This window comes from Asterias amurensis, chromosome 20 (assembly GCF_032118995.1).
Source record: "Asterias amurensis chromosome 20, ASM3211899v1".
Lineage (NCBI taxonomy): Eukaryota > Metazoa > Echinodermata > Asteroidea > Forcipulatida > Asteriidae > Asterias > Asterias amurensis.
Genome location: NC_092667.1, coordinates 10,519,723 through 10,746,278, shown reverse-complemented (window position 1 = coordinate 10,746,278; position 226,556 = coordinate 10,519,723). Strand labels below are relative to the sequence as shown.

Sequence of the window (226,556 nt, the reverse complement as noted above, 5' to 3'; positions counted from 1 at the left end):
ACGCCATTTTGTGGAGCAAACATTTTGACTCAATAAAATGGCTGACCGTGTTAGTTTGCAAAGTAAGATGAAAACTGTGCAATTGTGTTCATCACAACCGTGAGTTTTTATAAATATATAGAACAGTCGCAATTTAACAAAATGCTTGCCCCCTGTGATTTAACCATTAACAAAGAAACTGTCGAACTTGAAAACAAAATGGTTGAATTAGAGGGAAATTGCAAGGCTTTGGCCCTTTGCGTTGATCTTTGACAAAGATAGTGGACAATGGAAGAAACTACAACCTTTGAATCCCCCCCCCCCCCTAAAATTTGCAAGAGATCCTATGGTCTTGTTAGGTGTTTTTTTAGAAAACGGTTCAAACAATTGACAAGACGAAAAAGGAATAATTTTAAAGACAAAAACAAATAAATATTGGAATAAACACTTAAGTTATACGAGTTTATCTGCAGATGCCGTGTTGTTGTCCAGTTGTAAATTTTAAAAATTGATCTTGCTACGAGATTTTGATGACGAAGTGAAGAAACTAGGCATGACGTCACCAACGTCGGGCATTGGAATCACAACATCCGGGATACATCGTCAGGAGCATTGGTAGGGTAAGATGGGGATCCGTGGATCGCTTGGGCTGTCTGATCATAGAGTCTGATCTTCACCCGAACTTATTATTTGGAAATAAGAAGCATTAATGACCTCAATGTTATCAATAGATATTAAATAAATTAAAAATTCCCCTAGAGGAAATAAACCTCCGATGATAAACAAAAGAAACATATTATGTAAATAATGATAGCGGCGGGATAATTTTGGTTTAATTACATTGTCTTTGATCAGGATTATTCTTCGAAAAATGTTGATGTCGCAGTAGGTGGAAGATACAGGCGTTGGACTGGGAGCCACGCGACCCGGGTTCAATTCCCGGACGTGTCTTTTTCTTTTTTGGTTGGACGCAGTGAATTATATAAGTAGTGTTTTAAATCACCTCCAAACACCAACGGGCACTGTGGCGACACGGTGCACTGGATCGTTCAATTGCGTGCGTTCCAGAGCTGGTACACCCGGTTCGAATCCCGCCCCGTACCAAAGGGACATGACTTTTACTGCTAGCACCAGTAATGGATTGGGGTCTGTCATGTCTCTCCCCAAATTAGGGCAGGGTGATTATTCCGGGTGGGAAAGTAAAGGAGGGGCCGGGACTAGCCATCCCATAAGGGTACTAATGGGTGATCACCACGCTGGTTTCGACTAGACTTTGAGTCCCCTGAATGCCTGGTCTTCACTCTCACTAACTTTCTGCACAAATTTGCTTTAAATTAAACTAATTTTAACAACTGTTCACTATCGTTTTTTGTGTGGATTAAATCTATTTTATAAATTTAAACATATCAATTTTTCTTGAAAATGTTCACAAGTGAACTTATGAAGTTTTTCTTGAAAATGTTGACAAGACTAACTTATGAACTAAATTTTTACAAGAGTTATAGCCTTGTGAACTAATCAAATTTTTCTTGAAAGTTTCACTAGACTATATAGCCTTGTGAATTTATCAAAAAAAAAATGTAAATGTTCACAAGGCTAGAACTTATCAATTTTTCTTGATAATGTTCACAAGGCTAACTTATGAACTAAATTGTGAACTTATCATTTTTTTTTTAAATTTCACAAGACTATATAAAGCCTTGTGAACTTATCACAACATTTGTTGAAGATTTTCACAAAACTATAGCCTTGTGAACTTATCAAATTTTTCTTGAAAATTTTCACAAGACTATAGCCTTGTGAACTTATCAAATTTTTCTTGAATATGTCCACAAGGTTATATAACCTTGTGAACTTATGATTTTTTTCTTGAAAATTTCACAAGGCGATAGTCTTGTGAACTTATCAAATTCTTCTTGAAAATTTCACTAGACTATAGCCTTGTGAACTTATCAAATTTCTTTTGTAAATGTTCACAAGGCTAGAACTTATCAATTTGTCTTGAAAATATTCACAAGACTATAGCCTATTGAACTTATCCAATGTTTCTTTAATATAATCACAAGGCTATAACCTTGTAAACTAATCAAATGTTTCTTGAAAATGTTCACAGGGCTAACTTATGAACTAAATTTTCAGAAGGCCTTGTGAACTTATAAATTTTTTTTTGAACTTATCAAACATTTCTTGAAGATTTTCACAAAACTATAGCCTTGTGAACTTATCAAACCTTTCTTGAAAATTTTCAAAAGACTATAGTCTTGTGAACTTATCAAAGTTTTCTTGAAATTTTCATAAGACTATGAAACCTTGTGAACTTATCAAACATTTCTTGAAGATTTTCACAAAATTATAGCCTTGACAACTTATCAAATCTTTCTTGAAAATTTTCACTGTAAACTTATCAAATTTTTCTTGAAAAGTTCACGAGACTATAGTCTTGTGAACTTATCAAATTTTTCTTGAAATTTTCATAAGACTATAGCCTTGTGAACTTATCAAATTTATCTTGAAAAGTTCACGAGACTATAGTCTTGTGAACTTATCAAATTTTTTTGAAAATTTCACAAGAGTATAGCCTTGTGAAATTATCAAATTTTTGTTGAAAATGTTCAGAAGACTAACTTATGAACTAAACTTTTACAAGACTATAGCCTTGTAAACTTATCAAATTTGTCTTGAGTATGTTCACAAGGCTAACTTATGAACTAGATTTTCAGAAGGCCATGTGAACTTATCAATTTTTTTTGAAAATTTCACAAGACTATAGCCTTGTGAACTTCTCAAATCTTTTTTGTAAATGTTCACAAGGCTATGTGAACTTATCAATTTGTCTTGGAAATGTTCACAAGACTATAGCCTTGTGAACTTATCAAATTTGTCTTGAAAATGTTCACAAGACTACAAGCCTTGTGAACTTATCAAATTTTTCTTGAGTATGTTCACAAGGCTATAACCTTGTAAACTAGTCAAATTTTTCTCGCAAATGTTCAGAAGGCCTTGTGAACTTATCAAATTTTCTAATGAATTTTTTCTTGAAATTTTCACAAGACTACAGCCTTGTGAACTTATCAAATTTTTTTTGAAAATTTAACAAGACCATGTGAACTTCTCAAATCTTTTTTGTAAATGTTCACAAGGCTAGCCTTGTGAAATTTTCAAACTTTTCTTGAAACGTTCACAAGGCTAACATATGAACTAAATTTTTACAAGACTATAGAACTTACAAGACTTGTGATCTTATCAAATTTTTTCTTGAAAATTTCACTAGACTATAGCCTTGTGAATTTATCAAATTTCTTTTGTAAATGTTCACAAGGCTAGAACTTATCAATTTGTCTTGGAAATGTTTACAAGACTATAGCCTGGTGAACTTATCCAATGTTTCTTTAATATAATCAAAAGGCTATAAACCTTGTAAACTAATCAAATGTTTCTTGAAAATGTTCACAGGGCTAACTTATGAACTAAATTTTCAGAAGGCCTTGTGAACTTATCATTTCTTTTTTAAATTTCACAAGACTATATAAAGCCTTGTGAACTTATCAAACATTTCTTGAAGATTTTCACAAAACTATAGCCTTGTGAACTTATCAAACTTTTCTTGAAAATTTTCACAAGACTATAGTCTTGTGAACTTATCAAAGTTTTCTTGAAATTTTCATAAGACTATAGCCTTGTGAACTTATCAAACATTTCTTGAAGATTTTCACAAAACTATAGCCTTGAGAACATATCAAATTTTTCTTGAAATTTTCATAAGACTATAGCCTTGTGAACTTATCAAATTTTTTTGAAAATTTCACAAGAGTATAGCCTTGTGAAATTATCAAATTTTTGTTGAAAATGTTCAGAAGACTAACTTATGAACTAAATTTTTACAAGACTATAGCCTTGTAAACTTATCAAATTTGTCTTGAGTATGTTCACAAGGCTAACTTATGAACTAGATTTTCAGAAGGCCATGTGAACTTATCAATTTTTTTTGAAAATTTCACAAGACTATAGCCTTGTGAACTTCTCAAATCTTTTTTGAAAATGTTCACAAGGCTTGAACTTATCAATTTGTCTTGGAAAATTTCACAAGACTATAGCCTTGTGAACTTATCAAATTTGTCTTGAAAATGTTCACAAGACTACAAGCCTTGTGAACTTATCAAATTTTTCTTGAGTATGTTCACAAGGCTATAACCTTGTAAACTAGTCAAATTTTTCTCGCAAATGTTCAGAAGGCCTTGTGAACTTATCAAATTTTCTAATGATTTTTTTCTTGAAATTTTCACAAGACTATAGCCTTGTGAACTTATCAATTGTTTTTTGAAAATTTCACAAGACCATGTGAACTTCTCAAATCTTTTTTGTAAATGTTCACAAGGCTAGCCTTGTGAAATTTTCAAACTTTTCTTGAAATGTTCACAAGGCTAACATATGAACTAAATTTTCTTGTGAAGTAATCAAAGTTTTTCTTGAAAATGTTCACGAGACTATAGTCTCGTGAACTTATCAAAGTTTTCTTGAAATTTTCATAAGACTATAGCCTTGTAAACTTATCAAATTTATCTTGAAAAGTTCACGAGACTATAGTCTTGTGAACTTATCAAATTTTTTTGAAAATTTCACAAGAGTATAGCCTTGTGAAATTATCAAATTTTTGTTGAAAATGTTCAGAAGACTAACTTATGAACTAAATTTTTACAAGACTATAGCCTTGTAAACTTATCAAATTTGTCTTGAGTATGTTCACAAGGCTAACTTATGAACTAGATTTTCAGAAGGCCATGTGAACTTATCAATTTTTTTTTGAAAATTTCACAAGACTATAGCCTTGTGAACTTCTCAAATCTTTTTTGCAAATGTTCACAAGGCTTGAACTTATCAATTTGTCTTGGAAAATTTCACAAGACCATAGCCTGGTGAACTTATCCAATGTTTCTTTAATATAATCAAAAGGCTATAAACCTTGTAAACTAATCAAATGTTTCTTGAAAATGTTCACAGGGCTAACTTATGAACTAAATTTTCAGAAGGCCTTGTGAACTTATCAAAGTTTTCTTGAAGATTTTCACAAAACTATAGCCTTGAGAACATATCAAATTTTTTTTCTGAAAATTTTCACAAGACTATAGTCTTGTGAACTTATCAAATTTTTCTTGAAATTTTCATAAGACTATAGCCTTGTGAACTTATCAAATTTTTCTTGAAAAGTTAACGAGACTATAGCCTTGTGAACTTATCAAATTTGTCTTGAAAATGTTCACAAGACTATAGCCTTGAGGATGTTCACAAGGCTAGAACTTATCAAATTTGTCTTGGAAATGTTCACAAGGCCTTGTGAACTTACCAATGTTTTCTTGAAAATTTTCATAAGAGAATAGCCTTTTAAACTTATCAAACTTTTCTTGAAAATGTTCACAAGCCTTGTGAACTTATCAAATTTGTCTTGGAAATTTTCACAAGGACTTGTGAACTAAACAAATTTTTGCAGAAAATGTTCACAGGGCTATATCATTTGTGAATTGAGCAGAGCATTTATATAATTCCAAGGTTTATATTCCTTGTAATTTGATCACGAATTGGTATAAATATTACAAATTTTCCCTATTTTATTTGATAAAAAAAACGTTCTCAAAGAACGACTTAACCCATGAAGTTCGAGCAAAAGGACGATCGTAAATGGGTGAAATTGCAAGTCTTACCTTGTGGTTTGGTTTTATTTAAAAAAGGTCGAAAATGGGCAAAAATGCACCCCTTGTGATTATATCAGAAAAATGTAGCATTTACAAAATTGCAAAGTTCACTGAAAAAGACTTAGTGATTTTCGTTTTTAACTGGTCGAACTTTGGACAAGACCTACCCCTTATAGTCTAAAAATTACAAATTTGCAAGATTGACCCCTTTTGATTTAATCACAACAGGTAATAAAAAAAATATTGGAAAACTTGAACTTTTGTTATTAAAACGCATGACGTCTGAATGTGAAAGATCTTACCTCTTGTGAATTTATATTTAATTAAATCACAATTAAATCTTTAATTACATTTATCTTTTTTATAAAACAGCGCTCAAACATTTACATAGTTTTAAGGCTTACCCCTAGTCATTTAATCAAAATACGGTCCAGAACGGATAAAATTGGAAGGCTTACCCCGTCGTGGGTGTATTTAAATGTATTTATAATAAAAAATAAATAGCAACAAAATCAATTCTTACCCCCTTGAGACGTAACAGATTGTTAAAATTATTTTAAATTAAAGCAAATTTGTGCAGAAAGTTAGTGAGAGTGAAGGCCAGGCATTCAGGGGACTCAAAGTCTAGTCGAAACCAGCGTGGTGATCACCCATTAGTACCCTTATGGGATGGCTAGTCCCGGCCCCTCCTTTACTTTCCCACCCGGAATAATCACCCTGCCCTAATTTGGGGAGAGACATGACAGACCCCAATCCATTACTGGTGCTAGCAGTAAAAGTCATGTCCCTTTGGTACGGGGCGGGATTCGAACCGGGTGTACCAGCTCTGGAACGCACGCAATTGAACGATCCAGTGCACCGTGTCGCCACAGTGCCCGTTGGTGTTAGTAGGTGATTTTAAACACTACTTATATAATTCACCGAGTCCAAATAAAAGAGAAAAAAGACAACACACAAGCGGGAATTGAACCCGGGTCGCGTGGCTGCCAGTCCAACGCCTGTATCGTCTAGCTACGGCGACAACTGTATATTGGGACGAATAATATTACTCATACACAATTGAACAAAACCCAAATATTCCCGCCACTACAGACGGAATTATTTAGATATAGTTGTTTCGTTTATTTATCCTCCGAGATTTATGAAATATTTCATTTTATGAAGTATTATTTTATTGATAAAATTGGAGTCATAAAATGCTTCTTATTTCCAAATAATCATTTCGGGTGAAGATCAGACAGCCCAAGCGAACCACACGGACCTGTCATATTAATACCTTGTCGATGTACATGACGATAAGTCCCGGATGCTGTGATTCCAAATGCCGAGTCCGATGATGACGTCATTCTTAGCTTCTTCACTTCGTAAGGCTGCAAACACTTGGCGTATCAAACACAGTTTTTACAAAAAATACTTTGAAGTGAAACTTTCTCAAAATGCTTTACACTATAGCGTATTCTAACCAATCCGTTATACGCCATCCTTTGAAAACATGTCCAACCATGCGCCAACTTGCAACTGTATTATATTTTGTTGATCAAAAAAACAAAATCTACATTTTCAACAACTTCAAATCGTTCAACTTCTTCGTCACGGTTCAACTGCGAATAGTTTGCATGGGTTACCAGTTGCCTGTGAGAAATTTGTTTCGTCATTTTTCATGTCATTATTCGCATGAAGAAGGCTCACTCATGAACCAAACCTTAACAACAAAAGTAACACAAAAAATTCTAATTTGTCGATTTGTTGTTATACAATAACCGTATCAATGTGCTTTACATGAGCGCCAGGGCCCATTTTCATAAAGCCTGTAGGCACAGAAATTTGCTAAGCATGAAATTTTTTCCTTTATAAAATGAGAACTACCAACCAAATTTCCACGTGATTGTCAGGATAGCAAACTAAAACTTGGTTGGTAACTTTAACCTTGAAGAAATGTCATGCTAAGCAAATTTTTGTGCTTACGGGCATCATGAAATTTGGCCCTGGTCATTGTGACAATAACATTCCCCAATCAGGAGCTCCCTTGTTGTGGGGGGGGGGGGGTAAATATACAGCCCGAGCTGCCGTGCGCTCAGAAGGCTTTTTCGAACACATATCAACCTGGAAGATATTTCCCTAAGCAAGATTTATCATTTTGTACCCACTATTACTTTTTAGAGAATCAGAGCTTTTTTTTATACGTGTGGGTACTAGACTTAATATTTCTATCGTGCGTTTACAGAAGAGTAGTCTGGTGCAACTACGGTTGCATTGGTGTGTAAATACAACCTGTACGTACACAATTAAATGAAGGTTGGGACTCAGAACAACTTCTAAACCTCTAGTTTAGTAGGCACGGAACAAATAGTGTAAACTGTGCAAGGAAATTCTGCGATAAAGGATCTTACAATATCTTTGCCGTTTATTTTCGATAACTATGTACAAAAAATTTGCATTCTGCGATGTACGATGTCCTTTAAGTTGTGTATTACATAGAACCTTCCAATCAGTGATGTTTGATTGTAAAAATTCAATGTGCGATTCAGAAGTTAAGATTAATTTAAAAAACAAAAATGAACTTAAAGATGCTATGTCAGATTGTTTGCCCCAAACATTAAAAAATAGATTTTTTGAGTGAATTGTATTTCAAAGAGTATCACCCGCTCTAACGAAAAAAAGTTAAACTTTTACTTTTACATTTAATGGTCAGGAACCATGACAACAATTTAAAACGTTTCTTATAAAACACATAAGAATTGGTCACGTGATATATTGTCGAGATCCCGACAAAAACTAATTTTGAGCATTTTATTTCACTGCTACTAATAAATGGCAGACTTTTTCGAGCAATGGCTCAAATGAAAAGCTTGTAACTTTCTCGACCCCCATCAAAATACCTATTGAATTTTAAATCAAAATTTGTGGGTCAAATCTGCCAAAAATCTGACATAGCATCTTTAAACTTTCTGTTTGAACCAGAAATCAAGGTCAAACGAGGTCACATTATGTGTAACCCGTTGTAAATACATCTCAGATTATGCATGGATTGTACAAATTCAATGCGTGAATCACAAAGAGTTATTGAACTTTCTAATTGTATGCGCATGTGTGATGAATATACAGAAATACTTTTGGATGGCTACATTTTTGTACAGAGATTAAAATCACCGGATCTCTCTGTAAATATATTTATAATGCCCTCTATCTATGTTTACAATACGCAATTTATGCTAGTTAGTTTTGTAAGTAAATTTTAAACAAGTATAAACAATATAATACAGACCCTAATAAACCAAGGGTCACGTCACAAAATTGATGTAGGACATAATTTATAAACAATCAAACAATTTTCACCAGACCTAAAAGCATTATTTTCATAATACAAGTAATGGATAAATTTGTTATTAAACTAGTCAGTTTTAAAGGCACTGGAGAATTTTGGTATATTACTCGAAAAAATTCTAACATAAAAACTTACTTGGTAACAAGCAATGGAGAGCCGTGTGTAGTATTAAACCTTCTGAGAAACGGCTCCCTCTGATGTAACGTAGTTTTTTTAAGAAAGGGGTAGTTTCTCCCTCAATGGGCCTGAAGCCCATCTTAAAGCATCTTAAAGCACGCAAATTTGTGCACCAATAGTGTTTTTCTTACATTCTCTTGCAACTTCGATGACCAATTGAGTTCAGATTTTCACAGATTTGTTATTTGGTTTAATATGCATATTTTTATGTTGGGTTACAACAAATGAGAATATTGGTTTTTGACAATACCAAAAGGTGTTCAGTGCCTTTAATAAATATTTTGTTTTACTGGTAGTTATAGATTGGGTTTTGTCAACTTAAAGGTACACGTTGCCTTAGATCGGTCGAGTTGGTCTTTGTAAAGCGTTTGAAACCGTTTGTTATAAATCGCATATGGTTAGATATATAAACTGCGCCAATAAAGTATCTAAACACTTACAAAAAGTCAGATTTATCGGAACCTGAATTAGTATGCCAAAGAATAATTATTCATTTCTATTCACCGTTAATTTCTGCACATTTTGACACATCTTGTGTTGCGCTATGATGTTGTTTGGTGGATTTATGGACACTTGAGTGGCTTAGGTCGAATTTCAAAAGTTGCAAAAGCCCCTATTCACCCCAATTCGATCCAGAAGGGAACTCACACAAGCCTCACACACAGACAAAATCAAGACAAAAGACACAAACTCGTTTCGTTTACTTGACCATGAAATTTATGGCCGTATCTTTAACTCTAAAACTGCTGATATCCTGTCCTCAATACTTGGTGTGTCCTCCATCACTGTTAACGGCAATGAGTCGTCTTCTCATACTCCAAACGAGACATCTGATCTGTCCCTGGTCAATCCCCTGCCATTTCCTGATCAGGATGCGTCGCAATCCCTCGAGAGTGGTGTCAGGCTTGATGGACTTGTTCACTTTCTTCTGCTGCAGAAGTCACACTCGGGCGGCCACTCCTTGGCAGGTTGTCCACATTTCCCTGAGCTTGGTAGCCATTCCACCATTTTACTGACCGTCGCTGGTGACGTTCCAACTTGATGAGCTGCAGCTCGAATCGACATACCGGCTTCTATCAAACCAATGATCCGTCCTCTTTCCTGTTTGGTCAGTTGAGCCATCTTTCCTGTTATGGCCATCTTTCCTGTTATCTTGAAACACCTTTCCCTGTCTTACCATAATCAGGGATTCTGGCTCTTAACCCATTTTGTTGTATGCCACCCATCTTTGACCCCTTTGCTTGGTTACTGACAATTATTGCTGATGTTCATCGCAACCGATTTATCAAAAACGCGACAAACAAATCATTTATAAAGGGCGGGCAAAAGAAACGCTGATCTTACTCGTCACAATACAACGATTTAGCTTGAATAGGGGCTTTTGCAACTTTTGAAATTCGACCTTAAGCCACTCAAGTGCCCATAAATCCACCAAACAACATCGTAGCGCAACATAAGATGTGTCAAAATGTGCAGAAATTAACGGTGAATAGAAATGAATAACTATTTTTTGGAATACTATTTCAGGTTCCGATTTATCTGACCATTTGTAAGTGTTTAGATACTTTATTGGCGCAGTTTATTTTAAATTAAAAGTAGAATACAATGATCCACACAAGTATCGTTTGAAATTGCACGATTTTCCTGTTACGTCGCGAACTAACACGGTCGGCCATTTCATGGAGTCAAAATTTTGACCTCACAAAATGGCCGACCGTGTTTCTTCGCGACGTGTAAGGAAAACCGTGCAATTTCGAGGCATGTTTGTTTAATCATATTCTACTGATGTTGGCAAATTATCAAGAAAAAATCCTGTGAAGAATTTAGCTGAATACAGTCTCTGCTTGTTGAGAAAACAGAAGGAAAAATAAACTGTCACTAGATTGTATATCACGAACGTCGAATCCTTTAAAATTTAGCCAGGTCACAACAAAGATAGATAGATTGAAATAATGGGTGCGTTCGTTTAGCTTCCCTGGGTCGACCCCGGTCTGTGGCGTGTTTTTTTTTCCAGGACAAACATGTGCAGATAATTACCCACGTTTGTCCTGGAAAAAAAAACGCCACACACCGGGGTCGACCCAGGGAAGCTAAACGAACGTACCCAATTGACGTCATTGGCCGCCATCTTTGATTCATTGTGCACGCCAAAGAGCTACCATTGGTTGAGAGTCGTACATGCGTGTACGTTTCCATTGTTTTACATCAAATATGGCGGTCAATGACGCGCATTGCATTCCATTAATACCAACCTCACCATCCTTGAACGGATACGATTTATGGATTAATTGTTCCTCATTTTTAAATAAATTGTGGTAAAAATTTTCCAAACCGATTTCAAGGGGGAATCATTTCTCGAAAATGTGTGTACAATGATCAACAGCTGCAGTGCTTCTCAACAAGTAAGTTTGTTTTGCCATTAATATTTGAACTGACCAATCTATCACCCTACCTTTAAACATTCAACGATAACTTTGGTCGAACATGAGGTTTTCTCAAGAGACAATCTTTCAGTTTATTCTTTCAAAGTAGAAGACCCCTTTGCCAACGCGCTCGGAATTTCATATCCGGACTCATCTTTTGTAGGTGACCACTTTTTCACCAACTTCGAGACCGTCTGATTTCCTTTCACAGTCCCTGCATCCGACCCCTCCTTCTGCAAAGTGCCACTTGGGGTCTGGTTCCTGGACGTCTTTGCCTTCAACAACGGGAGAGTGGAATTGCGAGTCGGCGCCACTACATCTGCGGGGATCTGCTCGTACGCGTCCAAAAGTCTCTTCTCTTTCATACCCAGCTTGGATTTATCACCGACAGCCTGGGTTATGTCGGCATACGTATGATGAACTCCTTGGCCGACGCAATACTTCGATTTCTCCTCAATTTTCTTTCCCGACTGGCGTTCCTTCTGTTGCTCCTTCGAACATCCCTGTGTACTATCTACCGTGACGTCTGTCCCGTTTTGAAGATCATCCTGTCGCCGTTTTGAGAGTTTCATGGGGTAGAAGTTAAAAAGGATTAGGGCTGCTAGCATTCCCAGCACAAAACAAGCCCCTGCGGTACCTACGGTGATCACGACGTACTTCACCATATGCTCATCCACGCTACTTGCTGGGCTCAGCAGACATGATTTCTGACGTGGTTGTAGTTTTGGAATGGCCAGCTTGCAGGTGATTTTCACCGGACTCAATGAGGATCCGTTAGTCTTGACGTGAAGAATAGATCCGGCAGATCCATCTGTTAGGATGTCGACTTCAGATTCTGCTGCTTTGGTGAAGGAGTTGTTACCTTTGTCGGTGGAATCTTGATACACCGTCACCCCATCTATGAGCCACGTATAGGACACGATGTCATTTAGTTCAGAGGGTTTGATTGAGCATCTAAAGAACACGGACGTCTGCTGGACTACGGTCAGTTTGCCATCAGGGACGAGTACGGTCTCGAAGTCATCAATACTCCGCACCGTCAGATGGGACGATTGATTCGATGAGACGCCCAACCCAACGGCAGCAACACAGACCACCCGTTTGTTGCCGTCTGAAGCCCGGATTCCTCTCACCCGCAAGGTAGAGGTGAAACTTTGGTCTTCCATCGAGATGTTAGTTCCTGTACCTCTGATGAAGATACGGAGATCACCGACGTACCAGAGAAACGTTTTGATAGACGGTATTCCGGAGGCAACACAAGTGAAGATGGCATCAGTTCCCTCGTACACGATCAGTGAGCTTGGTTTTAGAGATACGGCCGGGCGTTGGAAGAACGGTTGTACGGAACAGGTTGCTTTGCTGCCTTCGTTTCCGGGTTCTTGTAGAGCGCATTGGAATGTTTGCCCGTTGTCGTCTTGTTGGATTTGGTAGGGGAAGATATTTGAGCTTTTTCCGACAGAAGCTAACTCCTGCTGGTTCCTCATCCATGTTAGTTTATAGTTTTCTTTGATCCCAGTTTCATTGACTACCATGCAGTGGAGGTATGCTGAGCCACCGACCTGGGGAGTAATGACAGACTGTTGACAGCTGATGATGCCTTGTCCATCGGGAACTATCACATCCAGTCGAGCAACAGAGCTAGTATCCAGCCCCGTCTCTTCATCTCCAATATATCCTGGCTTGGAGATGCACATGTACAGTCCAGAGTCTAGGTGTGTTGCGTTGGAAATACGCAGCGAATACGTCTCTACATTAACCATCCCACTCCTGCCACCATCAGCCTCAACGGACGTACTATACGAACCACGATCTGTAAAATGAGACCTGCCAATGTCATCGCTGATTACCTCGTGCCCAATACCCGGACCATCGCTGATCTTGATGTATCGCCACAGCCCGTCGTCATTGTCCCATCGGAATGCCCAGTACACTGTTTCGCAAAGCTTCCTGTTGCCAACTTTGCACTCCAGCACGGCCGTCTGTCCCTCCATCACGTCTGTATTAACTGGTCTTTGCATAAATTGAATGCAGAGGGCGCCATGAGGCAACCCAAAGACCAACGTCACGAGAAGAGCCCACATGATGGTGATCATTTTGGTTGTAGTGCTTGATCTAGTTCTGTCAATGGTAACTATAATGCGATCAGACAATCTACGATGCACATAGTTGTCTGTCTCTTCGCTAGAAAGCAGAGCGAAATGTGGCGCAGTTCGCTCAAAGACTGTGTTCATAGGAGTAGGCCTTTATACCAATACCCCTCGCACAAAGTGAGTTTCCTCTTCGTATACTATACTCGATCTGATCCGCAGGATGGTAGCACCAACATATTTATTTCAATCAATCTAAAAAAGAATAGTTCCTTTACTGCAATATGGAAGAGTTTAGTTCTATCACTTTCGATCACGAGTGATGTGTCACCTCTAGAAACAAATCCTTCGAGATTTTTTGTAAGGTAAACTTTCTTTCTCTTTTGAAATTGACTGGTATTCCGCGGGCGTTTTCGAGACCACGGATCGGGTTAGGGTTTAATCCACTTGCTTGAAGCCTCACAGGGACAGTATGCATTTTTAAACGAATGACGGGGCCAGAACCCCAAAGCTTGCTTGTAAATTGCTTTGATAGCTTGACATGGTTAAAAGGAAGCTCACACTGGGTAAGACTCTAAAATCCAATTGGGTGCATCCTAACAAACTTGGTGTATGCATAAAATAACAAATCTGTGAAATCTTTTACTTATTGGTCATCTAAGTTGCGAGAGAACAATTTAAGAAAAAACTCCCTTGTTGTACAAAATTGGTGTGCTTTCAGATGCCTAATGAATATTAAAAGACTCCAGGCTTGAAGTATTTTATTATTTTGAGTAAGAAATCTAAAAAAACTACGTAACTTTAGAGGGAGCCGTTCCCCACAATGTTTTTTACTATCAACAGCTCGCCATTACTCGTAACCGAATAAGTTTGTATGCAATCAATTATTATGAGTAATCACAAATAGTGTCCAGTGACTTTGAATTCCCCGGTGTCGCGTTAGTAAACTACAATAATTGCTTTACAGTTCTGGATGTGCAAATTGAACTCATGCCAACAGATGTTTTGTCCGCAAACAAACCACTCTTTAAAACAGCTGTTACTGCACGAAAGACCCCGACCATTACAACTATTATGCCGCCATTTTGAATTAAGTATCGATCCGAACTGAATTGACACGTTTAGTAGTGAAGGTGAAGAAGCATAAGGTTCTACATTTTGTACCAAGGGACGTACACGCGAGTTGCTACAAGCAATTGGGCTGTATCCATTTCCGTATAAAGGATCACAAGCAAGTAAGTTTCGAGATGGTTTTCATGTTGTTCTAATTTTGTTCTCATTTATTTATTTTATCCTAATATGAAAGAAAACTTCAGCATGTTTATAGCCCTTTCAGTTTTGAGTTCCCACGGTTTGGCAGGCAGACTGAAAATCTAACCAGGTGTTTGTTTTGTATACCGTTAGGGTAAAGCTAGTAAAGGAACTGGGCAAATTTGGCAAAATGCCACATGTAACAGACCAGTTTTCTCACTTTTGCATAAAATAACAAACCTGTGAACATTTGGAATCGACTGGTTATCGCAGTTGCAAGAAAATAATGAAACTGAAGTAAAAACACCATTGATAGCACAAATCTGTGTGCTTTTAGATGCTTATTAAAGTCACCTGGAAGTGGTTCTTTTTTAAATAAAGCTTTTGTCACTAAAATATGTGTTTTTATGAGAGGAATGTGAATAAAAAATTAACTAAGGTTTAAAAATCTTAGTTTTGATTGTATTTACAAATTTACGAGTAGGCCCCGACCCGAGAGGGCGCTGTTCGTGACGTATTTCAAGGCGCGATATTTGGAGAGAAAATTTGTAGTCGGGCCCCCGTACATTACGTCTGGGAACATGGCACATCAAAACAAATTTAGACACGATTTTACACACATACGTACATTGAAACTTGAACATGTTGAACGCCTAGTGGTTTTTACAAAAGCTATTGCTGCTATTTTTATTTAACTATGCGCCTTTTAGTGACCAAATGGGTTGTAAGATGTGGGTCTGCCTACGTATTGTTATAGAAATACGGCCACGGAGCAGACTGCACGCATGCACTACGCACGGTGAATCGCATGCGGTACCAACAAAAAATCGTGTCACTTGGCAAAAGCTAAAAACATACCCTGAAAGTTCAAACTTACCCGAATTTTTTCGCGTTTAGCAAATGCTCCTCTGAGTTCGTCACGTCTTTCAGATACCTTCTTCGACTTCCCACTAGCCAGAAAAAATGTTGGGACGGCGTCGTGTTTAAGAATGGCTCTTCTCGTCATGTCAAATGAGTTGTGTATCCAGGATTCGAAGCACGACGGCTCTAAGTGTTCGCTGCAGCGCTGAAAAAGACGTCGGACCGGACCACTTTGCTCTAGTTAATCTGACTTTCGCAGCCCACAAACCGCCTATACTTGGGATCTGCAGGAAACAGATGAAGACTGACCCCATCTTTAGTTGTTTTGCTGCATCCAGCAGCAATACACCTGGTCGGCATTGCCGGAAAAATGCCAGAAAAAAACTTTTTTGCAGCGTAACAAACTCAGTCACGTCTTAGAATTACATGTACTTTTGCACGTGTGTTTATCTACGCATCGAGGGGGGTCTATGTTTGATCGAGGCAAAGTCTTCCTTTTCCTACGTCACAAAAGGGGTAGGCGGAGTCAACCCCCCTAATCACTTAATTAATTTTTTTAACATATAAATCGTGACAAACAATTACTCAAAAAATTGTTTTATTGTTAATAAACATATACTCTTATGTTTTAAAGAAAACAAAATCCTATTTCCAGGTGCCTTTAAAAGACTTCAGCTGAACTAAATTTCACTATTTTCATCTTTCTCAAAAAATACGTTACTTCAGAGGGAGCCGTTTCTCATAATATTTTATAATATTAAACAGCTCTACATCGGTATACCAAGTATTAGTTTCATGCTAACAATTGTGTTGAGTAATTACCAATAGTGTCCAGCCGTTGATTTCACCAAACTCTTCCTAACTTATGATTAATCTTACGACTTAGGACGGGTTCAGTTCCGTATCCAAATTCGTAGGACGCATTGTACTCATCCTAAGTTAGGACGGGTTACTCATCCTAACTCGAGATTGGATTAATCCTAGCGTTTCGTGAAATCGGCTGCAGAGCCTTGAAGCTTTAAACTGTGTATCGCGAGCCAAAACTATTATGAGGTTAGAAAAGGAAGGAACAAAACAATTGTAGAAACTAATTGGAATAAACTATAAATAAATAGTAAACTTGCGGGTACAACAGTGTGTGAAATATATTTTGTGTGAGTGTTGGGTCTGGGTCTGAGAAGAGCCAACACCGCGGTGTAGTCTCGACGTTTAGTGAGAATTCATGAGAATTGTAGGAATATTTTAAATATAATTTTCATGCACTTACAAAATGCACAGGGTGGTGAAAATAGGGGTTGGTTACAACGTGTGCCGTTTAGTGTATTGCGATCGCAATAAGCCATTTTGAGATAATGGTGTACGCAATACTATGGCACTATTAGGTTTGGGTAAATTTGTCTGTATTCATCCAAACCAAACAGTGCATTCTTATTGGGTGCGTTCGTTTAGCTCCCCTGGGTCGACCCCGGTGTGTGGCGGGTTGTTTTTTTCCAGCACAACCGTGGGTAATTATCTGCACACGTTTGTCCTGGAAAAAAAACACGCCACACACCGGGGTCGACCCAGGGAAGCTGAACGAACGCACCCATAGTGTCCGCCTTATCTCAATTTGTATTTATATGTTTCTTTTCATGTCATAACCCACAGGTATTTGGGAAAGTGTTGGTGGTACCTGGTTTAAACACACAACGGGAGGTCACCGGATCACTCAGCAGGAGAAATCTTGTGCTACGGTGGCCTCGAAGTGACCTAAAAACAAAACTGCGTTTACTAACCTACAGGTGGCTTGGGATCATCACCGGTGATCACTCGCGAACAAGTAGCATCTTCAATTAAGTAAACTAAACCCTCAACTTGTTAAGGGTCCCGATGGACTCTGGAGTGGCTGGGAAGTCTGAACATTGATCCGCCTCTTCGGAAAGGCATTTATAAGTCCCGGGTAACGTCATCCAAGCAGGTCGCTGCAGTGAAAGGTTCTCCAAGTTGTTTCAACGTTACATTTCTTGAGGCTGACTTTCAAGGGATCATTTCAGTATACTGCATACTATAACATGAACATTAAACTTTTGAGCACATGGTACTTTCCGCGTATAATGCTTCCCCCCTTCAAATTGTTGAATAAACTGCCCGAACACACCAAGAACGTGTGCATGCCCACTTTCAAGAAACTCCGGAAGAACATATCAATTACATGAGGCCTAATAACTTAACTGTTTAATTGAGCTTCAGCGCATTGGAGCACAAACTGTGTTTTCAAGTTATATATAGAATTATCATGCAATGTAACGACAGTCTCAAAGGGATTGATTGTAAATAGAGTCGTACATCGTATAGAAAAGCTGTGTCACAACATGCGAATCAACCTGTATAATTTCAACAAGTATCTTCAATAATATACACTGAAAACTTCCAACGTTTTTTCCAAGATGGCGGCTCGGGCAATCAGCCGTCGCGCTGAAACCAACAATCAGCCCATCGACCCCACGGCCAGCAGCCGACATGACTCGTTCTCAGGGTCATCCAACATGTTCAGACCCTCGTGTTCTACTTGGAACGACTGCCTCGTAACCACAATGTTTACGTTTCTTTTGACTGGGGTAGCGATGTTCATATTCGGCTTCCTCGTTCCCAGGTTTCCTCCAAGTATTGCAAAGACAGATCTCACGGCCAGAGAGTACGAGGCCATGGCCTTGTGGTATTCAAAACGAGGCCATATTTTAGATATAGTTTTGGTGTTGGGTCTCGCCTGCATGGTAGTGGTAGCTGGTATCATCTCATTACTACATGCTTTGATGTACTGCGATGGTTACCAGTCAATATCATCAGAAAACAGTGCACCCTCCCGGCCACGGGCGGTTTCTTCAAACGAATCATTCGCCATGAGCGGAAGAATAGTACGGTACGGTGGCCTAGATACGACAGAACACTGACAAAAAAAGTTTCAAATGGTTCTTTCTGCAAAATGTGTTGAATTGAGTGGATTTGTTCTATGTCTCTTTAACACTCAACCAGCAGCTCGCCGGGCATAATAAACGAGAAATTGGTAGCCCTAGGAAACGTCATGTACCAAGACTAGATATTGAGATACTCCGTCGTCAAAAGATGTGTTTTTTACAATTTGTGGCAAACGTGATTGCAAACACTGAAATGAAACCAACACTTAGTATTTTTTTTTCAGTGGCGGATGGTGGCCGTCTTAAATAACAGCGGGGATGGGGGTGGGGGTGGGGGTAGTGGTGGGGGGGCTTTTCTTTGACCACGGTACGTTGCTGGAGGAGGATGATTCAAATAAACATTCAAAACTCAAATCATCATACTTTAGCCATCAGAGTCCAGCATTCTCCAGAAGACGATCAGAGCATACTGATCAAAACGTCGAGTTAACCCAACGGTTCTTTTCAGAACCACCCCAACTCATTTAGAGATTGTTATTACATGGTGTTACCGCAAACTCTTCTATATACTTTAGCCATGTTAACTATCCATAATTATATGATGGATTGAGTCTCGTTGGATAATAATTCCCAAGGAAAACTTCATCAATTTTTGGAGAAGTGTACATTACATTTATTGTGCACAGTGTTCCTCTTAAAGGCAGTGGACACTATTGGTAACTACTCGAAATAATTATTAGCATAAAACCTTACTTGGGTACGAGTAATGGGGGCGAGGTTGATAGTAGAAAACATGGTGAGAAATGGCTCCCTCTGAAGTGACGTGGTTTCAAGAATTAAGTAATTTTCCACGAATTTGATTTCGAGACCTCAACGAGATTTTAAGGTCTCGAAATCAAGCATCTGAAAGAACACAACTTCGTGTGACAAGGGTGTTTTTTCTTTTATAGTTATCTCGCAACTTCGACTACCAATTGAGCTCAAATTTTCACAGGTTTGTTATTTTATGCTTATGTTGAGATACGCCTAGTGAGAGGACTGGTCATAGACAATTACCAATAGTGTCCACTTTAACACAAAACGGGTCCGGACGGGGAGTCCAGGCCGAGGTTTAGAAAAGAAGAAAACAAAACTTAGGACAAAAATAACCGACACCAAAACGAATGAAACTGTTATTATAATACCAAAGTTTTAGTTTCAGCTTTGCTACTCATGTCAACCAAAAAACACAAAATGCAATGGTAAAACTTGCATTGGTTTAACTTGTTCTGTGTATTTTCTCATCAGTTCTAAAGCGGGAAGTAATAATCATTATTTGTTTCACTTCAGTATTTTAACGATATCACATCGTGTTCTATTACAAATAACAAAACTGAAAATAATAATACTCCAACAAATAATACCAGCAACAAAATCTCGGTACGTGTACTTTGTTAAGGGTTATAACATAATAATTATATGAAACAAAATATACACTTTCGTTATTTTTACAATGAAGACAATGAAATGCTAATACCCTACAGCTAATAATGTGAAAGGTGATTAACTAAAACGGGACGTTCTTGTTTAGGTTTTATTTTGCAGGCGTGTGAATAACAAACATGACAGTTCACATCAGCAGCCGATTTCACGGAACGCTAGGATTAATCCAATCTCGAGTTAGGACGAGTAAACTTAGGACGAGTTCAATGTGTCTAAACGTCTATGGAGACGGACCTTAACTCGTCCCAAGTCCCGATATTAATCCCAAGTTATGAAGAGTTTGGTTCGTGTTTTGTCAGAGGTTTTGTGTTAATTTATATGGACAGTATCATTTGATGAAATTTCAACATCAAGAAGAGGAACACGTGAAGAATTTTTACGTAGGTCATCAGCCAATTTGACAAGAGTTTCCACTCATTTTGTGTTCGTACACTCTCGTTACGTCTGCCCAAACACCCCGGGAAAAACATTACAAACGCAGTGGGGACGTGAGAACAAAAAGAGGTCCACACAAGGCAGGGTTTTGAAACACTATGTGGACTTACATACGTCGCATGGGATTTTCTACAGTGTCGAAGAACAGCCCTAAAGACACTGGACACTATTGGTGATTGTCAAGGTCCAGTCTTCTTACTTGGTGTATCTCAACATATGCACAAAATAACAAACCTGTACAAATTTAAATTCAATTGGTCGTCGAATTGGCGAGATAATAATGGAAGAAAAAACACCCTTGTCACACGAAGTAGTGTGATTTCAGATCCTTGATTTCGAGACCTCAAAATCTAATTTTGAGGTCTCGAAATCAAATCCTACGTTACTTCAGAGGGAGCCGTTTCTCACGTTTTATACTATCAACAGCTCTCCATTGATCGTTCACAACTCAGTTTTATGCTAACAATTATTTTGAGTAATTACCAATAGTGTCCAGTGCAGGGACTAAGCGCAGAATATGTTCACGCAGTGCCATGAAGTTAGTTTCTGATTTGTTGACACACAACAAATCCTTAGCAAAGTTAGGTTTACCAGCCAACATAACAGCTTAACGAATATGTTTGTGGCAGGTTCCCGATTATTTCCGGCTGAACAATTTTTTTTCTGCTAACCAGCTTGCTTAGATGTTAAAGGGTCTATGTACTTTTTCCAAACAAAAAACACAATGTCCAAAGATTTACATTAAACTTACACAGTTTGAAGATTATGATAGTAGAAAACTTCCCTTGAAATTTTACTAACTGAGGTGCTGTAGTTTTTACGAAATGAGTAAAACAAATAATTTTCGTATCAGTTTTAGCATGTAAAAACGTTTTAACCAGTTATGCTATAATATCATAACTGGTTAATGGGATTTTACATGCTAAAATAATTTTCGTCTCATGAGACGAAAATTATTTTTTGACTTGTTTTACTGATTTCTCAAAAACTACACAACCTCAGCTAGTAATATGTGACTGAAGGGAAGCTTTCCACTATCATTATCTTCAAACCCTGTAAGTTTAGTGTAAATCTGTGGACATTTTGAAAAGTACCCGAATCCTTGAATGGTGGTTTGCTGGCATGGAGTGCAGCAGGAAAAAATTACATGATCTATAAAGACATTTTGAAAGAACAGATTCTCTGTGACAGCAAGACATTGCTGCAGTTTATTTAAGACTAACGTGATAGCAACCAACAAATGGCTTTTAAATAAAGAAGTTCTGTACTATTCTGTCTTACAAATACAGACAGACAGTGGTTTGCTTTCAAAGCACATGATCAGGCTTAACCTTTGACCTTTAATAAGTTTACCATTATGCAGTTCGCAACATAAGGATTCCTCGGTTTAATAGGCCCTTTTCGAAACCACTGCTTCGGCTCTGGATTTAGCTCAGGCTAGCTTGGCCCCGCGGTTGCTTTGACAATATTGCGCGTGCTGTACGTACGCCCTCCGGGCTTCAGAGGACGGAGCCTGAAGCCGAATCCAAGGACGAAGTCGTGGTTTCGAAAAGGGCCATAGAATGTTAATTTTGCATCAGGGATAAACATAATTTGTTTTTTTACACTTACAACCAAATGTGTATATAAAAACACGGTATACTCGGTACTTTCCCGAATTCTGTGAAACAAAATCCTTCATTGTTTTTGAGAAAAAGCTTTATAAACTAGAACTTTTGCATTGATCAAGTCAAAGGCATTTTATAGGGATAACAAAACATAACAAATAAATGGCACTTTCCTGGTCAAGCTCTACACACAATCAATATTATGAAGTGAATAAAACAATTTCATACCTTGCTTTAATAGTAGTATCGTTTAGAGAAAAAAAGCATCAAAGTTTACCCAGTTGATATTGAACTTGCATTAGAAATAGGACCTACAATGATGTAAAAACAGACATCTAGATTGAGTATGAATTGCAGCAAAGTTCTCTTATAATCGGGGCGGTCCCACTCGATACTGCTTTTGCAGATTTGGCTTGCAGTTTCAATAAAACTTTTACTATTTTGTTCCTTCTTGGACAAAGATGTTTCACTTTAGAATACAACAAATAGTTTGTTATGGTATAGTTAAGTCAAACGTGGCGATCATGGAAATATGAGGGATCTATTTACTCTTGGGGGAATGTCCAGCGAAAGGTTTTGTTACGTAACTTAAGCATTACCCGATCTTGATTTAAAGGAAGTATAAATATCAGTAGCAGCACCATACATGTAGAAGAAATTTGCCAACATGTCAAATCATTACGATAAAACTCCATTGCATAAAAATGCTAAAATAACACATCCTTTTCATCTGGCAACTCACACCTGTTATCTCCATGTAATTCCTTTTCCAAACAGTTGACTTAATTGGATCATGCACAAACCAGTAGGGCTGCCCAAGGTAGGGCTGCCCAAGGTAGTTTAATGCATTGATGTAAGTAATTTGTAAACATACCCACTAGTAGTGGCAGCAATGTCAACATTACTAAATGATCTGCCTCAGGTTCATTCAAAGGCAGTACCCGTAGCACAAATACACGAACATGCCAAATGCATATACCTTATCTTGACTCAAAGATATTAAATGAACAAGTAGCAGCAGTAGTGCCAACATTACCTGTGCTGCCGTCGATTTCACAAAACTCTTCCTACCTAACTTAAGACTAATCTTAAAGTCCCAACCCTGCACTGTAGCATGCAGACCTTAAGATTAATCCTAAGTTAGGACGAGTAACTCGTCCTAACTCGAGATAAGACGAGTCCTAACTCTTTGTGAAATCGACCCCTGTACATTGTATTAAACTGATTCAAAGGCAATACGCATACCCCTTGCACAAATATGCAAACATGCCAAATGCCTATACCTTATCTTGACTCAAAGAAATTAATCGTACAACAGTAGTGCCGACATTACCAGTGTTGTACATTATCTTTATTCAAAGAGGGTAAGCGTCTCGGCATCAGGAGTTTTTCCAAGGCCACCAATAGCCCTTTCCTGTCATATTGGAGTGAAATAAACACATTACCACAAAAGAAGTAAAACTCACATAAAACTCAGCGGGGTGAAGTGAACAAGTGAATACAACACCTACAGGGAAACTCTAGATGCAAACCTCTAAATGTACAACCATTTCAAAAGCTCTGCAAGAGTACATGTACATAGTAAACCCCTTTAACTAGACCTTTACCATGGAGCCTCCATTTTGTCTATATCCCCACATCCACCAATGAGAAATAACATGCTAAAAACTCATGGAGACGCAAGGCACCCGTTTAATTTGCTATGAGCCTCTAAATCACCCAGATTGACTTGATAAACCCAAGATGGCTACTCCATGGTTAAACACTGAAATCTATCTTACAAGATTATCACATCAATTATTTGAAAGTTATCATTGATTTGGAGTATATACATAAATATTAGTTAACAGTTCCGGAGTACAAAATATGTCTTCATTAATAAATCAAATAATCCAAGTGTTAAAAAACACTTGGCAGAGTACTGACTATAATACTATGATACAATGTATGTACACATAAACTGTGTATCCTTTCCTTCCAGGACAATTCGCTAAATGCTTTACCCCCGCCCCCAAATGCAACACAAAAACCATTGGGGTCTCACAAGAGAGCACTGATCAAACGAGGGCGGTTTCTGAACTGAGACTTCTCCTCCGCAAAAAGTGAAGAGTGTGGAAAACTTAATGCTTGTTGTATTTGGGGTTTTTTCTTTTCACTCTGGTAAAGTGAAAAATCTTAAGCTTGGGCCCTGATTTTTAACCCCAGGTTGCACGAACTCTCTCACTCTTACTGTACAAAGGCTGTAATCACACAAGACGAGACACAAGAGAGCGCCCTTCAAAGCCTCCGCACAAAAAGTAATTTTCAATTTCACTATCATGACGCTTATTCTTCTGTCTTACCCTTTTACATATGTAGACAATGCCAATCAGGAAACTTGATACAAATTTGATCACAAGTTATGACTTTGGCGACAGGAGAGAGAAAAAACACCAGTTCTGTGATGTTTTCCCTCAGCATGTCTTTGCTACTGATTGCAGATTTATATTTATATTATAAATATATAAATTGGCCAGCAATACACTATTATTAAGGAGCCAATAAATTGTACACTTCAGCAACTACGTTCAACCTGTTCAAATTGCAAAGTTAAAGAAAAGCAGAATGTACAAATATGGAGAAAGAAATAAACGTCAGCTAAATATCCTTGAGTTTCCACGCATGGAATAAAATTTATAAAACAAGTCTAACTGTGTTGTACCTTGAGGTCACAACAGATCAGCGTCTTGTTCGACTTAGGTTTACTTTATCAAATTTGTCAAGATACCATTTCTGTAATGTTTTTGTTAGCAATAATAAATCATGATATTTTCCAATACACACACCTTAAATATGTAAATATTTTGTTTTTACTTATTTGCAAGTTTTACAAGTTAAAAAATGTTATACTGGTAGCAGCACCTGCTGTACAGTAAATGCTCTGTGGATAACATTTTAAACACAATTACTTTCTTTATTATTATTCTATTTTAGAGTATTCAAACATAGAAAAACTCACTGAAAACTTCAAAATATATACTGAGTTAACATTTGTAACAAATTTTTATCAAATTTGAACGTAGAAAAACTTGTGCTGATTTTGTTTTTAATTTGAAGCATTTATGGTGCTGGATGGGAGGGGGGCAGAGTGATGGGATGGAGACTACCTCTTTGAGTTGGAGCCCACTGAGGATTGTCGGACCGGGTTGCTGTTCCGACGCATCGACTGCTGAATAAAGTTTGTTCGACTGTTATGGAATAGAGGAAATACAATAGTGTACATTAGTGTCACGTGGTCGTCATGTGGTCATCATGTGGTTGTCATGTGACAATATTATACTTTTATGAACTTTAAATTCAACGTAGAGAAGAATAATAACATAAATTAAAATCATGCACTTCGCCCGACGCCATCATCACAATTATCTTGGTTGTGCCATTTTGGGCCCAGTGGTGACTTTACAATGTAGTATACTGTGCACTATACCCTGCTTGAGCCCCAATGGTGACTTTAGTCAACTGTGCACTATACCCTGATTGAGCCCCAACGGTGACTTTAGTCAACTGTGCACTATTCCCTGCTTGAGCCTCAATGGTGACTTTAGTCAACTGTGCACTATACCCTGATTGAGCACCAATGGTGACTTTAGTCAACTGTGCACTATATCCTGATTGAGCCCCAATGGTGACTTTAGTCAACTGTGCACTATACCCTGCTTGAGCCCCAATGGTGACTTTAGTCAACTGTGCACTATACCCTGCTTGAGCACCAATGGTGACTTTAGTCCACTGTGCACTATACCCTGTTTGAGCCCCAATGGTGACTTTAGTCAACTGTGCACTATACCCTGATTGAGCACCAATGGTGACTTTAGTCAACTGTGCACTATATCCTGATTGAGCCCCAATGGTGACTTTAGTCAACTGTGCACTATACCCTGATTGAGCCCCAATGGTGACTTTAGTCAACTGTGCACTATACCCTGCTTGAGCACCAATGGTGACTTTGGTCAACTATGCACTATACCCTGTTTGAGCCCCAATGGCGACTTTAATCAACTGTGCACTATACCCTGATTGAGCACCAATTGTGACTTTAGTCAACTGTGCACTATATCCTGATTGAGCCCCAATGGTGACTTTGGTCAACTGTGCACTATACCCTGTTTGAGCCCCAATGGTAACTTTAAACAACTGTGCACTATACCCTGATTGAGCACCAATGGTGACTTTAGTCAACTGTGCACTATATCCTGATTGAGCCCCAATGGTAACTTTAGTCAACTGTGCACTATACCCTGCTTTAGAACCAATGGTGACTTTAGTCAACTGTGCACTATACCCTGCTTTAGAACCAATGGTGACTTTAGTCAACTATGCACTATACCCTGCTTGAGCCCCAATGGTAACTTTAGTCAACTGTGCACTATACCCTGCTTGAGCCCCAATGGTGACTTTAGTCAACTGTGCACTATACCCTGCTTGAGCCCCAATGGTGACTTTGGTCAACTGTGCACTATACCCTGATTGAGCCCCAATGGTAACTTTAGTCAACTGTGCACTATACCCTGCTTGAGCCCCAATGGTGACTTTAGTCAACTGTGCACTATACCCTGCTTGAGCCCCAATGGTGACTTTAGTCAACTGTGCACTATACCCTGATTGAGCCCCAATGGTGACTTTAGTCAACTGTGCACTATACCCTGCTTTAGAACCAATGGTGACTTTAGTCAACTGTGCACTATACCCTGCTTTAGAACCAATGGTGACTTTAGTCAACTATGCACTATACCCTGCTTGAGCCCCAATGGTAACTTTAGTCAACTGTGCACTATACCCTGCTTGAGCCCCAATGGTGACTTTAGTCAACTGTGCACTATACCCTGCTTGAGCCCCAATGGTGACTTTGGTCAACTGTGCACTATACCCTGATTGAGCCCCAATGGCAACTTTAGTCAACTGTGCACTATACCCTGCTTGAGCCCCAATGGTGACTTTAGTCAACTGTGCACTATACCCTGCTTGAGCCCCAATGGTGACTTTAGTCAACTGTGCACTATACCCTGCTTGAGCCCCAATGGTGACTTTAGTCAACTGTGCACTATACCCTGCTTTAGAACCAATGGTGACTTTAGTCAACTGTGCACTATACCCTGCTTGAGCCCCAATGGTGACTTTAGTCAACTGTGCACTATACCCTGTTTGAGCCCCAATGGTGACTTTAATCAACTGTGCACTATACCCTGATTGAGCACCAATGGTGACTTTAGTCAACTGTGCACTATACCATGCTTGAGAACCAATGGTGACTTTAGTCAACTGTGCACTATATCCTGATTGAGCACAATGGTGACTTCAGTCAACTGTGCACTATACCCTGCTTGAGCCCCAATGGTGACTTTAGTCAACTGTGCACTATACCCTGCTTGAGCCCCAATGGTGACTTTAGTCAACTGTGCACTATACCCTGCTTGAGAACCAATGGTGACTTAAGTCCACTGTGCACTATACCCTGCTTGAGCCCCAATGGTGAGGTAGCAAGAACAGGACTTTTCAGCATCATCCAGTACCAAAGCCATTCATTCACTCAAACACATTAGGTCAGTCATGTTTGATCAGTGGTTTCCGTCCATGCCTTTCACCTCTGTTCGAGCCCGGACCAGAGCCTTGCATGACGATTGTGTTCTTTCAGTCCCTACCTGACTGCATGGGTTTTCCACAATTGTTTTCCTCCCACGTCTAAAATTTGAATTTCTTCATTATCTTCTCTACAAAAAGTTGATTCAGATTCAGATTCAGATTCAAATTCATTGTGTCTGCTGCCCCCTAGTGTCCCAAAGTGTCCAACTGAACACTGACCTCATCTTCATGACGTTTGATAGTACACCAACATCAATAAGAGCTGTAATTTGGACAATATTTACATGCAAGTATTTTCAAAACTCGCATTACATGCTTGCCTGAGGCACTGAATTACTCCAATGCAACATGCTATATGCTTTGCAACCAGTTCTAAACTCTCAAAATAATGGTTCTATTAGATTCCTTCTGCTTTGAAGCATAAAATTAGACACATTATTTGTATTTCCAGTAAGGCTGGTTGCATGGCTATGAAAATATTTGAAAATGGCGACAGTTTTGGATGCCATCTTAGATTTCAGAAATAAATCCAGGGGACTTCCGTAGATTAAATTTTGGGTTGATTTGACCCACAATTTTAAGTAGCTATTTTAATAGATTTGAGATTCGAGTCACTGGCTTTTATTTAAAAAAATAATCCAACTATTACAAGGGGCAGCAGTAGAAGCAAGACAAGCTCTCAAAAACAAATTCTCAAGAACAGCAAAGTAGAAACACATGGTGTTTCCGCAAACTGAATACTGCTACCTCACCATGCAATGCCTTAAAACCCAAATAAGTACATGTACATGTAAGTTAATTAAATTAAAACAAATGAAAAATAATTATTGTTTGAATCCTGACATTATCTCACGTCCAGTAGCCAAGTAAAAATTCTCGCATGTCACATGCATTGACCGTGGCTGGCACATCCAACATTTTGTGTATGTTTTTCACTTTGATAACATCTGAGATTTTGATGACACAATTTGTCAAAAAAAAAAATCCTGAAATGGGATAACAGTTTTTGAGTAAACTTTGAGTACCATAAATAAAATCATACCTGGTGTGAATTAAGGATGGAGTTGTGGAGGGGGGGGGAGGGCAGGGTTTGGGGTGGAAAATGGGTGGAGGCAAAGGTTAGGGGTGGAGTGAGGGGTTAGGGTTGAATACAGGTGGAGTGAGGAAGTAGGAGTGGAGTTGGGGGTTAAAGGAGTAATAAAGGTTGGAATGTGGGATTAGGGGTGGAATAAGGGGTTAGGATTGAATGGGCTGAAGTGAGGAGTTACGGGTGGAGTGGGGGTTAAAGGTTGAATACGGTGGAACAAGGGATTAGGGGGGGTACAGGGAGGAAATAGGGTGGAATAGGGGCGGAGTGAGGGGGGTTAGATGGAAGGAGAAGACAGATTGGGAGACAAAAAGGAAGGAGGGGGTTGGAAATCATAAAGCATTCTGCATTACAGTCATCTCCTCCACAAGATCAATACATGCTGTGTTTTACTCACATAAGGCTTGTTGTGGAGTATCTACCTGGCCTACCCAAGGACACAAACAAGAAAGGTCAAAGTTCACTAAAAGGTCAACAACTACAGGGTTAAGCCCAGTGTATACTTCCTGCGAATGCGGTACAAATTTTGTGATCACAAAATCTGACATCACAAATTCACATTAAATAATATGCATCTGTTGACTTGGGCTCAACTCCTGCGAAACATTCGCAGCGAAAACGGCTTTGCATCACATTCGCATGAAGTATGAACCGAGTTTAAGGTGGAAAATTTGAGAGTAGATATTTCAGTGGAGTGAAATGAATGATTGAGAGCGAGAGAGTTTTTCCGAACCTACGCTAGCCTTTTGTCAAGGCCGTCATGGCTTGGACAGCAGCTGGAAGGAGAGACCACACGCGCAAGTCGAGTAGCAACGCCACGAGAACCTTTTACATTTTTTTTAATATAAATTATTCATAGAATTTGAAACGTGCATTATTCATCACTTGTATGCAAAGTGCTGAACGATTAACCAATCAAAACGCAGACTTTCGCTAGTTTTCCAAGCCACGAAGGTCTTGACAAGAGGCTAATCCTACACCCTTACTACCCACATTACCTTGGTGAGCTGGTGGAGCCTGTACGAGGGAGTGTAGCCGTTCGCTGGCTTGCAATCTGCTTAGCAAGACGGCTGATCCATTTCTGCTGTTCATCCTGTGAGGTTGTCATCAGCAGCATATGCTTAGCCATGTCTATATCAATGTTCACTGTCAAAATGAGAAGAAGATCATAAGATTAACTAGTGAACTCGGATGTTGAAGAGGAGTTAATTCATTCAAACCATCAGCAGGCCTGATACTTCATGGAGGCAATGAAGGCGATTGCCTCCATGCCCCCTGGTCAGTGCCTTGGTGCCCTTGAAATGATACAGTAGACATTTACAATTTCCTCATAGAATTTTTTCAATTTCCCTTTCCCAAGAAGAAAATGCCTTGGTGCCCTTGCCATTTCAAAAACGAAGCATACAGGCCTGCATCAGAGTCAACAAAGTTCACTTAACAAGAAGAAAATTATACGTTAAATTTGCACCAGGGATAAAGATTATTATTCATTTTGATTTTACCATTACACCTTTGACTGTGAGCGTCACTGCGTGACGACCTGAGCGCGATATAAGAAGCCATTAATATTATTATGTGTGTGTGTGTGTGTGTGTTAGCACTGAATACTCCGTACTTTCCGGAGTTCTTTGAAAACAAAATCACAGGCAGATTACTCAGAAGAGTTTCAAACCCACGAATTTTGTAATTCTAGAGCAGCTGTCTTACAAACTAGACCACTGAGATTGCCCGGTAGCTAGAGACAGTTCAAATTCAAAAGAATCCAACCCGAATAACAGGTACTGAGTATTCAGAGCTAACACACATCGGTGTGACATTGGCATGTCGTGGCCGAGCGGTTAAGAGCACTGGATTTAAGCTCTGGTGTTTGATCAGCAGAGTGTGGGTTCCAATTCCGGTTGTGACACTTGCTACATAAAATTGGGGAGGTAGTGCTTTCTGCTCCACCGGCCAGGCTTCGGACTGATGATACCCAAGCCTACATCCATATGGACTGTAATGGGGGTAACCCTTTTTCAGCCCTAGGAGTAGGTGGCAACTGCCTCCGGAAAAAAAATAATTGTAGCCCACACTTTGAAGTGGCCTTCAGGCCTTGTGTATCTGGCGACTTGCATAATAAATAAGTAAATAATAAAAAAGGGTAAAACACAACTTTAAAAGAAGGAAACAAATGAAATTATCTGAGAAGTTGCATGCCAGTGTGATGGCAGTCCTACCTTTACACGGTGGGCAAAACTCTTCCATCTTATCATGATGCTCTTTGTGTACTTTATAATGGCACACTGCAACAAAATAATAAAAAAGACAAAGGTGTCAAGCGAGAAGGTAATCTCAACAACCTACCGCATATAACACCACATTCATAAATACCTCAGACAGTTTCGGTATTCCTATTGGTGGAGAGCACGTCACGTGGGTGTGTATAAACCTTTGTTTATGACCAGTAAAAAGTGTTGAAAGATGGGCGTGACACGCGAGTTTGCACCTGTGCTTATAAGACAGTTTCTTCATTCCTATTGGTTGAGAGCAACGGCGAGACAGTTGTACCACATCATGCGATACGCGCGACGCTCACAGCATTCCCTTATAAGGAGTTGTTTACCCGAGGGCCTTGACTGGGCCTTACCATTTCATAGCTGGAGGGGTGTTGTGTTGAAAGAAATCATTGAAAAATTATAATTTTTGCATTTATTTTACTTTTTGACCAAAAAGTGATGATGTTTTTTGACCGAAAAGGTATTTATGAATGTGAATCAAAGTGTGTTGAATCGGTTTTCAACTAGTGGTTTAAACCCACCAAGGCCTGGTTCTTGATAATTTACCTGTCTCAACATGCTCAAGAACCAGGCCTCGTTGGGATTAAACCGCTAGTTGAAAACCTCTTCACCACACATTGATTCCCTTATTAACAATTTGCATCAACAAAAGATGAAAGCAAACTGTAAAGGCAAAGTATACCTTTGGTTGTTGAAACCGTTTGATTGTTTTAATAAACGGCCGTTTAAAACCGACAAGGTTGTGGCCATGTGATAAAGCCTTTATCGACAGCCACGACCCTGAAAGGTTTTAAACAACTGTTTAAGAACGAGTCACTACTCTTTTATTCCTATTCATAAATGCCCTTTTATTAAAAAAAAAAAAAAAAATATTACAATTATAGACAATCTATGACAATCTGTTTCTTTAGGAAATTTTTTAGGTTTGTAGATTTTCAAAAACTTTTGTAAAATCCGGTTTTGTGCACGTTGGGTTGTGTGTACACACATGACAAAATAGATTAAACGCTGGTACTAATAGCTTTATATATTGCGTTCCGCATAAGTAAATTGGCGTAAATGAGCTTGCGCGGCCTACACGAGAAGCCAATCGGTCTTAAACAGCTGCATCATTGCCTTTATCAGCCGTAAAAACCAAGATGATATCTGAACTTACACTGGCATTCCGATGCTGGTTGTGTGTACACATGACAAAATAGATTAAACGCTGGTACTAATAGCTTTATATATTGCGTTCCGCATAAGTAAATTGGCGTAAATGAGCTTGCGCGTCCAACACAAGAAGCCAATCAGTCTTAAACAGCTGCATCTTCGATCTTTTTCAGCCGTAAAAACCTAGATGTTATCTGAACTTACACTGGCATTCCAATGCTGGTTGTGTGTACACATGACAAAATAGATTAAACCCTGGTACTAATAGCTATATATATTGCGTTCCGCATAAGTAAATTGGCGTAAATGCGCTTGCGCGGCCAACACAAGAAGCCAATCAGTCTTAAACAGCTGCATCTTCGCCTTTATCAGCCGTAAAAACCTAGATGATATCTGAACTTACACTGGCATTCCAATGCTGGTGGTGGCTTGATAACGCTGCTTAACGCTTTACCGCAACATTCACACGTGGTGGGAATGTGGAAGTAGGCAACAACAAACTCGTGATTCTTGTGCTTGATAATATTGCTCTTGTCCTGTTGATGAAAACACAAAACATAAAAACAAGGAGTGTTTTAAAGGCAGTGGACACTATTGGTAATAACTCAAAATAATTATTAGCGTAAAACCTTACTTGGTAAAGAGTAATGAAGAGAGGTTGATAGTTTAAAACATTGCGAGAAACGGTTCCCTCTTAAGTGACGTTGTTTTCGAGAAAGAAGTAATTTTCCACGAATTTGATTTCGAGACCTCAGATTTAGAATTTGAGGTCTCGAAATCGAGCATCTGAAAGCACACAACTTCGTTTGACAAGGGTGTTGTTTTCTATCATTAATATCTCGCAACTTCTGCGACCGATTCAGCTCAAATTTTCACAGGTTAGTTATTTTATGCTTATGTTGAGATACACCAACTGTGAAGACTAGTCTTTGACAATTGCCAATAGTGTCCAATGTCTTTTAAGGAATGATAAAACACAAGAGTACATTAGTCACTAGTTGTTCTTTTCCCCCCAATAAACACACCATTAATGTTATTCACCAAAAGACCAGGGTACTAATTTAAAGCCATTGAGACGCTATTGTGTCACCAATTAGGGATTCGAACCGGGTCCGCTGAGGTTGAAAGACACAAACGAGTCAACCCTGAATGTTCTTCTTACCTCATTATTGGTTTCTACAGGTAGGTTTTCAAGTTTGCTCTCTCCTTCCCCAGCATATAATACTTGGAATATGCGTGAAATGTCATCTGGCAACAGCTCTAAATGTCACCAATTAGGGATTCGAACCAAGGTCCATTGAGGTGAAAGACAGAGAAAGACACAAACGAGTCAACCCTGAATGTTCTTCTTACCTCATCACTGATTTCTACAGGTAGGTTTTCAAGTTTGCTCTCTCCTTCCCCAGCATATAATATTTGGAATTTGCATGGAATGTCTTTTGGCAACAGCTCTAATGTCACCAATTAGGGATTCGAATCGAGGTCCATTGAGGTGAAAGACAGAGAAAGACACAAACGAGTCAACCCTGGATGTTCATCTTACCTCATTATTGGTTTCTACAGGTAGGTTTTCCAGTTTGCTCTCTCCTTCCCCAGCATATAATACTTGGAATATGCGTGAAATGTCATCTGGCAACAGCTCTAAATGTCACCAATTAGGGATTCGAACCAAGGTCCATTGAGGTGAAAGACAGAGAAAGACACAAACGAGTCAACCCTGAATGTTCTTCTTACCTCATCACTGATTTCTACAGGTAGGTTTTCAAGTTTGCTCTCTCCTTCCCCAGCATATAATATTTGGAATTTGCATGGAATGTCTTTTGGCAACAGCTCTAATGTCACCAATTAGGGATTCGAATCGAGGTCCATTGAGGTGAAAGACAGAGAAAGACACAAACGAGTCAACCCTGGATGTTCATCTTACCTCATTATTGGTTTCTACAGGTAGGTTTTCCAGTTTGCTCTCTCCTTCCCCAGCATATAATACTTGGAATATGCGTGGAATGTCTTTGGCATCCGCTCTGATTACATCTCCTTGTGTTACAGCTCGCACATGATAAAGTTTACTGCAAAAGAGTTAAAACAAGTCACATACTCATCGCTTCAATAACCTATCTTTCTGAAAGTTTGTATAATCTAAGCGCCTTGAGTACCTTGTTAGGTAGATACGTGCGCTATTTAAAACCTCAATATTATTATATGTTAATAATAACGTTAATAATAATGGCTTCTTACACGTATATAGCACTCATATCTGTCACTGACCATGCTCAGGGATGTCATACATGTAGGTTAGTATTGTTTGAAGCTTTGCATGGTGTGGAGAGATAAGAAGAAACTATAAATAAATAGTAAACTTGCGGGTACAACCATGTGTAAATCTCTTAGGGCGAGTGTTGGCTCTGAAAAGAGCCAGTTGTGTCTCGACGTTTCGAACAGTATACTCTGCTCTTCCCCTGAAAAAAGCCGGTTGGGTCTCGACGTTTAGAACAGTACGTATACTCTGCTCTTCCCCTGATAAAAGCCGGTTGGGTCTCAACGTTTCGAACAGTATACTCTGCTCATCTCCTGAAGGCGAGCAGAGTATTCTGTTCGAAACGTCGAGACCCAACTGGCTCTTTTCAGAGCCAACACTCACCCTAAGAGATTTGCACATGGTTGTGCCCACAAGTTTACTATTTATTTATAGTTTCTTCTTACATGTAGGTTGTTGAGAAGAAAAAAACTGAACCCTGAGTTTATTTTTAAAGACATAAATATATTCTGAAATCAGATCAAAGTGTAGAATTGCTCATCCCTGTATAGTGATTTTCGTTCGCTGCCCATGGAAAAATAACTAAGAAATATATATTTGTGGCTTAGGAAGAACTTACTCGATATCTAGGACGAGATACGGTTTCTTGATGCTCTTCTCTTCTTCCGACTCGTAGAAGAGAACCTTCTTGGAGCTGACCTCCACATATTTCTTCCTCCATCCGTTCCGTTTGATGTTCTTAGTAGGGACTTGAAGCCAGCCTTCAAGGTGTCCAACTAGAAAAAGAAGGAAGTCAAGAAACATCAATAAAGTTTACCCTCGAGAGGCCATTATCACGGCGGCGACCATGTTAATTTTACCTCATTCAACTCAATGTAACCAGACCGAGGCTGGACGGGGAGAAATGGTCTGGTTCCTTTTTGTACAATAAATATCAGCATTTGTTTCTGTTGTTGGCTACAAGGAACATGACCAAGATGGTGGCAGCATGATACAGGTCTAGTAATCTGTACTTCTTCATTCTAAGTTATCCTTACCCTTTTCTCTGGTTTTAGTTTTTGAGATTTTATGTTTAGTACCCCCCCCCCAATAACAACAAAGCATTCACCCTGAAAAAAAAAAAAACATATCAAAAGAAATAAAAAAGTTTTTAATGCGCTGACCGAAAAATAGTTGTAAAACTAAAAAACGAAGATCGCAAGGCCACACAGTTTTCAGAATATGGAGGAGGACTCTTGAGGGTGCTATTTTCACATGTGAATGTTTTCGGGGTTTTTTTTCTGGGGGGGGGGTGTCTTTTGCAAAAAAAAGGAGTAAACAATTAAGGCTTCGGTCTTATTTCGGAAGGTTAGATAGACTGACAAGAGGAGAATTGTTTTAATGAAAGTCCAATTTCATAAAATTTTGATATTTTAGAGTGAGAGATAAAAGATTTAGAGAAAAGATGAGGAGTTTCATTCAAGATTGTACAGTTCGAAAGTTAATTTAGGATTATGAAAGATTTCAGGTTTAAGATAAACGGCAAACGTGTACACATCAATCGAGTAAATAAATAAATAAAAAAATTAAAAAATTAAAAAATAAAAAAACATAAAGGTTGGAAAGAAAAAACAAACTGGCGGAAGAAAATTCAGCAACGTATCAAAGTAAAAAAGGTATAGCATGAAAGAAAAAAAGAAATTGTACTTGTACCTGCCATCTAGCTGACATCAAAGAATTTCACACAAAAAGAGTCAAGTACAAAAACAAATTTGGATGCTCTCTAACGTTGCCGTAGCACAATAAATCAGGTCACAGACATTTGGACTTTTGTAAGGATTTGTTCTTCATTAGTTTGATTGAAAATGAACCTACAAAGAGATGGATGAAACGCGAAGGTAACATTGGAAAACCATAAGAGACAAGGAAACCATGAAAGTCAATCTCCGATTAAGATGTTTTCAAAGGAGCTCATTAGAGAAAGAATGTTTTCCTCAGGAAATTAAACCGACACAGACACGCATGAAAGAAACACTGGACGGTAACACAATGGTAACCACCAATGTCAGGAAATGATTAGTGGACTGATAATATTAATTATCATAATATCGAAGTCTTATACAGTATAGCGCACGTATATGTATCTACCAAACAAGGTACATGTAACTCAAGGCGCAGAGTATATACAAACTTTCAGAAAGATAGGTTCTGGCAGTGATGAATTCTGAGACCCAATTAGTTGGCACCTTATAAGGGTTTACAAGGTTCTACAGCGCAAACACCAGCCACAACCAGGAACACCCGGGCAACCCCCTTCTCTTTTCGATAAGTGCACTGGGATCTTTTACATGCCTTACACAACACATAGGACCAACGGCTTTAAGTCCCAGTGCTGCCAACATTTGCATTTTGCAATCAGGGAGTTTTTGTACAACAATCAGGGAGAACTTTAGAATAACATTCAACGTAATTTTTCAAAATCATTCAAACAGCAATTTTCCACAGGTAAGGGGCACTTCCATGAAGAAAATTTGTATTGGAACTTTGCATTAAAGGCGCCACAGCAAAAGCACTGGGCATCACTGCAATTGCTGTGGGTGCCGTGGGTTACATTGTATTTCGAGACCTGACTGTTTTGCGACTTTCTTTTTTAGGATAATGATCGGAGAGTACAAACGAACGAACGAACGAGAGTAAACAAAAAAGATAATACAGTACCACTAGATGTCACCTCAAGTCATGCATAATGCACAGTAGTACAAACTGAGCCCAATTTCATAGAGCTGCTAAGCACGAAAATTTGCTTAGCATGATTAATTAATTAATAAAAACAGGATTACCAACAAAAATTTTCATTTGTTGCATATTGCTTGTAACTGGTATTCAGCTGTTGTTTTCTTATCCTGAAAATCACATTGAAATTTGGTTGGTAATCTTGTTTTTGTCAAGGCGAAAATTTCATGCTAAGCAAATTTTTGTGCTTTAGCGGCTCTAAGAAATCGGGCCCAGAACACACGCACTCATGCTTGTTAGTAGAGAGCTGCTAGATGACCACCATCACACACAAGACGGGTGTTTTTATTTAAAATCAACTAACTCTACCCCTACCATCCTCACTCTCTGCGTCGCCGGCGCTACTGATGCTCATATTGTCCAAGTTCTGCTGCTGGATCGCCTTCAGACGATGCTGAAGCTGCTCCAACTCTGAGTCTCGGCTGTCAAGCTCCATCTGTAGCTGGCATCTCTTCTGGTATTCTTCGTTATATACCTGGGGAAAATAATAATAAAATGGTAATAATAAGCGGGCCTGATACTTCACAGAGGCAACAAAGGCGATTGCCTCCATGCCCCCTGGTCATTGACTTGGTGCCCTTGAAATGCTCCAGAAGAAATGTGTAATTGTTTTTTGTCTTATTTTCCTTGCTGTGTGTGGTTTCCCCACTTGTGCGCCTTGAGCACCTCATTTTAGCGCCTTATAAACATTCTTTATTATTTATTTATTATTATTTCGTCACAGGGTACCATTTACCAAGGATAAATGCCTTGGTGCCCTTGCCCTTTTAAAAGAGAACCATAAAAAATGCACGATCCCAAGCAGCACTGCTTTTAAAGAGGCTCTACTTATAAAGAGTACATTCTGAAGTCCTGAATCTCATTTCTGCATTGTGTTTCTTTGTTTTGCTGTCCTCTTATAACAATGTTTCTGTTTTGAATAGGTAACTTGGCCAGTCCCAGCGCTCTTGTTGAACAAGAGTCAACTGTACTCGGATTTATCGCATATTATTATCATCAATAGACCCCTTGCGTAACGCGAAACGCTTCACTGACGCGCACGTTTTCACGCACAAAGAACAGCTATCGTCCAATCATTTGCCTCCTTTGACCCCAGTGAGGGCGTTTTTGAGCGTGTGCCGTCCCATGCAAGGGGTGTATAGACCTTTCTTTTGCAACGTCACAGCCCGAGTTTTTGCCAACCCAGATTGGAAAACTATTGAAAGCCATAAGTGCAAATCAAGAATAGATCGCTATTTTTTGTAACAATGTAACAAAATTTATTGATTTTGTTATCAACAAAAGAAGGTCTATAGCTAGGCAGAGAAGGACAGAACCAAAGGGGTGGGAGGAGACAGGCGAGGGTGACCTACCATCTGGAGGTCGGAATAATCTCTCATCTGCTTAGAGGCAAGTTGGCTGTGCTTAGCTCTCTCCTGGTTGAGCTGTTGCTCTAGTTTACGGCACTCTTTCTCCTTCTTCTTCAAGTCCGACGAGCTCGACTTGTTACCCTTCGTGTTCGTCGTTATTTTTCGGTTCATCACTTCAGCGAGCTTGTTGACGGCCTGTTGGAAGAAAAAACAAAATCACAAAGCTCAACTTGAGTCCAAATGATCACGCACAAAATGCATGACAGCACAAAATGCATGTGACAGTAGATGGTGGTTTGGAAGAAGTGAAACAAAAATAAAAAGCTCAACTTGCGTCCAAATGATCACACGCAAAAAGCATGAAAGTAGGAGTGCATAAGGGGCTTTCTGTGTTTGCCTATTAATCTAAAACAGGTAGAAATCTGCGATCTTCACAGAAAACCCTTCGGACTCCCTGAGTTATCAAAACCAAGTCAAATGGTTCACGCTCTTTCCAATATGCAGCAGTTAAGCTATGGGACAGGCTTCCAAAGCTGGTTAAACAGGCTGAGACATCAGAACAATTCTGTTTACTTTATAATTACTGTAAACCCGATCCACATTGTGCCCCGCCCCTCACCCCCCAATTTCAACAAGGTCCTAGAGGTGGACGACAAGTAAAAGTAACACTACGCCATCCTGATTACCCTAATGTTAGGATGTAGCCGTACTCACCGCTTGTGTTTTGAGTTTCTCATTGTCTAGTTGTTTCTTGTGAGTCTCCTTCATCGAGGCAATGTTTGCGTTATCCGTCTGAAGATGCTCCAGCTCTGTATCACAAACAAAATAAAAATAAAAAGTGTCGTGGCCGAGCGGTTCAGATCACCGAATTCAAACTCTGGTGTTTCTGATCAGCAGAGTGTGGGTTCGAATCCCAAGCTGTGACACTTGTGTCCTCAAGCAAGACACTTAACCATTGCTTCAACCTTCGGATGGGACGTAAAGCCGTTGGTTTAATTGGGTCTCAAAATTCATCACTACAATAACCTATCTTTCTGAAAGTTTGTATATACTCAGCGCCTTGAGTACCTTGTTTGGTAGATACGTGCGCTATATAAGACTTCGTTATTATTATTATAAAAATAATATTAATTTGGGTGCTAATCATCCTTACTCGCAGCTAAGAGCTGAATTGCAAAGGTCGCGGCTAAAGCGTGTTAGAGAAGCTGGCATGCAAGGGCGCCTTTGGCTGCCAGCCACATCAACCCATTATGACCACGGAGCACAGCCACAGATCGAAAGTGTTTGATTTTTTCCCGAGAGAGGAAAACTGGATGGTCTGTTAGAGAATTTTTGGTTCTTTCTCCTATGTATTTTCTATTTTATTTTTTGATTTTTTAAGAAGTTGTCTTATACCTGTCATGGCGTTCTGTAGTTGAGTATTGACTTCGTCTTTCTCAGTCATGGACATCTTCAGTCTGTTGTTGATCTGGTTGTTAGATTCATCCAGCTGGAAAGCAAAGATAAATAAAATAATAAACCACAAGGGAAACTGACTGCAAACATTTTAAATGAATATGGGTTGAAAAAAAAAAACAATTGAACAGAGAGGGGATTTTCACCAACGACCTTCGGATTAACGTGCTGGCACTCTACCAACTGAGCTATCTAGCCCTACAGTGGTCGTCTCCCTATTTTGTCAATATCGTTTTTCGAGGCCATACCTGGGGAGAAGCAGCCTGGCCAGGGGATGCCACTTTTTATTTCAGATATCAAATACATGTAATAAACCACAAGGGAAACTGACCGGGTAAATTTTAAATGATTTGAAATTGGCTAGAGCCGGATTTGAGCCAACGACCTCCAAAATAACTTGCCGGCGCTCAACCAACTGTGCTATCTAGCCCTTTGTTGGCGTTCTCCCTACTTTGTCAATATCTTTGGTTCGGGGGTGCCAGTCAGTAGCAATAGATATTGACATACTGGCTAAAAACTTTTTATGAAACAAACCCAGGGTCATTTAGTTGTTAATGTACATGTACATGTACATGTATGTTAAACATGCAAGTTAGAAACATGAGTGTTATGATATGTGAAGACTACGAAAGACGTCTTAAAGGAACACGTTGCCTTGGATCGGACGAGTTGGTCAAAACAAAAGTGTTTGTAACCGTTTTTTATAAAATGCATATGGTTGGAAAGATGTTTTAAAAGTAGAATACAATGATTCACACAAGTTTGCCTCGAAATTGCGTGGTTTTCCTTCTACTGTGCGAACTAACATGGTCGGCCATTTATGGGGGTCAAAATTTTGACCCCCATAAATGGCCGACGTGTTAGTCGACGAGGTAAAAGGAAAACCACGCAATTTCGAGGCATGTTTGTGTGGATCATTGTATTCTACTTTTACAACATCTTTCTACCCATATGCATTTTATAAAAAACGGTTACAAACGCTTTTCAAAGACCAACTCGACCGATCCAAGGCAACGTGTTCCTTTAAGACATGATGTTCTTCATGCGTCATGCAGTACATAAGCCTTAACAAGACTTCAGTATACAAGTATTTTACTTAAAGGCAGTGGACACTATTGGTAAATACTCAAAATAATTATTAGCATAAAACCTTACTTGGTGACAAGTATAGAGAGCTGTTGATAGTATAAAACATTGTGAGAAACGGCTCCCTCTGAAGTGACAAAGTTTTCAAAAAAGAAGTAATTTTCCACAAATTTGATTTTGAGACCTCAGAACTAGATTTTGAGGTCTCGCAATCAAGCATCTGAAAGCACACAACTTCGTGTGACAAGGGTGTTTTTTCTTTCATTATTATCTCGCAACTTCGACCACCAATTTAGCTCAAATTTTCACAGGTTTGTTACTTTTTGCATATGTTGAGATACCGCAAATGAGAAGACTGGTCTTTGACAATAACAATAGTGTCCAGTGTCTTTTAGAAGACTCCAGTATATGTTACCTTAAGGTTTTCATTAGAAAAAAATAAGAGAAAGTAATATTCTCGATGTGATTTAATGATCAGGGCCAAATTTCACAGAACTGCTTAGGCATAAAATAGCGAAGGCTTAACATTTTCTGCTTAGCAAAACTAAGTAGAATACGTAGCAACTCTTTGTCCGGTTACTTTATTTTGTAAGCACAATTTTGTTGTGCTAAAAAACTTGTTCTGCTTAAAAGCAGCGCTAAGAAATTGGGCACTGGTATTACTGGGGACTCTTGACCATCAACCAATTCAGGTATTCAAGGGGAGAGTGACAAGAATATCTCAAATAATATAAGCACATTGAAGGGACTATGTTATGATGAATGCAGGCCTGTGGTTATACATGGAATTATGAACTCTTAACAAGATCCATTACACACAATCTCCATAGGGTGCGTTTCGATTAGCTTCCCTGGGTCGACCCCGCGGTGCTCATTCGGGTGAGCCCCTGAGTGAGCCCCTGACAAGAGTCAATCGAATGATCACTCACCCTCTCATGGTGACGTCATGCACCTAGGGCCAGCCCTTAAGTGACCCGTTCCACAAGCAGGGCACTTGGGGCTGACCCGGGTGAGCCCCTGGAATGACGTCAAAGCTATTCGAACGTACCGGGGGCAGATCGGGGTCGACCCAGAGAAGCTAATCAACTGCACCCGTTGATTTGATTTGGGGGCACTACGGGAAAGCTCCACTAAAGACTTTTGGAGTTCGGCCACCAAAATCTGAAACTTTACATCCTATTCTGTGAGTGTGTGCATTTACACTGTCATTACATGGGTCTCTATGCTTTATGGATAAGCAGTTACTCTGCCTGGGGCACTCAACAGCACTGATGGCTTGTTCTAATCAAATACGAAGATAAGGATCCACTGTTTGGAAGGAAGTATATTGTGATACCAGGTGTGAGTTGGTTAAGACAAAAAGGATGTGTTATTGTGAACTCTTTCTTTAATGGAGCTTTCCCTTAATGGGAGGGCAAGCACATGCAGTCAATAACTGAGAGTTCATTATTCCATGTACAGCCCCAGGGATACTCTGATCATGACGACACAGCTCCTTTAATGATACTTTCAAACTCTTCTCTAAAAACAAAAAACTACCTCTACGAAGTTTGAAGTAAACATGCATTAGAGTCCTAAACGGGACTAGGTCAAGGTAAAGCCATCTTGGTCATGTTCCAGGCATGCAATAATAGTCATAGATGTTGATTCCTTGGATACATATAGGGGCCAGACTACTTTTTGTTTCTAACTGGCCTAACTTTGGTTATATTGATGCAGCCATCTTGGTCATGTTCCACGCATGCAATAATAGTCATAGATGTTGATTCCTTGGATACATATAGGGGCCAGACTATTTTTTGTTTCTAACTGACCTCAATTTAGCTATATTGATTAGGAAGGGGATGGCAAGATGGCTGCAGCATCAAGTGTCCATCAAACCAATTCTAAAGTTAAAATGTATGTCTTAGACTAATATATTTCCATGAGAGACCATGCATTTCTCTATAATTGATGCCATACACCAAAGATGTCTAGGTTTTTTTTTACAATTTTTGTTTTCATTTACTCTTTTCTTGTCTAGTTTTAGAAATATTCATAAGTATGCTTATTTGAGCAATCTCATAAATTTTCCATTACTTTGACCTTTTTAGTTGAGTGGAAGTGGGTCAAATCATGTGGAATTTTGGAACAAGCCATTTACGGTCGCTATGGACATTTGGCATAAGCCAGTTACAGCCACTGGTTTTTTTTGGAACAAGCAGCATGTGCCCACTATTGGCTTTTTAGACTGGTACAAACCATTTGTGGCCGCTATGGGCATTTTAAAACAAGCTGTTTGCGGCAACAATGGGCATTTTGGTACCAGTCGTTTGGAGCCGCTATAGACATTTTGATGCAGCTGTTTGTGCAGCTATAATCTTTGTAAGGTTACGAACCAGATTCATTCCATCACCTTGTATTAAACCACCAACTAAATAAAATCCTGTATGAATTAAAATGTCAGAACCCCAAGGAAAAAGTTTTCATTAGATGTTAATTTGTTAAATAGGTAGAACAGTTGACGCCTTATCAGAACAAGATGTCGTACAATCGTTTCAGAAAGGCGTTCCAGAGTTGCGCCAAACCAAATTATTGAATTAAGGGCATGGAAAGTTCGTCGTCTGAAACAGTTAGGAGCAACTGGAAGCTCTAGCAGTCTAAAAAATCAACTGTTGCGGTCGTTCAGAATAACTCTGGAGCGCCTTGGTTTCAGACGTCGATCTTGTCATGAGCCCAACCTTATGTAAATGTTATGTTAAGTTTGCCTGTCTGAAACCAAAACGTATTTGGGTCGACCCAGAGTGGCTCCTAACGTATTTGGTTCGACACAACTCCGGAACGCCTGAATGAAACGGGTGTTAACCTTGTCCATGTCAACGCTAGTAGATTTGGGTTTGTGTTTAGTGAGACGGGCAAAGTGAAGAAAGCTACTTACTTCTTTTTGTTTCTCCTCCAACTAAAGAAGCGGCAAGATAAGAATGGAAAGAGAAGATGAATGAAGATGAGTGAGACAATAGAACAAACACTTAAGAAAAAATCCCTGTCTTTAAAGGTCAGTTTATACTTCCTGAGAATGCTCATGCGATATGAATTTTGACACAGCTCTGTACGCTGTGAATGTTTCGGGTTGAGCTGTTGATTTGTGACATCACAAATCGTGTCATATTAACATTCATTGGAGGTTTGAACCAGGCTTTGCTCAAAGGTTGGCGTGCTTCTACATGTGAAGTTATTCCACTGTATATGCTAAGCCCACTTCATGCATACTGGCTCCGACAATTGCCAAAAGTCCCCTAGAAAATGTATAGAGTAATCTTTTTTCTATGAAGATTTCATGTATGAACAAAATTGTTTTTTGGGACTTTTATAAATGTCTTGCAAAGACTCCATGTGTTCTCCTAAGTAAATGCCTCTGATTTATGAAGTGAGTGATTTTTGATAAAAATTACACACAGACATACACTGTACAAAAGCTTTGGAAATATGATGCCAAAACCTTGGTGCATACGCATACAGCGGATGTGTGCATTATGTGTGATGTAATGACAAAGGAGTACAGCTATGTCAACGGTTAGATTGCAGTCAGATACTACAGCCATAGCCGTTAGCCAAAGTCACTCAATCATGGTGCAGATGTCAAGAAATCGCTAAGGATTGGCCGTGTGGCATTTGAATTTCAATAAGAAATGTTCAAGCAGATTAACTGAGATTAGCTTTCAGAATCTGCGTCTTAATCCATATCAGTTTCTTAATCCAGATTAGCTTCTTAATCCAGATTAGCTCCTTAATCCAAGTTTGCTCTCTAAAATATTTGAAGGGGGCAACTCTTTCAAAAAATATAAATATAAGTTAATCAAGCTTTGAAAATTGTTTTAATATTATAAAAGTAAGATACAAGAGTAGTTCAGATTTGCAAAACATAGCAATGCAAGGGTTAGAAGAATTCACAAAATTACAAAAGCAAAGATTTTTTAAAAGAGACAGAACAAACAGTGTTATATTTTCTTAAATGTTTCGATTTCACAGCTACAAGGTCAGTTATTTTGAATATATAGATCTGAGGATTGGGTCGGAAAGCATTTAACAATCTACTTCGGGTTAATGGTTTTGAAAACGAAAACAGGAAATTTGACAAAGATCTCGGCAGGGACACAAACAACCAATCCTTCATTGCTCTGTTCCATGATCAGTATTGATGAAACAGTGGTTGTAGGTAGGGGCTCATTAATGAACCAACTGCAAGATAAGATACAAGGCTATTGTTTTTGGTGTGGCTGGTTCAGGGTTACCAGTGGTAAATTTCAGAGGATGGCTTCAATAGGGGCCTGATGAACAACCTGTCAAACTGAATATAAGATTGTACTTTTCAAGTAGCTGGTCCACAGGTGTGATACCTTTTTGCCGAAGATGGTTTCAGTGAAGAAGAAAGCAATAGATGGATCCATTGAGCTCCACCCACGGCGCACATTTGAGCAAGAACACTTGAGCCACTCCAATGCCATTCTGCACAACTCTACCGTGCACGCCAAGAATACGTGCACGCATGTCAGACCTTATTTTGTCATACTTTTGGTTGCGCAATGGGTTGTGATTGGTCAATAAGTAACGGGGGCGGAGCTTAATGAATCGGTCTATTGAACCATCTGACATACAGAATAACAGGATGTACATTCGAATGTGTCTGATGAGGAGCAGCCTTAAACACCATGAGAGTATCTGGGGTGGGGCTAGATATTAAATTAGCTGCGATACAGCGCAGAGAGCATTTGGGCGGGGCCAGTTTACCTGTGAAATGAGATTATTCTTCACGTTGGACACGTGGATGAGAGAACGTGAGGTTGGGCTAGATATTAACTTAGCTGTGACACACGGCCGAGAGTAGTGGGGTGGGGCCAGTTACCTGTCATATCAGATAATTCTTCATGTTGGACAAGCAATTGAGGGTATCTGGGGCGGGGCTTGCAATCAATTGCTCGGTAAGATGGCTGAGAGTAATTGGGCGGGGCCAGTTACCTGTGAAATAAGATTATTCTTCTCGTTGATGTCTTTCTTATATCTCTGGAGGTTTTCTTTGATCTCCAGTTCTCTCATTGTCTTCTCCTTCTCCAGATCAGCGCACTGCTCCTCTGCAATAGATCTACATTGAATACAGAAAGGATAAAATCAAAGATGATGCATTTTGTATACATAAAATGTTCTTAAACAACACTGAAGATGGATACAGAAACATCTTACTTGCATTCCAAAACAACAATCATTTATATTTTACTTTAATTCCATTTATTTCCCCCATTTTATTACTGGCTTTCGTTTGACAGACAACATAGCCTTTCCTTCAGGGTCTTTGTGATGTAGACAGCTGTGTGGCCAGCTGCAAAGCAACTGGAAAATTTCCACATCTGGACAAGACGGTTACTTTTGTCCTCTGTCTATGACTGGAATTAGGTGAAACCTTGCAGCTGTATGCGGCTGCTTTTGGGCATTTTGGTACATGCAGCTTGTGGTCGATATGGTCTCTAAAGGATTTATAAATGACAACATTTCTTTCTCAGGTTGATGGGACTTATTGATAATTACCTTGCAAGTTGCTCAGAATCCGCCTTGGTTAGAGCAATCTCAAGGTGTGTTGATAAAGAATCCCTGTTGGAAAGAAAACAAAATGATATACATGTAACCGCTCAATTATGGGTCAATAGACCGTATTGAATAACCCCTTTGTGACTACGAAAGTGGCCATCTTGTAGGGCAAACTGTATGCGCGTCTAAACGAGTACATCAATGAATCCCGCAGCATGGCACACGTCAACCAACACGCTCACAGACGCCATGTTGGAGGGCAGGTACATGTATCTGAATGTTGACGTCATATTCAATACGGTCTATAGACGATGTGACCTATGTTTACATTTAAACCGCCCTCTGTTGACAAAACACTGTATACGTCATGTTTCGCCGGGCAAAAAGATGCGTAGTCATGGTAAGATTGCATACACTTTCTAGCTGGCTGCCAAAACACAAAGGTTTTGCCCGGCGGTATGCGCGCGAATCATGTTATGGTTTTCGAGTGACTTCAGAGGTCACATCGTCTATAGCTTGCTTTTAGGAGACTCCCACCACTTACTCATTACATTGTATATAAAGTACCATAATGCTTATCCTTTTATAGAGTTGAAACCAGCGGTTCTTTTCAGAACCACCCCAACTCATTTAGAGATAGTCATTACATGGTTATACCGCAAACCTTTCCACATCGTATTTCCACCATGCAAAGTTTAAAATCCTGCTTATCGTTTTGTAAGCAAACTGATTGAGTTTTAAATAAACTGAACTGAAAACTGAACACTACCCACGAAAGCTTACTTGGTAACGAGCAACGAGTAGCTGTTGATAGTATAAAACATTGTGAGAAATGGCTTCCTCTGAAGTAACGTAGTTTTTGAGGAAGAGATACATGTGTACATGTAATTTCTAACTAAAATAATAAAATACTTCAGCTGAAGCCTTCTAAAAATGCATCTGAAAGCACACAAAGAAATGTACCAAGGGTGTGATTTTCTTTCATTATTCTCTAACAAACTCGATGACCAATTGAGCCCAAATTTTCACAGGTTTGTTATTTTGTGCATATGTTGGGATACACCAGGTGAGAAGACTGGTCTTTGACATCTAGCAAATGTGTCCAGTGCCATTAATCACTTTCCTGATTTTTCCAAGGGAAAACAAAACAGAAGTCAGACTAAAGTAGGAAGAGCATCATGACTCTCTTTAGGCTGGCTCTCGCACGGTGTAAATAGTGCGCAACCTTTTTTTTCGCTTTTTCTTAATTCTCTTTGCACCTTGCACTGTCGACCAATGACGTCACCAACGCAGAATCCCAGTTAAAGCTTCCTAGGTGACCAGTATTGATCCCCTTGCTAGCACGTCACACGCGGCCACTGTGCCACGCTCACCATTTTGGTTGGCAATTAGGTTTACGTGTACACGCCGCGACGCTAAAATGCGCACTTCATTGAATAACGCACAGTGACATTGCCCACCAATATGGCGCATCCAAGATAATTCGATGATGATGTCAGGTGAATTGCGTCAATAGGGATTATTTTATTCAAGACTCTACTCAAGACGTACCTTTCAGATTCTAGTGAGATGATACTCTGCTTTCTCATCTCAGATACCCGCTCCACCTCCTCCGTCTTTTCCTTCAAGACAACATTGTTGTTCTTATATAACAGCTGCAAATAAAATAATACCAAAAAAAATCTTGTTATGAACCTATCTGACTTAGGTGGCGTGTCCTGGGGCTGATTTCAAAAAAAGCTTAGATTGGTTTTATCTACAAATCAATTACAGTTGCTAAGTAAAGTGTGATGTCACAATACAAATCACTATGGTACAACTGACAATTTATCTTGTGGTGATTTTATAGCTTTGGGAAATTCGGCCCCTGGTCGAGCAGTCAAGTGCACTGAACTTGAGCTCTGGAGTCTAGAATGGCAGAGTGAGTCATTACGGGTAATCTCCAATAAAGAAACACGCCAGAGTAAAACATCCTTTTTGTTCTAGCAACTCACACCTGTTATCTCCATGTAATTCCTTTTCGAGGCAGTTGACTTTTATTGGATCATGCACAAACCATAGGGCTGCTGACTGCCCCAGTCAGATTAACTGATCATCCATTAAATTTACAGGGACGAACCAGCTTCGTTGGGCTAATTGGGTTTACACAGTCAACTAAAATATGACTCCAAAGGTCTTCCAGGAGAAATGGAGAAGAACCACTTCCTTAAAGAAACCATAAAACTTGGCAACGACTCTTTAAACATCTTACAGTGAACTGCTGCTCTGACTCAAGATTCTCCTGTAACTCCTTTATCTGTAGATTGGTGAGGGCAGCATTCCTGATCGGGAGAAAAACAAACAAATAGCTTTGTCATACCACGGTAATGTTTATGATTATATACTGGCGTAGAACATGAGATGCTACAAAAACACATGAACATATTAGTGATGTACATGTACATGTACCCTGCGTGGTAAATTATCTTGATCATGCCCATCGCTGTTCATTTGCAGCACCTTGTACAACATCACAAAATAGCCTCAGGTTTTAATATCGCTGATACAACATAAATTGACTATGCTCCTTTGTGAAAGAGAATGTGTCCCTTCAAACTAAAATCAATAATCGTCCCTACACTCAGTCTACTTGCTCAACCTCCTTTACCGAGCAACTTAAGTCGGCCATTACTGACCATGTTGCAGCCACCAACCACACCATCAAATGGGACAACACTTCTGTAATTGATACAAAACTTGATAAAACCACTAGATGACCTAGGGAGGGGGAGAATACTCAACAACGATGACGGGGCATACAAGCTCCAGAACATTGATGACCAACTAGTCCAAACCACAGCGCTCTATGTCCACCAAGAAAGGGTATTAAAGGCAGTTGAGCATTGGACATGGTCACCAGTCTGAAGAAGCTACTAGCTTAGAGTGAAGCGAAAATTAAAATAATATGTATGTAACATCTACATTATTCTGAGATTCAAAAGAACCTCTATAATCCGAAAAAATATCAACAATCGAGATGGCGTTATTTACAATGTAAGTCACTAAAGTCGTAGTCCCAGCTGATTTTCTACCTTTCGCCCAGGTAGTACATGTAGTTTAAAAGCAGGACAGTTCTTTTTAGAACTGAGAAGTCTCTCGAAAAAACAAAAAGTCTACTCCGCGGTAGTAGAATATATAGCAAAACCGCTCTCTAAAGAACAAAGTCTACCTGGCAAGTAGATAACACATGGTAATACCACAAACCAAATATAATGTTAATGATCTCCTTACTGTTTGTACTTCTTGTGAGCCTCTTGGTGTTTGCTGATGGTGTTCTTGAGCTCCTCAATCTCAGCTCGGAGTCGCTTCTCCTCCGCCTTGAGACTGTTGATTTGTTGATTGGCACTCTTGAGATCTGAGTTGATGAAAGACTTCCTCTGTACTTCCTGCTCCAGCTGCAAATTCAGCTGCTCCATCTGGGAACAAAACAAAAAAACATTCAGTCACTGACATTTCAGTTATTATAATAATAATTACAACTAAGCTTGGGCGATATTATCGAATATCGCGATATTAATTTGGAAACGATTTCGATATCGGTTTCGATTTGGTTTTAAACGAAATATCGATATATCGCGATATATCGCGATAGATCGCGATATCGATTAAATATCGCAATATCACGATGTATTTGCTAGCTGAGACATCTTGCACCTCATAGGTTTGGAGTAAAACCAGAAGAATAGGTCATTAGAACACCTGTCTTATGCTTTGACTGTCTCTTCTACAACTTTCACTTGGAGTTTGAAGACTGATGATGTCAAATTTAAATAATCGCGATTATATCGAATATCGCGATATATTGTCGGCGATATATCGTGAATAAAATAAATCGATATCGCCCAAGCTTAATTACAACATTTATAGACGCTATATACGTAAGATTCTACAAAGCCCCCTTGTTCCCAGATCCCACCATTGCTCTTACCTTAGTATTTTCTACCTTCTTCTGTTCTTCTGCTCGTTGCAGCTGCTGTAAGGCCTGTTTGAGGTCGATTTCCTTCATGGATTTCTCCTTCATCGCCTGCTGCCAGCTGTCTTGCTGTTTGACACGGCCGTCCTTTTCTGCTGCTAATTGCTTCTTCAAGTCTGGAGAAAAACAGTAATTTATTTGCTTATTAAAGGCAGTGGACACTATTGGTAATCACTCAAAATAATTATTAGCATAAAACCTTTCTTGGTGACCAGTAATGGGGAGAAGTTGATGGTATAAAACATTGTGAGATATGGCTCCCTCTGAAGTGCCATAGTTTTCGAGAGAGAAGTAATTTTCCACGAATTTGATTTCGAGACCTCAAGTTTCAAAAATCTAAATGCACACAACTTCGTGTGACACGGGTACTTTTTCTTCACTGAATAACGCACAGTGACATTGCCCACCAGTATAGCGCATCCAAGATTATTTTGATGATGACGTCGGGTTAATTGGGTCAATACACAACTCATATGGCATCACATTGTTGGCTTGTACATAAAGCGCTCGCCTCTAATAACAGGCCATATGTGAGTTGAGTTGTGCATTGGTTCTCTGCTGTGCCATGAGGGTTTTCCAGACTATCCGGTTTTCCTTCCTCGGGAAAAATCAAACACTCTCGATCTTGGCTGTGCTGCATGATCAAAATGGGTTGATGCGGCTGGCAGCCAAAGGCACCCTTGTACGCCTGTTTCTCGAACGCGTTGTAGCTACGTCCTTCGCAATACACCGATCCATTAAGCCAGGCCCAATTATCATTGACCAATCACAACCGCGAAATCTAATCACCATTTGAACCGTTTGAACCGTGATCTTTGCACTTTAGTGATCGGGTTTCGCGGCTGTGATTGGTCAACTGGTAAGGAGGATGGGGCATAATGGATCGGTCTATTCAGCTCCTAGCTGCGAGTAAGGATGATTAGCCCACCAAATTATTATACGAGATTTGAACCCTCATCCATACTTTACCTTCTATAAGCTGTATATGTGCCTCTTCCTGTGTCCTAGTAATGCGGCCAGCCTCTGCCGATGCTGTAGCAGTCTCCAACCGGTGTTCACTCTCCCTCAGATCACTCTTGGTTGATTCAAGATCAAACTCTAGACTAGCTTTGGTCTGGACAAAACAAAAATGACAAAAATTTTACTTGAGCTACGAACCAGGACACAATCAGCGCTTACTGTAAGCTGAGAATCGGCGCTTACCATAAGCGAAGAAACATTCCCTATCCTCTTACCCACATGCCAATAGACATTGTTGATGGGAGTGCAGACCGTTAAATGAGAATCAACATTGAAAGAGAGCACAGGGGCTGTGGTGTGGGGGCCCAATGACAATGGCCGGGATTGTAGTATTTGGTGCATGGACTTCTTCCGTTTCCATACAGCTGGTATGATGTAGAAACCCCATGATTGTGTACTGTGCCTGTCTTTATCCTTGTGGATGAAGACAGGGGACAAGAATAACTGGAAAGGGTCTTGAAAATGAAAATATTGAAGCCAGTATTCACCTGTTCTAATGTGATGATCTGTTCTTGCTGTCGCTGCTGCTCAGCGATAGCACGGCTCTCATCCTCCTTCAGACGGAATACTTCGGCCGTCAGGTTTGTGTTACGACCTAGGAGTAAAATCGAACCAATTTATAACACACTGTGCTCAAGGGCAGAAGTGTCACCACCAGGTATCGAACCCACACTCTCCTGCTGACAACACCAGAGCTTGGGTCCGGTGAACTAGTAGACCAAGCCACACCACTCTTTTTAAATCTAAATTCTTCAAGAACTGCCTCTGGGATTTAACATTTGAACTCTGGAGCAATTACTGAGACTTACGTTCAACTTCCGCCTTCATGTCTTCCATTCTGCCCCGCCCGCTTCTCTCTTCCTCAAGTAGATTCTGCAAGGAGATAATCTCGCGATCCAGGGACTGTTTTGTCTCCAGGATCTGATTATATTTGTCTTTGGTGTCACGGATGTCCTGCTCCAATAGTGAGTTACTCTGAAAGCGAAAAAATGGTCAACAAAAGATATTTTAATTTCTTGTGACTTTTATGAGCCTATTTTTTTTTTTTTTTTTGCAGTACTTTTGTCCGGAACAAACCGAGAAACTGAAATGCTTCTAAATTACATGAACAAATTTAGTTATTACAAAATAGCAATTCAGAACATGACCTTTATTCTGACAAGATTGTTTGTGTGGATGTACATGCAGGCCAAATATTACGACCAGTTAGAGCCACTATGGGTATTTTTGTATAAGCCATAGTGCGGACCGGCTATGTGCAGTTTTTGTACAACCCACTTCTGGCTTCTATAGGCATTTCGTGGCTGTTATGGGAATTTGTTACTTGAAGCCACCTTCAGATGCTGTGACCGATGGTACAAGCCACTTGTGGCATTTTTATACATGCCACCAGTGGCTGCTATGGTAATTTTGGTACAAGCCACTTGTGGCATTTTTATACAAGCCACTTGTGGCTGCTACAGGCATTTTGGTACAAGCCAATGAGGCATTTTGGAATATGCCACTTGTGGCTGCTACCAAAATTTGGTACAAGCCACTTGTGGCTACTAAATGTACAAGCATTTTGGTACAAGCCACTTGTAGCTGCTACAGCCATTTTGATACAAGCCACTTGTGGCTACTATGGCTATTTTGATACAAGCCACTTGTGGCATTTTGGCACATCCCACTTGTGGCTGCTATGGGTATTTGGGTACAGTCAACTTGTGGCTGCTACATGTTGGGGCATTTAAACACAAAGACACTTGTGGCTGCTACAGGCATTTTGGTGCAAGCCACTTGTGGCTGCTATAGGTATTTTTGTACAGTCAACTTTTGGCCACAACATGTATGGGCATTTTGATACAAGCCACTAGTGGCTGCTATGATCTCTAAACGTTACCCACCTTCTGTTGATCAGCCAGTTGTTTCTTAAACTTAGACAAGGCGTCTGCATCACCGTGCATCTGCTTGTGGAGATTATCAATCTGCCTCTCCTGCATCGTCATCTTGTCCTGATTGGACATCAACTCCCGGATTCTACTCTCGTACTGGGTGATGTTCTTCACTTGAGACTCCAGCTGGCGGTTGCGCTCACTTTCGTACTCCAGTTTTCTCAAGGTCTGCCGAGGGAGAAAAGTGAAGTTGGTTTACTTGTTGCATGTGACACCTGGGCCCAATTTCATAGAGCTGCTTAAGCAAAATATTTTGCTTAAGCAAAAATTTTATTGCTTAGTAAAATCAGATTATCGGTCAAGACTCCACTCAATTGTAATGCTAAGTAAACAACAGCTTAATACTAGTCATAAGCAATGTATATGGCAGGAAATTTTGGCCAGTAACATGTGTAAAATAAGCGATCTGTTTTCGTGCTTAAGCAATTTTTTTGCTTAAGCAGCTCTATGAAATTGGCCCCTGGGCCCAATCTGATAGAGCTGCTCAAGCAGCAAATATTGCTAATCAATTTTCTGCTTAGCAGAGATGAGCAGGATACCAGTCACAAATTGTACATGTGGCATAACACTTGGGCCGGTAAACACATTCTGGTAAGTATAATTTTGTTGTGCTTAGCTACTTTTTGAGCTTAAGCAGCTTTATGAACTTTAACAAAATGAAACACCTGAATCTTTTCCTGTTCTTGTTCCTCGTATCCCTTCAGGAACGACATTTACCTCTTTCTGTTCAGCCGGTTACCATATTGTAGTAAGTATAATGTTGTAGTGCTCAGCTACTTTTTGAGCTTAAGCAGTTTTATGAAATTGAACGCAATGAAAAGCTTGAATCTCCTCACTCTCTTGTTCCCCATATCCCTTCAGGACCTTTACCTCTTTCTGTTCATATTTCTGCTTAGCAGGAAATGAGTAGGATACCAGTCACAAATTATACATGTGGCAAAACACTTGGCCGGTAACCATATTCTTGTAAGGGCAATTTTGTAGTGCTTAGCTACTTTTTGTGCTTAAGCAGTTTTATGAAATTTAACGAAATGAAAACCTTGAATCTCCTCACTCTCTTGTTTCCCGTATCCCTTCAAGATCTTTACCTCTTTCTGTTCATGTTTCTGCTCAGCAATCAGTCTGTCCTGATGCATCTGTTTCTCTTCAAGACGTCTCCTGTCATCCTCCTGAAAAAATATCAAAATGCAAAAAAAGAAATCCGCTTCAGTTTATTATTCTAAGAGTGCTTCCCTTCACTGTGCTCACTATCTCAAATAAGTACACTGCTCTGAATCTAAAAATTGCTAAACCAATTTAAAAAAAAAAATTGGCCCCTTCATTTCATCTTAGTCTATTGACAATATTAGGGCGCAATAAACAGCAATTTTCCTTGCACTGCAATTACATTTTGTTTTTTTCCCCGCATTTTGACTGCCTATTATTATAGTTAAGTGTCTTGCTCAGGGACACAGGTGTCATGGCCGGGATTCGAACCCACACTCTGCTGAACAAAAGCATCAGAGCTTGAGTTCAGTGCTCTTATCCGCTCGGCCATGACACCCCTCGTCTTCCCCTTGGCAGGGTTGGCTCACCTCTCTAAATAGCTGTCTGTTTAGTTTATCAACTTTGGAGCAGCTGTGTCTATACTTGTAGTCAATGGACTCCCTGGCCTGTTTTTCCTGATCGAGAAACTTCTCCATTTCCTGAATCTTGGCCTGAAGGCGACCAACCTCTTTCTGCAAACAAACAATATAAAGAACAATAGAGTGCATTGTCTTACAAACAAAACAATAGAAAGAACAACATAATGCATTGTCTTACAAAAACCAAACAAGAGAAAGAACAATAGAAGGCATTTTCTTACCACAAAAAAAACAATAGAACGAACAATAGGAAGCATTGTCTTACCAAAACAAAAACAATAGACAATAGAAAGAATGTGAGACTTTTGGGGACTCTAGGTAGCAGCAGACTTACCAGGTAAATCTATTGTTCTTGGAAATGTGAGCGTGCTCAGAGCGAAGTAAACAATGAAAATTTACATGATGCAATACATCAAATCAATTAATAGAAATAAACACTTAGCTGAACATGATTTGAGGTGAATCCCTGTTCTTTGAATCAAATGATAAATATTAGAAGTGCTTAACAAAAATTAAATATTATTATTTTGTCTCTGTACTGAGCTACATGTATTTACGGATCTGTCAAACAGGATATCCCGGCTCTGTGGCTCTTTTTGCCAACCTGTGATGTCGCATGTTACCTGGTATAGGTTAGGTTACAAGGAAGCAATAAAAAGTATTGACAAGCAAGAAGGAAACACTAGAAAGTATTGCCTTAGAGCAAAAATAAACAATAATGTTATGTATCGTTTTGTAAGGATCAAAGGCTCAATAATGGTTCTTGCTTTTAAAGGACACAAAAGTGTCACAACCGGCACTCAAACCCACACTCTGCTGATCAGAAACACCAATGCTCTTAACCACAATTATCACAATTATCATATTACTACGCTTGCACTGTTGTACGTGTGTTAAAAAAAAGGGGGGAAAAAACGTTTTGAAACTTACCGATGACGATGGTCCTGGCCCCTGAATAACACAAAAAAATCATTGTTAAAAGTTGTCATTGAGAAAGAAACTGTATGCTAACAAAAAAACTTGTATTATATTTCCAACAGTACTTTACAAATCCATCACAACTTTACCGATCATTTAGGATTTGGAACTGCTTAGCATTTAAGGGCAAAAGCAGCTGCTTAGAAGTATTTATTAAAACAATTATGCTGAGCATGATTTTGAATTTTTTTTATGCACTACATGAAAGGCATGCAACTTTCATTTCTACGATTTTTTTTAAATTTTTTTCAAGATATGATTAAATCACAAAGCACCCCATAATCTCCCGAAGACCCAAACAATCTACTCCGCGGTAGTACAATAAAGCAAGACAGTTCTCTAAGAACAAACTGTACCTGGCAAGTAGATACACACATGGTGTTACCACAAACCAACTATATATTCACCCCATAATCATCAACAAAACAAGAGTTAGTTCTAATCTAATTGATTGCAGATGATTATCAAACCTGGGGTGGATTTCACAACGTTAGTCCTAACTTAGGACTAGTCCTAGGCAATGCTAAGAGATATGACCAGTCTTAAGTTAGGATGAGTTACTGGTCCTAACTTAGGACCTAACTTAGGACCAGTCCTATCTCTTAGCATTGCCTAGGACTAGTCCTAAATTAGGACTACCTTTGTGAAATCCACTGCAGTACTAATCATCCAGACATATGTATCGTGCATACATTGTAAATACTTGTTAGAAAAAAGAAGGTCAAGGCTTTGAACACCCCCAAACATCAATTTCTTATTTCAATTGTCACAATGGAAATAGGCCTGAAATGAAACTGCATAAAATCGCTGACATAACAGCAACGAAATTCTGTATTTTACTGCTTTTTATTGGGACAATAGAAACTTGATGAACTTGCAAAGGGTTGAGATGGGATGATGTGTTTATTGAAACTAAGAGGATGAGACAAATGTTACTCTCCCAACTTCAAGATAAGTGTCACTTCAATATCAATATCAAAATTAAAAATTCTCATGTGTTTGGAGACATTTAGTCAATACATTTCCCACGAAAGAAATAACTACATGACAACACATTTATTACACATCAGTTTTCGGTTGTATGGCTTCTGACTGGCACCCCCGAACAAAGATATTGACAAAATAGGGACACTGCCAACATAGGGCTAGATAGCTCAGTTGGTATAGCGCCGGCATGTTAGTCCGGAGGTCGTTGGTGAGAGTCCCACTCTAGTCAATTCTTTGTTCAACCCCAAAACATTATTTATTAGTTTACTGACAGGCCTGGAATTACATCAGAGGGCAAGGCCATTTTCATTTTGCAAAAGAAACTTCCATTGGGAAATCTTGAAGTCTTTAGGAAAATTCTGAAGGGACAGCAGGGCCAAAACCAGAGGCAACAGATGTCTTTATGACCTCCTTAGCCTTAGCCTTTTTGTCAAGGCCTTTGCGGCTTGGACAGCTTCATAGAGCTGCGGTCCCAAGCGACTGGAACGGGAGACCACATAAGCGAGTGACTCTTATTCTGTTTTGGACCAAAGGAATGAAACACTCTCCCTAGCCACATCAAGGATGCTAACACTATTCACATTTTCAAGAAACTCCTCAGATGTTTTCTTTTCCAACAAGTGTATCAACATTAACTTCATCCAACTGTCTTGAACGCCTTTGAACAACTTTGGTTAATTTTGGCGCTATATAAATTCCCTCTGATTGATTGATTGATTGATTCATAGTGTAATGAGGTGTAACTTGTAAGTTGTGTTGGCCTTGTCTCATTTGTCTTGTGTGCTTCCCTTGTCCTTTGTCCTGTCATGGTTCAGTGGTCTTATGTTTGTTTGTCCATACGTTATGGTACAAAAGCATTCTGCCTCACCTTACACCTAAATGTTATCATTCTGCCGATTATTATTGATTCATTGTGCACCAAATATATTTATTATCTCATGCTACTGTGTTACTTGGGTAATTTCAACTTGATGTGCTTTTTGTAATGAATTACAGCATTGAAATAAATGTTCCTGAATTGAATTGAATTGAATTGAGTGGCGAAGCCACAAGGGCCTTTTCCAATTTGTTTTGCCGTTTTGTTGATCAATTATTCAACGTGCATTAATGTATGCTGACCCGCTGACCCCCGTCACTTCTGATAAGTTTGGACTTTTGGGTAGCAAAAGTCGAGAGTCAAAGAAACACATAAGAAACCGCAAACAAGTTGGAAAAGGCCCTCGTGGCTTCGCCACTAGCATGTGTGGTCTCCCGTTCCAGTCGCTTGGGACCGCGGCTCTACGAAGCTGCGTAGCCACGAAGGTCTTGACAAAAGGCTACCATAGCCTCTGCGTAATTCCAGGCCAGTACTGAAATAAATGTACTTTTTGTTTTTTAAGAAACAACTCACATCATGCTAATGTTAGGTGAAACCAAAGGTCAAAATTCACACCAGAGTGAGGTTGGATCCCGATCAAGCGAAACCATAGATGGATAAAAAGAACAAGAACACGATTAAGTTAGTCAGCATTCTACACTTCAAATCGAGAACGGCTGTTAGTCTACAATCTACATGAGCATGTACAGAATGAAAGATAGCCGCTTTATTTATGTTTGTTTTTTTCTTTGTATGCGCTTTGAGCTCCTTATAAGGTGGATATTGCGCAATATAAATATTCATTATTATTATTGTTATTATTATTTCAGATTTACCGTGTGATGATGAGAGGGGAATCAGACCAGTAGGTCCTAACGAGGTGTTATTTAAAAGCTCTTATTTCTCTATCTTTCTAAAGAGGAAATACATGTCATCACAGTTTTTGATGTTGAAAGGAAGTGCTGGGCTTATGCATGGAGCGCCATCACATATCAAGACGTAGAAATCATTTAGAATAACAAATTTTCTAACAATTGTGCGAAGAATTTAAGTAACTGTGGAATCACCCCTTCATTTAATTGTAGCTTTCCCAACTTCATACCCCTCAAACCACCTACACAGAGGAGTAAAAACATAATGCAATTACAGTCGACTCCAATAATAACAAGGTCGCTGGAACAGGCCAAATCACACTTTATAACAAAAATGTTGTTTTAAGAGGACGGCAAAACGGCAAAGTAGGAATGAGATTTGGGACTTAAAGGCAGTGGACACTATTGGTAATTACTCAAAATAATTATTAGCATAAAACCTTTCTTGATTACGAGTAATGGGGAGAGGTTGGTGGTATAAGACATTGTGAGAAACGGCTCCCTCTGAAGTGCCATAGATTTCGAGAAAGAAGTAATTTTCCTCGAATTTGATTTTGAGACCTCAGATTTAGTACTTGAGGTCTCGTAATCAACCATCTAAACGCACACAGCTTCGTGTGACAAGCGTGTTTTTTTCTTTTATTATTATCTCGCAAGTTCGATGACCGGTTGAGCTCAAATTTTCACAGGTTTGTTATTTTATGCATATGTTGAGATACACCAACTGTGAAGGCTAGTCTTTGAGACAATTACCAATAGTGTCCACTGCCTTTAAGAATTTGCTTAATTGCTTGGTCTTTATAAAGAGGGTTGACTATTCTACTGTTCCTGCAAGTTGGGCATTTAAGAACTGTAAAACATTGCACTTTGAAAGAGACTAACATTAGTAAGAAGTAATCAAGCATGCAGACAGATAGGAGATAAATGTTCAAAACTCTACAAGACTGAAAACAAGCAAATAGAATATAGAAAAAACAGCACATTGCGAAGAGGTTGATTGCTTTTATGCTGCTGTGCTTTGACTTGACTAATTTGAGAAGTTTGTGGACTTACCTTATCACTTCCATTTCGTGTACTAAAAAGTCTGTGAAAGAAAACAAGAAACTGAAATAAAGTCTGAATACTGTTGATGTTTTTAACAGAAAGGTATTCATGAATGGGAATAAAAGAGTGTTGACCAAGTCTTAAACAGCTGTTTAAAACCTTGCAGAGTTGTCGTGCAGTGAAGGACCTTTCTTTCGCATGACCTTGACCCTGTTTGTTTTAAACAGCCATTTAAGACCTCAACACTACTCTTTTAATCAAATACCCAGTGGGGGTGTTTAAACAGCTGATAATGACCAGCTGGAGCTGTTTATAACAGGTTGTTTTCGGATATCATTTGTGCACAACCTTGTTCCCGGGGTAATTGATCTCGCCCATGGATACGAGGATGCACTACTCCAGGCATGAATGCATATCTGAAAACTGTGTCATAAAAATGCACCACACGTACAGAGCTCAAGGACCCTCGGAAAACAGATAAGTTTTTACAGGGTTTCCTACTTTATTACGCCTTTTAACCAAAATGGTATATGAATGGGAATAAAAGAGCAGTGACTCGTTCTTAAACTGCAGTTTAAAACCTTTGTAGGGTTGTGACCTTTATCACACAGCCACGACCCTGCCGGTTTTAAACAACCGTTTAAGACCTCGCCGTCACTCTTTTATTCCCTTATTCAGAACCACAGTGGACAGTAGGGAGATTCTAAATAGGCTTACTTGTTAATCCTGTTGTAGGTGAAGCCAATGAAAGGTAAGTTGTTGCCAGCGAAGGCCTTGGGTGACACAAAGTCTTCATTTTGTCGTTCCTCCGGTTCTATTTCATCAAAGTTACTGGTGTCCACATCACTGGATAATTCAGGCACTACCGGTGGAACAGCTAGACAGAGAAGAAAAAAATGATTGTGAGTGCTTAAAGCCATTGGACACTTTCGGTAAACAGTATTGTCCAAAGGCCCACACTTCGTGTATCACGACTTATATATAAAATAACAAACCTGTGAAAATTTAGGCTCAATCTGTCATCGGAGTCGGGAGAAAATAACGGGAAAACCCACCCTTGTTTCCGCAGGTTTCGCAATGTCATGACATGTGTTTACTATAATCGGTAATTCTCGATGTCGAGATTGTTTCAATGTTTTCTCAAAAAGTAAAGCATTTCATGGAATAATATTTCAAGAGAAGTCTTTTACATACCATTACCTTCTGTAAACCCTGTAAGTTATTTGTAAATCTGTGAACTTTTATTTTGTTTTCTGTTCCAAAAGTGTATAATGGCTTTTACAAATGAAATTTAGAATGGGTTGTGCTGTTGAAAGTGTTTTCATCAGATCTTAAACGAATGAAAACAGCTTTTAATATCCACTTCTGTATTTCATTTGACAAGACTTTGTGACCACACTTTTAAATATTGTAAACTGCCATTGCATTCCATACCCTTCAGGGGCATTTTGTCAACATCCAAAATATTTGATGACATCATTCTAAGAAAAATGGGTCCGTACATTTTTGCTAGGGAATGTTTTGGTTCATTCATGACTTTAAATGATATTCAATAAAAGCAGCCTTGATTTTTTTACATTTTGACCGACGAAATATTCCTACTTGGAATTAGACCCATTACATTGTAGTTACAAAAACACATGTTTCAAACTTTACTCTGAAAAAGTCAGGAGTGCGTTTTGGCAACCCCAACCAGCGCTCAACAGACAGACAGAACAAGCGAAAATGACCAATGTTTCTGGTTGGGGTCGCTAAAAGGCACTCATTGAATAAACCAAAACTTCCCAGAAAACTGAACTGGACATTTCTTTAACAAGAGTTGTCAGTATTGCCATAGCACTGAACTTGTATTGTGACATAAAACAAATTCTCAGCAATAAATAATGACACAAAGTGTTTGTGAAATTTGCCCCTCATTTTGCCTGAACATGACCAGACTCAGCACAGCACAGCTACCATATCCATTGTATGCAAGGGGCCCCGGTATGCTATCAGAGCCTAGAAACTTACTCTGTCTGATGTTGTTGAATGTCCACATATCATTCTTAGCAGTGAAGAACGGATGTTTCTTGATATCAGATATTCCCTTTCTTCCAAGCCGATTCTCTCTGCAATAAGACATTTGTAAGAGAACACAACCTTCAAACTTAACTCAAATGTTATCAACAAGAAATTGCATATAAGAACAATCTTAAAGACATTGGACACTTTTAGTAATTGACAAAGTCTAGTCTTCACAGTTGGTGTATCTAAACATATACACAAAATAACAAACCTGTGAAAATTTGAGCTTACATGTAATAGTGTCCACTGCCTTTAATTCTCTGTTGAATTTGCCCCCTTTTTTTATATCCACGACATAAAAATAGTTAATGGCCTGACGTTTCGACCCTAGCAGAGTCTTTCTCAAAAGCTAAAAGGGTAAGAGAAAGACTCTGCTAGGGTCGAAACATCAAGGCCCAATTTCATAAAGCCTGTAAGCACAAAAAATTTGCTTAGAACAAAATTTCTTCCTTGATAAAAACAAGATTACCAACCAAATTTTACTTTGTTGCATATTGCTTGTTACTGGCACTCAGCTGTTGTTTGCTTATCCTGAAAATCACGTAGAAATTTGGTTGGTAATCCTGTTTTTATTAAGGAAGAAATTTCATGCTAAGCAAATTTTTGTGCTTACAGGCATAATCACAGAATACTTGACCACACTCTCCAACTACTAAGCTTTTTGAAATAAAACTGAAATCTTCTTTGGAAGTTAATATCTCTAACTAACCTGTCTGTGAGGAAGCCTGAGATGAGATCTTTAGAGTTTGGAGAGACGTCGTCGGGAAAGACCAATGAGTTCTTGTGATCCATAATCTTGCCGTATGTTCCAACGAGTGAATCCGCATAGAACGGAGTATCGCCTGTTGGGTTATAACAACATATTAAACATTGTACAAACAAAACAACAATATAAATCAATTCGGAAAGAGATATGTTTTGAGAACCTTCTTATTAACACAATGAACTCGTAGTAAGGCGGGAGATCGTATATTCACTGTTACAGCAGCTAAGGAGTGGAATGAACTTCCCTTCATAAAATTGATTTCTTTATTTTTGGGGGGCAAAAAATGAATTCCTGGTTTAAAACAGAGAAATCACATCCATGCATGACAAAAGTATTAAAATTCTCATCAATGAAAATAGTTTATAAATAACTACTGCACAAAATGTATTGTGAGATAGAAGTACAGAAATAAAACTCCGAACTGAAATACTGACCAACAAGCATCTCAAAGAGAAAGACACCAACCGACCACCAGTCGCATTCCCTTCCATAGTACCCATCACCAGCTTGAGACTTGAGCACCTCGGGGGATATGTAGTCAGGCGTCCCTACCGCTGTATCCGACCTCACCATGCCATCCTAAGAACCAAATATAACAGGTAGTGTTATACCTCGGTAACAAACTGAGAAGTTTGATTGGTCGAGAGCCAATCATGTGACGCACAACAAAAACGCATGTTACATGGCTTGACGGGCCGGGTAACATGAAAAGTGATGTACACCGGTGTACATCACCTTGATCGTTCCCGGCGTTGGTTTCCTGTTCGTCTGCTTATTAAACAATGATTAGTCCGTCGTAATAATGTTTTAAGGTGACAACAGAACTTGGAGAAGAGGAATAACAATTACATATACAAAGGTATAACAAAACAATTGTTGCACGCTTTGAGTGGGGTCCATGGGTTTTGTACACCCTCGTGGGAAAATGGCACCCTCGGCTTCGCCTCGGATGCCATTTTCCCCCTCGGGTGTACAAAACGCCATGGACCCCGTCACAGCGTGCACCAATTGCATAGTGTTAACCCACTGTCTTTGAGTAAATGCCTTTTTACTGTTTAGGAACTCCTGTAAGGGTCTTGTGTTTTCATTTTTTATTTTTTTATTTTTTTATTATGGTATAACCTTGCTTTTACCAGTTGTTAGCTTTTTAACCTTAGTCTAATTATTTTGTTGTGCGCTTGTGTCCATTTTATGGAATGGGCGCAATGTAGATCAAAAATTTATTTATTATCATATGAACGATATGATAATCAATAGTATCGCAACTCAGGACCATCCAAACCAAGTGACTTCCGGCTTCAGCTCGTATGGCCAAAGGTTGTAACAGCAATGTTGGAGAATAAGACTAAGAACATTTTCCAGCAATCTCCACATATATTTCTTCAGCCAAATATTACAGCAGAATCAATCAGTTTTACATTTTTGTAAACCATGGGATTGGATGGGGTCGTGAAATTTAAATTTGAGAACATAAAGTTGCTGATTAAATGGAAAGCCCTTAAAAGGAAAAAAAACACATGTGGCCTGTGATCATGGTGATAGTAATGTTAGTACTGCATAATTAAAGTTTATCACAGTTCTGATTGGTCAACTATCATTTGATATTGCCATCTGATTGGTGGATTCCTCTTACCCTGTCCATCTTCATACAAGTTCCAAAGTCAGCGAGTTTGAGATGCCCGCTAGCGTCAAGCAACATGTTGTCTGGTTTCACATCCCTGTAATATCCAAAGGAGACGAAACAGAGTAAAGACTTTGTGATAGTGAACTTAAAAACGGGGAATAAAAGGGTTGTGACAAGATCTTCAACTCCAATTAAAACAGGTAGGGGGGGGGGGCTTAGTTGTGTGTTAAAGGGGTCATTCCGTGTCAAATCACCAAATGGGCTAAACCCTACATGTACCTTCTTCAAATTTGCTCAAATTTGGTTTATGGGGTAGTCGTGGCTCAACAAGCTCAAATTTCAAATTTCAGCTCCATCCGATAAACGGTTTTCGCGCTACGGCATGCTCTTTCTTGTTGATTTCGGTCAAAATGCGCCTGACCTCTGACATTCAAACGACCATAAATCGGTAACCTTTGGGTCAAATTGGTTGAAATTGGTGTCTTTGGAAAGGAAATTGTGTAAGCTTTCCAAATATGTCATGTTGAGCGCGAAAAAACGTTTATCGGATGGAGCTGAAATTAAAAATTTGAGCTTGTTGAGCCATGATTACCCCATAAACCAAATGTGAGCAAATTTGAAAAGGGTAGGGTTTAAAATTGCCTTCTTTGTTTGTGTTTTGACACGGAATGACCCAAAGACGAGGTCCTTTAACACATGGCCTTGTCCATATGCAAGACTTTAAAAAGCCAGTGAGGACTGAGTCAGTACTCTTTTTATTTTCCATTCATAACAACCCTTTTTTCTAAAAAGTACAAAAACAAAGGAAAAAATTAAATTAATTCCTTTTTCTTTTCTTTTTTCAACTCCCGTTTTCATTCCATTTTGCTAAGGGTCACATTGCATGCGACGCTCAATGAGTTTGTGAGCGCATGCATACTACATGCATGATCTTACAGTAAGAACAAGTTCGGGTGAGCAACAACATGTAACCATACTCCAGTGCATGGTTTATAGTCAATCTCCTTGTGTTCTATGGATTCTGGTTAGTCTAGTCGGCGCCCGAACTTGCTCAATGATGCAGCAATCCCTATTCGCTCGGCCCAAGCGGCCAGTCTATCTATCCAGGACCGCTGGGATGGGCTAATCGCTTGAACAGATTCTTGTTCAGGAAGTACGTCATGCGTACAGTGTATAGAAATATGGTGCAGTGTGAGTGTGATGCATGATGGGACTGCGCATTATTAGACCAATGTGCGTGCATGATACCTTTGCTCATCCCAGCGCCTTTGGTTAAAGCAAGGCGCTGGGGAGGAGCGAACGTTCCCTAATGATGGGTTTTTTTTTTAATATTAAAAAAAGTCTACAGAAGCCACTGGCATACATGTACAGGTATCATCATAAAATATTTATAATGTATGTTTCTTGATGATTGGAATGAATGAATCCAAAAAACAAGTGATGCGTCTTCCCTTACAGCCCGGCCTTGATGTCAGGCAGTTAAGTTCCGCTCATGCATAATGCTTTCAGTACAGCTTGCTGTGTCCAATGGTGCAGAGCATGGTTGTGCTCCGCATGACAAATACGCAATCGGGCAAACTACATATAAGATTTATCCAAACGGTTCATTAATATACAAGGCCAACGCAAACAGGCATCAAACACATCCAAGTAAAATCAGCATGCACAGATTGTTTTCCCATGGTAAATCAAACCATGTCGTCCAAATGTATTTGTAATTCTCTTGTCTCATCATTAGTGCAGCTTTGCACACGTATTACATTGTATGTACACGTACATTGAAGGAACAAACACTTTGTAATGCCTGGGTCAGATTTGATGAAACCATACAGGAAACTATGTGTTGTGCTCTGCAGAATTCTCTCTTGATAAATCCAATGGGGTCGACACTATTCGCAATTGTACCCAGCATTGATTTGTAACACATCACATGTGGACGTGTCGTGGCCGAGCTGTTAAGATCACCGAATTCAAACTCTGGTGTTTCTGATCAACAGAGAGTGGATTCGAATCCCCAGCCGTGACACCTGTGCCCTTAAGCAAGACACTTCATCATTGCTTCGTCCTTCGGATGGGATGGATGTAAGGCAGTTGGTCCCATGTGTTGTGTAACGCATGTAAAAGAACCCAGTGCACTTATCGAAAAGAGAAGGGGTTTGCCCCGGTGTTCCTGGCTGTGCCTGCTGTTTACGCCGTAGCACCTTGTTTGCGCCGTAGCACCTTGTAAACCCTGTAAACCCTTATAAGGTGCTACATAAGTGCACTGGGTTCTTTTACATGCGTAACACAAAACATGGGACCAACGGCTTACATCCCATCCGAAAGACGGAGCAATGGTTAAGTGTCTTGCTCAAGGACAAAATTATCACGGCTGTGGATTCGAACCCACACTGTGCTGATCAGAAACACCAAAGTTTGAATTCGGTGCTCTTAACTGCTCGGCCAGGAGACACTTCCACAAAGAAGGTTGACATACTCTAACTATTGATTCAGAAACCGGGTGGATTATTTCTTTCTCCCTGTCATATGACTGCTTAAAAATTTATTTGAAGCTGTAAAGACATAGTTAGGAAATCTTCATCCTGGGAAAAATCCTTAAAAAACCATACGCCTGTCATGACGCAATTCAGACACACACAAAAAAACATTTGGGACTTTGCATGGTTTGTAATCCGTTACCTGTGAATAAAGCCCATGGAATGAATGGCGTCCAGCGCTAGAACAACCTCCGCTGTGTAGAACATCGCCCACTTCTCCGGTATTTCATAATTACTCATTAGATTAACGAGATCTCCACCTGGCATGAAATCCATCACCATGTACAGAAACTTCTCATCTTGAAATGCGTAGTGAAGCTGAAAATTGGAAATAATTGAAAATGACAAATGAGGAATGACAGTTAATGTGGGGATTTTATTCTTATTTTTTCTTTCAATCTACAAAGATTTGTATTTGCATTGTAGTTAGTTTGGGAGGTTGATGACCTCTGTTTTTGTTTTGAAATAAATAGACGAACAAGTTATAGTGAGTTTCACTCGAATTTAAGTGTAATTACACAATCGTTTACATTTTTACAACACAAGAACAATAACTATCTTTGCTCAAGTTGAACAGAACAAAAATTAAAAGTTCACAGATTTACAAACAACTTACAGGGTTTACAGAAGGTAACGGTGAAAGACTTCCCTTGAAATATTTTTCCATGAAATGCTTTAAAAATACTTTTTGAGAAAACATTAAAACAATAGCGAGAACAACAGATTTATTTTAAACACATTTCACAGCGAAACGTGCGGAAACAAGGGTGGGTTTTCCTGTTATTTTCTCCCGACTGCGATGACCAATTGAGCCTAAATTTTCACAGGTTTGTTATTTTATATAATAAGTTGTGATACACGAAGTGCGGTCCTTTGGACAATACTGTTTACCGATGTTGTGCGATTGCTCGAAAGCTGCTACAAGTACACACACATGTACTTCAAATCAATTAAATTTGTACTGCCATATCTGTGTGACCTTAATACCTTCCAATCACTCAATCCTTAGCCAACAATGTGAACAACTGTCCACCACACCAGTGTGATGGCAACTCCATAAAGTATCTGACAGCGACAGCTGTACACAAACACCACAGCATGCTTAGCACGAAACCTCTCAATACATACTATGATAAAGTGCCAGTAACGCCAAGTCTTTAAACCCCTACAGATTTCTAATTACAGGACGCTCTGAACGGGCTAATCAGCTGTTCTGTATGCTCCAGATAACCTTTCCAAATAGAAAATTAATAAATACTTGGGATGACCGGGAGGCTCGTCAACTCAAGCCGGGGGATTTTTGTATCCTTTCAAACTGATGAGCGTAATTAAATAAGGTGTTGAGTAAGGTCAGTTACAACTTCCTTCTGAGTTTACTAATTGTATTAATAGGATTCGGGTACTTTTTGTAACACAAAACTCAATGTCCACAGATTTACATTAAACTTACACCGTTTGAAGATAGTAGAAAGCGTGCCTTAAAATATTAGTTGCTGAGGTGCTGTAGTTTTTGAGAAAAGAGTAAAACAATGTCATGAAAAGACGTTTTCACAAGCTAAAATAATTTTCGTCTCATGATCACTGAGACAAAAGTTATTTTCATGACATTGTTTTACTCATTTCTCAAAAACTATACAGCACCTCAGCAAGTTATATTTTCAGGGAAGCTTTCTACTATCATTATCTTTAATGTAAATCTGTGGACATTGTGTGTTTTTTTCCTACAAAAAGTACATAGACTATTTAAGTGAAGCTGGACTCTGTGCAATTATGGCAGATCAATTTCAGTACTAGCCCTTCTACAGTACATGTACATGTAATGTACATAATGTAATATAATAATAATAATAATAATAATAATAATAATAATAATAATAATAATAATAATAATAAAACCATTCTTATTTAGCGCATATCACTGTGAGGTCCCTATGCGCTGTAAAAAGAAATCAACAATTATTGAACAAAGTAAACAGATATGTTTTTAACCGGGTTTTGAATTGTTCTGATGTCTCAGCCTGTTTAACAACCTCTGGAAGACTGTCGCATAACTGAACTGCTGCATATTGGAAAGAGCGGGAACCGTACGACTTGGTTTTGATAACTGGGGGGGAGTCAGAAGGGATTTATTTGAAGATCGCAGATTCCTGCAGCCGATTTCACGAAACGCTAGGATTAATCCTATCTCGAGTAAGGACGAGTAACCCGTCCTAACTTAGGATGAGTTCAATGCGTCCTACGAATTTTGATACGGAACTGAACCCGTCCTAAGTCCTAAGATTAATCCTAAGTTAGAAAGAGAGTTTGGTGAAATCGACGGCTGGTTGTTTTGTACTCCTGAACTAAGCTTTGAAGATAAACAGGGGCAATACCATGGATACATTGATAAGTCAGAACCAAAACTTTAAAATCAATTTTAGCCCGAATTGGCAGCCAATGTAGATCCTTAAGAATGGGTGTGATGGATTCCCGAGTGCGAGTTCTAGTTACAAGTCTGGCCGCTGAATGTAGGCCTGGAATGAAAATGTACACGGAGGCCTTGGCCACTGTTACCCTGGGCCCAATTTCATAGAGCTGCTTAAGCAAAAATGTTGCTTAAGCAAAAATTTCATTGCTTAGTAAAATCAGATTACCGGCCAAGACTCCACTCAATTATAATGCTTAGTAAACAATAGCTAAATACTAGTCACAAGCAATGTATATGGCATAAAATTTTGGCCAGTAACATGTGTAAAATAAGCGAGCTATTTTCGTGCTTAAGCAAATTTTTTGCTTAAGCAGCTCTATGAAATTGGCCCCTGGTCTTGGCCTTGGTGCCCCTTTGAAAGTTTCCCATAAACATTTAAGATTCTCCAATGGAAGTGTCATTCTCATTAATAAAAATGGCCATGAGGCTCAAAGATTTACATTCATCGCCTGTACATTTACGTGTAAAATTAGTTCAAGAAAAACTGTTAAGTGAAGTAAAAACTGTAATACATGTAGGCCACTAAAAAATATTCCCCAACTACATGAAGTCAATACATACACAATAAACATGTATGGGCTTATAAATGTGCCTGGAAATTATTTCTTTTCAAAAGGCAGCTGTGTCGGCAGCACAAAAGAATAAAATTCTTTGTGCACCAGGTAGGGTCACATTATGGGACTTCATTCCAACGACGACGTGACAATATTTATATCGGTTGGAATGTGCATATTTAGGGCAAAGATTATGAATGCCTGGATGAGTACATCAAGTGTGTGACAAAAGGGAAGTGCCATAATGGGGAGGACAACCATCTGGTGTCTAATTCAAAAATTCAACATCCTGGGGTTGTTCTGTTGGCTTTTCCTGGCAGTGGCTTCACTGTCGCACATACCACAATCCTTCCTACACTATGCGAATATCTGAAGTGGTTAACACAATTTGAGAAATGCTTTCAGAGATTGAATATGTTTTTGAAACCCTCTCTAAACCTACATCCATTTGAAGGGAATTGTTTTCAAAATGTTTAACTCTATCAACAGCTGGAGGTTCACAGAATTTGTGCCTCACCAGAAATACAATTTCAAGCCTGAAGTTGCACGAAGGCAACATGGCCTCCCTTGCCCCTGGTCTTGGCCTTCGTGCCCCACCACAAATTTCTTATTTGACTTTAAGATTTTCCAATGGAAGTGCCCTTTGAAAAATGAAAATGGCCTTGCCCTCATAAGTAAGAAGGCTACAGGCTTGGACACAATGTGGACAATTGCTTTCCCCCTTTCGTGACTACTTTCACTTCCTTCAAGAACATTTTCAAGGCTCAGGAGATTTTGAGAAAACCCTGGAAAATCCTGGAACATCACATGCCTGAAGTTTAGGCCTACACTCTGTAAAACCATAGTGAAGTGAAATCCTTTCTTAAAAGTAAAACTAATAGCTCTAAGGGTTTGTGTGAATTTTAAGATTAAAGTAACTGCCCCCAGAATCACATTTCACGAGAACATTGAGGTCGTTCACACGCCGTACTAAAGTTGGTCTAAGTCCACTTAGACCGGTTCGGGTTCAACATTTGTGCGTGTGAACGCAAATAAAGTTAGACCGGATCGGGTTTAAACCCCAAAACTTAAACCATCCAGCGAGGCGGTCTAAGTCTAAACCGGTTCGGGTTTATCTTTTAACACTGCGTGTGGACAGAATGACATCCGGTTTTAACTCACAACGGACGACCCATTGTGTGGTTCAATGCACACGCCCGGGACCCGGAGTGCTTGTTTCTGTTGCCTCTGATGCTGAAAACAAAATTATATTTTCCAAGCTTTTTTTTGTTGAGTGTCCTACAATAAATTGAAACTGTTTTTTTTATGCGTATACTACGAGCGCAGCGAAGAAGCATATGTTGTATTGCTTCTCACATGTACAGCGCTGCCATCCCATAGTGATCACTCTCTGATATCCAATAGTTATCCATCACCGATCCCGTGGATGTGCCTTTCTATTGCCGTCACCGTTACTAGCGTGCTGTACTTTCAATCTAGGAGAATGAACTGCAGTGGGCGCGAGGCTGTGTGTAGGGGAAATTCCCTACGCCAGCAATATCACCACGTTGTTGGGAAGTTGGGAAAATACTGCAAAGTACATGTCGTAACTTGCACGTGTGTAGTTGTGTTTATGAACGACTCAATCGGAATAAAAATCGCGGTACCAGCTTTTGAGAGATTGCAACTTCCAATCGATTGAAGTACAAACTAAAAGTATTTAATAAATCGGAAACAGTGGTATAAAACAAAACACAAAAATGAAACGTGTTCTGTTTCATGGAATATGGACAATATTTTGGTGAGTTTTCTCGGCGGTTTGTATCAATATTTTGTTTGTTTAAAATAATTTCGAGTCGTGTTCATGTTTGTTTTGAGTGCCCATATCCTCCCAACGGTAAAACTGTTACCGCGTTCGATTGAGCCATATGTATCAAATAATTATGCCCTGTCTGATCATCCAGGGAATGGGGCACTCGGTATCTCGGCATACTCGGTGCGTGAATCTGATGAATATAACCGGATGTTAGAGCAACGGGGTCGCGTCTACTTTGACCTCTTAAAACCGAAGATAAACCGGATCGGGTTTAACTCTGTGCTGTCTGAACGCAATGGGTTTTTATTTTTACAACCACCCCCCGCTGCTCGTAAAAGTTAGACCGGTTCGGGTCTAAGTTAGTACGCTGTCTGAACATACCCATATTCAGAAAAATCAGCAAATTCAAAAGAGCTTATCTCCTTTATTAGTATTTTGGCAAAGAAGTACCTCTTCTGTCAATAACTGCGTTTAAAGAGTTTGTTTATTCTTATTTCAAAACAGAAAAAGCTATAGCAAAGAGAAATGATCACTCGATGATCTTAACAAAAAATGGGGTAATATGTTTTAATTAGAATTTTCTGCCCGCTTTATATTGTTTATCTGATGTTTAGGTGTCTAGTTGGTACTGTCTAGTCCTTGGTCTTTATGTTGTCCCTTTTTGTTTGTCTTCTGTCCGTGGTTTTCTTGTTTACTGCCCTTTAGGCATTTTTGTTTAACTCTGTTGGTTGCTTTTTCTGTGATTTATTGTATTTGTTTGTTTTTTTGTTGCTTATGGAATAAAAAAATGAAAAATAAAAAAATGAAATAAAAAAAGTTCAAAATGGTTACTCATGAGTAAAAACACATCACCCATGTACAATGTACAAAGTGCAGTGTTACCTTCTTCCAGAAGTGGGTGGGAATACTACTAAAAACACCTTAAAGGAACACGTTGCCTTGGATCGGACGAGTTGGTCAAAACAAAAGCGTTTGTAACCGTTTTTTATAAAATGCATATCAGCCATTCCATGGTATTTGCGCTTCATAGTAAAAAAATTAAAATGGTTATCAGTGAAGTTTTTACATTTATTTTGAAACAAGAACACCTAGTGCTTCTATTTCTAAAAAGACTTTATAAAAATATTCTTTATTGTTTTTGTGACAGCCTTGGGAGTAAAGGGTAAAAAGTGTACACTGAAGTCTGAAAAATCCTTGAAATTCAGGTTTTGAAAAAAAAAACATGAAACAATAGGTGTTCAGATTTAATCATTATGTATAAACAACAAAGAGTCATTAGTAAGGACAGCCAAAATTAAATATACCTTTTTGAACTATTGACTTTTGAAAAATGGGAGTTAATTTTTACCCTCGTTTTACTGTCACGCGAGTCACAAAAAAAATGATTATAGTATTTTTTCTGTTATAGACCCTCAACATTTCTTTTCTTCTCTCTCATAATAGTGGTCTTTTCAAAGGGTCTTTCAAGAATTTATTAGTTTTTTTTTACCTAGGCATTCTACTTTTTAAAAAAAACACCCTCGAGTTTGTCACGCGAGTCACGGCAAATGCACTTAATGCACATGGTTGGCAAAAGCTACCAAATTATTCTGGGGATGATGTCTACATGGAATGTTAAAAAAGCACCCCAGCCCACTGGAACATACTACTATGCCCCTGAATTTATAAATTTATGTTAGAAAAAGGAATTATTACAGTGTACAATTATGACTTGGCACACTGTCAGCAGATCATGTTGAACTACATGTACCATGTGTACACTGCATACTGCACTGTACAATGTATTCACATCTGCATAATTTAAATAATACAAGGAATGATAAACTTAAAACAAGAACGAACAAAAATATTTGATGAAACTGTGTATTTTAAGACAGTATTCTTAAGTTAGATTTGGAGGGGGGCATTAATAAAGAAATTACTTAACAGATGTACATGTACTCAGCCTAACACAGTCTAATGCCATTAGAACTTGACACCAAAATTGGTTGTTTCTTATCAACCTACTCTGCCAAGCGTAGTGAGAAAAAAGTCGTTCCCCCAATCACAAAACAATATAATAATTTCTAGTAAGGGTTCTCTCTATGAGTTTGAGTGGTTCTGAAAAGAACTGGTGGTTTCACAACTCTACGTTTCGACCAGACAGTGTTGTTGAACCACCAATTCTTTTCAGAACCGTCCCAACATTACCATGTTTAAGTCAAAGCCTCTTCAGATTCTTAATTTTCCTTTAAATGTTGCTTCAGGTGTTTCTTCCTTTGATAAAAAGATTCAACTTCAAGTTCTAAGTGTTCTGAATGAAATAAATTATTCTTGTTATGCAGTATCCTGTTTATCTATTGTATATTTTCTCACTTGTCACGCGAGTCACAAACTTCTGTCACGCGAGTCACGTTGCATTTAACAAATTTTCAATTTTTTTAAAAGTTTTTATTTTGTACTTTTTATTGGTAAGTATAGTGCTTCTCTTGTACTTAAAAAAAAAGTGATCCGGGACTAAAAAGTTTCTCTGAGTTCTCACGAATGGGCAACGGCATACAGGGATACAAGACCTTTCATTTTTTGGCAGTCACGCGAGTCACATTTTTGGAACACCTATAAAAACATGATACCTACACAATTTGTGTTCGTTTTTTATTTTTTATTATAGGGCTCTTTACTAAGTTTATATAAATTGAGTTACATGAGAGCCACGTTTTATATTTTGGAGTATAGATCTTTCAAAAGTTGAAAAACCAGTGAGATTGTCACGCGAGTCACAATGGAATGGCTGACATGGTTGGAAAGATGTTTTAAAAGTAGAATACAATGATCCACACAAGTTTGTCTCGAAATTGCGTGGTTTTTCTTCTACTGTGCGAACTAACATGGTCGGCCATTTATGGGAGTCAAAATTTTGACCCCCATAAATGGCCGACGTGTTAGTCGACAAGGTTAAAGGAAAACCACGCAATTTCGAAGCATGTTTGTGTGGATCATTGTATTCTACTTTTACAACATCTTTCTAACCATATGCATTTTATAAAAAACGGTTACAAACGCTTTTCAAAGACCAACTCGACCGATCCAAGGCAACGTGTTCCTTTAAAAGCTTCACCTTGTGTTTTGAGTAAAATTTTAATTCTAAACTTTCATGCCCAATCATGCAACTCAGTTTGCCTTTAGAGAACCCTACCATAAAATCTGTATGCAATTTCCCTTTGGGCAAATACACAGAAATATGGTTTAATAATTTATCTGTGAAGTAGATTGCAACTGACAGCCCAGACAGGCGTGACAAGAGGTGAGAAAAGCTGCACAGCCTGATCCACTAAGCAGCCATCTGTCATCTTTCATTATCATCTGGACTGGCTGACTTATGGATTGTTCCATTCTGTGGCTCTGGCTTCATGCTCTGTCCATATTGAATGTACCTTGTACATCTACATGTACATATGCACAGTACACTCCCCCCCCCCTTCCTCCCCTGCTAAATGTATCCTGCCTGACTAATGGCTTGTTCCATTCTGTGGCTCTGGCTTCATGCTCTGTCCATATTGAATGTACCTTGTACCTACATGTACATGTACAGTACACTCCCCCCCCCCTTCATCCCCTGCCAAATGTATCCCACCAGTCTGACTAATGGCGTGTTCCATTATGTGGCTCTAGTTTCAGGCTCAGTCAGTCTCATTAAAGTAAACTGTACACCAAAACTGAGGTCATCGTGGTCCTGTGGTTGGACTGCAGGACTTGTAATCACAAGGTTGTAGGTTTGTATCCTACATTGTATACATTCTACATTACATGTACCCTCCACCTCCCTGCAATTTTACACCATGACTGGGTAACTTGTGGCTTGTTCCATTACTTGGCTCTGGCTTCAGGCTCAGTCAGTCTCATTAAAGTAAACTGTACACCAAAACTTAGGTCATCGTGGTCCTGTGGTAGGACTGCAGGACTTTAAATCACAAGGTTGTAGGTTTGAATCCTACCCAAGCTCACTGCTCATTTCACGACGACTACAATATGTATTGTTGTTTAGTTCCTGAATCACACTTTCTTGACTGTACAATTCATAATCAGAGACGTTAAAACAAGTGTTGTACAATTATGCGAGAGATTTGTTGTTGCCAGCTTGGCTTTACATCCCCCTCATGGGAAAGTTTGCAGAGTTCCCTTGATGGGAAGATCATCTTATCAAACAAAACAAAACAAAAATTGACAGACCTACATATGAATACAAATCTGAGGGAAGCTGCGTCGTTGGCTCTGTTTAAACGCCTCCTCAAGACATTTTTATTCCCACAACCTAATTTGCTCCTACATCTATTGGCTTGTCGTTGGTCTGTTTTTGTTCTTGTTTCTGTTCTTGTGTTGCCCTCCCTTTGTCAGGCGCTCTGTTCATTGTATAGCGCCTTATAAATGCTCTGTATTATTATTATTATTATTATTATTATTATTATTATTATTATTATTATTATTATTATTATTATTATGAATGATTTGACCATACCTGAACAATCCACTCGCTGTCTGCATACGCCATGATGTCTCTCTCTTCCCAGAAGAATGCAGAATCCGATCGTCTTATCTAGAAACAAGTAATTAAAGGTGTTGAATACGACATGTTGATTTTTTTTTATAACAAAAGGCACGATTCCACATCGTTGGTTTTATTGATAGCTACATAGTACAAACATGTACATGTATGTACCAATCACGCTTCATGCCTTTGCGAATCGATACAAACCACATCCCACATTAATGGTATTGTTAGAAAACTTTGCACAGGATGTGTATTTATTAAGCATTTTGCACACTACATAATAATAACAATAATTGTGGCTTCTTATATAGCTTACATGTCCGTCACTCAGTAACACTCCTGGTGCTGTAACATACAGTATTCCCTGCAAGATGTCGGACTTTGTTTGAATTATGAGACCTAATTCTGATAGCACCATGTAATGCTTTACAAGATGCTGTGGCGCAATTTGCTGCTGATCGGACCAGGAACACAGGGGCAAACCCCTTCTCTTTTCGATAAGTGCACTGGTTTTTTTTTACATGCGTCACATAACACATGGGGCCAACGGCTTAACGTCCCATCCGAAGGACGAAATGTCTCGCTTAAGGACACAAGTGTCACGGCTCAGGGATTCGAACCCACACTCTGCTGATCAGAAACACCAGAGTTTGAATTCGGTGCTCTTAACCGTTCGGCCACGACACTTCCACATGTACACCATACTGCAGGAATACATTATCAACCATAAATGGGTGATACTGAATATTCAGACAGTAAATAGGAGAGTGTCATGGCCGAGTGGTTAACAGCATCAAATTCAAGTTCTGGTGCTAAGTCACCAGAGTGTGGGTTCGAATCCCGGTCATGACACTTGTGTCATTGAGCAAGATACTTTACTATAATTGCTTCTCTTCACCCAGGGGTATAAATGGGTACCTGTGAGGGCAGAGGTTGATATTGTGAATGAAAAAGCCTTTGGAGCGATGTAAACTGTTGCCCAGGTTATACCTGTACTCCCAAGGGAGCTAGAAACATTAAAAAGGGATGTTATTGGCCCTACGAACAGGGCACTAATGTAAAGCGCATTGATACGGCTTTTGTGAATGCGCTGTATATAAGAGTTATTATTTCATTTCAAAAGGCGATTTTTATTCAGATGCACAAGATGTGTTTAGTGGAGCAACTGTGCACAGAACTGTATTAATCGTCTCGTCTTTGTAGTTAGTGGCCTTTATTAAGGTGTGGCCATCTTGATTTTACTCCATTCCAACTCAGTGTAACCAAACTGAGGCTGGACGGAAAAAAAACAGTCTGGTGCCATGCGCAATGATTGTTAGCATTCATTACTGTTATTGGAAACAGGGAACATGACCAAAATGGTGACAACATGATAAAGGTCTATTGTGCATGCTTACAACCCCTGTTGTTGTTCTTTTAGAACCTGACTAATATAGTTCTAATGCAGCAGAGTTATTTTGTGGCTGTCACTTTAACAATCAAGCTACAACCCTGGATATAACATGTACTAACAACAAGTACAGTCACAATGAACTAACCAAGTCATAACCGAAGTCAATATAAATATTTATTCTAGCATTGTTTATTCGCTATTATTATTATTGTTATTAATGGTTTATTTATTCAACAATATTTTTTTTTTTTAAGACACTGGCAGTAAAAAAACTGAATTGCGGTCTTAAATTTGTCAGTTAATACATTAAAAAAAGATAGTTAAATGAAATTTGACTAAAACACAGAAAACATTAAATTGCACAAATGACACAAGACCCCTAATATAAAATAACAGGGCAAAAGACCCAGAATTGCACCAAAAAAAACATAAAAATCACAGAACAGTCCGTAACCAGATCTGGAAAGCGTTACGACAACAGATACAAAATTAAAATCAAGGACAGCAAATATATATCTCATATATCTTTAAATTATATCTTTAAATTAAGATATATAATTCATATTATCTTTAAATGCATGAAACCAGTTTCACTACCATTCACCCCACATGCATTAACAAAGAAACCAGTGTGCCAGCCTACCGTCAGAAACTGTAAGCAGGAAAGGCAACAATTGATATGAAAATACAAACAAAACAGCTTCTCAGGGTTTTTTGTATTGTGATATTTTATTTTAGGGTGAAACCCTTTTTTTCTTTCCCAGCATAAACTCATGACTCGAAACAATAACAAACACATGTAACAAGATCTAATCTAACTGCACAGACACCAACTTGGGCTCGGACAGCTCAGGCTAAAGGCCTAATCACACTGCAGTGATAATAAAGACGTTAACAATCTCGACGCAAAGAGAACGCATTCTATTGGTTGAATGAGCGTGTGCGTATTCTGCGTGGAGCAGTTCAACTAATAGAACACATCCTCTTTGCATCGTGATCGTTATTGTTTTTGTTATCGCTGCAGTGTGACTTGGCATTTAGGCTACATGCGCTGCATTCGCATTGCATTTTGGAGCAGCGCTTAGTGCACGAACATCAGCACCTCGAGCCTGGAGCCAGATCCCAAGCCGAGGTCCGAGAAAGAAATCTGGTGTACACGTAGTGCATTGTACATACAACTGTAATCATGTATTTGTGCATCATACCTGTAGGCAAATACACTTTTCTACTGTTTTGGTTTTAAATGCACAAAAAACAAGAATCAAACTTGACTTTTAGTTTGGCTTACCATTTACATTTTACTGAGAGAAAAAAAGAATCAAACTTGACTTTTAATTTGGCTTATCATTTCCAATTTACTGAGAGAAAAAAAACAAGAATCAAATTCGACTTTTACTTTGGCTTACCATTTCCATTTAACTGAGAGAAAAAAAAACAAGAATCAAATTCGACTTTTACTTTGGCTTACCATTTCCATTTAACTGAGAAGAAAAAAAACAAGAATCAAACTTGACTTTTAATTTGGCTTACCATTTCCATTTTACTGAGAAGCTTCAAGGCAAACACCTTGCGGGAATCTTTCTCTCGGACCTGGAACATAAACAGAGTTCATGATTTAAATCAGTTCAATTACCCCCCTGACATTGGTTGCCTTCGTTGATGAAATGTGCTTGCATGACAGGCTATTTTTTGCTGAGACCTGTGCACAGCACATTTGTGTGTGTTTTTTTGTCATCAAAGATGGAGGTCAATGAGGTCATCTGCAATCCATCTAACCTTTCTTTTGCAATGTCACAGCCCAAGTTTTTTACCAACCGAGGTTGGAAAACTATGGAAAGCGATATTTCCATTTGAAAGCACTCCTAATCGTTCATCTAACTTCTAAACCTTCCAGTGCTTACATGTACTGTAAGCCAACAAAAGACAAATATGGTGCAAATCCAAGGTGAAAGCTAAGCTGGCCAACCAATTTTTCTTGCACGAACCTGTGAAATACGATTACGCTTAAAGACAGTGGACACTATTGGTAATTGTTAAAGACTAGTCTTCACAGTTGGTGTATCTCAACATATGCATAAAATAACAAACCGGTGAAAATTGGAGCTCAATCGGTCGTTAAAGTTGCGAGATAATAATGAAAGTAAAAACACCCTCCGTCACACGAATTTGTGTGCTTTCTGATGCTTGATTTTGAGACCTCAAGTTCTAAACTTGAGGTCTCGAAATCAAATTCGTGGAAAATTACTGATTTCTCGAAAACTACGTCACTTCAGAGGGAGCTGTTTCTCACAATGTTTTATACTATCAACCTCTCCCCATTACTTGTAATCAAGAAAGGTTTTATGATGATAATTATTTTGAGTAATTACCAATAGTGTCCACTGCCTTTAAAGCAAACTGTTCTGCTACACTAAGCATGACAATTTGCTTCCTGTTAAGGAAACTGGTTGAAGGTTTCAAAGTGTGCAACCTGAACAAATATCCTTCTATTTTTTCAGTTTTCCCTTTCCTCCAGAAAAACAGTCTCGGCACTTCAGGATTTCATTTCTATTTGAAGGTCGTCGATACTTCTGCAAAGTATAAACTTTCCGCATCTACTCAGCTTGAAACACACTTGCACTGTAGAGCTGCTGACACGGAATCTTCACTAGCGCTAATTTTCCCAAGGGGTCATTGCACAGTAATTTCCATTAAAAATCACATAATTCAGATCAACAATCACAGACGCTGCTTGCTCCCACTGTCGTCATAATGACTATTAATTTAGAACGCGTGCCTCGGAGCACTGGCGTTCGCTTAATTTCACATTTTGTGCAAATCGAAACAGGAATGCCAGAGAAAGGCTTGGAATGCATATAAACTGACGGCAAACTCTTTCATCACACCATCCTTGCAGTACTTGTGAGAGTGGTCTGTGAACAGCCAACTAGATGCTATTTTTCTCTTTTTCTCTGTTTGACCAATGTCTAAATTCCTTAAGGTTTTTTCATCCGCTTTTAATTTTTTTCCTTTTTTTTAGGGGGGTTGGGGGTCGAATCAGGTTTAAGAACATTAAACTGTCAATTTTCATAGACCTTTCATTGCATTACTCAAAATCAAAAGCTAACGAGAAAAACAAAACACTCCATGATAAGCATCTTGAAAAACATATCACTCGCTCTTGTGTTTACTAAATAAACCTGAGCCTGGATATACCCTACAGACTTGATTGCGGCCTCCTCAACTGTTTACGTCAAAATCCAGACATGGGAATTTAAACTAGGGACCTCATTGATGATTTCAATCTAAGTGCTAATGGATAATCCATGTTACTGTTACTCCCCAATGGTAAATGCTGTGTCTAGCATGCTTCATTTCAGAAGAAAACAAAATTGCAAAACACAAATGAATAACAACTATTTATAATATGGGCATGTACATTAACATGAAGACCCCTGATTTGGGGAGAGGTAATTCACTTCCATTATCTAGTTTTAAAAAAAACATAGTCATGTACCATCCAACCAACTTGTGAAAAAGTCATCACATTGCCAATGTGAGACTGAATTCTAGTGAAGAAAAATTCATTCAAACACAAAAAACTGGGCCACTGCTACTGCATCAATATCCATTGAAGTTTACTGTCGGCTCCTGTTGAACACCGCACCATGCAGCAGAGTATGGGATTTGAATTGACTGCTATTTGTTAAAATGCAACAAAACACAAGTTTACCATTTGTTGCATGATGTTGCCTTTTAGCAAGATGCAAGGGATAATGAAAACTAGGCTAAGCAGCAATTAAAGGCAGTGGACACTATTGGTAATTACTCAAATTAATTCTGAAGTAATGTAGTTTTCAAGTTTTTTGAGAAAGAAGTAATTTTCCACGAATTTGATTTAGAATTTGAGGTCTTGAAATCAAGTATCTGAAAGCACACAACTTCATGCAACCAGTGTGTTTTTTCATACATAGTTATCTCGCAACTTCGGGGACCAATATTGAGCTCAAATTTTCACAGGTTTGTTATTTTATGCATATGTTGAGATACACCAAGTGAGAAGACTGGTCTTTGATAAAACCAATAGTGCCCAGAAAAAAATTGCTACAAAAATCACAGTTTCTTACCACTTGTACTTCTCCGAAAGCTCCCCTGCCGATGACTTTAATGACTTGGAAGTCTTGTGATGACAGTCTGTGAAGCTTTACGTCGTCAACTGGTCCATCATCTTCAAAAATTTTTAATCAATTCAACTAAGATTAGTAACTTGTTTGACTGTTTACATGGTATAGTTGGCCATATATCATAGGACCTAAACCATAGCAAACGTTTAAAAATGACTCCTACAATGATAATTTTAATGGATAGTGATTACCTTCCTTTTCTGATTTGAGTCTCCCAGGAATTTACTTTTTAAAAACGGAAATAAACTCATATGACTGGTCACGACAACAAATATTGATAAGGAACCAGACTAATATTTGTCACTTTAAAATGTCCAAGTCCCCCCCCCCCCCCCACAACACCCCCCAAAACCCAATCACTGAACACAGTGCTGAAAAAACATACACTGCCTTTATCAATGTATACATTTTTAAGGTCTGGTAAAAAAAATACTTATTTTCCAGAAAAAAAAATTCTGAGGCAGGAAACTTCTGCACAGGAATTAAAAAGACATTCAATTTACATGTGTAACTGAATTAAATTGAACTGAATAATGAAATGAACTTTTCCATCAATCACCGGTTGGCTTTGCTTCCAGCCTAGCTGGGTCTAGAGAAAGAGTGTGCTAAACTACTTTGTCTTTTACTTACATGTACATCTCCTCAGAAATGTTTCCACATCTCTTCAGAGAGAGTGTGCTAAACTACTGTACTTTGTCTTTTACTCACATCTCTTCAGAAATGTTTCCACGTTTTTGTTCCTTTTCACAGCTGGGATGTTGACATCACAGACAAGGGCTGAAATCCCATCCTGTATTGAGAAAGTAGGATTAGAAATACACGTTGTTAAACTACGTTACGTCTTGTATTAGAAGTCTACAATGTACATGTACAAACATCTTTCTTTTTTGCTAAATTATTTGGCACCAATGTATGTGAAACACAGGGCTTGCTTTATACATGTACATACACTTTTGAAAATTACTCCAAAATGAATTTTAAACCATAAAAGACTTACTGGGTAAGCACTCTTGGAAACTATTATTATTATTATTTATTTATCTGACACTGTACATTGTATACTAAAAACAAAATACAAACACAGAGAATTGGTACTAAAAAGAACATGTTGTTTTTAAAAGCCGAGAGGCATTATGCCTGTATGCCCGGAGTTACAAAAATTTACTTTACAACTCTGGCCCGAAGGCCTTCAATTCCAATACCTTTGGCTACACAAAGTACAGCCAAAAGTATTCTCAGAATGTATTTACACATTTTAACAAATCTTTACAATTATTTAAAACAATGGATATATGACTAGTAAAAAATTGCACAATGTTACCACAGGAAAAAAGGTAAGTCCCTCAAAACAAAAAGTAAAAGATCGATAGACACCAACAAAAGACATTTCTGGTATTCTTAAAGACACTGGACACTATTGGTAATAATTGTCAAAGATCAGTCTTTTCACTTGGTGTTCTCAACAAGTGCATAAAATAACAAACCGGTGAAAACTTGAGGTCAATCGGTCGTTGAAGTTGCGAGATAATAATGAAAGAAAAAACACCCTTGTCGCACGCAGTTGTGTGTTTTCAGATGTTTGATTTCAAGACCTCAAGTTCTAAATCTGAGGTGTCAAAATCAAATTCGTGGAAAATTATTTCTTTCTCGAAAACTACGTTACTTCAGAGGGAGCCGTTTCTCACGATGTTTTATACCATCAACAGCTCCCCATTGCTCGTTACCGAGTAAGGTTTTATGCTAATAATTATTTTAAAATAATTACCAATAGTGTCCACTGCCTTTAAACCCTGAATGCAAACAATATGAAAATACTCCCCCATCAAAAAATAATTAAAATAGATTTCATGTATGTTAACAAGCAGTGCAAAGAATTGTATTTTTAGTAAAAGGGGCACAATAAGATAGAGCTATCTGCAAGAAACGTTTCTCAGAGTACAGGGGCTGGTAGTTGCTCCAGTATACTGACTGACTCTGATACAATTGAATAATAACATTTCAACTGTTCTTTGCTCATGGTACAGTCAGGGTGCATACCACGGCCATGATGTAATGCTTTCTTATGATGCATGTACACAGTGGTTACTCCTAGATGCATACACAGATCATTTACAGATTGCATAGCCCTGCCACACACTTGTTCAGCTTTCTTTTCCTCGGCTTGTGAACATTGAAGTCCATTAAAGTTTTCTAATGAAATGGAAATTATCAACAGCCAATCTTAGCGTGTTGTACGTACACATTGTTGTATAAATGCATGATGCATTGTTCGTGAAGAAAATAAAGACTACGTATGTACTTTATTTTAAACCAGGCAGGCTTTAAAAAGGTCAGAAATCAAATAAAAGTCTAATGTTTTTTCATCCTGACAAATCACAGTATTAAGTATAGAATACAAGTAGTGGTAGTCCTACATGTACAGTAGGCACAGAATTGTCTGTCCAAGCAATGCTAAATTTCACTTTTCATTTGACAACAGGAAAGTGCACACAGAACAATAATTGAAAAGGAAAATACACAATTTTGACACAAAAAAATACAACAAATGAAATAAAAAAGGCCAGTATATTCTACAAGGGAATAATCATCATAACACCAACGACTACCAGACCCGACAATGAGAAAATAAAGGATGTCGGCAATGCATTGTTTCATTTTGCCCTTGGGGTTTGTCTCTTCCTTTTGTTTATTTTAATCAAACAGCCAACACAATAATATTAGCGTAGCACACTTGCATGGTTGCATGTACATGTATAGATCTATAATAAGTTGAATTTATTGTCAATGTCGTAAACAAACCACAGTCTGGACTATTTATGGCAGCCCCAAAACCACCATCAAATTTCATAACAACTTTTTGTATGTCTATCCATAGACCATGTAACCCTTGTTTACAAAACCAATGACCTTGTACATTCCAAGTTATTTCCTGGCAGGTGAGATTACTATCAACTGGTCATGAGAAATGTGTCATAATTTCCACATTAACAAGTTTGAGTTTCTTCAAGTTTATATTTTATCTAAAGTTGATAACAATCAGTATGATTTGCACCTTTTCACCTCTGCACATGTTGTATGGTGGAAAGAAGAGAGGTTAGCAGTATGTAGGCTACATAACAACATGTGCAAATCTCTTTTGAGTGGTGTTGGTTCTGAAAAGAACCGCGGAATAATGACTCCACCTTTCAATCGGTATGCTCTGATTAGCTTCAGGAGAATGCTGATAAAAATCGGACTACTGCACAGGGCTGTATGCTTCGTTTTTGAAAGGGCAAGGGCACCAAGGCATTTTCTCTTTGGCAAAGGGCACCTTATGAGGAAATTATAAATTTATACTGGAGCATTTCAAGGGCACTGAGGCAATGGCAAGGGGCAACGGAGGCAATCGCCTCCGTTGCCTCCGTGAAGTATCAGGCCTGACTGCAACTTCTAGGCCTATAACATTTTAGATTTGTATGTGTTCTTCAGTTGGGTTGTGTACGCATCATGCCTTGCAAGGCCCAATTTCATAGAGCTCCTTTAGCACACAAAGTAGCTAAGCACAACAAAACTATGCTTATCAAGGTTACCAGCCAAACTACCATTTCACTTGTATAATTTGTGACTGGTATCCTGCGCAATTCTGCTCAGAAGACAATTCTAACATTTTGCTGTTTAAAGCAGCTCTATGAAATTGGGCCCAGGAAGTCCAGGCTCTGTGGCTCTACTCTGTGGCTCTTATGAAAACAAATTATATCACGTAATCACACACAATGTCTATAGACACGGATGCCTTGGTTATTTTTGAATTGTTTACTACAACCTGAGAACTGCAGGGTCTGAATAAAACTTCAAGGAAAGCTTTGTTAGTACCAGTAGAAAACAAAAATATGCATAATTGTTTAAATACCTTAATGTTGTCTAATGAGTATTTTCAATAAAATGTCTATATGTAACTTTTGTGGGACAAAAAACACAATGTCCACAGATTTACACTAAACTTACACAGTTTGAAGATAATGATAGTAGAAAGCTTCCCTGAAAATATTATGTGCCGAGGTGCTGTAGTTTTGGTGAAATAAGTAAAACAATGTCATGAAAATAGACGAAAATTATTTTAATCATTTTACAAACGCATTTTTATGACATTCTTTTACTCATTTCTCAAAAACTACAGCACCTCAGTAAGTAATATTTGAAGGGAAGCTTTCCACTTCTTCAAACCCTGTAAGTTTAATGTGAATCTATGGACATTTTGGAAAAGTACCCGAATCCTTTAAAGCTTCAATTTATAGTGTGGCATAATAGCAGAGCAAAAGTTATGTAAACATTGTATTTATTTTTCCTAGAAATCACTCCAAACTTGGTGGTTTAAAGGTAGTGGACACTATTGGTAATAACTCAAAATAATTAGCATAAAACCTTACTTGGTAACGAGTATTGGGGGAGAGGTTGATAGTATAAAACGTTATGAGAAACGGCTCCCTCTGAAGTGACGTAGTTTTCGAGAAAGAAGTAATTTTTCCACGAATTTGATTTTGAGATCTCAGATTTAGAATTTGAGGTCTCGATATCAAGCATCTGAAAGAACACAACTTCGTGTGACAAGGGTGTTTTCTTCTTGCATTATTATCTCGCAACTTCTACGACCGATTGAGCTCAAATTTTCACAGGTTTGTTATTTTATGCATAGGTTGAGATACACCAACTGTAAAAACTAGTCTTTGACAATTACCAATAGTGTCCAGTGTCTTTAAGAATATCAGAAATGTCTGTAAGTTTGTAAACAAAACTGCCTTGCCCTCAGTACAGAAGGAAGTGTCAGACCTGACCATTTAGTACTAGGGCCTACATGTATGCCTACACAAAAACTGTCTCAAAGTCCACTTTTAGCCACCCCAAGAAAATGTTTTCATATTGTTATTTAGATTTGCAGTGAACTGCAATCGCATGATTGCATGCAAAATAAACCTGGGCTCATGCAGTTGGCATTTCTGTTACTGATGTGGCGGCCAGATTATCAACAATGATTCATTTCAAGGAAGGGGGGAGGAAGAGCAATCCACAAAAAAATATTGCTTTCACTGTCCAACGACTCCCACTAATTGCATTAAAAATAAACATGAAACCCGATTACTGCATATGTCATAAACAGTATGAATCACTCTGTTAATGCTATCATTGAAATGTGGTTGAGTTGATCTATGGGCCTATCATGTATCATGGGCTGTGACTGATAGCCATAGCATTCAGTGTTAGCATGATGATCTGTGGTTTGTTTTTCAGCATGCAGTCAGCAGCCAGACTGCAGACTGTTGCTCAATGCTGACTGTGATACAGCAAACAGTCCAAACCCACAGTACAGAGCTCTCTCTGGTCCAACTTACACAGTGACAGGACAATTGCATTCCTTGCATACTATTACAGAAGGCTAGGTCACACACACACACATAGAGTGACAAACAGATCTGGCTCTGTCATTCCAGTCAGCACTGTGAAGTGTACATGTACACATGCACACACACAGGAGGCCTGGAGAAATAAAATTACTATTGACAACGGTACTATGAACACTCAAAGTTAAAAAAAAAATATTTAAAAAAACATAGATTCGCTCAATGCAAAAAGTATACAAACAGTGTACAAAAACTACATGTGTACACAACCTGATCATACTAAAAGAGGACATGACATGTCATTGACAATCAATTTTTAAATCGACCAGCCTTAAAGCTTGTCGCGCACATGGCATGATAGTGGTGAATCTAATGAATAAATACATAAATATTCTGTCACTTCAGTTTGTTTTAACAGTAATATTTTACAGTCAGTGTGTATGAAACCATGCCCCCCCCCCCCCCCACGATCAGACCAGCGACTTTAGCAGTGTAAAAATAAAGTCAACGTCTATTCGCGCTTTACACTGACTGTGTGAACAGATTGGGTTAGCTCATGGGCTTGCTCTCCATTGAGTTGGAGATAATATCATGTAACACTTGAACGTTGCTCATCTACCAGTAGCAGAAGTCACTGTAATCGGACCAGTCCACTTCACAAGCTTCTTGCTACATGTACACTTACTGTTCATATAAAAGGCAACTAATGCAAATTCTCTTTTTATGCAGTCATATAAACCACGATTCCTGCATATTATGTGTGAGAGATCACACAAGACCAATTAGTAAATTCGTTCGTGCGTTCATGCAAAACATGCAAAATGTCAATGTGTAGTATTATAAGTTTGTAGGCTACGTATTCGAATAAACTACATACAGCTTGTACTTTGTACATTATGTACACGTGACATACATTTTGTACAATATTTGAATGTAGGCCTAATGGATGTAGTTTGAATTGCATTCCTTGTCAAAACACATTGTACACGTACAGTAGACATGTACTGGTACTGTAAAATGTAGGCCTACTCAAAACAAGTCCTTATCATCTATTTTGATATTGTCATTTTTTTACAATACATAGTAGGAGCCACACCCACCTCCATGCGTACATAAAGTACACCGTTGTACACAATGTAATTGTAGGGCCTTTATGAATTGTGTATGTAGGCCTACATTGTAGCTTACATACATGACATAGAGTTAAATACCAAGTCAGACAATTTTCTTTTGTACTCATAGTCTAACAAAGGATGGATGAGTGCATTTTGTAGAACGCACATGATTGATCAACCACCACATCAACCACATTCTGTTGTGCTACTTAAAGTCACCTGGAAGTGGTATTTTTTCAAAATAAAGCTTTTGTCACTAATATATGTGTTTTGATGAGTTGAATGTGAATAAACATGTACGGACCAAGTCGTGAGTTTGTACGTTTCAAAAAAAATAAAATTGTTTTTTCCGGCAATGCCGACCAGGTGTATTGCTGCTGAATGCAGAAAAACACTTTTTGAAATGTACCAACTCACGACTTGGACTAAACTGTACTTTGCACGTGTGTTTACTATACGCATTGCAGGCAAAGTCTGCCTTGAATGACGTCACAAAAGGGGTAGGTGGAGTCAGCCCCCCAAACAACTTTATATATTTTTTAAACATATAAATCGTGACAAACAATTACTAAAAAAAATGTTTTATTGTTCGTAAGCAATATACTCATATGTTTGAAAGAAAAAAAATTCTATTTCCAGGTGACTTTAAGTACTTTACAGAACACATTTGCGTACACATGTTTGGCATTAGAGCCCGATGGATACGTACACACTACATGTATTTGCCTCTAAATAAAATTAGAACGGTGTAAACAACCAAACACATAGTGTCAATATTTACATTGAGCATGAATACAATCGTGTTGCATTCCAAGTAACACTACAGTAAGTACACTGTACATGTACAACTTGTATTGAGCCTGTGTGTGGGTTATTTTCCCAAACCAGAGGCCGCCTGTTTTGGGGTCTTCATTAACTTTGAACATGGACAAGTCGTTAAATGTTTTTTGTGGTGATAGCGTTCCGACTCTCTTCGCGATTCTAGCAGCACTGGGGATGTTTCTCATAACACTGCTGGCCTCGATGAGACAGTTCTTGTGACCAGCAGCAGCCTTGCTTGTGTGCGAGCAGTGGTCTCGCAAGAGCAGTCTTTGATCATGAAGAGGGGAGTGTTATAAGTACCCTACATGTCTCACCCAACAAACATTTTTTTTAAACAACTTGTCCACTACCTACATTTTGTATAACATTAACCAGCTGGCCCACCCCACCAGTTCACTTGCCTCCCCCCCCCCCACCCCTCCTCCATCCTGTCAAATGTTTTACCAGACTACCCAAAATTATCCTTTATTGCTACATGCACCACAACATGAACTATCAAGTACCTAATAATAACAAAAATGTGCAGATGGTGAAGTTGAAACCAGATGTGCGCACAACTGCAGACCTTGGTTTTACACTTGTTGCTGTGACAAGTCAATGAAATAGCCAGCTGGCTGACTAAATAATAGCAAATATTGAACTGCTCGTCCATTTGTTCAACTGCCATTTATAGGCCTACATTGTACACACGTTGTAACCGAAGAGCAAGGAACAGAGTACAACCCCATCAAAATCAAAACAGCTTTTGGTTTTTACACTGTAGGTTTACATTTGTACATATATGTACATACCAGAGACTTGCATTTTTGGATATTAAAGAGGTTAGGATTACGAAGGGAGAAAACAGCAAAAGCAGCCTGTACGCATTGATGGCCAACTACCTTGCACCCTGCTGAACAACTTTCAGCCCTTCCGTTTGATTGGAGGAATTCTGTGCGTAAACACACTGACAGGAAATTTATACTGAAAAACCCCACCTCTCTACAGCTGCCTAACGAGGGATAAAATTATCGCAATCTCTAAGCACTCACTGATCATTACAGGACATGAACTGACAAACAGTAGGTCTTGACGTCATTACATACTTGTCCAGAGCCTGTCATGATATCGCATTCCATTTACAGTCCCCTTAAAATGTCTAGGAGGTCGTTCACACGCCGTACTAAAGTTGGTCTAAGTCCACTTAGACCGGTTCGGGTTCAACTTTTGTGCGTGTGAACGCAAATAAAGTTAGACCGGATCGGGTTTAAACCCCAAAACTTAAACCGTCCAGCGAGGCGGTCTAAGTCTAAACCGGTTCGGGTTTATCTTTTAACACTGCGTGTGGACAGAATGACATCCGGTTTTAACTCACAACGGACTACCCATTGTGTGGTTCAATGCACACGCCCGGGACCCGGAGTATTTGTATACGGTTTCTGTTGCCTCTGATGCTGAAAAGCACCGAGTATTTATATTACTTTCTTGCCGCTTACCGAGTTGGCGAAACCCTCTCGATCGGTGTATGCAGTTTAACACAGGCCCACGCCCATGATTTATTAAATTCTGAAACAAAATTATATTTTCCAAGCTTTTTTTGTTGAGTGTCCTACAATAAATTGAAACTGCTTTTCATGCGTACACTACGAGCGCAGCGAAGAAGCATTTTTGTAATGCTTCTCACATGTACAGCGCTGCCATCCCATAGTGATCACTCTCTGATATCCCATAGTTATCCATCACCGATCCCGTGGATGTGCCTTTCTATTACTTTCAATCTTGGAGAATGAACTGCAGTGGGCGCGAGGCTGTGTGTAGGGGAAATTCCCTACGCCAGCAATATCACCACGTTGTTGGGGAGTTGGGAAAATACTGCAAAGTAAATGTATTTACGTAACTTGCACGTGTGTAGTTGTGTTTATGAACGAATCAGAATAAAAATCGCGGCACCAGCTTTTGAGAGATCGCAACTTCCAATCGATTGAAGTACAAACTAAAAGTATTTATTAAATCGGAAACAGTGGTATAAAACAAAACACAAAAATGAAACGTGTTCTGTTTCATGGAATATGGACAATATTTTGGTGAGTTTTCTCGGCGGTTTGTATCAATATTTTGTTCGTTTAAAAAAATAATTTCGAGTCGTGTTCATGTTTGTTTTAAGTGCCCATATCCTCCTAACGGTAAAACTGTTACCGCGTTCGATTGAACCATTTGTATCCAATAATTATGCCCTGTCTGATCATCCAGGGCATGGGACACTCAGTATCTCGGCATACTCGGTGCGTGAATCTGATGAACAAAACCGGATGTTAGAGCAACGGGTCGCGTCTACTTTGACCTCTTAAAACCGAAGATAAACCGGATCGGGTTTAACTCTGTGCTGTCTGAACGCAATGGGTTTTTATTTTTACGACCACCCCCCGCTGCTCGTAAAAGTTAGACCGGTTCGGGTCTAAGTTAGCACGCTGTCTGAACATACCCTAGGAGTAACTTACATGTATTTATTGATTTAAAAAAGACTGTTTAAAACCATAACACACGATCACTCATGGGAAACATACACCAGTAAGATGTACTGTGTATGTTATTAGGTTTAAAGGCAGTGGACACTATCGTTTACTCAAAATAATTATCAGCATAAAACCTTTCTTGGTGACGAGTAATGGGGAGAGGTTGATGGTATAAAACATTGTGAGAAACGGCTCCCTCTGAAGTGCCATGTTTTCGAGAAAGAGGTAATTTTCCACGAATTTGATTTCGAGACCTCAAGTTTAGAATTTGAGGTCTCGAAATCAAGCATCTAAACGCACACAACTTCGTGTGACTAGGGTGTTTTTTCTTTTATGGTTATCTCGCAACTCCGACAATCAATCGAGCTCAAATTTTCACAGGTTTGTTATTTTATGCATATATGTTGAGATACACTAAGTGCAAAGACTGGTCTTTGACAATTACCAATAGTGTCCACTGTCTTTAAAGTAAACCACAATTACAGTGGACAATGTTTCAATGATGTTCTTCTTCTTCTTCTTCCTTTCAAGTGCTGCTTCAACATTTGAAGATTACCGCACTACGGCTGAGACTGTACACCAAATCAGTGGATACATCTTTCTCATATAAATGGCAAAATTAATGTCATTGGACCCTTTTGGTAAACAGTATTGTCCAAGGCCCACACTTCGTGTATCACAACTTCTATATAAAATAACAAACCTGTGAAAATTTGGGCATAATCGGTCATCGGAGTCGGAAGAAAATAACGGAAAAACCCACCCTTGTATCCGTGCGTTTCGCCGTGTCATGACTAGTGCTGGGCGAATAGTGAAATTTTGTTATTCGGATACCGCTGGCCAACTATCCGAAATTAACCGGATACTCGATTAATTTTTTTCGCCACGAGAGTGCGCTATTTAAAAAAAAATATTAAAAAAATATATTTTTTTTGCCAATAGAGGGCGCTGTTCATTTGTGAATGAGATCTTATGGGCGGATTGATATTAGTTTTAGACAGTGTCACTCGGTTCATTCATAAAAATGACCGGATCTAATTTAAAGATGGCGATTTGCTTTTTCTTTTGATCGTGATTGACTCTACGTGAAGGAAAACTTGTGTAATCTTTGGACAAATTACGCCAGAAATTTCATTGTTTTAACTCTTCACGGAGGTGAGCATAGTAAAATACTTAATTTATACTGTTTTATGCTGTCTTAACAGAAGTTTCATAAGGATTCAGACTAAACATTTATATCCGTTGTCGCCCGACGTCTGCGGATATTCGGATAGTTAAAGAATATCCGGTTACTCGGTTGTTATTACAGAATTATCCGGTTTGTACATATGTATTTGCGCCCTATGCGGATATCCGGTTAAGAAAAAAAAGGCATTCGCGGTTACGGATAGGAAAACCTATTCGCCATTAACCGGATATTCAAATAATTCCCCCAGGCCTAGTCATGACATGTGTTTAAAATAAATCCGTAATTCTCGTTAACGAGAATTGATATTGTTTTACTGTTTTCTCAAAAAGTAAAGCATTTCATGGAATAATATTTCAAGAGAACTCTTTCACCATTACATTCTGTAAACCCTGTAAGTTATTTGTAAATCTGTGAACTTTTTCTTTTTTTTCTGTACTGAAAGGGTCCAATGGCTGTAAGAGCAAATTGAGTCTCATCTCATAACAAAGATTTAAATGGTTTCAAACTATTAGGCCTAATGTATTTTATTTCATTTTTTAATTTATTCTAAACTTTTATTTTCAAATTCATCCCGCTATGTTTTGCTCCTGGATATCAAAGTTGCCAACCTAAATTGAGTAGACCTGTCAATAAACCTTGACTGAACACACTTGAATGTAAAACTACTGCTAGAAATGTAGATGTCATTGACCCCCGGGCCTGGTGAACACACAATCGCAAAAATAGGAAAACAAACTCAAGCTGGGCAGGACCGTCCATGGGCATCAGATGGATATAAAAATAGGTTTGACTCCCTGACTTTTCCTGGCATGCTGAAACCCACAGTGACATCACGCTGTCATAATTTCCTATAAACCATGGTCTGTCCACTGTGACCTAAACAAGAAACAACCATTGAGAAGCTACAAAGGGAAGGTGTGGAACCAGACTCTGGTAATCTGACCTTGGCGATGTCTGACATAACTGCATTTTTCTACCATCAATCATCAGCCTACACTAAAATCACATTGCTACATGTATGACTGATGTTTGCTTTCCCTGTATTGTGAGTAGTTGTGGTTTCATGTTGACCTCCTGCTGCACTTTCTGGTGCTACTCTTTTTTTAAAAAGAAAAGAACAGATTCTTTCATAATGACATCTTATTATTTCATGTCTGTCAAGGGGAAGGTACAAATCACCGTTTGATACTTGAGTAAAGTCATATTATACCATCTAATGTTCAATATTAACAAACAATTCAAATCAAATCACTCACAGTGAAAACTTTTATTGTCGTTGTATACATCTGTCAGGCAAGTGTCAGGCTGTACATTGACAAGTACACAATAAACATCATCTCTTCTTTTGAAAAAAAAAAAAAAAATATCAAAATTGAATCCCTTGTTTCCCCTGTAAATCATATCTTCATCAAAAGGTAATCACAACAATGCATCATAAATATTCAACTTACACATGTGTCAGATTTGTTCTTAATAACTTTAAAAGAGGGCACAGTGTTTGGATCTTGGGACGGGGCGGGTGACAAGATGGCTGCTCCGTTTATATAATACAGGTACGCTGTACGTAATACTAATAATCCAGAAATAGCTTAGCCACTTTAACCATCACATCAATTACGTTACGTACATTACACAAACTGCAATGTACGCAATAATAGTACACAACCCCATCACAGTTCATGGAGGATATGAACACCAAAAGGAATCAGTCAACCTGATTGGCTCTATTAATTAGCTCACAGCTCTGGGGCCACCATAATCTAAAGCTTTATGACATTCAACACTCACACATTACTGTTGTAGAAGTGCCCAGGTTACTAATTAATAATCCACATGGTTCTACGGATAAATCTTTCATTTCCTGCTGGGATAAACGGACCTTGACGGCATACTATGGATAAATATCACGAATGACTTGAGTGGTATTTCAACAATTAAAGTCAGAGAGTGTTGAAGGTGTATGATGTACAACTGTGCACATCACGAGTGCTGTCAAATTAATCTAAAACTCTTTACGAAATGCATATTGGAGAGTCTGCAAAAGTAAACCCAAACACTGTCACAGCCCTCCTGAAATCCACACAATTCAATACATTTTCAGCTACAAAGCTCTGAATAGACACTGGACCGCGATCCCGAATACTGTGATTTTAGCATTTCGGTCAGTAAGCTCATTGACCGGATAAGTCCAATTGAAAAATATCATAATTTCAAATGTGAAATATCTTTGACTTTTGAATTTGATTTAAAATGGCTTTTATTTTTGTTGAGTGAAGCATATTAATACCTATTTTCTCTTAGAGTTTTTCTCAAATAAAATTTTAAAAACCAATTTCCCTAAAACTATACAAAGTACAGTACTTACTGTTTGTGCACTGTAAACTTACTGTAAAATGTAAACCACGTGCATGGTTCTGTGTACCTCAAGTTTATGTACTAATATGCATTCACCACACAGGATCAGGCTACATACATCATTCAAAACCAGGGAACGAGATTAAATTGAATGGACAGTGTCCCTTTAATGTAATATGAAATGAACAAGGAAGAAACGCGAATAGTGGGAAAGCAAAACTGAAATATTTTTTTCTGAAAAGACTGCGCTACATGTACATGTTGTAAGCCTACATTGTGTACACAAAATCAGACATTGAAATGAAAGGGCATGACAATAAATCTATTTTCTCTGGCAAGGGGCACAATTTACATGTAGCCTGATGAAAATGTAAAGTCGTATCAGAACTTTGCGAAGGACAACGCAGCAAAAGCTCAGGCACCACGGCTAGCACGTGGAGGCCTGGGGTCGATTTCACAAAGGTAGTCCTAACTTAGGACTAGTCCTAAGCAATGCTAAGAGATAGGAATGGTCCTAAGTTAGGACCAGTAACTCATCCTAACTTAGGACTGGTCATATCTCTTAGCATTGCCTAGGACTAGTCCAAAGTTAGGACTACCTTTGTGAAATCCACCCCTATACATAAGAGTCAGGGGGCCCTATATGGCTGGCTGATTCATCTTTCCAAAAACCATATTATTCTTATAAACCTACGTGTACTGTGGTGCTTCGATTTGTTCGCAGCCTTGTCAGCACCTCCGGTCAGACATTTGTCTATTTACACACATGTAGACAACACATATCAATTTATCTTCTGTTTTTAACATCTGGCAAACATTCAATCACACGAATTTCTCCCCAAGTGCTAAAGCTAAATTGTTCCAAACTGGCACACTACATTGCTTTTGCCCTTTTTGTGTGTATGCTAGGTTTTTTTGTTTGAGGGAGGTTTGTTTAGTTTTGTATAGTTCTGCAGATCTTTTCAGGCTATATGCGTGAAGTTCAGCAAAATGTGCATTTTGTTGACTGTAACTTATGTTGCAGAGTGTAAGCTCACAAGTGGCCTAGGGATGTGTGTAACACTTACTTTATTGTAATGGGATTATACTTCACTGAGGGCAGGAATAGTGACTAGGTTGTTGATAAACAAGGACACAATCTGGTTAAAGCTTTTCATTACACTCAACCAAACATGGTTTAGATGGTTTAAATGTCAGACTTGAGATTCTAATAGAATTCATAAATAGAAACAATTTCAATCTGAGAAAGGTTTCATGCCGATGCTTAAAACATTTCTCAGATTGAAATTACAATTACGGATTACTACATGCAGACAACCGCTTCGGATTTTTTGCGATATCTCAAAAATGCTGTACACCTTGTAAAATGAAACCTTCATAGGTAAGTGTTTATTCTACATTTGGGGATTAAAACAATTGAATGAATAGTTCCTAAAACAAAAGGCATTGCCTTTCTGTGCACTCAGCTACATGCTACATGTACTTTCCCAACTGCCACACCCATTTACTTATAATCTAGTGTGTGTTTCAGGTGAATTTAATTTATTAACAGTGAAATTTTAACTTTCAAATTGTGTGTTGATGATAAAATAACAGTTAATTTGTAAAAAAATACCTACTAAAAAAACAATGATACGTAATGTACAATGTATGGGAACATCCACATATTTTCTAAGTTTACAGTTAATAATAATAACAATAAGACTTGTAATGCGCACATATCCACCCTGCTGGGTGTTCCAGGTAGTGTAGGCGCAGTCAAAAAAACAAAAAACATTGTGCTGTACCATTATTTAGCCTATATCATTCATTCATCTGCAACTAGTTGAAAAAATACAATTGTATTACCAACTGACATTGTAAGCCCTATACATCTTCTATTACATTAGAGGCTTATATTTAGCAGTGTAACTGGATAGTGGATACACAACCATTATGAATGCCTGGTTGGCCTGGCCTACATGCCATGGACAATGGCTTGTAATCTTCTTTTCTTTGACCAGGGCCATTTGGTCTGGGCCCTGCCCATTAATACAGTCCATAAACACATACCAGTGCACACAGCCAACCTCCACATAGCTTTCATGCAGCACTGTAATGCACATGCTGATACACACATGATGCATGTAAAATGGGCAGGGCTTGAAATGTAGTCCACTTATTTTAGCATCAAGTAACACTAACTGCATAGTTCTACCCCTTCCTCCATGGTTCTACAATACGTTTTCTCCAATCCAAACTGTAAATAATGGTAACCTAATTAATGGTAAACCTCCTTTTAAAGTTCACTGTAATTTTTTTTTCTCAGTTGGCATTGTTTAGGCAGGGCATGAAGGGGGGAGGGGATACTTGGGGATGGGGGTTGCACACCCCTCCCCTGTCTACAACACTGGTACACTGGTACAAAGTACAGTAATTAAAAGAGAAACCGGGATGAGTGTGTATTTAATGGCAAATGTTGCCTGGATTTTGAGAGTATAACACTACATGTTGGCCTGTGTACAAACTGTTTGCAATCTGTTAATTTGGAATAAGTAATGAAGCTTTGATTTCTTGGAAAAGAAGGTTACATGTATTATTCAAGTCAAGTTTTCTCCATCAAACAGGGAGTATTTTGACTTGTGTGCATTTGGGCATGATTCCGGATCAAAACAGGGGACCAGAGGGGATTTCTACCAGCCTGTTTGCTGTGGATGTTTGTCCTGCGGTACCGACTTGTGTGCCACAAAGTGTTAATGGAACTTGACATCAGTTGAATGGCCAGGCAGGCCATTGACATTCTTCTGGGATTCTGTCACCAAAAGCGTTCACATCATCGGACAGGATGTGACAACAGAACCTTAAACAGGATAATCTCACTTTTTTTTCAGCCAAATAGATATCGTAGATACCGGTTTATAACTATTTTACGTTAAAAATTTGCATTTTTAGTAATAAATATTTCAAGTCAAAAATACACCTCTCCGCACAGCTTTTTCTTCTTTCTAATGTTTAGAATTGATAATTTTACTTTGATTGGAGGAGCCACAATTTGTGACAGTTTTTTTTTTAAACTGTTGGGCATTCTGGATTTTTTGTTTATGTATGCCATAAGCATGTAGAACAGACCCTTCCAATGAAATATGTAAATTGCACATAGCACTTGCGCACGAGCGTTTTGGTTGGCAAAATGAGGGAACATCGCGCTGTTTTATACACGGCTAATGGGTGCGTGACGCAGACGCGATTGTGCGTCTGTTTAGTGCACAACTCTATGGCGTTTGCCAACCAACAGGGTTTGTGCGCATGTGTGAATGTAATTAGCATATTTCATGGGAAGGGTTCATTAAAACAAAGTCCTAAAATTGTTTTTTGCTTGGTGTTTATAACTGTTTACATGGTTTAGGCCTACATGTATCCTTTGTTTTACAAGCCCTGCTGTGCAATCTGCGACAATCATTCAAATTTACAAAAGTCAAAATAGTCAAAAACGAACTTGCATGGAATACTGTGCTTACGGAGTTACGCTACATGTTTTGTTTTTTTAAGCAGTGAATTTGTTAAGCCTATTTGCTCGACGCTTCCGCAGACAAGTGCAGTGGCGATTAGTTAGGAATTCATACAAAAATACTATCATTCAATCATTGTTTTTCTTGTGTACAACCAGCAAGAAAAACTGTCAGCTCAATGTATAATTCCAACTTGTAAGGGGTTGGGTTATTTAGTTTGACACCAGCTGTGTCAATGGGCGTGACTACTGACTAAAACCCGGTTCATACTTCCAGCAAATACGAATGCGAAGCGAATGTTGACGTCACAAATTCGCACCAAATAATTTGCAGCAGTTGAGCAGTGCAAATATTCGCAACGAAAACAGCATTGTGATGTCAAATTCACGTCAAATTTGCTTTGCACGCGCATTCGTAGGAAGTATGACCTGGGCTTTACGGTATAATAACACTGGGATGGTTCACACTTGCACTCTCCAATAAATAAACAGAGGACCCGTCAAAACTCATTCTAAGCGGTTCGGCTGGCTAGTTCAACGCTGAAAAGCATCCCTATCTAATGTGAAATACGGACTAGTGACAAATGTCATGGACTGGTGAAACAACAAGCTATACTGGTCCTGCTGGCCGGTCACTTAAAGACACAGGGCACTATTGGTAATTTTCAAAGACTGTATCCCAATATATGCATAAAATAACAAACCTGTGAAAATTTGAGCTCAATCGGTCATCGAAGTTGCGAGATAATAATGAAAGAAAAAACACCCTTGTCACACACGAGTTGTATGCTTTCAGTTGCTTGAATGCTTGAGGTCTCGAAATCAAATCTGTGGAAAATAACTACTTTCTCAAAAACTACTCCACTTCAGAGGGAGCCTTTTCTCACAATGTTTTATACTACCAACCTCTCCCCATTACTTGTTACCAAGTAAGGTTTTATGCTAATAATTATTTTGAGTAATTACCAATAGTGTCCACTGCCTTTAAGAAGTGAAGGGCAAACCCTGACTTACATCATCAATAAGATAAAATACTTACCAATAGAGCCTCATGGTTCAACTCTGACCTGGGGTCACACACCTTGACCTCCAGCCCTTCATACCGCCTCTTTAAAGTTCCCATCTTGAATCAATTCTTGCTACAATTACAAACTGCATGGTACAAGAGGAAGATTTTAGGAGAACTGTAAATAAATTTGGCATTTTATTTTTAAGTCTACACTATTAAAAATTCATTTTGTTTCAAGACATTAAAAACAAGTTATTGAAAATCTGACGTCCTTGACTAAAGTTAAGAGTATAAGACTGATCTGGGGCAATTTACTTGCCATCAATTCCAAGAAATCTCCAAGAAGAAAATGCATTCTCTTCTCACATTTTAATGTTCACATATTTTTCTTACGAATCGTAAAACATCGTTTGAAAAATTCTTCCTGTGTTATGAAAGTGATACTGTAGCATACATTGCAGTTGGTTGCCTCCAAGTTGCTTGGAAAAGGTGCATCGTTTGACAAGGCCCTAAAACGGAACGTCAACAGTATAATTTCATTCAGCCTTCTCAGCTGCATGCACATCATAGCTGGGATGCAATTTCAGCATAAAAAAAGTTTTGATCGTGACAATTCCTGTCGAAGAAGTGAATATAATCCAGCATATTGGCTCTATTCTAATTTAATAGGTTACTTTCAGACTTAAAGGAACACGTTGCCTTGGATCGGTCGAGTTGGTCTTTGAAAAGCGTTTTGTGACCGTTTATTATAAAATGCATATAGTTAGAAAGATGATGTAAAAGTAGAATACAATGATCTACACAAATATGCCTCGAAATTGCGTGGTTTTCTTTTTACCTCGTCCAATAACACGGTCGGCCATTTATGGGAGTCAAAATTTTGACCCCCATAAATGGCCGACCGTGATAGTTCGCGACGTAAAAAGAAAACCGTGCAATTTTGAGAGATACTTGTGTAGATCATTATATTCTACTTTTAAAACATCTTTCTAACCATATACATTCATAACAAACGGTTTCAAACGCTTTTTATAGACCAACTCGTCCGATCCAAGGCAACGTGTTCCTTTAATGCATGCTCATTGCAGTGCTCTCTGTCTGCCCCCTGCCCCCCCCCCCCCACGAGTCTGAGTTCCAGCACCGAATCTCACACACGGCAGATGCAATAATGAGCATTCACATAACTATCTGCACCTTCCTTGTTGAATAGAAAGCATGTATCTGAAACTGTACACGCGGTGTGATGCGGAAATCAGAGAAACAGAGCGCTCACTAACGTTCAGTTATTACAAGCGTGTACAGTTTTTGCCGTGCATAGATCGGAACGTTGGTTGTGTGTGACCGCGCAACACCAATGGTTTTGGAACCAAGACTACGGCTGCACAGTTACCGGGATACACAAAGCACCACACGCAGCGCTGAGTCGTTGACCCTGGTGACGTGCACACACAGCCGAAGCTCCACCCCCCTCAGATTCAAATTTTCAACCTGGGATATTTTTTACTCTTTCGCTCGGAGATCTGGTAAGTTTTTGTCCTTTTCTTCAAATTATTTCCTCAATGGTGTTTTGAGTGATAAGATTCATTAGACATTGAGGATCAAATATGTGTTCCTAGAATTTGTGTCATGATTTTCAAAAGTGGTAAAAATTGAGCAAATCTGCTGACTAGCTGTCGAAATTGTACGTTTTTAACTATTTCGCCCTGCACAGATTGCGAATGCTTCATAACCCTCCGGCCTGTGCGGCCGTCGGGAGGAGGGTTACGTTATCGCAACTAGCCATCATTCATAAACATGTACATTAAACATGTTTAATAATGATTGAAAATTTAACTTTTAATTTGTCATTTTTATTTTTTATGATTTCAACAAAATCGCAAAATTCTAATTTAATATAAAAAATAAAATATAAAATAAAAAAAATCACAAAGAAATTGTTCAATCATACTCATCAAAAGCAATGCAAACACGACATTTAAAAACAATAAAGCATTTAAAAGGTCACCAATTAAATCACAATAAATACATGGCATTTTCATGGTTTATTCCTCCATGGTGGTATTTTCCGCTTCAATTGTGAAACAAATCAGTGGTCTATGTCTGTCCGGAAACTAGGCCAACCTGAAAACGGTGCAACGTCAATCCCAAAAAACTACGTCGAACAGCCGAAAACTCTACTTACTTTTCTGTCCAAAGTACACTCAGAACTTTTTCCTGCACATTTTCAAGTCGGAGACAAATTGTATCGCTGAGTCTCAACTATTAGTCGGGGCTTTGACAGAAATCACCAAGGATATTCCATGTTTCTACAGGTTTATTTTAAGCGTTCTCGATCACCCGATACGTGAAGGTTGGGTAGCTTTGGGAGCTGATCCAGAAAATGGCTACTTTCTGATCTACCGCATTCCGCGAAACGTTGTCATACTCCCGATCTCCCGGCATGCAACAGATAGATTACCCGAGTCCTGTGCTGCTGAAAGCGCTTGGTCGGTGTGCGTATTTGAAAAGGGGCGTGGCGGGGCAACTTTTGCACTCCCAAAAGTTCGGGTAAAAAGGGGAGGGGTCCTGAACCCCTCCTCTTTTTACCTATAGATTGGGGGAATGGGCAGATAAGGCTCGCATACTTCTTATTATAAACTGGTACTTGTGTTCCTATCCCGCTATACACAGGGCAGATAATGCCCCCCCCCCCGATCAAAAATCCTCTCTTTATCAAAATTAGTTGAAGTTACTAAAAATAAAACGGCACCAATGGCAGTATCAATCGACTATTATTACCGTGGTAAATATTTTCAAATGAAGCTTTCTCATGCATTTAGATCTGACTACGTTTTTACGGGATCAAAACACACAAACAAATGAAACATCGACAAAACGTTGACTCACTGGAGATTGTGGGTGTGCATTAAAACAAAATATTTTAACATCTTGTTTGTACTGCAACAAAGAATGTATCAAAACAATAACATACCAACAAAACATAATGTAATTCTTGTTACATTCGAAATTCCGTTGTGGGTGAAAACTAAAAACCGTTTGTTCATTTCGATTCCTCTATGATGGTTCTGCTGTGTACCCACGGTGGGTGATAATAGCGCCCTCTTCTAATGTTTATTTATATTTTTCGCATGCAGCACATGCAGGGGTGGGGGACAAACCCGGGGGGCGGGGGCAGGTTATAAACAATTTCCTAAAACACCGGCCTGGAAAATGTTACAATGATTGTGCCGAAGGGGTTTATTTAAAACGGGCGCTATCACTGAGTTTGTGTGCAGTGGGGAGGATTAGAATGGAACCCCTTCCAGCGGCTGTGAGAGAGAAGCTCACACTCACTCACCTGACATAATAAATGAAAAAAATTAAGTCTTAACATCGGAAGTAGAGCTCATTATAATAGTTCCGGCCTAGCACCACACCACTGGAACCTATAAATCCCAATAGTTGGGAGATTGCTTGCAGTTCTGGCCCGGACATGATAAAATAATCGGTCCTGTCCTGCCAGCGGTCCAGTCGTGGGGGGGGGGGGGGGGGGGAGTATAAAAAGGTGAGTCGAACCAGTTTCTCCCATCAATCGTAAGTAAGTTAGTAAGTAAGTACGCTAATTAAATTATTTTAGTTAAGAGATGATGGCCTTTATTTCATTAGATAGATACATTTTAAAAAATCACTACTGATGTTTTTGCAGGGCGATTATAAAATTATTATTACTAATAGCCCGCACGGAAGATTTTACGCGCCCGGAAATGAATGTTCTTCCATTTTTCACAGTTTCGCCACCAGCGCGAAGTTCATTTGCATAAAAAGCGCGGCGGTACTTGTCCAGCTGTAGGAATCGAAAAATCTTATAGCCTGAACATCATGACGTCACTCTTTAAGTTGGCCCTATTCAAATTGCCAAAAGTTCTTCTAGCAATAAAAATGCTCGTTACCAGAGGGGATGGTTCGAGCGGGCCCCGCCCGCAATTCTGTTTCTGCTTTGCAAAAGTATGCATACTATAAAAAAAGATTCCCGCCCCCCCCCCCCCCCCCCAAAAAAAAGAGAAGAAGTTCGGAACCGTACAGGGTTTAAGTGTGCAATGAATACAAACAGAAACATACTAAGCCAAAAAAAAGCAGGTTCGTTCCTATGTCTGTTTTATTATTACCATTACCAATAATAAAGTGAGGTAGATCATTAGATAGCCTTAGCATTCGATTCGAACCTTCTTCTTCAGAGGCGCCAACAAGAAACAACAGGGTCTATGACACATTATAGAAAAGGGGGCAATTAATTAAAGATGTATATGGGATCGGGACACGCATACGCCGTCTGAGCTTTTTTCCAGAATAGGTTGATACAAAAAGCTGCAGAAAGCAGTTGTTTTTTGATGACTAGCCCATTAAATTATTATAATTCTGTTGCAAAAACAGATCCACTTGGCTTGATATTGGCCATTCAAAAACTTATGAGGGCGGCATAACCTCCTGATGGTGATGACCTTTTATACCACGTCGTTCTCTTTTATACTTTTTATCTATCACAGTCTAGTTCGCGACGAGATCGATCACCCTCGAGAAGGAGGTTGGATGCTGCCAGCTGACGACCTTGACCTTTTTTTGCTGTCTGCTGATTTTTGTTGATCATCAGCTTTCTGCTCATCGCACTCTCATCTTTTACGACGAACACACACAATCTGAAATGGCTGGACTTCTGAAGAGAATTATAAATACACCTAATGCTCCCAAGGCAATAGGGCCGTACAAGTAAGATAAAATATTTAATTTAAAGATTGAAATGAGTGACTGGACACAGCGAACGAACCATATTAATATTTATTAATAATGGAAAAGTTTCCGTATGGCGCCACCAGTTTTTCATTCGATATGAAATAAATTAAATAGTATCTAATTTACCTCAATGAGATATCCCTTTTTGTAAAAATGAGTGAAAAAGTTGAGGTGCCATACAGAAAGTTATCCCCTATTTACAAATGAACAAGTGGTGACGATTTTTTTATAGGCTACTTCTAGAATAGAAACTATAAAATAAGGCTCCCCTGCCTGTGAGCCTTATACTTATAGTTTCTAGAAGTAGATATATATGCTAGCTCTTTGTATTTTATTAAATACTGTGATATTCATTACCTTGTTCAATCTCAATAGTCAAGCGGTAGCCGTGGAGAACACGATGTACCTTTCTGGACAGATCGGCATTGACCCAGCCACAAGCAAGTTAGTGGATGGCATAGAAGCTCAGACAACTCAGGTAATTATAATGTGGTTTCCAACAATCACAGGCCAAAGTTTGTTGTTTTCATCATCATCTTCTTATCTTCCTATCTAGTAGTATTAGTAATGTACTGTGCAGAATTAAGCGGTTTTTTTTTCTTTTCTTTTTCTAATATAGACTCTAATAGACTGCAGGACTTGCAATCACCAGGTCGTGGGTTCGAATCCCCAAGCTAACCGCTGATTTCACAATGACACATATTGTCGTGTAGTTACTGAATCACAATTTCTTGATTTGTGTAGTTCATAATCATAGACGTAGACATTAAACCAATGTTTGTATAAGAGAGATTAATTGGCTGTGGTCTTTTTATGATCATGCATCAAGATTACCATCGCGCGACCGACTATAACTCAGACTTAAGGGTGTAGGAACATAGATCAGTCTAGCTCTAGCCTTTAGTCAAGGCGCACGCGGCACACCGGATAGCACGCACAGCCCCAAAAATGTAACGCACGAAAAAAGACTATCACCGCGAGCGGCGAAGCCGCGAAGCGCCTTTACCAACTCGTTTTGGGGGCCTTATGTTTTTCTTTATATTTGCCAATGATTTTGGTGGGAGAAAATGTAACGAATTTGCTTCGAACTTTCTTGTGACGTCATGCAAGTTATTGTGGCTTCTTATTGGCCAGCAACTCACCACGCTAATGCATTACGCATTACATTTTCTCCCACCAAAATCGTTGGCAAGTGTAAAGAAAAAAATAAGGCCCCAAAAACGAGTTGGTAAAGGCGCTTCGCGGCTTCTCCGCCCGCGGTGATAGTCTTTTTTCGTGCGTTACATTTTTGGGGTTGTGCGTGCCATCCGGTGTGCCGCCTGCGCCTTGAATAAAGGCTAGGATCAGTCACCCTGTGCAAAGTTTGGTGCTTTGCTAAGTTGCACAGAGGTGATTTATCTCCCTTACATGTCCGACATCCATCATTTTTCTTATCCTAACCCTAAACCCTTATTCCGTATGCAGATCAGAAGGTTTTTTATCAGAACATTGACAGAAAATAAGGGTGGAGGAACGTAGATCAGTCACCCTTTGCAAAGTTTCGTGTATATTAGCTTTATTATAATGCGCGTAAATTATCAGATAGTTATTAACAAATCTGCTAAGAACAAATCTAAGCACCAGTGGAAATGCTGTTCGATATTACTCTGAGATAGTAAAATAAACTTTCTGTAGATTGATCACATTGGTTCTCTTCGTATTCAGGCATTGAAGAACATCGGTGCAGTTCTTGCTTCCCAGAATATTGGTTACGAAAATGGTAAGTTGGTTTTAGGCATTAAAGAAAAACGTTGCCTTGGATTGGAGGAGTTGGTCTTTGCAAAGCGTTTGAAAGTATGGTTGGAAAGATATTTTAAAAGTTGAATATAATGATCCACACAAGTATCATTCGAAACTGCACGGTTTCTTTTTACGTTGCGAGCTAACACGGTCGGCCAATTAATGGAGTCAAAATTTTGACTCCACAAAATGGCGGACCGTGTTTCTTTTCAGAACTTTGATTTGTTTGGATATTTTAATGCCATTTACCACGTTAGATTTTCAAAAAGTGCTATTCCTTTTTGTTTCCAGTCTTGAAGACAACGGTCCTTCTGGCTAATATGTCGGACTATCCAAAAGTGAATGAGATATACGCAGAATGTAAGTAACTGACAATCTATTCACCCATTGCCCTGATGTCACATACTGCTACTGTCAACCCATTGACTGCCATTTTGGGAAGCAACTTCCATGTAGAGATTTGATGAGCAAAAAATGATGCGCACTACAGATTTTAACACATTGAGACTCCCAAAATGGTCCAGTCAAGATGTGTTGTGATCATGACATCATGTGAATTAAGTCAAGATGAGAAAGAGGCAACCCACTTGGGCTCTAGTCCCTGTCCTTTGTTTTGACCCACAGACATGAGGTAATCACCTTTTTTGGTCCTTATACCAATCTAACTGTCCAACAATTTGATATGCAGAATCGTAAACATCAATGTACAAGTAAGAAGCCTATTTAAGAATTTCCACGTTGAGCCACAAACCTTGAAAGTATCCTTTTCACAGAGTGGGTGGGTGTGTTAACAATGATTTTCTTCGGGTCAACAAAGTTAATGGATGAGCAGTTATATATAATCTGCCTTGGGCAGTAGGCAGCCCTACTAGTTTGTGCATGATCCAATCAAGTTCACTGTTTAGAAAAGAAATCACATGGAGAGAAAAGGAATTACATGGAGATAACAGGTGTGAGGTGCTAGATGAAAAGGATGTGTTATTTTAGCCTCTTCCTTTAACGGAGCTTTTCCGTAATATGAAGTCGGGACCTTGAAGTCTGGGACCTTGACGACTTCCTTTTGTAGACCAGCCCTCCCTTTGGCCGAGACCAGCTTGTCTATGACCAAAACTTTGCGAGCCAAGATCAACACGAGATCTGAGACTGCAAATAAAAGGTCTCCCGACTGAGACATGGTCTCAATACCTACAACACTGATTGAGAGATGAGACTCTTACTCACTTGATTCCTTGAGATTCTCGACCATTCTTTTGGAGATTAACATTGTTATTTATTGCTTGAGTACTGACTCTTAATTGCCTTAATTGACCGGCTCTTTATGTCCTTTCGTTTTCTTTGACAGTTTTTAAAACTAATTATCCAGCCCGAGCAGCTTACCAGGCAGCAGCTCTTCCTGCGGTAGGTTCAGACTTTAGGCACTGGACACTATTGGTAATAAATCAAAATAATTATTAGCATGAAAACTTACTTGGTATGACGAGCAATGGAGAGCTGTTGATGGTATAAAACAGTGTGCGAAACGGCTCCCTCTGAAGTAACGTCATTTTCGAGAAAGAGGTAATTTCTCACTCAAGTAATAAAAGACTTCAGCTGAAGCCTTTGTATGCATCTAAAAGCAAACAAAGTAATGCAACAAGGCTGTTGTTTTTCTTTCATTATTCTCTTGCAAATTCAATGACCAATTGAACACAATTTTTTTTTGCAGATTTTTTATTTCATGCATGTCTTTTAATACACCAAGTGAGAAAACTGGTCTTTGACAATTACCAATGGTGTCCAGTGTCTTTAATCTATATAACAACCGTATGTTCAATGTATGTTTGTTGATTGTTTTTATATTTTTACCACTTTTCAACAAGCTTTAATGTCAAATTTTAGCAGTCGATTCTTTATCTCATAACTGTTTTTTCAGAAAGTTTCTTCATTTCAATGGCAATACAAACTGTCGCTTAGAAGCCTATGGCAGCTTCCGAAATTATAAGCCATTTTGCAAAACATTTCACTTCGAAATAATGCGGTTCTGTAGACAGATATAATTGTTTTTCTTTTTCTAAACAAACTAAATCTGAGCAGCAGGATTGGCAAAACTTTTCTTGGATTGTAATCTATTTATGGGTTTTTCTTCCTGCGAGGACACCGCTCCTGGTTTTCTGCGATAGCTCAAAAACGCGACCCACCTTTTGAATAGAAAATTATACACGTTAGTTTTATTGCATATTAATTTTTATCTTCACTAGATAGGATATGCAAAAGGTATACTTTGCCTTTGAATATTCCTAGATGATATTTGTACAGTTCAACAGTATTGAGTGTATTAAAACACCTTAAAAAGGAGTGAAGTGGGTTCTCTGAAGCCGGATTTTGTGATAGTAGTTGGTTCAAACTGAGGGATATAAACTGTTTCACAAACCTATAATTTCATACTCATGATCCAAGCAATGTAAATGACAGATTACAAATTGTTTGTCAAAGGCAGTGGACTTACTTGGTAACAAGTAATGGGGAGCTGTTGATAGTATAAAACACTGTGAGAAACAGCTCCCTCTGAAGTAACGCAGTTTTCGAGAAAGAAGTAATTTTCCACGAATTTGATTTCAAGACCTCAGAATTAGATTTTGAGGCATGAAATCGAGCATCTAAAAGCACACAACTTTTTGTGACAAGGGTGTTTTTTCTTTCATTATTATCTCGCAACTTCGACGACCAATTTAGCTCAAATTTTCACAGGTTGGTTATTTTATGCATATGTTAAGATACACCAAGTGAGAAGACTGGTCTTTGACAATTACAAATAGTGTCCAGGGGGCGATTTCACAAAGAGTTAGGACTCGTCTTATCTCGAGTTTAGACGAGTAACGGGTCCTAACTTAGGATTCATCTTAAAGTCACCTGGAAGTGGTATTTTTTCAAAATAAAGCTTTTGTCACTAATATATGTGTTTTGATGAGTGGAATGTGAATAAACAGTTAACTAAGGTTTGAACAAATCAGTTCTTATGTTACTTACAAATTTAAGCGTAGACCCCGATCCGAGAGGGCGCTGTTCGTGACGTCAATCGAGGCAGACTTTGCCTGTAATGCGTAGAGTAAACACAACTGCAAAGTACATGTACGGACCAAGTCGTGAGTTTGTACGTTTCAAAAAAAGATTTTTTGGGTTTTTTTCCGGCAATGCCGACCAGGTGTATTGCTGCTGAAAGCAGAAAAACACTTTTTGAAACGTACCAACTCACGACTTGGACGTACATGTACTTTGCACGTGTGTTTACTATACGCATTGCAGGCAAAGTCTGCCTCGGTTGACGTCACAAAAGGGGTAGGCGGAGTCAGCCCCCCAACAACTTTATATATTTTTTAAACATATAAATCATGACAAACAATTACTAAAAAAATTGTTTTATTGTTTGTAAGCATATACTCATATGTTTGAAAGAAAAAACATTCTATTTCCATGTGACTTTAAGGTCTGCATGCTAAAGTGCACGGTTGGGACTTGTCCTAAGATTAGTCTTAAATTAAGAAGGGTTTTGTGAAACCGACGGCAGTGTCTTTAAATTGAAGTGCAGAGCTGCCCAACTCATCTTAATCTGCAGAAAGTTTCCTGAAAATAAATAAATCTTTCCTTGTTTTGGTGAACAAATAATTTGGAATTCTCCCTGATTATTGAAACTTCTTCACTATTATGTTGAAGTAATTCTAAATAAATGCTTTCCCCGATTGTTGGATAAAAAAACCTCCCTGATCGCAAGATACAAATGTTGACAGCTCAGATGTAATAAAGTTTAACTTTTGACTTTTTCTTGTTCTGCAGGGAGCTTTGGTGGAGATTGAAAGCATCGCAATCTTAGGGGAAATTCACACCGCTTGAACGTCCCAAACACTGTGGTTCATTATACTTTCACCATTTTATCATCTACCCGAGACTTCCCTCCGAGTTCATATTAAAGAAAGACACCAACTCGACAACCATGATGAAAGAATGTCAGCTGGCATAGATAATCTTAAATTGTATTCAAAGTATCGTATTTTAATAAAAAAATAACGGTTATATTAATACCGCGCATTTTCCATACTAAAAATAATAAAAAGCGCTTTACAATAAGAATAGTAAACAACCCAATAACACAAAATTGACCGAGTATAAATATATGGCAATAGAATAAACTTAAAAAGTCCATCAAAACGGTATGTAAACACCAAATACAACTGGACCAGCCAGTATTTAAACATTAAACAATTTATATCGAAATCAAATTCGTGGAAAAACGAGTGTCGCGGCCAAGAGGTTAAGAGCATCGAATTCAAGTTCTGGTGCTAAGTCACCGGAGTGTGGGTTCGAATCGCGGTCGTGACACTTGCGTCCTTGAGCAAGATACTTTACTATAATTGCTTCTCTTCACCCAGGGGTATAAATGGATACCTGCGAGGGTAGAGGTTGCGGAGCGCCACGGTTTCGGAGCGCCACGGCAGCTCGGGGCTGTATACTCCCTAATGGGAGCTGAGAAAGATTTAAACTGATGTTTATTAGCCCAAATGACCAGGGGACTAATGTAAAGCGCATTGATACGGTTTATTGTGAAATGTGCTATATAAGGACTTGGTATTATTATTATTATTAAACCAGTTAAACATTAAACATTAAAAGTTTTCTTAAAAAGGTAAGTTTTTAGATGATGATAAACTGGTATTTTGTTTATTTTGGCCTTACTAAATGATGCAGGAGTGATCCCTTGATATAATGATTCATAGATGTGTGGCCATTATGATGCTGTTCAGTTTTATTTAGTCATATTGGGTCCCTTGACCCTGAAAACATTAGTATAACCACCAAAACAAGTCTCAATGAGTCTCACAAATTGAGATCATAATATAGGCATAACTTGTTATTAATGTTTGCTACTGTTTATAACTGTTACTGTTTATAGTATCAAACAAAAAATGATGTATCTATGCTATTAAAAGCGTAACCTGCGCAATCTTGGATTGAAAATTAGAAGGTCCAGTGGTATGGCATCCTTGTGGAATCCAACACGGTTGTTTGTGTGGAATTTAATACATTTGTGTGGTTTCAGACGTCGGGTAGCAAGTCTGCAAAACCCGGACCCAAACTCGCACTTACAAGTCATGAGATTGGAGGAAGTTTGGTCGGCGACCGTGCGTCAACCACTGGTCGATGTTACCAGACTTCCTAGAAATTTTTAAGACAGGCGACTCATTGGACAGTGTTTCGCAGATGGTGCTCCGGATTGGTTCACTCATTGCCCCTTGCCCGCCCACCCGCCATTCGATCCGCCCTTTTTGGTCAGGTTACTTTCGTGTTGTACTAAGCATGGTTCTCCGGATTGGTTCATTTATTACCGCGCAGGGTCGAAAGGGTCGAAGAGGCTGGGTGCCAGGACAAAACCGAAACCAATCTCACGAATTTGCATTGAACGGATGAAGTACCGTAGATTGATGTTTCGCAGGCGACCATGTGTCAACCACTGGTCGACGTTGTTATCAGACTTCCTATAAATCCTTCTGACAGGTGACTCATTTGTTGAAAAGATTGAATGGAGGATATTTATAAAAAAGCATTCACTTCCAAACGGCATGAGAATTATTCTGATGGACAAGGATAGGATCAAACGGAACCTTTATAATGTGGAATTATTGGGTAGGGCCGGCTATAGGTTGGAAGGTGTCTAAGGGAACTTTACAATTAATAACATTTTGGGGTTGGGGGGGGGGGGGGCTTACACAAAGAGCCTGACCTCTGCTTATATTCTGGTCAGTGTATTGTGAGTGGTGTGTTGTCTGGTTTTGAGACAGGCCACCTGTTGCTTGGTGAAGGAGGTCCCGTGGGACCACTTTAGGTTGAAAGTGGGTGGCGACCTCGGAGTTACAAAAATCTCCATACAGAAATTGCACTATTTATGCAAAACGTATCTTGCTGTTTTTAAACTATGGACACTATCTTTTGCCAGTAAACTCACATTAGTACAGGTATACCGTTTTAGAAAACGGTCTGTCCATGGAGGTATAGTGTTGCAGTTTCAGAGTTTACCCCATCACGGAAGTTTGTGAAACTTATACACGTCCGCCAAATGCTGTTTTGAAGCTGTAAAAAGAACTTTGCATTTGGTCAAAGTTGTTAAGCAAAACGACATTAAGTTTCCTTTTGAATAAGTCCATTCACAAACTTGGTTAGAGCAGTGTGTCGGTCAGGTCTCAGAATGTGCATTTTGCCAAATCCATTTTGCAGCCTAATTTAGCGATCGGCCCGTCGGGTTGGTTACTGGAGATAACATTAACAAAAGAGACCTCATGCGGCTGAATGGGGTACATTTTTAGGAGTTTGTCTATTGACCCAAACTGGACGTAACAAACCCTTGAAATAACTTGACATGCTTTCTGAAAGTGAAATAAGTTAGAGAAAATTAAGGAGTGAGGACGAATTTGTCGTTTGTATTTAGTTTGTACGATACAGGGTTCCAGAGATATGGGATGTATGGAGGTTTATTTATTTAACGTCACTCTGTCAAGTATCATTGTTACGCAGATGACATTCAGTTATACGTTTCTTTTCCCCCAAGTCTAAGTCAGGCACTTTGTTCCATTCACAATCTTGAATCTTGTATGGAGGATATTTGTAGCTGGTTGAGTGTGTACTCTCTTAAATTGAATTGTGCTAAGTCTGAGTTTCTATTATTTGATTCTAAGGTTCAATTAGATAAGATTAATGTTACTTCTTTCAAGATTGCGGATTCTGCGATTCCTCTCTCTCATTCTTGCAGAAATCTTGGTATAACTTTCGATTGTACCATCAATGTCTATGTCAGGTCATATATCCAATGTGTGTAAATCTGTTCGTTACCAGTTGAGAAATGTGGTTTGATCCGCAAATATCTGACCCGTCCAGCCACTGAGAAAATAGTCCATGCTCTCATATCGTCTCGGCTGGATTTCGGTAATGGTCTTCTTTTTCACTTACCCCAAACTCAACTTTCTAAACTACAAAAATTACAAAACGCAGCTGCTCGCATTGTCACACTCACCAGGAAACACACTCACAACAACGGTTCTGAAGTCACTTCACTGGCTACCAGTCGAATATCGTATTAATTTCAAACTTCTGTTGCTTATCTTTCATTGCATTAATGGTTCTGCTCCTATATATAACATTTCTTTGGTTAAAGCTTATACTCCTGTGCGATCTCTCCGATCTTCCAATACATGCATGCTACAGGTTACTAAGAGTAGCAAGTCATGGGGCGATAGGTCTTTTTCCCATGCTGGACCCACACTCTGGAATGACTTGCCTCCACAACGCCGCAATATTTCTAACATCAATACTTTCAAGGTTAAGTTGAAAACCACATTGTTTTTAATTCTCGCCTATGTGTAACTGGTATATTTGTCTTATTTTCCTTGCTGTGTGTGGTTCCCCCTCCTGTGCGCCTTGAGCACCTCATTTTGGTGGATTTTGGTGCCCTATAAATATTCTTTATTATTATTATTGTTATTGTTATTGTTATTGTTATTGTTATTGTTATTGTTATTGTTATTGTTATTGTTATTGTTATTGTTATTGTTATTGTTATTGTTATTGTTATTGTTATTGTTATTGTTATTGTTATTATTAGAGCAGCGTGAACATGAATGCGGTCAGAAATTGTGTCGTTTTTCGTTAAAATTTCGCGAGATGCAATTGGCCCAAAGTGACAATAAACAAAACACTTTTTGGACGTTCACGTTAAGTGCTCCCGTAACGTACAGCCTATATTGACCAGAAAGTTTACCAGACCAATTCAGATGGGAATAAACTAAAAAGAGGCCTACGCTCTTACCGCCCCCCGAAAAAAAAAAAAAAAACAGATAAATTAGACTTGTGGCACACAGCATGTTCCGAAAACTCGCTTTACTTATAGTGCTGTAGCAACGCTATGTATCGTGGGACGTGAAAATGTCATTTTTTGACGATGTTTTTAAAAAAGGAAATGCAAGCATTATGAATGTATATTGAGTGTGTGGAGAAAGTTTTGGTAGTGTAGTACCAAAAAAACTTTAGTTATTGCTGGCTTACGGTCAGTTTCACCTATCAACGCTGATTTGAAAAACGTGTAGCGTTAAATATTAAACCCATATAAGGCTCACGGGGGAGCCTTATAGTTTCTAAAAGTATGCATAAGGTATGTCGTCTAACCCAAAACGAGGTGGGCGCAGCCACTGCAAGTAGTGGCGGACGTGCGAAATAGCTTAATTTTGGGTTATAATTATGACGCCATACATAAATATTGAGAGAGGCGATAACACCCTCACCCACATTACATTTCAAAATATTTGTGTAAAGGATTTTCATCATCTAGCGGGGTGCCGCGCGAAGCGCGGCATTCCGCTAGTTTATATTATGTGAGCGCAATACCGAAATAAATGTTTATTGAATTGAATGGGAGACTTTCAGGACGCTTGGTGGCAGCATACTGAAATCTAAATCCATAGACCTTATCGCAAATACCAATGCGCAAGCGCAGACTGTTGAATGAGGTGCATTGTGGGATAGATATGAATCAAAATTTTGCTACCAGCTAGACCACAATGCATCTAATTCAAGGCTTTACCGCGCGCACCCAGTATTTGCGAAAAGGTCTATTGTTCCGATAATTGTGCGCGCGCTCAGAACTACTGAACAATGAAAATTTACCCTGGGCCTTTCTCAAACCACGGCTTGGGCTCCGGGCTCAGGCTCCGCGTGCTGATATCCGTGCAATACGCGCTGCTCCAAAATGCAGGTTACATGCAAGCTGCGTACACAGCACGCGGAGCCACAGATGGGTTTGAGAAAGGCCCCAGGTAAAGGCCGAGTCACACAGCATGCAGCGGTAACGAAACGATAACGATCAAGACGCAAAGAGAACGCAGTCCATTGGTTGAATTGCTCCACGCAGATACGCACACGCTCATTTAACCAATGGACTGCGTTCTCTTTGCGTCGTTATCGTTATCGTTCTCATTATCGCTGCAGTGGGACCGGGCTTTAAGTCTGCTGCCACTAGCGCCTCAAAGTCTCCCATTGAATTGAATTGAACAACTAAATTCAGAAAGCGTCCATGGAAAATGGCTGTCATCTTTATGCATCCCAGTTTTTTACTGGTTACACGAAAATAATTACTCAGATGGGTCTCCAGAACAAAATGATACCACTCGCAGAGGGGTGGGGTGCATGGGGGGGGGGGGTGTATTCTAGCCCACCGATTATTGTTCATGTAGCCCCAATTCTGATCACTGATGCCGCACTGTTGCACTGCGGCGAGGCTGTATCCAGTATAACAACGGTAACGTACTAGCAGCCAATAGTTGGACACCGCCCATTATACTGAAAGCTATAGTGTAGTCGCCAGTGGTGTCATAAATCAATCCTGTGGTTGGCAAATAAACAAAACAGCAAGAATACAAATCAAGATAAAGGTACCGGTAGTGCATGCAAATGAGAATAGCCTCGTGAAAAAAATAGTTTTAAACATCAGTAATTACGGGGGAAAACCTATAAACCCTAGACTTGACTTAAGTCCCAATCCTGTCGTGAGAGTCCTTTTATTTATTTATTTTCAGTCCAATTCGCATAACATAACAAAAACCTTTTCCGACATCCCAAACCTGTGCTGCATTCTCGAGACCGCAATGGCTACATTTTGACGGTCATAGCAATGCGCACGTGATCATACGGCTTGTTTGATAGTTGGCGCGATAATCCGGCCTCAGGTCGACCTGTACGATGTTCTTGCGCGCGCAACAAACCGTCGGGGCAACGCACCGACAAAATAATGCTCAGGTCACAACAACTGAGAAATCGTGCGCCTGCGATTGGTTCCCGACCGTCGGGATTACGTCGTACAAGTCGAAATATTGTTTTACTCTTGAGACTGTTTTATTTTTGAGCGACGACTGTTTCCAATTGTCGTAAAATCATCGCAGTTACGCTCAGGTTTCGTAAATAATCGCCAACTGAAAAGTTCCCGAGTGGTCTTAGCTCAACCGCAGGCAGTGCCATCCTGAAAAGTCAGTCGCCGACTGTTTTTTGTTGACGCAAGGTCGACCTGAGGCCACCTTTATATAGGGATCTCACACACTCGGAGAACGGGGCTTGAATCAAGTCTACCTAGTAACCTAAATCAAGGCTTTTAAAGTTCATCATGGTATTTCGTTCAGTGACTGGTACTATTTTTTGCATTGAAAAACACCAAAATAGATTGCAGCGACATATTTTTGACTTTTTCCACTCTAATCGGTCATGCCGATATTCACGACTCGAGGTAGAAAAAACCTTCAAAAAACAGTCACAATTGGGGGCTTTTATCGGAGCAATTTCGAGTGTCGACCTTTTGTCAAAATTGCGATTCAAATCACCCGAATTCTGCGCATACAACCACCATTCTCCGCTTATAATAATATTACGTGCAATGCCGATTCCTCTGTAGTAACGTGGAGTTCGCACGGACGCGCACAAGCCAAATCTCCAAGCTATTACCCGTGAAGTACGCTTGACGTAAACATTTTCCTGCTTCCGTAAGCGCCAATTATGTGCTCAACGGTAAGCAGAGCCATTTAGCCCAGTTTGATCAAGTTAGTGAATCGACTAGTCACAACTAGTTAGTCAACGTTTCTGTTGATTTGATTCGAATCGGATAGAAATAAAGCAAGGAGTCATGCCATTCCGGACAGTTCAGTGACACGTTGGTAATAGACCCTTCCCATAAAATATGTAAATTGCACATAGCGCGTGCGCACTAACGTTTTGGTTGGCAAAATGAGGGAACGTCGCGCTGTTTTGTGCACGGCTAATTGGTGCGTGACGTAGACGCGATTGTGCGTCTGCCTAGTGCACAACTCTATGGCGTTTGCCAACCAACAGGGTCTGTACGCATGCGTGAATGTGATTAGCATATTTCATGGGAAGGGTCCATTACAGGCTATTTCTAAAAGCTATTACTAAAAGCGCCTGGCATAAAGTCAACTCATGCGCTCACACGCAGTGCGTACATCTTGAATCATTTTTGAAGGCTGCACAATACAAGGAAGAATTAGAAGAAGAAGAATTTGGAGAAGAAGACATGTGGACTTACCTGGAAAATATAAGGATAGGAGAAATCCCGTACCAGACACAAGTGCAATCGATCCCAATACGTGTCCCATTAGTTCTTTGCCAAATAAATCCTTAACGACAACAGATTCGAGTATCGTTGACATAGATATAGCGATTCCTAACACGAAAGCATTCGTGGCAATCAGCCAAAAAGACGTCAACCATGGGTCGACAGCGTAACAAAATAATGGCAGGCAGAAGTAGAGCTATACCATACCACGTGTACGTGCCGACAACCTGGGTTTTTTGAACCACTGGACCAATCAAAACGCAAGCTACTGCTCTCCCGATTCCAAAAGCGACGATGAAATGTGAGGTTGTTTCCAGTGTGATCTCTGTATAAACAGTGCTGTACTGCACATAGTATATTATCCACGCAGAGTACATAAGTGGCCATACGCAGCTGTGAAATGTAATAATCCAGAAGGACATAGATGAGTATATTTCACTATGGATTGCAGCCCTTGCAAATGAGCAGATAGCTGTAAAACATGAACAGCAAAATCGCTTGCTTGGTACATCCGTGTCGTCCCTGGCCTCTTTTTCCTCGTCCATGCGAGCTGCCTCATAACCATTTGGCCCACCACTGGCAGCAGGTGGTTTTATAAGAGCTCCACGACAGCGATATGTAAGAATAACCCTCCAAGTAGTAGCATGGTTCCCCTCCAACCGTAGATATCTAGAAAAAGTTGTATCAATGGCACTACGGCTACGTATGATAAAGAGGAGCCCATGACCGCTACTCCAAATGCCGTTGTAATAGACTTATTGAAATGGCATCCAATCAGATGTTGCATTATCACGTACGGTATGCCGATTGCTGGTCCTGAAGCAAGAAACACATAATTTGTAAACAGGCATGGATTGTGGCACTTAGAAAATGCAATAATTAGTGACGATCAAACAGGCAGAGTATTAGAATGAGCCACTGATTATACGTGATTTGACATTGAGACCATTGGTAAGATATTATACATTATGCATTTAGTGTGTTGTCACACACGAAGTGAAATCTGGACTACTCTGTAGACGATGTGACCTGTGACATCACATGTTTACAAAAGACCACAGAGCCTGGACTTCCTGCAGGCACGATTTGTACACAGAGCCCAATGGAAGAAAACATAAAATCTTATATTTTATGGAGATTGCACAGTCTAATTCCAATCAACTTTTGATATGATGAAAGGGGGTACATCTCAAAACTTGTCCAGCTTTTACTTTCATAACTCTTGGTTTTATGTGGACATTATGACACAAAATGTCAACTTTCCCATAGGACCAGTGCAATATCTTGCCTGCCAGAATACTCAAAGAATGTACAATGTCACACTTATTGTAAACAATGTTCACATGGTCTACTCTATACGAGGAGAACGAACAAACAATTGATATTATTTTAATTTTTGGTTTTTACCCAAATATATTATTTTGTTTTATATAACTCGCATCCCTCCCCTCATTGTTGTGCAAACTCGTCCAAACGACACTCTGAAAACTCATAAACACCCACAACAATAAAGTGGACATCTCCGTGTTGATTCAACATTGCCTCGTTTGGACAGCCACTTGCAACAATACAAGAATGACACGTGGCACGTGATACGCCAATCAATGACAAGGATTTTTGAGTTAAAGACAGTGGACACTATTGGTAATTACTCAAAAAAAAAACTATTAGCATGAAACATTTCTTGGTGACGAGTAATGGGGAGAGGTTGATGGTTTAAAACATTGTGAGAAATGGCTCCCTCTGAAGTAACGTAGTTTTCGAGAAAGAAGTTATTTACCACGAATTTGATTTCGAGACCTCAGATTTAGAACTTGAGGTCTCGAAAACAACCATCTAAACGCACACAACTTCGTGTGACATGTGGGTGTTTTATTCTTTCATTATATCTCCCAAGTTCGATGACCAATTGAGCTAAAATTTTCACAGGTTTGTTATTTTATGCATATGTTGAGATACCAATTACCAATAGTGTCCACTACCTTTAAGACATCATAGCGGCATATTTACTTTTCAAGATTGTTTTCGTCAGGGACGTTTTCGAACACAACTCTGAAATGGCAAAATGAGAACAAAAATGTTTCCTTCTCGCCACCATTGCACCGTGTTTTTGGCTTCTGGTCAACGCTGGGTACCAGCTTTGCTTGTTTGTAATATAAATACCATAGTGGATATCATCACTCAGTGACGCTCAATGCTACAAGGTATATATTCATGATATGTGGGACTACGTTTGAATTATGAGATTATTACTCATTTTAAGAGCACCATAGTGGTTGAAGTGAAATGGGTTCTTTTACTTGTGTTTTATACACAACAAACGGGACCAGCTGCGGTTTTACGTCACATCCGAACGACGAAGCAATGGTCAAGTGTCTTGCTTTAAAGGAACACGTTGCCTTGGATCGGACGAGTTGGTCTATAAAAAAGCGTTTGTAACCGTTTTTTTATAAAATGCATATGATACTAAATGAGTGGAAAGATGTTTTTTGATGCTTTTTGATGCACACAAATTTGCTTCGAAATTGCGTGGTTTTCATTTTACTTGGCGAACTAACACGGTCGGCCATTTATGGATGTAAAGAAATTGACTCCAATAAATGGCCGACCGTGTTAGTCGACGAGGTTAAAGGAAAACCGTGCAATTTCGAGGCATGTTTGGATCATTGTATTCTACTTTTACAACATATTTCTATTAACCTATGCATTTTAAAACAAACGGTAACAAACGCTTTTCAAAGACCAACTCGACCGATCCAAGGCAACGTGTTCCTTTAAGGACACGAGTGTCACGACTGGGACTCAAACCCACACTCTGCTGATCAGAAACACAGAGTTTGACTTCGGTGCTCTTAACCGCTCGGCCACGACAAGTTTCAAAAACAATTTGTCAGATTGGTTTTTCTCTGTAATAATAAGACTTTATATGACTTTGTGTCATACCTGTTAAGAAGGTAAGGATGAGGGCAATAACATAACTGGATACAAGTGATGAAATTATCATGGAGATACCAGCAGTTAATCCACACACTATCACAACAGTTCTGGCGCCAAACCTTTCTTGAAGCGGTGTTGCGAAGAAACCTTTCAGAAATGAGAAGAATGTCTTTACGGAAAAGTATCAATATGTTGTTGCACATTAAACAATGTTTTCAATTCAAATTGAATGGACACCATTGAATTGGTGGAACTGACTTGAAAAGACTTCCAGCGCTCTAGATCCTACGTCGTCTAAAGTAAAACTAAAAGACGTATTAAAAGGATTGGGAGTATTTTCAAATGATATGCCGTCTGTACAACAGCAGCGCAAGGCCAAATTTCACAAAGCCTGTTAGCAACACAACTTGCTTAGCACAGAAAAGTATTACTTAACAGAAACAGGTTACCGGCCAAAATCACTTTAAGTTTACCATGGGTGCGTTCGATAAGCTTCCCTGGGTCGACCCCGCAGTGCTCACTCGGGTGAGCCCCTTACAAGAGCTAATCGAACGACCACACTCGCCCTCTCGTGGGGACGGCATGCACCTCAGGTCACCCCCCCCCCCCCCCCCAAGTGACCCACTCAACAAGCAGGGCACTGGGGGCTGACCCGGGTGAGCCCCGTCAAAGCTATTCGAACGTATCGGGGCAGACCGGGGTCGACCAAGGGAAGCTAAACGAACGCACTTGTGACTAACCCACTCAGTGTTTGCTTGTACCAGATACATTTTGTCAAACCTGCTATAACACCCCTTGCCTGAGAGAAATAATCAAATAAATTAATCCAATCCAACTCTCCCGAAAAAGAAAGAAGAAGAATTAGGACAGGGAAATGAGTATGGCAAGCGAAAGAGCTAAACCCTAAGCCGCGACAAAGAAATGTTTGGAATGTTTGCTTGACTGAAATCAACCACCTCCATGAATCAACAGAGTGCCAGAAATCGCACAAAGGCAGACTAGACGTGGCTCATTGTTGACTCAAGGATGGACTGCTGTGTATAGGGGCTTTGATCCTACTAAATGTATTAAGGCCCATTCACACGAGCGCTGCAAACGAGGGTCCCTGGTTAAAGGCGCCAGCCGTCTGTCACCTTTACCGCGTGCGATTTTTTAGCGAGCATTCACACGACACACACACACACACATGTAAACATACGTCCCTCGTTTGGGTAGGCTTGACTGCATGGACTAAAGTCTACAAGCGATTACAGTTAAAAGGAATAAAATAATACAATTTCATTGAAATCAACTTCATTTTAAGTCACATAAAATGTAGAATATTTTACAAACATTTGCGATAACGTAACTCTCATCCCGGCGGGAAGGGGGTTACGTTTTCGAAGCTAAAAAAGAAAAACACTATTCAAATAGCTTTTTGGACGTTAAAAATGCTACATTGTTGAATGGAAATACTTTATAGATATGAAGTTATTGATGACACATACCAAATAATGAATTAAAACATCGAAAAGCTTAACCAAATGACGTATTCTGCTTCCGAATGAACGATGTTTTTGCTTCAAAGTTTGAGCTTGTCTTGAAATGCAGCGATCCAGCAACGTCGAGTCATGTTCGAGTCGAAGAAAAACACAAAATTTCACGATTCAAATAGAGTTTTTGACGTTAAAAACGCTACATTGTTGAATGAAAATGTTTTGTAGATATGGAATTATTGATGAGACATAACAAATGGTGAATTCAAACATCGAAAAGCTTTGCCAAAAGACGTATTCTGCTCCCGATTGAACGATGTTTTTGCTTCAAGGTTTGGACTGGTCTAGCATCCGGCCACAAAACCCACCAGCCAAACGATCGTTGTCCAGCGTTGAGCAGATATACATCACGTGTATGTACATGTACAAGTATATGCATGCTATAGTTCGCCCATTTCTTCCTCCATAGTTCTGCACGTGGTAACGCAGCGGTCCCTCGTTACGATCGCAGGCATTCGGTTCAGACGATGGCTCCCCATGATTATAACATCGATGCGATTTCTTGGAGGAGGTCTCGATCTGTGTTATGAACAACACGGGACCCAGGTAATTTCAGAACATACATAGCATTCACACGACGTGGATTTGCGATTTCATAACATCGATGTTATGAAATCGCACGGGACCCTCGTTTGCAGCGCTCGTGTGAATGGGCCTTTACTCTGGATGTACACTGTACTTGCAAAACGCATAAACGCTACATAAAACAACTTCAGACGTGGGGTTAAACTAGTCCTTAATCCAAAAGTGTTAAACTAACCCTGCGTGGGAACGCAATATTCTGGTCCGCGAGGGTTAATTTGACCCACTGAGCTGGGCTAAACTAAACCAAAAAAATTGGTGGACTAGACTAACTTAGCCCAGGTTTTACGACCAACCCCTCGCTGCGATGCCCAGTAAACCATCGTTGGAACGCAACTGACCTGCTACTTCCGGTCTATTTTAGCCCAAATGACCGCGGCAAAAAGGTGACGTCATTCCACGTGTATGGATGGATCGGCAGCGAGTATTGGGTGGTGTCTGCATGAATCCATGGAGCTATACTATACTGAATATCTCCTTGCGTCTCTCCGCTGCCTTCCCTTTATGTTACCATTAAGTGTTGGGGCCCCGGTATTCCCCTTCGCCGAAAATGTTTGAAATTGACGTCGCACGAAAACAAGTTCTCATTTTTAATAGCACTATTTAGTTTTTAAATTCACTTCTTCTGTGCGCAACGCTACTTTATGATAACGAACGGGTTTTGCTTTGAAGAAAGTGGCATCTAATCACAGCTAAGCTACTCGAAAACTAGGTTGTATCTGGATCCTGCCCTCAACAACTTTACGTAACAGTTATACGAGTACCAGACTAATGTTGAATTGAAAAACAATTTTTAACGTAACATGAGAATGTGTGTAGGCTACGACTTCTCAATGACTAAGTTGTGATATATTTACAAAAGTTTACACTCGAAAATAATTTGAAGCTTTCAACAACAACGTGTGAATGTTTCGTTCATCGAGGGCAGTGCGGAACGGAAACTTCAGCGGGCAAAATAGAATTGCGTTTGTGCTGGGGCCAAGCAAGGATATGAAGTGATTTTGCCGTCTTTAAAGGCACCTGGAAATAGGATTTTTTTTCTTTTAAACATAAGCGTATATGTTTATTAACAATAAAACATTTTTTTGAGTAATTGTTTGTCACGATTTATATGTTAAAAAAAATTAATTAAGTGCTTGGGGGGTTGACTCCGCCTACCCCTTTTGTGACGTAGGAAAAGGAAGACTTTGCCTCGATGCGTAGATAAACACACGTGCAAAAGTACATGTAATTCTAAGACGTGAGTTTGTACGTTGCGAAAAAGGTTTTTTTCTGGCATTTTTCCGGCAATGCCAACCAGGTGTATTGCTGCTGGATGCAGCAAAACAACTAAAGATGGGGTTAGTCTTTATCTATTTCCTGCAGATCCCAAGTATAGGCGGTTGTGGGCTGCGAAAGTCAGATTAACTAGAGCAAAGTGGTTCGGTCCGACGTCTTTTTCAGCGCTATGCAGCGAACACTTCGAGCCGTCGTGCTTCGAATCCGGGATACACCACTCATTTGACATGACGAGAAGAGCCATTCTTAAACACGACGCCGTCCCAACAATTTTTCCAGCTAGTGGGAAATCGAAGAAGGTATCTGAAAGACGTAATGTACGGGGGCCTGACTACAAATTTTTTCTTCAAATATCACGCCTTGAATTACGTCACGAACAGCGCCCTCTCGGGTCGGGGCCTACTCGTAAATTTGTAAATACAATCAAAACTAATATTTTTAAACCTTAGTTAACTTTTTATTCACATTCCTCTCGTAAAAACACATATTTTAGTGACAAAAGCTTTATTTAAAAAAAATACCACTTCCAGGTGACTTTAAAGATGGAATACATGATGACCATGAGGTTTGTAGAGACGATAGCGGATCGAAACCCTGTAGGAAAACGCATGGACAACGTAACAAACCGGAACCAGCAATGGTAAGGTTCGCCGATGCATGACCCAATAATCAACATCGTGGGCTAGTTTAGTCCGCTTGACCAGAATAAACTCACTGTGTGAACGCAAGCCAATTTTGGACTAAGTCATGTTTATCTTTTGGACACCCGCGGTGCTCGGATTAAGGACTAGTTTAACCCCACGTCTGAACATACCCTTATATATCGGTTTTTAAAACGTTTTTAGGGCTGTTGAACAGCCATACAATACATTTTTTAAAAGATCATCAAAAAAGGAACACAAAACTTGATAGAACATAAGGCCATAAACCATGCTTACCTCCGACTTGTGCACCCACCTCTGTAGTAGCAACCATCCAGCCAATTAACGAAGTCGAAGTGGAGAACTGTTCTTGTAGAGTTGGTAACATCATACCAAGACCTTTGAATAAGGTAGCCCGCGCAGCTCTCGTTACGAACAAACACAACACAGCCATCCAGCCATGAAAACCACCATCTTGAAAAGTGTCAACGACAGCTTGTAAGATGCGTTCAAAGCAAGAATGCATCATTTTTGAATGACCGACGTTTCGGTATCCTCGGGCACACTGAAACAAAATGAACGGACACATTGGACAGGCTAACTTTACAATAGACTCCTTCAAGACTAGGCTAGATACAGATCCAAATGACAACTTTCATAAAAGAGGAGCTCACTCACTTGCAACAGCACACCTGCAACATTATATTTTATTTTATACTCAAGACCTTGAGTCTGTTGAGATACAGCCAGGATACAGGATACAACACTGCATGTCACGAAGGCTCGACGGTCATATCGAGTGGATTGTCAAGTTCAGCTTAAAAGGACCCCGCTTCAAAGGATGGAACTAGCCAATATAGCCATGAATGCTTGCAGGTGTATATTGGGTGCGCCACTTGAGGATAGGGTCACTTGGGGCTGGCCCGAGGTGCACTGGAACGTCACCACGGGAAGGCTCACGTGGTGACGTGTCTGGGTTTTGTTCCTGGTTCGAGGTAGCCTTGTTCAAGGCAGTCGAATTATTCACTCCGAAAAAAGACCGCCGCTGTATAAAAACCCACCCGTGTTCACTGTGCGTAAAACCCACCCGTATTCACTGTGCGTAACATCGCACGACACGATGCCCCCGTACACTATCCGCATGCGGAGGCCGTCAGGCCGACAGCCTTGTAGGGTCTGTGTTGAAGCCACTGACCTCATTACTATAATAAGCGAAGAGTTCCCACGGTCAGCTCATTACCATAATGCCCGCGAAAGATGAGACACGTCTACATCATCACACACCACCACCACGGACGCTCAGCGAGCATGATAGGCGTGTGTGATTGGACGTCAAAATGAATAATTCATTTGCCTCACATCCTGTGTTGTCTGATAGGTCTGACGAACGATATACATATTCATGAGCTGCATACTAGCATATCCTAGAGCCCCCCCCCCCCAATTTCGTCCACTATTGGAATTTTTTCAATACAACACATTAAAACGGGAAGATACAGACCCGACAAGGCTGTCGGCCTGACGGCCTCCGCATGCGGTTAGTGGTGTACGAGTGCGATGACTTGGGTGAACAGTATTCGTGCGATGTGACAGTGTGTATGGTCATTCGGTGTGATCGCACACACCATGCACAGGGTATACGGCGGGTGGGTTTACAGCTGCGTCTTTTCGGAGCGAATAATGCGACTGCCTTGAGCAAGGCTAGGTTCGAGGACTAACGTGCATTGTGTGCCCACGTTCGTCCTGGAAAAAATAAAATACGCAACATCGACCCATCAGGGAAGCTGAACGAACGAACGAACCCACAGTCGACTCCCGTTACGAGGTCCGCCGGACTGGCCCATTTTCCTCGTATCAGGCAAGGTCGATTTCACAGTTAGAACTAGTCTTAACTTGTCCTATATAGGTAGGAGGTATTAATAGGATAACTGGTCCTAACTCAAGATAGTCTTAACTCTTTGTGAAATCTACCCCTGGACATCTTTATATTATTTTTAATCAAAGAGATCGGTTCTCACTTGGTATATCTCAACCATATTATTATAAAATAAAAAACATGTGAACATTTGAAATCAATTGGTCGAGAAAGTTGCGAGGGAATAATAATGGAAGAAAAAGCACACTTCGCTCAAGTTGTGTGCTTGAAATATATATTTTAGTGAGAAATTACTTCTTTCTCAGAAACTACTGTACTTCAGAGCATGGATGTAAAAATGCTCTGAGGGAGCCGTTTCTCGACTCACGTTTCATGTAATATTGTTATTTTGTCCAGTAAATTTTTATGCAAACAATTATTTTGAGTAACCACTAGTAGTGTCCAGTGCGCCTTTTATTGTAAATATGGGTCATTGTTGGTAATTGCACTGATGCTTCTTGGTCGTGGGCAAACATCTTTGGCAGGCCCAGAAATTGAGTTTCGTCTCAACTTTACCAAATTCGACCGTGCTGCCTTTGCACTGATTGGTCCGTCCCATCCCACAAGCTCAGATTGCATGTAATACGGTTAAACAAATACCGAATAAACATCAATACAAGCAAGCAAGAGTTAATAAACTCCACTCGTGAACATATAGAGCCACCAACAACACATGCCAGGAATTTCTTTTTGACAACAGTGAATATGTCTATACAGGGAGGCATTTTATTATGAGCGAAGTTCGTGGGCTAAGTCAGGTGTATCGATATACGTGGCGAGGGCGCAATTGGTGAGTTGGCCGCGCTATGTGTGAAAGGAAAACGAGAAACGTCTTGCACCAATACGACGGCCCCCGGGTTGCTTCGAAAACCCGTCTTTTGAACAGGTGTGGCGGTTTCAGTCTTCCGCCGTGTTCAGTTTTCCGGGTGACGTAGTCAGACATATCAGTACGTTGTTCAAACGGTTTTAGCTTTCCGGCGTGTTCAGTTTTGCGGGTGACCTGTCAGATACCGCCGCGAGTACCCTGGCGAGTACTGTTGTTCTCTCAGCAGTGACCCAAAATTTTTTATTACGATTCTTTTCTGTGTAGTCCCATAATCGCTTGCCCCATCTTTACATGTATTCATGGGTACAACTTTAGGCAGGTCACACTCTGCTTGCATAAAAAACAACTCATACGATCCACGCGTTGCCGCCACTGTACTCGATACGTGGACGCCGCCATGACAGCTACCGGCGGGTAACGGATGACTCAATACGGCACTAAAAATGGACTGCTTTCGCTTGCTGTGCGCAGGCATCGCATGACGTAATGCCACCGTATTTGGTCATTCGGAAAACTGAACACAGCGGAAAGTTGAAACCGCCACACCGGCTTCAGGCTCTGTCCTCTCGCCTCAAGCCCTGAGCACAAACTAAAGCATGCGCATTGTCAAAACAACCGCGGGCATACCGAATCTGGAGCGAAGCCGTGGTTTCGAGTTTATGGCCCTTTTCGAAACCAGCGGCCCACCAGAGGCTGGAGTAGCGTCAGCAACCAGTAGTTCGCGCGAGGTGATCTTCACCGCCACATCATCTCGACTATCTCAACGCGTGGGACCATTAACGACTTGTACACAAGTCTAATGTGTCATTGGACCATGGAGCTATAGTAGACTTGACTCAAGTCCCGTACTCGTGCAAGAAGGTCTACATACGTCCCCCTAAGCATGTCGTCGATGCCCCCGGCCGGATAACTTTCCGTATGGCGCCACCACTTTTTCATTCATTTTTACAAAAAGGGATATCTCATTGAGGTAAATTAGATACTATATTATTTCATATCGAATGAAAAAGTGGTTGCGCCATACGGAAACTCCCCCCCCCCGGCCCGCAGTCAAAATGTAGCTATCGTGGTCCCGAAGAATGGCGTGCGGAACATGGGGACTGCAGCGCATCACAAAACAAAAGTTTTGTGGCGATGGCACGGGATTGAGACTTGAGTCAAGTCTATAACCGCCCATGGCATGATGGACCTGAATCAATCCGTCATGCATCGGCGCGCGCGCGGCCGGCTGGCTGTGTGTGATCCTAGAGGTAGATGTACGTAGGTTGAGCTGCGCTCTCTCGATCCATATCCCCTGACATGCCTGATTGAGTTGTGTTTCTGGACGACGGTGACCGGGCGTTGAATTGTGTGGCGTGTGTGACCAACAAGTCAGGTAAAGTTTTGCATTTTTTTCTAAAGGATTATAAACGGAGATAAATCTATGCTTTAACCATTGAGCCAGCAATATTGCTCCATGCTGATGCTCTAACAAAGCTAGTTAATTTAAATGGTTAGATAGCCTGATGACAGGTAGGTCCTACTAGCACTGTTACGCCCCAACTTGAATATTGTCCCAACTATAGTTGGGACTGGTCCCAACTTGAGTGTTAAAGTTGGGGCGTCCCAACTATAGTCGTCCCAACTGTAGTTGGGGCGTCCCAACTATAGTTGGGACATTAATGCAGGGTACCAGCGCGTTGCAGGGTACCAGGGTTTTTGAACACTCAAGTTGGGACCAGTCCCAACTATAGTTCGGACGATTATCAAGTTGGGATTGGGACCGAACAGCACTACTACAGTAGCAGAAGCATGCATTATAATAATATTCTTTCTTGAAGGTTAAAAACAAAACGTTCGGCCAGGTTTCCAATTTCCAAGTAGACGGTTTAGTAGGGAAATTTCTTCACTCTGCCGTACTCTTCCTCACTCATGGTGCTGTTAATAATACTAATATTTTAATAACAGTGTTATTAATATTAGTCATTAGTGTTGTTAGCAAAGTTATATGAACGGTTGTACCATACAAAACAATGGATGCTAGGGTCAGACAAATTGTCTGGTCAGTTCACTCGTCTAGTCAACTTGTCTGGTTAGACAACTCGACTGGTCAGACAGCTCGACTGGTCACACATTAATTTGTCTGGTTAGACATCTTGACTAGTTAGGCAACTCATCTGGTCAGACAACTAGACTGGATAGGCAACTAGACTGGTCAGATAACTCGTCTGGTCAGGCAATGACTCGGCTGGTCAGACAACTCGACTGGTTAGGCAACTCGACTGGTCAGACAACTTGGCTGGTCAGACAACTTGGCCGGTCAGACAACTCAACTGGTCAGACAACTCGACTGGTCAGACAACTCGACGGGTCAGACAACTTGGCTGGTCAGACAACTCGACTGGATAGACAACTCGATTGGGCAGACAATGAGTCAGCTGGTCAGACAACTCGACTGGTTAGGCAACTCGTCTGGTCAGAGAACTCAAATGGTCAGACAATGACTCAGCTTGCCAGACAACTGGACTGGTCAGACAACTCATCTGGTCAGACAACTCAACTGGTCAGACAACTTGGCTGGTCAGACAACTTGACTGGATAGGCAACTTGAATGGTCAGACAATGACTCAGCTTGCCAGACACTTCGATGGTCAGACAGCTCGCCTGGTCAGACAACTCAACTGCTCAGACAACTTGACTGGTCAGACCATTCGTCTGGTCAGACAACTTGACTGGTCAGATGGATTCATCTGGTCAGGACAACTTGACTAATCAGACAGCTTTGTGAGTCCCTGGATAGGCTCGCTCCAGCACCGCCCAACGCCGCGGCTACAACACTGTAATTTTAGCTCTACTAATGCCACTACTAGTAAGACCTAGTCTTTCACATTGCAAAATGAATCTAAAACTTAAGTTTTATGCGTACCTTTTGAACTAATTTCAGATTAACAATGGTGTACAGAGTTTGTGTTGTCGGAGCTGGCATTATAGGCGTCTCCACTGCTGTCAACATTTTAGAGTCGATCCCAAATGTAGAGGTGACTATTCTGGCTGAGAAGTTTTCTCCCGACACCACCAGCAGTGGAATAGGTGGACTGTGGATGCCCTACCTAGCTAAGAATACCCCTCAGGAATCAATCTAGTAAGTTATGGCTAGTACGTCAATTGTAGTTTCATCTTTGAAGTCAGTGGACACTGTTGGTTATTTACTCAAAATAATTTTTAGCATGAAAACTAACTTGGAAATGAGCAACAGAGAGCTGTTGGTAGTATAAAACATTGTGAGAAATGGCTCTTTCTGAGGTACTGTAGTTTTTGAGAAAGAATAACATTTTTAAGAACTTGATTTTGAGACCTCAGAGTTTTATGCTAACAATTATTTTGAGTAATTATCAATAGTGTCCAGTTCCTTTAACTTGTGAAAATGTTGTTTATTTTTCAGTAAGTGGGGCAAGACGACATGGGATCATATGATGGAAATTCTACGTTCTCCTTATGCTGATGAAGCTGGGATTCATTTGAAGCCAATCTACGACTTGTTTGATGTAGAGCTAGACAAGGTACATAAATTATTGGGTTGTTGTGGCCGAGCTAAGAAGAGCACCGAACTCGAGCTCTGGTGCTTCTGTTCAGCAGAGTGTGGGTTCGAGTCCCGGTCGTGACACTTGTGTCCCTGAGCAAGACACTTAACTAAAGCAAAACAATCCGAAAAGTCGCCGCTCGGAAAAAGTAAACTTGTAGGACGCGATCCCGATGGTCGGGAACCAATCGCAGGCGATCTGGTGAGTATTTGGGACATTGTGCATGCGATAACTTGCCACTAGCCAATCAGCGTGTGGCAAAATTAGCAATCCTTTTAAAATAAGAGAAACAGATCGACCTACTGTGGTTATATGCACCACCGCCATGTTAAAAAAGTCACATGATGAGAACTTGCCATACATCATTGGGATCTTCGTCGCAAATTGATCGGGGGTGACCTGCATGAGCCTATTTGTGTGGTGATGTCACAACGTACCAACCAGGCGCACGATTTCTCAGATGTTGTGACCTGAGCGTATTTTGTCTGGGCGTTGCCGACGGTTTGTGTGGGCCCAAGAATATTGTAGGTCAACCTGAGGCTGGCTTTACAGATACTTACAACCATTTTGAATTGATTTTTTTTGCAGGACCCATTTTGGAAAGACATTCCCCTGAGCTACAGACGTTGCAATCAGCAAGAACTTGATTCATTGTTCCCAGGTTACGTGTGAGTAAGCCATTATTTTACAAATGTAACATGGTTTGAGGGTGACTAGTATACACATATTGACTGGCAATGAGGTAACTAGTGTAGTCTATTTCCCCAAGAGTCTTTGAGTGACTAGAAGAGGGACCTATTTATTAGGCCCCTCTACTGGTCACTCACACGTCCGAGGGGGAATAGACGTACACTAGTTACCTCATTGCCAGTCAATATGTGTTTTATAACACACCTCGGTCTTAAATAGTAAAAAATAAGAACAGAACTCTGGGAAAGAAAGGAAGTTTTGTAGTTGCTGTTTACAGTCAAAGTCATGAGAGGGTGCTGTAACCAGTCACTATTTTCAAAGACTGCCTGCATCAGGCCCTAGTTCCTGTACACACGCACGCGCGATCACTAGACTATAGTTCATCCCACGTGACTGTATTTCAGCCAACCAGAATACAGAACAAGCAAGAGGTGTGTTATAATCGATATATTAGCTCCCAGAGGTATTGGAAGTTGAAAAACTAGTACTTCCCCGAATCCTGTGAAAAAATATCACAGGTATATTACTCGGGTAGAATTCGAACCCACGACCCTTGTAATTCTAGAGCAGTGTCTTACCAACTAGACTGCCGAGATTGCCTGGTAGCTAGAGGCTAGATTTAAAGAGTCCTTTAATATTCCATGGTGTTAATGTGTTCTTCTGAATTTACTTCCGATTGTGTCTGGTAGATCCGGCTTTTTCTTCATGACTCTGTTCTGTCTGTGTCGCCTCTACATCCCATGGCTCATGAAACGGTACAATTGAGTTTTGTTTGGTGTGATACAGGATTGGTAAAGTAGATTCGATAATTTAGTCGCAGATTATGGTACTCATATTTTGTGTGATCATCCAATACACAAATAACAAACCTGTGAATATTTTGGGCTTAACGGATTTGGGTACTTTTTGTAAAACAAAACAATAATGTCCACAGATTTAACAAGGTAAAAAAAGGCGCAAAAATAAAAAACCTCTCCTAATACACGAGACAACCAACGGTTGGAAGGCTGTGGCTTCTGAAATAGATACGTTTTGAGGTATATTTTGAATTGGGAACAAGTATCTGCTTTTCTGAGTTTTGTTATGAATGTAACCTGAATTGACTTTGCAGCATTTTAGGCTGTGGACACTATTGGTAATTACTCAAAATAAGCATAAAACCTTACTTTTTAAGAGAGGTTGTGAGAAACGGGTTCTCTGAAGTGACAGAGTTTTTGAGAAAGAAGTAATTTTATTTCGAGACCTCAGATTTAGAATTTGAGGTCTCAAAATCAAACATCTGAAAGCACACAACTTCGTGTGTCATGGGTGCTTTTTCTTTCATTATTATCTTGCAACTTCGACGACCAAATGAGCTCAAATTTTCACAGGTATTTGTATTTGTATGCATATGTTGAGGAACACCAAATGAGAAACACTGGTCTTTGACAATCACCAATAGACTCTAGTGTCTTTAACTACATATTCTGAGTGATAATGTATTTTTTCTTCTCTTGTTTGCTTGCAGATACAAAGCAAGAGGAGGCAAAGTTCTCAAGCAGTCACTGTCATCACTGAGTGAGGTAAGATTTGAAAGTGTCGTGGTCGAGCGGTTAAGAGCACCGAATTCAAACTCTAGTGTTTCCCTTCAACAGAGTGTGGGTTGGAATCCCCAGCCGTGACACTTGTGTCCTAAAGCAAGACACTTAACCATTGCTTCGTCTTTCGGATGGGAGGTAAAGCCGTTGGTCCCATGTGTTGTGTAAACAAATGTAAAAGAACCCAGTGCACTTATCAAAAAGAGAAGGGGTTCGCCCCGGTGTTCCTGGCTGTGGCTGCTGTATGCCCCGTAGCACCTTATAAGGGACTACATAATTGGGTCGCAGAATTCAACACTGCAATAAGCTTTCTTTCTGAAAGTTTGAATATACTCAGCGCCTTGAGTGCCTTGTTCGTTAGATACGTGCGCTATATAAGACTTTGATATTATTATTTATTATTATTATAAGACACCTTACAAGATTATTATCCCCGGTTATCAATAACCCTAAACCATGTTCAGGCCATGTCATGAAAGGCCACAAATGTTTTGGCCTTGGTGACCCTGCAAAACGCTTCCCATAGGCTTTAGATGTTCACTGAAAGTGCCCATATTGGAAAATGAAAATGATATTGACTGTATCAAATGATATCTCTATGGTTTGGTTAATATTTTGAAATTTGTTTGTACACAGATTGCAGATTTATATGATGTCATTGTGATGTGCACTGGCCTCGGCTCACATCATCTACTCGGAGATAAAGAGGTCTATCCAATTCGAGGGGAGCTTGTAAAAGTGGGTTGCTTTTTTGTTGTCGTTTTTTAGTGCTAAGAACTTTCATTGGCATAAGTGACCTTAATCACTGTAGCTCGCAAGCCTGAAAAAACCTGAAGGTTGCTTTCTATGTGAACCAGAAATACTAGGGTTAATCCATTAAGCCCGGTTCATACTTCATGCAAATGCGAAGCGAATTTGACGTCACAACTAGGTTTTCGCTGCGAATTCGCAAGAGAGTTGAGCACAACTCAACTGCTGCGAAATAGGCCCTATTCATTGCGAATTTGTTACGTCAACATTCGCTTCGCACATGCATTCACAGGAAGTATTAACCAGGCTTTACTCTTCCAAGTGTTCTTGATTCTACTACGAGCACTACCAATCCTAGCACAGAGAACACGCACTCTGCTGATCATGAGCTTGAGTCGACTGGTCGAGTGGCCTAAACCGCTCGGCTTCGTCACATCACACAATTTCATTGTTGACCACTAAAACTGTGGCGTTTGAGGTGGAGAGTGGAGACCTTCCAGTGTAGATAAACGCCATGGATCCCATTACAGCGTGCAACAATTGTATACTGTACACTTTGCCCCACCCAAAGAAACAGACATTTGAAGAAACAACTGTGCCAAACTAAATGTAGTTGTAGATTGAAGATTTATATGGAAGTTTGAAACGGTCCAGGACCCCGTACAATCAACTAATAATACCTGAAAACCCAATCCACATGTAATGATCCATGACCATGGTAGGTGAAAAACTGAAAGGTCTTTGTGTGTAGGTATCTCGGAAGATATTCTTCAAACTTGAACAATTTTTTTTTAATTGAAGAATGACACAGTTTTGCAACACTGTACACCGTATCTGTCATCCTCATCTGAATTTCTCTTTCTTCTACTCTTAGGTTAAATCTTCGTGGACGATAGCTACTAGTGCAGAAAAAGATGGTGTGTTACAAAGTTATCTTTTACCAGGGTAAGTTACGGAATTATTTGAGGGTCAAATGTCAAAAATCTTGTAACGGGAAAGTGTGACGTCGGGTATTTTTTTAAGGATAGCTGTAGATGTAGGTCCAGTCTTTTTGAGTAGAGGGTTGTTCCTTGTGCAATCATACAGAAGAAAACTCAAGTCTTGTGTCATAACTGGAAAAAGAATGTGACTTGTTTTACAAAAAAAGCTGTGTGTAGTTTAATTTATCTGTAGAAGTTTCAGCTTCATTAGTTGTCAAGTTTTGAGAGAAAAAAATGTGAAGAGCAATGTTTTCAGGAGAGTCACGTAAGCTGTTGTACGTGTTTAAAAAAATACCCAATAAACCATTTAAATTAATTAAAGGTAGTGGACACTATTGGTAATTACTCAAAATTATTGTTAGCATAAAAACTTACTTGGTAACAAGCAATGGAGAGCATTGTGAGAAACGGCTCCCTCTGAAGTAACTTGATTTTCGAGAAAGAAGTAATTTTCCATGAATTTGATTTCAAGACCTCAGAATTTGATTTTGAGGTCCCGAAATCAAGCATCTGAAAGCACACAACTTCGTGACAAGAGTGTTTTTTCTTCCATTATTTTTCTCTCAGCTTCAATGACAAATTGAGTTAAAAGTTTCACAGGTTTAGTATTTTGTGCATATGTTGAGATACACCAAGTGAGAAGACTGGTCTTTGACAATTACCAATAGTGTCCAATGTCTTTTGCAAGTTTACTTTGCTACTGGTTTGATTCATTACTACTTACTTCTCTCTAGAATTGACCACGTGTTCTGCGGGGGATTAGCTCAAGTTGATAATTGGAACGAGCAGTCGGATCCTAAAGATGTTCAAGGAGTTCTGGAAAAATGTGCCCAATTGGTACCAAGTATAAAGGTTGGTGAACAATCCCCCCCACCAGATACAGTAATTAAAAAAATATATCACTGTTCCTTATTTCATAGGGGATTCTTAGTTCTAAGAAGTAGTAGGTGGATGCGGAATACAATACGGTCAAACTACATGTATAACTCAATTTCACTAGAAATGACGTCTTTTAAAGCCATTATACACTTTCGGTAAACAGTATTGTCCAAGTCCCACACTTCGTGTATCACAACTTATATATAAAATAACAAACCTGTGAAAATTTAGGCTTAATCGGTCATCGGAGTCGGGAGAAAATAACGGGAAAACCCACTCTTGTTTTCGCGCGTTTCGCCGGGTCATGGCATGTGTTTAAAATAAATCCGTAATTCTCGCTAACGAGAATTGATATTGTTTTAATGTTTTCTCAAAAAGTAAAGCATTTCATGGAATAATATTTCAAGAGAAGTCTTTCACCGTTACCTTCTGTAAACCCTGTAAATTATTTGTAAATCTGTGAATTTTTTTTTTTTTCCTGTACCGAAAATGTATAATGGCTTTAATACAGCAAGCAGAGGAAGTGTTGAATAATTTCAAAGATATTAAAATCACTTTTCTTAGTGAGGAATCAACATTATTGTTTGTTTTTCAGCTGTTATGATATCTGTTGTTAATAATCGTTCAATTATAAGCAATTATCAACTCTTATACTGAACAATTTGTCCACAAACCTGACAGAGGAGAAATTGTTATTGGCCATAAAAAGACAATCTCTCTTTGCCAGTATACAATTGTTGCACGGTGTGACAGGGTCAATGGCGTTTTGTACACCCGAGGGGGAAAGCTGAGGGTGCCATTTTCCCCCCGAGGATGTAAAAAACCCATGGACCACAATCACAGCGTGCAACAATTGTTTTGTTATACATTGGTAGCATTAATATTCCTCTTCTCGAAGTTCTGTTGTTATCTTCAAACATTATTACGGCGGAGTATTCATTGTTTGACAAGCAGACGAACAAGAAACAATTCCTGACTGTTCCCTCGAACCCGCGGGTGTTTCGTACACAGCGCTGGAAATCGACCAACACTAGGAACGATATAGGTGATGTACACCGGTGTATACATCATTTTTCATGTTACCCGACCCCCGGGCCATGTAACATGCGTTTTTGTTGAACGTCACATGATTGGTTCTCGACCAATCAAACTTGACAGTTTGTTACCGAGGTATAACAATTAGATTTTAGTTATGTCTGGTACAATTACTTGCTTAGGTACAAGTTACAGCTTAAGTTTGAGTTCCTCAGACTATACAGACAGTTGCTATGACAACATGATTCGGGCAGGCCTTTGTATAGCAACCTCCAGATGAGCAAACCCATTGTGCCGTACACATTCATTCAGAGTTGTGTATGGGTGTTCACCGTCTCTTACGTAACTACGCAAAAGCTTGCCCAAAATCATGTGACATAGCAACTGTCTCTATAGTCTGAAGAATTTGAGTTTAAGCGGTAACATGTTATCCAGCAAGTCATTCTACCGGACATTATTCAAATCTAACTCACAAAAGTGGCTTCAGGATAGTCATTTCTTTCACTCATCAGCCATCTGTGCTCATCTAGTCTTTTTTTGTCCTCTTAGAATGCCAAGGTCATAAGTTCTTGGGCCGGTCTGCGTCCAGGTCGCTCCAGTATAAGACTAGAGAAAGAGAATTTGCGAATAGGAACTACAATAAAAAAGGTAAGAGAGGAGGCAGGGAACTAGACTTTGAACATAATGCAACAATGCCCCTTTTTACATGCAATGTTACTATAAGGCTCTTATAGACGATTCTATTGCAATGTCACAGCACAAGTTTTTGCTAACCGAGGTTTGAAAACTGAGAAAGCCTTTAACTGCAAAACAAAAACAGGTTTGATTTGTTCAAAACAAAATTATGGGAGGTAGTTGGTTTAATTGAAATTTTGACCTTGGTTTTAAAAACATCTGTTTACAAAAATTGAGTGTTTTACTAACACTCAGCTGTCCATGCGAACCACTGCTGAATTATGCACTTTTGATTACCAATCCTTATACTGTGCTGCACCTAATATTTGCACTAGCAAAAAATGCCAGAAATCCTGCTTCTGTAAGTAGAGCTATGAAATTGAGCCATGGTTGTGATGAATCTAATTAGTTCTTGGTGAAATCAAACCCTGGGTGATTTAAGTAATCACACAAGGCACTGACGTTTGGTAACTGTCAAAGACAACTTGGTGTATCCCAAAATATGCATGAAATACCATTCCTGTGAAAATTGGGGCTCAATTGGTCATCTAAGCAAGAGAAAAACGAAAGAAAAAGCGTTCTTGTGTGGCCTCAGATGCATAATAAAGCAATGTTACTTCAGAGGGAGCTGTTTCTCACAATGTTTTATACTATCAACAACTCTCCGTTGCTGATTACCAAGTAAGTTTTTATGCTTACATTTACTTTGTGTAGTTACCAATAGTGTCCTTACAGTGCCTTTAAGGGTAAGCCGGGCTTATTGCTGCAAAACCTCTTTATTAACCGCTGATAAAGTCCATTGATTATTGTCTTCTCTGTTTCTCATTCATGTTTAAACAGGTTGTCCACAACTACGGCCATGGAGGCTCGGGTGCTACATTACACTGGGGTTGCGCCCAAGATGCTGCTCAGCTGGTCATGCAGAGCATCCAAGAATTAAACCGATCTAAACTATAGACCTTTATCATGCTCTGTATGGTCATCTGTGTCAGGTACCCTGCATGCTACAGTGACTTATTCTCATATCATGACGGGACCGGACTATATTTTTCTTCCAGACTCGGACTATATTTTCCTTCCAGACTCGATTTGGTTACATTTAGAGCAAATACATGAAAAACAAGATGGCCGCATCATGATAAAAGGCCAATACATTACGAGAAAGCTCCAGTAAAGATTTTCCCAACATCCTTTTCACCAGTGGATGTGTTTACAGTGAATTACTTGAGTCATGGATGAGCAGATAATCTGCCTAGGGCAGTCAGCAGCCCATCTCGTTTGTGCATGATTCATTTAACTTCATTTGGAAGGAGTTAACATGGAGATAACAGGTGTGAGTTGTCAGACTAAAATGATGTTTTTATTCTTGCCTCTTATGAAGCTTTCCCGTAATGACATGAGCACAAGGAAAAGTCAATGTCACTTTTGATGTATTCAGGAAGTTGACAAATTATACCATTATCAGTATTCAAAATTGAATGAGAAATTTTATAGAGATTTTTTTTTTAATATCTGCTTGCGAAAAACTGTAATCTGTAATTTAAACAGATGTAAGAAATCCTACTTTTTGATGGACTTCTCTATTTGCTGAGGGTCCATTTCCAGAAACTCCTTAAAATTTCTAAATGGAGCTTGAGGGTTTATAGCATCGAATTCAAGTTCAGGTGGTTATATGTCATTGAAGTGTGGGTTCGAATCCCGGTCATGACTTGTGTTTTCTTGAGAAAGATGTTTTACTATAACTGCCTCTTATTACCCATGGGTATAAATGGGTACCTGGGAGGGTATAGGTCTATACTGTGTCTGAAATATTGGTGTGACAGGTGGAGGTTTATTTTAAAGAGACTATCTCACTTGGTGGCGGTCTTTAACATGCCTTTTTTTATTAATTGTATCAAGTAAACCAACAAGTGAATTTACTGGGTACATTTTAAATAATTTAGGTTTGAGCAAAGAAAAATTTACTAGTATTGAAATAAAATGTTGCATGATGTTTAAAGGGTCTGGGTACTTTTGTAGGACAAAAAAACAATGTCTACAGATTTACACTAAACTTACATTGTTTGAAGATAATGATAGTAGGAAGCTTCTTTAAAAATATTAGTTGCTGAGGTGCTGTAGTTTTTGAGAAATGAGTAAAACAATGTCATGAAAATAATTTTTGTCTCGGTGATCATGAGACAAAAAAATATTTTAGCATGTAAAAATGTATTTTCATGACATTGTTTTACTTATTTCTCAAAAACTACAGCACCTCAGCATCTAATATTTTTAGTAACACTTTCTACTATCATTATCTTCAAATGGTGTAAGCTTAATGTAAATTTGTGGAAATTGTTTGGTGTTACCAAAAGTACCCAGACCCTTTATTTTTTGATCGGTCGAGTTGGTCTTTGAAAAGAGTTTGAATAGAATATAATGTACCACAAAAAACGAAAACTAATGGTGACAATTGTTTAAACCGGCAGGCAGACCTTGTGTTAAATCAACCACACTAATATTTTTGTTTAATTAATGTATAAATCTAGTGCTACTTGCATTATTAAATATTGCTTCAATGTATATTTCAATATAGAAGAAACGGGAAATAAATAAATCAATTTTATTTTTATGAAATTAAAGCAGGATGAAAGCATTCAAGCAAATATTTTGAAGCAAAGTGCCTGTTTCTTGAAAAGTGAAGAGTAACTTGTTTTATTCTCCATGAAATAAATGTAAATTAAACAAACATGACAATTTTCTATTATGTTACTTTTGCTAATGTACTTCAAATAATGGGATTATCAAGCTCTTAGCTATCCCTATGGGATATTAAGCTTGTCTTTTCAGGGGGCTCTCCTTAAAAAAAAAAAAAAAAAAAATCTTCATTAAAAAAACAAAAAGGTATTGAGCCGGACAAACCCCGGAGAGCTGAAAAAGACACGGGCCAAACCACACCTATGACTAGACTGGGCCCCTGTCTTAAACACGAGCCTCCAAGAATGACGTCAGACGTTCAGGCTAACCCATCGATCCGCCCCTTTTCATCAAAACATTTTTCAACCTCTGTCGCTTGGTGGCGCTAATGTACATCCGCCGTCCCGTGTGTATTTGTGTGTTTGTGTTCATTTTGTGTCATGAAAAAGTGAGTCATTTATTTCCATAACTTCTGGGTCCATATATTTAGTTAACTCATCAATTCTTGAGAAAACTAAACATGTTTGGCGGTGGTAAGAAGAAGAAATCGAACGCTGAGGCCCAACAACCCACAGGACAAGTAAGTAAATCCCGTCTATTTTGACAAAATTTACCGACATGTTTGAGTGACTTTTCTTTTTGCATGAATCCTGATGATCATGAGCTACGGTTACTCCTAGAACTATTTCGGTTTCGTTCGGCTATCGTCTGAGACGATAGCCGAACGAAACCGAAATAGTTCTAGGAGTAGGTACCGGTCACTTCACCCCTTCACACTGACCTTGTAAACTCGGCACCCTGCAAACTCGGCACCTACAACATCGGCACCTTCTACTTCTGCTTCGGTACTTCTCTTGGCATAGTGCTTCAGTCAAGATGTAAATGCCATGTGCGGTGCCAAGTGTTGCAGGTGCATATGCCATTTATTATTTTATTTTACAGGATTACAATACAGTAAATACACTATCTGATACTTCTAGAAACTATAATATAATAATAAGGCTCCCCTGTGAGCCTTATACTTATAGGGGTCTCATATTTAGGGCCTCCTTAATTAACGCTATACGTTTTTCAAATCAGCGTTGATGGGTGAAAGTTTTACGACCGTTAGCCAGCCAGAACTGAAGTTTCATGTGTACTGAAGGCTTTCCCCAACCTACTCAATACATAATGCTTGTATTTCCTTTTTGTTGAGTGAAATTAAAAAACATCGTCAAAAAAATACAATTTTCTGCTCAGTACTCACTGTCTATGCACCCGTGCTGATAGTGAAGTTTGTGTGCAGTACTTTAAAAGCAATCGCACAACATCGATAAACAGTATTGTCCAAAGGCCCACACTTCATGTATCACAACTTATATATAAAATAACAAACCTGTGAAAATTAAGGCTCAATTGGTCATAGGAGTCAGGAGAAAATAACGAGAAAACCCACCTTTGTTTCCGCACGTTTCGTGACACGTGTTTAAAACAAATCCGTTATTCTTAATGTCGAGAATTGATAATTGTTTAAATGTTTTCTCAAAAAGTAAAGCATTTCATCGAATAATATTTCAAGGGAAGTCTTTCACCTTTACCTTCTGTAAACCCTGTAAGTTATTTGTAAATCCGTGAACTTTTAATTTTTGTTCTGTTCCGAAAGTGTCCAATGGCTTTAAAGCCATTGGACCCTTTCGATTCAGAAAAAAAAAGTTCACAGACTTACAAATAACTTACAGGGTTTACAGAAGGCAATGGTGAAAGACTTCTCTTGAAATATTATTCCATGAAATGCTGTACTTTTTGAGAAAACAGCAAAACATTATAAATTCTCGTTAACGAGAATTACGGATTTATTTTAAACACATGTCATGACACGGAGAAACGCGCGGAAACAAGGGTGGGGTTTTCCGTTGTTTTCTCCCGACTCCAATGACCGATTGAGCCTAAACTTTCACAGGTTTGTTATTTGATATAGAAGTTGTGGTACACAAAGTGTGGGCCTTGGACAACACTGTTTACCGAAAGGGTCCAATGGCTTTAACAGATACAGAGATTACATTGAACTAAAAGTTAAAACTAATCATTGTTGATTTCTACCCAGAACTCTGACTTGTTTGACCTATCTCATCTGAGTGGGTTAGTGGGTTTGCCAGGTCAAGATCAGGCTGAAGATGATTCTGCATTAGAGGCTGAGCTCGCAGCCTTAATGGCCGACGACGGCTCAACACCACACACATCTAAACAACCGCCTCGCAAGAAAGGTAAGCGTCATGTATAAACCATCCCACTTTATGGTTGTTAACCTTGCCAGTGTGTTTAGAGCATGTTTAAAAGATAAACTCAAAATCAAAGGTTGGCAATGTTTTTAAAGTTGGGGAGTGGCATAACTTTTTCACCTATATATTTTTATTACCAATTTCCCTCCTATTAAATTTCAATTTTGTTGTTCTTGTAATAATCGTTATCTTCTCTCTTGTTCATCAGTGCCTCTGTCTCAGATTAATCAACTAGCTGCAGAAGCGATGAAGAGCGTTGAAGACGATGAGGTGACGGAAGATGACATGGAAAACCCGGACCTTTTGGTAAATAATAAGGCAATAAAAGGGTAGTGACAAGTTCTTAAACGGCCATTTAAAACTGGCAGGGTCGTGGCCGTGTGATACTTTATCGCACGGCAACGACCCTGCAAGGTTTTAACTGGACGTTTAAGAACGAGTCACTACTCTTTTGTTCCCATAAATGTCATTTTGGTCAAAAGATGTCATTATTAAGTTAAGGAAACTCTGTTTTCGGACGTCTGAGCTCAGTACGTGTGGTGCATTTTTATGAGACAGTTTTCGGATATGCATTCGTGCGCCTAGTAATGCATCCTCGTTCCATGGAAAATGGCGCAGCGAGATCAATTACCCTGGGGAACAAGGTTATGCGCTAACCCGCACAAATGCTATTCGAAAACAACCGGTTATAAACAGCTCTCAGCTGTTAATTACCAACCGTTTAAACACCACTACGTGACGCGCTCTCCAACAATAGGAAAAGCGAAACTGTCTAGGCTGTTTATGAATAAGAAATTATGATAATGGACACAAGATCTTAAACGGCTGGTTAAAGTCTTGCAGGGTCATGGTTGTGCAATAAAGAAGCAAGCCCAACTGTCCCAGGTATTTACAGTAAGTTTATTTCGTAATTCTCTGGGGTTTTCCTTGGGACGACATCTAAAACCGGAACATCCTTCGTTGTCTTCTCTCCATGGGGTACTTGGCCAGTATAATAAAGTTCCCTTTTCTGAGACATAAACCAGTTCAGGAATATGGATCACTACTTGCACTGTTTGAACAGAACTCCCAGTTGTAAGATCCAGGCTGAAAGTAAAATTTTCCAAGGTACACATGTAATGGATGCCTTCCCAGCCGGAAATGAAATTTATGTAAAAATACACCACTAAATGAAACCTTAACATCAAGTAAAAATACACCACAAGTTGTTTTCAAGACAACTGCTACTCATTACAGAGATAATAGGATGGTTTCATCTGTAACCATAATTTCTAGAATGCTGATTACTTTGTTTTTCTTACTTCATCAATTCCTCCAGGCTGAATTAGCGCTGCTATCTCAAGAAGATGACACGGATACCTTGAGGCCATCCCCTCAGGCATCCTCCAGAGTTTCCCCAAGACCTTCCCCAAGGCCATCTCCAAGACCTTCTCCTCAACCTTCACCAAGGAGCTCTCCAAACCCACAGGTTAGTCTGAAAATGAGACCAATATTCACCTTTTTTAGTATAGTAGGATTATAGATTATGGGAGTGTCGTGGCCGAGCGGTTAAGAGCACCGAATTCAAACTCTGGTGTTTCTGGTCAGCAGAGTGGGTTCGAATCCCCAGCCATGACACTTGTGTCCTTAAGCAAGACACATAACCATTGCTTCGTCCTTCGGATGGGACGTAAAGCCGTTGGTCCCATGTGTTGTTTAAATGCATGTAAAAGAACCCAGTGCACTTATCGAAAAGAGAAGGGGTTCGCCCCATTGTTCCTGGCTGGATTGGCAGCATATTGCGCCACAGCAGTGTAAACCATTACATGGTGCTTAAGGATTAGGTCTTATATCTCAAAATTCGCCCCACTCCTTGCAGTAATAATACCTGGCGCTTTGTATCCTTTGGCAAAAGGCACATTATAAATATGGTTATTATTTTTATTATTATTATTATTATTATTATTATTATTATTATTATTATTATTATTATTATTATTATTATTATTAATAGGCTGATTTGTACAAAAAAAGAAAGATGCAATAAAAGTAACATGTGAATGTTTCAACTGAACTTTGGCCTAATTGTAATCCATCTTTTTTTTGACTGCGTGAGGACGCTCTCAAAAATATTGCTGTATCTTTTCGAAGGATATTTTCATTCATAATCAAAGCAGTTATTAAAGACTGGAACTTTTACCACCCCATACATTCTCTCCACCACGGACAGTAAGACTTTTAAAGGAGTCGTTATAACCTACCTTCAAAAGCAACTAAAAACTACAGAAAATCCAATGTGAAAAACTGTGCAGACGATTTGCGTATACCCCTGGAAGTGATAAAAAATATTGTTGTAAGCACCTGACGCTGTCAAATATTTGGCGGTTTGCCAACATAGAATTAATGGGAATTGTTCTGTCCATCATGATTGCCTCCTATGATTAACATTGGCACCATAGTGACTCAACATTTGTGTGTATTCATCAATTAGAGAAAGTCTGAGACTAACGTGCAGGCCGTCATTGAAGAACGACTCAGCAATTACCAACTAGCCGTGAAGAATGCAGAGGTCGCTGGGGAAAGTTCAAAGGTCAGGCGGTATGGGAGGGGTTTAAAGGTGAGTACTTGCTAATTTGCATACTAAAGGCGTGTCATGGAATAGAAATAGCTGTTAAAGGCAGTGAACACTATTGGTTATTACTACAAATATTTATTAGCATAAAACCTTACTTAGTAATGTGGAGAGGTTGATGGTATAAAACATTGTGAGATACGGCTCCCTCTGAAGTGCCATAGTATTCGAGAAAGAAGTAATTTTCCACGAATTTGATTTTGAGACCTCAGGTTTAGAACTTGAGGTCTCGAAATCAACCATCTAAACGCACACAACTTCGTGTGACAAGGGTGGTTTTTTCTTTCATTATTATCTCGCTACTTTGATGACCGATTGAGCTCAAATTTTCACATGTTTGTTATTTTATGCTTATGTTGAGATACACCAACTGTGAAGGCAAGTCTTTGACAATTACCAATAGTGTCCACTGCCTTTAAGAGCACTTGACTCAAGCTCTGTTGTTTCTGATAAGCAAAGTGTGGGTATGGGTCCTAGTCTGATTATAACAAAGTTATTTTTATAATGGCAGACATTAAAAGACATGGATAAAAAACTCAAGCGAGGAGTGAAAATTGACGAGTCGGAAATCCCTCCTGTGGTTGCTGTCGGTCGATCACATCCTTCAACATCTGCAGCCCCAGAACCTGCTCCACCTCCCAAACAGAGTGAAGTGGTCCAGCCACCTGCTAGCTCCAGTGAAACGACAAGCTCAAACCATTCACCAAAGAGGGATCGTTCTCCAGTAGGGGGTGAGTTGTCCACAAGTATTTTTGCACCTTTGAACTCTATAAAAGCGTGATGGCCTAATTTTTGAAGGGGCACCAGGGCCAAGACTACAATCCCGGCCAAAATGCTTGGGCCAACCTTTCCTAACGTTATATACAACAATTCCCTGTGCACTTCCCATTCACATTAAACAGTTTGTCCCCACCGCCCCCCGCCCCCCCGCCCCCCCGCTCAATGTTGACTGTAGCTCAGAACACAATCGGCAATTGGAACCAACATTGAAAGGGGGCAGGGGGGGGGCCAACGAGATATGGCCGGGATTGTAGGGCCACAGAAGCCATGGCCTTGGTGAAATCCCAGGCCTGGGACCTCAAGATTAAACACCGCAAAGTAATGAACAAAACTTTCATGCTCTGATGAAATTCTGATGTTTGGTTGAATTCCGTTTTCAGATTCGCAAATGATGACGCTGAAACAAAGACAGCGAGAGTACAAGGTCGCAGCATTAGAAGCCAAACACGCTGGTAATCTTCAGGTTGCTGCAAATCATCTCAGAGTGGCTAAGGTAAGCGTTGATCTAATCCTTCTTTCTCTTTAGCCTCCTGATCCCACTCTCAGCTTATCTCTCCGTGCCAGCAGGCATTTTTTGACACTTCAAGCTACCCAACAATTAGTGCACGCCTTTGTCACCTCTCGTTTGGATTTCTGTAACGCACTACTGTACGGACTTCCAAAACATCTGCTCCATAAGCTGCAAAAGACACAAAACTCAGCTGCCCGTCTTGTTGTGCAAGCAAGCTGGTCAGCATCCATCACTCCAATACTTAAAGAACTTCACTGGCTGCCCATCAATGAGCGTATTCTTTACAAGATTCTCTTGCTGACCTACAAGTTTTTGTCTGGTTTAGCACCGCAATATTTATCGTGCCATGTCAAATATTCTGTTCCGGGAAGAGTCGGCCTCCGATCATCGACAGACATGAAAGTGGTAGAGTTAAGAACGACTAGATAATGGGGGGGGATAGATCCTGTGCGGCAGCAGCCCCTTGTCTCTGGAACTCTTTACCACCATAGGTCATGCACCAGCATCAACCTCTAAAGATGCTATGTCAGATTTATGGCTGATTTGACCCCAAAATTTTGATTTAAAGTTCAATAGGTATTTTGATGGGGGTCGAGAAAGTTACAAGCTTTCATTTGAGCCATTGCTCGAAAAAAGTTCGCCAATTATTAGTAGCAGTGAAATAAAGTGCTCAAAATTAGTTTTTGTCGAGATCCCGACAATATATCATGTGACCAATTCTTATGTGTTTTAAAAGAAACGTTTTAAGTTTTTGTCATGGTTCCTGACCATTAAAAGTAAAAGTTAAACTTTTGTTAGTTAGAGCGGGTGATACTCTTTGAAATATCATTCACTTAAAAAAATCTATTTTTTAATGTTTGGGGCAAAAAATCTGACAGCATCTTTAAGTCACAGTTAAGAAATCATCTGATGGGAGTTGCTTTTAATTGATTTCCTTCAGGTTTTTTGGCGCCTTGAGCATTTTCAAACGATATGTGCGCCCTATAAATGTACGTCATTATTATTAATATCTCTACATGACTACAAATCATCTGAGAGTTGCTATGAAGTGCAATGAATCTGAAAATGCTTTGTACTATCGAAAGCTGCTGCACTTCTAACCAAGTAAGATTTCATTTCTGTTAATTTTAAGATTGATAACCAAACGTAAACCTTTTGTACTTTCCAAAAACACCCATTCACTGCCTTTCAGTATTTCATATCTGTATTTCAGATCAATTTATATTCTGCTATCTCCACAGCAATTTGACTCTGTTATTCAAGCCCTAGAAAACGGAGATGAAGTTGATTTGAGCGGAATGCCGCCTCCTCCATCGTCAGCCCCTCAAGGTAAATGGACATATCAGACAAAAGTTTCAAGTTTATGTTCACAGTATCAAGATCAGTCGATGATATGATAATGTACGTTAGCATATATTACTAGAATCTACCAAAAGAGAGTAAATATTCAGAAACACCAGGAGTTTTAATTCGGTGCTCTTAACTGCTCGGCCACGACACTTCCAAGTAACCTTGATGTTTGACACTATGCCACCTGACTACACTACATGTCCTATTCGTAGATGAACCAACAAGAGTTCCTCCCGCCAAACAGCTGAAGACTCAAGCACCTGAAATTGATGTCTCGGCCCCTGAAATTGATGTCTCGGCCCCAGCTGGAAGCAGTGAGGTAGCCCCACCCCCCGCCTCCTCCTCCTCCTCCTCCTCTTCAGATCCACCTGTACCTAGAAACGCACTGGAGGCGCTACAGCAGCGTTGTGATAGCTATAAGGTGTTGTTGGATAAGGCAACCGCTGAAGGGAATGCAAGTAAATGCCGGAGGCTTGGAAGGATTACAAAGGTAGGAGTGATGGTACTGTAGAACCCTGCTACCTAATAATAATAACAAAAATAATAACAAATTCTTATATGCTTATTGGGAGTTGAACAAAGAATTGACTAGAGTGGGATTCGAACCAACGACCTCTGGATTAACGTGCTGGCGCTCTACCAACTGAACTATCTAGCCCTTTATTGGCGGTGTCCCTATTTTGTTGATATTTTTGTTCGGGGGTGCCAGTCAGAAGCCATACAACAGTTAACTGCGGTGTAGCCAGGGATCACACCCAAATTACGATACAACCTGGGAAGCGGCAGCCAGGGGATCACCTTAAGGGGATGCGACTTTTTGTTTGAGATATCAATATAAACCACAAGGGAAACTGACTGGGTAAATTTTGAAATGGTTTTCGGGGGGGTTGAACAAAGAATTGACTAGAGTGGGATTCGAACCAACGACCTCTGGATTAACGTGCCGGCGCTCCACCAACTGAGCTATCTATCCCTATAAATTCTTATATAGCGCATTTCAAAATAACCGTATCAATGCTCTTTACATTCGTGCCCTGGTCATAGGGCCAATAACATCCCTTTAATGTTTCTCAGCTCCCGTGGGAGTATACAGCCCTGAGCTGCCTGTAAGGCGCTTGTGGCTTTTTATACACAATATCAACCTCTACCCTCGCAGGTACCCATTTATACCCCTGGGTGAAGAGAAGCAATTATAGTAAAGTATCTTGCTCAAGGACACAAGTGTCTTGACCTGGATTCGAACCCACACTCCGGTGACTGCATTAGAACTTGAATTCGATGCTCTTAGCCACTCGGCCATGACACTCTCTCTAATGAATAGGGTAGTCGGGTTAGCGTAGATTTAGATTAAGATTTGAAATGGTTTATTCAAAATATAGACCATTGCAGCCAAAGGATGAATTGGCTGACAGATAACAAATGTACACATTTCAAAGAGTTAAAAATACAAGAAAACAATCAAATTTGAAACGCCAATACTAGAAAACAAAATTTACAAAGATTTTTTAAAACTGTAGTGGTCCAAGAAGTATTAAAGACACTAGACACTATTGGTATTTGTCAAAGACCAGTCTTCTCACTTGGTGTATCTCAACATATGCATAAAATAAAAAACCTGAGAAACTTTGAGCTCAATTGGTCGTCGAAGTTGCGAGATAATAATGAAAGAAAAAAACACCCTTGTTACACGAAGTTGTGTGCTTTCAGATGCTTGATTTCGAGACCTCTAATTCTAAATCTGAGGTCTTAAAATCAAATTCGTGGAAAATTACTTCTTTCTCGAAAATTACGTTACTTCAGAGGGAGCCATTTCTCACAGTGGTTTATACCATCAATCCCATTACTCATTACCAAGTGAGGTTTTATATGCTAAAAATTATTTTGAGTAATTACCAATAGTGGTCACTGCCTTAAAATCGAAGCCAACTCCAAGTTGTGACTACAACATATTACACAGATAACGGTGTCTTTCCTCACCTTCCACCTCAGCGACCCTGGTTTGAATTCCGTTGGGGGCACAATGTGGATTGGGTTTTCAGTCCCTACCTGACTGCTTGAGTTTTCCCTGGAACAATTCTCTGGGGTTTTCCTCCCACAGCTAAAACTGAAACTTCCTTCCTTGTCTTGTCTTCATTTGATCATGTTATTGGATCGTTGGCTTGTACAGTGAGTACATGTAAGTATGCTTCTCTGAGAGTCCTTGGATTAAACAGCCAATAAAGGATGATCTCAAATATATAGATATTACAGTTTTCTAACAGCTGCAGTCCGTCCAGGAAACATAAAAAATATAAAGAATCTCTTACCTCACGTTAAAACATGGTAAAAATGGGTTTTCTCCAGAACACTTCTAGCAAAATTTCTGAAAAACGTGGGATCAAACAAACCCGCGCAACAAAGGAATCGTGACGTCAGTGGCGGCTATTTGGTGTGGAAATGCCAAAGCTGGAGAACTGTGTTCAAAACCAATAGGGAAAATTTGTCACTGGCGTCAAGAGGTCATTATAATAGATAAGCCATTTTTGACTCTTGGCTGAAAAAGGCGCGTGGCTGGGTGCATTTTTGACTCGAGTTATTCGTTACTAAATGCAAATTTTGAGAGTAAAATGGCTATTAACCGGTATCTGCGATGTCTATTTGGGCATAAAAAGGTAACAGTTGACATATTGAGATCATCCTTTATTGGCTCTTTAACAACCCGACTGAATGAAATAAAGACAAAAATAAAAAAGTGGAGATCCATTATCCGGCAGATGTTTTTGACTCAAGCAAGCAAATGGTGAATTCGATTCTTATTTTGTTACTTCTTATTGTGTGAAGAGTTATCAAGATGCTATAAAGAAGGAGAAAGCAGGCCGACCTGTGGACTATGAGGAGCTGCCATCACTACCAGGATTCCATCCGATACCCCCAAGGGGTGCAGCTCCTAGAGCCCCTGGCCAGCCTTCTCCAAGGCAGCCTTCTCCAAGCCAGTCTCTACCAGGTCAGCCTCTACCAGGGCAGCAACCTCCAGGCCAGAGACCTCCAGGTCAGCGATCCCCTGGCCAGCCATCCCCAGGCCAGTCTGCCGACCAGACAACACCAAAAGCAGCTGCAGCCTCTCCAAGAGCCAATTACCCTGTGCTTTCAAGACCCCCTTCAGGTATGGCTTCCCACATGAAGTTTCATGCTCGTAATATATTAATCAAAAGGATGTTAAAGAAACATTACAGAATGGTTTTTGCTAGCAAAACTTCAAACGGGTTGTTTAGTTTTATTTATTTCTCATTAAATATGACATTTCAGACAGAAGTATTTAAAGGGACGTTTTCTACTATCATCATCATTAGACTGTGTAAGTTTTATGTAGTCTGTGATCTTAGACCAGTTTTTTTTCTTACCAATTGTTTAATGTTCCTTTTAGTAAAAATGTGTATTAATTAAACAAAAATGAATCAAAAGCCACATCTAAATGTTTTTCCTAGAAACAAAATTTTGAAATGTTTCTTTCTGCCAACACTTACTTTGAGGACCACCCTTGATCAACAACCTTCATTTACCAGAGGCTCCAAAATATGCAAATACAGTTCGATAAAATCCGTACAAACTGCACTTTATAGTCTTAAAGGGAAGGTAATTGTCAAAGACCAGTGTTCCTAATTGGTGTATCCCAACATAAGCATAAAATAACAAGCCTCAATTGGTCATCAAAGTTGCGAGAAAATGATGAGAGAAACAACACCCTTGTTGGACGAATTTGTGTGCTTTCAGGTAGGAATAACAGAATTCTGGCTAGAAGTCTTTTATTATTTTAGTGAGAAATTACCTCTTTCTAAAAAACTGTGTTACTTCAGAGGGAGTCGTTTCCCACAATGTTTTATACTATCAACAGCTCAGCAATGCTGGTTACCAAGTCAGTTTTTAAGTTAACATTTGTTTTGAGTAATTGCCAAACGTGTACCTTCCCTTTAAGCCGATGACTTGTACATTTTTTGTCACTTTGACGGACAAGTGTTGGACTTTGCGGTCCAATTTGAAAAATTATTTTCTTTTTTCTCTTTGCAGCAAAAGAAGCTCAGAATCTGAAGAACATGAGGATTCTTTTGGAGCGACAGAAACAGTTTAAGATACTTGCCATAAAAGCGAAGAAAGAAGGCGATATGGATGAAGCTATGAGATTTCTAAAAGAAGCCAAGGTATGTCTCATCGTGTGGCAATAGAGTGCAATTCACGTTTGTACTTTATTGTTGAAAAGCCATCTTGTTCCTTCTGGTAATTATTCAAAGTAATTGTTAGCATAAAAACTTACTTGGTAACAGGCAATGGAGAGCTGTTGATAGTATAAAACATTGTGAGAAATGGCTCCCTTAAAAAATTCCGGCTCATTTAAAATTAGTGTTTGAAAATAGACTTGCAAGGTTTGCAAAGGAACACTTACTGTCCATCATTATAAGACGAATAATTTTGCTTGATACAGTATCTATCAACAATAACATTCATACAAGACAAAACAACAATGTAAAACACAAACAAATAAAGATGTGAAGGATAGCTCATTAAAGTCTGTCTTACTTTTTTTCACTTGTAGTCTTCATTTAAAATTAGTGTACAAAAATAGACTTTCAAGGTTAGCAATAGACCCTTACTAACATAAGTTATCACACAAGCGCGAGTGGACTACGGAAAAATATAGCGCTTCTGTGTCCCATATCCAACGAGGCCAAAGTATTTATCTTCAAGCAAACTTGGCGGGCGACATAGAGCACACAAGACGCAGGTAGTGATATTAGTCGTGCAATATAAGTTTATATCACCACTCCATTCTTCAAATCTGATTGGATGATTAGCGCGTACTTGAAGATTAATATCATTATAAGACTTGCACACAAGACAATACAACAATGTAAAAAACAACACATTAAGATCCGAAGGATAGCTCATTAAAGTCTATCATACTGTTCTTCACTTGTAGTCTTCTTCTAAAATTAGTGTACGAAAATAGACTTGCAAGGGTTACAAAGGAACACTATACTATCTGTCATTGCTAAGACAAAACTTGTTTGTTTAGATGTTCTTACTGTAAAGGGAACCCGGCAAACTCCCACAAGGGATATAAACGCCAAGCTGGCAACAGCCAATCTCTCTCATACAAACATTGGTTTATTGTCTATGATTATGAATTGCACAAATCAAAAAAGTTGTGATTCAGTAACGAGATGACAATACTGAAATCAGGGGTTACATGTACATGTAGCTTTGGGGATTCGAACCCACAACTTTGTAATTGCAAGTCTTGCAGTCTGACCACTGGACCACGGTGACTATTAGATTTAGGAGATTACATTGTAGATTGATACAGTTTCCACCAATAACAATATGCACACTAGGCAATACACAATGTAAAACAAGAACACATTGACATGCAAAGGATAGCTCATTAAATTCTGTCTTACTGCTCTTTGCAGTCTTCACTTGAAAATTAGTGACGAGAATAGACTTGCGAGGATTGCAAAAGAAGACTTACATGTAGTAATGATTGCGATAACACAGCATCTGCAAGGTACACTCTTGTGTATGTTAGTGACGAGAATAGACTTCAAGGATTGCAAAGGAAGACATGTAGTAATGATTGCGATAACTAGCAGCATCTGCACTCTTGTGTATGTTGCAGTGTGTTCAATTCAAACACATTGGTTCAGACGAAAGAATGATAATGTTGTAGGGAATTTTAGAGTGTTTTCCCGCAAATGTTTGTACGGTTTTCATGCACTTTTAGTCTGCTGCATGCAAATAATGGATTCAGGGTTTTCTCAACCTTGTTCCCAAGGGCAATCGTTCTCGCTGCGCCAATTCCCAGCATTGATGAGTTGTGTGTGTTTTGTGACAGCACAGGATCCAGGCTCTGATAGTCTTTTGTGAACATGTGATGTCGTTAACCACATCATCTTTACATTCTACTTGAAAGCGCCCAGTGGTTTTTCTCTTCCTAATACACCGATCCATTAGGTTCCGCCCATGGCGCACGTGTTAGCAAGAACACGTGAGCCTCTCCAATGCCATTCTGCACAACTCTGCCGTGCGCGCCAAGAATAAGCGCACGCACGTCGGTCTTTATTTGTCGAACTTTTGGTTGTGCAATGGGTTGTGATTGGTCAATACGAAATGGGGCGGAGCTTAATGGATTGGTCTATTGTACATCACAGGGGTAACTATATTTCTGTTTCTTATTCGACAGGGATTTGATTCTATGATAACAGCGAGCGAGAACGGACTACCAGTCAATATGGACACGGTAAGTTAGTTTATTTGTTTGAATTCGTTAAAAGAAAATCAGGTTCAGATATCTGGCCGTCGTTTAACAATGTGCATTGATGGGGTGTCGAGGCGGAGTGGTCTGTGGGGTGCATTCAAGTTTTGTGATTTACAGAATTTGAATCCTGGCCAGTCAGTTGCAACACTTGTAACCTTGAGCCAGGTAATTTATCATAACTGCTTCTCTCAACCCAGGAGTACAAAAGGGTACTGGCGACAGCTGGGGAGTAACCTGCAATGGATTGAAATATTCCCAGTCTTCAAATCCCGCTCTAATCAATCTTTCTTTGTTCAACCCAAAATTTTAAGAAATAATGTTATGATGGACTTTTTTACATTAAATTGTCAAATTCGAAAAACTCCATAAACAAAATTCTGAGTTTGGCCACAAAAACTTGGTTGGTATACATCGATTTGACTTAGTGGTTATGTTTACATCAAATTACTTGGGTCATTTAATTTAATGGATCAGCAGTTAATCTGCCTAGGGAAGTCAGCAGCCCTACTGGTTTGTGCATGATCCAAGTAAGTCCACTGTTTGGAAAAGGAACTCCATGGAGATAACAGGTGTGAGTTGCCAGATGAAAATGATGTTTTTATTTTAGCCTCTTAAGCGGTGTTTGAATCGGACCGCAAATTGTTAACATTAAGTCCAAGTGCGAACAGCCGGTAACTTACCGGGTTGGTAAGTTACCGCCACGGTGCTGTTAACTTAACAGGCCGATCTGAGCCGCTGTAACTTCACAATGTTAAATTAACAGGGACAAGAAGTTCAATGAGAACGCACCACTCTGGTAACAATACTATCACTTGTCTTTTATCTAAAAGGTCTGCTGAAACAACTGCATGCAATACGCGCTGCTTCAAAAATTGCAGGTTAAAAGCATAGCTGCGTGTCCATTGTGAACGCAGCCCAAGCAGAGGTTTGAGAAAAGCCTCCGTTAAATTCCCAAACATAAATTAATCCAAGTGCATACAGCTGTTAACTTACCGGGCCGGTAAGTTACCAGACCCAAAAGTCCAATGCAAACACGGCTTTTCTTTAATGGAGCTTTCTTGTAGTGAGTGTGTGTGCAAATGACCCCAGCAGTTTATCATGACATTATTTCTTTCGTTCCAAGATCCCAGATCTACCATTGCAGCGACAAAGTTCAGATGATTTTGAGGTTGTTTCTCCAACCGATGTGCCAAGTATCCCAGCAGAAGTCTTGGCAGACAAAGGGCAGCTTTACACTCGGCTTATTACCTCCCTTGAGAAACAAATACAGGTAGGTGACGCTTGAAGCTTTGCGTGGTGTGAATAATAGAAAGTTCCTAGTTATTAGTGTAACTGGCGCAAATTTAGTTTTTGCTCTTTTTACCTTTCGAAAGTCAGATAAGCTGAAAATTACGGAATTATGTTAACCCCTTTACGCCGGTATTATCAGGCCTCAATGCCCGGCTTACATGCCTGACTGCATAGCAGCCTTTGTTTGCCCACAGCTGTACCGGCCGCAGACTGCATTCCACGGCTTACCACATACACAGTCCACAGCATTCCGGACTAGATTAGCGCGGCCACAGACTGCATTCCACGGCTTACCACATACACAGTCCACAGCATTCCGGACTAGATTAGCGCGGCCACAGACTGCATTCCACGGCTTACCACATACACAGTCCACAGCATTCCGGACTAGATTAGCGGCCATAGCCGCCTTCCACCTTCAAGGGGTTAAGGAGAATGGACGAGAAAGTGTAGATTCGTGAATAGAATGTACGAGCTGAATGCGAGTACATTGTATCCTCGAATCTACGCTTTAGAGTCTATTCTCTGACTTAAACTATTTCCCCCATCGGTTATATAATAGTTTCAATGAATTTGGTTTCTCAATAGTAACAGCACTAGTTAGTCTATCTAATTTCGTATATGTTAACAAACGATGGTTGGTCAAATTTTATAAATATTTTACAACATATTTGAGGCACTCTTTAGTGCTTGCAACTTTATCGAGTACAACGTCAGTTTGCTCAGCTAGCAATAAATTGTGTTACTAAATTGATTTTTTTAAACTGGAATTTTTTTTTTTTTAATTGAAAGATAACATATATTCATCTAGCCAATGTTTTGTTGCACTTCATCCTATCTTTCAGTTTGGGTAGTCAGTAGTTTTCAAGTTAAGCTATTTTAATGAAAATACACGCAACTGCAGATTCGTAACAGAGATAAGTGTAGATTCGTAAAAATAATCTATACTTTCAACAATAAATTGACGTCACAGAAATAGTTTAAATATGTTTTACACGTCATATTACTAAAATATTTCCTTTATCATCTGTGCTCATGGTATCCCTATGTAGAATAGTATGGAAAAAAACCATATTTTGTTGTGTGCACTTTTAGGGGGGAGGGAGGTTTGTATTGAAAAAGTAAAACAAAAATTACTTTTGTGAAAATGTTGATACTTGTGAAATTGATTACACATGAAAATTATTCTTAAATACTTCCAACAGCAACGAGTTAAAGGCAGTGGACACTATTGGTAATTACTCAAAAAAATTATAAGCATAAAACCTTACTTGGTAACGACCAATGGGGAGCTGTTGATAGTATAAAATATTGTCAGAAACGGCTCCCTCTGAAGTGACGTAGTGTTCGAGAAAGAAGAAATTTTTCAAGAATGTGTCACATTTTGAGGTCTCTAAATCAAGCATCTAAAAGCACACAACTTCGTGTGACAAGGGTGTTTTTTCTTTCATTATTATCTCGCAACTTCGACGACCAATTGAGCTCAAATTTTCACAGGTTTGTTATTTTGTGAATATGTTGAGATACACCAATTGAGAAGACTGGTCTTTGATAATTACTAAAAGTGTCCAGTGTCTTTAAGCTTGACTAGATTCTATCTCAGTTCGCAAAAGCAAAAGTTCATGATGTTTGATTTACGATTTCTCACCAATTGGGTGCAGTGTTTCGTGCTTTTAAACTCATAATGAATTACAGTTTGCGTTTATACTTTTGCTTTAGATTTGTGCCACCAATGAGAAGCAGTACTTACAACTGGGCAATCTTTCTACATCAAAAAGGTAACGCCGGCAATAACTCATTCATTCATTCATTTCTTTTATTTAAAAAAAAAGAATTTTTTTTTTTATACAATTTACATTATATTATGATGATTAAGGAAAAGATTAGTACACTAGGATTTTGTGTGAGGATGAAGGACTCCAAGAAGCATCTTGTTGAGTAGAGACCCCACTCATACAATAACAAAGCAAAGGACAATACAACAATATGAAAACACCATTACAACTAAATTACAACTTAGATATTGTCATGCCTAGTATACATAGTAAACTCATGGTTGGAATAAAGAAAGTCTGCTTATAAGGAATTCCACAGCTTATGTTTGACACTTTTTAGAAAAAAGTGTGATACAAGCATATGGTTGATGAAAACCAGTACACTATCTAGTGAAGTGAGAGTGAATATCACTCTCACAACTCGGGTATTGTCTTCTCATATTTCAAAGTTGTCCTTCCCTATCACCATACGCATCACTGTATGTATGACGTATGCGCGAGAAGGTACAGAGAGTAAGTTCGAGTGTGCACCGTGATTAAAGGAACACGTTGCCTTGGATTGGACGAGTTGGTCTATAAAAAGCGTCTGTAACCTTTTTTTCATGAAATGCATATTGGTTGGAAAGATGTTTTAAAAGTAGAATACAATGATCCACACAAGTTTGCCTCGAAATTGCGTGGTTTTCCTTTTACTTTGCGAACTATCACGGTTGGTCATTTATGGGAGTCAAAAATTTGACTTCCATAAATGGCCGACCGTGTTAGTCGACGACCGTGCAATTTCGAGGCATGTTTGTGTGGATTATTGTATTCTACTTTGACAACATCTTTCTACCCATATGCATTTTATAAAAACAGTTACAAACGCTTTTCAAAGACCAACTCGACCGATCCAAGGCAATGTGTTCCTTTGACTAATAAAGGTTGACTATTTTCACTCAAATCCCGGCTGGTCGACCATTGGTTGACTACTGTGGTTGACCATTTGGAACCAGCCTCATGACCATGGTTTCTTCACTGGTCCCAATAGCTTGTTCCATGGTAACATGTGTAAAGCGCAGGGCGAAACCAGTGACACTTATGCAAAAAGGCGGAAGGCAATGGAAGTATTGAATACCATGGTTGACTAGACTTCCAAAGGAGTCGTTCGAGTGAGTGCGTCACTGCGCATGAATGTTGCTGGTCAGTAGTTGACTGTGCTCACTCGCGACTTGCTCAGAGCTGTCAAGGGAACTAATGTGGAAGTGGAAGTGTCGTGGCCGAGCGGTTAAGAGCACCGAATTCAAGCTCTGCTGTATCTGATCAGCAGAGTGTGGGATTGAGTCTCGGATGTGACGCTTGTGTCCTTAAGCAAGACACTTAAACACTGCTCTGTCCTTTGGATGAGACATGATGCAGTAGGTTCCGATTTAAAAAAATTTTTTTTTTTAGGTTTGGTGATATGAGACAGAGTTGTCAGCAAGATTTGGATCTTTTGAAAGTGGCTCGTTCTCACTCGGACCCTGTACCAAGGTTTCACTTTGAGTCCAGAACCATTCCAACAATCAGGTTAGTTCTCTCAACTAATGTTTTAGAGACCTTATAAAGGAGTTCAGAGGTCAAATTCAGTTTTCTGATGCACTCTTTTTCCAATAGATGGATGGCAATACGCGTCATCGACCGCCGCGTGTATGCGCTCTGCGTGCACTTTTCCCTTGTTAATACATCAAAGATGGTGGTCGATGACGCGCATTACAATCCATCTATAGATGACCATTTGATTTCCTTTGTGCTCTTGTGTCCAAATCTTCCTTGCCTCCAGAATGTAGTTGTATTGTTTTGAATTGGCCTTTGTTTCCTTTTGAATTGTGTCCACCAGTTTTTGTTTTTTCTTTTTTAAAAGCTGCTTTCCCAATTCCTGTTTGTCTGTTTATATAAACTAATATTTTTATCAGTTAAATGTATATTTTATTGCATACCAAATTCTGTTAGTCTGTGACTTTTTATTTGGTGATGTATTTTTTAAACTAAACCAAATTTGAATTTGAATTGAATTGAATCGTTCATGGGTCAGTGACTCCTCCAGAGTGCTCACTTGTTTGGCATTTCATTATCAAGCGCTAACATGCGATACCGAACAATTGCGTGCAGATGTGTGTGATTGCTTGCGGAACTGGGTGTTTGGATGAGGGTAACTATGAGTTCCTCGTTTTTGATTATTCTGCTCGCATTTTTTTTATAACTACCTTTAATCATCACTGTACATGTAAGATCGGTCTTAACATCAAATCAATCATAGTTGCTTAGTAAAGTGTGGTGTCACAATACAAATCACTATGGTAATACTGACAATTTATCTCCTGATGATTTTTAGTTCTTGTTGAAATGGAGTCCAATAGACTGATCCATTAGGCTCCGCCCGCGGTGCACGTGTGAGCACGAACACGTGAGCCTCTCCAATGCTATTCTGCACAACTCTGCTGCGCGTGCAGAGCATACGCGCACACATGTCAGACTTTATTTGTCGGACTTTTGGTTGCGCATTGGGTTGTGATTGGTCAATACATAATGGGGCGGAGCTTAATGGATCGGTCTATTTGAAACGAGAGAGGAGCATTGCATTTATGTTTTTGCTTTATTGTTCGTATGCAGAGTTTGTCCAGATTTGACGGATACTGAAGTTGAAGTCACCGTTGTAAGAGGAACCCAATACAAACTTCCATCAGGTGAGACTGTGCCACTGACGTTAAATAGCACTCCGCACTAATGCTAAAAATAGAACCTCAGTACCCGGATATCAGATGAGGGTACAAAACTCATCATACATATGCGCGCGTACGTGTCCCTGTTTTATGTTTATTCGCGTTACACTACCACATCAAGTCCGTTGATGATGATGTGACAATGACTATAGCAAGCTTGTCAAAAAGTTGAGACCAATTTAAGAACTGACTCCGCGGGAGTACAGCTAATTTTGATCCCATAAGCTAAAGTAGTAGTCCAAGCCTATTTTCTATACCTTCCGCCCGGGTAATAGTTAATAAGCAGGACAGTTCTTTTCAGAACTGAGAAGTCTCCCGAACACCAGAACAATCTACTTCGCGGTAGTAGAATAAAGAAAGACAGTTCTCTAAGAACAAACTCTACCTGGCAAGTAGATACGCACATGGTGTTACCTCAAACCAAATATATATTGATACCTCACCATGAAATGCCTCAAATCCTAAATATGATGATGATGTGATCGATTAAGTAATGGAATGTTTGTCTGACAGCCGGGTATTTTGAGCAACAGTGATGTCATTAGTGCGGAGTTCTGTTCAATTCAACTTTTGTCAACATTTATTTTAAACTGCTGTTCTCAAGATATAAGGTATACAAAATATAACATACATGTATATAAGCAAAATCAAAAGCAGAGAGAATGGGGGGAAATTTGTTAATCAATGTAAACCAAAATAAAGAGAGTATGAGGCTGTTAGATTAAGCTAAAGCTTGTAGAAGACAGGCTAGACAATGTGGAAGTAGATTCTGTCCCCCCGGAGATTTGGTCCCCCCCATATGGCGAATTGGGTACAAACTTCTTCTGATAGCGCCCTCTTGTGACCTCCTACAGCCCCTAATTACCCATAAAGGCTGGTTTATAGTCGGTCACGCGATGGTCACGCGATGGTCGCGCAATGGAAATTTTGACTCGCGACACAGTTTATAGTCGTCGCTAGGGCCTAGAAACTGTGTCTTTTTTTTTGGATTGCCTGTCAAGATTTTCATTGCCCGACCATCGCGCGACCATCGCGCAACCGACTATAAACCAGCCTTAAGGGGGACAGAATTCCATCGGACACTGCCTTTGTTGACGTAAGGTTTGATGATCTGTTAATACCTCTATTTTGTTTGTACTGCGATGCTAAAATGCACAAAGTGTATTGTGTAGGGATCATGTTTAAGCATTGTAGACACAAGGAAGGTGAGATATGACAAGGTTACAATATTGTCTCTTTAAAGGCAGTGGACACTATTGGTTATTACTCAAAATAATTATTAGCATAAAACCTTTCTTGGTAACGAGTAATGGGGAGAGGTTGATGGTATTAAACATTGTGAGAAACGGCTCTCTCTGAAGTAATGTAGTTTTCGAGAAAGAAGTAATTTTCCACGAATTTTATTGCGAGACCTCAGATTTAGAATTTGAGGTCTCGAAATCAAGCATCTGAAAGCACACATCTTTGTGCAACAAGGGTGTTTTTTTCTTTCATTATTATCTCGCAACTTCAACGACCGATTGAGCTAAAATTTTCACAGGTTAGTTATTTTATGCATATGTTGAGATACACCAACTGTGAAGGCTAGTCTTTGACTATTTCCAATAGTGTCCAGTCTCTTAAATCCTTTGTTCCTGTTTGAAAGTGTGATGTCATTGCACTGTAACCCATGACCACTAAAAAATCGGCTCCAGTGTTCGCCAGAAGGCCATAGGAAATGCATTGAGCTCATTTTAATTTTTGTTGAGGATTCACAAATGTGTGGACCTGTCTTACAAGCCAAATTTGCAAAGAGTCAGATTTATCAGTTTATGTCTTGATGAATACCTTAGAATGATGAACTTACTATAGGTTTGATATTATACACAATGTAAAGTGAGCCAGCCTTGTAACTTAAAGTAGCAGAAACCTTAGTGAACATCAGAAAATTGTGTCGTTTCTAGGTGACCGCAGCACTTTTGGCTATTGCATGCTCACATGTGGCGCGTCTGCACGTACAATGTATACATGTAGTACAATGTACCCGACATGAAAAGTGGTAACTTCACTTATGCTTAAAGCGTGAGATTTTCGTTTCACGTTCACATTTTTGCTCGCGTAACGTGCAGCGTGAACCTCCCTATTGACTCCATGGTTAACCATGGTGGCATTAACATCAGCACTGTGTTTGACTCTGATTACGGTGGTGTGCTTGATCCCATGTATGGCTTAACTAGTGAACTCCTCAGTCCAACATGTCCAAGGTCATTAATAAATCAACACCAAAACTGTTGGACCTTTGGGATCGTTGTGGTATGCCGAATCCCATGTAAAGCCTAATGAGTTTATTAGTGCAGTCCTCAGTCCAATAAAATCAAACAACTTGCAGTTATATTTTGATTGCCTGCCAAAGTGTATTAACTTTAGTGCACAGTATAAGTGTGAAATTAATGACAAACTAACTAGTTTGTTGTTTGCAGTGGTAAATGCATGTGGAATCCATGATGGTGTAACTATGATTTGAATTGTTTAGTCGAGTTCTGTTATGTCCATTGCTATCATTATTATTTCATCAAAAGTTCATGTTTTACTTGTTCTTTCTTTCATTTCTTGATAGGAGAGAAAGATTTGGACACTTTTGTCAAGTATGAGTTTCCATATCCAAGTGTAAGTCACAAGTGAAAAATTAATGTCAATTATTAATACTACTACTACTACTACTACTAATAATAATAATAATAATAATTACAAAGACTTGTAATGCGGACATATCCACCCTGCTGGGTGTTCAAGGCGCAGTAAACAAAAACATAACTAAAGAAAAGAAAAACAGACACAACAAAATTAGTACTTGAAAACCTGTGACACAAGATCTAAAATTAAGTGGTAGAGAGTTGAAGAAAAAGACCTGTCACCCCAGGAGTGTCGAGATTTGGGTTCAATATCATCAACCGTAAATTTTAAGGACAGTATGCCAACTGTATTTGAATTTATAAGTTTGAGTGATAGATTTATAATCTTTGCCAGATATGATAAAATGCTGTTACAATGCATTAACACCGTACACAGTCAACCCTCCTTCTGCTTGTTCGATCGATAGATATTTTCACATGATGCCCAGGGCTCGAAATGATCACTGGTCCACATAAGGCCTGTGATCACTGTGTCAAACCAGTAAGATCACTGCTCTCGCGCAAACTGCTGGTTGGCGACTCCCCATTAAATGGGACCGTAGTTGTGAGAGCAGTAGTCTCGCGGGGCCAGCAGTCTTGCGAGAATACCGCGGGAATTGTGGGGAGATTCGTAATAGAGTCGGAACGCTATCCCCGCTACAGACATTGAATGACTTGTCCACAAGTTTATGACGTTGGGAGCTTAAACGACAGGCTCACAGGTAAAACAAAACTCTCATAAATAAAACTAAGTTCTTCAATGTTTTTTTTCTGTTTTCAGGATGAGCCACAATGCGAGAAGACGGGATGGGGGAAGGGGTTTGAAACTGTAGAGTATAACGACGCTTGCAAACTGCAAATCCAACGGAATAGAACATTCTCATCTTGTGTTAAGAGGAGATCCGTCAAATTTGAAGTATATTATGGAAGGTAAAGATTTAATGATGTGTGAAAGTTGAACTATGTGTGTTCTTCATTTCTAAAAAATCACAATAGGCCATTAGCATGTTAGATTTAAATATAGTCTAACAATGACGTGCTTGATCACAAGTTACCAGTATACAATTATTGCACGCTGTGACGGGGTCCATGGAGTTTTGTACACTAGAGGGGGGAAATGGCACCTGAGTCGAAGGCGAGGGTGCCATTTCCCCTCGAGAGTGTACAAAACCCATGGACCCCACTCACAGCGTGCAACAATTGTTTTGTTATACCTTTGTATAATTGTCATTCCTCTTTTCGAAGTTCTGTTGTCATTTTGACGATCCATTGTTTAATAAGCAAACGAACAAGAAACAACTCCCTCGAACCCGCAGTTGTTTCGTACACAGCGGTGGAAATCGACCAACGCCGGGAACGATCAAGGTGATGTACACCGGTGTACATCACTTTTCATGTTACCCGGCCCGTCGAGCCATGTAACATGCGTTTTTTTTGCGCGCCACATGATTGGTTCTCGACCAATCAAACTTCACAGTTTGTTACCGAGGTATACATGTAACAATTAAATTTGAATTCCTCAGACTATCGAGACAGTTGCTATGTCACATGATTAGGGGCAAGCTTTTGCATAGTTATGTATAAGAGGCGGTTAACACCCATACACAATTCTTAATGGACATGTACGGCACAATGGTACCAGAGTCTGCTCATCTGGAGGTTGCTATGCGAAGGCTTGTCCCAAACCTTTTGACATAGAAACTGTCTTATAGTCTAAGGGTTATAAATATTAGTGGTGCATTGTGACTTATCAAGTCATTGTACTGGATATTATACAAATCTTACTCGCAGATGGCTTATTGAAAAAATCACTTTGAATAAGAAACAGGTCATGGTTGTCTACTGTTTAACTAATTTGAAAATTGTTGCATATTGTGTATGTGTATGAATGTGTTGTCCTCTCATTAAAAAGACACAAATGGAAAATGTGCATGACTAAAATGGTTTAAGGTCTAGAACAGCACAGAAGAAAGTTGTTAAAACATCCTCCCCCCCCAAAAAAAAAAGCATCGTGATCTGAAACACGAACAGAGAAAGTGATAAAAAGACACTTAGAAAGTAAAACTCCAGATCAAAAAGAGTTACACCCTCACTACTTAGTTGCAAACCACCCCCTCCCCCACCCCCGTTCGGCCTCACAATGAGAACAACGAATATTGGGACATGCCCAGTTACGGCATTATATTTCTGTGTGTAAGGTTGTCTTTAGTATGTCACAGTATGACTAATTTTTTTTTTATACAAATATTTCTTTCGGCAGAGGATTTTTGCGCAGTGACAAACTCTTGGCTCAAGCGAGTCTGAAGTTAGCTGATCTAGAAACCAAATGTGAGATCCATGAGAGTTTACCGGTGAGTATCGAGAAGTCTCAAACCTTTTATCATGCTTGTGTTTGTCATGAAGTCAGCAGGGCCAAATTTCATTAAGCTGTTTAGCAGTAAATACTGCTTAGCAGCTTTCTTTGCTAGGCGAAAAATGAGTGGGGGTACCAGTCGTAGCAGTGTTAACTTTATGGCATGTCGTCTTGTAGCAACATGTCTCTGCTAAGCAATATTTTTCTGCTAAGCAATATTTTTTTGCTAAGCAAGATTCTTTTGATTAGCAAGCTTTGTGCTTACCGTGTTAAAGAAAGTTGACCCTGGTTAACACCAAAAGTTGTGACTCCTTCAGTCCTTTTCACATGACATCACTTTTAACATGGTTATGAAATTTGACACATTGGACTTTGTATGAAAGGAATTACGGGTTTATTTTAAACACCATGTCATGACACGGCGAAACGTGCGGAAACAAGGGTTGGTTTTCCCTTTTTTTCCCGACTCCAATGACCGATTGAGCCTTAGTTTTCACAGGTTTGTTATTTTATATATAAGTTGTGATAGACGACAATACTTTTTACCAAAAGTGTCTAATGGCTTTAAAACTACTCTGGAAAAAAACTCAACAAGACTAAATCTTCCTTGGCAGTTACTGGAGGGTCGGAAAGCCACAGGGGGAAAACTAGAGGTCAAAGTTCGGATACATCATCCCCTGAGTGGCGTGAAGGAAGATCAAACTAAAGAGAAGTGGCTGGTGGTTAACAGTGCACACAAACAACGGGTGAGTAAACTGAGACCTCTAAACCTTTCATGCATCATTTATTTCTTCTTCTTCCTTATAAAGTGCAGCCTTCAAATGGTTGAAGATGTACGCACTGCGTGTGAGCGCATGTGTTGATATAGGCAACAGGGATTTGTGTTGGGTGCAGATGATAGAATTATGTACAGGTGCGAGTAAAAAGCTGGAGATGAGGTTTACTTCTTTTTAGTGGTAAATTGATCGTATATGTATGGCATGTATGGACATATTAGTTATCTTCTCTTTTTTGTGTGCAAATGGCGACCTCTTAAAATCCAGGTTACAATAGCACACTCATTCCCATTCTGAAGACTGTGTGGGTGGTGGTGGGGCGTATGTATTTTTCATTTTATAAATTATTTTTTAGTTGTAAATTGATCATACATATGTCATGTATGGACACATTAATCGTCTTCTCTTTTTTTGTGCAAATGGCGACCTGTTAAAGGGCCTATGTAACTTTTATAGGACAAAAAAACACAATGTCCACAGATTTACACTAAACTTACACAGTTTGAAGATAATGATTTGTGACTAAGTTTTCTGTTGTTTCTGTTTATATTTGTTTGCATTTATGTTTGCTAATTTAACCACTGATAACTCATTTGTTGCTGATGATGCTAGCTACAATACCTGTTCTTACTTTGATCGCAATGATTTTTGTAATCTAAATGTTTCTACCCCTGATAATTTCTCAATTTTTTATATGAACTCCAGGAGCCTCTGTAGACATTTTTACGATATTCATGACTTCGTGCTCTCACTCAATCATTCTTTTTCTATCTACGGCTTTTCAGAAACATGGTTTAAAGAAGCTCCTCCTCAATATGTCCACATGAAAAATTACCAACTCATTCATTCCTCTCGTTCCGATAAAACAGGGGGAGGAGCTGCCATGTTTGTGAAAAACTCGCTCAATTTCCACGTTCGTGAGGACCTCATGTCATCTTGTGAAGATTTTGAATGTGTCTTCATAGAAATTGAACGAGTCCACGCTGTTAATTTGATTGTCGGTAATGTCTACAGGGCTCCTGGGGCTTCCCCGGATAACTTTATCAGGTCGTTTGATTCTTGTCTCAATACTGTCACCAACGAAAACAAGCTTTGTTACATAATGGGAGACTTCAATCTAAATTTGCTTAATTGCTCTAACCATCGACCTACAGATGATTTTGTGAATACCTTTTACGCTTATGGCTTCCGCCCTTTGTTTGACAAACCGACCCGTATCACCCCTCACAGTGCCACTCTAATAGACAACATCCTTACTAACAATGATCAAGATATGTCTGCAGGGATCCTTTATTCGGATATCACCGATCACCTACCACTTTTTCAGGTGACTCCCTTTTGTCTTGACAACTCGGCCTCTGCTCGAAATACCTATGTCACAAGGGACATTAATGCAACTACAATCCGTTCTTTCACTGCAGACATTGTCAATCTGAACTGGGGCGAAGTCTATGCGGCGGACCAAGCCGATTCTGCCTACAATGCTTTTCTTTCTACCTTTAACTCTCTTTACAATCTTCATTTCCCCTTTTCAGTAAAATCTAGGGGTCGTTCTGTGAGAAATCAGCCTTGGATTAATCACTCTATTGCCAACTCTGCTGATCACAAAAACAGGTTGTACCGGCGTTTCTTACGTAATCCAAGTGCTGCTAACGAGCGTCTGTATAAGGATTACCGTAATCGTCTCACCTCAGTCATTCGTGCTGCTAAAAAGAATTACTTTGCCCAGAAGCTGGATCACAACAAAACAAGCTTAAAAAATATCTGGCGTGAAATTAACAGCATTCTGGGCAAAAATAAAAGGGCTGACCTCCCTTGTGAATTCACCAACAGCGAAGAAACTCTTCGAGACCCTCCTGAAATCGCTAACTCGTTTAACACACATTTCTCTAACATTGGTGCTTCATTGGCTAATAACATCCCCAGTACTAATTCACACTATACAGACTTTCTTCATAACCCGAACAGCTTTTCTTTTTTTCTGACTCCTACTAACTTTCTTGAAGTCATTAAAATAAGCAATGATTTAAAAGGCAGCTCCAGCTGCGGATTCGATGGCATAAATTCTTCTGTGATTAAATCTGTCATTTCCTTTATATCTCGCCCTCTTGCTTACATATTCAACCTTACTTTTACTACTGGTTCCTTTCCTTCTAATCTAAAGGTTGCTAAAGTCATTCCCGTCTTTAAAAACGGTGATAAACATAACATCAGCAATTACAGACCTATCTCCATTCTTCCTTGCTTTTCTAAAATTCTTGAGAGACTTTTCTACAACAGACTCAATACTTTTTTTTCTCGCTTCCATCTTCTTTCTGACTCTCAGTACGGGTTTCGAGCTAAACACTCTACAGACATGGCGCTTATTCAATTTGTTGATAAAGTGTCCACTGCTCTAAATAATAAATTGAGCACTGTCGGTGTCTTTGTTGATCTTTCGAAAGCATTTGACACCATTGATCACTCCATTCTCCTTGACAAACTTAATTTCTACGGCATAAGAGGTGTTGCTCTCAAATGGCTTTCTTCGTATCTTGACAATAGACAGCAGTTCACTTCTTTTAAAAATCACAACTCTCCTTGGCAAGAAATTCATCATGGCGTTCCACAGGGTTCTATTCTTGGCCCACTCCTCTTTCTGCTCTATATTAATGATCTGCATTCTTCTTCTTCCCTTCTGTCTTTTACGCTCTTTGCAGATGACACAACTATTGCTTTCTCTGACTCCAATCCGGCTAAATCCTTAAATATTATGAATGCCGAACTTCTTAAAGTATCTTCCTGGTTTAAAGCCAACAAACTTTCCCTCAATGAACACAAAACTAAGTTCATGCTCTTCAGTAAATCCTCTCATCTCTCAGAAGATATTCCTATTCTTCGTATCGACAATAATCCTATCCTTCAAGTTCACTCCACTAATTTTCTAGGTGTCATTATTGATGATCAACTCTCCTGGTCTGAACACATCTCTTCCATTACTAAAACCATTTCCCGCAACACTGGTGTTATGTCTAGACTTCGTGCTTTTCTTCCTCCCAAATCTTTGGTATTACTTTATAATACCCTCATTCTTCCATATCTTAACTATTGTAATATCATCTGGGCACAAGTTTCTAAAAACAAACTCCATTCATTATTAACCACTCAAAAAAGGGCCATCAGGATATGCACCTTATCGCATCCCCGAGAGCACACCGCACCTCTTTTCGCACAGTTACACTCACTAGCACTTGCAGACATTAATAAACTTCATACGGGTATCTTCATGTACAAATTCACCCACAACCTTCTACCCACCTCCTTTCGTTCATTCTTTACCTTTGTCCGTGACACTCATGGGTACTCTACCAGAACACATAACAAATCACACCTTTATGTGCCATTCACCCGCTCATCATTCCACTTAAAAACACTTCGTTTCTTTGGGCCGCGTCTTTGGAATGGTTTAAGCCAGTCGATTAGATCACAATCATCTGTGGGTCGATTTAAACGCGCCTATAAAAGAGCTCTCCTCTCCCAGTATTTGACATAGTTTGCCTTCTCGCTCTCATTTTACTTTTGCCTAAGTCGTCAGCAAACGCTTTTTTATTATTTCTCGATTTCTTATTCTTATTGTTATTATTGGTAGTATTATTATTATTATTATCATTGTTATTATTATTGTGCAATTAGTGTTCTCATCATTGTTGTCTTCATCATGTCTGTCTTTGTTCGTTTTGTCAGTCCGTTCGTTCTTGTCCCCGTTTATTGTCTGTCCCCAGGCATCCCTACATAAGCCTCGGCTTCCAGATGATGCCCCCATACTCTATGTATTTATTTTTTCTCACCCTCATTAAATAGCTTTGTTTACTGGTTATTCCTTAAAAACATTGTTTGTACTCTGTTTTCATGAAGTATGGAAATAAATATCAGTTTGAATGAATTGAAAAATGATAGTAGAAAGCTTCCCTGATAATATTATGAGCTGAGGTGCTGTAGTTTTGGGGATGTAAGTAAAAAAAATGTCATAATAATAGTTTTCGACTCATGAGACAAAAATGATTTAATCATTTACAAACGTATTTTCATGACATTGTTTTACTCATTTCTCAAAAACTACAGCACCTCAGTAAGTAATATTTGAAGGGAAGCTTTCTACTATCATTATCTTCAAACCCTGTAAGTTTAATGTAAATCTATGGACATTTTGAAAAGGTACCCAAATCCTTTAATTGCAAATGGCGACCTCTTAAAATCCAGTTTACAATAGCACACTCAAGAGTCCTTTTTCCCATTCTGAAGTCTGTGTGGGTGGTGGTGGGATCTTTATTTTACATTTTATAAATTATTTTTCTGAAGAGTAAGCCCGGTTGCTTGTTAACTGCCGGCGCCAGAAAGAGTTAAAATTAGTCATCACACAACTGCAAGTGGAATACAGAAAAAATGAAGCGCTCTTACATCTCATATCCAGTTAGTCTTTAATCAAGGCGCACGCGGCGGCGGCACCCCCAGATATCAAGCTCGAAAAAAGACCAGCGCGAGCCGCGAAGCCACGAAGTGCCTTTAGCAACTTGTTAATCTCATTAGTTATTAATATAACTTCTGTGTGTTGCCCTCAGCACATGACTTTTCAGGCACCATTATGAGTGTGTGGGTCATGGGGCGTGCACGCAGCAGGTGATCTATGGTATTGCGTCTTCTTATTGGCCAACAACTCATCACGCTCATGCATTATGCGTTACATTTCTCCCACCAAAATCGGTGGCAAAAAGTAAAACAAAAAATAAGGCCCCAAAACGAGTTGCTACAGGTGCTCCGCTCGCGCTGTTTTTTTTCCGTGCGTGGTATCTGCGGTCGTGCTTGACATCTTGGGGTGCCGCGTGCACCTTGACTAAAGGCTGAAATCCACTTGTGTCCTTGAGCAAAGCATTCCATCATTGCTTCTCTCCACCCAGTAGTAGAAATTCAGAATTTTACACTTTATTTATGTTTCCACTTAGATTCCTGCGTCAAATCCAAGTTCCCTACATGTATCACCAAAGCAGCCATCACAACAGGTAAGGTATAAATGCTTTTGGAAATCATGGCTGTGGCTCTGGTTTGGCTTTGGCTTTGGTTTGGCTTTGGCTTGGCTTTGGCTTTGGTTTCAGCTTCAACCATGTGCCTGTTTGGAAGCCCTGTATCGAAATGCATGTTTTTATAATTTTGTTTTTTACTCTTGAACCGATGTGTGTTAAAATGTTTCTGTTCAGGATTTGCTATTGTTTGATTTTCTTTCTTAGCATTATAAACATTTTTCCGTCATTTGTATTATTTAACTTCAATTGTTCCAGAGGCAATTGCCACCTACTCCTAGGGCTGAAACAGGGTTACCCCTTTCACAGTCCATATGAATGTAGGCTTGGGTATCTTCAATTCGAAGTCTAGCCGGTAGAGCAGAAAGCACTACCTCCCCAATTTTATGTAGCAAGTGTCATGACCGGGATCCGAACCCACACCCTGCTGATCAAACACCAGTGCTTGAATCCGGTGCTCTTAACCGCTCAGCCATGACACTGACAATTGCTACTGTTTGTGTTTTGTCATGTTTTCTTTATTATTATAATTGAATAGCTTGATAAGTCTACTGCAGCCTACACCATATTATTTCTTGGTTAGCCTTTGTACTTAATAGAGTTTCCTACATTTCTTTCTCCCAAAATATCACGCCTGATTCAATAGGCTCATTGGACAACTTTGGAAAGTTTATTCTTTATTTTTTTAAATTTTTTATTTACAAGTGTTTACTTATTTCTCTGTCTCAGGGAGCGTCTACCTCCACGTCGCCCAAAAAGTAAGTGTGCAAAAATGCTCAATATTACTGTGTTCTCATGGGGATCAATAATTAGGCATTCACAATGTGAGGAGCTGGGCCCAATTTCACGGCTCTGCTTACCGCCGAATTCTGCACTTACGATCACGATTCCCGCTTACATGCAAGCGTGAATTTCTGCGCTAGCCTTGTAACGGTAGAATGCCTAGTAACGTGGAGTATGCATGCGCAGAAGCCAAAATTCACCGCTAACCCGTGAAATACGCTTGCCAAGAGCACAGAATTCCCTGCTTCCGTAAGCGCCGATTCTATGCTTACGGTAAGCAGAGCCATGAAATTGGGCCCTGGTCTTTACTGCGTGGTAGTAAAGACCGGGTCGGTGACTGGCTGCTGTTTACGGACCAAGCCAAAGGGGAGGTCCATTAACACTGCCATCAACCAACTTTGGACATAAGTGTTTGTCGTTGAAGCACCACTCTTGTTTTGTCAAATTCTTTTTACGTGTAAATATTTTCTTTGTTAATAATCCACCATCAATTGTATTCAAGCACATAAATTAAGTGAGACGGTTTGCAGGAGACATGCACCAATACTTAGAAACCCCCCCCCCCCCTCCCTTGCAGCGTATTTTTGTTTATTTAGTATTAATTATTATTTTATTTTTTTTGAAGGAGTGTATCTCAGGCTGAAAGTTTAGCTGTCCTAAGCTGGGAGTCGACTCAACTGAAGAAAAAGGTACACTTTGAGCGGTTGAAATGCTAAGCAAAGGCCTCCTGTCTTAAAGACATTGGCCAAATTGGTAATTGCCAAAGACCAGTCTTCTCACTTGGTGTATCTCAACGTGTGCACAAAATAACAAACAAAGTTTGATATCAATTGGTCGTCGCGAGACAATAATGGAAGAAAAAACACCCTTGATGCTTGATTTTGAGACCCCAAAATCTTATTCTGAGGTCTCGAAATCAAATTCAAGTCGTTTAGTGGAAATTACTTCTTTCTCCAAAACTACGTTACTTTAGAGGGAGCCGTTTCTCACAATTCTTCATGCTATCAACAGCTCTCCATTGAGCCTTAACAACAATTGAGTTTTTATGCTAAGTATGTTTTTGAGTATTTACCAATAGTGTCCTGTGCCTTTAAGTGATATGCTTATTGACTTGTTGATATTTTTTTTTTAAAGAAAATTATTAATGCTGCAGAACCTAATAAGGTTTTTAACAAGCTACTGCAAGATCTAACAGCCGTTACTGCTAGTAGTTTTAACACCCAGTGCGTCATATTTCTTAACTATTCAAGTTCAGTTTGTGTGGTCTTTCCTTTTGTAGATTGCTGAGTTGCAAGCCCAGAGGAGACCGGTCCCGAATGAATTAGTCGCACAACAAAAAGCCTCATTAGAGAAGATTCACAAGTTGCAGACATTCTTGAAGGAGGGAGGCCGACAAGCAAAACAAGGTACGGCTTCAAACTCTCCATTGTTCAAGATAATTCCAGAGCTCCTGGTAAACAGACTACTGAGGTTGCCTGGTAGCTAGAGGCAGTTCGAATCCTATGTTTTGGCAGCGGGTACCGCAACGATATAACAGAGGTTTTGGTTTTTACCCATACACCGATATGTGTTAGCACTGTATACTCAGTACTTGAAAAAAATATCCCAGGCATATTCGTCGAGTGGGATTCGAACCCACAACCCTTGCAATTCTAAGGTACAGCTTCAATGTCTCCGTTGTTAAAGAAAACTCTAGAGCTTTTGGTAAACAGAGTTATAGATAAATGATGGTATAAATAGTAAGTGTTGCTAAAAAAGAAACATTCAGTAAAAACATTTACTTTGATTTTATTTTGATTTATTTGTTCAAACTTAAACACATTTGTTCACTTAATGACCTTAAAGGTGTGAAATTGCAATTAACATACTCTTACTTCTTTCTATGCTACGTAATTTTTTTTTTTTTAACTCTCTGTTTTTTGTTTGGTTTTTATGCGCCTTGGAATCAGTTTAGTCTTAGATAGATGTTGCTTTATAAGTTTTATTTATTATCATTTATTATCATAACTACCTTATTGCACTAAAGAGCCGACCATTTGCTGTAACCGGAAAAGATTTGCTGTAAGCCTACATGAAAAGATTCTGTTTATTGATTGATTTATGTTATTTTTGTCTGATTCGTTCTCAGCATATGTCTCCAGACTTCAGGCTTCCCTTCCTACCTACACGGCCCAAGCTAAGCAAACTTTGTTAGCAGGAAACAAAGACAAAGCTGGAGTCCTTATGGCTAAGAAGAAACTGGTTGAGACTGAGGTAAGATTGTAACAAATAAAAGTCGGGGGTCGTGGCCGAGAGCAAGGAAGCTCTGGTGTTTCTGTTCAGCAGGGTGTGGGTTCGAGTCCTGGTCATGAGACTTGTGTCTCTGAGCGAGACACTTCAGGGGTAAATGGGTTCCTGTGAGGGCAGAGATTGTTCTTGTGATTGATTTAGCTGAGTAGCGCATGTATTTGTTGCACAGGCTGTATACTCTACAGGGAGCTGAGATGGTTTAAGAGCAACGAAGCTCTGGCGTTTCTGTTCAGCAGGGTGTGGGTTTGAGTCCCAGTCATGACACTTGTGTCTCTGAGCGAGACACTTCAGGGGTAAATGGGTTCCTGTGAGGGCAGAGATTGTTCTTGTGATTGATTTAGCTGAGTAGCGCATGTATTTGTTGCACAGGCTGTATACTCTACAGGGAGCTGAGATGGTTTAAGAGCAACGAAGCTCTGGTGTTTCTGTTCAGCAGGGTGTGGGTTCAAGTCCCAGTCATGACACTTGTGTCATTAGCGAGACACTTCAGGGGTAAATGGGTACCTGTGAGGGCAGAGATTGTTCTTGTGATTGATTTAGCGTGGTAGCGCATGTATTTGTTGCACAGGCTGTATACTCTACAGGGAGCTGAGATGGTTTAAGGAATGAATTAAATGGCCCAGTGACCATGGGTAATAATGTTGGAAGCGCTTTGAGACACCCTTCGGGTGTGTAAAGCGCTACATAAAAATCAATTATTGTTATTATTTATATTATTTAAAAAATGTGTGCTGTACTACCTGTGGGCAATTCCACAGTTACTCATGTTACATTTTTGATGTAATTTTTGAGGTTCCTTAGGCTGTAATAATAACCACACACTGAAAAGGCTCAATTGTTATCGCCACATAGAAGTTAGAGTAGACCTACATATAGACCTACATCATGAGATCTCGACAAAATGCATAATATACAAGACACACAGAAAGTTTTTACATTCGTTGACTTTTTCGAATTGTGAGTTACTTATTTTGTGTGTCTTGGTTGAATAAGAAAACATTATATAGTTGTTGCATACTGTTAAGGGGTCCATGGTGTTTTGTACACCCGAGGGTGACACTTCCCCCCCCCCAGGGTGTACAAAACCCATGGACCCCAAATCACACCGTGCAACAATGGTTTTGTTATACCTTGGTTACATGATTATTCCTCTTCTAAAAGTTCTGTTGACATCTTCAAACATAACGATGGAGTATGCATAGTTTAATAAGCAGACGAACAGTAATAGTTGTTCAAATAAGAAACCATTCTTCACTGTTCCCTCGAACTCGCGGCCATTTCGTACTAAGCGCTGGAAATCGACCAATGGTGGTAACGATCAAGGTGATGTACATGTACACCGGTTAATATCACTCATGCTACCAGCCGCGCTGTGCAGCCATGGTACATGCGTGTTTGTTGCACGTCATTTGATTAGTACTCAACCAATCAAACTTCACGATTTGTCACCGAGGTTTAACAATTTCAGTTGGTATTTTGAGTGAATGGAACTTAAAGTACGTGATGGCCCCTACAAGTATGGTACGTTTGGTCAGTGACAGCATGGTGATCTAAGGTTGTGCAGTGCTTGCTTAAACTCCCTGTTCCTCCAGTAGTAGATGATGCAATTCAACCAACTGTTGCTGCAGTATAGAGTTCCGGCAATTATATGAACACTTGCGGATACTTTGAAATCTTCTGATGCCAATGATGCTGTGAAAATACTAGGTATCCAGCAGAGGCAAGCAGTGCCTGTTATAATGATGACAGTGGTAGCAGACTTTGTACTGATTGGCCCTGGAATATTCTGTCTCCCTTCAATGTTACCGAGGATATTCTGAGCGGCGATGAGTCGTGCCTGACGTCGAGCAACTTTCAGAATGTACGCATAAAGAATCAGGATTGTTCCAAGTGAAACTCCAGCAATTGAAGGGAAAATATTCTGAATCAAATTATGGCTCACACAAAGAAGTGCATGTTTTTCCTTCACTATTTCAGACTGTGAACTTGAAAGGCAATACAAGGCAGAGTAGAGTATTACAGTTAGACTCCATACCAGTGTGATCATGACCTTTGACCTTGTTAGTGTCATCAGCCTCGGATAATGCAGTGGGTAGGCGATGGCTAAGAATCGATCAATTGTCAACAAAACCATTGATAGCGCATTTATTGTGATCAATGCTGTCTGTATATACGGCAGGATCTTACAGAAAGAACCACTTACTATCCATGAAGTGAATATGAAATAATACAAATTAGGAATTCCAAAGAAAATCCCTGTGAATAGATCAGAAAGTGTGAGGGACATCATGAACAGTTTAGTTGTTTCTTGGATGCCTCTGACATGACGTAAAACCAAGAGGCATACTGAATTCAGAACCATAATCAGAGCTATTGTTAGAAAGAAAAGAACAAATGTAAAGATGCAGAATGCGTCTTCACAATCTGTGAAAACTGCCTCTTGGTTTTGAGTAAATGATGATAAGTTTGATCCGTTTCCATCCATGATGTCACAGGAGAGATGTGTCCAAAATCACTTTCTTGGAACTCCGCAGAATTCTTGGTACAAATTGATGTATTCTTGGGTGCCGCCGTTGAGCAGTAAAAAGCCAATTAGTTCACCAAGTTTTTATGTATAGAAACGCAGTCAGAAGTCATGTAAGAATTATTAGCGCATGTAAAAATGCAGAATGTGTTTTGTACAATCATAGAACAATCCCGACAGGTAGGAAGTAAACTCTGGCAAATCGTAACTGCTCCATCCGTGATGTCACAAAAGAAATGTCTCCGTTATCTTTATCCCAGATGTCTTGGAATTAAACTCAAGAGTTCCTCAGTAAATCCTGGTGTAATAGAAAGCAGCAATACATGAGCAGCTTAGTTTTCATTTGTTTCTTGGATATCGCATATGCAGTGATGAACCAATATTCACCAGTAAGAACAATAATAAGAATCCATGTACTGCAAACAACTGCAGTGGTACAAGTCTTGCAACTTTGTGTCCAATGCGTCAGTTGTCAGGTAAATAAATCTTTGAGTCTCTTTAGCTGTGTCTGAATTGATTAAATCTGCAGTCTCGGTGAGCAACATCTTGATGTGAGCCCTCGTCACCTATAAATTATGTGTGTTTCTGCATTCAACAAATCAATTTGCCTCAACGGTCTGAAATAAAATCCTTTGAAGTCAGCAAATTTCTAGCGCAGCAAATTAAATTTATTAGCAATATCACGGTGACAGTAATTGTCAAATAGAAAGTGCAGTCAGGAAATAAAGGGGTCAATTGTTGTAAAGACATGATTATGGCTTTTTGTAAGTGCTTTTTTCTGTCGGATGGAAGTATTTCTGGATAAAACTGAAATGTAAATCTTCACCAACAAAAAAAGAAAACACACTGCCTTGATTAACTCAATGGCAAGTGTTTATCAGCATTGTAGCCCATTTTAAAATAATTACTGGCACAGTTGACTTGTTAATGTTAGTTGAATATTGGTTAAATTACTGGCACAGTTGAAATAAGTGGCCAATGGCCGAAACAGTTATTGGGTACGACCGCCAAAACGCACTCAAGGTTGGTGTTTGGGCTAATCTGGTCAAACACGTTTTTTTCTTCTTCTTTTCTCTGACGAGCTCTTTGTTCGCAAAGTAACTCAAAATTAAAACATGCTAGAACAATTACATAGTCAGGTATTGAAGTGCAGAACACATACTGTGAAAGAGGGGTCACAACCTCTTGAAACTTTTTCTAATACTCTACTGTTTCAAACGAAGATGCTTACCACAATAAAAATAAAGAAAACAAATAGCGAGAAACAAAAGTTTTATCTTTTCAGCAAAATTACAAAATGGTACAGTGGCTAGAGGATTTCATCACTCATGCTAGATTTAGTGTTGTCTTGTCTTACACAGTCAGTGACAGCATGATGGTCTAAGGTTGTGCAGTGCTTGCTTAAACTCCCTGTTCCTCCAGTAGTAGATGATGCAATTCAACCAACTGTTGCTGCAGTATAGAGTCCTGGCAATTACATGAACACTTGCGGGTACTTTGAAATCTTCCGACGCCAATAATGCCATGATAATTCCAGGTATCCAGCAAAGGCAAGCCAAAGGGAGCCAATTTAGCGATGCAATCAGGCCGGCAGAAGGCTGGTCACTATGGTGGCCCTGAAGGGACATCGCATATCGCAAACGTGTGCGCATACGTATGCAATGTCGTGAAACAATTCGCAAATATGTGCGCACACGAATGCAATGTCGTGAAACAATTCGCGAATATGTGCGCACACGTATGCAATGTCGTGAAACAATTCGCAAATATGTGCGCACACGTATGCAATGTCGTGAAACAATTCGCGAATATGTGCGCACACGTATGCAATGTCGTGGAACAATTCGCGAATATGTGCGCACACGTCTGCGAATATTATTTGCGATGTCGTGAATTTTATTGCATACCATGTTGCATACCTTTGAATAAAATGTCTAATGATCTGGGGGGTTTCTTTCCAACAGTGAGATAAGCGGTAGTCATTGCAGCAGTAGTCTTTGTTGTGAGGCAAGCGAGGCGTGTGGTCGTCCTTGACCTGGTGCCAAGTTCCTGGGTATACACATGCTTTACAGAAGGAGCCTGCTGTAGCGCCACAGTACTCCCTAGATCGGTAACAAATTATCCACAACTATGACATCATCCTAATGGTATGCAACATGGTATGCAATAAAATTCACGACATTGCAAAACAAATCGCACTCGTGTGCGCACATATTCATGATTTGGTACACGAAATTGCATACGTGTGCGCACATATTCGCGATTTGTTTCACGACATTGCATACGTGTGCGCACATATTCGCGATTTGTTTCACGACATTGCATACGTGTGCGCACATATTCGCGAATTGTTTCACGACATTGCATACGTGTGCGCACATATTCGCGAATTGTTTCACGATATTGTATACGTGTGCGCATATATTCGCGATTTGTTTCACGACATTGCATACGTGTGCGCACAGGTTTGCGTTATGCGATGTCCCTTCGGGGCCACCATAGGTCACGGCCACACGCAAACACTAGCCGAGCGGCCTTGTTTTGTAGACGCTGGAGTCGAGCGAGGTCATTTTTGCGGGCACCTACCAAAAGAGAGTTGGTATAGTCAGTACGGGACAAGACCAGACTTCTGACGGCATGATGGCAAGCGCTTTGTGTAGTAAACCGGCGAATACGCCATAGATTACGTATGTGGAAATTAACAGTTTTACATACAGAGCTAATATGATGAGACATATTCAGAGAACAATCAAGCGAGACTCCTAGGTTCTTAACAGATGTGGAAGCAGGAATTGTAAAGTCGGCCAATATTAGTTCAAGATTAGGGAGAGTGGATAAAACATGACTGTTCGCAAAAACAATAAACTCCGTCTTTCCCTGGTTCAGCTAAAGCATGTTTTGAGCCATCCATTTGATGATGGCAAGCACACAGGATGATAATATGCTGAGTACACGCTGACGATCACCTTTAGACTTAGGGTCAAACTCAGCATAGAGCTGAATATCATCAGCGTATTCATGAAATGAGATACCATGTTGACGAATGATCTCGCCAATGGGATTGGTGTACAAAATGAAAGCCAACGGACCTACTATGGACCCCTGAGGTATGGAATAGGTAAAGATATGATGTCTTGAGAAATCTCCTTTTATCGAAACTTTGGTGGTACGGTTTTTGATATAAGTGCTGAACCAAGTATTGACCGTACTGCTTATTATTAAGTAATGTGTTCGTTGTAAAATCAGTGGAACATCTCATTTAGTTTTTAAACTCTTTTGAGAATGTTTTGAGGTAATAAAGTTCAAGTTGAAAAGTCAAAAGTCTTGTTCGCAAAGTAACTAAAATTAGAAACTTGTTTGAACGATGACGTACATGTTTTCACATACTGTATCTAAAACACATTACAATTACATAGTCACATATCTAAAAACCACATTCTGTGAAAGAAGTTTCAAAATGTCATGAAACTTTTGCTTTAAAATTCTTCTGTTTAAAACAGATGATTTATTCCTTTTGTACACTTTGATGCGCTTTTCATTTTGTTACATTTCTATGTACTGTTTAATTCTCATAATTGTTCCTTTTTTCCAACAAGAGTATGGAATAAACGTATTATTGAATTGAATTGAATTGAATTGAAATGAAATAAAACAAACGGCAAACGAACAAAAGCTTGATCTTTTCAGCAAAATTACAAACTGATACAGTGGCTATAGGATCTCATCACTTATGCTAGATGAAGTATTGTCTTGTCTTTAACAGTCAGTGACAACATGATGATCTAAGGTTGTGCAGTGCTTGCTTAAACTCCCTGTTCCTCCAGTAGTAGATGATGCAATTCAACCAACTGTTGCTGCTGTATAGAGTAAGGGCAATTAAATAAAAACTTGCGGATACTTTGAAATCTTCCGACGCCAATGATGTCATGATAATTCCAGGTATCCAGCAAAGGCAAGCAGTGCCTGTTATAATGATCACAGTGGTAGCAGACTTTGTACTGATTGGCCCTGGAATATTCTGTCTCCCTTCAATGTCACCGAGGATATTCTGAGCGGCGATGAGTCGTGCCTGACGTCGAGCAACTTTCAGAATGTACGCATAAAGTATCAAGATTGTTCCTAGTGAAACTCCAGCAATTGAAGGTGTAATAAACTGAATCAAATTATGGCTCACACAAAGAATTGCATGTTTTTCCTTCACTATTTCAGACTGTGAACTTGAAAGGCAATACAAGGCAGAGTAGAGTATTACAGTTAGACTCCATACCAGTGTGACCATGACCTTTGACCTTGTTAGTGTCATCAGCCTCGGATAATGCAGTGAGTAGGCGATGGCTAAGAATCGATCAATTGTCAATGAAACAATTGATAACGCATTTACTGTGACCAATGCTGTCCCTAAATACGGCAGGATCTTACAGAAAGAACCACTTGCTATCCATGAAGTGGATATGATATAATACAGATAAGGAATTCCAAAGATAATCCCAGTGCAGAGATCAGAAAGTGTAAGGGACATCATAAACATCTTGGTGGTTTCTTGGATTCCTCTGACACGAGGTAAAACCACGAGGCATACTGAATTCAGAACCATAATCAGAGCTATTGATAGACAGAAAAGAACAAATGTAAAAATGCAGATTGCGTCTTGGCAATCTGTGTAAACTGCCTCTTTGTTTTGAGTAAATGATGATAAGTTTGATCCGTTTCCATCCATGATGTCACAGAAGAGATTGTCCAAAATCACTTTACTTAGAACTCTGCAGAATTCTCGGTACAAATTGATGTATTCTTGGTCGCCACCGTTGAGCAGTAAAAAGCCATATAGCTTACTGAGTTTGTAAGTTTAAAGAAACGCAGTCAGAAGTGCTTTAAGAAATAATAGCACAAATTTAAAAATGCAGAATGTGTTTTGTACAATCATAGAACAATCCCAACAGGTAGGAAGTAAACTCCGGCAAATCGTAACTGCTCCATCCCTGATGTCACAAAAGAAATGTCTCCTGTATCTTTATCCCAGATGTCTTGGAATTAAACTCAAGAGTTCCTCAGTAAATCCTGGTGTAATAGAAAGCAGCAATACATGAGCAGCTTTGTTTTCATTTGTTTCTTGGATATCGGATATGCACTGAAGAACCAGTATTTACCAGTTAGAACAAAAATAAGAATCCATGTACTGCAAACAACTGCAGTGGTACAAGTCTTGAAACTTTGTGTCCAATGCACCAATAGTCAGGTAAATAAATCTAGGAACCTCTTTAGCTGTGTCTGAATTTATAACAACTGGAGTCTCGGTGTGTAACATCTTGAAGTGAGTTGCCTTTACCTATAAGGTATGTGTGTTTCTGCACTCATTAAATCAAATTGCCTGAAAGGTCTGAAATAAAAAAGTCAGCTGCATAGTAGATTTAATAGCAGCATCACGGTGACAGTAATTGTCAAAATAGAAAGTGCAGTCAGGAAATAAAGGGGTCAATTGTTGTAAAGACATGATTATGGCTTTTTGTACCGTATTTTCCTGCGGATAAGACGCGTCTTATCTGACTTTTTAGACCCCAAAAACATCGATGCGTCTTATCTTTCGGTGCGCCTTGTCTGCTGACGATTGATTTTTTTTTTATGATCACTACGTGAAATAAAAAATACCTTCATGTCCAGTTCAAATCAACGATCTTTGTGTGAAGAATCCTTACTCAATAATGCGGTCGAACAAGGCTATTCAGACACTGTGACCGTATTTTCGTTCGAACAATGCCGCAATCCTCCAGACGGTCCAATTATTCCAACAATGCTGCAACATGTTTATTCCCCATGACCGTGCTTTCATTCCATTAATGACACAATGCGTCTAGCTTTCGGTCCAACAGACGTCGGCAGTGTACAAACGTTTTTCTGTGTGGCCGGGAATTCGTTCCGAAAACGATTGACAGTCAATAACAGTCAAAACGTCATTCACCCAACCGCTATTGTGTGGTAAACTTTGAGGGTTTATTTTATTTTATTGCTTCAAAACTTCGGGTAGGAACGGTTGTTAAAATCATGGTTGCCCTTGCATGAAACTTGCCTGTAAAATCAACGATGTCCAAGTTAAGACTCGGTAAGTGCTTTTTGCTTTCATATGGAATTAGTTATGGATAAATTGAAATGTAATTCTTCAACATTAAAAACGAAAACACACATCACATTGATCAACTCAATGGCAAGTGTTTATCAGCCTTGAAGCCCATTTTAAATTAATGCCTTTCACAGTTGACTTGTTAATGCTAGTTGAATATTGGTTAATCACTGGCCTATGACGGAACCAGTTATTGGTTTCGTCGCCAACACCCACCCTAGTGTTTGCGTTAATGAGTCAAACACCTTTCTTTTCTTTTTTCTCTGCCGACTCTTGATACATGGCGCAGTCACATCCAGTACAAAGTCATGTCTGAATTCCAGATTTACAAGTCACAGAACAATATGTCAACTTTCGGAAACAAATGGAGAATAAATAACGCCATCTTCACTATTGTTAAGGACTAAATCACCTAGTTTATCGAAGAACACATTTTCGACTGAGCCAATTTTTAATTTTTTGTATAAAGTAATGTGTTTGTTGTAAAATCAATGGAACATCTCATTTAGTTTTTAAACTCTTTTTAGAATGTTTTGAGGTAATAAAGTTCAAGTTGAAAAGTCGAAAGTCTTGTTCGCAAAGTAACTCAAAATTAGAAACTTGTTTGAACGATTACGTACATGAAGTCACATATCTAAAACACATTCATAAATACCTAAGACAGTTTATCCATTCTGATTGGTCGAAAGGGCATCACAAGGGGTTGTTTGAACGGATGATTTAACACCAGTAAAAAGTGTTATAACATGGGCGTGACACGCGCGCTTGCACCAGCGCTTACATGTATAAGACAGTTTCTTCATTCCTATTGGTCCAGAGCAACGGCTGAAACAGTTGTGCCACATCACGCGATACGAGCGACGCGCACATCATCTTATAAGAAGTTGTTTACCCGAGGGCCTTACCATTTCATGCTGGAGGGGTGTTGTGTTGAAAGAAATCATTGAAGAATTGTTATTTTTGCATTTATTTTACCTTTTGACCAAGAAGTGTTGATGTTTTTTGACCGAAAAGGTACTTATGAATGGGAATCAAAGTGTGTAGAATCGGTTTTCAACCGTGGTTTAAACCTGCCGAGGCCTGGTTCTTGATAATTTACCTCGACTTCGTCTCGGTAAAATTATCAAGGCCAGGCCTCGGCGCGGGTTTAAACCACTAGTTGAAAACCTCTTCACCACACATTGATTCCCTTATTAACGATTACGTAGTCACATATCTAAACCACATTCTGTGAAAGAGGTTTAAAAAATGTCATGAAACTTTTGCTTTAAAATTCTTCTGTTTAAAACAGATGATTTATTCCTTTTGTACACTTTGATGCGCTTTTCATTTTGTTACATTTCTATGTACTGTTTAATTCTCATAATTGTTCCTTTTTTCCAACAAGAGTATGGAATAAACGTATTATTGAATTGAATTGAGATGAAAGAAAACAAACGGCAAACGAACAAAAGCTTGATCTTTTCAGAAAAAGTGGCTATAGGATCTCATCACTTATGCTAGATCTAGTATTGTCTTGTCTTTAACAGTCAGTGACAGCATGATGATCTAAGGTTGTGCAGTGCTTGCTTAAACTCCCTGTTCCTCCAGTAGTAGATGATGCAATTCAACCAACTGTTGCTGCTGTATAGAGTCCCGGCAATTACACGAACACTTAAGGATACTTTGAAATCTTCCGAAGACAATGATGCTGTGATAATTCCAGGTATCCAGCAGAGGCAAGCAGTGCCTGTTATAATGATCACAGTGGTAGCAGACTTTGTACTGATGGGCCCTGGAATATTCTGTTTCCCTTCAATGTCACCGATGATATTCTGAGCGGCGATGAGTCGTGCCTGACGTCGAGCAATTTTCAGAATGTATGCATACAGAATCAGGATTGTCCCAAGTGAAGCTCCAGCAATTAAAGGGGTAAAAAACTGAATCAAATTATGGCTCACACAAAGTATTGCATGTTTTTCTTTTACTATTTCATACTGTGAACTTAAAGGCAATACAAGGCAGAGTAGAGTATTATGGTTAAACTCCATACCAGTGTGACCATGACCTTTGACCTTGTTAGTGTCATCAGCCACGGATAATGCAGTGAGTAGGCGATGGCTAAGAATCGATCAATTGTCAACAAAACCATTGATAGCGCATTTATAGTGATCAGTGTTGTCGTTAAATACGGCAAGATCTTACAGAAAGAACCATTTACTATCCATGAATGGGATATGATATAATACAGATTAGGAATTCCAAAGATAATCCCGGTGCAGAAATCAGAAAGTGTAAGGGACATCATAAACATCTTGGTGGTTTCTTGGATTCCTCTGACACGACAAAAAAATCACGAGGCATACTGATTTCAGAACCATAATCAGAGCTATTGATAGAAAGAAAAGAACAAATGTAAAGATGCAGAATGCGTCTTCACAATCTGTGAAAACTGCCTCTTTGTTTTGAGTAAATGATGATAAGTTTGATCCGTTTCCATCCATGATGTCACTGTTGTCCAAAATCACTCTCTTAGAACTCCGCAAAATTCTTGGTACAAATTGATGTATTCTTGGGTGGTATTCTTATAGCTTACTGAGTTTGTAAGTAAAGAAACGCATTCAGAAGTGCTTTAAGAAATAATAGCACAAATGTAAAAAGTGCAGAATGTGTTTTGTACAATCAGTGAACAATCCTGACAGATAGGAAGTAAACTCCGGCAAATAAAAGTAGGGGGGTCGTGGCCAAGAGCAACGAAGCTCTGGTGTTTCTGTTCAGCAGGGTGTGGGTTCGAGTCCCAGTCATGACACTTGTGTCTCTGAGCGAGACACCTCAGGGGTAAATGGGTACCTGTGAGGGCAGAGATTGTTCTTGTGATTGATTTAGCTGAGTAGCGCGTATGTGTTGCCCAGGCTGTATACTCCCCAGGGAGCTGAGATGGTTTAAGAGCAACGAAGCTCTGGTGTTTCTGTTCAGCAGGGTGTGGGTTCGAGTCCCAGTCATGACACTTGTGTCTCTGAGCGAGACACCTCAGGGGTAAATGGGTACCTGTGAGGGCAGAGATTGTTCTTGTGATTGATTTAGCTGAGTAGCGCGTGTATGTGTTGCCCAGGCTGTATACTCCCCAGGGAGCTGAGATGGTTTAAGAGCAACGAAGCTCTGGTGTTTCTGTTCAGCAGGGTGTGGGTTCGAGTCCCAGTCATGACACTTGTGTCTCTGAGCGAGACACCTCAGGGGTAAATGGGTACCTGTGAGGGCAGAGATTGTTCTTGTGATTGATTTAGCTGAGTAGCGCGTATGTGTTGGCCAGGCTGTATACTCCCCAGGGAGCTGAGATGGTTTAAGAGCAACGAAGCTCTGGTGTTTCTGTTCAGCAGGGTGTGGGTTCGAGTCCCAGTCATGACACTTGTGTCATTAGCGAGACACTTCAGGGGTAAATGGGTACCTGTGAGGGCAGAGATTGTTCTTGTGATTGATTTAGCTGAGTAGCGCGTGTATGTGTTGCCCAGGCTGTATACTCCCCAGGGAGCTGAGATGGTTTAAGAGCAACGAAGCTCTGGTGTTTCTGTTCAGCAGGGTGTGGGTTCGAGTCCCAGTCATGACACTTGTGTCTCTGAGCGAGACACCTCAGGGGTAAATGGGTACCTGTGAGGGCAGAGATTGTTCTTGTGATTGATTTAGCTGAGTAGCGCGTATGTGTTGGCCAGGCTGTATACTCCCCAGGGAGCTGAGATGGTTTAAGAGCAACGAAGCTCTGGTGTTTCTGTTCAGCAGGGTGTGGGTTCGAGTCCCAGTCATGACACTTGTGTCATTAGCGAGACACTTCAGGGGTAAATGGGTACCTGTGAGGGCAGAGATTGTTCTTGTGATTGATTTAGCTGAGTAGCGCGTGTATGTGTTGCCCAGGCTGTATACTCCCCAGGGAGCTGAGATGGTTTAAGAGCAACGAAGCTCTGGTGTTTCTGTTCAGCAGGGTGTGGGTTCGAGTCCCAGTCATGACACTTGTGTCTCTGAGCGAGACACCTCAGGGGTAAATGGGTACCTGTGAGGGCAGAGATTGTTCTTGTGATTGATTTAGCTGAGTAGCGCGTATGTGTTGGCCAGGCTGTATACTCCCCAGGGAGCTGAGATGGATTAAGAGCAACGAAGCTCTGGTGTTTCTGTTCAGCAGGGTGTGGGTTCGAGTCCCAGTCATGATACTTGTGTCATTAGCGAGACACTTCAGGGGTAAATGGGTACCTGTGAGGGCAGAGATTGTTCTTGCGATTGATTTAGCGTGGTAGCGCATGTATTTGTTGCACAGGCTGTATACTCTACAGGGAGCTGAGATGGTTTAAGGAATGAGTTAAATGGCCCAGTGACCATGGGTAATAATGTTGGAAGCGCTTTGAGACACCCTTCGGGTGTGTAAAGCGCTACATAAAAATCAATTATTGTTATTATTTATATTATTTTAAAAATGTGTGCTGTACTACCTGCGGGCAATTCCACGGTTACTCATGTTACATTTTTGATGTAATTTTTGAGATTCCTTAGGCTGTAATAATAACCACACACTGAAAAGGCTCAATTGTTATCGCCACATAGAAGTTAGAGTAGACCTACATGTAGACCTACATCATGAGATCTCGACAAAATGCATAATATACAAGACACACAGAAAGTTGTTGTTACATTCGTTGACTTTTTTGAATTGTGAGTTACTGATTTTGTGTGTCTAGGTTGAATAAGAAAACATTATATAGTTGTTGCATACTGTTAAGGGGTCCATGGTGTTTTGTACACCCGAGGGTGACACTTCCCCCCCCCCCCCCAGGGTGTACAAAACCCATGGACCCCAAATCACACCGTGCAACAATGGTTTTGTTATACCTTGGTTACATGATTATTCCTCTTCTAAAAGTTCTGTTGACATCTTCAAACATTATAACGATGGAGTATGCATAGTTTAATAAGCAGACGAACAGTAATAGTTGTTCAAATAAGAAACCATTCTTCACTGTTCCCTCGAACCCGCGGCCGTTTCGTACTAAGCGTTGGAAATCGACCAACGGTGGTAACGATCAAGGGACTGTACACCGGTGAACATCACTCATGTGACCCGCCGCGCTGTGCAGGCATGGTACATGCGTGTTTGTTGCACGTCATGTGATTAGTACTCAACCAATCAAACTTCACGATTTGTCACCGAGGTTTAACAATTTCAGTTGGTATTTTGAGTGAATGGAACTTAAAGTACGTGATGGCCCCTACAAGTATGGTACATTTGGTCAGTGACAGCATGGTGATCTAAGGTTGTGCAGTGCTTGCTTAAACTCCCTGTTCCTCCAGTAGTAGATGATGCAATTCAACCAACTGTTGCTGCTGTATAGAGTCCCGGCAATTACACGAACACTTAAGGATACTTTGAAATCTTCCGAAGACAATGATGCTGTGATAATTCCAGGTATCCAGCAGAGGCAAGCAGTGCCTGTTATAATGATGACAGTGGTAGCAGACTTTGTACTGATGGGCCCTGGAATATTCTGTCTCCCTTCAATGTTACCGAGGATATTCTGAGCGGCGATGAGTCGTGCCTGACGTCGAGCAACTTTCAGAATGTGCGCATACAGAATCAGGATTGTCCCAAGTGAAACTCCAGCAATTGAAGGTGTAATAAACTGAGTCAAATTATGGCTCCCACAAAGTATTGCATGTTTTTCTTTCACTATTTCAGACTGTGAACTTGGTAGGCAATACAAGGCAAGGTAGAGTATTACAGTTAGACTCCATACCAGTGTGACCATGACCTTTGACCTTGTTAGTGTCATCAGCCTCGGATAATGCAGCGAGTAGGCGATGGCTAAAAATCGATCAAATGTCAATGAAACAATTGATAGCGCATTTACTGTGACCAATGCTGTCCCTAAATACGGCAGGATCTTACAGAAAGTACCACTTACTATCCATGAAGTGAATATGAAATAATACAAATTAGGAATTCCAAAGAAAATCCCGGCGCAGAGATCAGAAAGTGTGAGGGACATCATGAACAGTTTAGTTGTTTCTTGGATGCCTCTGACATGACGTAAAACCACGAGGCATACTGAATTCAGAACCATGATCAGAGCTATTGTTAGAAAGAAAAGAACAAATGTAAAGATGCAGAATGCGTCTTCACAATCTGTGAAAACTGCCTCTTGGTTTTGAGTAAATGATGATAAGTTTGATCCGTTTCCATCCATGATGTCACAGGAGAGATGTGTCCAAAATTACTTTCTTAGAACTCCGCAGAATTCTCGATACAAATTGATGTATTCTTGGGTGCCGCCGTTGAGCAGTAAAAAGCCAATTAGCTCACCAAGTTTTTATGTATAGAAACGCAGTCAGAAGTCTTGTAAGAATTAGTAGCGCATGTAAAAATACAGAATGTGTTTTGTACAATCATAGAACAATCCCGACAGGTAGGAAGTAAACTCTGGCAAATCGTAACTGCTCCATCCGTGATGTCACAAAAGAAATGTCTCCTATATCTTTATCCAAGATGTCTCGGAATTAAACTCAAGAGTTCCTCAGTAAATCCCGGTGTAATAGAAAGCAGCAATACATGAGCAGCTTAGTTTTCATTTGTTTCTTGGATATCGCATACGCACTGAAGAACCAATATTTACTAGTTAGAACAATAATAAGAATCCATGTACTGCAAACAACTGCAGTGGTACAAGTCTTGAAACTTTGTGTCCAATGCTTCAGTTGTCAGGTAAATAAATCTTTGAGTCTCTTACATGTAGCTGTGTCTATATTATGTGTGTTTCTGCATTCCACAAATCAATTTGCCTCAACGGTCTGAAATAAAAAACCTTTGAAGTCAGCAAATTTCTAGCGCAGCATATTAAATTTAATAGCAGCATCACGATGACAGTAATTGTCAAAATAGAAAGTGCAGTCAGGAAATAAACGGGTCAGTTGTTTGATAGAAATGATTATGGCTTTTTGTAAGTGCTTTTTAATTTCATATGGAATTAGTTCTGGATAAAACTGAAATGTAAATCTTCACCAACAAAAAGGAAAACACACATCACATTGATCAACTCAATGGCAAGTGTTTATCAGCCTTGAAGCCCTTTTTAAATTAATGCCTTTCACAGTTGACTTGCATCATGTCCATGTCTGCTCACATTACTCAGCTCTGTCGCTCTCTTAACTGGCATATACGCAACCTAAGCCGGATCGGGAGGTTTCTTGATTTCAGCGCCTGCCATAATGCTGTCCGTGCCTTAATTCTGTCCAAGCTGGACTATGGCTGCTGCCTCCTGAATGGTGTTTCACAGAAAGATGTTTCTCGCCTTCAACGGCTCCAAAACCGCTGTGCCAGACTTATCATTAAGCTGCCCAAATTCATTCACTCATCTCCACTTCTCAAGCAATTACACTGGCTTCCAGTTGCCCAACGCATTCAATTCCGTACAATGGTCCACACATTGAAATCCCTCAATCACTGTGCCCCAGATAATCTCTCCTCTCTCCTTTCACTCCAGACATCCAGCCATCTTCTTACTCTCTTCGCTCTTCTACTGGTAAATCCCTTTCAGTTCACAAAACCCATAAACTTGCAGGTGACAGGGCATTTTCATTTGCTGCTCCCCGACTATGGAATTCTCTACCTACCCTTACCAGAAGCTCAAACAGTGTCCCAGCCTTCAAACCTGTCTCAAAACCCACCTTTTTGCCTCCTCGTAGCTGGTCATCTTTATCTTTGTTCTGTCTTTTCCCTCTTCTTTCTTTCTCAGCGCCTTGTATCCTTTGGCAATTTGGCGCTTTATAAATACTGTTGTTATGATTATTATTGTTGTTAATACCAGTTGAATATTGGTTAATCACTGGCCTACATGTATGATGGAACCAGTTACTTGTTACGACCGCCAACACCCACCCTAGTGTTTTTGCATTAATGAGGTCAAACACCTTTCTTTTCTTTTTTCTCTGCCGACTCTTGTTACATGGCGCAGTCACATCCAGTACAAAGTCATGTCTGAATTCCAGATTTACAAGTCACAGAACAATATGTCAACTTTGGAAACAAATGGAGCATAAATAACGCCATCGTCACTATTGTTGAGGACTAAATCACCTGGTTTATCGAAGAACACATTTTCGACTGAGCCAATTTTTTTTTTTTTTTTTATGAAGTAATGTGTTTGTTGTAAAATCAATGGAACATCTCATTTAGTTTTTAAACTCTTTTTAGAATGTTTTGAGGTAATAAAGTTCAAGTTGAAAAGTCAAAAGTCTTGTTCGCAAAAAGTAACTCAAACTTAGAAACTTGTTTGAACGATTACGTACATGTAGTCACATATTGAAAACACATTCATAAATACCTAAGACAGTTTATCCCTTCTGATTGGTCGAAAGGGCATCACGAGGGGTTGTTTGAATGGATGATTTAACGGTTACCGCTCGATAGTCCGAAGGTTCGATGGTCCGAAGGTTCAATAGTTCGAAGGTCCGTTAGTCCGAAGGTTCAATAGTTCGAAGGTCCGACAGTCCGAAGGTTCGATAGTCCGAATGGCCTGTTAGTCCGAAAATAGGATAAGGTTAAATATTCCGAAGGTTCGGTAGTCCGAATTGACAATCAGGTTCGATCGTCCGAATTGACAATAAGGTTCGATAGTCCGAATCGACAATAAGGTTCGACAGTCCGAATTGACAATAAGGTTCGACAGTCCGAATTGACAATAAGAATCGACAGTCCGAATTGACAATAAGGTTCGATAGTCCGAATCGACAATAAGGTTCATTATTCCGAATCGACAATAAGGTTCGATAGTCCGAATCGACAATACACACGCGCCATTGCCTGTGTAGAATTTATTTTGGTTCGCCATGGACGCGGTAACGATTTCACGTTCGAAAGCCGACGCGCAGAAAATGCACACGGGACATAGGCTTTGGACGCGCTAAATGTCACGTGCCGACGGCAACAAGTCACGTGACCACGGCAACGCCCAGAAAGTGAACAGGGGAGATTGGCCAATGGCGGACCCATGCCAGAACCCGTGTATGTACGCGCGGCCGATCTAGTTATTTCAGTTATTTTAATTTATATCTATGAACAAAACGAACTTTTTATTTAAATTTCCCTACGGTGTGCGTCTTTCGAACCTTAATCGAACCTTATTATCGATTCGGACTATCGAACCTTATTGTCAGTTCGGACTATCGAACCTTATTGTAAATTCTGACTATCGAACCTTATTGTCAATTCGGACTATCGAACCTTATCGTCGATTCGGACTACCGAACCTTATCGTCGATTCGTACTATCGAACCTTATCGTCGATTCGGAATAATGAACCTTCGGACTGTTGAACCTCGTTTTTGTTTCGGACTATCGAACCTTCGGACCAATTAACCTTTTTTTAAATTCGGACTACCGAACCTTCGGACCAGTAAACCTTCGGATCGATGAACCTTCGGACTAATAAACCTTCGGACTATCGCATCATATGTTCGGATTAACGAACCCTATTACATTTTCGGACTAATGAACCCCCTCTTATGGAAAATTTGCGCGTTCGGACTATCGAACCTTCGGACTATGGCACCTTCGGACTAACGGACCTTCGGACTATCGGGCGGACCCCGATTTAACACCAGCAAAAAGTGTTATAACATGGGCGTGACACGAGAGCTTGCACCAGCGCTTACATGTATAAGACAGTTTCTTCATTCCTATTGGTCCAGAGCAACGGCTGAAACAGTTGTGCCACATCACGCGATACGAGCGACGCGCACATCATCTCCTTATGAGGAGTTGTTTACCCGAGGGCCTTACCATTTTATAGCTGGAGGGGTGTTGTGTTGAAAGAAATCATTAAAGAATTGTTATTTTTGCATTTATTTTACCTTTTGACCAAGAAGTGTTGATGTTTTTTGACCGAAAATGTATTTATGAATGGGAATCAAAGTGTGTAGAATCGGTATTCAACCGTGGTAAAATTGTCTCGGTAAAATTATCAAGGCCAGGCCTCGGCGCGGGTTTAAACCACAAGTTGAAAACCTCTTCACCACACATTGATTCCCTTATTAACGATTACATAGTCACATATCTAAACCACATTCTGTGAAAGAGGTTTCAAAATTTCATGAAACTTTTGCTTTACAGTTCTTCTGTTTAAAACAGATGATTTATTCCTTTTGTACACTTTGATGCGCTTTTCATTTTGTTACATTTCTATGTACTGTTTAATTCTCATAATTGTTCCTTTTTTCCAACAAGAGTATGGAATAAACGTATTATTGAATTGAATTGAATAGAATTGAAATGAAAGAAAACAAACAGCAAACGAACAAAAGCTTGATTTCAGCAAAATTACAAACTGATACAGTGGCTATAGGATCTCATCACTTAAATGCTAGATGTAGTATTGTCTTGTCTTTAACAGTCAGTGACAGCATGAGGATCTAAGGTTGTGCAGTGCTTGCTTAAACTCCCTGTTCCTCCAGTAGTAGATGATGCAATTCAACCAACTGTTGCTGCAGTATAGAGTAAGGGCAATTAAATAAAAACTTGCCGATACTTTGAAATCTTCCGACGCCAATGATGTCATGATAATTCCAGGTATCCAGCAGAGGCAAGCAGTGCCTGTTAAAATGATCACAGTAGTAGCAGACTTTGTACTGATCGGCCCTGGAATATTCTGTCTCCCTTCAATGTTACCGAGGATATTCTGAGCAGCGATGAGTCGTGCCTGTTGCCGAGCAACTTTCAGAATGTACGCATAAAGTATCAGGATTGTCCCAAGTGATACTCCAGCAATTGAAGGGGTAAAAAACTGAATCAAATTATGGCTCACACAAAGTATTGCATGTTTTTCTTTCACCATTTCATACTGTGAACTTGAAAGGCAATACAAGGCAGAGTAGAGTATTACAGTTAGACTCCATACCAGTGTGACCATGACCTTTGACCTTGTTAGTGTCATCAGCCTCGGATAATGCAGTGAGTACGCGATGGCTAAGAATCGATCAATTGTCAATGAAACCATTGATAGCGCATTTACTGTGACCAATGCTGTCTCTAAATACGGTAGGATCTTACAGAAAGAACCACTTACTATCCATGAAGTGGATATGATATAATACAGAATTCCAAAGATAATCCCAGTGCAGAGATCAGAAAGTGTAAGGGACATCATAAACATCTTGGTGGTTTCTTGGATTCCTCTGACACGACGTAAAACCACGAGGCATACTGAATTCAGAACCATAATCAGAGCTATTGACAGAAAGAAAAGAACAAATGTAAAAATGCAGAATGCGTCTTCACAATCTGTGAAAACTGCCTCTTGGTTTTGAGTAAATGATGATAAGTTGGATCCGTTTCCATCCATGATGTCACAGAAGAGATTGTCTAAAATCACTTTCTTAGAACTCTGCAGAATTCTCGGTACAAATTGATGTATTCTTGGTCGCAACCCTTGAGCAGTAAAAAGCCATATAGCTTACTGAGTTTGTAAGTTTAAAGAAACGCAGTCAGAAGTGCTTTAAGAAATAATAGCACAAATGTAAAAATGCAGAATGTGTTTTGTACAATCAGTAAACTCCGGCAAATCGTAACCGTTTTCATCCGTGATGCAACAAAGGGAAATCTCCTATATCTATATCCATGATGTCTTGGAATTCAACTCAAGATTTCCTCAGCAAATCCTGGTGTAATAGAAAGCAGCATTACATGGGCAGCTTAGTTTTCATTTGTTTCTTGGATATCGGATATGCAGTGAAGAACCAGTATTTACCAATTACAACAAAAATAAGAATCCATGTACTGCAAACAACTGCAGTGGTACAAGTCTTGAAACTTTGTGTCCGATGCTTCAGTTGTCAGGTAAATAAATCTAGGAACCTCTTTAGTTGTGTCTGAATTGATAACATCTGCAGTCTCGGTTTGTAAAATCTTGAAGTGAGCTGCCTTTACCTATAACGTATGTGTGTTTCTGCACTCAAATCAAATTGCCTGAAAGGTCTGAAATAAAAAAGTCAGCTGCATAGTAGATTTAATAGCAGCATCACGGTGACAGTAATTGTCAAAATAGAAAGTGCAGTCAGGAAATAAACGGGTCAGTTGTTTGATAGAAATGATTATGGCTTTTTGTAAGTGCTTTTTAATTTCATATGGAATTAGTTATGGATAAAACTGAAATGTAAATCTTCACCAACAAAATATTCTGTCTCCCTTCAATGTTACCGAGGATATTCTGAGCGGTGACGAGTCGTGCCTGTTGCCGAGCAACTTTCAGAATGTACGCATAAAGTATCAGGATTGTTCCAAGTGAAACTCCAGCAATTGAAGGGAAAATATTCTGAACCAAATGATGCCTCACACAAAGAATTGCATGTTTTTCTTTGACCATATCATTCTTTGAACTTGAAAAGGCAATACAAGGCAGAGTATAGTATTATGGTCAAACTCTATACCAGTGTGACCATGACCTTTGACCTTTTTAGTGGCAACTGCAGTGGTACAAGTCTTGAAACTTTGTGTCCAATGCACCAATAGTCAGGTAAATAAATCTAGGAACCTCTTTAGCTGTGTCTGAATTGATAACATCTGCAGTCTCGGTGTGTAACATCTTGAAGTGAGCTGCCTTTACCTATAACGTATGTGTGTTTCTGCACTCAACAAATCAAATTGCCTGAAAGGTCTGAAATAAAAAAGTCAGCTGCATAGTAAATTTAATAGCAGCATCACGGTGACAGTAATTGTCAAAATAGAAAATGCAGTCAGGAAATAAACGGGTCAGCTGTTTGATAGAAATGATTATGGCTTTTTGTAAGTGCTTTTTGCTTTCATATGGAATTAGTTATGGATAAAACTGAAATGTAAATCTTCACCAACAAAATGTTCTGTCTCCCTTCAATGTTACCGAGGATATTGTGAGCGGCGATGAGTCGTGCCTGTTGCCGAGCAACTTTCAGAATGTACCATAAAGTATCAGGATTGTTCCAAGTGAAACTCCAGCAATTGAAGGGAAAATATTCTGAACCAAATGATGTCTCACACAAAGAATTGCATGTTTTCCCTTGACCATATCAGGATGTGAACTTGGAAGGCAATACAAGGCAGAGTATAGTATTATGGTCAAACTCCATACCAGTGTGACCATGACCTTTGACCTTTTTAGTGGCAACTGCAGTGGTGCAAGTCTTGAAACTTTGTGTCCAATGCACCAATTGTCAGGTAAATAAATCTAGGAACCTCCATAGCTGTGTCTGAATTGATAACATCTGCAGTCTCGGTGTTTAACATCTTGAAGTGAGCTGCCTTTATCTATAACGTATGTGTGTTTCTGCACTCAACAAATCAAATTGCCTGAAAGGTCTGAAATAAAAAAGTCAGCTGCATAGTAGATTTAATAGCAGCATCACGGTGACAGTAATTGTCAAAATAGAAAGTGCAGTCAGGAAATAAACGGGTCAGTTGTTTGATAGAAATGATTATGGCTTTTTGTAAGTGCTTTTTGCTTTCATATGGAATTAGTTATGGATAAATTGAAATGTAATTCTTCACCAACAAAAAGGAAAACACACACCACATTGATCAACTCAATGGCAAGTGTTTATCAGCCTTGAAGCCCATTTTAAATTAATGCGTTTCACAGTTGACTTGTTAATGCTAGTTGAATATTGGTTAATCACTGGCCTATGTCGGAACCAGTTATTAGTTCCGTTGCCAACACCCACCCTAGTAATTGCGTTAATGAGTCAAACTCCTTTCTTTTATTTTTTCTCTGCCGACTCTTGTTACATGGCGCAGTCACATCCAGTACAAAGTCATGTCTGAATTACAGATTTACAAGTCACAGAACAATATGTCAACTTTCGGAAACAAATGGAGCATAAATAACGCCATCTTCACTATTGTTAAGGACTAAATCACCTGGTTTATCGAAGAACACATTTTCGACTGAGCCAATTTTTAATTTTTTTTATAAAGTAATGTGTTTGTTGTCAAATCAATGGAACATCTCATTTAGTTTTTAAACTCTTTTTAGAATGTTTTGAGGTAATAAAGTTCAAGTTGAAAAGTCAAAAGTCTTGTTCGCAAAGTAACTCAAAATTAGAAACTTGTTTGAACGATTACGTACATGTAGTCACATATCTAAAACACATTCATAAATACCTAAGACAGTTTATCCATTTTGATTGGTCGAAAGGGCATCACAAGGGGTTGTTTGAACGGATGATTTAACAGCAGTAAAAAGTGTTATAACACCCCTTGCAAGTATTCTGCCTGCTCATTGGTTTAGAGCGCGTCACATGACATGTCTTAGTTTTGCTAGACGACGGCCGTGTGATAGTGCGTCGGTTTGCCATGCGCTAGTCCGAAGACTAGCACATGGCGTGCAGTACCCAGACGTCCGTTGCGTGTACGAGGATGATAAATTAATAGTCTGTAACCATTTCGGATTGCACGACACTACATGCAGCACAGTAAGTAAAAGTGTCTGCAATCTGTATTCGCGTCGTCCGTGGATTGTAGCATTCAGGTCTGTAACTTAATAATAATAGTACAGTATTTAAAAATGTTTGGGGTGTTATAAAACAAATATTGACTGCTTTTACTCGTGCAATGGTTAAAAACTATGACTCCCTCGGTGATCCCCGTAGCGTTCTATTTTCCCTCGGCTTCGCCTCGGGAAAATAGAACGCTCCGGGGATCACCTCGGGAGTCATAGTTTCAACCATAGCACTCGAAGCAGTCAATATTTGTATATTATAACACCCCTTGCAAGTATTCTGCCTGCTCATTGGTTTAGAGCGCGTCACATGACATGTCTTAGTTTTGCTAGACGACGGCCGTGTGATAGTGCGTCGGTTTGCCATGCGCTAGTCCGAAGACTAGCACACGGCGCCGTGCGCTAGTCCGACAGACTAGCACACGGCGTGCAGTACCCGGACGTCCGTTGCGTGTACGAGGATGCTAAATTAATAGTCTGTAACCATTTCGGATTGCACGACACATCCATGCAACACAGTAAGTAAAAGTGTTTGCAATCTGTATTCGCGTCGCCCGTGGATTGTAGCATTCAGGTCTGTAACTTAATAATAATAGTACAGTATTTAGAAATGTTTGGGGTGTTATAAAACAAATATTGACTGCTTTTACTCGTGCAATAGTTAAAAACTATGACTCCCTCGGTGATCCCCGGAGCGTTCTATTTTCCCTCGGCTTCGCCTCGGGAAAATAGAACGCTCCGTGGATCACCTCGGGAGTCATAGTTTTAACCATAGCACTCGAAGCAGTCAATATTTGTATATTATAACATGGGCGTGACACGCGCGCTTGCACCAGCGCTTACATGTGTAAGACAGTTTCTTCATTCCTATTGGTCCAGAGCAACGGCTGAAACAGTTGTGCCACATCACGCGACACGAGCGACGCGCACATCATCTCCTTATAAGGAGTTGTTTACCCGAGGGCCTTACCATTTTATAGCTGGAGGGGTGTTGTGGTGAAAGAAATCATTGAAGAATTGTTATTTTTGCATTTATTTTACCTTTTGACCAAGAAGTGTTGATGTTTTTTGACCGAAAATGTATTTATGAATGGGAATCAAAGTGTGTAGAATCGGTATTCAACCGTGGTTAAATTGTCTCGGTAAAATTATCAAGGCCAGGCCTCGGCGCGGGTTTAAACCACAAGTTGAAAACCTCTTCACCACACATTGATTCCCTTATTAACGATTATGTAGTGACATATCTAAACCACATTCTGTGAAAGAGGTTTCAAAATTTCATGAAACTTTTGCTTTACAGTTCTTCTGTTTAAAACAGATGATTTATTCCTTTTGTACACTTTGATGCGCTTTTCATTTTGTTACATTTCTATGTATTGTTTAATTCTCATAATTGTTCCTTTTTTCCAACAAGAGTATGGAATAAACGTATTATTGAATTGAATTGAATTGAATTGAAATGAAAGAAAACAAACAGCAAACGGACAAAAGCTTGATCTTTTCAGCAAAATTACAAACTGATACAGTGGCTATAGGATCTCATCACTTATGCTAGATGTAGTATTGTCTTGTCTTATACAGTCAGTGACAGCATGAGGATCTAAGGTTGTGCAGTGCTTGCTTAAACTCCCTGTTCCTCCAGTAGTAGATGATGCAATTCAACCAACTGTTGCTGCAGTATAGAGTCCTGGCAATTACATAAAAACTTATGGATACTTTGAAATCTTCTGATGCCAATGATGCTGTGAAAATACTAGGTATCCAGCAGAGGCAAGCAGTGCCTGTTATAATGATCACAGTGGTAGCAGACTTTGTACTGATTGGCCCTGGAATATTCTGTCTCCCTTCAATGTTACCGAGGATATTCTGAGCGGCGATGAGTCGTGCCTGTTGCCGAGCAACTTTCAGAATGTACGCATAAAGTATCAGGATTGTCCCAAGTGATACTCCTGCAATTGAAGGGGTAAAAAACTGAATTAGATTTTGCCACGCACAGAGAATTGCATGTTTTTCCTTGACCATTTCATTCTTTGAACTTGAAAGGCAATACAAGGCAGAGTAGAGTATTATTGTCAAACTCCATACCAGTGTGATCGTGACCTTTGACCTTGTTAGTGTCATCAGCCTCGGATAATGCAATGAGTACGCGATGGCTAAGAATCGATCAATTGTCAATGAAACCATTGATAGCGCATTTACTGTGACCAATGCTGTCTCTAAATATGGCAGGATCTTACAGAAAGAACCACTTACTATCCATGAAGTGAATATGAAATAATACAAATTAGGAATTTCAAAGAAAATCCCGGCGCAGAGATCAGAAAGTGTGAGGGACATCATGAACAGTTTAGTTGTTTCTTGGATGCCTCTGACATGACGTAAAACCACGAGGCATACTGAATTCAGAACCATAATCAGAGCTATTGATAGAAAGAAAAGAACAAATGTAAAAATGCAGAATGCGTCTTCACAATCTGTGAAAACTGCCTCTTGGTTTTGAGTAAATGATGATAAGTTTGATCCGTTTCCATCCATGATGTAACGGAAGAGATTAGTCCGAAATCACTTTCTTACAACTCCACAGAATTCTCGGTACAAATTGATGTATTCTTGGTCGCCAGTTGAGCAGTAAAAAGCCAATTAGCTCACCAAGTTTTTATGTATAGAAACGCAGTTAGAACTCGTGTAAGAATTATGAGCGCATGTAAAAATGCAGAATGTGTTTTGTACAATCAGTGAACAATCCCGACAGGTAGGAAGTAAACTCCGGCAAATCGTATCTGTTTTCATCCGTGATGTCACAAAGGGAAATCTCCTATATCTATATCCATGATGTCTTGGAATTCAACTCAAGATTTCCTCAGCAAATCCTGGTGTAATAGAAAGCAGCAATACATGAGCCGCTTTGTTTTCATTTGTTTCTTGGATATCGGATATGCAGTGAAGAACCAGTATTTACCAGTTGGAACAATAATAAGAATCCATGTATTGCAAACAACTGCAGTGGTACAAGTCTTGAAAATTTGTGTTCAATGCACCAATTGTCAGGTAAATAAATCTTTGAACCTCTTAAGCTGTGTCTGAATTGATAACATCTGCAGTCTCGGTGTGTAACATCTTGAAGTTGACCTTTCCCTATAAATTATGTGTGTTTCTGCACTCAACAAATCAATTTGCCTCAACGGTCTGAAATAATAAACCTCTGATAAAAGTCGGCAAGTTTCTAGCAGAGCAAAGTAAATTTAATTGCAGCATCACGGTGACAGTAATTGTCAAATAGAAAGTGCAGTCAGGAAATAAATGGGTCAGTTGTTTGATGGAAACTATTATGGCTTTTTGTAAGTGCTTTTTGCTTTCATATGGCAATAGTTCTGGATAAAACTGAAATGTAAATCTTCACCAAAAAAAAGAAAATACAGGACATTGATCAACTCAATGGCAAGTGTTTATCAGAATTGTAGCACATTTTAAATTATTTCCTTTCACAGTTGACTTGTTGATGCTAGTTGAATATTGGTTAATAACTGGCAAATGAACTAACCACTTGTTTGATTACGACCGCCAAAACGCACCCTATAGGTGTTTTGGTTAATGAGGTCAAACACCTCTCTTTTTATTTTTCTCTGCCGACTCTTGTTAAACATGTTAAATGGCGGGGTCGCATCCTTTACAAAGTCATGTCTAAATTCCTGTTTTACAAGTCACAGAACAATATGTCAACTTTCAGAAACAAATGGAAAATAAATAAAGCTATTGGCAAGGACGAAATCATCTGGTTTATAAAGACTAATTTGCGACTGAGCCAATTATTTTTTATATTTGTTTTATATTTTTTTTATTATTTATATTAAGTAATGTGTTTGTTGTAAAATCAATGGAACATCTCATTTAGTTTTTAAACTCTTTTTAGAACGTTTTGAGGTAATAAAGTTCAAGTTGACAAGTCAAAAGTCTTGTTCGCAAAGTAACTCTACATTAGAAACTTGTTTGAACGATTACGTACATGTAGTCACATATCTAAAACACATTAACGATTACGTAGTCACATAACTAAACAACATTCTGTGAAAGAAGTTTCAAAATGTCATGAAACTTTTGCTTTACAGTTCTTCTGTTTAAAACAATAATTTATTCCTTTTGTACACTTTGATGCGCTTTCATTTTGTTACATTTCTATGTACTGTTAAATTCTCATAATTGTTCCTTTTTTCCAACAAGAGTATGGAATAAACGTATTATTGAATTGAATTGAATTGAATTGAAATGAAAGAAAACAAACGGCAAACGAACAAAAGCTTGATCTTTTCAGCAAAATTACAAACTGATACAGTGGCTATAGGATCTCATCACTTATGCTAGATGTAGTATTGTCTTGTCTTATACAGTCAGTGACAACATGAGGATCTAAGGTTGTGCAGTGCTTGCTTAAACTCCCTGTTCCTCCAGTAGTAGATGATGCAATTCAACCAACTGTTGCTGCTGTATAGAGTCCTGGCAATTACAAAAAAACTTATGGATACTTTGAAATCTTCTGATGCCAACGATGCTGTGAAAATACTAGGTATCCAGCAGAGGCAAGCAGTGCCTGTTATAATGATCACAGTAGTAGCAGACTTTGTACTGATTGGCCCTGGAATATTCTGTCTCCCTTCAATGTTACCGAGGATATTCTGAGCGGCGATGAGTCGTGCCTGACGTCGAGCAACTTTCAGAATATACGCATAAAGTATCAAGATTGTTCCTAGTGAAACTCCAGCAATTGAAGGGAAAATATACCGAATCAAATGATGCCACACACAAAGAAGTGCATGTGTTTCCTTCACTATTTCAGACTGTGAACTTGAGAAGCAATACAAGGCAGAGTATAGTATTATGGTCAAACTCCATACCAGTGTGACCATGACCTTTGACCTTTTTAGTGTCATCAGCCTTGGATAATTCAGTGAGTAGGCAATGGCTAAGAATCGATCAATTGTCAACAAAACCATTGATAGCGCATTGATTGTGATCAGTGTTGTCGTTAAATACGGCAGGATCTTACAGAAAGAACCACTTACTATCCATGAAGTGGATATGATATAATACAGATCAGGAATTCCAAAGATAATCCCAGTGCAGAGATCAGAAAGTGTAAGGGACATCATAAACACCCTGGTGGTTTCTTGGATTCCTCTGACATGACGTAAAACCACGAGGCATACTGAATTCAGAACTATAATCAGAGCTATTGATAGAAAGAAAAGAACAAATGTAAAAATGCAGAATGCGTCTTGGCAATCTGTGTAAACTGCCTCTTGGTTTTGAGTAAATGATGATAAGTTTGATCCGTTTCCATCCATGATGTCACAGAAGAGATTGTCCAAAATCACTTTACTTAGAACTCTGCAGAATTCTCGATACAAATTGATGTATTCTTGGTCGCCACCGTTGAGCAGTAAAAAGCCATATAGCTTACCGAGTTTGTAAGTGAAGAAACGCAGTCAGAAGTGCAGTAAGTAATAATAGCACAAATGTAAAAATGCAGAATGTGTTTTGTACAATCAGTGAACAATCCCGACAGACAGGAAGTAAACTCCGGCAAATCGTAACTGTTGTCATCCGGGATGTCACAAAGGGAAATCTCCTATATCTATATCCATGATGTCTTGGAATTCAACTCGAGAATTCCTCAGCAAATCCTGGTGTACATGTAATAGAAAGCAGCAATACATGAGCAGCTTTGTTTTCATTTGTTTCTTGGATATCGGATATGCGCTGAAGAACCAGTATTTACCAGTGAGAACAAAAATAAGAATCCATCTGCAAACAACTGCAGTGGTACAAGTCATGAAACTTTGTGTCCAATGCACCAATAGTCAGGTAAATAAATCTAGGAACCTCTTTAGCTGTGTCTGAATCGATAACATCTGCAGTCTCGGTGTGTAACATCTTGAAGTGAGCTGCCTTTACCTATAACGTATGTGTGTTTCTGCACTCAACAAATCAATTTGCCTGAAAGCTGAAATAAAAAATCTTTTAAGTCGGTAAACTTCTAGCGCAGCATAGTAAATTTAATAGCAGCATCACGGTGACAGAAATTGTCAAATAGAAAGTAGTCAGGAAATAAATGGGTTCGTTGTTTGATAGAAATAATTATGGCTTTTTGTAAGTGCTTTTTGTAAGTGCTTTTTGCTTTCATATGGAATTAGTTATGGATAAAACTGAAATGTAATTCTTCACCAACAAAAAGGAAAACACACACCACATTGATCAACTCAATGGCAAGTGTTTATCAGCCTTGAAGCCCATTTTAAATTAATGCCTTTCACAGTTGACTTGTTAATGCTAGTTGAATATTGGTTAATCACTGGCCTATGACGGAACCAGTTATTGGTTCCGTTGCCAACACCCACCCTAGTGTTTGCGTTAATGAGTCAAACACCTTTCTTTTCTTTTTTCTCTGCCGACTCTTGTTACATGGCGCAGTCACATCCAGTACAAAGTCATGTCTGAATTCCAGATTTACAAGTCACAGAACAATATGTCAACTTTCGGAAACAAATGGAGCATAAATAACGCCATCTTCACTATTGTTAAGGACTAAATCACCTGGTTTATCGAAGAACACATTTTCGACTGAGCCAATTTTTAATTTTGTTTATAAAGTAATGTGTTTGTTGTAAAATCATAGCTGGAGGGGTGTTGTGTTGAAAGAAATCATTGAAGACTTGTTATTTTTGCATTTATTTTACCTTTTGACCAAGAAGTGTTGATGTTTATCGACCAAAAAGGTATTTATGAATGGGAATCAGAGTGTGTAGAATTTGTTTTCAACCGTGGTTTAAACCCGCCAAAGCCTGGTTCTTGATAATTTACCTTGACTTCGTCTCGATAAAATTATCAAGGCCAGGCCTCGGCGCGGGTTTAAACCACTAGTAAAAAACCTCTTCACCACACATTGATTCCCTTATTAACGATTGAGTAGTCACAGATCTAAACCACATTCTGTGAAAGAGGCTTCAAAATATCATGAAACATTTGCTTTACAATACTTCAGTTTAAAACAGATGATTTATTCCTTTTGTACACTTTGTTGATGCGCTTTCATTTTGTTATATTTCTATGTACTGTTTAATTCTCATAATTTTCCTTTTTTCCAACAAGAGTAAGGAATAAACGTATTATTGAATTGAATTGAATTGAAATGAAAGAAAAAAAACAGCAAACGAACGAAAGCTTGATCTTTTCAGCAAAATTACAATCTGATACAGTGGCTATAGGATCTCATCACTTATGCTAGATGTAGTATTGTCTTGTCTTCTACAGTCAGTGACAGCATGGTGATCTAAGGTTGTGCAGTGCCTGCTTAAACTCCCTGTTCCTCCAGTAGTAGATGATGCAATTCAACCAACAGTTGCTGCAGTATAGAGTAATGGCAGTTATATAAAAACTTGCCGATACTTTGAAATCTTCCGACGCCAATAATGCATTGATAATTCCAGGTATCCAGCAGAGGCAAGCAGTGCCTGTTATAATGATCACAGTGGTAGCAGACTTTGTACTGATTGGCCCTGGAATATTCTGTCTCCCTTCAATGTTACCGAGGATATTCTGAGCGGCGATGAGTCGTGCCTGACGTCGAGCAACTTTCAGAATGTGCGCATACAGAATCAGGATTGTCCCAAGTGAAACTCCAGCAATTGAAGGGATAACAAACAGAAACAGATGATGCCACGCACAGAGAATTGCATGTTTTTCCTTCACTATTTCAGACTGTGAACTTGGAAGGCAATACAAGGCAGAGTAGAGTATTATAGTTAGACTCCATACCAGTGTGACCATGACCTTTGACCTTGTTAGTGTCATCAGCCTCGGATAATGCAGTGGGTAGGCGATGGCTAAGAATCGATCAGTTGTCAACAAAACAATTGATGAAGCATTTATTGTGATCAATGCTGTTATTAAATATGGTGAGATCTTACAGAAAGAACCACTTACTATCCATGAAGTGAATATGAAATAATAAATATAAGGAATTCCTAAGAAAATCCCGGCGCAGAGATCAGAAAGTGTGAGGGACATCATGAACAGTTTAGTTGTTTCTTTGATGCCTCTGACATGACGTAAAACCAAGAGGCAAACTGAGTTCAGAACCATAATCAGAGCTATTGTTAGAAAGAAAAGAACAAATGTAAAAATGCAGAATGCGTCTTCACAATCTGTGAAAACTGCCTCTTGGTTTTGAGTAAATGATGATAAGTTTGATCCGTTTCCATCCATGATGTCACAGGAGAGATGCGTCCAAAATCACTTTCTTGGAACTCCGCAGAATTCTTGGTACAAATTGATGTATTCTTGGGTGCTGCCGTTTAGGAATAAAAAGCCAATTAGCTCACCAAGTTTTTATGTATAGAAATGCAGTCAGAAGTCATGTAAGAATTAGTAGCGCATGTAAAAATGCAGAATGTGTTTTGTACAATCATAGAACAATCCCGACAGATACATGTAGGAAGTAAACTCTGGCAAATCGTAACTGCTCCATCCGTGATGTCACAAAAGAAATGTCTCCTGTATCTTTATCCCAGATGTCTTGGAATTAAACTCAAGAGTTCCTCAGTAAATCCCGGTGTAATAGAAAGCAGCAATACATGAGCAGCTTTGTTTTCATTTGTTTTTTGGATATCGGATATGCACTGAAGAACCAGTATTTACCAGTTAGAACAAAAATAAGAATCCATGTACTGCAAACAACTGCAGTGGTACAAGTCTTGAAACTTTGTGTCCGATGCTTCAGTTGTCAGGTAAATAAATCTTTGAGTCTCTTACATGTAGCTGTGTCTATATTATGTGTGTTTCTGCATTCAACAAATCAATTTGCCTCAAATCAACGGTCTGAAAAAAAAACCTTTGAAGTCAGCAAATTTCTAGCGCAGCAAATTAAATTTAATAGTAGCATCACGGTGACAGTAATTGTCAAATAGAAAGTGCAGTCAGGAAATAAAGGGGTCAATTGTTGTAAAGACATGATTATGGCTTTTTGTAAGTGTTTTTTTTTTCTATTGGATGGAACTATTGATGGATAAAACTGAAGTGTAAATCTTCATCAAGAAAAAGGAAAACACACCGCCTTGATTAACTCAGTGGCAAGTGTTCATCAGCCTTGTAGCCCATTTTTTAATAATTACTGGCACAGTTGAAATAAGTGGCCAATGGCCGATCCAGTTATTGGGTACGACCGCCAAAACGCACTCAAAGTTGGTGTTTGGGCTAATCCGGTCAAACACGTTTTTTCTTCTTCTTTTCTCTGACGAGCTCTTTGTTCGCAGAGTAACTCAAAATTAAAACATGCTAGAACAATTACATAGTCAGGTATTGAAGTGTAGAACACATACTGTGAAGGAGGGGTGACAACCTCTTGAAACTGTTTCTAATACTCTACTGTTTCAAACGAGTATGCTAACCACAATAAAATTAGAGAAAACAAATAGCGAGAAACAAAAGTTTTATCTTTTCAGCAAAATTACAAAATGGTACAGTGGCTAGAGGATTTCATCACTCATGCTAGATTTAGTGTTGTCTTGTCTTATACAGTCAGTGACAGCATGAGGATCTAAGGTTGTGCAGTGCTTGCTTAAACTCCCTGTTCCTCCAGTAGTAGATGATGCAATTCAACCAACAATTACTGCAGTATAGAGTAAGGGCAATTACATGAACACTTGCGGGTACTTTGAAATCTTCCGATGCCAATATTGCCATGACAATTCCAGGTATCCAGCAGAGGCAAGCAGTGCCTGTTATAATGATCACAGTGGTAGCAGACTTTGTACTGATTGGCCCTGGAATATTCTGTCTCCCTTCAATGTTACCGAGGATATTCTGAGCGGCGATGAGTCGTGCCTGACGTCGAGCAACTTTCAGAATGTATGCATAAAGTGTCAGGATTGTCCCAAGTGAAACTCCAGCAATTGAAGGGAAAATTATCTGAACCAAATGATGCCTCACACAAAGAATTGCATGTTTTTCCTTCACCATGTCAGGATGTGAACTTGGAAGGCAATACAAGGCAGAGTAGAGTATTATGGTCAAACTCCATACCAGTGTGATCATGACCTTTGACCTTTTTAGTGTCATCAGCCTCGGATAATGCAGTGGGTAGGCAATGGCTAAGAATCGATCAATTGTCAACAAAACCATTGATAGCGCATTTATTGTGATCAATGCTGTCTGTATATACGGCAGGATCTTACAGAAAGAACCACTTACTATCCATGAAGTGGATATGATATAATACAAATTAGGAATTCCAAAGAAAATCCCGGTGCATAGATCAGAAAGTGTGAGGGACATCATGAACAGTTTGGTTGTTTTTTGGATGCCTCTGACATGACGTAAAACCACGAGGCATACTGAATTCAGAACCAATGTCAGAGCTATTGTAAGGAAGAAAAGAACAAATGTAAAAATGCAGAATGCGTCTTCACAATCTGTGAAAACTCCCTCTTGGTTTTGAGTAAATGATGATAAGTTTGATCCGCTTCCATCCATGATGTCACAGGAGAGATGTGTCCAAGATCACTTTACTTAGAACTCCACAGAATTCTTGGTACAGAATGGTGGTTTCTTGGGTGCCACTGATGAGCGGGATGAAAGACTACAGCTTACTGACTGTTTATGTGTAGAAACATAGTCAGATTACAGTGAGAAACAGCAGGATACTAAAAATGCAGAATACGCACTCTGTGAAAACTCCTGACAGATTCAAAGTTAATTCTGGCAAGTTGTAGCTGTTTCCATACGCGATGTCACCAAGGGAAACGTCTTAACAGTAAACTCAAGAATTCCTCAGCAAATCTTTGTGAAGAGAGCAGCAATAAATCAGTCATAAAAAGCAAATCTTTCGCAAATGTTTTGCTGAACGGCTTTTTCAAGTCAAATGCACCAGTTATCAAATAAATAAACAGTGGAAACTTGCGACATGTGTCTAAATTGATAACATCTATCGGTCGCTGTGTGCAGCATCTTGGAGTGAGCTTCCTTAACCTATAAATGATGCCTGTGCCAGCACTCAACAAATCAATATACCTGAACGGCTGAAGTTGAAAGCCCACTTCAGGGAAGATGGATCACTCGATGAAAAGGATTGTCAATTCAGCAGGTTTTGAGGTGTTGAAACTAGAGTGTCGCGCTGTCGCTAATTCTCTTGTTGAATGCAAAGGCAGGGAAATAGTTGCTTGTCAATTTGTTATTCTTGTTTTTGATCATATGCAGCAGAAATGTTGTAGCCGTCCTTTACTGCGATGTCAATTAGATTTTGATCAATTACTTTTAGAATAATTGTTTTAGTCCTGCTACTAGGTACTGCTGTTTTCCCTGTTAGAGGCAGTGGACACTATTGGTAATTACTCAAAATAATTATAAGCATAACACCTTACTTTAACGAGTAATGGGGAGAGGTTGATAGTACACAAATATTGACTGCTTCGAGTGCTATGGTTAAAACTATGATGATTCCCGGAGGTGATTCCCGGAGCGTTTTATTTTCCCGAGGCGAAGCCGAGGGAAAATAAAACGTTTCGGGGATCACCGAGGGAGTCATAGTTTTAACCATTGCACGAGTAAAAGCAGCCAATATTTGTTTTATAACACCCTAATCATTTCTAAATACTGTACTATTAAGTTACAGACCTGAATGCTACAATCCATGGACGACGCGAATACAGATTGCGAAAACTTTTACTGTGCTGCATGTAGTGTCATGTAATCCGAAATGGTTACAGACTATTAATTTATCATCCCCGTACACGCAACGGGCGTCTGGGTACTGCACGCCGTGTACTAGTCTTCGAACTAGCGCATGGCAAACCGATGCACTATCACACGGCCGTGCGTCTAGCAAAACTAAGACATATCATGTGACGCGCTCTAAACCAATGAAAAGGCAGAATATTGGTAAGGGGTGTTATAATATAAAACATTGTGAGAAACAGCTCCCTCTGACGAGGAGTAGTTTTCGAGAAAGAAGTAATTTTCCACGAATTTGATTTCGAGACCTCAAGTTTAGACTCGAAATCGAGCATCTGAAAGCACCTTGTTATCTTATGCATATGTTGTGAGATACAGCAAGTGAGAAGACTGGTCTTTGACATTTACCAATAGTGTCCACTGGCTTTAATGAAATGGGCACCTCCTTGAAATAAACCCCCTTTACAGTCCGTAGGGATAAACATCCTGGGTGTCACCCAATAGGAGCCTGGCTGGTAGAGCAGAATGCACTTCCTTCCTAACTTTTAAGAAGCAATTACAGTATGCTTAAAAGTGTCCTGCTCAATGGCACAAGTGGCATGACCAGGATTTGAACCCACACATTTTGCTGCTGACAACACCAGAACTTGGGTCCGGTTAACTAGACCAACTCGGCCACGACACGCTGTTAAAATGAACTTAACCTGAAACCAATTCTTTAACTCTGATATGGATGTACATAGGGTATGTCAATTATACTCAAGGCACGTAAAGGAACGTTACGGAATTGGTATAAAACAAAAATCGTGAAAATCACAGATTACATAAAACTTACATGGTCTAATGATGATGATAGTTGAAATTGTCCCTTGAAATATTTTTGTCTGAAATGTCATATTTGAGGAGAAATAAATAATCTAATTTCGCGTTTTGGAGTTTATCGCTCAGTGTCAGAGCATTTTATTCATTTTTATTTTGCATCGATGCAATGCAACATTTGTATTCGTTTTTTTTTTCACTATTCTCTCGTGACCCAGATGGTTGATCGATCTCAAACTTCTACAGGTTTGTCAGTTTATGTATGTGGTGGATTTAGCGCTTACACTGCCAGCAACGATTTTGTTAGCAAAAACCAATTCTGTAGTGTTCCTTTAACCAAATAAATGAGAAAGCATGACACTGAAGGTTAGGTCAAACTTGATTAAAAGCTGCTGACTGTAAATTTCTGGTTGATTGTGCACTCGCATTTTATAACAAGGCAGCTTGCTGTACATGACATATAGCGTGCAATAATCGTTAGTTTTAGGTGAAGGCGTCACTCGGTCTAGGTTTTTCTTGGGAAAATTGAAAAAAGGTCTAGATGATGTCTTTATTGTTGATACTAACTACAGGGATTGTTTGCAGGCCTTAAAACAAACAGTGTCAATTGTCGTAATTTTTGCTGTTCAAACGGGTACTCTTTTTCACCGTAACTTGTTAAGCATCTTTAGTCTTAAAGGCACTGGACACCTTTGGTAATTGTCAAAGACCGGTCTTCTAACTTGGTGTATCTCAACATATACATAAAATAACAAACCTGGACATTTTTTAGCTCAATTGTTCGTCGAAGTTGCGCGAGAATAATGGAAGAAAACCGCACAAGTCGCGTGCTTTCAAATGCCTTGAATTCGTGCTGAGGTCTCGAAATCAATTCAAATATTTCTGTGAGAAATTACCTTCTTCTCAAAAACTACGTTACTTCAGAGGGAGCCGTTTCTCAGATTGTTTTGTACTAAGAAGAGCTCTCCATTGCTTGTTACCGAGTAAATTTGTATGCTAGTGTATAATAGTGTCCAGGGGTGGATTTCACAAAGGTAGTCCTAACTTAGGACTAGTCCTAAGCAATGCTAAGAGATAGGACTGGTCCTAAGTTAGGACCAGTAACTCATCCTAACTTAGGACTGGTCCTATCTCTTAGCATTGCCTAGGACTAGTCCTAAGTTAGGACCAGTAACTCATCCTAACTTAGGACTGGTCCTATCTCTTAGCATTGCCTAGGACTAGTCCTAAGTTAGGACCAGTAACTCATCCTAACTTAGGACTGGTCCTATCTCTTAGCATTGCCTAGGACTAGTCCACAAAGGTAGTCCTAACTTAGGACTAGTCCTAAGCAATGCTAAGAGATGGGACTGGTCCTAAGTTAGGACCAGTAACTCATCCTAACTTAGGACCAGTCCTATCTCTTAGCATTGCCTAGGACTAGTCGTAAGTTAGGACCAGTAACTCATCCTAACTTAGGACCAGTCCTATCTCTTAGCATTGCCTAGGACTAGTCCTAAGTTAGGACCAGTAACTCATCCTAACTTAGGACCAGTCCTATCTCTTAGCATTGCCTAGGACTAGTCCTAAGTTAGGACTACCTTTGTGAAATCCACCCCAGTGCCTTTAAAGAAATGTCTACACTCCACAAATCCGATAAGCCTGACCGGTCTGAAATCAAAAACTTCTGAAGTCAGCAAATATCTATTCAATGCATGGTAAGATTAATAGCAGCACTACATTGTACGTGACAGTAACTGTCAAATAGAAAGTGCAGTCAGGAAATAAAGTGGGTCCATTGTTGTAATAACGATAGCATTTTGTTTTCGTAACACTCAGTCCATCCTTGCATTCAGTTTGTGGACAGTAACTCAATTTAGAATTGACATGGTCTGAAATAAAATATAAAAAAACTTTGACTGAAGTCAGGAAATTTCTCGTCATTTTTTAGTAAATTGTCAAATAAAAAGTGTAGTCGGGAAGGGGTCAATTGTTGTTTCTTTATTTTTAAACCTCAGCCCAGCTGTCGTTTGCGGACTGTAACACCACTTTTCTCATTTCTAACGCATTTTCATCAGAGTTGTACTACTCCATGATTACTAAAAAAAAAGTGCTAAACGTGAAAAAAATTAAGTGAATGGTAATTGAGTTTTTCATTTCATTTCGGAAACATTGATTTCCACATGAAAAACTTACGGAGAAAAACAAATTACCTAGAAATATTATTATTATGAAGGAAACTTCAAATTTGTTCTTTTTTCTGTTTTTTTACAGATTGCTTCACTATCAAAGTGACATCAATGTTCCAGCCAGATTTGAATGTTTATACCTTGTGACTCACTGTCAGGTTTTGAATATTTATAACTTGTGTTTTTTGTATAATGGTTCGGGATAGAGTCTACTTTGCTCTGCGGTCTCAAACCTAATTAATGTCTCAGTTGCTAATTGAAACTATAAGGACGTTCATGTGTAAAACTCTTAAAGCCAGTGGACACTTTCGGTAAACAGTATTGTCCAAGGCCCCGGTTCGTGTATCACAACTTATATGTAAAATAAAAAACCTGTGATAATTTAGGCTCAATCGGTCATCGGAGTCGGGAGAAAATAACGGGAAAACCCAACCTTGTTTCCACACGTTTCGCTGTGTCATGACATGTGTTTACTATAAATCCGTAATTCTCGATGTCGAGAATTGATAATTGTTTTAATGTTTTCTCAAAAAGTAAAGCATTTCATGGAATAATATTTCAAGAGAAGTCTTTTACCATTACCTTCTGTAAACCCTGTAAGTTATTAGTAAATCTGTGAACTTTTATTTTTTTTCTGCTCCGAAACTGTATAATGGCTTTAATCTAAATTTCCCCTCTATGAAATTAGATTTTTATTTATTTAAAAGTTTCTGCATGTTAATTTTTCATCTCATCAAGGGTATCATTTTGTTCGCAGCTTTACTGCCAGATGAACATTTATAATTTGTGGCTGACTGTGAGGTTTTGAATATCTATAACTTATGGTTTTTGTATAATGGTTTGAGATAAGCTACTTTGCGGTGTAGAATTTGTTTGCAGTAAAAAATATATAAATTGTTCATCTCATCAAGTGTATCATTTTTTTTGCAGCTTTATTATTGCAATTTAAGAGAGTATAGAAGCAATTCATGTGATTGTATAAATGCCTGCTCTAAGGCAGAAAATAATTTTATGTTGTAAATACGAAAAACAAAAACATATTTATGGATTCAAATTATTGGCCTTATATGTATGGCGTATCATTTTGGAGGCGTTTAGTTTATTTGATTTTTAATTTACCTGTGCATAAATTTATGCAAACACTTTGGACAATTTTAAAGCCTTGTCAGAATTGGCGTTTACAGCTACGACTTAAATTGGATCGCTGCGTCATCATGAATTGACCTATCAGACACATTCAGCAATAGCTTTAACCGTAGCTGTAGCCACCAGTTATTGGATATGGTCTTGTAACCTGGTACTAGTACACGGTTTTCCTAAAGGTATAGACCATAGACCTTTATCATGGTGCGGGCATCTTGAATTTTTTCCATTGATATCAATGTTACCAAACATACATCGTGTTCACCTAATGGATTTGTTTAGGGTCACTAAACTTAAATGGTAAGCAGTTCATCTGCATAGGGCTGCTGGGGCAGTCAGGAGCTGGTTTGTGCATGATCCAATTAGAAGTCCACTGTTTCGACAAGGAATTACTTAAGGATAACAGGTGTGAGTTGCTAGACACAAATTATGCTTTTATTTTAGCCTCGTCCCGTAATGAAAAGCTTTCAGTAAACATAAATGATACACACCGTAGCAAATATCCAGTTCTGTTAACAATCACATCCATCAAATTTATTCATTATTTTGTAGTCTATCACGTTGTAAACAAAGTTGTACATATTATATATTACACTGGACTCCAAAATAAAAGTGCCAAGTTAACAATCAATGTTTTTCGTACCTTCGCTCTAAATAATTTCTTGTATTTACACAAACCCATGAGGCCTGTATTTTAACCCGATTTCCCCCCGGGACATCGTTCAACAACACCCAAAATAAATCTTGGTTGTAGTTTTGGGAGTTCCAGTACATGGTACATGTAGTTCGACTCCAAATATGGAATGGAAGACCGTCCGTTTGTTTAGATGATCTTCCCATCAAGGGAACTCGACAAACTCCCACAAGGAGATATGGCTGGCAACAGCCAATCTCTCTCAAACAACCATTGGTTTAACGTCCATGATTATGAATTCTAGTCATTGTGAAATCAGCGGTTAGCTAGTAGGATTCAAACCTACAACCTCGTGATTGAACCACTTGTGCACTACATGTATGTAATCGGTACACGTTGTATGGAGTAACGAAACTAGAGGGAGCAATGTTAATTACACAGCATTTATAAAGGCGCACTAAATCTGGTGTATAACTATTCAAAGGCGCTGGTCAAGATGGAAAAGAGGGAATTCTCAAGTGGTAGGAAAAGCGAGTGTGAACAGGTGTGTCTTGAGTTGCTGCTGAAAGATGGAGATGTTATGTATTTCCCTGAGGTTTTCAGGGAGTGAATTCTAGAGCCTGGGTGCTGTAATGGAAAAACCCATGTCCCCGTAGCTGGCTAGACGAGACCGGGGAACAAGGAGCATATTGTATTATTATTATTATTACACACACATGATATCGGGCTGTCACTTGTGTGTCATAAGCAAATAAAATATTTTCACTTCACCCAAAGCACAAATGTTTCCACTAAGCATTTTTTTGCAGTCGATACGTGACTCCATTTGTAACTAAGGACAGATTTAAGCATAATATTATGATTATTGTATTTCATTTTTATTTGGCAATTTTGAAAGACAGGAATTTAAGTGTTTAATTTAACTGTTTCCTAATCACCAAACTCTGGAATTGTGGAGTATTTTTTTCCCCTTACAAAGTATTTAAAAGAACACGTTGCCTTGGATCGGACGAGTTGGTCAAAACAAAAGCGTTTGTAACCGTTTTTTATATAATGCATATGGTTGGAAAGATGTTTTAAAAGTAGAATACAATGATCTACACAAGTTTGCCTCGAAATTGCGTGGTTTTCCTTCTACTGTGCGAACTAACACGTTCGGCCATTTATGGGAGTCAAAATTTTGACCCCCATAAATGGCCGACGTGTTAGTCGACGAGGTAAAAGGAAAACCACGCAATTTTGAGGCATGTTTGTGTGGATCATTGTATTCTACTTTTACAAGATCTTTCCAGCCATATGCATTTTATAAAAAACGGTTGCAAACGCTTTCCAAAGACCAACTCGACCGATCCAAGGCAACGTTTCCTTTAAGCTTGAAGCCTTTCGGACATTAATCAATCTCTCCCAATCATCAGTGAAAATGTGTGAAATATGAACGCTTTAAATAACTGAATATTAAGTGTAAAATGTCACATATATTATGCCAATGCTTGACTGATTATCAAACCATTTAAATCAAATGATTTTGTTTTTATCATTAAGTTAAATTTGTAAATCATTCAAACACAAAATTACACATCATGTAAGTGACTATGGCATTTCAACAATAACATTTAAACCAACCTTTAAAATGAATTTGAAGCAATTTTTGACAAGATATTTTTAAAGACATTGGACACTTTTGGTAATTTGTAATAACTCAAAATAATTATTACTAAAAACCTTACTTGGTAACAAGTAGTGGGGAGAGGTTGATAGTATAAAACATTGTGAGAAACGGCTCCCTCTGAAGTGACTTAGTTTTTGAGAAAGAAGTAATTTTCCACTTATTTGATTTCGAGACCTCAGATTTACAATTTTGAGGTCTCGAAATTGAGCACCTGAAAGCGCACAACTTTGTGTGACAAGGTGTTTTTTTCTTTCTTTATTATCTCGCAACTTCGACGACCAATTGAGCGAAAATTTTCACAGGTTTGTTATTTTGTGCATATGTTGAGATACACCAACTGTGAAGACTAGTCTTTGATTATTACCAATAGTGTTCAGAGTCTATAAGCAAATAAAATTCATGCTTTGTAAAATCAGATTACCGGCCAAGATTCCACTCCAATGTTATGCTAAGTAACAACAGCTAAATACCAGTCACAAGCACAGAATATTGCATGAAATTTTGGCCTGTAACATGTGTAAAATAAGCGAGCTATTTTCGTGCTTATCCACATTTTTTGCTTAAGCAGCTCTATGAAATTGGTGCCCCGCAGCAGATAAAGTTGCTTAGCACAAACGTGTACTGCTAAACAACATTTCTAATTTTGGTTCTTAATTTGTGATTGCCCAAGGGAAAGATTATGCTCTAAACAGAAATAACTGCACTTAAAAAGAAAACACTGCGTGTATTTACTTGAATATAACTCTTACAATTATTTACAACAAAAGTGAAAAGAAAAGAATGATCTACCCTAGATTGATTCATAAAATATATATATATATAACTTCTTCTTTTCTTATTATGGTTAGGACACTTTAAATCAAACTAAACAGAAACAATAAAAACAAAATCTTTACGGTAAAACGCATGGACAATTTCTGCTTGATATGTAGTTAAAAGGATTGGATAGATAAATCCAGGCAACAAATATTCAAGTAGATATGCGTAGTCCAAATGGGGCCTTTTCTTAGTAACGTGCCACTTTATCAGAAGTGAGATTCAACTTTTAATTCTTCCACGTTTACAGTAGTCTGCCGCAGTTTGATGTTTTAAAATGGAAGCAAGGAAAAAAGAAAAGGCAGTGGGCCCATTTAACATAAATAAATCGCAAACAAAAATGTGTTTCAAGGAAAGCCAAGTAGGAAAGTATTACCGTTCCTCAAAAGCTTTTGTAAGTTGGTGTAAATGAAGTTTATGACTCATGATTGCAATCAAAATCATGTTAACTTGAGCAGATACCAACGATGTTTGTTTCCCAAACTGTTTCCTTTGTAAAGCACCGGATGACAGAAATTTTGGTATAGTCAATTGTACAATGGTATAAATAAAATGAATAAAAAACAATTTCTTGCAAATAATTCAGAAGTAAATTAAAAATGTACAAGTATGCTTTCTTCCTACTTAAACTTAAAAGTAAGACAAATCTTAAATATTATGGTGATTTTAACATGGCATAAGAAAATGCAGAAATCATCTGTTTTGGGGAATAAGTTTCGCCTTTAACCACTTCACGTCGTCTGGCGTGTATTACGCAAAATACTTCCAGGTAAAATGACCATCGGTGTTTCTAAAGGCCCAAAACCAACTTCGGAGCATCCATTTTTGTGTGCAGTCAAATGAATGACATGTACATACATGTACATATACACTGAGACAAGCCAAGTAGTAGAATGCACAGGTACATGTACCTACTGTGTTGTGTATCACTTCCCTTGTACAAAGAGGGGCAAAGGATGCTGGAATTCTTGCTCAAAATCTCCCTTTTTCAATCCCACCAATCTCAGTGTAATGTGTTAATCTAGTTTTATAGGGTGCGTTCGATTACCTTCCCTATTCGACCCTGCGGTGCTCGCACTGATGAGCCCCTGACAAGAGCTAATCGAATGATCATCCTCGCCCTCTCGTGGTGACGTCATGCACCTCGGGTCACCCCCAGACCCGCGTGAGCCCATGGAATGACGCCAAAGCTAAACGAACGCACCCAATACTGTATTCCTTTTTTTAGTGTTCTGTCTTGGAGCTTTTATCAATGTTCCGACACATCAATTTTCCATTTTTATCTTTTTAATGGACAAATAAATTAATTGAACTGAATTGAATTGAATTCAGGCTATTAAAAAAAAAAAGAAATCCCAGAATTTTCAGGGTAAAAAATAAAAAATAACGGAAGTCGAACTAATGTATGTAGGAAGAAAATCATGCCTGTACTAGTTATTTTCCTATAAGGATTTTTATTTTCCTCTTCTTCCAACCTCACTTTTAAAATTATTTTCTATGATTTCTCTGTGGATGAAACTCTGAAGTGTCTTGTCTCTGTGTATTCGAAGTGAACCAAATTTGTACAAGCTTTTCTGTCTATGCTAAGACTCACAGCTATCCGTGCTGAGTTGCTGTAGTTAGGTATGGCAATCTATCTTGGTGCCTCATCAAACTTTGTCATCTGAAAGAGAAGCAAGCACATATATAGGGGACATTGTTATTATTGACTTATTACCGAACAAAATTGAAGCAAATATACTGTATGTTTAAAAGCCTCTCCCAGATTCACAACCAAAACCTTTACAATCAGTTGCATTGGAAGTAACAACTCCCCCTCCTACCCATCAATTGATTACACTGATTTCTTTTGTCTTTTGCCAATGACAAACGTTTTACCAAAATAAAACATACCTTAAAGACAGTGGACACTATTGGTAATTGTCAAAGACTAGCAATTCACAGTTGATGTATCTCAACATATGCATAAAATAACAAACCTGTGAAAATTTGAGCTCAATCGGTCATCGAAAGTGCAAGATAATAATGAACGAAAAAATACCCCTTGTCACACGTTGTTGTGTGCGTTTAGATGGTTGATTTCGAGACCTCAAGTTCTAAATCTGAGGTCTCAAAATCAAATTCGTGGTAAATTACTTCTTTCTCGAAAACTATGGCACTTCAGAGGTAGCCGTTTCTCCCAATGTTTTACACCATCAACCTCTCCCCATTACTCGTCACCAAGATAGGTTTTACGCCAATAAGTATTTTGAGTAATTACCAATAGAGTCCACTGCCTTTAAAGGCACTGGACACCTTTGGTAATTGCCACTTGGTGTATCTCAACATACTGTAAGCATAAAATAACAACCTGTGAAATTTGCTGAGAAATTGCTTCTTTCTCAAAAACTCTGTTTCTTCAGAGGGAGCCATTTCTCACAATGTTTTATACTATCCAGAGCTCTCCATTGCTCGTTACCAAGTAAGTTTTTATGCTATCAATTGTTTTGAGTAATTACCAATAGTGTGCGCCTTTAACAGCTGAAATAAAATGACACCAACTTACCATGATACCACCATTTTGTTTTCTTGGGACTTTTACTGCACGTTCTGACATAGAACGTGTTGTCTGGGGGACGTTTCTGTCAAACAAATAAAATAAAATTGCAATATTGAAAATTAACCAGATGCACCCTTACAGGCATGACACTTGGTCCTTGGAACAAGTGGGCATACATGTCATAAATCTTGAGTTTATGTGTGGTATTGGACTCATGAACTTTCCCGGCTATTTAAGCCCGGTTCATACTTCCTGCGAATGCGAATGCGATACGAATGTTGAAGTCACAAATTCGCAACGAAATTCGCACTGATTTGAGTTGTGTTGCAAATATCGCTGCGAAAGGGGGGTTGTGACGTCAAATTCACGTCAAATTGCAGGACAGTTCTTTTCAGAACTGAGAAGTCTCCCGAACCTCTGATTATCTACTCCGCGGCAGTAGAATAAAGCAAGACAGTTCTCTAAGAACAAACTCAAGTAGATACACCAATGGTGTTACCGCAAACCAAACATACATTAAAGGAACACGTTGCCTTGGATCGGTCGAGTTGGTCTTTGAAAAGCGTTTGTAACCGTTTTTTTATAAAATGCATATGGGTAGAAAGATGTTGTAAAAGTAGAATACAATGATTCACACAAACATGCCTCGAAATTGCGTGGTTTTCCTTTTACCTCGTTGACTAACACGTCGGCCATTTATGGGGGTCAAAATTTTGACTCCCATAAATGGCCGACCATGTTAGTTCGCACAGTAGAAGGAAAACCACGCAATTTCGAGGCAAACTTGTGTGGATCATTGTATTCTACTTTTAAAACATCTTTCCAACCATATGCATTTTATAAAAAACGGTTACAAACGCTTTTGTTTTGACCAACTCGTCCGATCCAAGGCAACGTGTTCCTTTAACAAAACGTTGCCAGCAGAAAACAAACCACCTTACCTTTACAGTGCAACTGCTCAACATGCTTACTATACTTAGGCAGACTGCCTGCACGGACAAAGCAGGGGACCAGTCTTCGGTTAGGATGGATAAACATATGTGCCCATTGCTGTAGACATGCGGGTGAACCGGAATGTTACCACCCGTAAATATAACCTTAAAAGAAAAGCAAAAACAATTAACAAAACCGCCATATAATCGTCAAATGAGTTTTACATAATTTTACTGAAAGGTTTTTACAAAATTAAGAAAGTCTCTGAAAAAATGCATGCAAGTCATTCTAGACTTAAGCCTTTCTGAAATTCAACTATTTAATAAAATTACCTCTTTCTCTAAACTACGCTTCTTCAAAGGGAGTCATTCTCTAACAATGTTAACCAACAGGTCCACAGCGGTCTTAATCAGAGGAGTTTTTATGGTCATTAACTTGTGTACCTATAATACTAGAAGTACATTCTGCCTTTTTAAAAAGGGTTTTTGACACCTTTTGTAGATGAAGTTTTTTGACCACGACATGATTCCTATCTCACTGTGAATGAAATTATAATTTACTTGTAGAAATTTCAGCTTCATTAGTCGTCAAGTTTTTGAGGGAAAAAGTGAAAATCACAGCAAAATCACAGAGCAATGTAAATCCGTCGTACATGCTAAAAGAATTTCCGTCTTTGAGACGAAAATGATTTATTCCAGTATTTAACTCACTTCTCAAAAACTACAGCACATCAGAAAGTAATGTTTTAAGGGAGGCTTTCTACCATCATTGTCTTTAAACCGCGTAAAGATTAACTCTGTGGATGATAGTGTTTTGCGTCTTACAAAAAGTACCCAATCTGCTTACAAGATTGATAAAGTTGGCTCATAGGCTGCATGACGACTTCGCCTATGGTTACTTCTAGTAATAGTTACTACACCCAATGGCTTTGGCAACAACATTGCAGATCAGTGTTTTTGTTTTCAGCAATCCGACAAAGCCACTACTTAAAGAAATACGTTGCCTTGGATCGGTCGAGTTGGTCTTTGAAAAGCGTTTGTAACCGTTTGTTATAGAATGCATATGATAAGAAAGATATTTTAAAAGTAGAATATAATGGTCCACACAAGTATCACTCGATATTGCGTGGTTTTCCTTTTACCTCGTTGACAAACACGGTCGGCCATTTATGGGAGTCAAATTTTTGACTCCCATAAATGGCCCACCGTGTTAGTTCGCAAAGTAAAAAAAAAAACGTGCAATTTCGAGGCAAATGTGTGTGGATAATTGTATTCTACTTTTTAAACATCTTTCTAACCATATGCATTTTATAACAAACGCTTTTCAAGGACCAACTTGACTGATTCAAGGCAATGTGTTCCTTGAAGATGTTCATTCCGAGAGGACCCTAAATTTACCTCAGGGGAATCGAAAGGGTATCTTTTCCCAAAAGTGAACTGTAGTTGAAAATTCTCTCCTTCGTACAGTGATCCAGGAGCACCCGATACATCAACGCTCCATCTAGTAAAAATACAAGAGTCATTCACTCATTTAAAGGCAGTGGACACTATTGGTAATTACTCAAAACAATTAACAGCATAAAACCTCACTTGGTAACAAGTAATGGGGAGAGGTTGATAATATACATTGTGAGAAACGGCTCCCTCTGAAGTGAAGTAGTTTTTGAGACAGAAGTAAATTTCCACGAATTTGATTTCAAGACCTCAAGTTTAGAATTTGAGGTCTCAATATCAAGCATCTGAAAGCACACATCTTCGTGTGACAAGGGTGTTTTTTCTTTCATCATTATCTCGCAACTTTGACCACTGATTGAGCTCAAATTTTCACAGGTTTGTTATTTTATGTATATGTTGAGATACACCAAGTGAGACGACTGGTCTTTGACAATTACCAATAGTGTCCACTGTCTTTAAGAATAATAGTGGCTTCTTATATAGCGCTCATATCTGTCACTCAAGGCGCTCAAGGTGCCTCGACATTCTGTATTTTCCTGTGAAGCTACATTTTTGTAATAATTTTTTTGTAATGGTTTACCAAGTGCTGTGGCGCAACATGCAGCCAATCAAACTAGGAACACCAGGGTGAACCACTTCTCTTTTAGATCAGTGCACTGGGCAACATTTCAAACAGTTTTTTGTATGCCAGTCACCTGGCACACAAGGCGTGAAGGCCACTTCAAGGTGTCGACTACAATACAATCAACTATTTTTGCAGGGGCCCTTGCTGCCTACTCCTGGGGTTGAAACCCCCTTTACAGTCCATAATACGGATCCCTGGTTTAAAGAAGGACAAACGAGTTTTAGAAAAGATACAGAGGAGAGCTACCAAGTTGGTGCCACAGTTGAAAAGCCTCCCGTACACAGAAAGGCTTCAAGCCCTGAACTTATACACACTAGAACGAAGACGACTAAGAGTTGACCTTATTGAAACATTTAAGCTGCTCAAGGGACTGGAGAAAGTCGACTGCAAGAAATTCTTTAATACAGCTAGAAACACCAGTACGAGGGGCCACTCTCTTAAATTGTACAAGCCGACTCTCTTGGGTGCAGAAGGAACTTCTTTTCACAGCCAATCATTAACGATTGGAACAGTCTCCCACACAAAGTAGTAAATGCCAAAACAGCGTCAACTTTCAAGAAAGAGCTCGATGCCTATTGGAAGGAATCAATGATAGGATATGGGGTCACAAAGGCATAAGCCTAAACAATTTCTCCCATCAATCGTAAGTAAGTAAGTAAGGTATCATCCATCAGAAGCCTGGCTGTGGCTGGTAAACCAGAAAGCACAACCTCCCCAACTTTACGAAGCAATCATAAGTGTCACAACTGGGACTCGAACCCACACTCTGCTGATCAAACATCAGAGCTTGAATCCGGTGCTCTGAACCGCTAGGCTCTAACTCGCCACGTTCACCCCCCCCCATACTTACGATGTAAGAGTATTAGACGCTGTCTTTGGATTCACACTGATGCCTACTGGAGGGTCTCTCTGCAATTGAAGTAACTCATTCTGAAGACGTTTCTAAAAAAGTAAAACGATAACGACAGAATAAACTTGCAATCAAAATAAACTCCGAGCAAAATCTGCTGTTATTATAGCTAAGTTAAGATGATAAAACCAACTTACCAAATTGATTGTACACAATGATTTAGTTTAGATATACAAAAAAGAGCTATTTTTCTTTCAGTTAATGAAATCAACATTGTGGAGACAATGAATGACCCCCATGTCTCCCGTGAGACGATACCGGAACAAAACCGCATAGTTCTACTTCTCGTAGGAGTAAGGGAAAGGAACCTGGTATAAAACAAACTATAATAATTAGCCAATGTATGAGGTAATTTTATCAATTTAAAAAGCAAAACATCAGAAATTGTAATGTAGTAGCACACTCTACAGTAATAACACAACTTCAATCAAGACTCTAGCCCAGGTTGGACTCCTCCGTTGCAGTCAGTCAGTCAGTGGCACTGACTGACGTCCCACCAGGTTTATCAAGACTCTATGACTATTGCTATTCCTAACTAAACAAACAAAGAAGATAAAACAATATAATAATAGCAGAAGAATACCGGGATAACTTTCCGTATGGCGCCACCACTTTTTCACTCATTTTTACAAAAAGGGATATATCAATCAGGTAATTTAGATACTATATTATTTTATTTCGAATGAAAAAGTGGTGGCGCCATACGGAAACTTTTCCGAATACCGTGTAAAGAAAAAAATAAGTCCCATTAAGAACAAAAACTAAAACTCAACAGATGGACCAAAATCCTAAATAAATCCTATGCTGGTCATTCAATTCTACTCCTAGTAGAACTATTTCGGTTTCGTTCGCTATCGTCTCCCCATACGTACGGGAGACGATCGATAGCGGACGAAACCGAAAAAGTTCTAGGGGCAATTCAATTCAATTCAATATTATAATTTTATTGTTCGACGACTCGATCGATCGAGTCAGAAAGTCAAGATTCAACAATGAATCATTGATTGAAACAAAATAAAACAGTCAATGGCACAATTGCAGAATACCCCGCAACTCATATAATAAGCACCACCACAATAATGGCACAATCTCTTCATTAATCAGGCATTAACCTAAGGATGTTGTTCTTTTCCTGTATTCTACGCTCTAAATAAGAATGATATTGAGGACAAACTCACCTGCATTGGCCAAGGAGTCGCCATGTTTTTATTTACGTTTCGTAGATTCTAAATTTAGAACATTGTGATTTTGTAAATAAATCATCCGGCCCAGATCCAGCCCGAAATAGATAGGACGCCACCTGTCGTCGAATCTGTGATTATTATTTTCATTAAAAAAAAGGCGTCGTCGTCCCCGCGACCGAGTAAAGCGCTGCGTGAGATATGGCAGGGGTCGAGCTGCTTTTATTTTATTAGACATTGAAAGTCAGCATGTGATGTTGTCTTCTCATAAGGGACTGTAAACGTGTGGTTTCCTTGGAATTATCAGTTTCAATCTTATACAAAAGTAAGGTCTAGGCCTATATAAAGTAGACTTGATTCAAGTCCCATTCTCGTGTGAGAGGTCCCTAGCTATTCTCAACTTACTATGAAACAACCTCGTGTCATACAGTACAGTGCGCGCTCGCGGAACAGGTTTTGGAATGCAGAGCATCACAAAGCAGTAGTTTCTGGGGATGGCACGGGATTGGGACTTGAGTCAAGTCTAATATACAAGTTACACACGAAAGAATGTCATTTCAAAAGGTCACGCGATTTTGATAGGCCGTTATTAATACCCGATCGCCGAAAATCCGGATATGAAATGTCCATGCATGAAGAATAATGAGAAAGGATCGCCCTATGGCCCCAAAATTACCAATATTCAATGTGTCATCCACCGAAGTTCGAAGCAAAATGTTTCTCAAGTGATGTACCTTGAAAAGCTGATGTAGGGCCTACTTACCTCCTGTTTAAAGGCACAGCCGTCGATTTCACCAAACTCCTCCTAACTTATTAGTTAGGATTATTCTTAGGACTTGAAGGCAGTGGACACTTCAATACTCAAAATAATCATTAGCATTAAACTTTTCTTGGTGACGAGTAATAGGGAGAGGTTGATGGTATACAACTTTGTGAGAAACGGCTCCCTCTGAAGTGCCACAGTTTTCGAAAAAGAAGTAATTTTCCACGCCGAATTTGATTTCGAGACCTCAGATTTAGAACTTGAGATCTCGAAATCAACTATCTAAACGCACACAACTTTGTGTGACAAGGGTTATTTTTCTTTCATTATTATCTCGCAACTTCGATGACCGATTGAGCTCAAATTTTTACAAGTTTGTTATTTTATGCATACGTTGAGATACACCAACTGTGAAGGCTAGTCTTTGACAGTTACCAATAGTGTCCACTGTCTTTATAAAACACTGACAAAAACCTAGAAAGAATAACACACATACTGTCATGTCCAGAGAGAGGGGAAAAAAAGGAAAAGAAAAACAACTTTTGCAATGTGCTGATCACCAGTGTATGTACATTGTGATGCCTACTTTCTACGGTCATTTCTAACATAAAAAAGTAACATGAATATTATCAAAATAGTTTGATTTATAAAAAATACTTGAGCATTTATGACACAAATGATAATTTAATTTTTAAAGAGCCCAGTGGTTTCTTAGTGGATTCTGACAGAGGAAGACAAGCCCTATCAAGTGATTTTTATTTCCTCTCTCTTATTTTTGAAACCTCTCTTTCCAACGACTACCCAACGGATCCAAATGGATATGAACGTTATACACTCTATACGGCTTCACAAAAGAAGACAAACAAAGGCAGCTCATGCAGATGTGTTGAGTTCCCTTAAAGGAACACGTTGCCTTGGATCGGTCGAGTTGGTCTTTGAAAAGCGTTTGTAACCGTTTTTTGTAAAATGCATATGGGTAGAGAGATGTTGTAAAAGTAGAATACAATGATCCACACAAACTTGCCTCGAAATTGCACGGTTTTCTTTTTACCTCGTCGACTAACACGGTCGGGAGTCAAATTTTTGACTCCCATAAATGGCCGACCGTGTTAGTTCGCACAGTTTTATAGACCAACTCGTCCGATCCAAGGCAACGTGTTACTTTAATAAGTAATGCGACACTTTGCTAAGGCAAAACGATTAATATTTGTGAAAAATGCTCGCTTCCACGATTATTCAAACTTAATAATGCAAAATATTAAAGTGACATGAAAAGCCCCGCCCATGGACATTTCCATTAAATACTTTGACTCCCCATGTCACTGTACTTTGGATACAATGGCTTTTGTTCGTGATTGATGTAAACTGGCATTACTAATACAGGTACCAGTGGGGCAAGGGCAGTGAGGCGAGGCTAAGCATGATTGGAAACATCATCGAATTAGTTAATTACGCTCAAAAGTTAATCAGCAGCTATTATGAAAAAATCAATAGGTGCTTTATTATCACCAACAATGGCGAGTCAGGTGGCAGGGTAGGGGCGCCCCACCCCCTCCTCCAGAACCCTTGGCGACTTTTAAAGGCAGAGGACACTATTGGTAATAACTCAAAATAATTATCATCATAAAACCTTAATTGATTATACGAGTAATGGGGAGAAATTGATGGTATAAAACATTGTGAGAAACAGCTCCTTCTGAAGTGACGTAATATTTGAGAAAGAAGTAATTTTTCACGAATTTGATTTCGAGACCTCAAGTTTAGAATTTGAGGTCTCGAAATCAAGCATTTAGAAAGCACACAACTTCGTGTGACAAGGGTGTTTTTTCTTTCATTATTATCTCGCAAACTCGACGACCGATTGAGCTCAAATTTTCACAGGTTTGTTATTTTATGCATGTTGAGATACACCAAGTGAGAAGACTGGTCTTTGACAATTACCAAAAGTGTCTTTACATTGTATGTACTAATGCATCCAAATGCAGGTGAAAACAATGCTGGTGTCGCAATAATGCATAATTCAATAATGTCCGCAGGCAGTTGTGCATAATGCATTTGTGTCCAGCCGGACGCCGCTGCATAATGCAATTGTGTCCACCCGAACACATTTGCATTAAATGCAGTTGTGTTCGCCCCCGTGCAAAACCGTCCTTGCAGTAAATTAAACGCCCTTGGTCGACAGAACAGGTTGGCCTTTTTTTTTTAAAGCTACAAGTGCATGTCATGAATGACATTGGAAATGTGCGGCCGTTGGGTATTCGCTGCAATCATAAAATATACGTAAAGATAGGTTTATTGAAGTGTTTTTGACTGATACCCGATTCTGAGGTTTCCCTTCGCATAAGGTTAACTATAAATGATCTATAAAACTACATCCTAAAAAGAGAGGCAGCTTATAGGGTGCGTTCGTTTAACTCCCCTGGGTGGACCCCGGTCTGCTCCAGGTGCGTTCGAATAGCTC

General features: G+C 39.3%; 13 protein-coding genes and 2 pseudogenes across 16 annotated transcripts; 3 read left to right on the top strand and 12 right to left on the bottom strand.

Moving 5' to 3' along the window:
- Window positions 1-22,627: 22,627 nt before the first annotated feature.
- LOC139952117 (rho-associated protein kinase 2-like) lies at window positions 22,628-102,259 on the bottom strand. Of its 3 annotated transcripts, none has more exons than XM_071951076.1 (37): window positions 102,063-102,259; window positions 99,911-100,023; window positions 82,745-82,826; window positions 81,980-82,080; window positions 79,404-79,463; window positions 76,448-76,525; window positions 67,279-67,454; window positions 64,609-64,693; window positions 63,410-63,554; window positions 62,919-63,051; window positions 62,156-62,253; window positions 60,863-61,022; window positions 60,155-60,185; window positions 56,339-56,359; window positions 55,358-55,501; window positions 54,872-54,952; window positions 53,736-53,951; window positions 52,659-52,824; window positions 52,338-52,444; window positions 51,799-51,943; window positions 50,785-50,945; window positions 50,088-50,272; window positions 49,069-49,138; window positions 48,369-48,472; window positions 46,818-46,880; window positions 46,254-46,377; window positions 44,176-44,196; window positions 40,113-40,206; window positions 39,432-39,526; window positions 38,721-38,912; window positions 37,684-37,843; window positions 35,216-35,372; window positions 34,267-34,408; window positions 32,746-32,878; window positions 31,131-31,196; window positions 29,913-30,060; window positions 22,628-25,435 (listed from the first exon to the last, which is right to left on the bottom strand). In XM_071951076.1, exons 2-37 carry the CDS (start codon window positions 99,992-99,994, stop codon window positions 25,351-25,353), a joined length of 4,113 nt encoding a protein of 1,370 aa, XP_071807177.1. In that variant the 5' UTR covers window positions 99,995-100,023; window positions 102,063-102,259; the 3' UTR covers window positions 22,628-25,350. The 3 variants fall into 3 exon arrangements, with proteins under 3 accessions (XP_071807177.1, XP_071807179.1, XP_071807180.1); XM_071951078.1 differs by having other exon boundaries at window positions 37,693-37,843; XM_071951079.1 differs by lacking the exon at window positions 44,176-44,196.
- Window positions 102,260-104,419: 2,160 nt separating this feature from the next.
- On the top strand, window positions 104,420-111,454 carry LOC139952304 (2-iminobutanoate/2-iminopropanoate deaminase-like). Its single transcript, XM_071951395.1, has 6 exons — window positions 104,420-104,623; window positions 105,023-105,125; window positions 106,352-106,406; window positions 106,718-106,786; window positions 107,769-107,824; window positions 110,237-111,454. Exons 1-6 carry the CDS (start codon window positions 104,559-104,561, stop codon window positions 110,291-110,293), a joined length of 405 nt encoding a protein of 134 aa, XP_071807496.1. The 5' UTR covers window positions 104,420-104,558; the 3' UTR covers window positions 110,294-111,454.
- A 4,148-nt stretch (window positions 111,455-115,602) lies between these two features.
- On the bottom strand, window positions 115,603-125,085 carry LOC139952516 (monocarboxylate transporter 12-like; annotated as a pseudogene).
- Window positions 125,086-128,519: 3,434 nt separating this feature from the next.
- On the top strand, window positions 128,520-139,477 carry LOC139952267 (D-aspartate oxidase-like). 2 transcript variants are annotated; one of them, XM_071951344.1, is made up of 11 exons: window positions 128,520-128,646; window positions 130,195-130,392; window positions 130,693-130,810; window positions 131,420-131,499; window positions 132,211-132,276; window positions 133,029-133,083; window positions 133,735-133,836; window positions 134,723-134,793; window positions 135,563-135,680; window positions 137,292-137,390; window positions 138,258-139,477. In XM_071951344.1, the coding sequence occupies exons 2-11, from the start codon at window positions 130,202-130,204 to the stop codon at window positions 138,372-138,374; spliced, it is 1,017 nt and encodes a 338-aa protein (XP_071807445.1). In that variant the 5' UTR covers window positions 128,520-128,646; window positions 130,195-130,201; the 3' UTR covers window positions 138,375-139,477. The 2 variants fall into 2 exon arrangements, with proteins under 2 accessions (XP_071807445.1, XP_071807446.1); XM_071951345.1 differs by lacking the exon at window positions 128,520-128,646 and adding an exon at window positions 129,958-130,089.
- A 1,048-nt stretch (window positions 139,478-140,525) lies between these two features.
- LOC139952247 (coiled-coil and C2 domain-containing protein 1-like) lies at window positions 140,526-216,004 on the top strand. The gene is made up of 26 exons (XM_071951321.1): window positions 140,526-140,673; window positions 142,177-142,336; window positions 142,560-142,657; window positions 143,670-143,819; window positions 144,822-144,947; window positions 145,474-145,693; window positions 146,123-146,235; window positions 147,495-147,582; window positions 147,816-148,093; window positions 150,424-150,745; window positions 151,648-151,778; window positions 153,818-153,874; window positions 155,016-155,162; window positions 156,902-156,960; window positions 158,389-158,505; window positions 159,589-159,662; window positions 162,295-162,344; window positions 163,131-163,279; window positions 164,610-164,700; window positions 165,317-165,448; window positions 170,458-170,514; window positions 171,262-171,290; window positions 171,941-172,004; window positions 172,595-172,721; window positions 173,444-173,568; window positions 211,514-216,004. Exons 1-26 carry the CDS (start codon window positions 140,614-140,616, stop codon window positions 211,532-211,534), a joined length of 3,045 nt encoding a protein of 1,014 aa, XP_071807422.1. The 5' UTR covers window positions 140,526-140,613; the 3' UTR covers window positions 211,535-216,004.
- Window positions 173,583-177,029, bottom strand: LOC139952251 (histamine H2 receptor-like). The gene has a single exon (XM_071951325.1). It carries the CDS (start codon window positions 176,087-176,089, stop codon window positions 175,136-175,138), a length of 954 nt encoding a protein of 317 aa, XP_071807426.1. The 5' UTR covers window positions 176,090-177,029; the 3' UTR covers window positions 173,583-175,135.
- LOC139952452 (histamine H2 receptor-like) lies at window positions 179,765-181,618 on the bottom strand. Its single transcript, XM_071951586.1, has one exon. It carries the CDS (start codon window positions 180,843-180,845, stop codon window positions 179,892-179,894), a length of 954 nt encoding a protein of 317 aa, XP_071807687.1. The 5' UTR covers window positions 180,846-181,618; the 3' UTR covers window positions 179,765-179,891.
- Window positions 183,773-184,726, bottom strand: LOC139952157 (histamine H2 receptor-like; annotated as a pseudogene).
- On the bottom strand, window positions 187,493-189,136 carry LOC139952622 (histamine H2 receptor-like). Its single transcript, XM_071951824.1, has one exon. The coding sequence runs from the start codon at window positions 188,444-188,446 to the stop codon at window positions 187,493-187,495; it is 954 nt and encodes a 317-aa protein (XP_071807925.1). The 5' UTR covers window positions 188,447-189,136.
- On the bottom strand, window positions 192,647-193,692 carry LOC139952116 (histamine H2 receptor-like). Its single transcript, XM_071951075.1, has one exon. The coding sequence runs from the start codon at window positions 193,592-193,594 to the stop codon at window positions 192,647-192,649; it is 948 nt and encodes a 315-aa protein (XP_071807176.1). The 5' UTR covers window positions 193,595-193,692.
- Window positions 198,181-199,255, bottom strand: LOC139952072 (histamine H2 receptor-like). The gene has a single exon (XM_071951018.1). The coding sequence runs from the start codon at window positions 199,253-199,255 to the stop codon at window positions 198,302-198,304; it is 954 nt and encodes a 317-aa protein (XP_071807119.1). The 3' UTR covers window positions 198,181-198,301.
- Window positions 201,106-202,059, bottom strand: LOC139952100 (histamine H2 receptor-like). Its single transcript, XM_071951054.1, has one exon. The coding sequence runs from the start codon at window positions 202,057-202,059 to the stop codon at window positions 201,106-201,108; it is 954 nt and encodes a 317-aa protein (XP_071807155.1).
- On the bottom strand, window positions 204,026-204,979 carry LOC139952754 (histamine H2 receptor-like). The gene has a single exon (XM_071951977.1). It carries the CDS (start codon window positions 204,977-204,979, stop codon window positions 204,026-204,028), a length of 954 nt encoding a protein of 317 aa, XP_071808078.1.
- On the bottom strand, window positions 206,291-207,244 carry LOC139952170 (histamine H2 receptor-like). The gene has a single exon (XM_071951188.1). The coding sequence runs from the start codon at window positions 207,242-207,244 to the stop codon at window positions 206,291-206,293; it is 954 nt and encodes a 317-aa protein (XP_071807289.1).
- LOC139952252 (ubiquitin-conjugating enzyme E2 W-like) lies at window positions 214,968-223,423 on the bottom strand. Its single transcript, XM_071951326.1, has 6 exons — window positions 223,330-223,423; window positions 222,092-222,183; window positions 220,560-220,662; window positions 219,171-219,326; window positions 218,236-218,311; window positions 214,968-217,353 (listed from the first exon to the last, which is right to left on the bottom strand). Exons 1-6 carry the CDS (start codon window positions 223,351-223,353, stop codon window positions 217,340-217,342), a joined length of 465 nt encoding a protein of 154 aa, XP_071807427.1. The 5' UTR covers window positions 223,354-223,423; the 3' UTR covers window positions 214,968-217,339.
- Window positions 223,424-226,556: the final 3,133 nt, after the last annotated feature.

Coding starts and splice junctions, on each gene's coding strand:
- LOC139952267 (XM_071951344.1), top strand. CDS start 130,202: ATGGTGTACAGAGTTTGTGTTGTCGGAGCTGGCATTATAGGCGTCTCC. Junction 130,393..130,692: donor ACCCCTCAGGAATCAATCTA/GTAAGTTATGGC, acceptor TTTATTTTTCAG/TAAGTGGGGCAAGACGACAT. Junction 134,794..135,562: donor CAAAGTTATCTTTTACCAGG/GTAAGTTACGGA, acceptor ACTTCTCTCTAG/AATTGACCACGTGTTCTGCG.
- LOC139952452 (XM_071951586.1), bottom strand. CDS start 180,845: ATGGATGGAAACGGATCAAACTTATCATCATTTACTCAAAACAAAGAG.
- LOC139952247 (XM_071951321.1), top strand. CDS start 140,614: ATGTTTGGCGGTGGTAAGAAGAAGAAATCGAACGCTGAGGCCCAACAA. Junction 148,094..150,423: donor GGCTTGGAAGGATTACAAAG/GTAGGAGTGATG, acceptor TATTGTGTGAAG/AGTTATCAAGATGCTATAAA. Junction 156,961..158,388: donor AATCTTTCTACATCAAAAAG/GTAACGCCGGCA, acceptor TTTTTTTTTTAG/GTTTGGTGATATGAGACAGA.
- LOC139952116 (XM_071951075.1), bottom strand. CDS start 193,594: ATGGATGGAAACGGATCCAACTTATCATCATTTACTCAAAACCAAGAG.
- LOC139952304 (XM_071951395.1), top strand. CDS start 104,559: ATGGCTGGACTTCTGAAGAGAATTATAAATACACCTAATGCTCCCAAG. Junction 104,624..105,022: donor AAGGCAATAGGGCCGTACAA/GTAAGATAAAAT, acceptor CAATCTCAATAG/TCAAGCGGTAGCCGTGGAGA. Junction 106,787..107,768: donor GAATGAGATATACGCAGAAT/GTAAGTAACTGA, acceptor TTTCTTTGACAG/TTTTTAAAACTAATTATCCA.
- LOC139952252 (XM_071951326.1), bottom strand. CDS start 223,353: ATGGCGACTCCTTGGCCAATGCAG. Junction 219,327..220,559: donor ACCCTTTCGATTCCCCTGAG/GTAAATTTAGGG, acceptor TTTTCTTTTAAG/GTTATATTTACGGGTGGTAA. Junction 218,312..219,170: donor TGAGCAGTTGCACTGTAAAG/GTAAGGTGGTTT, acceptor TTTGTTTGACAG/AAACGTCCCCCAGACAACAC.
- LOC139952754 (XM_071951977.1), bottom strand. CDS start 204,979: ATGGATGGAAACGGATCAAACTTATCATCATTTACTCAAAACCAAGAG.
- LOC139952072 (XM_071951018.1), bottom strand. CDS start 199,255: ATGGATGGAAACGGATCAAACTTATCATCATTTACTCAAAACCAAGAG.
- LOC139952251 (XM_071951325.1), bottom strand. CDS start 176,089: ATGGATGGAAACGGATCAAACTTATCATCATTTACTCAAAACCAAGAG.
- LOC139952622 (XM_071951824.1), bottom strand. CDS start 188,446: ATGGATGGAAACGGATCAAACTTATCATCATTTACTCAAAACCAAGAG.
- LOC139952100 (XM_071951054.1), bottom strand. CDS start 202,059: ATGGATGGAAACGGATCAAACTTATCATCATTTACTCAAAACCAAGAG.
- LOC139952117 (XM_071951076.1), bottom strand. CDS start 99,994: ATGGGAACTTTAAAGAGGCGGTATGAAGGGCTGGAGGTCAAGGTGTGT. Junction 62,254..62,918: donor TCAGGCTTCCTCACAGACAG/GTTAGTTAGAGA, acceptor GTCTTATTGCAG/AGAGAATCGGCTTGGAAGAA. Junction 52,445..52,658: donor CATGAAGGCGGAAGTTGAAC/GTAAGTCTCAGT, acceptor TTTTACTCCTAG/GTCGTAACACAAACCTGACG.
- LOC139952170 (XM_071951188.1), bottom strand. CDS start 207,244: ATGGATGGAAGCGGATCAAACTTATCATCATTTACTCAAAACCAAGAG.